Source organism: Muscardinus avellanarius, assembly GCF_963383645.1.
Source record: "Muscardinus avellanarius genome assembly, chromosome: 6".
NCBI lineage: Eukaryota > Metazoa > Chordata > Mammalia > Rodentia > Gliridae > Muscardinus > Muscardinus avellanarius.
Genome location: NC_137791.1, coordinates 79,076,786 through 79,365,143, shown reverse-complemented (window position 1 = coordinate 79,365,143; position 288,358 = coordinate 79,076,786). Strand labels below are relative to the sequence as shown.

General features: G+C 38.0%; 4 protein-coding genes across 4 annotated transcripts in view; all 4 read left to right on the top strand.

Moving 5' to 3' along the window:
• Nucleotides 1–56,229: 56,229 nt before the first annotated feature.
• MTHFD2L (methylenetetrahydrofolate dehydrogenase (NADP+ dependent) 2 like) lies at nt 56,230–153,030 on the top strand (the record flags this gene model as incomplete). The annotated part of the gene is made up of 7 exons (XM_080698020.1): nt 56,230–56,410; nt 56,981–57,103; nt 73,328–73,480; nt 74,647–74,754; nt 92,063–92,155; nt 130,582–130,707; nt 152,918–153,030. Exons 1-7 carry the CDS (start codon nt 56,257–56,259, stop codon nt 153,028–153,030), a joined length of 870 nt encoding a protein of 289 aa, XP_080554146.1. The 5' UTR covers nt 56,230–56,256.
• A 9,028-nt stretch (nt 153,031–162,058) lies between these two features.
• EPGN (epithelial mitogen) lies at nt 162,059–169,247 on the top strand (the record flags this gene model as incomplete). Its single annotated transcript, XM_080697910.1, has 5 exons — nt 162,059–162,101; nt 162,788–162,880; nt 165,794–165,914; nt 167,170–167,322; nt 169,193–169,247. 5 exons carry the CDS (start codon nt 162,059–162,061, stop codon nt 169,245–169,247), a joined length of 465 nt encoding a protein of 154 aa, XP_080554036.1.
• A 51,498-nt stretch (nt 169,248–220,745) lies between these two features.
• On the top strand, nt 220,746–238,275 carry EREG (epiregulin; the record flags this gene model as incomplete). The annotated part of the gene is made up of 5 exons (XM_080697340.1): nt 220,746–220,794; nt 234,168–234,254; nt 235,736–235,859; nt 236,585–236,734; nt 238,194–238,275. The coding sequence occupies 5 exons, from the start codon at nt 220,746–220,748 to the stop codon at nt 238,273–238,275; spliced, it is 492 nt and encodes a 163-aa protein (XP_080553466.1).
• A 48,424-nt stretch (nt 238,276–286,699) lies between these two features.
• The window catches only part of AREG (amphiregulin), a gene marked incomplete at both ends in the record, with an annotated part of 7,382 nt that continues 5,723 nt past the window's right edge, over nt 286,700–288,358 (top strand). The window contains 2 exons of the mRNA XM_080697119.1: nt 286,700–286,760; nt 288,031–288,276. Of these exons, the coding sequence (XP_080553245.1) occupies nt 286,700–286,760; nt 288,031–288,276 (307 nt within the window). The remainder of the gene's footprint in view (nt 286,761–288,030; nt 288,277–288,358) is intronic.

The window sequence follows — 288,358 nt, the reverse complement described above, 5'->3', positions numbered from 1 at the left end:
TCAGCTATCTGATTTCTAGGTATATACCTAGAGGAAATAAAGTCAACATACTATAGAGGCTCTTACATACTCATGTTTATCACAGCACATCACATCACAATTCACAGTGACCGAGGTACAGAACCAGCCTCGGATGGATCAAGAAAATGTGGTACATATATCAATGAAGTATTATTCACCCCAAAGAAGAAAAATCATGTAATTTTCAGGAAAATGGGTGAGATTACAGAAATGATAATGTGAAGCCAAATAAACCAGACCCAGGAAGACAAGTCTCCCATGTTTTCCTTCACATATGGAGTCTAGGGAAAAAACAAGATGACATGAAAGTAGCAGAAAGACAATTAGAGAAGAAGAAGGGAATCTGGGGAAAGAGAGAGGTGAGGGTAAAGGAGATGATCAAAGTACACTACAGGCATATACAAATATTCTACCACGAAACCACTATTCTATACAATCAAAATATAGTAATAAAATTGATTATAGTTAAGACAGTATTTTATTAATTGACCAGGAAATTTTTCCCACATGTAAAACATGCATTTTACTCCTGGTGTGGCCTTCACATCTGTAATCTTAAGCATTGGATCTGCATGCCATTTCATGGTACGTAGTAATTGTCCCATTTTACAATTAAAAAAGTAATCTCGGAAACCTATGAAACTTGCTCAAGTCCATACAACATGTAAGAAGCAGAACAAATCCTGCTGACCCCAAACTCCTAGGTTAGTACTCTATATCATGATACCCACACAAGCTTTTAACACATAAAGAAAATTGCTTCACAGAGCTACCCACAAGTGAGCTTGGTCCTGAAAAGAAGAATGGGAGTTTTCTACAAGATGGGGAGGAGGCACAATGAAGCCTAAGTGGCCACTGCTTTATCAGAGAAGAATTTATTATTCTGTGTATATGGAATAAATGCAAGTGGTTGGCTGTGATATATTAGAGGGAGTAGACAATAATTTCCCAAAGTTTTTTCCTTTTCTCAGCTTTCCCCCTATGTTTTACCTTCAATGCCACAAAAAACATTCTGATAAAATACAATATACCTATGTACAAACAGTCAAACTTTCTCTTTTGCCCACAGTATAAGGGTCAAATTCTTAATACAGCATATGCATTGATTTCCTAATCTGTGAAATGGGCATAGGTCTGATATCTGTTCTAAGGAGATGTTATATACACACATGCATGTGCAATTTCAACTTTGTTTTACATATAAAAATGTACAAACATGCTTTTTAAAGGTTAGTGATTATTAACATGTATGTGTAATATTAGTATTATTGTTAATTTTGTGTTATCAAAGAGTCTGTTAGATTAAACATGACATTTAGCAAAGGCCTTTTAGAAAAACTAAGCATAATACTGAAATACAGGTACTTCAAGTACTTCAATTGGTTTTTAAATTGATTTTTTAAAACTAGAAAGTGGTGTGGTAAGGTATAATAATTTTACTTTTTTCTTTATTTCCCTTTTATGCCTGCTACAAGCAAAATCCTTAGTTGGATATAATAATTAGTAGGTATGAACCAACTGATCAAAGGACCAAGACAAATTTGGCTAAATCAATGAATGCTGGCGCCATGTTAATCATTAAACTCTGCTGAAAACACTATCACCTTATCATCAACAACATCTGGAAGCAGGCACTCCTGCCCGGAAAAGTTCAAGTTGGAGAGCAATTTACTGTAGCTCTCTGTTGTGCAAACTTTCAGAGAGTGAGGAAATCAGATTGGAATGTACTTCAACAGTTTTCTTTTTTCCTAACTGAAAATTCTCAGCAGATATAAAGTCTACAAACAAGCAACTCACTATATAGTGGCAGCCCTGATCAGTGTAACAAGGGACATTTTTGCGTCTGATAGTTTTGTTCTATATCTTCTGCATCCAGTGTTTAGTTTTATACAGTTACTCATGTATATAAGATATGGGTCACCGTATAATACTCAAGCTGACAGTTTGTGATGAATTGTGATATAATCTTTTTCCAGAAAAATTATATGGCATTGTATTTTATCCGATTATGTTGTTTATTTGTTTGTTACAGTACTAGGGATGGAACCCAAGGGTAATCTACCTCTGTGCTACACCCCCAGTCCTATATTTTATCCTTTTTTTTTTTTTTTTTTTTTTTTTTGCAGGTCTAGGGATGGAACCCAGAGGCATTTGACCTCCGAGCTACACCCTCTGCCCAATTTTTTATTCTTTATTTTGAAACCGGGTCTCACTGAGTTGCAGAGGGCCTCACTAAGTAGCTGAGGCTGTCCGTGAACCACGATCCTCCAGTCTCAGCCTCCCAAATGCTGGGATTACAAGCGTGCGCCACCATGCCCAGCTTATTTTATCCTTTATTTTGAAATAGGGTCTCACTAGGTTGCAGAGGACCTCACTAAGTAGCTGAGGTTGGTCTTGAACCTGCCATCCTCCTGTCTCAGCCTCTAAAGTACTGGGGTTCCAAGCATATGTTACCATGCCTGGCTCCTATTATATTTTACAGACTCATTACAACCCTCAAAATTAATTTTATGGCCCATTAATGGATGATGAATTGTAGTTATAAAGTACTGTTCTGTCTCTTGATGTCAGAGCCAAGCCTGATAGTCATGTTGGAGTCTACCTTCTTAATACTACCTCCTATGATACTTCAAGAGTCTATAGAAATAAGATACTTTGACCAGTTGGACCCTTCACACACCCTCACTACCACTGGCCTCAATCCAAATATCAGATACTAGCCTAGAGTGGGAGACTCTGGGAACCTCATGGGATACTGCATTTGGTGTTGAGATGGCACAGTAAGCAGGAGGGTGTCTTAGTCTGTTTTCTCCCTATATAACAAAATACCAGAGACTAAGTAATTTATAATAAAAAAAATATCTCTTACAGTTCTGGAGGCTGGGAAGACCAAGAGAATGGTGCTGGCGTCTGGTGAAGGACTTCTTGGTACATCATAACATGTAGAAGGGCACGGGAGCTTTGGAGATAAAGGGAGAAAGTGGACGCAACTCATCCTTTTCTCAGGATCCTACTCCCGCTATAACCAATCCACTTCTAAGTTAACTTCGTTCATGAGGGTGGGGCCTTCATGACTTAATCGCCTCTTAAAAGTCCCACCTCTTAACACTGTTACAATGGCAAATAAATTTCAACATGAGCTTTGAACTAGACAGTCAAACCACAGAAGAAGTTCTCTGGGCCCCTGAGATTGTAGGGGGAACTGGCTGTCATCACCTCTACATTTCCATTTGGTCCCTAGTAAAAACTGGATTAAAAATTTTATTTTTAAATGCATTGCTTTTTAATGGACTGGAAAATAACCCTAGAGGACGCTTAATCAAGATTTCTTGATTTGGTGTTTTCTTCCCCAGTCACTTCCTTCCTTGTCCAGAGAAAAATTGGCTTTAAGCCAACAGGCTTCTGAGTCCATCTTGGATTTGAATTTAATTCCACCTGTAAGACCATACTCCAGATTCTATTGCTCTAAAATAAAACTCATGACACTAAGCTCTTAGCACTCTTGAAATTATTTAAATGGCATTATAAATAGCTCATGAATTGACCTCTTCAATCAAGAATTGAAACTTCATAAATGAATATGATTTTTCTTTCTCTTTTCTCTACCCCCAGAGGACATATTTCAATTTGCTGTGGACATAATCTCTGATCAATAAGCATTTTTTTCTTTTATTTCCCACTAAGGAACCATAAGCAAGCAAGATTTTTTTTTTATCAGCAGGACAACCAAAAGCTGGGGTGCTACAGCCACTAAAGAAAATTTTAGCAGAATGAATGTAAATTACATTTGGCATAAATTCAAAATTAAAAAACCCATAAAACTTGAAAACCTATGCTAATGTTAGAAATTCTATGAAGTGTCCAGAATATCTGGTAATTGAGAGGCTGTTCTGACTCTTTAGTGAAAAAAAGAAGAAATAAACACATTTTGTAACCAGGACAAATATCTAATCTTCATTGGATCAGACACAACACGGGTGTTGGTTATATCGATGTTTAATTTTGTATGGATGGCACCGAAACTTGGAAGCTAAGGAGTCAGTAGGCATGGACAAAGGTAGGACTAACAAGCCTTAATTATCAACAGAATTGGCTAATCTGCCTTCTATCTGTACCTCCAAAACATGTTCCAGCTCCTATCAGATTGATCTCTAAAATCTGCTGTAATTGTTTCTCTTTCTAATCTGTTCCTCTAGGGAAGCAAAAGTCATGCTCCCCAGAGTATCCCAGCATCTAAGAAAATACCAAACTGAAATAGATGCTTAGAAATGTTTTCAAATGTAAATCATAGAGAGGAAAGCAAGGTCTGTCATTATGTGGAAATTTTGAATAAACAATTTTAAGGACTTTATTATCGCTGGTATAAGCAACCCAACTAAGAATTGACTAATAGCATTAATGCCACTACTCACCATAGTATTGCATTGATCTGGTTTTCATCTCTCATGAAATATTTCACAGATATGCTACTTTCCATCATGCCATTACCAAGAGCAGTGTCCCCCATCTTTTTCAGTTAGGAGAATATCTGAGACTTTCAGAGACCTCCCAAGGGTCCCCTTCATGTGGCCATCCATATTCTCTAATCACAATTGCATGCTATTACAAAATGTATTCAGTGAATATTATTTAATTGCATAAATCTATATTTAATGTGGAGTATGTCACAGGTGACATATAACTATCTCCTTCTCCTTTCTACCATATTTACTACTCGTCTGTCCTATTAGGATCTCATGTTTCTTTAACCTCCTCTACTTTTGAACCTTCAAACAACATACTAGCTCAGTTCCCAACAAGGAGCACCCTTTGACATCATGATCTTCTGAATGGTGGTGTGCTCAAGACGACACATACTGAAAAGCCCTTTTCAAAACCTTTGGTCCACAGCCTCTGGTATTTCTAGCTATTCCACTCACAAATTTATACCGAACATGTCTCACTTCCCTTGAAGTATCGAGAATTCCTCAGATGCTTCCCAATTTGCCAGTCTATCATTTCTTCTTTTATTTCCTTCACCTTCCATCCTGGCCTGGATGTACAGTTAGTCTCGCTAGCTCAGGAAATTACTCCTTTCACAGTTTATGCCTGGCTTATCGCTAATCCTTGCTCACTCTCTCTTCTGTCTTCTTTCTGTTTCTGTCCTCAAACCGTAAAATATTACTAGAGAAATTAAAGCATGTGAATTTGTATGAGTATAGTGCAATGCTTTCTAATCTTGGTGATCTTTCTCTGTTATTTTGCAATTCTCTGGTTCATTAGTGTCAACTACCTTTGGACTTTTGCAGCTGTGGTCCAAATCCTAGTCACTCTTAAGTACCCAGCCCTGTCATTAGCCTTGACCAATTAGAAAATAACCTGCCTTCCTACCGTACCAAAAAATTTCCTAAACGCACCTCACTTTATCCTCAGCATCTCTCTAGGTCATCTTTTTTCTCCTTTATTTTCTATATTAGAAAATATTACCATACTCTGACACTATTTATTAAATGTAAGTAATTAATAAAGACAGTTACTTAACCTCAACGAAGTAAAAATCCACATGTGACTTACTCCTTCACTTTTATTTTGTGTGTGTAACATTGGTGGGTGTTCTGGGAATTGAATCCAGGGACATTCTACCTGTGGGCTTTTATTTTTACAGGTTCTTGCTAGGTTGCTGAGAGTCTCACCCGGTTGTTGAGGCTGGAATTGATCCCGTGATCCTCCTGTTTCCCAAGTATTGGGATTATAGGCAGGTACCAACATGCCAGACTTTACTTTGTTTTCATTGTGTCAAAATGCAAACTAAACAGAATAGACACTTCACAAAAGAAGAGACACAAATGGCCAATAGATGCATGAAAAGATTTTCAACATCATTAGCCATCAGGGAGATCCAAATCAAAACTACAATGAGATTCCATCTAACCCCAATTAGAGTGGCAAGCATAAAGAACTCAAATAACAACAAATGCTGGTGAGGATGTGGGGAAATAGGAACTCTTTTACAATGTTGGTGGGAGTGCAAAGTAGTTCAGCTGCTATGGAGATCAATGTGGAGATTCCTTAGAAAACTGGGAATTGATCTATCATATGATACAGCTTTACCACTCCTGGGTATCTTTCCAAAGGGGTTGAAATCAGAGAAGCACAGTAACAGGTGCATACCCATGTTCATAGCAGCACAATTCACAATAGCCAAAATATGGAACCAGCCTAGGTCTCCATCAACAGACGAATGGATTGTGAAATTATGGGAAATACACACAATGGAACTCTACTCAGCTATAAAAAAAGAACAAAATCATGTCATTTGCAAGAAGATGGAAAGACCTGGAGAACATTATGTTAAGTGAGATCAGCCAAGCATAGAAAGAAAAGGGACTTATGTTTTCTCTAATATGCTCAAACTAGGGAGTATTAGGGATACCAGAGGGACTCCAGATAATGGAGGAGAAACCTCATCAAAGCTGGAACAGAAGGATAGGAGAGGATGAAGGCTGAGGTTGATTAATGAAGGAGCTACATCCAAATTTGTGTAAAAATATATAGTATGGTTAACCTGGACACTCATTGTTGGGAGGTGGGGAAGGGGGAGGGGGAGGGTACCAATCATAGTCTGAATGTATACCATTTTCAATATGTTCCACATAAAAATAAAATAAATAATAAAAATAAATTTTTAAAAAATCTTTAATATATGCATATATAAAATCTGTCATTTTAAGTATACATTTTAGAGATATTAAGTACATTCCTTTTGTGATTGTTGCACATTAATCACCATCATTCATTTCCAGAACTCTTTCATCATGTAAAACTGAAGCACTCTATCCATTAAATATTAACTTCCTACTAGGCTGCTTTGGTAAGGTTTCAGTTACTTACACCTAAGACAAGTATGCATATGCCAAGAAGAATTATGTAACAACAGAAGAAAATGCATAAATAAAATGTAAAAAATACACACACACACACACACACACACACACACACACACACGTGCTTGCGTTCTAATGTTCTTTCCAAAACTGATGTTGAAATTTAATTTCATTGTGATCGCACCAAGATCTTGGCAGGACTTTTAAGAAGTCATTAGATCACAATGGCTCTGTCCTCATGAATGAATGTCATCACTGCAGGTGTGGATCCCTGCAGTGAAAATGAGCTGTGATAAAAGGATGAGTTTGGCTCGATTTCTTCTGCCTTGCCCTTCTTGCCTTCCTCCATGAGGTGATGTAGCATGAAGGCCCTTGACAACACAGTCTTCATGACTGGATTCTGCCGCCCTCTCCTGTCTCCATCTTTCCTCTGTATCTTACAAGTTAAGCTCCAGATCTTTGAACTGCTGAGCCCCAAGTGTCCACAGTGCTTGTCCTAGCTTCAGTTGCTCACCTGAGTATCTTCTACATTTTTCAACCTTTCCATTCACCTGGGCAAGTCCTACCTAGCCTTTCAGGCTCACCTCAAGAGGTACCTTGCCCAGAGAAGCTTCTCTGAAATTTTTCTCTGAGAGTTTTGCCCTCTCTCTTGAGAAATGAGACTAGGTGTCTTCTGTGCTCCTAGAATACCTAGGACATAGTCTACTATGAAACTTAGCAGGCTGCTTTGTATTTTGTTGTTTGCTGTTGTTGACATGTCTATCTTTCCTGTGAAACTGCTAGTTTGGGGTAGTAAAATTTATCTTACACTTTTTTGTATTTCTAGGACATAATGTGATTCCAAAGTTATGAATGCGAACTTAATAATGAACAGATGAAGAAAGGAAGAACATGATTTAAATAGTGAAGAAATCAGTTAGATGTTAGCAACAACATGAGAAATAATGATGCTCTGGGAACTACTGGAGTTAGGAAAGCTCCAGATTTAAAAGAGAGGACAGATGGGAAATTACAACACTGTCTTCTAAAATAAACATTTAATTAACCTGGGGCAATGGTCTTTCTCCCCACCCCCCCATTCTACATTGGAGAAAGACAGTGCAAATGTGATTTGAGATAACAAAACACCAGGAAAACAACCTGTAACATGTAATCTGAGATGACAGGTGCCTTTTTAAAGAATGTGTTTCTTTCAGAAATTAGTGGAATCTGCAAAACTCACAGAAAATAGGCAAGGGGGCAGCCATTCTCTCATAAGTCTGCAATCCCAACTGAAATGTCTTCTAGGAATGAACTCTGTTAAGAACATGGCTCAGAGCCGGGCATGGTGGCAATGCTGGTAATCCCAGCATTCTCAGGAGGCTAAACCAGTATGCTGTTGGAGGACAGCTTCAGCTACTTAGTGAGGCCCTTTGCAACTCAGTGAGACCCTGTTTCAAAGTAAAGACGGAAAAATAGGGCTGGGGTGTAGCTTCAAGGTAGAATGCCCCTGGGTTCCATTCCTAGTACCCCCCAAAATAAGGCTGGGGGTGTAGCTCCAAGGTAGAATGCCCTTGGGTTCCATTCTTGGTAACCCCCCAAATAGGGCTGGGGGTGTAGCTCCAAGGTAGAATGCCCTTGGGTTCCATTCCCAGTACAAAAAAAAAGTGGCTCAAACCCTATAGAGACGAAATGGTCTAACCGATTTCACCCTATGCACTGGGATCCTGGACTAAACGCCCACGGGTCCCTCCAGCGGGGCGGCCACTCACTGCCAATTTGGGGGTTCGGGAAGCGCCGGTGTCCCCCACCCCAGGACACCCAGAGGCGGGCGCGGCTTCCTTCCGGACCCGGGGAAACACCAGCAGTGCTGGGAATTTCCCAGCCCCTGGGCCCCGGCCTTTCCCGCCAACCCTGCATAAAAGGGGCTCGCGGATCTCGGGGAGCCACAGAGCCCAGGTCGCAGCCCTCGCCTCCAGCGCCCGCTCCAGACCCCGCGACCCCCGCCGCGCCCATGGCCCCCCGACCGCTCCGCGCCGCCATGCTGCTGCTGCTGCTGCTCCTGGGGGCCGCCGCCCCGCCAGCCGCAGCGGCGCCCGTGGTCTCCGAGCTGCGCTGCCAGTGCTTGCAGACAGTGCGTGGGATTCACCTGAAGAACGTCCAGAGCGTGACGGTGACGCCCCCGGGCGCCCACTGCGCCCGCACCGAGGTCATGTAAGTCCTGCCCGCGCGCGGCCGCTGGGGGCGCCCGACCCTCCCGCTGCGCCCCCGCCGCCCAGACCGACTCCAGCTCACCTGACCCCCTGTCTCTGCAGAGCCACCCTGAAGAATGGGCAGGAAGCTTGTCTGGACCCCGAAGCCCCCGTGGTGAAGAGAATCGTCAGCAAGATGCTGAACAGGTGAGTTGTGGTTCATGTGTGACTGGGGGCTTGGGTCGCAGGCACCGAAGGTTCTATCAGGGAAAACCCGGGGTGAGCTGAAGAAATAGAAATCTAGATTGCAATTTTTTTTTTATTAGCCTTACCATTAAGAATGTTAATCTGCTGTGGTGCCAGAAAGATATTTCCAATGCCCTCCATCTCCATGCCCAAACCCTTATCAAATGTGTGCAGGTGAATGTGTGCTTCTAAAAGACTAAGCAGAATTGGCCACCGATGCTAAAAAAAAAAAAAAAAAAAAAAAAAAAAAAAAAAGCCTCCTACTATATAGGGAATATAGGGACCTCAGTCCTCAGTGCCTCATGGATTCAAGAGCTGCAAAGTGGAATCCCTGATTTGGGGCAAGATATTCCTGGTGAAGAACAGAAACTTTGCAGTGAGATTCCCTTGAATTCAAGGCTAGAGAGAATCCCTGTGAACATTATGTGACCTTTGGAGGTATATCTCAAAGAGCTACATGAGCTACGTAAAAGCAGGAATTTGACAGGGCTGTGTGTATGTGTCTTAAGTGAGGTCTGGCATGTAAATTCTTAACCCAGTATGACCATAGTGGACGATATATTTTGCCTTCTCTGCCAATAATATAGTGCATTTCACAGCCCCTTTTTTGCTCAAAGAAAATTTAGGAGCCCCAATTCTGTACTGTACAGGGCAGTCAGACCTTTCTGGGTACAGGGGTGGTGAGAGACTACGTGCAGAAATGCCCCCACCCTCAAGGACCAGGGAGCTCAGCACCCGTGACACTCAGCCCTTTCCTTCACAGGCCAACACCTGCCCATGGCGTGAAGTAAGAAGCCCTTCAGGTGGCTCCTGCAGTGGGTCCCCGCCACAGGCAGCTGCAAGTGAAAGGACAGCCCCTCTGGGACACTGGAAGAGGCTCAGTGTGTTTCACTATTTCTTATGAAAGTTCTATTTATTTATGTATTTATTTATTTTTCTAAGCTTGTGTTATAATACTTATGTTATTGTTTGAAGATGCAAATGTGTTTTGTTAAACAACTGAGATTATTATTTAATTGGAGGGTGATGGGTTTAAGATGTCTCATATTAATATTTATTTGGGAAACAAGTATCAGTCACTGTAATAAAAGGGGGTTGAAGGTCAGGACCTAACCAGCTGGATGAACAATGTGATTAATATTAGGGCAAGGAAATGTGTGTGCACATCTATTTTTGTACTTTTTTAAAGTCAGTTGTTATTTATTGAAACTTATATGGTCAACATTGATATGTTGAGGCTTCCCTTGGACATTTTATGTCTTGCTTGTAAGGCATAATGCCTTGTTTAATATTTAATATGAACTGTTTCTCTTTGTCTTGAAACAAGAGAAGTTATAGTTTCAATTTTTGCAAATAACATGAAAATAAAATTTTACTGAAAAACAACATGTCTGCCTTTTAATTTTATTCCTCTCCATTTCTATAGGGTATATCTAACTTTGCGCCTAATTCAGACCGGCAATTACCTTGAATGTCCCTTATTCAAGAAATTTAGTACTTATAAAGTATATACTACCTTCCCCCAACTGCTTTGATAATTATATTTTATATAAAATATTGCTGTGGTAATGCTGACCCATTTCTTATTTAAAAGTAGTTCTTTGCATACTTCTAAATTTAATAAATATTTTCACCTGCAATACCAGTACTTGGAAGGCTGAAGTTTCTAAGCCAGCCTCAGCAACTTAGAAGGTTCTCAGCAACTTAGATCCCATTTCCAAATAAAAAAATGAAATAGAACTGGATGTGTAGCTTGGAGGTAGAATGCCCCTGGGGCTTCTATCCCCAGACACACACACACACACACACACACACACACACGCACGCACACACACACACATACACACACACATTGTGGAGCTAGGTACCTACTATAAGTAAAATAAATAATGTAAGGAAATAAATGGATTTAGAATATAGCATTTTTTTAATTGTTACAAGAAATGCTGAATGAAGGGACATTATAATAGAACAATAACATAATTTCTAGGGCAAACCATTTTTCATAGGCAAAATTTAAGACTTAAAATCTTGAAAGTAGGAAAGTAGATGAAACGGAATAAAAGAGGTTATTTCAATAATACAAAAGAAGAGCCAGCGGTGTTAACGTGCCTGTCATTCCTGAAGGATCTCAGGTTTGAGAATAGCCTCAGCAACTTAGTGAGACCTTCCTTGTTTCAAAATAAAAGAGTGTGTGTAGCTCAGAGGTAAAATACCACTGGGTTCAACTTCTAGTAACCCCCCTACACACACACACACACACACACACACACACACACACACACACACACACCGATACAAAATAAGACAGAAATAAAGGAACGACAGAACAACAATGAGAAAGGAAATGGGACAGGGAAGAATGGACAAATCTTCCATATAGAAGAATTTCTAATAATAAAGTGTCGTCTTTCCCATCCTGAAGATGAAGTTAATTCCTCTACCCATGTGAATGTGGGCCTGGCTTGGTAATTTCCTTCTGGAGAAGAGATTAAGAAAAAGGAGAAGTAAGGGCATTAGAGTAGAGAAATTTGGCAGGTATAACCCCAACCAAGTGATCACGATTAGTATTACCATTCGAGGCATGTAAATGAAGAGGATGCGCCCCTTGATATGGTATGGTGGGAAGAGCAATTCAACTTCATCAATATTCTTTCACATAATTTAGATTCCATGTATATTCTGAGAAAACATCATAAAAATCTAAGTTGAGGAGCATCCTACAAAATACTCATCAAATACTCTTCAAATTGTCAAGGTCAAAGAAAACAAGACATTAATAACCCATTATAGATCAGAGAAGACAAAGGAGAAGTGCAGAATAAATGCCGTGTTTATGTTATGTTAGATCCTGGGGTAAGAAAAGGACATTAACTGAAAATTGGTGAAATCTGCATAGAGAATAGAATCTAGTAAATAGCAATGTGCCAATGTTAATTCCTTAGTTTTGACAAATGGACTACAATTGTGTAACATGTCAACAGTAGTAGACACTGAACAAATGTCAGGTGCATGAACTTTCAGCACCATCCACACAAATATATTGTAAACCTAAACTTTAAATCCAAGTTTAAAACCTGATTTTTAAAAACACAAGACAAATAGAATGGCAAAATAGTAGATTAAATAGTAGATTTCTTTCTTTCTTTCTTTCTTTCTTTCTTTCTTTTCTTTCTTTTTTTTTTTTTTTTTTTTGCAGTACTGGAGATGAAATCCAGGGGCATTCTACCTCTGAGCTATATACTCAGCCTTATTTTTTCTTCTTTATTTTGAAACAGGGTATCACTGAGTTGCAAAGGACCTCACTAAATAGTAGCTGAGGCTGTCCACAAATCCCGATCTTCCTGTCTCAGCCTCACAAATGCTGGAATTACAAGAGTGCACCACCACACCTGGCTTAGATTTAAATAGTAAATATTAATATTATAATTATATTAAGAATTATAGTATAGTTAGATGAAATAAACACTCCAATTAAAAGTCAACGATTATTAGATTAAGATCTATCTATGTTGCTTAAAGAGATGCACTTGAAATATTATATCTGAGATAGCTCGAAATTAAAAGAATTGAAAGTGTTAAGTCATGAAAAAGCTAAAATAAACCCAACATGAATATATCAATATAATATTATTTCTTAACAACTATTATATTAAACCTAATATACTTATTCATCATTTATAGGGAATACCTACTTTATAATGGGCCTTAGGGAAAGAAATAATCTTAGGAAAAAGATTAATTCAAAATAAAAAGGACGCAATTCTACAAGAGACAAAATAATCATTAAATTTATGAAATCAATAACATCAAAATATATAGGAAATAACAGAAAAAAGAGCTATAGACAATTCACATTCATAACTAAGGATTCTAACAAATACTTTCCATACTTAATAGACAAAGCAGTAAAAAACAAATCAGTAATAATATAGACGATTTAAGCAACATGATCAACAAACTTAGCCTGGCTGACATTTAGACAAATCACTTAGCAATCACATAAGTCACATTTCTTGTGACAGTGCTCAGGGTATTTTTCCAAAACATACAACACATGAGCCATGAAGAATGTCTCAAAAAATTTCAAAATGATGAAATGTTTCAGAGAACATTTTCTGATCACCAGTTTTTTATGATTGATGATTTACGATTTTCCTAGTTTAAGTATATATATATATATATATATATATATATATATATATATATATAGCAAACATAGCACGCACAGACTGTGTATATATATACACAGTCTGTGCGTGCTATGTTTGATATAGTTTATAACTCATTACTCAACTTCCTCAATTTTGCTTCCAAAATGACAGAGCCATCATGTCTGTCTTCATGTTTAGTATAACCATATAGTATAATGAAAATAGTTCCTCATTTCTTACATTTTTTCTGGCATTCTTTTGTAACTTTGTCATTTCTGTATTTCTTGGATTACATTGTATGAACACAGTGCAACCCAATTACTCAATACTACTTCCACAAAAGTTTAGAAAACTACCTAAACAAAGTCTAAAAAATGGAGATGCAAAATTTATATTAAAACCTATTTTTAAAAGTACTTTGAATTAATGTCCAAACAATATATTAAATGGTATTCAAAGTCCATCAAAATGGACTTAATTATAGGTTATTGAAATCATCAGATTATCTTTTCTACAGAAACTAAAGATAAGACTAGCCATATTACAGAAGAAAGACTGCAGGTTACATATCAAAGGAGAATTTTGTTTTTGCTTTGACTTTATTCATTATTCATCATTTGCAAAACATCTTATGGTCTTCTATATGTTGTACGAGTTGTCTAGTAAGGTATTTTGGATTTTGTATCTACCATCTCCTCATTTGGGGTACTAACTTCAATCTGTAGACCAACCTCTACCCACTCCATGGTAAATAGTCAATAAAGGTCAGCATGTGACTTGTGCATAAGGACCATGAAATCATCTTGAGATACAGGTAGAGGCTTCTAGGTGGAAGCATTATCCAAACCCACTGACAAGTAGGATCCTGCAGGCACACAGCCTCCAGTGTGGGGGCCCTGCTTGCTCTTCCTGCTCCTGGGGAAGATCCAGCTACATCAGTCTCTGGCTGCTTCGAGTCCATCCCTCAGAGTTCTTCTATTTACTTGGAAAATGTTTCATTCTCTAAACCTCACATAAATGACCATCTCCTCCCTTCTCTGCTCTATCTCATAAATCTATGCTGTAAGAGTTGTAATGTATCATGGTATGCACCAGGTTTCCTGAAATCTTCAGTTTCTATATGCATGACCCCCATTGCACTGAGAGTTGGAGGGTAGCTGTCTGTCTTAATCCTTTGGTGTCCACAGCAACTGACTCCATTCCCATGTTCTAAATGCTGGGGAAATGGTAAATGAAGATGCTGAAATGAATAGAGAAAGAAAGGAATTAATTCCAGTTAGAAAGATAACAAGCAGTGAGTGGAGTCAGTAACAAAAATCCAGTTCAAATTTGCTTAATGAAAAAGGAAATCATTTCATTTCCCTAATGAAAAGGAAAGACTAATAAATAGATGAGATAAAGTAGAATCTGTTGTTTAAGAATTATCTGAGGTGATCAGTCCTGTCCCAGATCTTCTGCTTCTCTCTGTGCTGTCTTCAGTTGTTTTGTTTGTTTCAATGAGAAATTGAAGATCTTTTTAAATTTTTATTTGTGCATTATAGTCGGACATTTTAGTGGAGTAGAAGATGGTGTAGGCATACATGCACACATCACCCAATTAGTCCTTATCCAATTTCTGCCCCATGGGCGAAGCCCTTCGCTTCCGTCCTACAGGCTGGAACCCAACCAGAAGCAAGGGCTTGTTTTTCTATCCATTTCCGGATGCAAAGGCCTTCAGAATATTTTTCTCACTTGGACAGGGTTAGATCACCTGCCCACCCCAAAGCCTCCCAAGATGGCTGGGGGTTTGGATCCAGACAGGAAGAACTGGCCAATATTCTTGGGGATTGTCAGCTCAGCCCTGGAAATTTGCAGTAGATTCACCCTACCTGAACCACCCAGACTGGGAGAAATAAAATATGATGGAAACCAGGTTTCTGTTACCAAAAGTAGGGGCTCAAGCCAGGTAGAAATGACAAAGATGCTAGAGATAGAACAGGGTGAATATGTCAACACTCACAATGCTACATGCTGAAGGAGTGGATGGGTCCAGGGTTTTGAGGCCACATCCGGGCAACTTCATTCATTCCCTCAGAGTCAGAAGCATTCATTAAACTAGAAGCCATAAGTGCAGCAAAATAGGGTTCCCACAAGCCTAAGAGAGCAGCACTGTGGGGAGCACAGCCTCCTATCCCTGCGGCGCCCTCAGGGCTCACGAAGGGGCAGCAACTCAAAATTTAAAAGCTATATGAGACTGCATAAAAAGTGCAGGGCACAATAAACATGGTAACTTGAAAAGGAGCTACAAACCAATGCTTTTAGTTTAGCCATGACTCTTTATTTCTTTCAGATTGGTTATTGCACAACTTTAAAGATTTATGTGGCCAAATAAATCTGCCATACAGCGCACACCATGAGTATTTGACTGAAGGAAACACTTACTAAAACAAGAAAGGACTGGTTACTTTAGTACAACACCATTGCTGTGCACATTTTCTTTAAAAAAGATATGAGGCTGTTAGGGGATTAAATTATGAGAGAAGTCATATAAAAGTAAAAGTTCTTTAGTCTTTAATTGTGTAAGCAACTGTTGTTTTTGCATAAATGTTCGGTATAAAGTTAATATGTCATCCTATAAAAGTTCTTGACTACGCCTTGAAATGATTTATTCTTTTGTTAACTGCAGTACTTTTTTGTTGATGATGATACTTTATTCACTATGAGTGTTTGCTTATGCCAATACTTTGGGTTGGAGCTGGAAAATATTACCGCAAATATTTATTTTCTAAACTTATAAAGAGAACAAAGGTCTAGGCAGCCTATTGTTAATGCCGAAGACAAACATTTCAGTTATTAAAACAAGAAAAAGTTCCCAATCTGGGTCAGCAGAAACCCATGATCCTATGTTAGCAAATAAGAGCCAACTGAAATGCCATTTTCTCTTCTAGAAAGCTTCCAGGGAAAAGTGTTTGTTTCTACTGTTCTAATTTTGGAGGAAAAATGCACTTGTTTGGAAAGGCAAATAAAGATTTTATTAAATTAAGTATGTCATATTCATGCCACAAATGAAAATATTTGTTGTTTGTGAAATAAAATACTGAAGATCTTTGAGCAGTTGAGTATTTTTTGTTTTGTTTTGTTTTTGTGGTTCTAGGGATTGAACTCAGGGCATTCTACCTTGAAGCTAAACTCCCAGCCCTATTTTATATTTTATTGTGAAACAGGGTTTCACTAAGTTGCTTAAAGCCTTGCTAAGTTGCTGAGGCTGGTCTCAAACCTGCGATCCTCCTGTCTCAGCCTCCCAAGTACTAGGGTTATAGGCGTGTGCCACTATAGCAGGCCAGCTTGCTGTTTTTAAGGAAAGGTGAAGTTGAACCATAAGATAACAAACATCAAACACAAAGAGCGCTCTAGAAGTTATGACTCACTTATTTAAGAAAAAATATTCTTTTTTATTGGATAGTAATTAAAGCCACACTGCCTGGAGTTCAAATTTTGAGTTTTATTGTGAGCTCTAAACAAATTATTTAAATTTCTGCCCTCCCTTATTTTCTTACAAGTTGAAATGTAGGGGGAGAAATGCTAACTACTTCATAGAGCAGTTGAAAAGATTAAGTTATATATGTATGGAGAGAATGATGGAAATACATACATACATATATATATATATGACTTAGAACATTGCCTATTATTCTAAAGTATCATTTTTAATTTTTATTTTATTGATACACTATAGGCTCACATCATAATGTGGATCATATTGACAATGGCATACATTCACATAGTACTTGGTGCCCTGCTCCTTCTTCCCCTCCCCCCAGCACTGAGTATCCAAGTTAACCATGCTACTTTCACACTTATACACATATTCAAATGTAGCTCCTCCGTTAATCAGCCTCAGCCTTCTTCCTCCTCTACCCTTCCTTTCTAGCTTTGCTGAGTTTTCCCCTCCATTATCTGGAGTCGCTCTGGTATCACTAATGCTCCCTAGTTTGGGCATGTTAGAGAAAACATATGTCCCTTCTCTTTCAGTGCTTGGCTAATATCACTTAATATAATATTCTCCAGCTCTTTCCATCTTCTTGTGAATGACATGATTTTGTTCTTTATCGCTGAGTAGAATTCCATTGTGTATATTTCCCATAATTTTGCAATCCATTCATCTGATGATGGAGACCTAGGTTGGTTCCATATTTTGGCTATTGTGAATTGTGCTGCTATGAACATGGGTATGCATATGTTACTGTGCTTCTCTGATTTCAAACCCTTTGGCTAGATACCCGGGAGTGGTATAGCCGGATCATATCGTGGATCCATTCCCAGTGTTCTAAGGAATCTCTACACTGACTTCCAAAGCGGCTGAACTAGTTTGCACTCCCACCAGCATTGTAAAAGAGTTCCTATTTCCCCACATCCTTGCAAAATTTTGTTATTATTTGACTTCTTTATGCTTGCCACTCTGATTGGGGTTAGATGGAATCTCAGTATAGTAGCATAGTTTTGATTTGCATCTCCCTGATAACTAATGATGCTGAACATTTTTTCATGTATCTATTGGCCATTTGTATCTCTTCTTTTATAAAGTGTCTATTCAATTCAGTTGCCCATTTCTTGACTGGGTTGTTTGTTTTGCTAGTTTAGAGTCTTTTGAGCTCTTTGTATATTCTGGATATTAGCCCTCTATCAGAGTGGTGGCTGGTAAAGATCTCCCATTTTGTAGCTTTCTCTTTACGTTCTTGATAGTTTTCTTTGATTAGCAGAAACTTTTTAGTTTGATACCATCCCACTTGTTAATTCTCATTTTAATATCCTGTGATTCTTGTTGAGGAAGTTACTACCTGTGCCTATATGCTGGAGTGTTGGGCCTATGCCCTCCTCTAATAGCTTCACAGTCTCTGGTCTAATTTCCAGGTCTTTGATCCATCTGAAGTTGATTCCTGTGCATGGTGAGAGGTAAGAATTTAGTTCCATCTTTCTAAAAATGGATAGCCAGTTCTCTCAGCACCATTTTTTGAAAAGTATTCTTTTCTCCAGCATATAAATTTGGCCCCTTTGTCAAAGATCAATTGACTATAAGTGTGTGAATTTGTTTCTGTATTTTCTATTCTGTTCCATTGGTCTATAGCCAAAGCAATTGTCAGCAATAAGAACCATGCAGGAGGTGTCACAATCCCTGACTTCAAATTGTACTACACACCAAAAGTAGTTAAAACAGCATGATATTGGCACATTTTTTTTTTTTTTTTTTGGTGGTACTGGGGTTCCTGGAAGCCCTTCTACCTCCGGGCTACACTCCTAGATCTATTTTATACTTTATTGTATTTGAGAAACAGGGTCTCCTAAGCCAGCACGGCTGGCTTCGAACCTGCGTGATCCTCCTGTCTCCACCTCCCAAGCGAGGGGATTACAAGCATGCAACACCATTTTTATAATTGGTACATTTTTATAATCATTTTATAACACTTTATATTTGCTCAGTGTCTAATGAACACATAAAATGTTTCCCTTAGGAGGGATGTTGAAGATACAAGCAAACATCTGCTAAAATGTGTCCCTTAAAGTAAAGTTTAAAAGCTTACTAAGCAATCTCTTTATTTTTTGTACCTTTATAATTTTTCTACAATATACAAGTATGCTGTATCTATAAGAAATATGAAACAATTCTTTTAGCTTTTAAAGAATAGCTGTACTATTTCTTTCTTTTTGGTGTGTGTGTGTGTGTATGTGTGTGTGTGTGTGTGTGTGTGTTACTGGTGTTGGAACCCAGGGTTTTTTCTACCTCTGAGCTATACTCCCAGACCTAACTTATACTTTATTTTGGAAACAGGGTCTCACTAAGTTGCTGAGAGCCTCACTCAGTAGCTGAGGCTGGCTTCGAACCTGTGCTATCCTCCTATCTCTGCCTTCCAAGTGTTGGGATTAAAAGCATGCACCATCACACCCAGCTCTAGCTTTACTATTTCTGAACCATGGTTTATGTCAAGGAAATAGAGTATTTTCCACTAAGAATCCTCCCAAAATGGGAATAACAATAGTGGTATTGCCATGAATTCTCAATTATTGAAAAGTTAGTCATGTGTGTTATAGACTTTAGAGTATCTTTCTATTCCTACACTTTCTTAAAACATATAGGTCCTGTCCTTTGGTTAGCCCTGTACTGATGATCATTGAAAAGAAACACAAGGATAGATTTTTCCTCGTATTTGAGATGGGGCATCTTTTATTCACATTTTGCTGTTGGAATTACTAGTTTTAGTAATTTATATACACATACACAGGAGAGGGCTGACCTTCAGCACACCTTTCCACAGGTGTCCCCACACCTCTTACAAACCACACCTAAGCCATATGAAACCAACTTACCATCTGATAAAGGCTAAAGAGGAACTACTGCATGACAAAGACTAGGCTAACCCCTTAAAATGGTTTATTAGAACAGTAAAAGTAAACTGTGACCACGATTGTTCTTCTAGTGGGAAAACCAAGTCTCCAGAGGCAAGAAAGCCCACATGCAGTGGAAACAGATTGGGATTTGTTTCCATGAAGCTAAGAGTGGGACATGATTTATGACAGAGCAGATACATTATATTTGTACTTCACAGGACACAACTGTTGACTTCTTAGATGAGCACAGGGCACTGCTGACCCTGGGCACCAGCTCCTGGTGTCTGCAAACAGGTACCTGGATAAACAAGGAAGTGTGGCCCCAGCAGTCCACCACAGCATGCCCCAGCCCAGCAGCACCAGGACGACCACCAGGTCCTCTTCCCCGTGTTCATCAGCTCCTTCACACAGCAAAGCCTGGCAGTCACGGGTCCACTCCAGCTTTGGAACTTCCAGAATTTCACAGAGAAAGGAAGCTACATCAGATTACCACACTTTCTCCTAAATGAACTTTTGACACTGTTCTTTCCCTGGGCCCGTGGAAAGGTAAGACACAAAACGTGACTTAGTTGTGCTCCTTAAGCACCCAGCTCAAGGCAAGCATTGCCATTGTAATCTGAGATAGAGATATTTCAACACAATGCATTCAGGCAGACGTCAATAAGATCTTCAGCCAGAAGATACTTATGAGTGCATAACAAATAGCAAAGCTGTGTTCCTGCCACCCTAACTCCTCCAATCCAGATGACTAAAGTTCCCCAACTGTCCACTGATCCATGATGACGCGCCTCTCATGGAGGGGTCACTGGACGCCCCCTGTCCCCTCCTGGGCGGTCCCTCCAGCCGGGCGGCCACTCACTGCCCTTTGGGGTTCAGGGCACCGAGCCCACCTCCCAGAGTTCAGGGAGGCGCCAATGTCCCTCACCCCAGGACACCCAGAGGCGGGCGCGGCTTCCTTCCGGACCCGGGGAAACACCAGCAGTGCTGGGAATTTCCCTGCCCCTGGGCCTAGGGCTCCCTCAAACCCTGCATAAAAGGAGCTCGCGGATCTCGGGGAGCCACAGAGCCCAGGTCGCAGCCCTCGCCTCCAGCGCCCATTCCAGACCCCGCGACCCCCGCCGCGCCCATGGCCCCCCGACCGCTCCGCGCCGCCATGCTGCTGCTGCTGCTGCTCCTGGGGGCCGCCGCCCCGCCAGCCGCAGCGGCGCCCGTGGTCTCCGAGCTGCGCTGCCAGTGCTTGCAGACCGTGCGCGGGATTCACCTGAAGAACGTCCAGAGCGTGACGGTGACGCCCCCGGGCGCCCACTGCGCCCACACCGAGGTCATGTAAGTCCTGCCCGCGCGCGGCCGCTGGGGGCGCCCGACCCTCCCGCTGCGCCCCCGCCGCCCAGACCGACTCCAGCTCACCTGACCCCCTGTCTCTGCAGAGCCACCCTGAAGAATGGGCAGGAAGCTTGTCTGGACCCCGAAGCCCCCGTGGTGAAGAGAATCGTCAGCAAGATGCTGAACAGGTGAGTTGTGGTTCATGTGTGACTGGGGGCTTGGGTCGCAGGCACCGAAGGTTCTATCAGGGAAAACCCGGGGTGAGCTGAAGGAATAGAAATCTAGATTGCTATTAAGATTGCTATGTAGATTGCTTGCCATTAAGAATGTTAATCTGCGAGCCAGGTGTGGTGGCACATGCTTGTAATCCCAGCTTTAGGAAGGCCGAAACAGGAGGATCGTGGTGAGCAGCCAGCCTCAGCTACTATGTCCTGAGGCCCTTTGCAACTCTTTGGGGGTGTTTGGAGGTAGAATGCCCCATGGTTCCATCCCCAGTACCGCAAAAAAAAAAAAAAAAAAAAAAAGAAAAGTTATTCTGCTGCGGTGCCAGAAAGATATTTCTAATGCCCTTCGCCACAATGTCCTATTCAAATTAATGCAGGTAAATGAGCACTCCTAAAAGTAGAATTGGCCATTGATGCTAAAAAAACCTTCCACTTATTCAGAAATAGTGCTCATCTAGATTCACCATAAAACCTGAAAAGCGAGAACCCTGGCTATGAACCACAGGGGACTCACGTGTTGGTGGTGATGAGGAGGGGCATTGTGGTGAACCCACCTCGGTTCATATCTGGGCTCTGCCTTTTATTAACCCTATTCTAAAAAAAAAAAAAAAAAAAGGAAAATAGGAGTAGCTACTCATGGTGTTTGCTGTGAACCTTACGTGAGGGGAGATGCACACATACTTTTACCCCAGCATAATATTTTGGCTGTTGGAAGCTACTAATGCCATTGGGGTCACAGGTCCCTACTTCCAGGAGCCTTGGCTTTTGTGTTTCTGCACAGTGCAGCACTGCCGCAGGTAGTACCCACCTGGTGGTGCAAGGCTAGGAAGTGGCCGCATTTAGAAAACTAGAATGTCAGGGAATGTGGTGGGAGAAGAGGGCCGTACAGTCGGCTCTTTTTAGAACCTACTAACAACAACCCTTTCCTACCACAGTGGCAGCACCAACTGACCTGGAGGGGCAGGAAGATTGTCACCTACTGTTTCTGGAGGAGATTCTAAGAGACAGCAAAGTGAAAAGAGAAAACTGCCACCAGGGAACATATGAATCACTGCACCCGACGTGTTTGACTATTTCTTATCAGAGTTCTATTTATTTATATATTTATTTATTTATTTAGTTTTCAGTGCATGTATATTTAAGGACATGAATATGTTTGTTAATTTACTGTGTTGTTATTTTAAAAGGTCATTTTAATGTTAAAACCAGAGTTGTTTCAGTCCTGTTGTTAATTTGAAGAGGTTGGATTTTAAATGTTGTTCACTCTTTGGACATCTGGGGGAGGGTCTGTGGGCATTGCACCAGGCCAGTCATTGTGATGGAGGCTGGAGGTACATAGCGGGAGATCCGAGAAATACAGTCAGCTCACTGTTAAGGTGTAAGATTTTTTTGTAACTTCAGGAGAATGTTAGCTGTTATTTATTTTGACACTTTCACAGCATGTGGTCAATATCTCTGATGTTGAAACTTTGAGAACTATCATGTTCTAATCATCCCTTTGACATTTTATGTCATCTTTGTAAGGCACACTGCCTTGTTCAGCATTAATTATGCAATGTGTTTCTATGTCTTGGAATAGAGGCACTTATTTATTGATGTATTTTATAAATAACATGAAAATAAAGCTTTAAAAAAAAACTACCATGCTTAGGTTTCTTTTGTGCATCCAACTTTTTGTTCCTGCAGAGTTGATAGGAATCCATGATAGAATACACATCATGCCAGCCAGCGGCTGTCACCAGCTGCCATTTCCCTTGTTTTCTCAAGAATGTTTATTTGAAGCTGAGCACCATGGCTCCTCATTAATCCCAGTACTTGTGAGGCTGAGGCCAGAGGATTCCAGGTTTCAAGCCAGCCTCAGCAACTTAGCAAGATGCTGTTTTGAAACAAAAACCAAAAAGCTAGGGCCGGGCGTGGTGGCACACGCTTGTAATCCCCGCGCTTGGGAGGCAGAGACAGGAGGATCATGCAGGTTCGAAGCCAGCCGTGTGTGCTGGCTTAAGAGACCCTGTTTCCAAATAAAAAAGTATAAAAATAGGTCTGGGAGTGTAGCCCGGAGGTAGAAGGGTTTCCAGGAACCCCAGTACCACAAAAAAAAAAAAGAAAGAAAGAAAGAAAAAGAAAGAAAGAAAAGAAAAAAAAAAGAAAAAGAAAAAGCTAGGGATAATTCTGAGGTAGAATGTGCCTGAGTTCAATACCCAGCATGAAAATAAATACATAAGTAAGGCTTATTTGGTGCACTTTCAAAGTTTGTGCAGGCCCCACTTTAAAAATCTGTTTCACATAAAATATTATTTTTCACTAGCACCAGCCTACTCTTCAATTTTAGAGCTTTAACAATTTGCAGTTTCAATGGATATTTTAGAAAGTTCTCTCATGTAAATTATTTCATTTAATTTTTTCTCAAATAATTATGCACTCTTTCTTCCTAATGAAGTTGAGAGCTAAATTGCAGTAAAGTGGATTGTTGCTCAGAACTTAATTTGTTCAACAGAAGAAATGCAGAAAATGTGAGCTGTGAGTGGTTGAGTACTCCATCTGCGTAAAAAACTAATTAAGACATTTCATTTTCTAACCTTCAGAAAGGAAAAACAAGCTCTAAATGTAATGCTGTTTTAATGCTTCCCAGGTGTGGTCAAGGTTTACCTACTTTCTACCCCTGTAAATTTGAATTTCCTGGGAAGGCGGGAGATAAAGCACTATCTCTCCAATTATTTATGTGTCAAAAGAGATGAAGCCATAGAACTTAGAGACATCTCTACTCCTTAAAGGGGAGAGTAGGGGGCTATCTGGCTCTGGCAGAAATTTTATTTCCATATCAAAAAGTTGTAGACAGAACTTACTTGGGCAAATAGTTTTTTCTTGAGACAGTTTAGGAACACCAGTGGGCTACTTCCTCCTTCCCCTTTAAAGGCAGAAAAAAAATCTTTTTTTTTTTTTTGGTAGTACTAGGGATTGAATTCAGGGACATTCTACCCCTGAGCTACAACCCCAGCTCTATTTTTTTTCTTTTTAAACAGGGTTGCTGTTTCAAAATTTGGCGAGGCTGGCTGCAAACCTGCATCCTCCTGTCTCAGCTACCCAAATGCAGGGATTATAAGTGTGTATCCCCACACCTGGCTCCTGGCCCCTTGTTGTTGTTTTTATACCTTTATCGATGATTATAGTCTCACAACATAATGTAGTTCAGAGTTGTAGCAACATGTGTGCGTGCAGCATTTGGTAGGACGCACCCACCCCTCTCCCTCTCACTTCCCATACCTGATGTTGAGATTGCCATTGATATACTCACATGTGTACATAACGTCAGTGGAAGTGTTTCCTTTCTTATTTATCCTCCTCCCGTCATCACCCTCCCCTGGGCCACCTCCCCTCACTCCACTGGGGTTTCTTCTCCATTATTTAAAGTTCTTCTTGTATCTTGATTATTCCTTGACTTCCTGATATGAGAGAAAACATATGGACCTTCACTTTTTGTGACTGGCTAATCTCATTTAATATAATGTTCTCTGGGTCTATACATTTTCTTGCAAATGACATAAAAATTTTGTTCTTTTGATGAGTAGAATTTAATTTTGTATATATCTCGTATTTTTGTAATTCATTCATCTGTTAATAAACACCTAGATTAGTGCCATTGTTTGGCTATTTTAAATTGTGCTGCTATAAACATGGATATGCATGTATCACTGTAATATTCTGATTTTAGCTCCTTTGGAAAGATACCCAGGGGTGGTATCGGATATAGTGGATCTACTCCCAGTTTTCTGAGGAATCTCCATACTGATCTCTATGGTACTTGCACTAATTTGCAATCTCACCAACAGTGTGGAAGAGGTCCTATTTCCCCACATTCACATCAGCATTTATTGTTGTTTGACTTCTTGATAATATCCATTCTGATTGGAGTTAGATGGAATCTCAGTGTAGTTTTGATTTGCACCTCCCTTATTGCTAGTGATGTTGAATGTTTTTTCATGTACTTATTAGTCATTTGTATTTTTCTTTTATGAAGTGTCTATTAAGTTCACTTGCCTGTTTTTATTTTTTAGCAGTAAGTTTCTTAAGTTCTTTGTGTATTCTAAATATTATTTCTGTATTGGAGGAGTGGCTGGCAAAGATCTCCTATTATTATTATTATTTTTTAAATTATTTTTTTTTGTGGTACTGGGGGTGGAACCCAGAGACTTTCTAACTCCGGGCTATACTCCCAGACCTTTTTTATATTTTATTTGGAAACAGGGTCTCACTAAATTGCTGAAAGCCTCACTAAGTAGCTGAGGCTGGCTTTGAACCCATGCGTTCCTCATGTCTCAGCCTCCCAAGTGCGGGGATTACAAGCGTGTGCCACCACACCCGGCTTAAGATCTCCCATTATTTTGTCTCTTTATTAAGATTCTTGGTGGTTTCCTTTGCTACCCAGAAACTCTTGAATTTAATGCATTCTCATTTATTAGTCCTTGTTTTAATTTCTTGTATCTTGGGAATCTTATTGGGGATGTTTCTCCCTGTGCCTAGATGTTGGAGTGTTGGACCTATGCCTTCATCTAGTAATTTCAAAATCTCTAGTCTTATTTCCACATCTTTGATGCATTAAGTTAATCAGCTCTAGGTATCTTTTGCTTTAATTTTTTTGAGTCTTTTAAATATAGGATCAAGTAGCCTGCAAATAGAAGTAATTTCATTTCTTTTCCTACTTGTATTCCTTTGATTTCCTTCTCTTGTCTTATTGCTCTGGCTAAAGCCACAAGTATTATACTGAAAAGAAATGGTGGTAGTGGGCATTCTTTTCTTATTTCTGATTTTAAAGGGAATTCTTATCATTTCCTTCCATTCAATATGATGTTGGGTTTTGGTTTATTGTATATTGACTTTATAATGTCAAGTTCCTTCTATTCTGATTTTCTGCAGTGTTTTTTTTTAAATGCATGAGTGTTGAATTGTTCAAATGCTTTTTCAGCATCTATTGAGATGGTCATTTGATTTTTGTCCTTAGTTCTATTTCTGTGGTGAATAACATGTATTAATTTGCTAATGTTGGACCAGTTTTACATCCCTGGAATGAAATTAACTTATTCATGGTGTACAGTTTTCTTCATATGATTTTTAATGCATATCTCTAGTGTTTTGTTTAAAATTTTTGAATTTATGTTGATCAAGGGTATTGGTCAATAGTTTTCCTTTTTTATATATCCCTATTTGGTTTCTGTATTAATAAGATACTTACTTCATAGAAGGAGTTTGGAAGAATTCCATCTCCTTTTTTAATGGAATAATTTGTGAACAATTGGGTTTAGTTCTTCTGTAAAGGATTTGTAGAATTCAGGTAGAAATATATGGACCTGAATTTTTCTTTGATGGAAGGATTATTGCTATTTTTATCTCTTTGCTTGTTATTGGTTATAGGTTTTCTATATCCTCTTGGTTCAAATTAGGTAGGATGTATATGTCTAGAAATATGTTGATTTCTTCTATGTTTTCCTGTTGTTTTTAAGTATCAGCTCATGGAGTGTCTGACTACTGAAATGGGACAATGGATGTGACTTCCATTGGGTCACAAGAAGGGTAAAACTTGAGGCAAGCAGAAAAGGTCCTGCTTCTTCATTGTGAGATATTTAATAAAAAATCTGTTTCTGATCCATAACAGCTCATGTTCACACTGGATAAAATTTTAAAAATATGAATATTAAAACACAACACAGACGTTATTTAACTTGGCATATAGGAAAATGAAGGAGATCAGTCAGTTTAACACAGGCTATGAAGAATTAGGTGAACCGGGGAGTAGATTCTAGTTCTAGTATCTTGTAATTGTGATCTTGAGGTAAAATTTCTCGATTAGTGTTAACGTCATTTTCTTCTTTCATAAAAAAAAAAGTACAATAGAGCCAGGTGTGGTGGCCTGTAATCTCAGCACGTGGGAGGCTGAGACAGGAAAATCACAGGTTCACAGACAGCCTCAGCTACTTAGAGAAGGCCCTCTGTAACTTAGTGAGACCCTGTTTCAAAATAAAAAATAAAGCTGGGCATGGTGGCGCATGCTTGTAATCCCCGCGCTTGGGAGGTGGAGATAGGAGGATCACACTGCCTCGCTGGCTTAAGAGACCCTGTTTCCAAATAAAAATATAAAAAATAGGTCTGGGAGTGTAGCCCGGAGAAGGGTTTCCAGGAACCCCAGTACCACCAAAAAAAAAAACAACAACAACAACAACAACAAAAAAGTAGGGCTGGGCATATAGTTTGGAGGTAGAATCCCCAGTACCACCACACACACACACACACACACACACACACACACACACACACACACACATTACAATACTACTAGTCCTGTTTTGTAGTTGTTACTAGGTTTCTGTGTTATGACTTAAGAACTAAGCACTGCCTAAGACATGACACTGGCTTTGAAGTTTCTGGAACAAGGGTAGAGGTGATCTGATAGAAGATGGGGGTAATGTATTTGTTTATTGCTGCTGTAGTAAATTTTCATATACTTGGTGGCTTAAGACAATATAAATTTATACTCTTAAAAGTCTGGTGGGCCAATAATTGAAACTATCTTTACTGTGCTAAAGTTTCTGCAGGGGTGGGGTTCCTTCTGGAGACCCCGTGGGGAAATATGCTTCTTTAATCTTTCTAGATACCAGAGGTCATCAATATCTATCCCTGATACACAGCCCTTTTCCTGCATTTTCAAAGCCAGTAGCATCAACTTCTTCAATTCTCTCTTTCCCTCTGCTTAGTCCAGGTGTCTTTTGTTTGATTCTGATTACATTACATTTTTTTTTTACTCTGATTTTGTTTTACTCTGATTACATTTAGGAAAGCCTTGAAGTTGTATCATGCCCATTCAAGACATTCCAATATCATCTCCTCTTCTCCAGGTTCTTTACTGAATCACTTATGCACAATCTCTTTTTATAATGTAAGATGATATATTCACAGATTCTAGGGATTTCGATAATAACATCCAAGGGGCCACTATTCAGCCTGCACAGGGGTTTGAACGTCAGTGTTCAAAGAATTTTGTTGTTAGGAGATCAAGACTGTAGGAAGAACAAAAATGATGTCTGCAGTGGCTTGTGTTCAGTCACTGAAACTACTGTGAATGTTTCTAGTTTTCTGGCAGCCTCCAAGCAAACAAAAAGATTCATTACATAACTAGTGGAAACTCATGGTTGACAAGAAAAGCAAAAAGACGACTGTCTGGATGGGAAACTTAGAGATACTCTTATTTTGATGTTTATTATTGAGTTACCCACCCTGGTCTCTTTGATAGTAACACATTCATGGAACAAACAGAATAGGCAAGAGTGGACCCACATAAAGGTTTCTGTAAGACTTTGGAGTCCAGGGCAGGCTTCGCCTGGGAGCATCACAGCAGGGCATGCTCAAGGTGACAAGGGCAGGGAAGAGATGTTCTCTGCATTCAATGATCAGTCTTAGAAAAATGTTACATGGTGTGACCATGTAACTTTGAGAGATCACCATGAAACAGCAATGACTGTTGTTTCTGAGGTTTTCTGGTCAAAGAAGCCAGAGCAGAAGAAGAGGAATGATGGATGACCCTACTCTGGGATTATGATGACTTATTGAGAGTTCTTCTGAGATGTCCTCTAGAAACTTCTAGAATGTAAGGAAAAGAAGAGATGGAGGCTCTGCAATAACAGGATGGCAACATTTTCTCTACTGGAATATACAAATTACAAAATATAATTTCATTTTATCTTAGGCTTCTCATAAAGCAGAGCTTGAGACAAAGGCTCCAACTTTTTTAGGTCCACCACTTAACCCTGGGTCCTTTACTTCACCTGGGTGTGTAGGTCACTGAATATGTGACTTTTACTTTCAATCATCCTATGAAAAGAAAATGAGATGATCTGAGAGTGATGCCCAGATGAGATGGACCTGGTCCTGCAGCAGCAAGTTAGAGCTCAGAGAGATCTGTTTGGTAGGTCATTATTTTACAAGCCCACAGAATCACCTAATTTGTTTTCTTCACAGAACAATCTAGATAAAAAAAAGAACACACACACACACACAGAGAGAGAGAGAGAGAGAGAGAGAGAGAGAGAGAGAGAGAGAGAGAGAGAGAGAGAAGAGAGAGAGAGAATTGAGGGTTTTGAACATTAGTCCAGAAATCTTCCAGAACTGATGACCCAGCAAAGAGGGTGTGTCTTTGTGCACATTTTGAGCCACAGTTTCCTTCTGCTTCTCAGGATTCTTTCTCAATCACAGTTTCCTTCTGCTTCTCAGGATTCTTTCTCAATCTTTTATTACTTCCACTGTAGTGTGAACTGAATGAAAATTACAGGGTGTAGCTAAACACATGTGGAGAGGGGAGACTCCTCTCTCTCTCTCTCTCTCTCTCTCTCTCTCTCTCTCTCTCTCTCTCTCTCTCTGTGTGTGTGTGTGTGTGTGTGTGTGTGTGTGTGTGTAGTGTGCAGTGTTGGTAATCAAACCCAGGGAGCCTATGAATAAGGACATACTCTACCACTGTGCCACTTTTTTTTTTTTGGGGGGGGATCACAAATCTTCAGTTCCTCTTCTGCAGAATAAAAACAACCCTTGTATGCTTATCAAAATAACATACTAAAAGTATGTAGAATGGCTCTCAGAAAAAGCAGTACTCTGAAAGTTGTCACTTTTAGCAAAGTTTATGAAGCCTACTTCAGAATAGCAGTTATTTTTGAGGAGAGAGATATAAAGTACAATTCAAAATGAAGTATTCAGTGAGATTTACAAATGTGTATAGCCCTCAGAAGAGTTGGAATATCATGGGAATGTAATAAGTTATTTTTAAATTCTGAGAATATAATACTCCTGTAATTTAAAGAGTCTAGAAATCACTGAAAATTAAATGCGTTTTCAATATGGGTCAAAAGTGTCAAAGTAGAGACTCACTTTTGAATGTAAAGACTCTTAAAAATTTTACCACAATCTCTTTAACTTCCATAATAACTACCATTAAATCCTTATTTGAAATTAGAATGTACTTCTTTATTTTGATTCTTTGAATATTCTTATCTTATGTTGATGTATTTATTTTATTACAATCTTGGCAGCTACAAGCAATGGCAATTTAAACACTTTACATTGGTCCATAAAGAATTGAGACTCAGGAAATTAAGTTTGTGTCTGAGCAGTGTTCCTGATTCACTGTAGCTTTTTGATTAGCATAAAGACCAAAAACTCAGTGAAAAATGGAATAGTACAATGTTTTACCATGTTGACACTTTTCTCTAAAATGCCATTTTCTTTCTCAGAACTGTACCTCTTGGGGCATGCCTCTGCAATATTTTTCAGCTTTTTCTCTATGTGTTGAGTTTTAATTCATCCTTTTAAATAAAACTCAATGGAATTTCTCCCTATTAAGCTAAATGAAATGTCATGATTCTGGCATTCTATCCACAATTCTATTAATTATTTAAAGGGGTTGCTTTGTTGATGCAGAAAAATATATTGAACATGATGTAACCAAGGTCATTTAGAAAAACAATAAATTGAATATGAAATCACAATTCATTTTTTTATTTTTATTTTTTTGTGGTATTGGGGTTCCTGGAAGCCCTTCTACCTCCGTGCTACACTCCCAGACCTATTTTTTATATTTTTATTTGGAAACAGGGTCTCTTAAGCCAGCACAGCTGACTTCAAACCTGCACGATCCTCCTGTCTCCGCCCCTCAAGCGCGGGGATTACAAGCGTGTGCCACCACGCCCAGCCGAAATCACAATTTATTTTTAATAATTCAGTTTTAAGAGCTTTGAGGCTTTAACATTCTGTGCCTGACCAAATAAAAATTATCAATCTATTGTTAACTTCATTTTCTATTAACTGATAAGCAGGTGGTGGATTACACAAAGACCTTGATATGATTGTGCAGGTGTACACAAAGAAAAGAGAAATTAAGCACATTAGTTCTTGCTTTATACCAAAAACATGGTTTTAAAAAAGGCACAAAAACTTTCTTGTGACGGCATTCTGTACGTTATGATTAGCTGCACACATTATTGGATCTTTCAAAACCTCAAAGTTTCATCTCCAGGAAATAATTCAGCAAAAAGTTTGTATCTTTATTCATACTTTTGTTAGTCTCTATTTCTCATTCTTCCCAGGGAAAACAAGCTAGGAAACATAAATTCTACTTCCTCGTTGGCTCATGTCTGATAAGCTTTCACTCAACAAGGAAAGCAGCTTTTGGTGCACAAAGAACACTGCAGCGTGGGACCCGCCAAGGTCTGAGTCAGATGGGCTCCCTGTGGTTTCACAAACGTTTTCTGCTGTCCGTCTTTTTGTACCCTGTCCTTTCCTTCTACTACTAGAACATTTCATAAAGCAAAAGCCGTTTTACTTTGAGACAGAATCTTGCTAAGCTGCCCATCCTGTTCTCGAACTGAGATTCTTCTGCACCGGCCTGCCAAATAACTGGAATTATAGGAGTGCACCACCACATCCAGCGACACTTTCGCTATACTTACCGCCAGCTAATGCCTGTGAAAGCTAAGAGTTGCAATGTCACTATATTTAGACATACTGATTTATTTCTTATAAACTTGTTGACAATATCTGGTTGACACTTGAAGCTTCTTATTGTAGCTGAAAAGAAATCATGTAAGTCCAAAACATGTAGGGAAAATAGGGGCCTCTGGTAGTGGCGTTTTCAGAGCTGAAATGCTTGCAAACGTCACTAGACCAAGAACACAGGAGACTGAGACTTTGAGCGTTTGTTATTATTATTATCACCATCATTATTATTGTTTTGTGGTGCTAGGATTTGAACCCAGGGGCCTTCTACCTCTGAGCTACACTCTCACACTTTTTTTTCTTTTACAACAGAATCTTGCCTAGGTTGCTGAGACTGGTCTTGAACATTTGAGCCTCCTGTCTCAGCCTCTCAAGTACTGGGATTACAAGCATGCACTACCATGCCCAGCTTGGGCATTATTTTTATACAGTGGAGGGAAAAAAAAATGTTGTTTTCAAGGTTCCTTTCAAGAAACAGTCATGTATACCCTCAAGAAAAAAAAAATCTGACAAGAGAATATGAGTAAGGTGTGATTTGGAATGTGAACATTTAATTTTGAAGTCAATGAACATTTACAGTAAGCAAAGATATATGCTAAGCAATAAGGGTACATGGATAATTCTGGTTTTTTTTTTCTTTTTTTTTGTGGTACTGGGGTTTCTGGAAGCCCTTCTACCTCCAGGCTACACTCCCAGACCTATTTTATATTTTTTATTTGGAAACGGCCTCTTAAGCCAGCAAGGCTGGCTTCCAACCTGAGGGATCCTCATGTCTCCACCTCCCAAGCATTGGGACTACAACTGTGCGCCACCACTCCTGGCTAATTCTGTATTATTTTAAAGTCTATTTTACACTTAAATAGAAGAGATTAAAAAGATGTGACATGATTTCTCATATTTAAAAAGTTTTTTAATTATACAAGATATCATACATACAAAATAGTGTGTAGAGCACAAAAATGTATATGCCTTATATAAATAAAATAAAAGATTGTACAAAAATTTAACATATGAATTCATAATATTATACACATATGTGTATACATACATACATACATACATATGTATGTAGTTTTAGGGAGAGTAACAAAACAAAGAGCTGTGCTCTTTTCCGACATAAGACAAAACAGTAGCGGGATGTCAGAAGCACTCTGTCTTAAGTCTCAGTCCCTCTTCCTACCTGATGCATATTCCACACTTTAACCCTCATCTCAAACTCAGTGTTAACTTCTCACTCATAAGTTTACCACATTGATGACATTTAAACATTTTTTAGAAGCCCAGCATGGTGGCACATGCTTGTAATCTCAGGACTTGGGAGGCTGAGATAGGAAAATCACAGGTTTGCGGCCAGCCTCAGCTACTTAGCGAGGCCCTCTGCAACTTGGTGAGACCCTGCTTCAAAACAAAGAATAGTAGCCGGGCGTGGTGGCGCACGCTTGTAATCCCCCCGCTTGGGAGGCAGAGACAGGAGGATCGCGCACGTTCGAAGCTAGCCGCGCGCGCTGGCTTAGGAGACCCTGTTTCCAAATAAAATAAAATGTAAAAATAGGTCTGAGAGTGTAGCCAGGAGGTAGAAGGGCTTCCAGGAACCCCAGTACCACCAAAAAACCCAACAAACAAACAAACAAACAAACAAACAAAACAAAGAATAAAAAAATCAAGCTGGGAGTATAGTTCGGATATATAATACCCCTGAGTTCAATCCCCAGTACCACACACTAAATAAATAAATATTTTTTAGTTTTATTTGCCTTTGAATGCTGGATACATTAGTATATTGCTATTTATTCTATCATTCAATATTATGTTTATGAATTTCATATAATGTTGATTCATTTTTGTAGAATTTCATACAAGTTGGTTCATTTTTATAGAAAATCATTCCTATTCATGATAGCACCAATATTTACTTCTCAGATCCGCTGATGGATTGCATACAGTTTTGCTGTGAGGAATATTGCAACTCAAGATTTTTGTACTGCTTTATAGCTGTATATGTGTTAGAGATATTCTAGAATATGTATGTAGTATGAAGGCAGACAGAGTATCTTCAAAGAAACCAAATAATACCAAATTGTTTTCAAAATGGTTGTACTAATTTACCATGCCCCAAAACAATTCATAAAAGCTTCTCTATCTCCACCTACTGGCCATCCCTCAGAATTGGCAGATTCTTAAATTTTATTGCCAATTAACTATTTAACACGTAAGTATATTGATTTAAATTTGCATTTTCCTCATTACATATGAAGTTGAGTCTGTCTTCACATGCTCATGAGCCATTTGTATTTGATCCTCTGTGAGACTTCTATTTATTTTTTCCACCTTCTGTTATGCTATTAGCTATTTTATAAAACCTTTAAAAACAAGTATTTTTATCTAATTATTCATTGCTTATGTATGTAATGCAAAGTTATATATGTAATCCAAAGTGCTTTTTATTTTGTTGTTGGGGATTGAGCCCCGCACCATTCTACCTCTGAGCTATACCCCCAGCCCTATCTTTTATTCTTTATTTTGAAACAGGGTCTCACTAAGTTGCAGAGGGCCTCACTAAGTATCTAAGGCTGGCCTCGAACCTGCACTTCTTCTGTCTCAGCCTCCCAAGTACAAGAATTACAAGTGTGTGACACCGCTAGGCTCTCTAGTGCTTTTAAAAATAAAATTTCTATGACTACAATGCACCAATAAAAACTGAAGTTTTATAACATAGTTTTATTATAGCTAATCTCTTCTCAAAAAGCATGGAAATATGCCATATTGTCTTTAATAGTCAGATGGTTTTGTCTTTTATATTTAGAAAATCAACCTATTCAGAATTGATTTGTTTATAATATATGGTAGAAATTCATTTTTATTTTTCACATACAGATAACCAGTTTTCCCAGTGTCATGTATTGAAAAGTTCACTATTTTCTAATCTCTGCCATAAACCAAGATTTCTGACATATGTACTTTGGTTTTAGATTTTTTTTTTCTTGGTCAATATCATAGCACGAGCGCCACATTACCTTAATTACTGTAACACAGTGCAAACCCTTGATAGGCTGGCTGCTGTGGCACACACCTACGATCCTAGTATTTGGAAAACTGAGACAGGAGGATGACAGGTTTGAAGCCAGCCTCAGCAAAGTAGGGAGGGTCTCAGCAACTTAGACTCTGTTTGCAAATTTAAAAATAGAGCTGGGAGTTTATCCCGGAGGTAGAATGTCCTTGGGTTCAATCCCCAGTACAAAAAAAAAAAAAAAAAAAAAAAAAAAATCCAAGCAACTAAATTGATCTTAATCTCCTTTTCCTCTAGATAAATGCAATTAGCATGGCTTTCAGAGCTCATTTTCTGGTTTAGTAAATAGCAAGTTTACAATGAGAACTAATTATCTACTTTTTAAAATTAGTAACAAACCCTGTTTTAATATGGTTTCTGTATTTCTTGTAGACAATAGTAAAAACAAGATCAAACTGGGCACAGTGGCACAAACCTGTAATTCCAATTCTTGGGAGGTGGAGATAGGCATATGGCGGGTTCAAGCCCAGCCTCAGCAACTTGGAGAGACCCTGTTTCAATAAAATAAAATAAAATAAAATAGGGCTGGAGATTGAGCTTAGAGGCAGAATGAAGCCCAGAGGGATTCTGCCTCTAGATTAAATCCCCAATGCCAATGTTATTATTGGTTTATCCATTAATGTGAGTCAGGCTAGCTACCTTATTTTTGTAGCCTCTTTTGATTTACCTAACGCATCCCAGGCTAATCTTTTCTCACCCTGATTTTTAAATTTAAGCTGTGGAGAATATTCGCCGTATGACCTCCAGGCCACAGTGAGGAGTATTGTAACTATTACACTCTAAGCAGTGATCCTCTTGTGGACATGGTGCTCGAGGTAGGCTGTAGTGATTAACAGCTACAGTGCTAGCTAGCGCAGGCACCATCAAGTCACAGATCAGCCCTTGTTATCTAGGTGAACCGGAGTAAGGTTTTTGTTTTGTTCTCTTTTGTTTGGTACTGGGGTTTCTGGAAGCCCTTCTACTTCCGGGCTGCACTCCCAGACCTATTTTATACTTTTTTAATTTTTGGAAACAGGGTCTTTTAAGCCAGCGCAGCTGGCTTCAAACCTGCAAGATCTTCCTGTCTCCACCTCCCAAGTGCAGGGATTACAGGCGTGCACCACCACGCCCGGCCAGAGTAAGTAATTTTATTGCTCATAATTTACAATTCGTCGCTTCTTATCTGTGAGACTTTGGGCCCTAATTACATCAAATCACTCCTAGTTTTCCTGAAATGAGCCTTTTCTGCTGTGGATCAGGCCCAAAGCCCCGCTGTTTCCTTTAATTGGGACATCTTTCATCTCCTCCCCAAACTGTATCCCATTCATCTGGTGAAATTTTACTTACTCTTAGTTTATAAATCACTTCCTTCAAGAGACTTTTCTGAGCCCTCCAAGTATTATATAGCTAAGGAGGTGTGATGATAACCATCACTACTTCATTTATTATGATTTGCTAGTGAAGGGAAATGAGCAGAGGAGTGAACCGACTTGCCCAAGGTTATAAAGCCTGCTGACAGCAGAGCCAGGCTGTGGTGCCAGGATTGTTCTCTATTTTCCCCATGAATTCCATTTTAGGAAGGAGTCCACCTTGCATATGCCCAGCCTCAGTGGAATGGTGAGACATAAAATGTCCAGAAAGTGGGCCTTCTGTGAATGGCTGGGTGCACTGCTTGTCCTTCTCCATGGCACCTTAACTCACCAGTTTGACCAACACACCTTGATGGCTGCTTCTTGCGCTCTGCCCGCCTCCCTCCCCGGAACCTCAAGTGCTGTGATCTTCGCCTGGATCCATGCCCGTCTGGGCTGCTTCACTTTCTTCTTGCTGCCAGTGTTAACATGCAACCGCTGTAACTTAGTTCTCCCCAGAGCTTACCCAAGGAGACCACTGTTCCTCTGTTTCTCCATTTTGCTTGTGAAAAATTCACTTGGCTGCCTAAATATTTATCATTACCATGTGAATTAAAAACAATTTAAAAATAGTCCTAATTAAAACATCAGATTTAATGAAGTCATTTTTTTTTTTCCTTCAAAAAAAGAACAGTTAGAGCCAGGCGTGGTAGAGCATGCTCGTAATCCCCGCGCTAGGGAGCCTGAGACAGGAGGATCGCGCAGGTTCGAAGCCAGCCTCAGCTACTTAGTGAGGCTCTCAGCAGCTTAGTGAGACCCTGTTTCTAAATAAAATACAAAATGGGTCTGGGAGTGTAGTCCAGAGATAGAAAACCCTTGGGTTCCATCCCTAGTAACACACACACACACACACACACACACACACACACACACGAGCTGTTAGAGACAAGTAGAAAATACGAATCCATTACTTCAAATAAACCATTCTAAGCCAACACATGTAATGACCTTAAAATAGCCTCTGGAACCTGACTCTTCTGGCGGATCCTACCAAGTGAGACTCCAGCTCCCCAGGCGTCTGCTTTCTCGCGTCCATAGCTGCTCACATGGGCATTGCTTGGCCTTTGCTCCTGGTCCTGTGTCTTGCTTGTTTATTCCTTGGTTGTAGTTTTCCCCTTGACAATGAAACTCTTCATTTAGCTTATGGCTGCCTTCCTTGCTCTTCTCTGTTTAGAGTAAGCTGGCACCCCTGTCGTCAGCAGTACCAGCTCTAGTCGGCTTCACAGCAACCGACTCCAGATGTGGCTTCTGATGCCTGTGTTAACTGTTCACATGCTGATAACCAGTCACTTTCAAACACATTGTTGCAGTAAATGCCATAGAGTAATAAAACAACCCTTGCTTACATGAAGGCTATTAAACCACAGCCCAAAGCAATACCACAGATTATCATGGTTATTAGTTTTATACATTGAGTTATACTCCCATACTACTTTATTTTGCTACTCAAATTATTTCAGCTTTGGCCACTGGGAGCCCTTGTAACTGGTTCCTGTCTTTGACATACCCCATTAATGTGGGGTTGAGTACTTTCTCACTTTCTGGAACAACAGCTGGGCTAATTTTATATATTTCCTGACCCAGTCCTAGAATCTGCCATTTCTCCAAGGAGTCCTGGTTTGTTTTCTAATAGAATGATATTAAAACCCCAAATATGGGATCCAGCTATTCTGATTACTTCTGGATATTGTTTTCATTCCAGGCTTTTGAGCTGACACAGCAAAGAAATATCTGTGTATATACTAACTCCTGAATATTCACACATCTCTAAATGTTCTTGTAAAATCATCTGTGCCTATATTATCCTAAACATGTATTCAGAAAATGTCCTAACTCTCATCCACTGGTGTATGGATTTTCAATTCTCCTCTTGTTTGCTGGTCAATTCTTACTCCAAGAGCTGGAAAACTGGTTCCCACCATCTACCATTCATTTACTAAGTGATCTGATTCCGATATACATACATAGAGTGTGAGAACTGTTTACCTCTGTTCTCAATTTCATTAACTGCTGTATAGTACTCATGTGCAGTTTGTTTTACTTTTAGTTAAGACTCCACTCAGCTCCAAAGTTACTTAAAATAGAAGTTATTCCCATCCCTTTAAGCCTCATTTCCCCAATCTATTAATTGGGAATAGTAATGGTACCTACTTACTTCAGTTGTTGTGAAGAGTTGAAAACATATACAATGTGAAAAATCTCAACAAAGTGCTTATCACTAAGTAAGGGCTCTTTAGATGTTAATAAGAATTTATTTTTCAACCATACAATTAGATTTTTTAAAGGCAGAATGACACTCATTGCAGTGACTGAATCATTTTTTTTTAAATTTCCGCCAACAGTGAATGAGAGTTTCTGCTCCTTGTTAGCATTTGGTATTATCAGGTTTTTTTTTTTTTTAACTTTAGCTATTGCTTAATGGTAGATGTTGTCAAATATTTAAAAATTTTTCATATGATTTGTTTGAAATCTGTATATCTTTTTAGTAGGTATCTGTATAAATCTCTTGCCAATTTTTAATTGGCTTATTTGGTATTTATTTTTATTGTTATTGAGTTTTAAGAGTTTTTTATATTTTGGAGTACAAAATATCTCTTCATCAGAATGTTTTACAAATGTTTCTTCCACTCTGTGATTTTTCATTCTCTTGATATATCTTTCTGAATAGCACCAGTTTAAAATTTTTTAAAAATGGATTGTGATTTAGTTATTGTCTCTACAATCTCATTGAAAGGATTTTTCTATGTTTTCTTTTAAAGTTGCTTCTTTGGGTCAAATTAATTTTTATAGGCCAGGAAAGAATGGGATATTTCATTCTTATTGATATAATTTTAATTTTTTTGTGCATCTGGGATGGAACCCAGGGGCATTCGACCTCTGAGCTACACCCCCCCTGCCCTATTTTTTATTCTTTATTTTGAAACAGTCTCACTAAGTTGTGGAGGACCTCACTGAGTAGCTGAGGTTGGCCAGGAACTGCGATTCTCCTGTCTCAGCCTCCTGAATCCTGGGATTAAAAGCGTTCGCCACCACGCCTGACTCTTATTGATATGATTTTTAAAGAACACTTTTCAGACGGCTTGTGACTTTAGAAAACCTTTTTTCTTTTCCAAGAAGAGAGCAGCTGTGAAAGACATTCTTATGACTCTTTACAGCTGCAGCCTGACCTTGGGGGAAATATTTTTTTTTTCTTGTTGACTTTGCAGCTGTTTAATCTGCTGTTGCCTTGCTATCCTACTTTGTACATAGAATGAACAATCTGCTATTTTTTTTAAACACATGTAGAAGGAGCTGTTGCTTTGCTTTCTCACTACAAACTCTGCACAGGCCCAGAGGCCTCCTAGGCCGCTTTAATTTGATCAGAGGCTCAGGAAAAAGATAGACATGGGCCAATTTTTCCTTCCCCAAATGGAAATGATACGCCTGGAAATCCTAGGGTCCACACCTTGTGCCAGGAGGCACTCCTCCTCCGCACACTCCAATCCCAATCTCCCCCAATTTTTTTTTCTCCCAAGGTGTCCGAAGGTCACACAAAGGGAGCGGCGGACAAAGAGCCCATTTCAGCTTTCCCGCGCTAAGTCACATCGCGCGTAACCATGGAGACCGGGGCGCGTAACCATGGAGACCGGGGCGCGTAACCATGGAGACCGGGGCGCGGGGCCGCTCCCTGCCCGCCCGCGCTCGCTCCGCCAGGCCGGCTGGGGGCAGCGCCGCTCGCGGCTCGGCGGCGGCGGCGGAGGAGGAGCCGGCGCGGGAGCCCGCGGCGGCCATGGCGATGCTGACCCGCGGCTGGGCGCGGCTGGGCGGCCGCCTGCGCGGGCCGCGGGGCTCGGCGAGCTGCGGCGCCAGGTAGGATGCGGCGGGAGGCGGGCCCGAGGCGCCTCACCTGGCCGGCAGGTGCGGCGCGGGAGGCGGTGGCCGCGGCCGGCGGGCTCGCGCGCGCGTCTCGGCCACTGTTGTGTTTCTCAGGCAGTAGGGAGTGTGCAGGTGGTTTTTACTAGCGTGTTCGTTTGCTCGGTGTATGATTTTGCCGCGCTTGTTTCCGGATCTCGAATAGTTAATCGTCTCCCAAAAAGCAGGAAGCGAGTGAGTCCTGATTCCGGGCACCCGGGCGCTGCGTCTTCAGGCGGTCAGCCTGACATTTCATGGCTCCGCTGCGGACTGGGTTGCGGGCTGGTACGCCGCGAATGCACGGTGGCGCCCAGGTATCCTTCACCTTCACCGGCTTCGCTAACCTCGGGGCAAAGTCCATTTTAAGAAGTGAAAATCATCGTTTCCTGGACTCGGAACCAGTCCGTCCAGAAAAGCCTCTGTTCTCAAACTTTCAGGGCGTCCAGCCCTGGTTTTCGGCGCTGTTTTACTTAGTCAGAGATTGCGGTGGAGGAACTTGGACTTCTGTATCCCAAGTGTCCATCACGGTAGTTGGAAGAAAGTAATCGATGATATGTAAACAGGGATGCAGTTTATTTAATACAAATCAATCAGCTCCCCATTGTTATCATCTGGGTCTGGGTCTTGAATCCTAAATTTTTTAAAAAATTATTTCCTAGAGGATTTACTTTGGACATGGTTTCTAGATACTTGTTTTCATAATGGCAGGTGAGAAAATAGTAGTGATTCGGAGAAATGGTGTGTAAACTGGTGTCTTGTAAGAACTTGCCACTCGGTTCAGATTCACCAGCTGGCTCTACTCGCAAGGAAGAACAGGTTCTGTAGAATTTTATTTGTATCACAGAATTGAGGGAGTCATCTATTGCTGCTCTAAATTATTTAGGTTATTCTTGTTTGAATTTCTGGTGCTTTAGGGCTTCTCTCCAGTGTTTGGATAAACTTTTTCAAATTGTACTGGTTGATTAATTTCCCTCCATCAGCTTGATGCAAACACCTCCATCTCATCTTCTCCATCACCAGCGTCCACTGAGTGCAAGTCACAAAGAGCAGTCACAGCCCAAATACTTGATTGTAGACAGATGCTTCATATGCACAAACATACCCACATCCACATCCACCCATTCAGGTCCTTTAAATTTATGCCATGGCCTCTTTATAATTTAAAATAGTTGAGTGCAGTGCTTTTGGAAAGCTATTTTTTAAATATAAATAATAAGAGGTATTACTTTCAGCCTGACTGCTTTCCATACAATTCGATGCAGGCTGCAACTATATAAAAGTAAATAATGTTTTTGATATATTTTTTTAAAGACAGTAACCTAATCCAGCTGGGATAGGTGGCTTTTTAAAAAATATATTTTCTTAACACTCATTACCGTATCTGAAGGTGAAGTTGGCTGTGAGGTTAAGGAACACCTGTAGACTGGTGGGTCTGGGTGGGGAGGAACTCGGACAGTGTGTTGATGCTTATTGGTGTCTCTTTTCTCTTCTAGGACCAGCAGAGAGAAGAGATTCCATCTTCCAGAGGTTGCCACTGTCTGCCTCCCCACTAGTCCCCATCCTCAGTCATCTTTTTAGGGATATAGTGACACATTATTAGTCTAGTTCCTCATGGAGAATGTCATCATGTAAATTTAACATCATTCCTATTGACATGAAATTTGTACCTCTGCGGTATCTTTTTTTTACTGAAAATAATCTTGGAATTTGATAGACTCCCTAGTGATATTGACTCTTAAACGAACAATTTTGTCACCAATTTCTCAGCTATTTAAGACCTTAAATACATTTTTTATTATTTTTTTCATTTTTTGACTAATTGGATATCTATAATAAGGGGGAAATATTAGGTACATTTTAAATGGAGGATTTTTTAAACAAGTAGAATTTCAAGAATAATATTTGACGGAATTTGAAAATTATAAAATCTTGAGGTATAATTTGTCATTTTCTTTCAGTGATTTTTTTCCCTTAAATGTGCAGTGAGTTTTCTCCTGTGTTTACAAATGAAAAATTTAGTAATTGGGGGATAATTACTAATGTCAGATAAAGTAAGCCCTTCTATTTCAGCTTCTTATTTCTTGAAATGAGCTGCCTCCACAGGCAAAAGATTAAAAAAAAAATTGTTGACAATTTTTCTCATGGTATGCTACATGAGAAGTTTACATATTAATATAATTATGGCTTATACACATCATGTGAGTCTGTATCAAGAGCTTTTCAGTGTGTGGAGGGAGCCTACTGGTAGCTTGTCCCATTTGAACAGAGACAGTGTTGCAGACATTGTACATTAATGCCAGGCTCAAAGCAGAGTGATGGGTATGTTATAGCTCAAGAACTTCCCCAAATCCTGCTGTAGATCATTCTACTCAAACTACTCATTCTGACTAACTGGATGGGAAGACCACATGTTTCTTCCATATTTAGCCAGCCACTCAGTGATTTTCCAAATTATTTTTGGTAGATTCTTTCTTTTCTCTTTACAAATGCTACATTCCTTTAGCATCTGTAAAATTTTGTGTGTCAGCCTAGGGCTTTTTATGGAATCTTCACCTGTCTTTATGTCTCACTGCCTTTTAGATCAACACTTTAAAAAAAATCTATATTTTTGGAGGTAGTAAAAGACACTAGTTTATCTTATTTAAATATTCATGTCATTTAGAGTGGGTGGTTGAGTTTAATAATTTTAGCAAGTAGTGCTGTTCATTTTTCTTCTGTCTTCCATCTAGTACCTACTCAATATCTCTTTCTCTTTATTAGTTATCATTTGATATAAAGAGCTTTTTATCTTCATGTGAAGGACCATACACCTGTTAGGACCATTACAAAAACTGATTTTTTTATAGGCTGATTTCCACCAATGTAGTTAGTCCTAATGTCTAGGAAGGGCAGTTTTCTTAAAGTCATATTTTGTTTTGTTGGCAAATATGATAGTTTGGTTTTTCTATCTTATTGTAGTACGTATTCTAGTGAAAGTGAGACATATGCTATTTGGCTATGATTTTAATTTCTAAGCAGTTCTTATGTTATTTCAAATTTATTAATTGTTTCAGCATTTGCTGTCTCATTTTATCACCCCAGCTGTGCCCTCACTGTTTAGAGATAGTATGCTCTAATGTATTGTCTTCAAAATCAAGTTTTCTGATGAACCTGGATCAGCAGATAGGAAAAAAATGGATTGGTATTCATCTCAGGGTTTATTAGACATGGTCTTAGTAATAGTCTGGCAATATCTTTCTTTAATGACCTGAATCTTTGTTTTAAAAGTAGTTTAAAGTCATGTTAGTAGCCTATCATGTTAATACTCTGATGGGATAATTTTTTTAAAAAAAGCTGGGTGGGGACTAAAACACTAGATAAATTTTCCATGGCCACATATTCTTTTAAGGAGTCACATGAAACTGAAAGAATGTTTTTAAAATAGTTTGGTTTAGATTAGGATATAAGAGGTTTTTTTTTTTTTTTCAGTACTGAGGATGGAACCCAGGGGCATTCTCCCTCTAAGCTATGCCCTCAGCCCTATTTTTTGTTCTTTATTTTGAAACAGGGTCTCACTGAGTTGTGCAGGGTCCCACTAAGTAGCCGAGGCTGTCTGCAAACTGAGATCCTCCTGTCTCAGCCTCCCAAATGCTGGGATTACAAGTATGCGCCAAGAGCTTTTAAAAAGATGGGAGCATGGGTGAAATGTGAATTATAAATAAGTGGGGCAAATGAGGAAACTATTAGTAACTAAATGAGATTTTGTATTAAGGAGTACAACTTAGACCCAAGTAAACGCTACCTACATGATAGAAATATTCATGAAAAGAATGGAACATAATCCAAACAAACATAACAGTAGTGTTGAAGAAGTTCACAGGCCTGGATATATCCAAGAAAGCTTATGCTCTTCTACTTAATATTACATAATAGCCATTTTTGTGTTATTGTTTTTATTAACATTTTGAATCAGTTTTTCATAACTTAGCCATGTTGCTATTCTTTAATGTCTAGTTCTTGGAAAGTATGAAATCATCTCTCAGACTCAGGTCATGTTCTTGTCAATAGCATACCATCATTTAATGATCTGGACTCTGGGTTCCTATGATTACCTTCATTAAATTCTTTGAACCAAGAGGCTGATGATTCATAATTCTAAAGTGAGGACATACATATATATATAGATAGATAGATGTCCTCCCATTTTTCCTACCTTTATTTATGGTAGCTGGGAGTGGTGGCGTACACTTGTAATCCCCGCACTTGGGAGGCGGAGACAGGAGGATCGCGCAGGGTCGAAGCCAGCCTCGCTGGCTTAAGTGACCCTGTTTCCAAATAAAAATATAAAATAGGTCTGGGAGTGTAACCAGAGGTAGAAGGGTTTCCAGGAACCCCAGTACCACCAAAAAAACCTAAATCTAGTTGTATTGTTGTAAAATAAATTCTTATTAGCATCTAAAGAGCCCTTACTCGGTGATAAGCACTTTGTTGAGATTTTTCACATCGTGTATGTTTTAAACTCTTCACAACAATTGAAGTAAGTAGGTACCATTACTATTCCCAGTTAAGAGGTTGGGAAAATGAGGCTTAAAGAAATTAAACAACTTGTCCCAAGTTGACATATAATAAATAGTGAAGACAAGGTTTGAGCCTGTGTATTCTCTCTCTGTATCCTGATTTAGAAGCAGCTTAGTTTTTGGCTTATCTTGCTGTTTCTTTTTAGTTCCTGAAAGTAGTTAAATCTTGTAGACTTTTGTGAATCAAGAAAGCTACTATTTCAAATAAAATTTACTCACATTTTCTTAATGTGAGTATTCTTAACCTAGGACTTCATGAATAGAATGTAGGGAATCTATACATTTAGATGGTAGGTCACTGCCGTCTAATAAATCCAGCATTTTTTCCTTTGTAAATGTTGGCAAAAAATCACAGTAATACTATTAGCACTTGCAATATTACCAATAAAAGCACATTTGAATATTGTAGAGTTGATACAGATACCTGAAAATATCACCTATACTCATAATTACTTTGAAATTATGGTAGTTATTAGATCATATCATTTATGCTTTAGAAAAGCATTTGATTATAGTAGATCAATAAAACTAACTGCTTATAATTCTAGATATTTCATTTTAAGAACTTAAAACAATTGTACTGAGATCTGTAAATTGTAAATCTCAACATATAAACCAAAGTTTTCATGGTAAAAAGCTTAGTGTGTAAGATTCTATCTCTATCTCTATATAAAGCTTATGAAATGAGATATTTTGTTTAGGTGGTTCCTGGTATTCTAATTTATATGTTAGGGTTCTGGGTAAACATGTTATAAAATTGAATATCTGGAAGACTCATACACAGTGAAAATAACTTGCTTTACTTTTTGTTGATTTACAAATGTATGATTTTTGGTAAATTTACTTCAAAGTGTGAGTATTTAGAGTGTGAAATAAAATGTTTTTTTTAAAAAGGCCATAAGCTTAATATTCATTAGTATTTATTTACTTCTAAAACAAACACCTCAAAAGTCTTTCTTGTACTTGATTGGTTTTATTTCTTGTGTAATAGTGACTTGGTTCCCTTGGGTATTGCTAATCCAAATGCAAAATATTCAAGGTATGTGCCAAGACACAAAGTGGATATATATATATATATATATATATATATATATATATATATGTGTGTGTGTGTGTGTGTGTGTGTGTACGTGTATATGTATATGTATATGTATATGTATAATGTTAGAAACTGTGGGGAACTTTGAAGCTAATGAGTGTGTTAGGCTTTTCATCTTTTTTGTGTGTGGTGGTAGGGATTGAACCCAGGGGCATTCTATCTTCAAGCTACACCCTCAGCCCAATTTTTGTTCTTTATTTTTGAAACAGGGTCTCACTAAGTCAAGAAGGGCCTCCCTAAGTAGCTGAGGCTGTCCATGGCCATCCTCCTGTCTCTGCCTCCCAAATGCTGGGATTACAAATGTGCATCACCATGCTTGGTGCATTGTTGATCATTACAAAGGTTTATTTACTGGTATTTTACTATTTTATAGAGAAATATGTTGATACCAAAAAGTAATTATTCTTCCTATATATTACTCTGCTCTGATTATTAAAATGTCATTTAGTTCTAGTAACCATAGATTTAGAAGGTATAGTTTATTTTCTGAAATTATAGGTAAATAAGCTTATAAAAATAACAATAAGTGTTGATGGCTTTTTGTTTCCATAGTCCAGGTTATCTGAATATGTCTCCCATTATTATTTAAAAGAAACTGAGAGTCTTTTTTGCAAAGAGTCAATCAACTCTTAGCCAAATCATCTTATGTAAGGTCAACAGAGAGCATTCCCATTATACACAGGAGGGAAATGCAGGCCTTTGGGAGCAGTTCCATGACTTGCCTAACCTTGTTATGGGTACTAATTGTGGACCAGAGCAAACAGTCAGGACTTAGGGCTTCAGGTGATCCATGTTTACTGCATAGTGCTGCCCTAACACTCCTATCCCATGCATCCTTTCTGTTATGATTTACCGTGTTCCTAACAGCCCATTTAGTGTCTAGCCCAGCAACCGGCAGAAGAGAAAGTATGGGGAGAGCTCCTTGTCCTGCCTTCTTGGGGGGAGGGGCTGTTATGTTGTTCATTTTCTAGGGCTGTTGTGTTGGAGGATCACACACTAGGTGGCTTACAACAAGGGAACTCTGTCCTCACACTTCTGGCCTGCTACCTTGGCTCCTGGTTCTTGCCAGCGAGCCTTGGTGTTCCTTAGTTGCAGGTGCAACTCTGCCTCCCTCACTACAGGGCTGACTTCTGTGTTTTTACATGGGTGTGTCTATCTTTCCTCTTTTTGAAAGGATGGCAGTCATATTTGAATAAGGCATCACTATACTTAAGTTTATATTCTAGTCCATCTTAATAACATATACAAAAGCTTTATTTTCAATTAAGGCCATAAGCAACATAGGTTAAGAGTTGAACTTTTAGAGGGGGACAGAGTCCAACCTAGAATAATAGAATTTCAAAATTACTTGTGCATTGAGCTATCATATGATTAGTTCAGGTTTTGTTTTTTTTTTTTTTTTTTTTCCTCATACCAACAGCAGGCTCCAGGCTGGCCCACATGATCCCTGGCATTAGATCCACCCCAGGATTCAGAATGGTCCCAGGAACAGGCTGAGTTCTATTCCTCCAGGCTTTGGGCCTGCCCAAGTGCCAGACTGACCCCTGCAGCCACAGATTCCAGGCTATCACCAAGCAGACCCAGCCTTCAGGCTCACCTCACGGCCAGGCCAACACGCATGGACCTCTGCTGCATAATGCCCCAAACTGACCCAAGCTCTGTGAGTCCCTGAAGATACAAACTCCAGGCTGGTCCCTACAAGTCCAGACACCAGGTCTGTCTTGTGGAGACTCCCAGGTCTGTCTTGTGGAGACTCACACTAGCCAACCTTCATGGACTCAGGACCAGGCCCATCCCAGTGCCACGAATCAAGTTCAAGCTGGCCTTAGAGCCAGACTGACCCCTATGTGGATAGGCCCTAGGGTGTCCTCTGCAGACCTAGAATCTAGGTCTGCCTCCACAGATGCCCCAGCCCTGCTTCCATGGACCCCATTGGCAGACTCATCCCAATGGACCCTGGAGCCAGATTGCCCCCCATTGGCCCAAGCTTTAGGTCTCTCTTGACCTGGGCACCAAACCAGCTCCGGTGGAACTAAATACTGGTTCTTTCCACCTCCTAATTCAAGCATCTGTCAGCCTGCCTGAGGACTCCCAACAGGAAGTCTGACTGTAGACCCTCCCAGGTAGCCCACCTGGAATCTCTGGATAGGGGGACTGGCGAAGGCCGCTCCCTGCTGCATCCAGTCTGTGAAGACTGCTGGAATAGGTGCTTGTTTCTTAAAATGCTCACTTAGCAATGCAAGGCCACAATCACTATACACAAGCAGGAAATACCTCACCACCTAACCAACAAAATAAAGTACTAGTAACTGACCCTAAGGAAGTGGAGAGTTGCAAACTGCCCAGCAAAGAATCTAAAATAGCCATAGTCAGTGATCTGCAGTAGGACAGATGTAGACCACTAAATGAAATCAGGAAGAGAATACACGGAATTAGAGTTCAACAAAGATAGTGTTATGCTTGTGAATTGGCCCTTAGGATTTGTGTTGAAGTTTTGGTTTCCAGTGCAGTGATGCTCAGAGGTGGGGATTTGGGGAAGTAATTGGGTCATGAGAACTCCGAGTTCATTTGCAGATTAATTCACTGAGGGATTCAGATTTGATGACATTACTGGGAGATGGTAAAATTGCAGATGGCAGAGCCTAGTGGAAGGAAGGAAGTAACTGGAGGCATCTCTGTAAGTTTATGTCTTGTGCTTGTTCTCTTCTCTGGTTCTTAGCTGTCAGGATATGAGCAACTCCCTCTTCCAACTCCCTCCAAGTTTTCTGCCAAGATGCCTGTCCTCAGGCCCAAAGCAATAGAGCCAGCCAACCCTGAAACTATTGAAGCAGTGAGCCATGAAAATCTTTCCTTCTTTAAGTTGTTTTGCCTAGTATTTTTTCTTAGTGATAAAATGCAGACTAAAACAAACAGAAACCATAAAAGCAATTGAATAAAACAAAAATTCTGGAGCTATTGACATACAGACTGAAATGAAGAACTCAATAGAAATTTTTTTTTTTTTTTTTTTTTTTTTTTGGTGGTGGTGATACTGGGGTTCCTGGAAGCTCTTCTACATCCAGGCTAAACTCCCAGACCTATTTTTTTATACTATTTTTATTTGGAAACAGGGTCTCGTAAACCAGCGCGGCTGGCTTTGAACCTGCGCCATCCTCCTGTCTCCACCTCCCAAGCGCGGGGATTACAAGTGTGCGCCACCACGCCCGGCTACATAGAAATCTTTAACAGCCGACTTGATAAAGCAGAAGAATCAGTGAACTCAAAAATAGGTTTTGCAATTAGTCAATTAGAGAAATAAAAGAATGTAGAGATTGAAGAAAGCCTATGGGGTTTTTGGAACATTGTCAAGTGAACAAATATGCAAATATGGGGGCCTCAAAAGAAGTAGAGAAAGAGCTGGGCTTGGTGGCACACGCTTGTAATCTTGTAATCCCCGCGCTTGGGAGGCGGAGACAGGAGGATCGCGCAGGTTGGAAGCCAGCCTCACTGGCTTAAGAGACCCTGTTTCCAAATAAAAATATAAAAAATAGGTCTGGGAGTGTAGCCCGGTGATAGAAGGGTTTCTAGGAACCCCAGTACCACAAAAAAAAAAAAAAAAGAAAGAAAGAAAGAAAAGAGGGAGAAGTCTATCTAAAGAAATGATAACGCCGGGCGTGGTGGCGCACGCTTGTAATCCCCACGCTTGGGAGGCAGAGACAGGAGGATCGCGCGCTGGCTTAGGAGACCCTGTTTCCAAATTAAAAAAAAAATGTAAAAATAGGTCTGGGAGAGTAGCCCAGAGGTAGAAGGGCTTCCAGGAACCCCAGTACCACAAAAAAAAAAAAAAAGAAAGAAATAATGATAACATTTCTTAAATGTAGAGAGGGATCTTTTTAAGTCCAAAGAACCCCAAATAAAATAAATATAGAGGTCTTCAATGAGACACATTACAATTAAATTTTTCTTTTTTTTCTTTCTTTCTCTTTTTTGTGGTACTGGGGTTCCTGGAAGTCCTTCTATGTTCGGGCTATACTCCCAGACCTATTTTATTTTTGGAAACAGGGTCTCTTAAGCCAGTGTGGCTGGCTTCGAACCTGTGCAATCCTCCTGTCTCTGCCTCCCAAGCATGGGGATTACAAGCGTGCGCCACCACGCCTGGCTATAATTACATTTTTAAAGACAAAGATAATTTAAAAAGTAGAAAAATGAAAAGCAAATAATTACATACAAGGGACTCTCCATAATGCTGTAGGCATGAGAGGAAGAAAGCAACAAAGGATTCATAAAACAACCAGAAAAAAATTTAACAAGATGATTGTAGTAATTCGTTACCTATCAATAATAACCTTGAATGCAAATGAGTTAAATGAGCCGTTCGAAAGACTTGCACTGACTTACTAAAAAGTCAGAAGATCATTACATAATAAAGGGACCAATCTGGCAAGAAGATATAATGGTTGTAAATGTGGAGGCCATATTGGAGCACCAGATATGCAAAGTAAATTTTAATAGAACTGAAGGGAGAAAAAGAGACTAATACAGTAATGTTAAGGAACCAATGTCGTATCTCAACAATAGATCATTCAGGCTGGAAGTCAAAAGGGAACAGCAGACTTGACTTAAACAATATAGAGCAAACTGACCTACAAACAGAACATTCCATCCAACAGTAGTAGAATACACATTCTTCTAAGTGCATTAGAAAAATCATATGTTAGACTAAAAACAAGTATAACAAATTTAAGATGACTGAAATCATTTTTTTTTTATGGTACTGAGGATTGAGCTGCTCCTAAGGCCTATTTCTTTTATTTTGAAAAAGAATCTTGCTAGGTTGCTGAGAGTAGTCTTGCTAGGTTGCTGAGGCTGGCCTTGACCCTGTGATTTTCCTATCACAGGCTCCCAAGCACTGGAATTACAGGCATACAACACTATACCCAGCTACAGTATTTTTTTTTTTTTTTACCATAATGATAGGAAACTAGATATCAATGAAAGGATAAAAATTTTACAAATACATGGAAATAAGAAGAGAGAAGACTCAAAGTTATAAATGAAAGAGGAGACCACTGATAACACAGAAATATAAAGGATCCTAACAGACCCCTATGAACAATTATATATCAAAAAATTAGATAACTTAGAATAAATAAATTCCTAGAAACATGCAACCTGCTGAGACTGAATCATAAAAAAACAACTATAAACAGATCAATAATGAGTAAAGGGATTGACTTAGGACTCAACCAGGCTTCAATGGTGGACACTACCAGACTTTTAGAAGTAATACCAACCCTTTTAAAACTTCTCTAAAAAAACAGAAGAAGGAATATTTCCAAGCTCATTTTATGAGGCTAGCATTACCCCACACCAAAGCCAGATAAGGATTCTTCAAGAAAATGTCCTAATGAACATAGATGCAAAATAATCAACAAAGTATAACAAACTGAATTCAATAGTGATAATTAAAATAAAAAAATAATGCGAGTAAAATAAAAAATAAGTGAGTACGGCGTAGTGTGAAAAACACGAGAGAGGTCCGGTACACATGGCATGTAAAGTTTTAATGGCACGGCTTTCCCGGGGATCAGGGCGAGGCACCTTGGGGCCCACGCGCCTGTCCGAAGCTTGAGGACGCGGGCTCTCTTTTTCAAGGTATGCATCTCGCAAGAGGAGGGTTTACTCGCGGGAATGCCCAATTCTCGCGGGGGTTTCAGCCCCTCCCTTGCCCTGCAGAGGTCATGTGACACAAAGTCACATGAGTGTAGGACCCAACTTATCAAATAGCACATTAAAAGGATTATAAACCACTTAATACTGGTTTATAATCCCAGAGCTTATCCTAGTGATAAAAAGAAAGTGCAATATATGCTCTCTCCTTGCTATTCCTAAACATGCCCTGCATACGCCTGCCTAAAGGTCTTTGTTTTTGCTATGTACTTCCTTTAACAAAGAGTACTTTCCCTCATTTTTTTTAGTACTACTCAAATGTCAGCTGACTGACCAAAGAAGTGACACCCTAACCCGCCAATATAAAATAATTTTGGCCCTCAGATATATCTTTCCCCTCCATTATGTTACACATGTTATATTAAATACTTGCTTAAAATTTCTCATATCTTCTTCAACTAAAATACAATTTCCATGAAAATGGGCTGCTCAGTGGTGTACTATTTATATTCTAAATATAGTGCATGTTGCATGGGCGACTTTGAAAATGAATTTACCATCTGAATAAACAATGTATGGTGAGGAGTTTTAACTAGTAAATCACAATTAAATTTTGGGGAAAAATCACTCTGCAGTGTGTAAAATAGATTAAAAGCTTTGAGCCTGTATTCGTCTGTGGGTAAACATTTGAATTGTTGCTGACATTCTACTTTTAAAGCTTTTTAACAGCATGCATGTTGAAAAATCTCATTTGTTTTTTACACTGGACACTGAGCTAGGTAAAGTGAATTAATAAAATATGAGACCAGTTTCTCCAGCACATAGATTGATACAAGCATTTTATTTTAATTGAGCCTTTACTAATACCATATTGCTTCATTAATCTGCTTACTGTGCTTCCCACAGAGTTAGACTCGCTGGGGCTCTGAACTGACTGCGGGGCAGTTACTACTGAAAATGCTCAGTCCCGATGCCTAATTTAACCACATACACCAGCTAGTTCATATCGTGTCAGCTATTAACTAGAGGGCTGACTTAGCACCTCAGCACTCTAATATAAAGAAAGCCCTGACGTGCTTTCAGACCCCAATATACAGGGATCAGTCAACTTAATGTATATAAAGTCTGTTTCTTTGGAAGCCAGGGATCAGTTTATGCCACTGTTATCTCTGACTTTCTCAGAGTCACATGTCTAGTAATGGCCAGGCTATAATTAACCTGGGTTATGCTCCATGACTGCCAGCCTCACAGTAGCCTATAAACAAATTATTGTGTTTAACAGAGAATTCATTAATAATAGTATCAGCAGTAACATTGTTATTTATATGCAATAAAATGCAAGAAGAGATCAGGTGGTTTTATATTTTAAGCTATAAAGATATGTCATTTATTGTGAGAGTAAATTCTTATTTACCTGCTACTCTAATAGTGTTTTACCCTGAGTATTTTTGACACAAATTAATTTATAGAAAGGATTTATTTTTTGCTATAATGTAGAAATGAATTGTATTGGAATTGGCTGCCATATTTACAATACTTAGTATTTGCTAAATAGGGAGTCCTTATTATCTTAGTGTTAAAAAGTTACTTAAGTGAATTCATAAAATATAGAAACCAGAAATTTATAGTAAATTATATAAAAAGTTATTTAAGCTAAAAATAAGACATTTAAAATTAAGTATATTACATTTTGATATAGTACATAATGATAATAATCAGTAAAGACACCGACTACAAAAACTGAGTCAAGAAATAATAGTTAACCTGAAGAACCACTGATACTAAAGAATTTAAATTTGTAGTTAAGTCTTCTCAGAAAGCTCCAAAACCAGATGGTCTCCTAACAAACATATAAGAAAAAAATAAGGTACATTCTACACAAATACTTTAAAAATTAAAAGAGGCTGGAATACTTCCTAACATATTCTGAGAGGCCAGTATTACCCTAATATTAAAACCATACAAAGACATTGATAGAAAACTCAAGACAAATTACCAATCATGAATAGGTGAAAAAATTTTAAAAAATTTTAAATAAAAATCCATATCCATATCTAGAAAAGATAGGCAGATTACAACCAAGTAGTGTTTACCCCAGGAATGCAAAGCTAGTTTAACATTTTAAAACCTATCAATGTAACTCACTGTTTTTATAAACTAATACCAAAAACCCTCATAATCATCTCAACAGAGAGAGAAAAACAACATTTGACAGTATTCTGATATAAATTCTCATTAAACTAGGAGAGAACTAAATTGTAGAACTAAATATATAACCCAAATCCATAAAAATTCTGGAAGGAAACATTAGGGAAACCATTTGTAACCCAGAGTTAGGCAAAGTTTATATATATATATATATATATATATATATATATATATATATATATATATGTTAATTTATGATCCATAAAGGAAAAAACTGATAAATTAGAATACATAAAAGTTAAAAAATATTCTTCCAAATACAAAGATCAGAGTTGAGAAAGGCAAAGCCCAGACTAGTAAAAAATATTTCAAGTTACATATCGAATAAAGTATTTGAATCTGGAGTAACATTAGGGTTTGGGTTTAGAATGTCCTTCCAAAAGCTCATGTCTTGAAGCATGGTCCCCAGTGCCGGAGGTTCAGAGGTCTGGCCTGACTGGAGGAGGTGGATCACTGGGAGGTGGGCTTGGGGATGTCATATGGCCCAAATCTCCTCTTCTCACTCTCTGCTTTCTTCCACCATGGTAGAAGAGTGGTGTCCCTCTGCCATGTGTCATTGCTGCAGTTTCTGTCTTGGAGCAGGCTGACTATGGACTGAACCTCTTCTGAAACTATGAGCCTGGATAAACCTTTCCTTCTCTAAGTTATGCTTGTCAGGTATTTTTGTCACAGAGACAGAAAGGCTGCCTAATATAGGTTTATAGAACTCAAAACTCAAAAACAAGGAAGCACCTTAGTAAACAATGTGTAAAAGATTAAATTATACAGTTCATCAAAGAAGATGGCAGATGAATAATCACACGAAAAGATGCTCAATAGTATTAGTTATTAAGGGACTACAATTTAAAAAAGCATGAGATACCACCAGATATCCAGTGGAGGGTCTAAAATTTAGAAGACTGGCCATACCAAGTGGTAGCAAGTACATGGAGCAACTGAAATTCTTTAAATAGCTTTTAGAAATACAGAATTTTGAGCCAGAAGGGATGACATTTTTAATCCCAGTATTTGGGAGGCTGAGACTGGAGGATCATGGTTCAAGGACAGCCTCAGCTACTTAGTAAGGCCCTCCACAACTTAGTGAGACCCTGTTTCAAAATAAAGAATAAAAAGAAATAGGGCTGGGATGTAGCTCGGAGGTAGAATTCCCCTGGGTTCAATCCCCAGTACCACAAAAAAAAAAAAAAAAAGAGGAAAAAAGAAATGTGAAATTTTATAACTACTCTGGAAAGTCTTATAAATTTAAACATGTACCTACCTAGTAACTCAGCCACTGCGTTCTTTGGGATTTGTACAGAAGTGAAATATATGTATACAATAATTTGTACATAAATGTTTATAACAACTTTATTTGTCATGACTGAAAACAACACAAATAGTGAACTACAATTGAATGGATTAACAAATTTAGAATATCCACAGAATGAAGTACTACTTAGCAATTAAAAAAAAAGAAATGAACTATAATACATGCAGCTACAGGAATGAATCTTCAAATAACTATGCCAAGACAAAGTAGATGAAATATGTGGTATATGATTGAATTTTAATAAAATTCTTGATAATACACATGCCCCTGAAAGACAGATAAAATGGTTAGACTCAAAGGGGAACCTAGGAACCCTGAGGATGAAGGATGTGCTCATTTCTTGACTGTGATGATGGTTTCCCAGGTATATAAATGTATTGAAACTTATGAAATCATACATTTTGAGTATTTTCAGTTTATTTTGTTAGTTATATTTAATAAGTCTACAAAAATAATAGAGTAAAGAGTAGAACAAAATTGGTATGCTGAACTTATCATGGCCATCCATGTCTTGCAATCTATTAATTCTTTAATGAGAAATAGACAAAATTATAGTTGAAAGCAGAGTTTACTTATACTGTCCATTTGTAATTATATTTTATAGCCAACTTATTTGCTCAGTTAATTGTTTGGCAATAAATTATAATTGTTAAGGTATATTGTTGTGTGAAACTTAATAAGTGGTTTTCAAACATGGTCATGCACAAGAGTCACCTCTGGGAAATTGTTAAATATGGAAGCTCTAACTACTAGGCATTCTGAATCATAGGTGTAGTTGTGGAGTCTGGAATCTGCAAGTTTAGCAGGGGCTCACTCACTAGGGTTCAATCCTCATAACCTAATCGCTCACAAATTTCCCGCCTTCGAATCCACAGGAACTACGAGTCCAACATTCACGTTTTTGTGGATAAACATTCACGTTTAGCAGATGAAGTATAATATATAACTAAAAAGCAGAATTATAATTTTTTACAAAATTATAAATACATTTATGTTATAAATTATAAATACATTTATGTACCTGAAGGGTGAATAGCAAATGTAATTGAAAAACAATCAAACTTTAGATGTTCATACTTGTTTTGTTCATTTCGTGCTTTCAATTTATGTAATTTAATATCTTATTGTCTCTTTAGTATTACAACTCACTGTTTTGTTTTCCATAGACACGAAGCCATTATCATCTCAGGAACTGAAATGGCCAAACAAATCCAGGAAGAAATACGGAGAGGTGTGGAGTCATGGATTGCCCTTGGGCACAGAAGACCTCACCTCAGTATCATTTTAGTAGGTGATAACCCAGCAAGCCATACATATGTCAGAAATAAGATAAGAGCTGCCTCCGCAGTAGGTGGGTGTGTGTTTCAGTTATAATTATTACTATGTTTTCTGGTTTTACTTAGAAGTGCGATAATTAAGAGTGATTATCAAATAAGTGTCATTTGAATAACAAGCACTATGACTAGAGGTTACTCAAGTACTGACATTTATGTTAATTTCTTACTACTTTTTCAGATTCCTTATCAAATCAATTCAGTGTGATTTTGTATTTTAAGGGAGAGATAAGATGAATAGTTTACATGTGTGAGGCCTGCATTTATTACATTTGCTTTAGGCAAATAATAAAACTCGCTATTTTACTCTCTCCAACTTAGCCTGATAGTGATGGTGGTAGTGGCATTTTTACTGTACTCAATTCTACTAGCAATATGCTATCATAAACTAGTTTAAGTTGTCACTTGTGATGCTGGCCGTAGAATGTGTGTGAATCTTGAGAAAACACCTGAATACTGGCTTTATATAAGGGCCTTTCCTTCTAGTGGGACAAGAACATAGAAAATCAACCAGACACCATGTAAAACACCATTAATGAAAAATCACATCCTGGTTATTTAAGTGACTGGAGTTGTTTTCCTTTCAGGTATTTGTAGTGAACTCATCCTAAAACCTACAGATGTTTCTCAGGAAGAACTTTTGGATATAACTGATCAATTGAACATGGACCCAAGAGTCAGTGGTATATTAGTTCAGTTACCACTTCCAGGTACATAATGCTTTCCTATATATATGGTTTGATTGGGAGAAAGGGCATTTTACAACATAATAATATGACACTGAAAATAATTTATAAATATGTTCAGAGAGATTAGCTAATTATACTAGTATTGTGACAATAGGTGACAATTTCTTAATAATTCTTGGATACAGTGATGAAAAAATAAGAAAGAAAATATAGGCACTGGCAATACACGAAATTCTTGCTTTACGCAATAGTGTACAGTCATAAAAATGGCTGTGCATGCTGAAATCAGGCAAAGTGGTCTTAATAGTCATTGGGAAATATAATATTTTTTTCTGTGACTTTTAAACTTTTGTCAAGCCTGGTGTGGTGGTGCACTCCTATAATCCCAGTACTTGAGAAGCAGGAGGATCTCAGGTTTGCACCCTGCTTCAGTAACTGAGTGAGGCCCTGTTTCAAAATAAAAACTTAAGCCGGGCGTGGTGGTGCACGCTTGTAATCCCCGCGCTTGGGAGGCAGAGACAGGAGGATCGCGCAGGTTCGAAGCCAGCCGCGCTGGCTTAAGAGACCCTGTTTCCAAATAAAAATATAAAAAATAGGTCTGGGAGTGTAGCCCGGAGGTAGAAGGGTTTCCAGGAACCCCAGTACCACCAAAATAAATAAATAAATAAATAAATAAATAAATAAATAAATAATGAGATTACATCAAACTAAAATCTTATAATCAGGCAAAGCAAAGAGACATTATACAAAATGAAGAAAACATTTGGGAACCACACATCTAATAAGGGTTAAATAGCCAAAATATAAGGAACTCAAGCAACTCAAGAGCAATAAAACAAATAGCTCTGTTTAAAAGTGGGCAAAGGAGCCAGCTGTGGTGGTGCACGCTTGTATTCCCAGCATTTGGGAGGCTGAGGCTGGAGGACCATGGTTCGTGGACAGCCTCAGCTACCTAGCGAGGCCCTCTGCAATTCAGTGAGACCCTGTTTCAAAACTAAAAAGTCTAAAAGTAGGTCTGGGGTGTAGCTTGTAGGTACACTGGGGGAAAAAATGGGCAAAGGACCTGAGACACTCCCTAGAGAAGACATGTAAGTGCCTAATAGATATATGAAAAAAAGAAAAAAAGAAAAAAGTTCAGCCACACTAGTCATCAGGGTATTGTATGCCATGCTATCGTCATAAAAACAAAAGTGTTGGTGAGAATGTAGAGAAAATGAAATCCTTGGGCATTGTAGCGAATGTAAATCGATACAGCCATTATAGAAAACAGTAGGGAGGCTCCTCAAAAAATTAAAAAATAAGCTGGGTGTGGTGGCATGCATCTGCAATCCCAGTACTTGGGAGGATGAGACAGGAGGATTGCAGGTTTGAGGACAGCCTCAGCAAGTATGAGACTCTCAACAACCTCAAGAGACCCTGTTTCCAAATAAGAAGTAAAAGTAGGCTGTGGGTGTAGCTCAAAGGTAGAATATCTCTGGGTTCAATCTCCAATACCACAAAAATAAATACACAAATAATAAATTGAAAAAATGAAAATAAAAATTGAAAAAATGAAAATAAATCTACCAGTCTTTTTTTTTTTTGTGGTACTGGGATGGAACCCTTCTACCTCCGGGCTACACTCCCAGACCTATTTCATATTTTTTTTACTTGAAACAGGGTCTCTTAAGCCAGCGTGGCTGGCTTTGGACCTGCACGATCCTCCTGTCTCCGCCTCCCAAGTGCGGGAATTACAAGTGTGCGCCACCACGCCCGACTTTACCAGTCCTTTTTTTTTGCAGCAGTCCTTTTTTGCTTATATATCCAAAGGACATGAAATCAGTATACCAAGGGAACATCTGCACTTACATGTTCAACTGCAGCATAATTCATAGTAGCCAAGATATAAGCATCCACCGGACTGTGTATTTATAGATAAAAGGATAAAGAAAATACAGGCTATACACATATTTAAATGCTATTCAACCATAAAAAGGAGGAAATACTATCATTTGTGACATGGGTGAAACTAGAATATGTTAATGTTAAGTGAAATAAGTCAGACAAGTAGAAACAAATACGTTGTGTCATGTATATAGAGAATATAAAAAAAGTCAGACCCGTAGAAACAGAGTAGAATGGTGATCGCTATGGTGCTGGGGTGTGTCTGTATATAGATGTTGGTCAAGGATACAAAGTTTTAGTGAGACATGATCAATAAATTCTGGAGATATATTGTATAACATGGTGATTGCACTTGTTGATGGCATATTATACACTTAAAAATTGCTAAGAAAGTAGATTTTTCATGTTCTTGCTACAAAAATTCATTGGAAATGTTAATTTGACTTAGTCCTTCCATAAAATGTATACTTGTTTCAAAACATGTTGTATACCACAAGTACATATCATTTTTATCTGTCAAATAATTCAGTCGTTTTACAAAACTACTATATTTTCTTGGAGAGTTCTAACTACATTAGATTTTGTTTGTCTTAATGGAATATGTATATATTATATAGTGCTGGGGATGGAGCCCAGGAAGGTTCTACCTCTGAGCTGTAACCCAGCCTTTTTAACTTCTTATTGTGAAATAGTGTCTCGCTAAATTACTTACACTGGACTTGAACTTGAAATCTTCGTGTCTCAGCTTCCTAAGTGATAGAATTATAGGCATATGCCACCATGTCCAGTTTAAAAGCAAGTTTTAATCTAGAAATTTTACCCATTATGAACATTCCTTATTTGGTGACTTTATTATCAATTTGTCACTAGATGGCACTGGTGCTCTATCTATACTAGTGACTAAATTGCTTGTGTCCCTAAAAAACATAGTCAAAGGTCTGGATGCTCTGAGATAGGGCAGTTTTCTATCTAGATGAAAAGTCCCCCTCACACACACACACACAAGAATCAAATGGCAAACATTTATTACATTAGTATTTATTATGTCAAGCACATTAAATTTAACTCATTAATCCTTACAATAATTCTATGCAGTTGGACTTATTATTATTAATATATTTTTTCTTTTTCCTTTTCTCCTTTCCTTCTTTCCCTCCCTCCCTTTCTTCCTTCCCTACTCCTTCTCCTCCTCCTCCTCCTCCTCCTCCTCTTCCTCCTCCTCCTCCTCCTCCTCCTCCTCCTCCTCCTCCTCCTTCTCCTCCTCCTCCTCCTCCTCCTCCTCCTCCTCCTCCTCCTCCTCCTCCTCCTCCTCCTCCTCCTCCTCTCTCCTCCTTCTTCTTCTTTTGATACTGGGATAGAACCCAGGGGCATTCTACCGCTGCGACACATTCCCAGCCCTATTTTATTTTTTATTTTGAAATAAGGCCTGACTAAATTACTAAGTCTGGCTCTGAACCTGAGATCCTTCTTTCTCAACCTCAAGCACTGGGATAACAAGTGTGCACCACCACACCTGGCTTATATACATTTTTCAAATGTGGTATTTCAGTCACCAGAAGATTAAGTAGCTTCCACCAAGGTCACAGAGCTTCTGAATAACTGAGCTAGAATTTGAATCTGGGCAAACTTACTCTGTATGCTAATAATCTCAATCATTTTAGCACCCTCACCAGCATATCAATATTGGTGAGATGAATGCCGGGAATGTGTATGTTCATGTTACACCGTATAATGTTCTGAGAGACAGTATAATGTGATATGAAGTTAAAAGACAATCTCTAGAATCAGGTGGGCCTGGGCTTGGATCTTGGCTCTACTATTTTACTAACAGGAAATATTGGTCAATTCACTTAACTTCTCCTTATCTGTAGAAAGAGAAAAATATTTCCTATCACATAAGAGTTTTAAAAGATTAAATAAAACATTCAATACCAAAGAGTACTTTCTACATAGTAATTACTCCGCATTTTAAATTATTTCATCATTAGAAATTTGTTATTATTTTTATAATTAGGGCAAAGTCTTGAGTAAAATGAAATTCCAAACTAAAATTGTAATTGTGTTTAAAGATAGTTGCATAAGAATTAAATGGAACTTGTAAGCAGTACTTTATGTGAGTAGCAACAAAGAAATGAGTAAAATTGAGATTTATATAAGTAATAAGTGCCCTTTTACAAGTAACTACAATTTTAGATAAACTATAAACTTACAAATTCTAAACAGCTCAACAAATTCCAACCTCATGAAGTCTGAAGAAAACTGTATCATAGAACACCATGTCAATTATTAAAAAAAAAAGCAATAGAAAGGAAAAACCATTAAAAGCAGCAACTAGAATTGGGGGACATGTCACCCACAGAAGCACAGAGAGAATAACGATAGATTTCTTTCCAGAAACAAGGAAAGGAAGAAAATAGTGTAACATTTTTATCTTCAAAATATTGAAAGGAGAAACAAAACCCAACCAAAAAACTGACTAGTAATCCTATGCCCCGTGAAAATACTTTGCAAAGGAAAAATAGGCAAAGAAGAGTTCATTTTTTAAGACATACAGAAAATAGAGATTCCAGATAGAACTAAAGGAATTGATCACCAGTAGCCTTACAGTATAAGAAATATTAGGGGAAACTTATTGGAAAAAAAGAAATACCAGATGGAAATATGGACAATATGGATTCATCCTAAGGAACGCAGAGCTCTGGAAATGGTAATTGCATGTTTTTATTATTATTCAATCATTTCAGAAGATATTGTTTAACCCAAAATAAAATCAGTGTAGCATGTGGTTTGTAACATATATGAAAGTAAAGTATGTGACAGGTAGCATAAAAGTTGAGAAGAGAGCCAGGCGTGGTGGTGCACACTTGTAATCCCCGCGCTTGGGAGGCTGAGACAGGAGGATCGTGCAGGTTCAAAGCCAGCTTCGGCTACGTAGTGAGGATCTCAGCAGCTTAGTGAGACCCTGTTTCCAAATAAAATATAAAAATAGGTCTGGAAGTATAGCTCTGAGGTAGAAAGCCTCTGGGTTCCACCCCCATTTCCACCAAAAAAAAAAAAAAAAGTTGAGAAGAAATGGTAGACTATTATTTTTAGTTTCTCATACTATAGGTGAAGTAATGTATCACTTAGGAGTACACTATGATAAGTCAGAGATGTGTACCATAAAACCAAAAACAGTCACTAAAATAATACACCAAACAGTTATAGCTAAAAGCCAACAAAGGAGATAAAATAGAAAACTAAAAATAGAATCATTACAGATATTTTATTAATTTAAAGGAAAAGAGATGGAGAAAATACATAAAATAAGACATAAGATGATAGGTTTAAACACACAAAATGTACTATAAATAACCCAATGAACACAAGTTGTTAAATTGGATAAAAATCAAGACCCAACTATATGTATAACAAGAGACACACTTCATATATAAGAATATAGAAAAGTGAAAAGCAGCAAGGTGCTAACACAGATCAAAAGAAAACTTGAATACTAATGTTAATATTAATAGAAGTACATTTTAGCACATTGGCTATTTCCAGGGATCAAGAGGTTATTCCACAATGATTGAGATATGAACTTATCAAAAAGTAACAATCTTATTTTTTTTACCTAATAGGAAAGTTTCAAGTATGAAAAGAAAAATCTAATATAATCATAAAGAATAAACAAGTCTAAAGTTATAACCATAGGTTCCTTCCTTCCTTCCTTCCTTCCTTCCTTCCTTCCTTCCTTCCTTCCTTCCTTCCTTCCTTCCTTCTTTTTGTACTGGAAATGGAACCCAGGTGCCTTCTACCTTTGGGCTATACCCTTAGACCTATTTTATTTTTTTATTTGTAAACAAGGTCTTGCTAAGTTGCTGAGGCTGGTTGCAAACCTGTGATCCTCCTGTCTCAATCTTTCAAGTAGTGGAATTACAAGTGTGTACTACCATGCCTGGCTTAACCATAGATTTTATTTATTTATTTATTTATTTATTTATTTATTTATTTATTTATTTTTGTGGTACTGAGCGTGGAGCCCAGAGGCTTTCTACCTACGGGCTATACTTCCAGCCCTATTTTATATTTTATTTAAGGAAACAGGGTATCACTAAGTTGCTGAGAGCCTCACTAAGTAGCTGAGGCTGGCTTCGAACCTGTGTGATCCTCCTGTCTCAGCCTCCCAAGCGTGGGGATTACAAGCGTGCACCACCACATTGGCTAATCATAGATTTTAAAACTTCTCAATAATTGAAAGAACAATAGACAAAGTCACTAATAGTGTTGAAGATCTGAAATATGCTCTCAGTCAATTATTAACATTTATAGAACACTCTCTTCCAAGCAGTAAAGTACACATTTCTTTTTATTTTATAAAAGTTTATATAAAACATATACAAAGGGACAATCAGGCAAAAAAAGGCTACAATCCCCAGGGCTCAGAGCCCTAGTAGGACCTCCGAGATCGCCACAGACCACTGAATCATGGTGAACAGGGAGAAGTCAGGTCAACCCAGCCCTAGCTGTGGAGAACAGAGGCTCTTATGTATACACTGGGTTTGGTCTCAGGAGCACCCACCACCTGTGCAGTCAGGGAGAGACTCAGGCTTCGCATTGGTGGAAAGTTTGGGGAGCGACCTACACTCAACACTAGATCCAGCCCCATTGATACTGACCACCTGCAGAGACAGAGAGACTCAGAGAACCAGGCTTGCAGCAGGAAGATGCCAGTGGCACTCACTGTCTGTACAGAGAGATTGCAGAGGCCAAGTCTGCTTAATCTTCATATATTTGGAAGGGTGCATTTTTTTTCCATTTTTTGGTGTGTATGCTTGTTTGTTTGCTCTCTTTTTCACCCCTTTCACAAGCCTCTTACCTGAACATACCTACTTTCTCTCTCTCCATCCCTTTCTTTTCTTTCTCTTCTTTGTCTTGTACTAAATTCACTTTGTATCACTATACTAAATACTCGACACTGGTTACTAGAATCCTACTACATGTTCACTATCTCTAATCTCTACTATATACTACCTTACCAAACTCATACTCTCATTCTATTCAATTATATCGGTAGCATTACCCTGTTCTTGCATTTATGACATCACTTTACTCCTCACTCAACCTTCACCACTGAATACAATGCACCCAGCCGACACCTACAGATTGAGAGAAGCCTATCAAAAGCAACAGACACAAACTTCTGAAATAATGAGAAGGAGGAGTAGCAAGGAAGCAATGAGCCCCCACAACCCCACAATAACAGAACCTGACAACACAGAATTGCAGAAATTGCCAGAAGGACAAATCAGAAATTTAACAGTAGAAATGATAAAGGATTCCCAAAAAGAATTTATAGAGAGTCTGAAAGATATAGAGGGTGCAATCACTGAAGTGAAGGCATCAATACAAACTATAAACAATAGATTAGACTACATGGAGAATAGAATTTCACTCTTGGAAGATGATCACTCTAAAATGAATACATAGTATTTCAAGTAAAAATGGCTGAAGCAGTTGGAAATCAAAGATAAGACATTAAACTCCAGGGAATACCACCAAGCAGGATAAGTACTAAAAGTGATAAAAAGATTTGAATACATAGTTTTCCAAAGAAGAAATGCATATAGAAGTTAAGCATATGTATAGATGTGCATCATCATTAGGGAAATTTAAATGGACACTATAATCAGATACTATTTCAAACCTATGTAATGACAGAAATCAAAAAGATAATTTACTACACCATATGTTGGCAAGAAAGTGGAGAGATAGTAACACTCATGTTTTTCTGGTGGTTTGCAAAATGGTGCACTTTGAAAATAGTTTAGAATTATCTTTAAAAGTTATATTGCAACATATGCTTGAATGCACACACATAGAAACACAGACTATGTGTTTAAATTTGGTCCAGCCATTTCATGACTATATATCTCAAAGAAAAGGAAATATAAGATCATATACATGAATGTTCATGCAGCAGCTTTTATGGATCATTGCCCACAACTAGAAATAATACAGATGTCCCTGAATAGGTGAATGGATGAAGTATAGCATATTTACATAATGGAATACTATTCATCAATCAAAGGAAGGAAATAATTATGATATAGCATGGATGAATATCAAGATAATTATGATGAGCAATATCTAGAGAAATAAGAGTAAATATGATTCTGTTTACATAAAATATTGTAAAATGCACATATATATAGTGACAAAGGCAGTGGTGTATTGGTCTGCCTGAGATATCATAAGACCATACTATAGGATAAGTGACTTAAACAACAGAAATGTGTTTCTCATATTTTCCAAGGCTGGAAGTCTGAACTTCAGAGCACCAGAACAGTTCAGTTCTGATGAGGGCTCTTCTCCTGGCTTGCAGGTGGTTATATCTTAACATAATGGTCAGTTCTCTAGTGTCTCTTGTTATAAGAGATCTAATCATATCACGAGGGCCCCATCCTCAAAACTTCTAAGGCTCATCACCTCCAGAGGTTTCATCTCCAAATATCATCACTTTAAGGGTTACAGCTTCAATAGGTAGGTTTGGAAGGAATATAATTCAGACCATATGAAATACTTATAGGTCATTGGAGATGAGGGGTTAGGAAAGAGAGAATGTGAAGGGACAGTAGGATGAAAGGATTACAATGAAGTTATGAGGAAACTTTCCAAGGAGGTAAATGTATGCATTATCTTGATTGTGGTGATTATTTCACAACTATATATATGTCAAAGCTTATCAAAATTATATATTTTAATATGCAGTCTATTATACTCAAGTACAGTGAAGTGGTTTTAAAATCTATTATAATTACAAAGGATGTAATATAGCTGTATAGGAAAGAAAAGGAATAACAAGCAGAGGAGCTATGTGAAATTTATATTAGGAAAGGTGATGGGTCGATGGGTGGATTATATGGTTAAATATAATAATATATATTGTTAGATAACCCACATATATAGATTTATTTATTTATTTATTTATTTATTTTATTGGTGCATTGTAGTCATATATCTTAATGGAGTACAAGCTGGTAGAGGCATACATGTGCACATCCACATTTAGCCCTTCCCCAATTTTTACTCCATTCCCTCCCCCATTTTTCCTTCTCCTGTTTGTCTTAGTGATTAACTTGTATTTATGAATGTACATCATGTACATAATGGAATTTACTCTTTTACCTTCCCATCCCCCTCAGTTAGGCCGCCTTATTTGCTCACCTATGGTTTCTCCTTCTTTATCTAGAATTCCTCCTATGACCTCTTTTCTCCCTAGCTTCTGCATATTTGAGAGAACATCCAATTTTTTACTTTTTGTGACTAAGTAATCTCCCTTAGCATTGTCTAGGACATAAAATATTTGAGGTTATGGGTTTGAAATTATTTTCATACTTTATTATGAAAAATAACTAATTGATGCAAATTCTATTGAATTTGGACCAAGATTGGGATGGTGGATAAACCATGATCTATGATTAATCCAATTTCTAGATTTGAGGTTCATTCAAAGAAAATAAAACCCAATGGAAGATATCCTTTCAAATACTTTGACAAGATTTGCATTGTTCTCATAGAAACAATGTCATACTCACAGAAAAATTTATCATAGGTAACTTTTTGTCAACGGTTTTACCAGCAAGAAGAAAAATAGAAAAATTTTCGGTATGTGGAATGTGTGAGCCACAGGATGGCAGCATTGAGCAAGAAATCTTCTTTTTTTAGAAAGAGTAATGGTTAGCTGGGCCTGGTGGCCCAGGTTTGTAATCTCAGTACTTGGGAGGCTGAGACAGGAGGATCACAGGTTCACAGTCAGCCTCAACTACTTAGTGCAGACCTTTGCAACTTAGTAAGACCCTGTTTCAAAAAAAAAAAAAAAAAAGAATAAAAAATAGAGCTGGGGATATAGCTCAGAGGTAGAATGCCCCTGGATTCAATCCCCAGTAAAACACACACACACACACACACACACACACACACACACACACACACACACACACGGGGGGGGGGGAGAGACTGACTAATGGTTTATACTGTTCACTGGGAAAATCAGAGATATTATTTACATGTTAGTGAGATTTGTGGTTTCTGTAGCTGCTTACATCTCTTGCTATTCATACCCAGGTGGAAACCTTGTTAAGTGTTTTAGTTGTTCAAATCGATAGAATTAGCTCTTTTTCTGCAGTTGTATTACAACATGTTATATCATCTAAGTTGTTTTCTTAATGTCTTTAAATTCAGGATTTTTTTTTTGGGGGGGTGCTGGGGTTCCTGGAAACCCTTCTACCTCCAGGCTATACTCCCAGACCTACTTTTATATTTTTATTGGGAAACAGGGTCTCTTAAGCCAATGAGTCTGGCTTTGAACTCCTGTCTCTGCCTCCCAGGTGCGGGGATTACAGGCATGCGCCACCATGCCCAGCTTAATTCAGAAATTTTTAAACAGTAATAGTTACTGTTTTTCTTGTTCATGTTTTATTTTTTCCTTTGCTATGATATCCCCACCTGTTTTTTAGTGCATTCAGCTTAAAATCCTAACAAAAGACTTATCAAACTCAAAAACCTTTTGAGAAATGAGTCTTCCTGTGGTGGGAGGGAGTGTTTTAAAAGTGACATTTATGTGATAGCTCTCTGATCTTCTTCATAACTCTAATATAGGCACTGGGGGAAAGGGATAGTTATGAAATAATTTGAGACTCATGTACAGTCTTTGAGAATTTTAGATGCAAGGTCTTCAAAAGGCAATGTTTCTTCTTTTCTCTTGTGCATTAAAAGAAATATCATTAGAATAGAGATACTCATCTTTTTCTCATATAGTCGTTTCTCTATGGGATATACACCATTTTGAGGACAATACTATATATTTGATAGCAGGTACTATGCATAGTGCTTAGGAAACCAAAGGCTTAGTAAACCAAGGTGTTTTCAACACAGTTTCAGAAGAATAAGGCAGTTTGGGGATCTACATGTGCTTTTTAGCTCACTCAAGAGAATCAGAGAGGGCAAAGGTTACCCAAGCATGCTGGATGTGTAGGTTCCAACACCTTTTTTTAATATTACTATTTTTCTTTAGCAACCTGAGAAGTCAGCCTGTCTGGGGACATCACAGGCATTTTATGTGGCTGTAGGAGAGAGAGGCTGAGGAAGGGTGGAAAGCCAGCTCCACCTCTTTCTGGCCAGGAGAACACCTCTCACTCCACCTCCAAGCTGCACAATATTCTAAATGAGGGGGTGGATTAGCCCGGTGAGGTTAGAGCCACTTCCCGTCCTCTCCTGTCCCTTCACCCCTTGGTGATGAAGCAACGGCTAAGTGATACTGGGCAAGTGATAGTAAGCACACACCAATTATTTTCTGTCTCGAAGCCTTGATACAGAACCCAGGCAGTATTTATTGGCTTGAGAACAGTGAATATGTCTTCTTAAAGCATGTCTTTCATTTATTCCTAGAAAATAAATACCCCAATAAGATACTACAAATAAATAGTTTGGTTAGGCAGACATTTATTAGAATAAATTCCAGAGGTCAGGATGGCCAAGTGGTCTAAGGCGCTGCATTCAGAATAAATTCCAGAGGATAAGAATTTTGTCTCTGGCTCATTTATCTATATTCCAAACCCCCACTAGGCACACACTCAGTAAATATGTGTTGTGTGGATATATGAACAAATGTTTAATGTCCCTATGTCCATACCAAGGCTATGGGATTTAATCTATTAGCATAAAACTTTGCCTGAAATGTTTGATTTTTCAAATCCTAAAAGAAGAAATAAACGAAAAACAACACCCATGAGTTTTCCCTTTAAATTTATATTGGAGATCAAAATAGTGCCAGAGAACCAACATGTAGATTAGATGCAAGATATCAGTTCACTAAGATTTGTGTGTGTGTGTGTGTGTGTGTGTGTGTGTGTGATAGTGGGGATGGAACCCAGGGACATTCTACCTCTGAGTTAAACACCAAGCCTTTTTTAATTTTTTTATTTTGAAACAGAGTTTCAGTTCCTGAAGACCTCACTAAGTTTTATAGTTTAGTTTCCAGTCTTTTGGGTAGATACCCAGAAGTGGTATTGTTGGATCATATGGTAAATTCATTCTCATTTTTCTGAGTATTCTTCATACTGTTTTCCAAAATGGTTGCACTAATTTGCAATCTCACCAACAATGTATTAGAGTTCCTACTTCCCCACATCCTCGCCAGCATTTGTTGTTGTTTGTGTTTCTAATGATTGCCATTTTAATTGGAGTTAGGTGAAATCTCCGGTAATTTTGATTTTCCATCTCTCTGAATGCTAGTGATGTTGAACAATTTTTGATACGTTTATTGGACATTTGAATTTCTTTTTTTTAAATGTCTAGTTCTTTGCCCATTTTTTAGATTGGGTTATTTGTTTTCTTAGCGCTGAGTTTCTTGAGTTCTGTGTATATTCTAGATATTAGTCCTCTATTGAGGAATAGTTGGCAAAAATTTTCTCCCATTCTGACAGCTTTCTGTTAATATTCTTGATCATTTTCCTTGTTGTACAGAAGCTCTTCAGTTTCAGTAAATTCTATATATTGATCCACACTTTAATTTCTTGTGCCTTTGAGGTCTTCCTATGCTGTCTTCAAGGAGCTTCAAGGTCTGTGGTCTGATTGCCAAGTCTTTGGTTCATCTTGAATTGACTTCTGTGCAGGGTGAGAAAGTGAGGTTTATTTCCATTTTTCTGCATATGGTTAACCAGTTTTGCCAACACCGTTTGTTGAACAGGCTCTCTTTGCTCCAGTGTATGTTTTTGGCTCCTTTGTAAACAAGTAGTTGGCAATAACTGTACTGATTTGTTTCAGAGTCTTCTATTCTGCTCCATTGATCTATGTGTTTGTTTTTGTGTCAGTATCATGCTATTTTATTACTATGGCTTTTTAGTATAGTTTGAACAGGTATTGTGATCCCTCCTGTGGGGTACTTGTTGCTGAGAACTACTTTGGCTATTCTGTGTTTTGTTGTTCCAAATGAATTTAAGGACTGATTTTTCTATGTTTGTGAGAAATGACCTTGGTAATTTGATGGGTTTTGCATTGAATCCATAGATCACTTTTGGAAGAATGGCCATTTTGATTATATTTATTCTGCCTATCCAAGAATATGGAAGATCTTTCCATCTCCTAAAGTATTCTTTGATTTCTTTTTTCTGTACTTTGTAATTTTCTTTATAGAGGTCTTTTACTTCTTTGGTTAGGTTTATTTCGAAGTATTTTTTTGTGTGTGTCGGATATCCTAAATGGAAGTATTTTCTGGATTTTTCAGTGGATTTATGGTTGGCATACAGGAATGCTTCTGATTTTTTAAGATTCATTTTGTATCTAAACACTTTGCTGAATTTGTCGATTAGTTCCATAATCTTTTTGATTGAGTGAGTTTTTTGGGTCTTTAAAGTATGGTATCATGTCATCCACAAGGAGAAATATTTTAGTTCTTCCTTTTCTATTTGTACTCCTTTGATTTCCTTTTCTTGCCTTATTGCTCTAGCTAGAGTCTCAAGTACTATATTGAAAAAAAATGGTGATAATGGACATCCTTGTCTTGTTTCTGTTTTTAGGGAGAATTCTCACACTTTTCCTCCATTTAATATGATGTTGGCTGTGGACCTATTGTATTGTTTTTATGATGTTGAAGTATGTTTCTTCTATCCAATTTTCTGTAGTGCTTTAGCATAAATGGATATTGGATCTTGTTGAATGCTTTTTCAGCATCTATTGAAATGATCATGTGATTTTTGTCTTTGGTTCTGTTTGTGTGATGAATTACATGAATTGTTTTTTATATGTTTAATCAGCCTTGCATCCCTGGGTTGAACCCTACTTGGTCATGGTGTATGATTGTCTTGATGTGGTTTTGAATGCATGTTGCTAGTATTTTGTTTAGCAGTTTGGCATCTAAGTTAACTAACAATATAGGCCTATAGTTTTTGTCTTTTCTTTCTGTATGATTTATTTAACCTCCTTGATTAAACAACACTTTTAGCCAGGCGTGGTGGTGCATGCTTGTAATCCCAGGATTTGGGAGGCTGAGACCAGAGGATCGCTGTTCGCGGACAGCCTCAACTACTTAAGTGAGGCCCTCTGCAACTCAATGAGACCTGGTTTCAAAATAAAGAATCAAAAATAGGGCAGGGGGTGTAGCTGGAAGGTCGAATGCACCTGGGTTCCATCCCCAGACCCGCAAAAAATAAACAACAACAACAACAACAACAACAACAAAAATTGTTTACTGGTAGCCCAATGATTTAAAAAGAGGTATGCAAGATGGGTTAAGGATGAAGCTCAGTAGTTGAACATGTGCTTAGCATATGCAAGGCCCTGAGTTTGACCGTTAGGATGAAAATAACAAAAAATTAGTACACAAAATGACAGGCCTGTCATCACCAACCATAAGTTACAGATTACAATTTTTACATGTAAAAAAAAATTTTACATCTCTTACAATTTTCAGATGCTCACATTTCTTCTTAAGTATTTCAACTGGTGTGTGAGGTGAATTATTTTTTACAGCTTCAGTGTTATTGTCTGAGAGTGGGATAGCACAGACCAGTAAACTTCAGTGTAGTTCAGGTGCAATGCCAAGATGGCTCTTAAAAATCTGTAAAAGAGCCCTTTTGAGATTCTTTTAGTCAGTGGTTCATTTCATACATATAGTAGTGGGTTTTGCTCTTAAAAAAATGAACAAATTCTCCGGGCATGGTGGCGCACGCTTGTAATCCCTGCGTTTGGGAGGCAGAGACAGGAGGATCGCACAGGTTTGAAGCCAGCCCTGCGCTGGCTTAGGAGACCCTGTTTCCAAATAAAAATGTAAAAATAGGTCTAGGAGTGTAGCCCGGAGGTAGAAGGGCTTCCAGGAACCCCAGTACCACCAAAAAAAAAAAAAAAAAAAAAAAGAACAAATTTAAACCCTTGCTAAAAAATGGAAAGTTTAAATATAGTTGTTTTTCTTTTCATTTATGAAGTTTTTGATTTCATTATAAAAAATAACCATGTCATGAAACTTTCTGCCTGAGTGGTAGGTGCTAAAAAAAAAGACTCATCATCATCACCATAATCATCATCATCCAGATCTTTAAAAAATGGAACCACTATTTTTGTGCTCATTGCAAATTAAACATGTAATTTAAAAAGTTTTGATAGAATCTATAATCTTTCAGCTTTAGAAAAAATTATGTTTACCCTGCTAAAATATCATAGAATGAATGAAGTTATTGAAAATGAAAAGCCACTGATGAGAGAGAGATCACAAAGACCTAGTTTCTACTTGAAAATTATTCAAATGATTACTTTTATATATTTAAAGGACTTAGATATTTTAATGAGGGAAAATCTGGTATATTTAAAGTATGATGGCAGTAGTCACCTTTAGAATATAAAATATGCAAGAAAAAAGACATAGCTCTTTTAAAACTTTAAATTTATGCTTGTATATATACATGTATATATCTCAATATATTATAATAACACAGATGTTATTATAATATATTTTATTAATAATATATTTAATTATGCCTATTTTAAGTGCTTGACAGCATACATGATGTCCTGGGTTCGAGTCCCAGTACCACACATAACAAATTATGTCTAAATGACACATACTGGGAAATGGACAAAAAAAATTTCCATACAGAATATTTATTTTTTTCAGTGTATTGGGCACATGGATTAATTGTTGAGTTAATTCTAAATTAAATTATCTTGCATAAAGTCATAAAAGCCCATTTTATATTTCCATACTTTCTTTTTAAAATGAGATGATTTTTATCCCAAATCCCATTTGATTAGTGCGTTACTCAGGTAGTATTGTTCTTTTACTTTCATACTGCCGTCTACAGTGGTATTTTGATTTCATTGTGCTTTATGGAAAGGGTATGTTTCTGTATGTGATATTGGCCTTTTTGTTATGTGATTTAAGAGAGAAGTTGGAACAAATAATTTTATGACTATTTTAATACTAATAAAGCCTTTTTAATTTTCAGTGCTCAAAGTATTTTATTGAAGTCTCTTAGTGGAAATGTCTCATACTGGAGAAAAGTGGATGAAACCCTGTAAATACACAAACTTGTTAAGGAAAAGACTTGATAGTAGGTTGCTCCAAGCTCTCATTGAAATTGTTTTATTTCATATATTTTTTCCTTTCACTAGTTCAGCCACTTCTGACCATGCACTAGCACATATTCTAGTAGCCATTAATAACAAGAGCATTTTGACTTACTATCTTGGTGTAAGAAAAGAGTACCGATCTTACAGCCTTCCTGAAGCTGAATCATAAGTGATCTGGCTGTAGGTGCCTGCATTCCATTCCTAGGCTTCTATGTAAATAACAGTTTTAAAATGACACCCCTTTCATTTACATTTCAGACCACGTGGATGAGCAAGCAATATGCAATGGAATTGCCCCAGAAAAAGATGTGGACGGATTTCATATTATCAATATTGGAAGACTGTGCCTTGATCAGCATTCTCTTATACCTGCCACTGCCAGTGCTGTTTGGGAAATAATAAAAAGAACAGGTTGGTCTGCAGGTCATGGGTGTTGTGTGCTAAACTGAGCATTTGTACATTTGCTTGATAGAATTGCCTCAGCCCTGCAAAGTGACAGGAAATAAACCAATAAACTTCAGTCTTTAGAAATATATAAAGTTATGGAAGTCAAAGACCAATCCAAAATAAAATAAAGAACGCGTGCCAGGTTACAGGTAAATGTAGTTCCAACTTAAAGAAGTGAATTTTTCAAATAGTAGTTATAGCTTCCTACTTTTAAACTCTAAACTTCAGGCATTTTATTAGAAGCCTCTTCAAAACATTTTGTTTTTCTTAATAAAATAACATGTTGATCATATGAACCAGCCCTACTGACCTAGGTGTTCATTATAAACATTACCTTTGAACTGTGCTAGATACAATCGTGCTCTTGAAGACTCTCTGGTTGTGTAGAGATGTTTACTCCTGCTTCGGTTGTCCTAGGTTGTGTACTATCCTGATGATTTTCTGCCTTCGCTGCTGTCACTTCTATTTCTGGAAGCATATTCTCTTTTCATATCTGTTGTTTTATAATTGAGAGACAATTCCCAAGAGAAAGCAGATACTAGAATCCTACTCTTACAATGTTAGTACTGGGAAAAACCCAATTTTTCAATTTTTCAATTTTACTTAAGAAGAAATTGAGTCTAAAATAGGGAGAGTGTATTAAATCTTCAGGCTTTATTTTTCATATCCTTGTTAGTCTGTAATTGTAGCCCTTCTTTTTTATGGCACAAAGTATATAAGCTTTGTGAAAAATACATTTTCCCCGCTTAATTTTAGCCCAGCTTTGCTCAAAATTTGATTGCCAATTAAGCTTGATATTGTTGTACTTGGCTTATTTTATAATTAGTAGTTAATATTTTTTAAGGTTCTGCACTTGGAACTCTTCATGTAAGTCTCCCTGTTTAAAAGTAATTGAATGGCAACTTGAGAATGTTTGTGGTTTTTAAATGAGGACATAATCAGAGAGGACGTGACAAACCAAGAAGCGTAAAAATAAATATTTATAAATAATTGAGTGCAGGCACGTTAGGGACAAGCCACATAATCAAATTTAATTAGAATTTCTTAAAGACTGTTTCAGTTTGCTGCTTAAATGCTTAATTTGCTTCTTCTGGGTGATTCTTCATGTAAATCAAGTTTTGTATTTTAAGGAATTGAAACATTTGGGAAAAATGTGGTTGTGGCTGGAAGATCCAAGAATGTCGGCATGCCCGTGGCCATGCTGCTGCACACCGATGGGGAGCATGAGCGGCCGGGAGGTAGGTGGGGCCTGCAGGTCCTAGGAGTCTTCCAGTTTTCCTCCTTTTTATAACATCAAATAAAAACATTTGAATGTGGTTAGTCAGTTTTGCCAACACTATTTGTTGAACAGGCTATCTTTTTTCCAGTGTATGTTTTTGGCCCTTTTATAAAAAATCAATTGGCTCTAAGTGTGTGGATTTGTTTCGGAGTCTTCTATTCTGCTCCATTGGTCCATGGTACCAGTACCATGCTGTTTTTATTACAGCAGCTTTGTCGTATAAAGTCAGGTACTGTGATTTCTCCCCCATGGTTTTTGTTGCCGAGAACTACTTTGGCTATTCTGGTTTTTTGTTATTCCAAATGAATTTAAGGACTGATTTTTCTATGTCTGTGAGGAATGATCTTGGTAATTTAATGGGCATTGCGTTGAATCTGTAGATCACTTTTGGAAGTATAGCCATTTTGATGATATTTATTCTGTCTATCAGGGAAATGGATGGAACTGGAGGACATTATGCTAAGTGATATTAGTCAGTCATAAACAATAAGAAATCAGGTGCTTTCCCTAATATGCAAATGCTAGAAGAACTCTAGATGAAGGAGATTCTATAGAGTAGCAAATAAGGCCACCTAACTGAGGGGATGGGAGGGGGGGAAGAGGGAAACTCTCTAAAGGACAAGATGCACTTAAACATACTGATGTCAACTACTAAGCCAAGGGTGGGAAAGTGAGATGGGGAGGGAATGGGGTGGGGATGGGGTAAGGGCTAATTGGATGATATGTCCATGGTATGTTTCCACAAGTCTTTTATCCCATTGAGATGTAATACTACAATGCACCAATTAAAAAAAAAAAACATTTGATAGTGGACTTTATGTACTTGTGGGCATATGCAATCAAAGGTTTTCTTTATTCTTCATCTAATGGTGCAAATGTTTTGAAAGTGAATAAAGAATTGGCTGAAAACATGTGAACCTTTGTTCCTATTTTTTTTTCTTCTGGCTTTATATGCATTTGGCTTTATAAACTTTCTTTAAGTCATTAACAACATAGATATCAAGGAAGGTGGAAACACTAGACCTATCAACGTCACATCTCAGACAATTCTTAAAACGTTAGAAAGTTGAATGAACAATTCCTAAAATGGCAAGGTCTTACTATTTTACCAACCAGCTAGTTAATTCTTTTTACAGACAAGGAAGATGAGGCTTTGGGTTAACTGATTATTTAGGTTAAACAACTAGTCATTAATCTATAAGTAGTGACACCCCAAGTCACTAAGAAAGCCCAGCGAAAAGTGATAATGTCTGAGAACATGTGGCCATGTTCCCCCAGTCCTTATCTTCTTTCAGCCAGTTCTTGATTTTTTTCCCCCACAGCCTAAAAAAGCTGGATGCTGAGTTACTCCCCAGAGAAGGGAATGGGCTAGAGTGAGAAAGGAATCCAGCAGAGGGGAAATGGATCATTGTTCATGGTTGCCTGGGCCAATGCTGTGGGCAGAGAACATAAGGTTACTCAGCTCATCACTGGCTGCTAAATTGTACATCTTGTTCTAACATGGGTCAAGGACTAAATTTATGTTTGTAATAGAAGTAGTTATTGGTCTATGCATATGTTAGGATTTTTACTACTTCCTTTACTGCTTATCATCCCTAATCTTGTTTTGTCTATCTTTGATACAGTAAACTTCATTGGTTTAATTCCAAAAAAGAAAGGGTATACATTTTTTTCTTTCCATTATTAAATCTGAGTGATGGATGTCTACATTTTTATATGTAATACAAACACACGTAATACCATATATAGGTATATAAGTTTCTTAACCTTGGTGAATTTCAGTTTCTCGATATCAAGTCTTTAATGATATTTGTTTTAAGATCTTGGCTGAAATAATACATATGAAATACATTTTTAATTCATAAAATTTTATTAGTGCATTGTAATTATACATAAAAGTGGGATTCATTGTGATATATTAGTACATGCATATAACATAATTAGATCACTTTAATTCTCTAGTACCTCCCCTTTTTCATCATCTCTACCCTACTGCTCTCTCTTCTATTTTCATGAGATCTCTTTTTTATTTTTTATTCTGTTTTCCACATACTAGAGTAAACATATGACCTTCTGAGCCTAGCTTATTTCTCTTAGCGTGATGTTCTCCATTGCATATTTTTACTAGCAAATGACATAATAAGTAAAACCACTCTGGAAGTCAGTATAGAGATTTCTCAAAACACTAGACATGAATTGAAAAAAACCCCCACAAAACCCTATGGAAATGTAAATCCAATGTTAATTTATTTAAAATGATAACTGATGCTGGGCGTGGTGGCGCACGCTGGTAGGTAATCCCCTTGCTTGGGAGGCGGAGACAGGAGGATCACACAGGTTCGAAGCCAGCCGTGCTGGTTTAAGAGACCCTGTTTCCACATAAAAAAGTATAAAAATAGGTCTGGGAGTGTAGCCCGTGGGAGTGTAGCCGGAGGTAGAAAGGCTTCCAGGAACCCCAGTACCACCAAAAATAAAAATAAAAAATAAAATAAGACGATGACTGATGAGCCTTTCAAATTTTATTCCCCCTTTCTGTACTTAAGGATTTAAATATTGCCAGAAACCAATATATGTGGGTGGATCGTAGTAAATTAGGGACTGATAGTAACTCCAGGTAACTTTTAAAAGGCTTCATTTTGAAGAGCTCTTTGAAAGGCCAAATCTGGTAGTATGGCATCATGATGCATTTGCCTTTCCAGTTTTACTATTCACTTCTAGCCAGTTCTATTACAGCTTATCTATCTCTTGGGGTATAAAAAAGATATTGATTTATGTTTGCCTTTACATAACTTTAAAACTTCAATTTTATGTTAAGCAAGGTAAAACAATCAGGAATGTTTAACTAGGTATATTATTTTTTTGGAAAACTTTGACTAATAGCCCACAAGTAGGCTTTTTATTATTTCAAACTGTTTGTATTTTTATTTTATCAATAACATAATAAACAGCATTGTGTAGCTCTGTTTTTCTCAGTACTTTCTTATAAATCACCTTAGTTTTAAATAACTTTGGCCTGTGCCTGTATTATTCTCATTTTGTAGCTAAAGGAAATGCACTTCAGAGACTTTGGAGGACTAGTCCCAGGCTACTCTAGCAAGTAGAGTCCAAAGTTGGGAGCTGGTGCTGGCTGTGTGCTTAGGAGGGTCCTCATTTGTATAATGCAGATAATATCAACATCCATTTCACTTGGTGATTGTGAAAATTACATGAAATATAGATAAAAGCACTAAGTACTATGTGCCTAACACACAGTAAATTAAGTTGGTACTTGTAGCTGTGGCTGCTGCTTTAATTATTATGCTTAAGTCAATAATTTATAGCCATGTTATCCATAAAATATAGAGGAACATGATCTGAAGTTAATAATATGTTATTTTAACCTTTATTTGAAATTTTTTACTAGATTTTGTATTTACTGTTTTTAGATCAAACCTAAATGGGTATTTTTTGTAATAATTGGAACAAACTCAGAATTTATAAAAGCTTACAAAGTACTGGATTGAAAATATATCATAATACTTCAAATAGTATTTTACAAAGTGCTTTTTCTTAAAGGCATCAGTATATTATATATATACTAATTTTTTGATAAATTTTAATTTTGAATTATTTGTCTATAAAATACCTAATAAAATTAATTAAAACTTTTTATGGCCATACAGTAATTTAGCAATTTTAGAGTATGTAATTCCATGTCATAAATATTGTTTATATATTTTTACACATATGTGTTTTGTAGGTACATACATATATAGTAAAAATACCAAAGTAAGTATGAGAAAGATAAGCAAAAATTGATGTTAGTAATGACTACTATCTGAGGAAAGAATTGTAGAATGAATATAATAGTTTTAAAAACCTTTATTTTTTTGTGTAATGAAATATTCTCACTTGAATACATGTTAAAATTTAAAGAAATGTGATAATAGTTATAATGCTGGTTATAAGCCAGATAATTAAACTTACCTTTATCACAGTGGTACCTAAGTGCCATTATAATTGTAGAATCAAAAGCATATCATACTAAAAATGATATTGAAAGCTTTGCAACATGGGTGGTATTTAATTTTATGCATATATGATTAATATAATGAATTCTTGAGAGCCGCTGACTGAAGATTTTGAGTCTGTGGGAAAGTTAATATTTCAAACGTCCATGTCTGGTAGAGCAGCAATTATGTGCCGTGACTCCATGTGCATTGTTAGCTAATGGAGATAATGAAGGAGGATTAACTCGGCAAATTGATATCTATAGAACTTTTCTAATGTTGAGCCTTCAGCTCACACTGTATATATTTCTTTGCCAGAAGAGATTCAGAACCCTAATGATTCACTTTTGTCTTAAAGCCAAAGATAATTGTACTAAAAGAAATATGGCCATACTGTCATTTAGCTTCATATGTGTCTAACCCTGGTTAGTTTTTAGTTTTGCTCTTAAGGACATAGGCTCAGCTATTTTGTGAGAGAAAACTTACTTTAATTCACCTATACCTTGAAACATGTATTCATTTACTTTTATCTATACTTATGCTGGTGCATTGTATTATATATCCAAACGAGGTACAGAGTGATAGCAGTATGCATGCACACAACCCTTGGAGTGAGAATATAAGCTGGAAGCGCTGACAGTCTGCACAGGGAGGAAGCCAGGATGGAGACTGCCTCCTGCTGAGGACAGGCATCACAGCACTTGAGCTACTGTGTCCTTTAAAGAGTGTAAACATTTTTCTTTTGTGCTGTCTTGGTGGTGGTGATGGGGTACAAGTAGACATGATCTAAAAGTGTGGTTAAATTAAGGCATACGTATTCAGTGGCACAAAGCAAAATTTGGCACCCACAAGCAAACACTCTGCTTGATTAGGGAAGCCCATGGTGAACTGACATGACATAAAGTGACCAAGATGAAAAATCACTTCTTTTGAGCCCCTTGGTATTAGCCCCTAGTTACTAGTTATTAGGACATGCTGCTGTAGTTACTACTAGCCCCTAGTTACCAGTTATTAGGAAATGCTGCTCTACAGCATGACCACCGGCAGAGCACTCTGCATTCTTTTGATTTTGTATGTAGTAACCTACTATTTCACATTCTACCAGAATGAAAACTTAATACCACTGGTTTTAGCACAATGTCTTTTAGCTTTACCATAAGGAAGGAATACAGAAACTTCCCACAGTCTTTAAAAGTTTTTTCCCCCCCTTCAACATAAAAAGCACAGCTGGGTGTGGTGGTGCACACCTATAATACCAACTCCTGGGAGGTTGGGACAGGGGATCACAGGTTCAAGGACAGCCTCAACAACTTAGTGAGACTCTGTTTCAAATTACAAACTAAAAAAAGGGCTTGGGATGTAGTTCAGAGGTAGAATGCTTTGAATGGTTCAATTCCCAGTACCTACCCACCTCCCCCCACAAAATAGATAACAAAATATCCTAATGACCAAGGCATCATTATTTATTAATTGCTACCAGATGAATTCAGAATCTGATTTTATTTCAAATTCGTTCAAATTCTCTGTGCATATTTTTTCTTGCACAAGATATCTAAAAACATCCCTTTAAATGGTCGGTCACAATATGAGCTACATGCTTTTTTTAACTAAGAGGTTGTGGATCATTGAAGTGGCACTGATGTCAGTACACTTTTACAGAGTTTTTGGCCAGGCCAATACTCAAAGTAAAATATCTTACTTTGCTCAGTCCTATGAGCCTGGTGATGTGTGTGTGTACGTGTGTGTGCACACACATGTGTGCATGCACTCCACTATGGAGCTACCTTTTCCAGCCTTTTTTCTTTTTTTATTTTGAGACTGGGTCTTACCAAGTTACATAGGGTGGCCTCAAACTTGTGATCCTTCTGCTGCAGCTTCCTGAGTTGCTGTTATTACATATGCACACCACCACACCTGGCTAGTGATGTCTTTTATTTCATCAATCCATATCCAGCCAGTACTTTTACTAGGTGAACTCCTGTGGGACACTGCAGTGGCAAAAATTAGTCCTCTGTGTCCCGACATTGACAATCTCCATGATCAGGATTCGTCTTATAGACACATTTACCCCAAGCACTGCCTCTGCGTTGGCGTTCAGCTTTTACAGTCAGGCTGAATTTTCCCATTTCCTATCCTCACCTCCTTCCCTTCCATTCATTTCTTCCAGTGCATATCAAGCCTTCTAGCCTATGCATCTTGTATATGCTGCCATCACGATACTTCTTGCCACACTGCATATTGCTTGTCTACCTGTCCCTCTTCCCACATACACATAGTAAATGTGGACTTCTCAATGACAAATGTTTTCTTAGGCTTTTTTTTTAGTCCATCTCATTTTTTTTTTTATTGGTGCATTGTAATCATATATATTAGCAAAATTGGTTTGTGTCTCATTCAGCTTTAACAGTGAGGCTGCTGCATTTTTTTTATCATAAGTAATTTTTTCTTCAAGAGTTACCTTATCTAAATGGAAAGCCAAATTTTTGTCCACTGAGTGCTTTTTCTTTGTGAAAATTGACAGCAGTTATAAAATGAACATTTTTGCCAGTCTCTGAGCATTATCTCCCACGTACAGAAGGCAGTAATTCAGTAGTGGATGCTTGAGCAGATGCACTGTGGCGTGAGTGGTGTATGTGGTTAAGGTCTGCCTGGTGGCTGGCTGGACCCGACAGGAGCCAAATAGGAATGCCTGGGAGCTCAGAAGTCATGCAAAGTGATCACACCCCCAGAAAGGAGACTCTTAGCCTTACCGGCAGCAGAGTGAAGTGAAATGTTTACTGCTTTGTAGAAGGAACCATTTGCAAACTGGGGCAGGGGGATGACAGGCATTTAGTTTCTTCTGCTCCCGTCCTATTACTCTAAGGTTAAACGTACTCATAACAGATATTTTGTGATGCCTCTGGGTGGATTCGACTCTACTGAGCTATAACTTTGAGTCTGAGTAGTTGATGTGGTAGAAAGGAACAAATGCTTGTGCTAGTCTCATTTTCTAAAAGGACTAACAGACACACTTTTTAATTTTCAGTGTCTCTTAAATTTCACCAGCTAGGGGCCTCCGAGGCCGGGATCAGAGCCTGCTGAGGGGTTAGGCCGGTGTCGGGGCCACTGGCCGGCGTTGGAGCCTTCCGTGAGGCAAGGCCACTATTGAGGCCTCTGCGGCCGGAATTGGAGCCTGCCGAGGGGTTAGGCCGGTGCTGGAGCCAGTGAGGCCAGGATTGGAGCCTGCTGTGAGGCAAGGCCGGTGCTGGGGCCTCCGAGGCTGGGATCGGAGCCTGCCGAGGGATCAGGCCGGTGCCAGGGCCAGCATGGCTGGGATCAGAGCCTGCCATGAGGCAGGGCCGGTGCTGGGGCCTCCGAGGCTGGGATCGGAGCCTGCCGAGGGGTTAGACCGGTGCTGGGGCCAATGGCCCCATCGGAGCCTTCCATGAGGCAAGGCTATTATTGAGGCCTCCGAGGCCGGGATTGGAGCCTGCCGAGGGGATAGGCCGGTGCTGGGGCCAGCGAGGCCTGGATTGGAGCCTGCCACGAGGCAAGGCCAGTGCTGGGGCCTCTGAGGCCGGGATCAGAGCCTGGTGAGGGGTTCGGCCGTTGCCGGGGCCACTAGCTGACATCGGAGCCTTCCGTGAGGGGGAGGGAATGGGATGGGGACTGGATGAGGGCTAATTTGATGATGTGTGCTTGTATATCCTCTCAAGTCTTGTATTCCAATGTGATGTATGATTACAATGCACCAATAAAAATAAATTTAAAGAAATTTCACCAGCTAGTATCTGAAAAGCACTCTACTTAGAAATGGGTATTCTCATCAGATACCTGGGACTATTACATTCTTGAAAATACCATTAAACCTGAATTAAAATGTAAGGTCCAAATCTTTCTCTTTCATTTTCTCTTTCTATGAGCTCAGAGTAGTGGGTATTTGTTTTATTATCAGCAAAACACCTCTCTTTTCTAATATCTATTAGACTGATTGCTCAAGGCATCTCTAATAAGGATAGAGAGTCTGTGTGGACCACCCTTCAGTCATTTCTCCTGTCAATTTATCCATACCTTATGCTGAAGCTTCATCGAACTATGGCTACCCCAAAACACAGCATCTCTTATATTTCTCCTTGCAGTTGTGTGTACTGTTCCCTTTTCATGGAATCTTGTTTTCCATCCATTACCTCTTTTACTCCCACCTGTTTCTTCAAATGCAACTTAGATCCTCTAACTTTTGCACTTTGAATATTCTGCTGCAACAGTTCTATCATATAGCATATTGCTTGTCTACCTGTTCTTCTTCCTACACACTTAGTAAATGTGAACTTCTCAATGACAACTATTTTCCTTTTTTTTTTTTGGACCTCTGAAATTTAGCAAAGGGCTTCACATGTGATAATGGATTGACTTAGTAAAATTCTGTGTTGCGTCTCTTGTGTGCCAAGTACTATGCCAGAACTGATGAAAATAAGACCACAGGCCAGGAGTTTAAAGATATTATGTTATTTATTAAAAATATCTCTGTATGGCAGGGGGAAGGAAAGTAGCTCAGAGCCTACCACACACCAATTTCTTCATATTTGAAGTTTTAAGTATTTATGTAAAAAGTATAACCTAAAATATCCCTCCATCCAACAGTCACCTTATGTTCAATGGGATAGAAGGTGCTTCATGACTTAGAAAAAGGAGATCTTGAGACACTAGGCAGAGGAGGGAGAGTGAATACAGATGACGTTCATTGAAAAAGGCTCAGTGTTTTTTCAGCAAAACACTGGAGATCTGTCTTTTTTAGATTAACGTTTTCCCCCTTGATGGCTGACCTACAGTGTTTAGAGGAATTAATTTCTTTGTTACTAACATGGGGGATACAATGGTGAATAGACCACACAGGGCCCTGTCCTCCTGAGATGGCCATCTAGGAGGAAAGATGGTCATTAAACAATGAGCTATAAATTATTCACTAACTGTATCTGTGCATGTGCTTCAAAGGAAAAATAGACCTTATAATAGAAAGCATAGTTCTATGACAGAATGATTTCTAATTACATTTATGTATAAATGTTATACCATTTTGAGGAATATAACTCTGTTACTATTATAATAGGATGTTTTTACTGTGTGCCATGTAAAACTATGCTTAAAGCTAAAAAAATTCAATCTCACAGGCATACAGCAATATATAAAACACGAGGCAAATGAGAAATTGTGATACTATGAGGAAAGGAATGGATAGAACTAAAATAAAACAAAAATAGACATAGTAAAAGCAAACATATCATTAAATCTTCACCGATATATTTTCACTGTCAAGTACACTGCTTTTTATATATTGAAGCTGAATATATGTTTGCCGAATGTATTTGAGTCTAAATTATACTTGCCATGGTTGGGTCACTAATTTTATCCTGAGAGCTTGTTAAGAGGAAAAAAATGTCTAGTTACCCAAGTAAATGTCTTGAGAATTAAAAATAAACATGCTTAGGAGAAATAAATCATTTTCTGATATTTAGACTGTAAAATAATTTCCCCTGAGGGTTCTTATAAATAGAAAACTACATAATGGATTGAAATTCATAGTATGCATTTTAAGTTAACAAAATGGTCACATTTTATATGGATATTTCTTTTATAATTTAAGTATAGATTAAACTATCACCACCAGCCTGTATTATTCTTATTCATTTAGGCATTTCTTCTCTCTTGCTGTTCCTGGGTCACTCCCTCTTCTCAACTTCTAAACTAGGTGTTTTCAGCTATAATTTCCCATGAGAATCATCAGGAAACTTAAAAACAATATATTGCGTGAGCTCAACACACACACACTCACATACACATATAACACATACAAATTTATATCAGAATCACTATAAATTGGACTTGAGCAACAGTATTTTTAAGTGACAGCCATAGAAGAATCAACATGGCGAAGATTGAAAATGACTAGAATGAGCCCACGACTTAACTTCTTCCTCTGTAGCTAGCTTTGCAGCCCACATAGCTATAAATACCATCCGTTTCCCCACTCTACTCTAGACCTGTATAACTGTTGTCTACCAACAATTCTACTTGTATGGCCAATAAGCATTTTAAACTTTACAAATAAAAACCTTCGCTTCTAATTTTTCACATCCATTATACTATTGTTCTCACGTGTCCACCAAAGCTCCATTTGGTAAAAGACTTGCCTTCCATGGAGACACTATTGGGAATCGGTGGAGCCTTTCAGAGGTGGGGCCTAGTGAGCGGTCTCTAGTCACTGGGAAACATGGCCTATAAGGGGTTGGAGGACCCCAGCCTCTTGTTCTTTCTCTCTTGTTCCCCAGCCATAAGGTGAACAATTTGTTCCACCACCCACTTCTGCCATGATATACTGTCATAAGCCCAAAACAATGAGGCCAACTAATCATGGACTGAAATCTATAAAACTGTGAGCCAAAATAACTTTATTTATTTATTTATTTATTTATTTATTTATTTATTTGCAGTACTGGGGATGGAACCCAGGGGCATTCTACCTCCGAGCTACACCCCCAGCTCTTTTTTTAAAATTATTTTTATTTTTGAAACAGGGTCTCACTGAATTGCAAAGGGCTACTAAGTAGCTGAGGCTGTCTGCGAACTGCAATCCTTTGTCTCAGCCTCCCAAATGCTGGGATTACAAGTGTGCACCACCATGCCGGGCCACCCTTTATCTATATAAGTTGATTCTTAAGGTGATAGTAATAAAAAGCTGATTAATACACTATCTAGTAGTTGGCACCATCAATTTACCCATTTACTCAGTTCATACTTGACTTCTCTCTTTTCTCATTCATTAGCAAACTGTAAAATATACCTGTGATGCCGCCACCTCTACTAATAAGAATAGTTATCTGTCACTTGGACCATTACAATATGTATGAATTATTTTCCCTGAATCTCCTCTTATTCCATCTTCTATTTTCTGCATTGTAGACTTTATTAATCCATGGCTTCCCATAACTGTCATAATAACATAACACATAAAATTTAAATTCTTTGTTATGATATGCCTTTCCCAGATGCAGTAGAAAAAGATGCTCTGAGCCAGAATTGTGACTTATTTCTCCTTCTAACATGGAATGTAGAACATTGTATTATAATTCATATTTTCATATTTGTTTTTCATGTATGAGTAGTGAATTGGAGAGTAGAGAATTGTGTATCTCCATTGCCTAACATGATTTGGGGTTTTCTTTCTTTTTTTTTTTTTTTTTTGTAGTACTGGGGATGAAATCCAGGGGCATTCTACCTCTGAGCTACACCCCAGCCCTATTTTTTTATTTTATTTTATTTTTTTATTGGTGCACTGTATTCATACATCATAGTGGGATACAAACTTTTGTAGACATACGTGCACACATTGCCCAGTCAGCCCCCACCCGATCCCCACCCCATTCTCTCCCCATCCCTCCCTCCCATGCTTGGCTTAGTAGTTGACATCTAGTATTATAGCAATTTATCCAAAATTAAAAATGATAATCTCACATAACAGTTTCATTTGTCTGATACCAAGCTTTTGATGACTTAAAGATAACATTTCAATATTTCTTTTTGCTTTCTTTCTTACCAGAGAATATTTTTTTCTATTTTTTTTAGGTGAAACTATCATATATTTATATATTTATTTTTCAGAAAAAAATATCTATCCTAATATGGAATATGGACTCTAGATACCCAAAACGATCTTGAAAAAGAACAAAGCTAGAAGATATATATTTTCTGATTTCAAACCATATAAAGCTACAATAATTGAAACAGTGTAGTACTATTCTAAAGGCTGATATATAAACCATTGGAGTTAAATAAAAGCCTAGAGCTAAATTCTTCCCTATATTGTCAAGTTATTTTTGACAAGGTTTCCACGAACATTTAGTGGTGGAAATAATAATCTTTTAACTAAATATTGTTGAAAAATAACAATTACATGCAAAAGAATAAAATTGGACCCTTACCTAATCCCATATACAAATATTAACTCAAAATAGATAAAAGACCTAAATATAAATCTTAGAACTATAAACTTTTAGGAGAAAAATCTGGGTCATAAAACCTCACAACATTGAAATTGGCAGTGATTTCTTGGATATGATTTCAATGGCACAGGCAACAGAAGCGTATACAAACTCCCTAAAAAATAAAAAAAAAAATGTATATCCAAAGACAATGTAAACAGAGTTAAAAGTTACTAATAGAATGGGATAAAATATTTCCAAATACTATATCTGAAGGCATATTAATATTCCAACTAGACATCCTAAAAATTAACAACAATAAAGGCAAACAATACAATTTAGAGATAGGTAAAAGACTAACATAAATAATGAATCTTCACAGATAACCAATCTTAGTTGTCTGTTGGATGGAAAATCTTGTTTCTCTGGTTCTGGTGTGTGTTACCTATTTCTTCATTGTAGTTAATCTCTTTGAGTATTTTCTCTAGTGCTGGTTTTGAAGACATAAATTCCTTCAGTTTCTGTTTGTCATCGAAGCTTCTTATTTCTCCATCTAATTTGATAGAAAGTTTTGCTGGGTAGGAAATTTTTGGCTGGAAGTTGTTTTCTTTCAGAGTTTGGAATATGTTACTCCAAGCCCTTCTGGCTCTCATGACTTGGTTTGGGAAGTCTGGAGTGATTCTAATTGGTTTGCCTCTGAATGTCACTTGGTCCTTTGTTTTTGTTGCCTTTAAGATTCTCTGCTTGGCTTCCACATTGGTCATTTTGACAATTATGTGGCGTGGGGATCCTCTTCTCCGATCCTGTTTAAAGGGAGTTCTATAAGTTTCCTGGACCTGTGTATCAACCTCTTGCTCTATGTTTGGAAAATTTTCTGCTATTACTTCCTTGAAGAGATTGTTGATCCTTTTGGTTTCACTTTCTTTTCCCTCCTCTATTCCAATTATTCTTAGGTAAGCTCTCTTAAAATGGGCCCATATTTCTTCAATGTCAGATTCCTGCTGTCGGATATTTTTTCCTAGATTAGAAACTATGCATTCATTTTTAGAATGATCATCTTCTAAGAGCGAGATTCTGTTAATCGGTTGTTTGTGCTTTGAATTGAGGCCTTTACTTCATTAATTGCATCCTTTATCTCTTTTTGGCTCTCTCTGAATTCTTTTCAAAGCACCTCTATTATTTCTAGTTATTTTCCCGATTTGATCTTCTAGAAATCTCTGATTTTCAGTTTTATCGGGTTCTGATGTTGTGGGGTTGTGGGCATTCATTGCTCCAGTATTATTCCTCTTTCCCATGATTTCGGAAGTTTGTGCCTTCTCTGGGTTCTTCCCTTGGGTCACTATGACTTCATTTAAGGTGCTCTGGATCTAGAGTCTGTAGTATCTCAGACCCCACTACTCCTTTACTGGGTTTTATCACAGAGTCTCCGACCCAGAGAGTCGATAGAGGCTGCTTTAGACTGTGGGGGGTGCCAGGTTGCACGTTCTCCTATGGTGTGATATCTCTGCCACCGCCACTCCCCCACTGGGTCAAGTCCCAGGGAGTAGAGTACTGGGATTTCTCCTCTGGGGCCCGCAATTTGACTCACTGTTCTTGAGTACGTAGATGTAGGTGTACTGGACTCGGTGAATTCGCTGCTGCTGCCGCCGGTGGCAATATGGCGCCGCTGCTACGCCCTCGGCCGTGAGGCTGGTGTATTTCTTCTTGGTTTTGAGCTCCACTCTGAATCCCTGCAGCGTGTGCTGAGCTCAGCCACTCCACTCCCCCACTGGGTCAAGTCCCAGGGAGTACAGTACTGGGATTTCTCCTCTGTGGTCCGCAATTTGACTCACTGTTCTTGAGTACGCAGATGTAGCTGTACTGGACTCGGTGAATTCGCTGCTGCTGCCGCCGGTGGCAATATGGCGTCGCTGCTATGCCCTCGGCCGTGAGGCTGGCGTATTTCTTCTTGGTTTTGAGTTGCACTCTGAATCCCTGCAGCGTGTGCTGAGCTCAGCCACTGGGAGCTTTAGATGTTCCCTGCACCGAGAAATCCCACTTGGCTGTTCCGTAGCGGCTCACCTCGGCTTGCTGTAGCTGCCCGGTGAACTCGCCGCTGCCGCCTGCAGTAAAGCGCTGCTGCCGCATCCTCGGGCATGAGGCCGGTGTATCTCCTCTGTGGCTCTGAGCTCTGTTCTCTTTCCGCTTTCTCTCTGGAGCCTGGTGATTGTTTTGTTTCTCTGGTGATGGTGTTTTCTGGCTATGAAAGGCGCTGATTTTGTGGTAATGGAGATTGGTTGTTAGCGGGGCTCTTAAGCCCCGCTTTTCTCGGTCGCCATCTTCCCGGAAGTCCTATTTTTTTATTCTTTATTTTGGAAACAGGGTCTCACTAAGTTGCAGAAGGCCTCACTAAGTAGCTGAGGCTGTCTGCAAACTATGATACTCCTGTCTTAGCCTCCCAAATGCTGGGATTACAAGCATGCGCCATCATACCTGGCAGTTATTTCTTGATTATGGAAGAAATGAAGGTAAGGAACTGGCTTGGAAATGTCTAAAAATAGTGAACTCCTTATTTAGTTGATTTTAACCAATAAAATTTTAACCAATAAAATGATGCAAAAAATGATGTTCATTGCTGGTTTTTGCTTTTGTATTTAGTTACATATTTATTCTTGCTGTGCCTTAATTTGAATCACTTCTTTGCTTTTTAGTGTGTACCTCTTTGTCCTCTTTAGTATTGAATTTCTTCTTGCATGACAATAAAAACATTTTGTGTGTGTGTGTGTGTGTGTGTGTGTGTGATTTTTCTTACCATATTTTTGCCCATATTTTATTTTCAACATTTCTGAATTCTGAGTAACTTAAAGTGTGTTATTTATATAGCATATAGTATAGTATATAATATGATTTTGCTTTGTGAAGCAACTTGGATATACTATATTCTTTCAAGTAGATCACTTAGAAAAATTTATGCTTTTTACTATGATAAATATATATGGTTGGAATTATCACATTTTCTGTTCTGTTTTATGTTTTTATTCTGTTCTGTTTTATGTTTTTATTTTGTTTAGCAGAAATTTTACTTCCTCATAGTTCTAGGGGCTGAGAAGTCCAAGGTGAAGGCACGGGCACCTAGTGGAGGCCTTCTTATGCACCATCCCATCGCAGAAGGCAAAAGGTCAAGAGCAGGACTCTGGGGGCTGAACACATCCTTTATCAAGGACCTCCCTCTCACCACAGCAGTACTGACACACCCATGTGGGCAGAGCCCTTGTGGCCTAAACACCTCTTAAAAGTCCTATGTCTTAATATTGTGCAGTGGCAATTAAATTTCAACATGAGTTTGGGAGGGATAAACATTCAAGCTAGTCTAGTCTCTCACCCCAAGCCTCACACATTGCAAGCCTTAGTTCTAAAATTAAGTATATTTAGAACTCTGCAATAGTCCATTTGTCAGTTTCCTCAAATATAATTGAAGTACATATTTTAACACATTCCTCCAGAAAAAAAAATTGTGGAAAATATTCTCTGAGTTCTTGTACTTTCAAAAAAAAAAAAAAAAAAAAAAAAACAACAACAACAAAAACTTTGCTCTTATTTTTGGAGGCATATTTGACTGGATATAAAATTCTCGATTTTTAATTTCTTTACATGAGTCTTGTGGATATTGCTCTATTGCTCATAGGATTCTTTTTTTAAGTTTTTTAAAATTTAGGATATTAACTATCTCGGTATGACAATTATAGGTCAATTTGGATGGGTTCAAGTCTTTTTTTTGCAAATTATCATGTAATTTTTTTAATTGGTAAAATATTTGGTCATAATGTTCAGTTTTTCTTTAACTGCATTTTTTGTTGAGTTTATCGATACATTGGTAAATTCCTAAATATTAATTCTTGCTTTTGTGTTTGTCTTGTTTTCCATTGGTTGTGCCATCTTTTAAATTCATCGTTTTATTTACTTTGAAAATTTTACATATTATAAAATTCCTTACCTCGGTGTGCTGTTCTATTAATTTAGACAAGTGTATATAGTCATCTAATAGATGATTACACCATTCCAATCAAAATAGTTTCATCACCTTTCACAATTCTTCTGGGCTTGCCCTTATGTAGGGCCTTTTATTGATGCTTCATCAAATCTTCTCTTTATTACTCATCATTAAGTGAGTGGAATTTCAGTGGACCTGCTCTTGGCTGTATACTTCTGCGGTGGGGTAGGAGGAGGTGCTTGTCAGCCTTCCCCTCCTTCCCACTTGCATGGCACTTTCTTTGGGAGTGACTGCTCTCTGTTACTGTTACCACGCTCTCAACTACACTAGGTCCGAGAGGGCTATTCTGTCTTTATTTCTAATCTCTCTGCTTCAATTAAGAAAGATAGTGTGAGTCTTGTTTTGTTTTGTTTTGTGGAGATGTGAGCCCCTCATCTCTAAGAAGTATATTTTTACAGTCATTATTTTTAGAGTTCTGCTGTTGCTCACCATCTTGTCATCCTCTCTGTTTCTGTGCAACTTTTATCTCTGTGTTGTAGCTGCTGCTTTTGGTAACTCTTGAATGTTTTGGGGGTCTGTGTAAGATATTTTTCCTAGGTTTTTTTTTAAAAATGGAGATTGTACAGTTTTTTTCTTGTTAACTGTGCTGCATGTGCACATCTCCCAGGAGGATGAGTGAGATAGTATCTCCCACAGCCACACTTTGTTGGAAGGCCACCTCCAGACTGGCCCACATCACTGCCTTCCCCTCTTTCCTCTTCCTTGGCTAATATGTTCAAGTGGCCTCGGGTTACTTGCCTCTCCTTTTCATCCATAACTCCATTAAAGTTTTTCTACAGAAACTTTCTATTATTTTCTAGACCACTTCGCCATTTCCTAGACACATCTTTTCAATGTTGATTTGTTTCTTCCTGCTTTTCTTTTAGCTTGAAATGCCCTTATTCTTTCTTTCCTGATTAGAATACACATGATCATACTATTTTGCTTCCTTTAGGGACTCTCCATCCCTGACACTTCAAGGCAGAATTAATCTCTCATTTATGCTCCCACAATATGTCGTTCTACTTTTAGAACACTTATTGTTTTCAGTATTTATTTGTTTGTTATTAGAAAGCTAATGAGTGTCTTTTATACCAATGTATTAAACAAGCTTTTATCCCCATTTACTCTCATTTTTTTTTCCCATCTCCAATTGAAAGGCACAATATTTTGGTTCATCCAGCTCTCAAAGTAATTTGGCCACGTCAAAGCAACCTTTCTCCTCCTAGGCCATAACAGAATCTCTATATTTAGAGCTTTTGTGAAGTATAGACAAGCACAGTAATCATTAATGGAAGCTCTTCTGCATTGCAGGTGATGCAACCGTGACAATCACCCACAGACACACCCCCAGAGAGCAGCTGAAGGCACACACTCAGCAGGCAGATATTGTCGTAGTCGCTGCAGGTAAGTGGTCAGTGACTTCGTTGGTGGAATATCATGGATGGATGGAGCAATTTCTGCCTACTTGTTATACATGGAAAAGAACAGTTACCTGGGAGACACATACATATGTATGTGTGTTAACTTCTGTTACCTGGGTGCTGTCGCTGCAGTCATCACGTTGATCCATTGTGCCTGTGTTAGCATTTGCCACTTCGTTGTGGGAAGCCTGGCCTCTGGAATGACAGATTTATTTATTTATTTATTTTTATTTATTTATTTTTTGGTGGTACTGGGGTTCCTGCAAGCCCTTCTACCTCTGGGCTACACTCCCAGACCTATTTTATTTTTGGAAACAGGGTCTCTTATGCCAGCGCGGCTGGCTTCGAACCTGCGCAGTCCTCCTATCTCCGCCTCCCAAGCACAGGGTTTACAAGCGTGCGCCACCACGCCTAGCTGGAATGACAGATTTAGCACAAGAACAAATGTGTACTTTGCCAATTTCTCTGATAAACATTATCGAGCAGCATTTATAGAAAATGGTCGGTAAAGATCAGTAATGTATTGTCTCTGTGGGAAGGAGAAAGGCAGATCAGGGTATTCCTTTTCTACTCTCCTCTACTCCTGCCCCTTCTGTTTCCCTCCTCACCAGGGAACTGGCTCTCAGAAGGATACAATAACTCTGTTTCATCTGCCTGCCCCTTCAGGCCTAGGTGTGGTAAAGGTTCTTCTTTTTCTCATCTCCAACTGCCTTAGTAGTCTTTATTTTTCTCTTAACCCTGAACATACCCCTGTAAAAGTTCCTTCAGAAATTTGCCTTCATAGAATGCTCTCAGGTAGTGTCCATGCCCTGTGGGGAGGCTGGCTGATGCAGATCTGTATGAAATGAAGGAATCAAGAAACATCTGGCAGAAGAACAAGCTAAACAGAGGGAAGAGTAAATACAAACATCCTTATAGAGAGGCATGCTTGGCATGTTCCAGACACACCTTTGATAGTTCATTATTCTGATTTTAATTAATCATTAATGAGTTATGAAGGATACATGTAGGAAATGCTGTTGGGAAAGTAGCGAAGGTTAGCTCATGTGGGACCTTGAAAGCTGTGGTGAGGACTTTGACATAAGCCAAGAATGACAGAGAGCTGGAGATGGGCAACTGCTTTTTAGGGAGATTACTGAGGTTGGAACCCAGGGGCCTTCTAGCCCCGAACTACACCCCCAGCCCTATTTTTTTATTCTTTATTTTGAAACAGGGTCTCACTGAGTTGCAAAGGGCCTCATGAAGTAGCTGAGGCTGTCCGCGAACTGCTATCCTCCTGTGTCATCTTCCCAAATGATGGAATTACAAGCATGTGCCACCATGCCCAACCAATGGGCAACTGTTTTTAAAGGTTTATCCAGCCTGCATCAAGGCAAATCGATTCTAGAGAGCTAAGAGTAGAAACAGAGAAAAGCTCTTGTGATTTCATTTAGTAATAGGTTTTCCAATAATTTATTGTATATTTGGATATAAAATGATTTTACACTCTATTTTTGCCTTACGCTTGCCATATAGTATTTCTGCATGGTAGCAATTGTTACGCTTCTTGGTCTCTTTATCTAAGGCTTGAGTGAGAGTTATTTAAATAATTTTGCTGCCAGATATTGTTGGTAATTTCTAGACTTTAAATTTTAACAGACTATGATGGGAAAGTAAAAGTTCTGGAAGGAATGACATTTTGATAAAGAGAAGAATGGTAGTTAAATTAATTTCAATTAAATTTAGATTTTTTTAATATTGTAAGAGACCCTTTTCTGGAAATCAGAATATCTCTTTGATAAAACAAGGAGTAATAATTTGTTCCTCATAGAGTAAAAATAGGTATGTTCTCTTTCCTGGAAATTATCAGTAAGCTAGTACACCTAATTATAGCTGAGAAATTTATAGTCAGGTGACATCCAGTACAAATTTTGGGGCTGGATTAATGGAAGTTAGACATGTTTAGGGAGTCAATAAGCATTTTCAGACCACAGATCAACATTAAGTGACCTACTGCTGCAGCCATTGACATATTCCTGGTAGGAAAATATTAACTGACTTCTTAGAAATAGTTGTTTTCGCACACAAAGCAGAATTTGGTGAGTAGAGAAGAATTTGAGTGGTTGTATTTCTCTAACAATACACAGAATGTATAATGTATAATGTATAATTGACATTACTTTTCAATTATATTTTGAAAATGTTATTTGACCCTAATGTTAATAACTTGTAATGAATACTTTGGAGTTGCTCTTACTTCCCATTTATCAATTTTAATATTGAATGAATATTTATTCCTAGTGGAGCAAAATCTTCCAGCAAGCATTCATGCTCATGTTTTGTTTTGTCATGACAAATGGAGAATGGGTGACTGCAGTCCTCTTGCAAGGTCCAGCACTATGCTCTTGTGACTAAATCGAGTCTTGTTGTCACAGGTAATGGTGCAATGCTGTCATCACCCTTGAATTTCTCCCATAGACTCTATAAAGGCCTAAATAAGCACTGAGTATAAGATTTATAAAAAGAAGGCAGTAAAGGAAAAAGAAAAGGGGGAGGGCTAAAAAAATAATTGAGCTCTCAAAAAGTTAACAAGATAAGAGCCAGGTCTAGAGGCCTCTGGCCATGACAGTGTTGAGGCTCTCTGCTGCATCTGCCCCACGGGAGATATTCTTTTACCACCAGGGGGCCCCAATCAGAGGAGCAGTTCTTTGAAGATACGGGTGATACACCATCCCATTAGTGGCCAGAAGACAATCTGAGGGAAGCCAGGGAGAAGGCCTCCTGATCACCTGTAATGCCTCTCTCTGGAAGTGAAGATGAGCCAAGTGTTAGAAGACAGCCATGTTTGTAGCTTTGAAATTATCCCGAAGAAATAAATACTTGGGCCAGATGTGGTGGTGTATGCTTGTAATCCCTGTGCTTGGGAGGCGGAGACAGGAGGATGGAGCAGGTTTGAAGCCAGCCGTGGTGGCTTAAGAAATCCTGTTTCCAAATAAAAATATAAAATAGGTCTGGGAGTGTAGCCCGGAGGTAGAAGGGCTTCCAGGAGCCCCAGTACCACCAAAAAAAAGAAGAAGAAGAAGAAGAAGAAGAAGAAGAAGGAGGAGGAGGAGGAGGAGGAGGAGGAGGAGGAGGAGGAGGAGGAGGAGGAGGAGGAGGAGAAGGAGAAGGAGAAGGAGAAGGAGAAGGAGAAGGAGAAGGAGAAGGAGAAGGAGAAGGAGAAGGAGGAGAAAAGAAAGAAAAGAAAAGAAAAAGAAATAAATACTTGGTCAATGGGAAATTTCAGGGAAGAAAATTGAAGCTTTATGAGAGATAACTAAAGATGATTACATTTCCACTCCATTAATAATTGCCTTGGGAATTTAAGGATAAAATGTTTAGGTATCAGTAAATTACAGTGGAGTTACAGAGAAAACTTGATTTAATGTATCAAAGAGATTCCATTTAACCAGACAGTAGGAATAAAGTATTACTGAAATGATCACATCATGCTTATGTGCGGGGAATGAACAGTAGAATTAGCAGTGGATATTAGAGGGAGATGATGATCTAATGGCAGAGGTAGCCGGGGCAGGGAGGGTGGACCACTGCACAACTAGAATGTCAGCAGATATGGGAGCAGTCCCACTTGGGAGAAGTCAGGAAGCGTGGAAGAGGAGTGCACGATGTGTCAGAAGGATTGATTATATTTGAGAGCTGACAGGAAGAATGTGGTGATGAAATCTGGAGATGAGCTTGCAGAAGAAAAAAGTAGAAGAATAAATCATTGTGTGAAGATCCTGAGGCATGAATAATATTAGCATATGTTAATATTCATCTCACCCCTCCCCTCCTGTTTCTCATAGCACTAATCTTATATGTTTAACTCTGTATCACTTGCTTTTCAAACATCTTCCCCCCAGATAGAGACTCAGACTAAGAAGCTCAAACCTGAAAATCAGAACTTGTCAAAATGTGTACTCGAAGTAAGAGGCTTTAAGTCCCTACTCAAACCACTATTGGAGTTCATAAAATAATCAGATTTAGGTCATTTTAATAAACAGTAGTGATAACCTGTTTATAGTTGTCTACTTTTAGCAGGCACAGGCCTGATACTTGTTGTTTTGTTTTTATAGGTAAATTCTTTGAGTAATATCTGATGTATAGAAACTGCTCAATTAATGTGTACTGCACTGATTTTGAGGTTATAACCGGAACAGGGGTTTCTTCAAGTGGAAACAAATTTAGCTGATGTTTGATTTTTCTTTCTGTGATACTAGGAATTGAACACAGAAGCTTTCTACCTCTGATGTAAGCTACACCCCTAGCTTTATTATTCTTTTTATTATAAAATGGGGTCTTCCTAGGTTACTGAGAGTCTTGCTATTGCTGATGCTGGTCTTGAACCTGTGATCTTCCTGTCTGAACCTCCTACATACTGGGATTATAAATGTGTGCCACTGCAGCTGGTTTAGGTGATATGTTTTTAAGATTACAATGTTTAGAAATGGAATTATGCATTTAGTTATTGGTTGATTTACATAGTATAACATTATTTTCAGGAACTATTGAACATTCTTAGTTTGTCATTGTAATATAGTTAATAAAGCTCTGAAAGTGAAATTTTGTTCCTAAAAGAGTGCTTCATAAGATCAGGTAGATGGATTGACTGGTTCGAGTATAGATGAGAAGGGTAAAGAAAGTAGAGACCATTATTGACAATTGAAGTACACAGTTGAGTGGGAAGGAGTGGGCGAGAAAAAGGCCAGAGTGGCTGTGTATGTGATGAAGGAGAAAGGGGACAGCCAGCCAGAATGGGACGTCGAGTCTAAGATTGTGTTAGAAATCCTTGGGTTCTTTTTTTTTTCATGCTTCAAGGAAACTGGGAGATAGCCTAAGTTGTAAAAAAAAATTTTTTTTAAATCTTTGTAATTCAGATTTGGTAGGAATGTTTTATAGATGTTGTCAAAATGGCCCCACCACCCACCTGAATAGATTCCCCAGAACCAACTTCACTAGGGAGACGAACTGCTGAGCCGATGCCACTTGCATGCCACCCTCTAGCTGCAGAGTGTCCCGGTGGTGGTGAAAGCTGGCATCCTATCCACTAAGCCATCCCCTCCAGCGTGGTGAACGAACCGTCATGGTTGTAACTCTGGCGTCTCTATTGCGACACTTTTAATGACAGGCATGGTAATATAAAACAGGATAAATGGGCAATTCAGTGGAGTCATTTGGGATATTCATACTTATTCGTCATAAAATACAAAGTGACCAACTGACTTCCATTCACCACTTCTCCCATTACATTATAAAGTAATAGACACACGCCCATTAAACATCCTCCTAGAGTCTTAAAAGAATTTTCTTTCTGTGGATTTCACCCTCCTTGGAGCAGGGTTAGTTCTTTTCAAAATTCCAAGAGACTAAGAAATTCCAAGGGTGGGGCATGGAAATAGTCCGCTTCACCACCCAAAGCTCATGCAACCCAGGAGTGGAACTTGCTCATCTACAGCCCTGGGTGCTTCCTGAGCAGATGCCAGCACACTTCATAGCTTTACTAATACTATTGTTCTCCCCATATCCTGTTTCTCATTCTCCAACTTGTCCCCTTTAGCTAAACTCTGCTTCTCCACTTAGAGTTCCTTCCTGAAGTTGGCAACTTTGTCAATTCTTTTTTAATGGCTTAGAGTAGTATAAATTGCACAGGCCATACTAAGGTAAGCATTCCAGGATTTAAATCCTAACTTTATCACTTGCTAATTGGGTAACTTTTGTCAAGTCGTCTTATCCCGCTGAAACTCCAACTATTTATTGATATGGGATGAAAAATAATAACCTTTCTCAGTGTTGTTAAGCCAGCCAGTACACACAAGGAGCATCTCAGTGCCTAGCATACTGTAAATTCTCAATAAATGTTATATGCTAATGTGTTATGTGCCAGTCTCTCTTAGGCTATTACATATGAATATTTAAGCAACAATTTACAAATATTAAATCAGTTGACCCTTACATCACTTCAATTTCAACTCTGGCATTAAAAATAAAACATTAATACTCTGGGCTTTGTTTTCAATTATTTAGAAATGAAGTTAATCTCAGTGTTATAGACTGTTGTAAGAGTTAAATATCTGGCACGTAATGGCTACAAAGCGATTGCAGTTTCCTTCCCTTCAGTCTGCCATTGTGTTGCGACTCTCCACTTCTAATGATATAATGCACTAAATGAAAATACATGACAATCTATCATCAAGCACCAAGACACTTTCTAGTTAAGTTGTTGATACTTTGATAATATAGACATTAAGAATATGAAAACACTTTTACATTTTTTTGAGTCCTGTTAGCCTCAATTAAGCAAAAGTGTTCTCCACAAATTGAGCACCGAAGAACCATCCCAAGACTATTTCTTCTTCATTTGCCTAAAATCTTGGTATTTTTTCTCTCAATTTATCCTAATTGCAGAACTTCTGAAGAGGGACTCATAATCATCTCACCCCTTTGATTTATTTTTTGGTAATAATAATTTATTTTATTTTTATGTGCTTTTATTGGTGAATTATAGTCTCACATCATAATGTAAATGATGTTGACAATGACCAACATGCACACATGTGGGCCTCTCTTCTCCCCCTTCCCAGTACAGAGTACTGAGGTTGACATTGGCATATTCACATATGTACACAAAGTTGATGGCTGTATTTCCACTAATAAACCTCAGTGTTCCTCCTCCTCATCTCATAGACCACCTCCCTGAGAGGTAGATCCACATTAACTCCACTAAGATTTCTCCTCCATTACCTGGAATCCCTCTTGTGTCCCAATTACTCTCTAGTGTGTGCATATTAGAGGAAACATATGACCCTTCACTTTCAGAGATTGGAATAATCTAAATTAACAGTGTTCTTCGCATCCTTCTATTTTTTTTTTGCAAATGATGTAATTGTGTTCTTCTTTATTGCTGAGTAGAATTTCATTGTGTGTATTACCCATAATTTTGTAATCCATTCATCTGTTGACAGATACCTGAGTTGGTTCAGTAATTTGGCTATTATGAATTGTGCTGCTATGAGCATGGGTATGCATAGATTACTATATTTCTCTGATTTCAACCTTTTGGGGAGGTATAGCCAGGAAGGTGTAGCTGGATCATGTAGGTAGTTGATCCATTTCCATTTTTCTAAGGAATCTCCACACTGATCTCCATAGTGGCTGAACTAGTTTTCCCTCCCACCAACAGCGTAGAAGAGTTCTTATTTCCCCACATCCTCGACCAACATTTATTATTATTTAACTTGATGAATGCTACTCTGATTGGGCTAGATGGAATCTTAATGTAATTTTGATTTACATCTCCCTGATTGCTAATGATGTTGAACATTTTTTCATGTATCTATTGTCCATTTGTATCTCTTCTTTTGTGAAGTGTCTATTCAACTCAGTTGCCCATTTCTTGATTGGGTTATTTGTTATTTTAGTGTAAAGTCTTTTAGGTTCTTTGTATATTCTAGATATTAGTCCGCTGTCAGAGGGCTAGCTGGTAAAGATCTGATTCCATAGACTTTCTCTTTAAACTCTTAATGGTTTCCTTTGGTATAAAAAAACTCTCAAGGGTTATTGAGAATTTCAAAGTATAATAAAATAACAAAAGAGAATGGAGAAAGGAAATACTAAGGAGCTAGTAATATATGTGATATATAGGAAATAGTAAAGACTTACAGTGGCATTGAAGTGACTCATTGTACTGTAACCTCCAGCATCCAGGATTATGTCTCTCTCTTTTTTTTTTAAGTGAGAATTCATTTTAATTTTGACATAATAATTACAAAGAATAATGGATTTCAGTGTGGAATACTTGCATATAATTTGCTTTGATTATTGCCACTCCCTATAACTCTCAACTACCCACCCGCATTCCCTTACTCTTTTCTAGTAGTCTCCATTCTCCATTTATGTTTCTGTTTTTCCCCTTATGAACCATGCATGAGAAAATGCAGCAATTGTTGTCTTTCTGACTCCAGCTTATTTTGCTTAACATGATGATGCTACTACCACCCACTGTCCTAATTCTCAAACTTTTTGTTCACCCCCCCCAGATTTCTTTAATTGCCCGCTGACTGAAAAATTTTATTGTTCAATTACCATGTGTTACTATAGTTTTCTTTTTATATTTTTATGGGTACAATATAGTTATACATCATAGTGAGATTCAAAGTGATACATAAATACAAGCACACGGAAATTGGTGAATTTTTCTTTATACACTCCCCCTCTTCTCCCCTCCCCATATGCATGTTAGTGAGATTGGTATGGACGTGACCTTATTTGAACTGTTCTCTCCCTCAGTCCTTGTTTTTCTTGAGCTTAGTAAAGAGCTTTGTTCTCATTTGACAACTCACTCAATAAATGTTCTTCTTTAGAAGTCAGGTGCCTACCTTGGTGTAAGCTTTTATTTCTAGAAGATGAGAGTCTTCATTGGGCCTGGTGATCTTCTCTGCCTTAGAGTCTCTTGAATACCTTGTTTGGGGCTGTTGCATTTTGTAAAGGCTTAATATGGTATTGCATCAGCACCAGTGACTCAGGGCTTATCCCTGAAGAGTTCAAAGGTGAGGTGGGGAGGAAAGAGAAACAACTGAGAAACCATGACTATCTTCAATGAACGAACTATAAAATACTATTGGTGCACTTGCTGTGTGGGTAGAGACATGAGCCCTTCCAAGGGTGAAGTCATAATTCCTGTTTCACATTCAGTGTGTGATTGCAGACTGTTTCTTCCAGACATGTGTTGACTGGCAGAAAGTGAAATGATTTCATTATATCAGTAGTCAGTTATTTGTAATCATGGCTTTACAGTAGCATCTACATATGTACTTAAAATCTAGGAAAGCTGAAAAATTTAAAAAATTATGAGTCACATGTCATATATCAGTACTTTTATAATAATTTATTCAGAGGTGGTGTCTGAAATGTGTGGTGCAGTGTCTGACCTGTACCTGGATACTTGTTTTAGGTGTGGCTTTGGGTCTGAAAGAGAACAGTGACTTGGACGGAATCACTGTGTTGGCATATATCTATTGGGCCTCCTCGGGTAATTTTCTATAAAATTCCTTTTTGCCTCTTTATGTAGTCAGAAAAAGTTTCTGGCTATGCCCCTTCATCTTTCATCTAAGTGAATTTCCTCTAAATTTATTTCTGGTTTGGTTAGTTAATAACTGCTTATTTAAAGATGACTTTGTTACAAAACCTGAGAATGAATGAATACTAGACACATGTGTGGGCTTATAACTCTGGTTGGAGCAAATTCAAATAAGTCATAGTTCTTCTCTGAGCAAGCAGATTACAGACAAGTCACTCTTATTAGCTTACTAGTAGGTTCCTCATATAATCAAGATAATAATCAATATCAAGGATCAGATATTACATGGTTTTAAAAAAGGCAAGTGCATTGCAGTAATGTTTCTGTTGAGTTTCTATTATGTGTCATAATTTGTGCTTATATTCATGTTAAAGATAATCAGGAAAATTCCTTGTTTCTATGAAACATAAACATATACACATATGCACAAAATTTACATCCTTCCGAGGAGAGTAGGTTGAGATATTTTAAAAAATAATGTGGTACACCATATCAGAATGAGTGGTAATTCCTCTATGTGTACTAAAACTAACATTCAATTATCTTGGGTTACTAAGATATCACCCTAAATTTACATCCTTTGAATAAAAAAATATTTGAAAGTGTTTTGCTCTCTATGATAAGTGTTATAACTATGACCTGTGAACATCTGGTAAACTTTTATTAAGTGTGTTTTTGTGTTATCAATTACCTTTCACATAATATGTTGCAAGTTCCCTGAGGACAGGAGCTCTGTAAGTTGTATTTGCTCTCCAAATGTGAGTACAATGTCTCATTGTACTTGTTCAGCTGTAGGGAAGAAATTATTTTGATAGGATAAGATGCCAACCATGAAGATTCTTAAGGTATTTGAAGGAAAGTCTTAAAGTTCTCTAAAATCTTCTTTTGTTCATTTTTTCAAGAAGCATTTGACTTATTTTGATATTTTGTTCGTTTTTTTTATAAGCATTTTTTTCCAGTACTAGGGATGGAACCCAGGGGTATTCTACATTTTATCTTAAAAAATTTCTTTGATGTACATGATTTCATCTCAGGCCTTGTTCAGAATTCCTTTCTTTGCATGTTTTGGTTTCTAAATGCATATGAACATTTTGACCTTATTTTCTATTTAGTCTTTCCATCACAAATTATGTTATAGGCAACTATTAATTCTCCCAAAACAAAGCTTGTAGGCAAGGTAACAGAGCTACTCATTAAATCCCTAGAGTTTTTTTTAATATTTAAAAATGCTCATTCTTTCTTGACTTTGTCTTACACACTGACCTCAACTATGATAATCTATTATGCCAGGTATGACCCAATATTGTTTAATATTATTTTTATGCTTTGTAGAAGACCACAATTGGAAAGAATACCATTCAGTTTGTTGATAGGTACAATGGAACAGTCTTCCTGATAATATTTTTTTCAGCTGTTGCCATGTGATTTTTAAATATTTATACTTGGGCCTGTAGGAGAAAATGCCACTCCCTCTGTGTACAGGGTGAGATCTCAACTGAAAAGTGAGATCATTCATTGCGTTCATCACCACACTTTTAAATCTACTGGGGCGTGTGTTATAATTTTCAGACCAGAAAGATGGGCAGGAGGGAACTGTGCTTGGTGGAAGAGAAAGCATCTTCCACGGGCTTTGCAGCAAATGGGCCAGCATGCCCAGCGATCTGCACTTGTCAGTGGGAAGAACAATATCAAGACAGACTGGTAGTGGGTACCAGAGACACTCAGGCGACTTATGTTGGATTTGCACAAGCCCTCTGAGCCAGGCTATAATTGGATCTTGACAAACATAGAATTTTCCAGAAGTAATACCCCTCACTGTGAACTAGACAGCTTTCCAGCATTTAACTTTTTTCTCAAGAGTTCAGTAGTTCAGTGATGATATTAATAAATGCAATTTTAAAATTCTATAATGATCTAAGACCACTTATGAAAGATCTTAGTCAAAGAAATTATATTTCCAAATAAGCAATACATGCTGTCTTTAGATTCATTAAAAATTCAAGACCGATCAATAGATTTTAATATTATAAAATATAAGAAGCTCATTGAAATGGTTTCAAATTCAACATTGCAATTAACATTTAGAAAACTATCATTTGCCAAGTTTTGGTGCAGAATCAAAGAAATGTATCCAAAAGTATTATGAAATGTTATTAAATGTTTCCCTAACAAATTTCATCAGTTACCACATTTCTTGCTTCAGTCCCTTCAAAATTATATGTATTTTGAGATAAAGTTCTATTTTTTGCTAAGAACAGACACCATTACAGCCAGACAGTCTCAAGTGTATATTCCATTCTGATGAGCCGGAGCCCTCATGGCAGAACTGCATGGGGTTCTGCTGCAAAACATGAAGGAATGTCTCTCCCTCATGGTATTCTTTCTGAGGAGAATACCAACATACAGGATTTTAAAGGAAATACTCTCATACTTCTTATTAATGACTTTTTTTCTGTCTCTAACCCCACATGGACTTCAGGGGAGCCTGGAATACATTCCAATTTGAGTAATGAACAATAAGATCTACTAAGACTATCTCTCCTCTAGTAATAAATATTAGGCTGAATTAAACCAACTATATGGAGTCCCATCATGGCCATCCCTCCTGTTCTATAAACCCAGTGATGGGCCAGGCAAGGTGGCGCACACTTGTAATCCCCGTTTTGGGGAGGTGGAGACAGGAGGACCGCACAGGTTTGAAGCCAGCCTCACTGGCTTAAGAGACCCTGTTTCCAAATTAAATATAAAATAGGTCTGGGAGTATAGCCCGGAGGTAGAAGGGTTCCATCCCCAGTTCCACCAAAAGTAAGTAAGTAAGTAAATAAATAAATAAATAAGCCAAGTGATGGTATTTACATAAATTCGGCATAATATAAAACTTACTATTTCTGCCATTTTCAATAAAAAGTCCTTAACATATATAGAATGCACCTGAACTGTAATGAGATCATTTACAAGTAAACCGGCCTTACTCCTTTCCTAGGTGTATGTGTGGAGAGGAATTTGGTGGTTGTGTTCAGATTCCAATTTCTTCTCTAGTCACTGCCCTCAACATGCATCCATATTCTAGATATCTTAAACTCTTCAGTTTCCTTATACTTCCAAGTTTACTGGAGATTCATGCCAGTTTTGTTTGTTTGTTTTTGGATAGTCTGGTCTCTCTGTTAGGGAGGTGTACCTGATGTACTTAAAGGCATCTCTTAAGAACCAAAAAGACCTATAAAGCACACCTCACTGCCAAGGCAAGGCTGTATGTCCCTCTCTCAGAACCCTGCCCTGAGTGAATTCCTTCCACATCCTGGGCATTTCCATACCATAATTCCATACTCTGCTAACCATATGACTGTCTTTTGTGTCAGTGAGCTCCTAAAAATAAATCATGTATTCTTAAAATTTATGGATGTCTAGTATCAGACAGATATTTGCATAATAAATCATCAATAAGTAGTTAACTAAATGGATGACTAGACTGATGTATATTATATGTTGGGAATAGTAAATACTTTATGAAATATTTATATTTGAAATATACTTACGGGTAGATGTTCATAACTCTAATGTTACATATGATTTCCAGGGAGTTACATGAGTTATCTCAGGTTATACAACTAGTTGTCATGTACCTACAACTAGAAATAAGAAGTTTTGACATTTGGTCCAGTTTGCTTGCTATTTAAAATTTGCCATGGCATTACAATTCCAAACTTCAAACTATACTATAGAGCAATAGTAGTAAAAACAGCATGGTACTGGCACAATAACAGATATACTGACCAGTGGATTAGAATAGAAGATACAGAAACAAACCCACACATCTTTAGTCAATTAATCTTTGACAAAGGGGCCAAACACATACGCTGGAGAAAGGACAGCCTTTTCAACAAGTGGTGCTGGGAGAACTGGCTCACCATTTGTAAAAAGATGAATCTAAACCCCTATATCTCACCAAACACAGGAATCAACTCAAGATAGATCAAAGACTTAGAAATTAGACCAGAGACTGTGAAGTTAGTAGAGGAGAGCATAGGTTCAACACTACAACATATTGGCACAGGCAGTAACTTTCTCAACAAAACCTCCAAAGCTCAGGAAATTAAAGCAAAAATAAACAAGTGGGATAACATCAAACTAAAAAGTTTCTTCTCATCAAAGGAAACTATCAATAACCTAAAGAGGAAGCCTACAGAATGGGAAAGGATCTTTACCAGCCACCATTCTGGTAGGGGACTAATATCCAGAATATACAAAGAGCTCAAAAGACTCTACACTAGCAAAACAAACAACCCAATCAAGAAATGGGCAAATGAACTAAATAGACACTTGACAAAAGAAGAGATACAAGGGGCCAATAGATACATGAAAAGATGTTCTTCATCACTGGCCATCAGGGAGATGCAAATCAAAACTACACTGAGATTCCATCTAACCCCAGTCAGAGTGGCAAGCATAAAGAAATCAAACAACAAATGCTGGCAAGGATGTGGGGAAAGAGGAACTCTTTTACACTGTTGGTGGGAATGCAAACTAGTTCAACCACTATGGAGATCTGTGTGGAGATTCCTAAGAAAGGTGGGAATAGATCCACCATATGATCCAGCTATACCACTCCTGGGTATCTTTCCAAAGGGGTTGAATTCAGAGAAATACAGCAACATATGCATACCTATGTTCATAGCAGCACAATTTGTAATAGCCAAAATATGAAACCAACCCAGATCACCATCAACAGATGAATGGATAGCAAAACTGTGGGAAATACACACAATGGAATTCTATTCAGCCATAAAGAAGAACAAAATTATATCATTTGCAGGAAGATGGAAAGCCCTGGAGAACATTATTTTAAGTGAGATCAGCCAAGCACAGAAGGAGAAGGTACATGTGTTTCCTCTAATATGCCCAAACTAGGAAACACAAAGGATACCAGTGGGACTCCAGATAATGGAGGGGAAATACGAGCAAAGTTTGAATGGAAAGATAGGAGAAGAGGAAGGCTATCTTGATTAATGAGGGTCTACATCTGAACATGTGTAAAATTATGAATAAGACATGGTTAACCTGGACAACCATTGGTGGGAGGGAGGAGGGGAAAACGGGGGCGGGGGGGGGAGAGGGCACCAAATATAGTTTAAATGTATACTATTTATGTTCAGTAAAAAATTGTTAAAAGAAAAAAAATTTCCATGGGTTTGTTATTATTATTATTGTTGATTTTTGTGTTCCTTGATTTTAATTTGATTAATTATTAATGGTTTAGGCAGTGCTAGGTAAGAAAGCACAACCTTGAGTAGGTGTATGATATTCAGAAGGTCTCAGGTTCGCACACTGCTCAGTTACCACAGTCTAAACTATTTTTCCTTGGTTGAAACCTTGTTTCTTTGAATAGTAAATTCTCATAGTTTCTTTAAAATACAGCAGAGATCTTTAGTATGTCCAAAACATTTGATAAGGAGAATTGCATAGTAATTACACTTAACCTAGATGCATTTCTAAAGCAGCATTAAAATTGAAAAAAGAGCAAGAAATATTTTAAATAATGCAGGCAATGATACTTGATATTCCACTTAACTAGGATATGCTTGAGACTTAACATTAAGAAGGTTAATATGAATATACTTATCCTTCAGACAGTCTCAGTTCCTACATGTTTCTTAGAATTAAAGTGCCAGTTCCATTGTATGCAAGGTTAAAGATGAAGCATTTAATTTTTACTTAGCCTGGTCCCTAAACTCAAGCTAGCCACAACATAAAGTATAAACCAGTAAAATTATGATCTGGTCAAGTGCTGCAGAGAAGACTGGTCTTGTTGGATTAATTGAGAGGCAGTATGCTATTCTTCAACTTGATGTCTTTAAGAGAAACTTTCATAGACTTTAAAATCTATAACCCTATTGAATATGTTTTTACTCTAATTTTGGGTAAATAATATATATAACATATTATAATAGTATTATATGTCATCTATGTTGTATATACTATATACTAAATGGTTTACTGGTCAATTGTGGTGAATTAGGTACATGCTAAAACATATCCTTTAATGGTTTGGGTTTAGAATGTCTCCCTAGCCCTCATGGAAACAAGGCTTTGGTGCTAAGGAGGGATGAGGTGTGTTCTCTTGGTATTATTTAAGACCTCTCTTGCCCCTCCTCTCTCACTGCTTCTGGCCTCCATGATATGAGAACATAGCCATGTTTTCTCCTTGAGCTCTGCAGACCTGGCCTGACATGGACTGAACCTCAAACTCTCCAAAACTGTGAGCAAATAAATATTTATTCCTCTAAGTTGTGTGACCAGTTGTTTTGGATCATGGCAGTAAAAATGTTGAGTGAAACATATCCCATCCCATCTGTTTCAAACTCAGATATTGGAGTAAAATATTTTTAAATTAATAAACATAGTTGTTATAGAAAACAAGAGAGGTATCTGTAGACCAGAATAAGGACGAATTTCTAAAAACAAAAACAAAACAAAAAAAAAAACAAAAACAAAAACAAATGGGGAACAAATGAAGTTCAGAGTCCTGAAGCTTGAGGTCAGCCCACAGTGGGAAAGTGGTGGGGCCTCAATGAATGTTTGGGAAAAGATGCTGGCATTTTTATGCCTGTATAATTTGTGAGCACCGCTCAGGCCAGGCCACATCTGCTCAGGTTATATAAAGCTGGATGTCAGTAAAGGTGCCACCTACATTCTGTGCTCTCTTGGCTGCACTTGGAACAGTAGTACCTCCTCCCCATATAGTTTGGGATTTCTGCAATACAGTTTGTACAATTATGAGAGTCTATACAATTATGAGAATCCGAAGCTAAGCTATAACAAAATGAATCTAGAAAAGTATCTGCGAAGTGTGACATTTCTGAGTGCAAGGCCAAGATCACTTGCAGAGCTTGGGCTGAGGCCATCTCAAGCTTGTTGTAGGAGACTCTGTCTCTAATATGGGACACCCTGCAGGTCATTGCTACATAGGCACTTGCCAAAGGCAAAGAAGGACAAACAACAAACTTAGCAAACAGAAAAGTTGCCAGTACTATAAAAATAATCAAATCACACAGGAAGACAATAAGAGAAGAAGAAAGGAACAAAGGAATTACAGAACTGTGAAAATATTTTTAAACTAGCAATAGTAAATTCTTACCTATCAATCATTACTTCAAATGTAAATGGGCCAAATTCTCTAATCAAAAGACAGAGAGAAGCTGAACATGGAGACACATACCTATAATACCAGTATTTGGAGGCTGAGAAAGGAGGATTGTAGCTTTGAGGCCAGGTCCAGCAATTTATCAAGACTGTTTTAAAATAAAAAATACGCTAGGGATGTAGCATAGAGGTAGAATGCATCTAGTAAAATCCCCAGTTCAAATCAAATCAAACCAAAATAAAACAAATACAAAACAGAACATAACAAAAAATCAGGAGGATGAATTGAGAAAAAAAATAAGGTTATCTACAGCCTGTATACAAATGACACATTTTAGTTTTAAAGACAGATTTAAAATGAAAGGATAGGAGAAGATATTCCATGAAACTGGTAACCAAAAGAAAGCAGAAGTGGCTATCCTTAGACAAAGTAGAATTTGAGTCAAAAACTGTTATAGGAGTCAAAGAAAATTTTAATATCATGAAAAGAGAGTCAATTTATTAAGAGGATAAAAATATGTAACATATAGATACCCAATATCAGAACACCTAAATATATAAACATTAATAAAACTGGTAATAGACAATAATACATTGTACTGTAGTATTTCAGTGCTCTAATATCACAATGGGTAGGTCAGCCTGATGACAAATCAATTAAAAACAGCAGTGAATATGAACAACAATACCCACCAAGTAGAATATTCCACCTAACAGCAACAGAACACACGTTCTTTTCAGTTTCACATGGAACATTCCTCAGGGTATATCATAATAAGAAACAAAAAATGTAACCACAGTTCTCTGAAACTAGATTTCAATAACAGAAGATAAAATGAACAATTCATTAAAGGTATGGTTTCAATATGCTTTGTCCCCATTAAAATTTATTGTGAAGTTTGGTTTACAATATACCAGTGTTGAGAGTTAGTGAAACCTTTAAGAGATATTTGAGGGCATAAAGGAATCTTTTATTTTTTTTTATTTTTTTTTACTCCACAATAGTAGATATTTATAAATTTATATATACATATAAATATACATTAAATTTTATTTTTAAAAGGTCATTTGATATATTTTGTAAAATTTATGAGAACATTATGATAAAATCCAGTTTATGTTTACCTCATTTCCATAATTATTAGCATTTTAAATCTTCCTCCCAAACCATTTTTTCTGAAAAATTCTTTTTTTTTTATTTTATTGGTGCAATGTATTCATACATCATAGTGGTATAAAGAAAATACTTTTGTAGACATACATGCACATCTCGCCCAATTAGCCCCTACCATGATCCCCACCCCATTCCCTCCCCATCCCTCCTTCCCACGCTTGGCTTACTGGTTGACATCTAGTATTATAGCAATTTATACAATATTAACATTGATAATCTCACATAACAGTTTCATTTGTCTGGTACCAAACTTTTGATGACTTAAAGATAACATTTCAATATTTCTTTTTGCTTTCTTTCTTACCAGAGAATATTTTTTTCTTTTTTTTTTTTAGGTGAAACTATCATACATTTATTTATTTATTTTTCAGAAAAAATCTATCCTGATATGGAATATGGACTCTAGATACCCAAAACAGTCTCAAAGAAGAACAAAGCTAGAAGATGTATATTTTCTGATTTCAAACCATATAAAGCTATAATAATTGAAACAGTGTAGTACTGTTCTAAAGGCAGATATATAAACCATTGGAGCTAAATAAAAGCCTAGAGATAAACTCTTCCATACATTGTCAAGTTATTTTTGACAAGGTTTCCATGAACTTTTGGTGGAGGAAATACTAGTCTTTTAACTAAATATTGTTGAAAAATAATAATTACATGAAAAAGAATAAAATTGGACCCTTACCTAACACATATACAAATATTAACTCAAAATAGATAAAAGACCTAAATATAAATCTTAATACTATAAGCTTTTAGAAGAAAATCTGGGTCATAAAACCTCACAACATTGAAATTGGAAGTGATTTCTTGGATATGATTTCAATGGCACAGGCAACAAAAGAGTAAATAAACTTCCTAAAAAATAAAAAATATATTGTATATCCAAAGACAATGTAAACAGAGTTAAAAGTTACTGATCCTCTTCCAAGAGTTCCTCCTATGATCCATTTCTCCCTAACTCTCACATATTAGGGAAAGCATCTGATTTCTTATTTTTTGTGCCTGACTAATCTCACTTAGCATAATGTCCTCCAGTTCCATCCATTTCCCTGAAAATGATGTAATTGAGTTTTTTTTGATGGCTGAGTAAAATTCCATTGTGTACATATCCCACAGTTTTGTAATCCATTCATCTGTTGATGGACATCTTGGCTGGTTCCATAGTTTGGCTATGGTGAATTGTGCAGCTATGAACATAGATACACATGCATTAGTTTGGTAGTTTGGTTTCTTTTCTTTTGGGTAGATACCCAACAGTGGTATTGCTGGATCAAATGGAAGATTTGTTCCCATTCTTCTGAGGATTCTCCATACTGTTTTCCAAAGTGGTTGCACTAATTTGCAATCCCACCAACAATGTCTTAGAGTTCCCACTTCTCCACATCCTCACCAGCATCTGTTGTTGTTTGTGTTTTGAATGATGGCCATTCTAGTTGGAGTTAGGTGAAATCTCAGGGTAGTTTTGATTTGCATCACTCTGATTGCCAGTGATGTTGAGCATTTTTTCATGCATTTATTGGCCATTTGAATTTCTTCTTTTGTGAAGTGTCTATTTAGTTCATTTGCCCATTTTGTTATTGGATGCTTTGTTTTCTTAGTGTTGAGTTTCTTGAGTTCTCTGTATATTCTAGATATTAGTCCTCTATCAGTGGTGTAGGTGGCAAAAATCTTCTCCCATTCTGTTGGCTCTCGATTGAGGTTCTTGATAGTTTCCTTTGCTGAACAGAAGCTCTTCAGTTTCATGCAATCCCATGTATTGATTCTCCTTTTAATTTGTTGTGCCTTTGGGGTCTTGTTGAGGAAATGTTTGTCTGTGCCTATGTGTTGTAGTGTTGGACCTATGCCCTCTTCAAGGAGCTTCAAGGTCTCTGGTTTAATTTCCAAGTCTTTGATCCATCGTGAGTTGACTTTTGTACAGGGTGAAAAAGTGGGATTGACATCCAATTTTCTGCATATGGTTAACCAGTTTTGCCAACACCATTTGTTGAAGAGGCTATCTTTTTTCCAGTGTATGTTTTTAGCCCCTTTGTCAAAAATCAATTGGCTGAAAGTGTGCGGACTTGTTTCTGGGTCTTCTATTCTGCTCCATTGGTCTATATATCTGTTCTTTTGCCAGTACCATGCTGTTTTTATTACAATGGCTTTGTAGTATAGTTTAAAGTCAGGTATTGTGATTCCTCCTGCGTGGTTTTTGTTGCTGAGAACTACCTTGGCTATTCTGGGCTTTTTGTTATTCCAGATAAATTTAAGGACTGATTTTTCTATGTCTGTGAGGAATGATCTTGGTAGTTTAATGGGCATTGCATTAAATCTGTATATCACTTTTGGGAGGATGGCCATTTTAATGATATTAATTCTGCCAATCCATGAACATGGAAGGTCTTTCCATCTTCTAAGATCTTCTTCGATTTCTTTTTTCAGTGTTTTATAATTTTCTTTGTAGAGATCTTTTACCTCCTTGGTCAAGTTTATTCCTAGGTATTTTATTTTTTTGTGGGAAGTGTTTTCTGAATTTCTTTTTCAGTGGATTTATTGTTGGTGTACAGGAAAGCTTCTGATTTTTTAAGATTGATTTTGTATCCAGATACCTTGCTGAATTTGTTGATCAGTTCTATAAGCCTTTTGGTTGAGTTTGTTGGGTTTTCTAAATATAGTATCGTGTCATCTGCAAATAGTGAAAGCTTAAGTTCTTCTTTTCCTATTTGTACTCCTTTGATTTCCTTTTCTTGCCTTATTGCTCTGGCTAGAGTCTCTAGTACTATATTGAAGAGAAGTGGTGATAGTGGACATCCTTGTCTCGTTCCAGTTTTTAGGGGAAATTCTTGAAGTTTTTCCCCATTTAATATGATGTTGGCAGTGGGCTTATTGTAGATTGCCTTAATAATGTTGAGATATGTTCCTTCTATTCCAATTCTCTGCAGTGTTTTTATCATAAGTGGATGTTGAATTTTATCAAATGCTTTTTCAGCATCTATTGAGATGATCATGTGGTTTTTGTCTTTGATTCTGTTTATATGATGAATTACATGCATTGTTTTTCGTATATTGAACCAGCCTTGCATCCCTGGGATGAACCCTACCTGGTCATGGTGAATGATTTTCTTGATGTGGTTTTGAATGCGTGTTGCTAGTATTTTGTTTAATAGTTTTGCATCCAAGTTCATCAGAGATATAGGCCTGTAGTTTTCCTTCCTTGAACTGTCTTTATTCGGTTTGGGTATTAGTGTGATGTTGGCTTCATAGAATGTATTTGGGAGAGTCCCGGTTTTTTCTATTTCCTGAAATAGTTTGAGTAGTATTGGGATTAGTTCTCCTATAAAGGTTTTATAGAATTCACTTGGGAAACCATCTGGTCCTGGGCTTTTCTTTGATGGTAAGCTCTTTATTGCTATTTCAATCTCTTTGATTGTTATTGGTTGGTTTAAGTGTTCTATATCTTCTTGACTCAGTTTAGGAAGGTTGTATTTATCTAGGAAGTTGTCGATTTCCTCCAGATTTTCCATTTTGTTGGAGTATAGTTTTTCAAAGTAGTTTCTGATAATCCTCTGGATTTCTACGCTGTCAGTAGTAATGTCTCCTTTTTCATCCCTTATCTTCATAATTTAGGTTGATTCTCTCTTTTTTTTAAGTTAGGTTGGCTAGTGGTTTATCAATCTTGTTAATTTTTTCAAGAAACCAGCTTTTGGTTTTGTTGATTTTCTGTATTGTTTTTTTATTCTCTATTTCGTTAATTTCTGCTCTAATTTTAATAATTTCCCGTCTTCTGCTGGCTTTGGGGTTCAATTGTTCCTGCTTTTCAAGGGCTTTGAGGTGTGTCATAAGGCTATTTATTTGAAGATTTTCTGTTTTTCTTATGTGAGCACTCAGTGCTATAAATTTTCCTCTTAATACTGCCTTCAAAGTGTCCCAGAGGTTTTGATATGTTGTTTCTTTATTTTCATTTGTTTCTAGAAATTTCTTGATTTCACCTCTTACATCTTCTATGACCCATTCTTCATTCAGAAGTGTGGTGTTCAGTCTCCACATGTTTATGTTGTTTCTCTGGGTCTTCTTATAGTTGATTTCTAGTTTCATTCCATTATGGTCTGAAACGACACAGGGAAGTATGTAACATTTTGTAAATTTGCTAGTGCTCATTTTGTGTCCCAGGATGTGATCTATTTTGGAGAAGGTTCCATGAGCAGCTGAGAAAAATGTAAACTCTGCTGTAGTTGGGTGAAATATTCTATATGTGTCCAAAAGGTCCATTTGGTTAATGGTGTTCTTTAGTTCTGAGACATCTTTACTGACCCTTTGTCTGGAAGATCGGTCTAGTATTGTGAGAGGTGTGTTGAAGTCTCCCAATATTATTGTGTTGGGATTTATGTGTGGCTTCATGTCACAAAGAGTTTGATTTATGAAAGTAGCTGCCCCTATGTTTGGGGCATAGATGTTGATTATTGTTATTTCCTCTTGCTGGACTATTCCTTTTACCAGTAAAATGTGACCTTCTTTGTCTCTTCTAATAAGTTTGGGTTTGAAGTCTAACTTGTCTGATATCATAGTTGCTACTCCTGCTTGTCTTCGAGTACCATTAGCATGGATTACCTTGCTCCAGCCCTTTACCTTGAGTTTGTTCCTATCTTTACTTGTGAGGTGTGTTTTTTGTAAGCAGCAGATGGATGGATTCTGGCTTTTAATCCATTTTGCCACTTTATGTCTTTTTATTGGGGAGTTGAGGCCGTTTACATTCAGTGTGATTATAGAGAGATAATTTTTAATTCCCAACATGTTGAGATCTTATTTCTGTTTGAGATACTGTTTATTCTTCTTTGCTTAGTTGTCTGCTGGATGGGAATTCTTGTTTCTTTGGTTCTGGCGTGAATTACCCATTTCCTCTTTGCAGTTAATCTCCTTGAGTATTTTCTCTAGCGCTGGTTTTGAAGACATAAATTCCTTCAGTTGCTGTTTGTCATGGAAGCTTCTTATTTCCCCATCTAATTTGATGGATAGTTTTGCTGGGTAGGAAATTTTTGGCTGGAAGTTGTTTTCTTTCAGAGTTTGGAATATGTTACTCCAAGCCCTTCTGGCTTTCATAACTTGGTTTGGGAAGTCTGGAGTGATTCTAATTGGTTTGCCTCTGTATGTCACATGGCGTTTTGTTTTTGTTGCCTTTAAGATTCTCTCCTTGGCTTCCACATTAGTCATTTTGACAATTATGTGGCGTGGGGATCCTCTTCTCCGATCCTGTCTAAAGGGAGTTCTATAAGTTTCCTGGACCTGTGTATCGACCTCTTGCTCTATGTTTGGAAAATTTTCTGCTATTACTTCCTTGAAGAGATTGTTGATCCCTTTGGTTTCACCTTCTTTTCCCTCCTCTATTCCAATTATTCTTAGGTTAGCTCTCTTGAAATGGGCCCATATTTCTTCAATGTCAGATTCCTGCTGTCGGGTTTTTTTTTCTAAATTAGAAACTATGCGTTCATTTTTAGAATGATCATCTTCAAGAAGCGAGATTCTATTCTCCACGTGGTCTAATCTGTTGTTTATACTTTGAATTGAGGCCTTTACTTCATTAATTGCATCCTTTATCTCTTTTTGACTCTCTCTAAATTCTTTTCGAAAGTCCTCTATTATTTCTAAAGTTATTTTCCTAATTTGATCTTCTAGAGATCTTTGGGTTTCTGTGTTATCAGATTCTGATGTTGTGGTGTTGTTGGCATTCACTGCTCCATTGTTATTTCTCTTTCCCATGATTTTGGAAGTTTGTGCCTTCTCTGGGTTCTTCCCTGAGTCACTACGAGTTCACTTAAGATGCTCTGGATCTCTAGTCTATGGTATCTCAGTCACCACTACTCCTTTACTGTGTTGTATCACAAAGTCTCAGACCCAGGGAGTCAATCAAGGCTGCTTAGGCCGTGGGGGGTGCCAAGTTGGGCGTTCTCCAGTGGGGAGTTGTGACTATGGTATGATATCTCTGCCACTGCCACTCCCCCACTGGGCTGCACTGCTAAAATCTCCGACCCAGGGAGACTATCTGCACAAGTCCCTGGGAGTGCAGTACTGGGATTTCTCCCCTAGGGGCCGCAATTTGACTCACGGTTGTTGAGTGCGCTGATGGAGCTGTAGTGAACTCGGTGGATTCGCTGCTGCCGCCACTGGCAATATGGCACCACTGCCACGCCCTCGGCCGTGATGCGGCGTATTTCTTCTCTGGTTTTGAACTCCGCTCTGAGTCCTTGCCAGTTGTGCTGCACCCAGCCCTTGGGAGCTTTAGATGTTCCCTGCACCAACAAAACTGCTGACTGCCGCCCGGCTGTTCAGCACCTGCTCACCTCGGCTCGCTGTCCACCCTTCCTCTCAGGCGCCTGGTGGCTGGTTGAGTGGGTTGGTCTAGGGCCGTCCGGTGAACTCGCCGCTGCCGCCAGCAGTAAGACGCTGCTTCTGCATCCTAGGCCGCGAGGCCAGAGTACCTCCTTTCTGGATTTGAGCTCTGTTTTGAGTCTCCCTCCTCTCTGGAGCCTGGTGTTGCTAGGGGAGATGTAGGCCGCGCCGCTCCGGCCGCTCTGCGCCGCGGCTCTGGCTGCTCCGCACCACGGTTCTGGCCACTCCAGCTGCTCTGGCCGCTCTGCACCGTGGCTCTGGCTGCTCTGCACCGTGGGTCTGGCCACTCCGGCCACTCCGGCTGTTCCGCGACGTGGCTCTGGCTGTTCCGGCTGTTCTGGCCGCTCCGCTCAGCTGTTCTGGCCACTCTGCTCCGGCTGCTCCGGCCGCTCCACTCCGCGGCTCCGGCCACTCCGCGCCGCCGCTCCAGCCAATCCGTGCTGCAGCTCTGACTGCTCCGGCTGATCTGGCCGCTCCGCTCGGCTGCTCTGGCCGCTCTGCTCAGCTGCTCGGAACCGCGACTCCAGCTGCTCTGTACCGCGGGTCTGGCCACTCTGGCCGCTCCGGCCGTTCCGCGCTGTGGCTCTGGCTGCTCCAGCTGCTCAGGCCCCTCCGCTCCGCGGCTCCCCCCAATCCGCGCTGCGGCTCTGGCCGTTCCGGCTGCTCCTAAAGGAATCTTTTAAATTAATGTTTTTCTCACAGAAATCTTTATCTCTCATGAGAGTTTGGCCCACTCTCCATTTTCTTTCTTTCTTTTAGTGGCAGCTAGTTTTCTGCCCTCATGTAGCAACATGTGACTGTTACTAGGAGACAAGCAGACGTCAGTGCCATGCTCTTAGACCTCCAGAACTGTAAGCCAGAAGAAACCTATTTTCCTTATAAATTATGCAGCCTCAGGCATACCATTTTAGCAACAGAAATGGCCTAAGATCATAAATGTATGGAAATTAAACTTTAACAAGTGAGACAAAGGATAAACCAACATGTAAATAAATTTCTTGAGCTAAATGACATTGGAAACATAGAATCTGAATTTTATGGGATGCATGAAAAACAATTTTAAAAGGGAAATTAATAGTGATAGATACTTATATTAAGAAAAAAGAAAAATATCAAATTTATATCCTAATTTTATAACTCAAGAAAGTAGGAAAAGGAAGACTAGATTAAGTTCAAACTTATCAGAAGGAATAAAAAATATTATAGTAAAAATGAAGAAAATAAAGACTAGAAAACCATGGAGAATATCAGTTAAACTGAGGGTTGGTTTTTCAAAAGGTAAACAAAAAGTCAGATGCAGTGATGCATACCTGTAACCCCATATACTCAGGAGGCTGAAACAGGAGGATCATGAATTTGAGGCTACCTTGAGCAGCATGGCAAGACACTGTCTCAAAAGTCAAAACAGACAAAGACAAAACAAAAAAAAGAAAGAAAGAAAAAGAAAAAGAAAGGAAGAAATAAGGGAAGGCAGGCTAAATTAACAAATCCTTAACTAGACTGAGGAGGGAAAAAGGCTGAATTTCAAATTAAAGTATAAACTAAAGAGGAGGCATTATAACAGATACTACAGCATTACAAAGAACCTTAAGAGATTATTATGAACAATTATATGCTACAAAACTGGATAACCTAAAATTAGATAAACCCCTAAAACATGTAGCCTACTAAGAATGAATCATGAAGAAATAAATAATCTGAACAGAACAACAATGAATAAGAGAATTCAATCAGTAACCAATAATGCTGAGCCCAGTTTAACATCAACTCAGCACACACCTGGAATGGAGACTTTATGCCGGAAGAGTAAAGCTGTGAAGACCAGGGGCATCACTCTCTGGGCCAAGCAGTAGAAGCTGGCACAGCATAGTGCCCCTCTGACGAAGGTTGGGGTTGCAGGTAGCTTGCAGTAACAGAACTCCATAGGTCTTCCTAAGTGAAATTGCTTTATAGAGAACAGAGTATAGAGAGGTTCAAACCTAAGGGCATCAACAATGGAGGTTTTGGTATAAGGCAATTAAAAGGAGGATGATAGTCCATGAGAACAGCAAAATAAACCATAGATCAGCTATTTCTTTAACAGAGAGCTAGGGAAAGAAACAACTAAAAAAAAAAATCTTCTTGGCATTGGAACAAAAAACTGGTCTCAGACTACTCTGGCAAAGAGAATTGAATCTGATCAAATCAGATTTCAAAGCCAAGTGTGGTAGCCCACAATTGTAATCTCAGTATTTGGGAGGCTGAGACAAGAGGATCCGGGCTCGCAGACAGCCTCAGCTCCTTAGTGAGGCCATTTGCAACTCAGTGAGAGCCTGTTTCAAAATAAAGAATGAAAAAATTAGGGCTGGGGGTGTAGCTTGGAGGTAGAAAATCCCTGGGTTCCATCCTCAGTACTGCAAAAAAATAAAATCAGATTTCATAGAAATTTTTTCCCTTTAAGTTATTGTTGAAATAATAGACCAATTAATTGATAACTAGTGAATTCTAAAATCTTGGTGCAGTACCAAATGAGGCAAACTAGGCAGCAGCTTACCAGAGAGATCAGGGAAAGATATAGAGCTCTGCTTGAACCACTGTCATCCTGTGGAATCTGTGTGTATGGCCAATGCAAGGCCTTCTGGGTAGTGACATCAGAGGGTTCACACTATACGAGAATAGATTTCATTTATTCAATAAGTGTAATATCAAGTACAGGCAAAAGAAGTCAAAAGAGATGAAAGCAAACTAAAAAGCTTTTTCACAGCAAAGGCAGCAATCTATAAAATGAAAACTTCTACATACTGAGGTAAATAATATATTTTATAAAGGATTATTATTCAAAGTATATAAAGAACCCAAATGACTCAATTGAAAAGAAGTTGATAGTCTGCTTTTAAAATGGGCAAAGAACCTAAACACACATTTCTCTGAAGAAGACACACAAAGTGGCCGATAACAGATATATATGAGGCTCAGCATAACTAATCATTAGGGAAATGCAAATGAAACCACATTGATCTATCATATCAAACTTGTTAGGATGACTGTTATGAGAAAAACAAAAGGTTACAGTGTTAGTGAAGGTGTAAAGAAAAGGGAACCATTGTACAGTTAGTTAAAATGTAAATTGGTATAACATGGAAGAAAGTGGAAAATGGCATGGAGGTTCCACAAAAAAATAAAAACAGAATTATCATATAAAAAATATATATATATACCAATAAAAAATTTTAAAAAAGAATTACCATAGAATCTAGCATTATAACTTGTATCTTGGAGAGTTATCTGCACTCCTGTGTTAATTTGATCCTCATTCACAATAGCCAAGACAGGGGAGCGACCTAAATGTTTGTGCATAGATGAATAGATAATAAAATGTGAAATATTTACACATAATATATATTATTGAGCCATAAAAAGAAGAAACAATATTATGACCATGTAGATGAACCTTGAGAACAACACATTAAGTGAAATAAGCCAAATATAAAAAATGACATACTATATGATCCCACTTACATGATGAGTATGAAATAGTTAAACTCACAAAAACAGTGTAGAATGGTGATTTCCAGGGGCTGGGAGGAGGGTAGAGTGGGAAAGTGTCATGGTATAAAGCTTTTGTTATAGATGATGATTAAGTCCTAGAGAACTAGTGTCTAGCACAAGCCTATAGTTAACAATACTGTGTTGTATAGTTAAAATTTGCTGAGAGGGCAGGTCTTATTGTGATGTGTTCTTATCTTCCTAAACAAGATAAAAATAAAACTAATTTTAAAAGACATTAAGAGGAATTTCTATAAGAAATGGAGATGTTTATGGCATTGATTATGATAATGGCTTCATAACTGTATACTGATCTCTAAGACAGGGTTTACGTATGTCAGTCACACCTTAGTAAAGTAGACTAAAATTTTAATCCAAATTTAATCCAGTATATTAAAGGATAACACATCATGACTAAGTGGTATTTATTCCATGGACTCAAGATTAGTCTAACATTTGAAAGCCAATTTGTGTAATTTACCATATTAATGAACTAAAGCAAAATAAATGAAAATGTGTAAAAACCTTCATAATCTCAGAAGTCACATTTGAAAAAAATCCATGATCCATTTCTGATTTAAGAACTTTCAGCAAACTGGAAATAGAAGGGAATGTGTCTACCTCATAAAGAGCATTTGTGAAAATCTCACAGATAACTTATTTATTTATTTATTTATTTATTTATTATTTATTTATTGTGGTACTGAGAATTGAACCCAGGGGCATTTTTACATTCATATTTTACTTTTTATTTTAAATTGCTAAGACTGGCCTTCAACCTATGATTCTCCTGTCTCACAGCCTTCCAAGTACTGGGATTACAGGTTTGTGCCACCCTGCCCAGCTAACATTATACTTTTAATGTAAAGAATGAATGTTTTCCCCTAAGATCAGGAACAAGATAAAAATGTCTCCTCCCATAACTTCTAGCCAGCATTATTATTGATGTAAAGTTTTATCTGGTGTAAACAGGTAAAGAAAAGTAATCTCATGTATCCAGATAAGAAAGCAAGAAGTAAAACCTAACATTTTTAGAAATAATTACCAATGTTTAAAAATCTAATGAATCTACAAAAAATATAATAGAATTTATAAATTATTCTAGCAAGATGGCAGAATAAGTAGTCATATAATAATGTTATAGTGAATACCTATGTACTCAACCCTCCAACCCAAGAACTAGAATATTACTTCTAATTTAAATCTAGTATGTATGTGATTCTCCCTTATTCCATCTTCTGTTTTAAAAACATCTCAGTGTTCTATTAATATTTCATACTTCGTTGGTACATGGTATAGATACAGGAATTAGAAAAGGAATAGAAGAATATTCATCTATCTAGTAAGAGGATAAAAATTTGGATGAAGCTTGAAAGATACTTTGTCATTTATAAAATGATATAATTTTGTTCTTTTTTATGGCTGAGTAAAATTCCATTGTGTGTATAAACCACATTCTTGTTGTCTATACATCTTTTGACAGACACCTAGGTTAGTTCCATAATTTGGCTATTGTGATGGATTTGCATGTGTCAGTATAGTATTCTAACTTTGACTCTTTTGGAATTATACTGAAGAGAGGGATAGCTAGGTCATATGGTAGTTCCATTTCTAGTGTTTTGAGGAATCTCCAAACTGATCTTTATAGTAGTTGAACTAATTTCAATCCTACCAACAGTGTATAAGCATTTTTATTTCCCCATCTTCACCAGAACTTACATATTTCTCATATCTTTGAAAATTGTTTGAAAGTGGTAGAAATTCAAGGTTAATCTACTTGAACTGTTCTTTTGTATTCCCTGAGATTGACATAGGGTGAGGCTTGGTTCTCACTAATATGTTTCTAAACTCACTCAGTGTGAGAGCCATCACCTCGTCTGCTCCTTAGCCAATTGTCTATGCATGTATCTGCAGAATTGCCTCTTATTTCTATCTGTATGACCCTTTTGTATCCAATTTTCTTAAGCTCTCTGCTACTTCCATGACATCCTTTGGTATACAGGAAACTCTATGAAAGTGTTGTAAATAATCTGCTTAAGACATATTTCCATCCATTTAATAATTTGAAATAACTCCATTTCCAACTTCTCCATGGACTATATTTTATTCTTTGATGGCCCACATCAATACTGGAGTTTTTACCAATTCTCCAAGACATAGCTCAAGCCACATCAACTAAGAGATCTTGTGAAGTTGAAGGATTCATCTCTTCCTCTACACATTTCCTTGACTTATACTACTCAGCCTTTTCATTTTCTAATTCGAGCCCTCCTGTCTTTAAAAAGTGTTAAGCTTTTGAAATCCTGAAACTAGGAAATAAGTTCTTTCTTTTTTTTCTGGTCTGTATCACTTATATGAGCCAGTGAGTAGAGAATTCTGTAGCGCCTACTAAAATGCTTAAAACTGTGGAAGAAGGAAAGGTCTAAAACTTATACGAATGGAATAGCTAGGATTATTAAAAATCACAAGCCAGACATGGTGATGCCTGCCTGTAATCCCAATACTTGGGAAGCTGAAATAGGAAGATCACAGGTTCAAGGCCAGTGGTGGTAATATAGCAAGACCCTGTTTCAAAATAGAAAATAAAACAGGAGTACAGGTCGACACTAAAATACCCTTGGGTTTCAATCCCAAATACCACACAAAAATAATAGTTTGTGTTTTTTAAATATTAGGACTTATTTGTATATATTATTTAGACAATCTGCCTTCAGGAGTTACCTCTTTAAGATAGAAAGATTGGACTCATTGATTTTCAGTTTGGGCTCTAAGGGGTTAGGGCTGGTTTCAGGGATCCCCTAACCCCACCTTCTCTGTTCAAGGAACACATTGCTCCTTGTTTTAATAATTTTACATTCTGAGCTTCGTAGACACTTTTTTTAAAAGAGTTAAAAATATTTGAAATCCATTCTGTTCTACTTCAATAGTCTGTATAATGTGTCAGTTGATAATGTTGACTCATCTATTTTTGCCTCTGCCCTCTAAATTATACCCATACACCAAATGCACCAGTGGTTTTTCTAGGGAATGATATTTTTTAGGTTGAAAGAAGAAAAGAGAAATACACATTTGGATGCCACAGGTCCATTTGCTTTTTAAATTAAAAAAAAATGATTTAAGGCTGAAACTGACTGAACTCTTTAAGAGTGATCCTATGAGTTTCTAAATACAAAAAGATCCCACATTTCCAGCTGATCAAATATGGCCTGGATCTTGACCCTGCTGGCTCTCACATCAGTAAGAAACTTGGCAATCTTCTGATAGCTTAAGAGGCAGAATCTTGGGGAGCAACCAGATATTTCCCTTGGTTTGGACATTATTCTTTGACTGATATTGTCATAGCTGAACACATATCAAGCAGGGACCGAGAAGCCAGGGGAAAAAGTCACAAAGAGCAAGATGTGCTGTGTGGTCACTGCTGCTGATTTATAGGTTTATAAACACTTTTTGAGAATTTCTAGAGATAAAAGAAAAACCTACCAGAGAAGATAATGTTAAAGCAGGCTCTATTTAGTTAGGATGCATTTAGCCATATTATGACTGTCTCCAAAACAAATTATGCTGAAGAAAGTGTTTCTAATCTAGAAACTTATACATTCAACAAATTCCATCGCAATTACTCTTATTATTTATGTCGTAGCCTAACTTTCAGCTGAAGGAGTAATCCACCTGAATAAGCATTCACATGGTGTTACTTTTATATATGAACTAGAGTCCTGGTCTTGTTCCCAGCCTCACATCTGACTCATCATTGTGAAACTAAGAAATCATTTAGCCTCTCAGCACCTCAAAATCTCTCTTCTGTGAATGAGGATAATGGGTAAACCTTGTCTTGCTTCACTGAATTGTTGTGAAGCTTAATTAGGTAATGTTTGCACAGCCCTTTGAACTCTGCTAATTAAAGCTATGTGTAAATACAGTGCTTCCTTTTATCAGGATGCTTTGACTGAGCCATTTCATAAAGACAAAGATGACTGTAATAGCAGGATCTATAGGGAAGGGACTAATTTTTTTTTTAATTCGTGTAAGCTGAATGCTGAAATTGTCAAATTGGCATATGAAATATCCTGCTGAGGCTCTACTTGCTGAGAATGAGGATACGGTCTCACATTTACTCAGGAGGTTGGTGGCACCTTTGCATTAAGGAACCATAGCTCCTACAGTTCGAAGCCAGCCTTGCTGGCTTAAGAGACCCTGTTTCCAAATAAAAAGTATAAAATAGGTCTGGGAGTGTAACCCGGAGGTAGAAGGGCTTCCAGGAACCCCAGTACCACAAAAAAAAAGAAAAAAAAAGGAATATATGCTATGTTCACGTGTGTGTGTGTGTGTGTGTGTGTGTGTGTGTGTGTGTTTAGCAGATTTGTATAACCTAACATGAAAAGAATAACTCTTTTATTTATGGTACTGAGGATTATATCTAGAGGCATTCTACTTCTAAGCTACACACCCAGCCCTTTTTTTTTGTCTTATTTGATTTGATTTTTGTTTTGTTTTGAAACAAGGTCTCACTAGTTTGCTGAGGTCTTGCTATGTTGCTGAGGCTGTCCTTGAACCTGTGATCATCCTGTCACAGCCTCCCAAATACTGGGATTACAGGTATGTACTATCATGCCCAGCAGGGAAGAATAACTCTTGAAGTAGTATGATTCTATATAGATAATCTATTAACTAGTCAATATGTCAATTAAAGAGATTTCACCCAGAATGGAAATCATAGGTAAATAAAAAATCTTACTAACTTTCCTGATAAGAATATTTTATCCTAAGATAGTAATCCCAATAATTTTGAAATTCTGAATTAATAGTAGAAATTTGTTGTGCTAGAAATAAATTTATAGATAAGCCATTTAGCTTGGAGAAAAAAATACACTTCTCTCCACATGCCTGCCTTGAGCTGTTGTGTATAATTATATTTGTAAGCTACAGTTTCTGAGAGATAATAAGTATGTAACAATTCTACTGAGTGACCTCAGATTTACAGTTGATTTGGTTTATTGGAAACTTAGAAAACTGGTGAAAGTTTTGAAAACTGTTAAATACCAAAGTAGAAATTTGTGATAGCAAATGTTTCTATAAGATCAAAAAGTAGCTCATTATATTTTTAATTTTTTATTACCTATGAACTTCAAATATATATCTACTGATGGACCAACTTAACATAAATGTTTTGAACTGTTAGGAACTGCAAAATTAGAGTCTGATTCATATTTTCTGAAATGTTTATTTTGCCTCAAGCCCTTATCATCATGGTAAGAGTAGAAAGAGAAATTTCAGATTCTTTGCGTCACAGTTGAGAACCTGTAAAATGTATAAGGGGGGCTTAGTAAACTCCTAGGGCATAACAGCTGAAATTATATCCAAATTTCCAGAAGGCAGTTAAATAGTGATTACTTTAATCTAAAATACACTAAAAGAAACAAAATACAAATCTTAAATTGTAAAATATGTAGTTTCAGGGGCACAAAGATAAAATCAAATTTGAGTTTGCTGGTACAAGGAAGCAGAGAACAAATATCCTATCTATGGCTTCAGAGTCTTCAATGGAATCTACATCCCCAGCCACGGGGAGGTTTTGATTGGGAGGATGAGTGTTTTCAGAATCAGTTCATTCTCTGTTAGTTTTAGGTTTTAACTATGGTTTAAGGAGGTGTTATAAAAATGCAGATAAAGGTTTGAGGAGGTCATTCTCAACCCGGATGGGCTCAGCACCAATAATTGGTCAATTCAGCCAACATTGCCAAAGTTTTACTGACAAAAAAACTCTGGTACTTTTAATATCTCCCTTTCAGGCTTGTTTTGGACATAAAGGTATAAATCAGAATAAGAGCATCCAAATAAGCTGTGACCATATTATGAGCAGGGATTCTCTGTTTACACAGGATTTCTGTTTTGCACGAAGATGAGGTATGTTTATGGCTTTAGAGAGACCACCACCTACATAGCTTGTCTGCTTCAAGGGAGATATTGAATAAGGACAGCAGAATTTTAGGTTAAGTAAGTAGCACCCACATCAATCAAAAGACTGCCTTTTAACACTGTGAGAAATTCTTCCTTGTGAATTTAAGGGTAAAGTGAGAAAGTGGGTATTTGATTTCCCTTTAAAGCATATTGATTCTCATGTTCTTCAGTTAATTTTTAAGTTTTTCTCCCAATATCTTTTTCTGTTTAAAATATCTACAGATGTCTTTACCAAGTGACTCTCTTTGTGTTAAATGATAGAAAATATCTAAATGTTTTATGTAAGTCCATTCCATGTATTTATTGAGTTTTACTTTTTTCTTTTTTCGTTCTTTTCTTTTCTTTTCTTTTTCTTTTCCTTTTTCTTTTTTTTTTTTGGTTTTTTTTTTGTTTTTTTTGCTAAGACCTTCTGAGGATGTTCAGCAGGGTAATGGAGGTCTGGTACTGGGGCATTTTTTTCCCATTTTATTTTTTCTTATGTATTAACTTGTATCTGGCTTAATATCAATCACACAAAGTGAGCAGAGAGCTAGGTCTTCATCTGCATCAGGATTTACTTGTGAACGTTGTCAAAAGGTAATAAATGTACCAGGCATGGTGACATACAAGTGTAATCCCAGTACTTGGGAGGCTAAGACAGAAGGATTACAGGTTAGAGGCCAGCCTCAGGAATTTAGTGAGAACTATAGCAATTTAGAGAGACCCTGTTTCAGAATAAAAAATAAAATAGGGTTGGGAGTGTAGCTCACAGGTAGAATACCTGTGGGTTCAACCTTCAGTACCAAAACAAAAAAAATAACTAACTCAACAAATATATATATAAATGTACTAAATGGCCTATATCTGAATTCACCAATCTTTGTTTATAGGACTGAGTCAGAATCTAATATATATTCACAGAAATGATTTTGGAGATATTTTCCAAAAGATGTCCAATACCAACAGTTTTCTCAGTCCTTCTGATTCCTACACAATTTGGGGTCTTTGAGTTCTGCCTTTGCATCCAATTCTTTTTTTTACCTGAATGAATGGATTAATAGATTCAGATTTAAGTTGTCCTTTGAATGTTCCCCAGAGGCCCATAGCATGAGGAAGTGGTGGCACTTTAAAGAGAAAGGGTTTAATGAGAAGTCCTTAAGTCATGCAGGGCATGCTTTATCAAGAGATGAAGGGTTGTCTGTGTGACCTTTTGGTAGTTCTCAAGAGAGTGATTATAAAAGCAGCAAGCCTATTCATTCTCTCCTCTCCCCTCCCCTCCCCTCCCTTCCCTTCTCTTTCCTCCTCCTCCTCCTCCTCCTCCTCCTCCTCCTCCTCCTCCTCCTCCTCCTCCTCCTCCTCCTCCTCCTCCTCTTCTTCTTCTTCTTCTTCTTCTTCTTCTTCTTCTTCTTCTTCTTCTTCTTCTTCTTCTTCTTCTTCTTCTTCCCCTCTCTTCTCTCTCTCTCTCTCTCTCTCTCTCTCTCTCTCTCTCTCTCTCTCTCTCTTCTCTCTCTCTCTCTGAGATGGGATACTTCTTCCCACATGCCCCCTACCTGTTGTGATATCATTTGTTTCTATGTCCTAATAAAAGGCCACACCAGTGGGACCTGCCTGATCTTGAACTTTGAACCTCTAAAAGTGTGAGCTAGATAAGCCTCCTTTCTGCAAGTAGCTTGTCTTGGATAGTTCATCATATGATAAGAAAGCTTACTAATACATGAGCTCTATATTATAATGTACCTAAAACTTCCTAATTCTTCTGCAAATTCTTGTGGCTAGGCTTTGAGAAAATGTTAATGGATTTTAGCTCATACTGAGATTAGGTCTTAAAATCATCAGTAAGGGATCTTGTTTTGAATGGTAGTTGGAGGAACTTCTGTACAGCCAGGAAAGGAGAGAAACAAGTCAGGTGATAGAGGAGGTAGAGAAACATAGGCTTGTCCAGGAGGAATAATAGGATTAGGTGTATGTTGAGATTTGGAGAAATTAAAACATTAAAATTTTCACCTTTTTTTTTTTTTGCCTTGGCCAAGGAAGACTCTGTTAAGGGGACAATTTTGAAATCTGAATACCTTTAGCTATTCCTTTCAACACATGAAAAGATTATTGGATGTTTAGAATTTTACTCCTTTGTATTCTAAGGCACTTGTCCCCCTTATAAAGATTCCTTAAAATGGCTAATACAATTTTTAATTTTCTTTAGTGAAATTAATGCCATTTATAAAGATAGTAAATATAAGAATTTGAGGTTATGATGTAAATACACATAAGCAGCAGGATTTGGTACCAGAGGGCAAAGAGATTTAGGTTTAGACTGAAGCAAATCCAGCAGAGTCTAGAAATAGTCAGTTGAAAGTCCTGATTATATCTGGGAGTACTATGCACACCTAGTACTTGGTGTAATACCAGTACTTGAGAAGATGAAACAGAAGGATTGCAGGTTTGATGCCAGCCTCAGCAACTTAGTGAGACTCTGTTTCAAAAAAAAAAAATACAATAGGATTGGAAGTATAGCTTAGAGGTTGAATGCCCTTGCATTCAATCCCCAGTACCAAAATAAAACAAAAACAAAACCCAGAAAGTTATGTTTGTAACCTCTTGCCTCAGCTCCTCAGAGCTAGTGGTGGGTTTATCTCAGCTATAAACTTGATTTGCCATTCCTCATGGACAGCAAAGTCTAGAGAGATTTCACTAATATAAAAGGACAAACAGAGAAGTACTCTAAATAGTTTTCTAAATGACCAAAAGCAGAATTTTCCCAAAGAAATTTCTGAACTTATCAGTCCTCTAAGTAACTTTGAAGAATGATTTTATCCACCTATACCCATCAACTTCCAGCAAACTTCCCTTCTAAAGAAATACAACATAAAATGACAGACACCGAGTTGAATAGTGGCTTTAAAAAAATTTTTTTTTTGTGGTACTGGGGTTTCTAGAAACCCTTCTACCTCCAGGCTACACTCCCAGACCTATTTTATATTATTTTTATTTGGAAACAGGGTCTCTTAAGCCAGCGCAGCTGGCTTTGAACCTGCACGATCCTCCTGTCTCCGCCTCCCAAGCGCAGGGATTACAAACGTGCGCCACCACGCCCAACTGAATAGTGTTTTAGTAATGAAATGGTTCCTACCAAGAATAACTTTGTTATGTTCAAACAATCAAAGGATACTTATAAAGGGTTCTTAAGTCATAGAAAACAAAATAAACTCAGATTTGGAGACCTTTATTTAAAAGAAATCAGAGTTCAGACTTAAAGCAAGATTTATCATCACTGTCAGAAAATTTTGAAGCTTCGTGGCTCAAGAGGAAGCTTAAGAGACTACAGAGATATGATTTCTAAGTTAAAATCTTAAATGATGGCCAAGAGACGTTCTTGATTGGGTCTTTGTGGGTTTCATAGGTTGTCAAATGTTGACTCCCTAAAAATGTCACAAACAGCCAATCATGGTAGTGATACCCGTGATTCCAGTACTTGAGAAAATGAGACAGAAGGAGCACAGGTTTAAGACCAACCTCAGAAACTTAGGGAGCCTTTCAGCAACCTAGCAAGACCCTGTTTCAAACAGTATTTAAAAGTGGGCTGGGGATGTAATTCAGAGGTAGAATGTCTCTGGATCCAATTCCCAGTACCACACCCCCAAAATTAGTCATAAACAACCGGTTGCTAAGACAAAGTTGGGATGCCTTGACAACCTTAGTAGGGGTGGGCTGGAGCCAGCTTTGATTGGCCTGAGAAGTTAATTCTGAGCGTCTGCTCAGTTACAGAAATTCTACTCGTGGATCCACCCCCATCCCCAGAAAGCCTGTTTATCTTAATAGCATTTTGGAGTATAGGGCAAAGTTAGGATGTTTATGAGATGCTGGAGTATGTTTTACAGCATGTTATAATGTAAGTACTTGATTAGGATTTTGAAAGGATTATAATATAAACATTCTGGACTAGTGGACAAAACAGAAGAGGAGTTTGAAACAAGGTTTTCAAAGTCTTAGGGAATAAATAGCCATTTGCTACTATCTACTAAAAAGCAATATGGCTTGATGCTCATTAACTACATTTTTCAGTAAGTCCTGAAAGAAAATTACTTTCATTTCTTACCTTCTTTTACAAGCGTTTACTAGAGTAAGAGAATCTCACTGGTGGTTGGCTTGGTTGGGTTGATCAGTGTAGGATGGCCCAGGTGGGATGACTCATCTCTGCTCCAAGGGACTGGTATCCCATAAGAGGCTAGCTCAAGCTTGTTCTCATGGCCGTGACAGGATTCCCAAGGAAAAGGGAAACACACAAGATCTGTGTAAGGATCAGCCCCACCCCTGGCATAGCGTAGAGCCCCTCCATAGATAGTGTAATGAATGCACTGAAAGATTCCGAGTCAGACCCATCCAGCTGAGCTCAGTCAACTCACAGACCATGGGACGTAATGGTAAATTAATGTTTTAATCCACTAAGTTTGGAGATGATTTAATAATTACTCATTTTTTAAAAAGTGAGCCATATTACCTGATACCATTGGACTTGAAACAAAATTTTAAAATTGTTATAGGAAACAAATCTCTGTAGTATTACTTATTCAACCAGAATGGAGTAATATTGAGAGCTACTATACCTGACATCTTTCAGAGTCATATGTAAGCATAATGAATCAAAGAAACCAAGAAAAAATAAAAAGATAACATTTCATGTTTGGAGTTGTTAAGATGCCACCACGTTGACGGTACTCTACCATATCCCTGGAGAATATGGATTATTATTATCCTCTCTTTCCTCCTCTCACCCTTCAAAGCTTCTCCTCGCTGCCTCCAACTTTTTAGTTGCTTTCACTGTACTCCACATCAGCAAGAGCCTGTTTTATGTCCATAATCATTCCCCCATGCTATTTAGAATGCAAGACATACAAAAAGATGCTGCTTAGGAAGGTATCTGTTCTGAGAACTCAGGTAAGCGATCTCTACACTCTCAGTGGAATTACTCCCACAAGAACCCCCACATGTTGCCTTAACCATCTTTATTCTGCCTGGTTAGAAATGATCAGAATGCTGCTGGTCTCTTCCTTACAGATGGTGTGATATTACATATATATCAACAACAAGAACATCAAATGTGTAAACTTTATTATACTCAGGGACAGAGTTGAAGTATTATTTAGAATGTTTTACAACTCTGCTTTGTTTCCAGGTGTTCCAAAGTTGATTACATCTGATATGATTAAGGAAGGCGCTGCTGTAATTGATGTGGGTATCAACTATGTCCATGATCCAGTGACAGGAAAGACAAAATTAGTTGGAGATGTGGACTTTGAAGGTAAGAAATCAAACCTTTTACAATAAGTGGTGGGGAAAAAATCTACTTGATATGCCTTGATAGTAGAAGAAACTTCCTATGTGGTGTGGACATTTCTAAGTTATTAATCATCAACTCTCCTTTGAGGGAAAAGTTTAATCATACTTGTATCATCATCCTTCCCTCCCTCCCTTCTTTCTTTTTTCCCCTTCCTTTTCTTCTTCCCTCCCTTCTAATTGTGCCACTAATATTTGGTTTTAAGATCGAGTGTCTTGTGGTATCCTTTTTAGTGAAATAATTCAGCTTGCCTTTTATATACCTATGCATTATTTTGATTTTTCAGAGTATCATCTTATGCTATACTTAGCCATTTTTGCTCCATACTTATTCATTAATTCTTAGAGTAAGGGACCCTTTGCACTTAGTAAGACTCTGTTTCAAAATATGGAATAAAAAATAGGGCTGGGAATGTAGCTCAGAGATAAAATACCCTTGGGTTCAATCCCCAGTATGGCAAAAAAAAAAAAAAGTACTGATAGTTCTTTTTTCTTTTATTTTCTTTCTTTCTTTTTTTTTTTGTGGTACTGGGGATGGAACCTAGGGGTATTCTCCAAGCTATACCCCTCACCATATTTTATTCCTTTTTTTGAAACAGGGTCCCACTAAGTTACAGAGGGCCTCATAAAGTGCTGAAGCTGGCTGCAAACCTGTGATCCTTCTGTCTCAGCCTCCTAAGTACTAGGATTACAAGCATGCACCACTATGCCAGGCTCACTGATAGTTTATCCAAGTCTTAGCATGGCGTCCAATAAAATTGAAAATGCAGATGATAGAACGGGTATTGGTATCACATATATGAGATTCTATGATATGACTAGGACTGGATCTAGGTAAGCAATTTGGTAGTAAAGGAAAGAAAAATTCAAGAACATATGTATGTGTATGTATGAGCATATGTATGTGTGTATATCATATATATATATATATATATATATACATATCCAGTGTTCCACATGGATGTGTGTGTGTGTTGCATGTACCTGTTGAAATTCTTAGAACATTACCTTATTATTATTATTATTATTTTTTTTACGGTACCGGGGATGGAATCCAGGGTCAGTGTACCTCCAAGCTATAACTCTAGCCCCATTTTGTAGTCTTTTTATATTTTATTTATTTATTTATGTATTGATTGATTGATTGTGGTACTGGGATGGAACCCAGGGGCATTCTTCCTCCAAACTACACCCCCAGCCCTATTTTTTTATTCTTTATTTTGAAACAGGACCTCACTGAGTTGCAAAGGGCCTCACTAAGTAGCTGAAGCTGTCCACTAACCGCGATCCTCCCATCTCAGCCTCCTGAATGCTGGGATTACAAGTGAGCGCCACCACGCCCAATTGTCTTTCTATTTTTAAAAAGAGGGCCTTACTTGAGTTGCAAAGGGCCTCTCTAAGTAGCTGAGGCTGTTTGTGCACCGTGATCCTACCGTCTCAGCCTCCCAAATGCTGGGATTACAAGCGTGTGCCACCACGCCCGGCGAGAACATTACCTTATTTCTTTATTTTATCTTTCATGTTCATTCACTGTAGTTAGATACCAAAAATGTATTTGAAGCTAAGTGTGGTGGCACATGCCTGTAATTCCAGTATTTGGGAGGCTGGGACAGGAGAGAGGATATCAAGTTTAAAGCCAGCCTCGTCAATTTAGGGAGGCTCTCTGCAATTTAGTGAGATCCTGTTTCTAAATAAAAAGTCAAATAGGACTGGAGGGTATAACTCAGAATATGCCTGAGTTTAATCCCAGCAAAACACACACACACACACACACACACACACACACACACACACATTTTTTTGAATTCCTCAACTTAAATGAGTAAAGATGCTTTTATGGCCAGGCATGGTGGCGCTTGTGTATAATTTCAGCATGCGGGAGGTGGAGACCGGAGGATGGCAGTTCACAAAGAGCATCAGCTACTTAGTGAGGCCCCTTGCAACTCAGTGAGAACCTGTTTCAAAAATAAAGAATAAAAAAAAAAATGAGCTGGGGGTGTCACTCAAGTAGAATGCCCCTGGGTTCCATCTCCAGTACCGCAAAAAAAAAAAAAAAAAAGATGCATTTATGTTTAAAACCTGGCACGTGTACGTGCGTGTGTGCGTGTGTGTATATGTGGGGGGGTTGCACCATCATTCTGTTTCTTGATAACATTATAGTTACCATGTATCTATTGCAAAATCACCCACACTTCTGCTGCACCCAGATGCCACTGACAAGAAGAGCAGGGACCAGCGTTTAGGCAAGCGACCCCAATAGCTCACCACCTTTTATAAGAGTCTTCTCTCTTAGAATATTTTGTTGGTCTCTCACCATTTTCACAATTTCTTATTTTTTTAACAGTTTTTTGTTGTTCTTGTTGTTCTGAAAGGTATTCAGAAAACTTAAAAAAAAAAAAACCTATGGGGATGAGCATGTGTTCTTCGCGGTACATACAGAGGCCGCATACCTTAACTTTGTCATATCTATTGAATCAAACTGTAGTCCGTCCTGTATTATCTTAGTATCTAATGACATTTTCAAAAGGAAATGGCAGAGAGACACAGGCATAAGATGAACAGAAAAGGGCAGTGGGCTGGAAAACTGAAGGCATTACTTTAAGTATAGCACTGTGGCCTGATAGCTCTGCAGGCGCTTGACCATCCGTGTTTCACCTAAATGATAGCAATACAGTAGTCTCCCCTAAGCCAAGGTTTTGCCTTCCTGGTATGGTCAACTAAGAAAATATCATTTGACCATCTCATACTATCACAAGAGGAAGGGTAAGTACAATACAATAAGATATTCTGGGAGAGAGGGACCACATTCTCATAACTAATTACAGTATATTGTTATAATTGTTCTGTTTTCTTATAGGTATTGTTACTAATCTGTTACTATTCCTAATTTATACGTTAAACTTTATCATCGGTAGGTATGTATAGGATATGAAAATATATGTGGTTTTAGCCTTTCCCCTGCCGTCTCAGACTGTCCCCCACAGATGGGGAGGGCGACTATCATCAGTGGTTCCTTTCGGCTTTAAGGTTTGGTGTCTCCTGAACGTTCCGCAGAGCACTAGCAAATGATCATGTAAGAATACAGCAACTTTTAGAAGGAAGGCCAGAGTTTCCTGATCTTATCTCAAGATACAACTATAGGCTTGTTAGTGTTCTTGTTGCCCTGCTGGTTCACAGAGCCCGAGCACTAAGGAAGACCTTGGTAAAGAAGGCCTTGCCAGGAAGGCCGTGGCTCAGCCACCACGGGAGCAGACAAATGATAGGTCTTGACATGTCGCTCTCCAGTTTATTCATCAGGACTTAACCCGAGGTGAGGGACGATCCCCCAGCTGAGAGGGAGGGACGTTAACTTGGGTTATGCCACCAAACTCATAGGTTGCAGTTGGCTGCAAATTGCCACAGGGAAAGTGCAGCTGCTTTCTGAGTATCGGTGAAAGTTTCACCGTAACTACTGCCAAGATAAGCCAAATGGATGTAGGTAAAATTAGGCATTGAAATAAATTGTCCTTGTAGACATCCTTGGCTCCTTAATAAAGGACCTTGGGCGACTCATTTAAAATAGATTACACTGAAGGGAATGGTCAGTGGACACAAGTGAGCAAAGTGGTGGAGACAAAAAGATGATTAGCAACCCAGAAGAAGAGATGCTGTGTCAAACCTCATACTAATGAAGTGCTCGGAGAGACTTCACGGCATTGAAAGAGCAGAGGATAAGATGTTGGGAGCTGGCACAAACCGAGAAAGGAATCTGAGAATTCGCCAAGATATAAAAAAGATGCTTTCTTCAAATAGTAAGCTGTATGACCAGAATAAGACAATCAGCACTCAAACTATTCTCGGCAGGGTTTACATGAAAAGTAATAATAATTCTCAATGTTTCTAATGTTTTAAGTTATGGTACACTAAATAAATATTAGTTTTACTATTATTTTTCATTCCCTGTATATTTAGAAGCTATGGTAAGAGAATTTTTAATGTTTTGACAAAAACTTTTTTTTTTTTTTTTTTTTTGGGTGGTACTGGGGTTCCTGGAAACCCTTCTACCTCCAGGTTACGCTCCCAGACCTATTTTTTATATTTTTATTTGGAAACAGGGTCTCTTAAGCCAGCAAGGCTGGCTTCGAACCTGCAGGATCCTCCTGTTTCCACCTCCCAAGTGCGGGGATTACAAGCGTGCGCCACCACGCCCGGCTGACAAAAACTTTTAAAGGTCACACAATAGACGATTATTAAAATTACTTCACACTTACAACAATAATTTCTGAGCACTGCTATATTTATTTCTATCTTTATGTATGTATATCTTTAATATATGTCTATATTTATTGATGTCCAATAAAATATCATGAAATTAGTGATCATGTAGTTCAAACTCATATCTAATGACACGATTCCCTCTGTGACATGGTTATTCAATTTGATGGCGGTTTCTCACTTATTACTGCGTTATTACTTATGGAGATTGTTTAGTCCTTACTGGTGTGTTCCCTCCATATAGATCCAACTTAGACCATTCATGCAGTGCCAAGACTCTCTGCATTCTTTGAGGAATAAATCGGGTCTTAAAAGTAGTACTTATGAAGTGCTATTTTGTTTTGTATTGATCCCTAATTACGGAACTTAGGATACTACATCACTGCCTCCAGCCTCTGATAAATTCTTACTATTCCCCTTCAATTACTCCAACACATCTCCCCTACCAAGTTAAGACATTAAAAGAAGAAACGGTGTCTGAAAGCATCTGTGACAAAATTGTTTTTATTTCTAGGAATTATTTTTCATTACTAATAAGAATACAGTCATAAACTATTTGAAAATTTTTAATAGATGGACATACTCACTTTCACCCAGAGTTTCTTTTAATCATTTTCTATCGTTGCTTTAAAAGCAACCCCAAGCCAGGCGTGGTGGCGCAGGCTTGTAATCCCCGCCCTTGGGAGGTGGAGACAGGACGATCGCGCTGGTTCGGAGTCAGCCTTGATGGCTTAAGAGACCCTGTTTCCACATAAAAAGGTAAAAAAATAGGTCTGGGAGTGTAGCCCGTGGGAATGTAGCCCGGAGGTAGAAGGGCTTCCAGGAGCCCCAGTACCACCAAAAAAAAAAAAAAAAAAAAGGAGCAACCCCAAGCATTTCTGACAAAGGAGACTCTATTGTCAGAAGACAGACACAGATGGTTATGTAATGTGAGAGGCTTAGAGTTTCTTCCAGATAACAAGCTGAAAAGCAGTCTTCAGTCCTGTCCCTGATGCTCATTATTACGCTGCTTTTATAACAGCAATTCGCCAGCCGAACAATGTAATGAATGACTTCCCACGCTGCTAAGTCAGTGAGCCCTGCTCAGGCTGCTGAACTCTTGGGCCTTGTTTACGCCTCATACCCAACACCCAGATGTTTCTATAATCTTCTGAAGCTTTAATAGCTTTGCTTCAGTTTTACTGTACATTCCACAGGGATCCAGGTAGAATGAAAAGAACTGGAATGTCTGCTCCCCTTGCCTGCAGTCCCTCCTCCCTATCTTCCATCCTGACCACACCTCTCTGCCTGTCTGTGCCAAAACAGAAAAAAAAAAATTAAAAATGCAGAGAATAACTGGAGCAAGGGGAGCAGAAGAAGAGGAAGGAGGAATGACATGTGGGTGTTTTGTCAAATTAAAATAGGTGGGGCTAATGTCTAAGTAAATTGTCCTTTTGCATTGTCTTTAAGTTATAGAATTGTAATAAAAATTATGTCTAAAAGTGCATCATACTGCTTATGAAACTGATTTAAATTATAAAAGAAGTCACATTTGATGGAAAATTATGTCTACTTCTTTAACACGACCCATGCTATCATTAACAATTTCCTCTAGTTGCTTCCAGATGTTTTATAAATACATATTTTACGTGGTTTGAGGAAACTGAAAAGTCACGTGTGGGAGTGAAAGGGACTTGAGGAAGATATGACTGTAAACGTCTATCAGTTCTCTTCCATGCCCAGGCTCTCGCGTGTAGTTAGTTATGTTTAGTGACTACATCATGATTTGCTTCGTCTTTTCTTTGTTATTAAACACTTCGGTGGTTTCCATTTTTCCCTCTAATTTAATGCTTGAGTATAGGTTAAGCTTCTGTAACAGAGCCCTCTCCTATAACAGTCTGGAGTTAGTGGGGCAGTCAAGGGAGACCGGCAGCTTTGCTTTACCTGGGGATACTAGTTGGAGCTTCATGATACTCGTAGTATTTGGCTGAAGCTGCTATAACAATATATGGAAGGCAGTGTGATTTAAACAATGGAAATGTATTCATCACTATTCCAGAGGCCCTAAGTACAAGACCAAAGGATCTCTAGGATTTCCTTTTCTATGTCCTCTCTTTCTTCCCTTCTCTTCTCTTCTCTTTTCTTCTCCTCTCTTCTCTTCCCTTTTCTTCTTCTTCTTCTTCTTCTTCTTCTTCTTCTTCTTCTTCTTCTTCTTCTTCTTCTTCTTTCTCTCTCTCTCTCTCTCTCTCTCTCTCTCTCTCTCTCTCTCTCTCTCTGGTACTGGGGTTCCTGGAAACCCTTCTACCTCCAGGCTAAACTCCCAGACCTATTTTATATTTTTATTTGGTAGCAGTGTCTCTTAAGCCAACAAGGATGGCTTCAAACCTGCGTGATCCTCCTGTCTCCACCTCCCAAGCAAGGGGATTACAAGCATGTGCCACCACGCCCAGCTATGTCCTCTCTCTTTGACATACAGATGGCCATCTTGTGTCTCTTCATATGGTCTTCCCACTGTACATATACATGAGCAGATTTCCTCTATTTCTAATGACATGGTTCTGTTGACTTTACTATATTTTACCCCATGTTAAGCTAGTTACTTCTTAAAAGAGTAGTCTCCAAATACAGTCACATTCTGAGGAACTGGGGGGGGGGGGCGTCAGGGCTTAGCATATGCGTTTTGGAGGACACAACTCAGCCCATACACTGTCCCATCTGAGTACTGTCCTCACACACCAGTCAAAGTTGAATTTCCTTTCCATTCATGTTCTCTCCCATGGGAATGTGAAGAAGAGAGTGCAGGCCAAGTAGCTCCACCTGTAAGGGAATTTGGACTGGAAGTTGCATGTATCACTTCTGTTAGCATCCTATGGACCTGAAAATAGTCGCATGTGGCCACAGTGAACGGGATTTGGAATACATTTTTTATATTAGACTACATAGTTGGTTGAATTATAATTGACCTATAGATAAAAACGTTAACACTAGTCATGTGCTAGGGGTAAAAAGAGAAATCTCTTCCTTCACTCACTTAGTTTAAGCATTCATTCTGTTTTATTTATTCTATATTCATTCAGTTGTGAAAGCCTTAGGGGACAATCTCATCTTTGTCTGCTTGCCTTCTGATTGGTTTCAAAGCATGCTCTACTTAAAAACTCTATTCTTCAGAGTTGGTGGATGCCCAGTGCCAGTGAAGTCATACATCAGCTCAGATCTTGCAGTGTTAGCCCTCAACTTTTTGTCAGTCAAAGGTATAAAGATTTTCAATAAAGTTTCTGTAGATACTACAGTCCCATCTCAGTGTCTTCAGTTTCAACTAAACTCAGTTTATTTTTCAATATTTGATACTTTTGTCCACTTTATAGAATTTTGAAAATTATATCAAATCCCTTTGTGGCTTTTGTTTTTCATATTTTCTTTGTCACTAGACTTATTTTCAGTATCTTTCTTGATCATTACTGATGTTTTTAGTTTAGCCCTTTTAATTATCCATATTAGATTCATTCTGTTTTCAAATACTTATTGAGTACCTGCTATGTGTCAGGTATGGCTATAGGTTGTTGGGATACAACAATAATCTAAAGAGAAAAATGGTTACCTACAAGTAGCTTACACTCTGATTAGAGGAGATAAATAATGAACAAATACTTGTGTGTGTGTGTGTGTGTGTGTGTGTGTGTGTGTGTGTTTTATTGGAGGTTAAACTCGAAGGTATACTGCTTCTGAGCCATACCCCCATCCCTTTTTAATTTTTATTTTGTAACAGGGTATTGATAGTTGCTGAGAGTTCACTGCGTTGCTGAATCTGTCCTCAAATCTGCAATCCTCCTTTCTCAGCCCCTAAGAACTGGAATTACAGGTGTGTGGCACCACTAAATACATATCTATATGGCACAGAAGGCAGTATTCAGGATTACAAGAAACAAGATAAGGGAGCCCGAGAATAGTGGGGTGGAATTGAATAGGAAGAGTGGTTGGGCAAGGCTCACTCCTAACCTTGACCACATGAGGAAGAGAGTCATGAGGATTATGGAGGGAGGAGCATTTCAAATGAATGCAAAGAAAGACCTTGAGAGCATTTTAAGCAGAGAAAGGAGCAAATGCAAAGGCCTTTGTGGTTCTGAGCTGCAAGGGGGACACTGTAAGTAGACATAGTAAACCAAGGGGAGAGAAATGGTAAGGGAGAAGTCAGGAGGTAGCACAGAAGTACCACGTCACGTAGGACATCATACTGTGGAAAAGGATTCAGATTTACTCTAAGTGCAATGGATGGGTAGTCATTGAAGGATTTGAGAAATGACATTGATTTGTATTTTAATAGTATCACCCTGGCAACTGAATGGTGCTTACACTTTGGAGAGGTAAAAGTGTAAGGAGGGGTACCTGTTAAGAGGCTATTACAATTATCCAAGTAAGAAATGATGGGGTGTGGACCAGGGTGGTAATGGCAAAAGTGTGAAGAGGTGGTTAGATGGTAGATGTGATTTACAAGGAGAGTTGAAATGATTGGTTAAATGATTAAATATGAGAGAAAAAGGAGAATTAACTATAAGGTTTTGTAATACAGAAGTGAAAGTCTCAGTCTACAATCCTCTTGAGATGACTCTTAAAGAATTCATTATTTTTACCAAAGTGTGTGTTTAGAGTAGAGAGCATGGGCAGAGGGGAAGAAGGGGCTCTTCCAGGTTGAAGGAGCAGCAGATAAAGGCAAAGATGAAGAATTACAAAAGGTCTTAAGCACTCTAAACTGTATGCACAACATAATTTGTTGATGTGGAGTATATTGGGAAAGGTTATAAACTGGCTATCCGGAGCCTTGTGTTGCAATGTTTAAAAGAATGTCCCACTGGGAAAGAAATCTCTCCCATGAAGAAATGATAAACTTTTGGATGTCAGAATTATCCCTCAAAGCTTTAACACAATAGTCTACATGAAGACAAGGAAAAGTCTGGAATTATAGAGAAGCCCAGTACCAATCTTCCAAGAAGTTACAACAGATGAAACGAAAATCCCTGGAGTGTTTTTTTTTCTTTACCCGTTGTGCTTTTTAAGGCATTTTTTTCATTTATGTATTTTCTTTTTTAGTGTTCTGCATTTGAAACCTCAGTGTCACCTCTCACTCCCTGCTCTGTTTATGTCATCTCCAACCTTTCAAAACACACTGTGCACTAGAGTGAGGCTGCCTTGGGTTTGAATGCCAGCCCTGTTGCTTAAAACAATTATGATCTTAGGTAAATCACTTCACCTCTCCAAGACTCGATTTTATCATCTGAAAAACAGGTAATAATACCTATCTTATAAAGTTGTTGTGGAGATTAAATGAAATAACCACCTTAGATTAGCTAATTAATGTAGGTGAATTGCTGCGCGCGATGGCTGCCAGGAGACCGACCACGCGTGTTTGTGTGCGTTCTTCACCCTTCCACTCTCGCTGCTCACCTAGACGTCTGTAACTTCACGCTCCACCCACCAGGATGTTCCTCACACCTTTTCAGTTCTTGACTCTTCTGATTCTGTTTGTTTTTCACACAACTCTCAAATGAACCAGTGTGAAAGCGTTCAACTTATTCATCAACTCCCAGAGCAGGTTTTGTCTGCCTTCATCATTTTGCTCTTATTAGCAAACCACCTTGTACTATTTAGTTGGTCCTGATTAGATTGCACATCTCTGTAATGGAAGCTTCTTGTCTCACATTTCTCTCATATTTCCATCTCACACCAGATTTCAGTCTTCTTGGACATACTATTGGCCATTTGTATGCACATCCTCTGCACATATAATCTAAGATGTCACTTTTATATTATGAAAATAATTCCCTAAATTTTCTCAAATGGGAACAAAACTCTCCCTTGATTTAATACACACATATTAAGTGAATGCTGCTTCAAGCTAGTAACCTTTCCAGATCCTGGTTACGTAGCCATACATACAATGGAAAAAGCCCCTGGGATTTCTTTTCCAGATTGTGTCCAAGTCACCTTCTGTTGAAAGTGGTTTGGGTTCTGTTTAGTCCCGTGTCTGTGTCGTACCACCTGGGAAAGTAGGAATATTGTCTCAGTCAGCATTCACACTACTGTTTCCCAATAAGCCTGACTATACAATGTAGAGAAAGGTAGATTGATTTGCTCACAGTTTTGGAAGATTTGAGAGTTCAGTTCATATGAGGCCAGGTCTGCAGAGCTCAGGACATTGTGGTGGGAAGCAGAGAAAAGGAGAACATAAGATCTGCTCCTCGCATCAATGGAGGTTGGCAGACAAGAGCAGGGGGAGGAGAGAACCACACATAGGCCCCAATAACACACCTCCAGGGACCCTCCTTAGTAACCAGCCAGGCTTCCAACATTGCTACCTTGTTTCCATGGGGGCTGGGGGACATTCAAATCTAAACCCTTACAAATATATTGCCAATTTTAAAGGCAATAGGACTGTTTTTGAACTGTACTACTTTTAGAGAGCTATTCATCTGTGATATTGTAAATAACTAGTAATTCTTCACTTGTTTTAGGTGTTAATCATTTAGTTTGATGAGATGGTTGATTGGTCTGACTCAAAATATCAACTTCTGTGGTAGCCCTAATGTCCAGCTTTAATATAAGGGAAGACCTATTAACTTTCACTCAGAGGTGACCTGTCCCTATCATTTTGAAAAAGTTGATGGAAATTGCAGAAGCTACTCTGGGAAGGGCTGTTACCACACTGTGGTTCTAGGACCTATACAGGTCATTTCATCAAACAGGTAGAACTTCTGGTGGTCACCATGAGATCCCTGTCATCAGCGAGCCACCTGCATTGCTCCTTAAAACATGGCAAGATGGTTATTGAGAAGTCCAGATCTTCGAACTCAAGCCTGCCATTAAAGAAGATATATTTAGTAGTGTAATTGACTCTTCAGAAGATTTAAAGTTGAAGCAACAAAAAATACCTGCACAGGAACAAGAGAAATGTCTGATGCCTCTGTAGTTTTTTTTTTTTTTAACATGTCAATGAAAATTTTTTTGCAGTTGTTTCTCAGTGTCTTAAGATACAAATATGTATAACAGAGAAATTTCATATCCTTCTCTCTTGAGTTGATTATGGCATACTACTGAGATCCAGGCCCTGATGAGAAATTTGGAGAATACTCCAAACTGCATGTCTAGTTTATATATTTGCCACTCTGATAGGAATGTCAAGCGGCTTGAGGAATAAGATTAGGGAGGAGAGAAAAAAGATTGGGGAAAATGACAGAAAAATGATCATTTTTTAAGACACTGTGTAAGGCAGATATTTTGAGTCATTTCCTCAACTCTCAGTAGAGTTACCAGGAATGTTATAATAGCATTCCTGCTCCTGCCAACCAGAATGGAAACTGGCAATGACAGCTGATACTATCTGTGCTCACTGGTAAGGAGCACATTCTCAGAAAGCAGTTTCAAGCTTTTGCCAGCTGATTGGTTGGCTATTTGGCCCCATTGATTACTTCCTAAGTGTTTTGAGTAGTAATGTGTGTGTGTGTGTGTGTGTGTGTGTGTGTGTGTGTGGTACTGGTGATGGAACCCAGGGACACTCTACCTGTGAGCTACACCCCCAGCCCTACTTTTTATTCTTTATTTCAAAACAGGGTCTCACCGAGTTGCAAAGGACCTCACTAAGTAGTAGCTGAGGCTGTCTGCAAACCACGATCATCCTGTCTCAGCCTCCCAAATGCTGGGATTACAAGCGTATGCCACCACACCCGGCTTAATTTTTTTAATCTATTTACATATCTGGTACAGCTCGCCAGATATATGGAGATTTGATTTAATATAAAAGTTTACAAAATAGCTGGGCATGGTGGTGCACTCCTATGATCCCAGTACTTGGGAGGCTGACAGGAGGATCACAGGTTTGCAGCCAGCCTCAGCAACTTAGCAAGGCCCTCAAAAACTTAGTGAGAAACTGTTTCAAAAATAAAAACAAAAGGCCTGGAGTGTACCTCAGAGGTAGAATGCCCCTGGGTTCAATCTCCAGTCTTAAATAATTAGAAAAAATAAAAATTAAAAGAAGGAAATAAAACTTAGCAATCCTACAAATATATTGCAGAGTAAGCAAGTGGAGGAAGTTCTTATAAGCACTGCTCTCTAACCTAAAAAACCCAAACAATTTGTATAGAAATGCAAGCTGGCATGGTGGCACACCCTTGTAATCCCAGCATTCAGGAGGCTGAGACTGGAGGATCACAGTTTGCGGACAGCCTCAGCTACTTAGTGAGACCCTCTGCAACTTAGCGAGACCCTGTCTCAAAATAAAGAATAAAAAATAGGGCAGAGGGTGTAGCTTGGAGGTTTAATGCCCCTGGGTTCCATCCCCAAACCTGCAAAAATAAAAAGAGAAATGTAAGTCGGAATCTCATATTCTTTTATTCCATTAGGGCAATAATCCCCTCTATCCCATTACTGCCCACAAGATGACATGACTGTATAGGTAGGAAACTTGTGGAAACCTCATGATCCAGACAACCAGATAAATTCAAGAGGAAGCATAGTAAATTGCCTCTGGGGCCACCTGGTTTCTTACTGCTTTGCAAGAGCCCAGTGGTGAGCTGCACACTTATTAAGGGGCCCTTTGCACTCTCCGGTGCATCAGTTTTGTGCCAACCATATGAGAAAGTGGAGTGTTTTCCACATTACCTCCTGAGTCATACTATTTCCCCAGTCCTATGCCATTCAGGTTTTTCTGGTTGTTATTCTTGTACTTCATTTTCCCGAAGCTTGTCTCTCCTTCATTATAGTGGATATGTTTGAGAGGCCATGCCTAAGTGGCTTACACTTAGAAGCATGGGAAAATTCTTCAGGCATTTAATTTAGACAATTACGTATGTATACTAGTCGGCTGAAATTCACATGAGAGGAGCAAAGGACTTTGATTCTGCTGCCTTGCCACAGAAAAGGAATCATCCTTCCTCTTATTGGAGGAGGAAGTTTATTTTAGAAATTAGTTGTAGCATTGTTAGAAATCTGACCTGCTCCATAGAGTACTTCTTTTAAAGTGTCATAAAATCAGACCAAACAGAAATAAAATGATGCTGCAGGAACCTCAGATATTGGATCCTCTTCCTTCATTCAAAAGTAGATTTATAGAGCTCAAATATATATTTTTTATTTTACCAGAATATGTCATTTCTGAAACATACTGCCAAAACTAACTATTCAGATACATCGGAAAATTATATGGTTTAGGAGCTGTGGAGTACAATATAATGTACTGAAGTAAAAATTCACTGTCTACCAAAGAATTAGATAGTATTTCAGACAAAGTATTTTAGATGAGAATTTGTATTGTTAAGTGCCAGGCCCTGGGAACCTAACATAAAGTTCCAGAGGAAGTAATGACACAGAACACACAGGCTGGAGACACCCTATTGTGAAGCATTGTTGCTACTGCCAAAAGGTTAATGATCACATACTTTTTCTTTTGTTCCTACTTAAGTCGTTAAAGGGCATTTTAATATTCCTTATATTGCTATTACTATTCTTCATGAGTAATCTTCCACACCCTGTGACCACATGTCACCATTGGGCTCTTTTGAGGCACACACGTAGACTGAACACCTAGTTTCTGTCATGATCCCCATCATTATCTCAGTTTAAACACAAAATAACCTTTGCTCCACTTGTATTGTTCTTATCTGATATTGAAACATGGTTTCAAGAATATTGGAGATGATTTCAAGCTCCTCCCATCTTCATTCATCTAGTAATCTGACACTAATAATCTTAAAAATAAAAGAAGCCATCCATAAAGTGGAAGATGGAGTGCAACAGATTAGATATGTATTCTAGGTAGAAACATTTATTGGGTAATAATTTAATGGCATGCAACAGCCCAAAACTTAAAAATGCAAGAAGAATTTCTCCTTTAATTTTTATATGAAAAGTATTTATTAGTACCCATTTTTCTCTCAAGTTTCTCATTTTACAAAGCTGGCCATTCTTAAATAGATAAATAACTAAGTTTATTCACAAAGGACTTTCTTAAAAGCTTAGCACAATGAGTACAACTACCATTGCTCAACCTCAGGTAACTGACTCCTCATCTGGGGATCACACAGATTATGACCACCTCTCTAGTCTTGTCTCTTTCTTCTTTCTATTTTCATCATGTGCTTTTGGCATAATGCACTCCTTTCAGCTTCTCCTTTACATCAGATTTATTGTTAAATCAAAACAGCCCATTAAGGTTTGGATTTAAAATGTCCGCAAAAGCTCTAACGTTAAACTATGCTGCCATATTTGGAGGTGGCATTTGGGTGGGGGTGGCCCCTGGGGGCATGGTCAGGGACAATGCCTTCCCCCACCCACCCACCCAGCTGTCTCTGCAGCCTCTCTTTCTCCTGTCACCAAGAACTGGCAACAGCTTTTACCCTGTCTCTCTGCTCCCAGCCATGATTCCCTGAGGACCTGCAGTTGGAGTTTTTGCTTTGGAAGCTGACCTGACAGAGGCTGAAATCTCCAGAACTGTGAACCCCTGAATTAAATCCTTCCTCTAAATTTTGCGTGTCAAGTACGTGGATCACAGCAGCGAGAGTGCTGGCTATAGCACAGCCCTTGCTCCAACTCATCCCTATGCCTTCATTCATTTCTCTTTCCCCTTCCTAGTGTTTTTTTCTTTGACTCTCATATCTGACTCTCATCCCTTCTTTAAGGTACCCTCATGAGAACCTAAAGTTATTCTCATTTTAGTGTAGTTCTTTCTTTCCACCTCATATAATAAATTTACATTATTAGAGAACTATCCAAAACAAAGCAGGTAGTTTTCTAGTTTGACTTTATCCTGGTTCAAAACATATTTCCCAAATGTAAAAATACTTCTACCATTGTTCTTAGATCAGTATCCCCCAATTTTTGCATGTCCTCGGTTCTACATAAACTGAGCACTGCCTACCTCATCTTCAGCCCTTCCCTTCTCTTCTATGTGTTGGCTGTACAGGCCTTCTTATGGTGCTTTCCACCTGAGGGAAGCTCCTTGCCACCTTTATTACACACAATGTGCCCTCCCAATCAAGGACACCGTCTATTCTCTACCACAAGGACAAGATCCCATCTGGAAAAGTGGGTCATAGACACATCACATGTATGTCCAGTGCTCAGGTTTAATCAGGTTCTCCATATTATTAAAAATGTAGTTGACACTTCATTTTTGGTACATACATAGCCATTGTTCAATCAGTATTTAGGTAATTGCATTTGGACGTCTTCCTGCCCAACTGGACTATGAATTACAAGAGGTAGTAACTATGTCTGTTTTTCATAAGAAACATTTATTCTGAATCTCTCTGGCCCAGCTGATAGCACATGTGGGAACGGTCATATGCATAGACTTAAGAAATGACGCAAGACAAAGATGTTGGGCCAGATGACCATCCCCAGTACCACTAAAAAATAAAATAAAAAAGATCCCAGTGGCCATGGCAAATAGTTTATACTTTATCCTAGAGACAGAGAAGATACATCAAATATTTATAAGCTTAAATGATCAAATTTGTGTTTTAAAAATGAAATCTGGCAGCAAATGGCCTTGCTGATATGATAGACTGGCAGGTTACTATAGTAGATTACAAAAAACGACCACACCGCAGGGCATGGTGGCGCACACTTGTAATCCCCGCACTTGGGAGGCGAAGACAGGAGGATCGCGTAGGTTGGAAGCCAGCCTTGCTGGCTTAAGAGACCCTGTTTCCAAATAAAAATATAAAATAGATCTGGGAGTGTAGCCTGGAGGTAGAAGGGTTTTCAGGAACCACAGTACCACCAAAAACAAACAAACAAAAAAATGGCCACACATTTCTTCTGTCCCAATATGCATATCCCATTTGCCATATGACTTTGCTACTCTTGTTATCCCAGGCCTTTGAATTTGAGCATGACCATGAAACTCCCTCTGGCCAAGCAGACATTGAACAGAGGTGTGAAAAGGTAGTACTTTGGGGATTTGCCTGGAACTTGACTAAGAACCTGAGGTTACCATGTGAACAGCCTCACTGAAGCAGTGAATCACAACCAGTTTTAACCTTCACCTTGTTTATAAGTGTAACACTTTTCTGCCACCATTAGGTAATGATGTTCAGTGATACACGCTAGAATCAGACAAGAATACTAGAATACTATTAGAATCTTGGGGTAGGAGGAGGCATATGTAGTTTGACTCATGAGAGGTTCTAACATACTCCATGACTCCAGATTTAAATCATTCTGTAATGTTCATGGGCCAGTGAATGGATAGTTTACTTACTAGGCTGTACATTGGAAACATTATCTATGCAAGATCTGAGGAGGAAGACTACATCTTAACCAGAAGTGAGGGTACAGCATATTAGACAAAGAGAATAGTATATCCACACAGTATACAGGCACAGAGCCTCTAACATTCTAAACCATACTAGTAAAGCCCTAGCACTTTCAAGAAAATCTGTGGCCATTACTTTGCAAGAGTTTGCAGAGAGATAACTCAGACAAATTTTCATAATAATTATTGCCTATCCTCAAAATACTCTTAAAGAACTTTCTTTAACCATTGCCAATCCACTTCCATCTATGTCTCATTCCATAGAATAAGTTCCATGCAGAAAAGAGAATCTATGATAGTTTTATCTGCCTTCATCATCAGTTTCCATAACTTTAAAATCATGGCAACTTAACAAAATTGACTCTAAGTCTGATTTTCCCATATGTGTTCATCAACCTCTTATGAAATTGCTGGTATCAAATAATATCTAATTGCTTATTCTTGAACACACAGAACTTGTAGCATTTTCTTTAAACACATGCACATGTACTCCCTTAGCCCTGTATTCAAATAAGTCTCTGAAGAAAAATATTGTTTTTAGTTCTTCTTCTTATTCCTCTCCTTTCTCTTCTTCTTCCTCCTCCTCCTCCTCTTCTTTTCTTCCTCCTCCTCCTCCTCCTCTTCTTCTCTTCTTCCTCCTCCTCCTTCTCCTTCTCCTTTGTTTTTACAGGACTAGGGATGGAACCTAGGGGTATTCTACCTCTGGGCTACACCCCCCAGCCCTATCTTTTTTATTCTTTATTTTATAACAAGCTCTTACTGAATTTTGAAGGGCCTCACTAAGTAGTAGCTGAGGGTATCCTGGCACCGTGATCCTCCTGTCTCAGCCTCCCAAATCCTGGGATTATAAACGTGCACCACCACACCCAGCTGTTTTTAGTGCTTCTGTATCTGTCTTCATTAGAACATATGAAATGCCTTTCCCCTCACACATAGTAGAACTAAACTTTAAAAGCATCACCTTTGCATGCAGGTGCAAACCTTGTCTTCACATAAGGAAAAATCAGCCAATGAGAGGTTATTCTGGTGGTGTGATGCTTGTAAACCTACTCTCTTTGAGACATGATTGGGGAAGAGGCTTTTCAAGACATCAAGTATGAAATGAATTTATCTCTTTCTCCCATGACTAATTTTAGCTGATAAGCCAACTTTAGTACTTCATAAACACATTAAGATAGCCCTGAAATGATTATGCAAAATCACAAGACTGAGGAATTTCTGTGTTTATTATTATTTTTTAGGATACATGGTTTTACTTTGTTGTCCAGACTGGCCTTGAACTCCTGGGCTCAAGTGAGGTTGCTGCCTCTTCCTCCTGAGGAACTGGGACCACAGGCAGCACCACCACTTCTGGATGAGACTTTTTCTTAAGCATCGGCATCTATACTCATTGGAATTTGCTAAAAATTTCTCACTTTTCTGAGAAAAAAAATTGCTCATTTCCATATCCTTACCTTTATGTAACTAGACAAAGAATACCTTCTCATTAGCCAGAGCATATAAACTTCAATATTTTTCTTGGACATAGTTACTCAGGAAAATAAACAAAAAGAATAGAGACCTAATTTTTTAAAATCAAATTCATCACTGTATACCTCTCAAGACCTCTCAAACTTTCACTTCTTATCTATCCACTTTATTTCAAACTTAAAAAATATTTGGAACAAGTATTTGAATAACCAGGTATGTTCAGAGTGATAGCATCATCTTCCTAAAGAGTAATTTACAGGGTTCACTGATGCTCCTACATGCTTATTGATGTCCAGAAAGCCCCAGACCGAGCCAGGCGAAGACCCATTACACATCACAGTTTAATTCTATGGTTATTTACTATTTTTTGCACATACAGATAATATCCAAGCCACTTTATCTTTCAAAGTTGAAAACCAAACTATATAAAAACAATTATATACACACACAGCAGATTCTCTGATATAACTAATTTTATTATTTTATTCCACTTTTTTCTTTTTTTTTTCCTGTGCTACTGAAGATTGAACCCAGGACATTCTATTTCTGAGCTACATCCCAAGTTTTATTTTATTTTTATCTGAAAACAGTGTCACTAAGTTACTGAGATCCTTGCTAAGTGCCGAGACTTTCCTTGAACCTATGATTCTCCTGTCCCAGCCTCCTCCCTCCCTTCCAAGTATGGAGATTACAGGGGTGTGCCATTAGGCCCAGCTCTATGCTCTATTCTCTCTCTCTCTCTCTCTCTCTCTCTCTCTCTCTCTCTCTCTCTCTCTCTCTCTCTCTCTCTGTATTGGCATTATACTCCTGAGCTAAGCCTCCAGCCTATTTTATTTTCTACTTGGAAATAAGATCTTGCTAAATTGCTGAGGCTGGCTTCAAACTGATAATCCTCCTGTCTCAGCCTCCCAAGTACTGGGATTATAAGCATGTGCCACCATGCCCAGCTCCTATTCCACTTTTTTATTTGGAGATAAATTGTTTCCCACTAAAAATTCAGTTTGCACTTATTCCTTAATTTACCATATTATTCAACAGTATTTTATTTTTATGAATATTTCAAAGTTAGTGTTTTACAAATATATGATTGTATATATGATTAGTGTATAATTGTAGCAGTATAGTTGTAGCAGATAATTGAAGCAGTATGTTTCTTTTAAAGACCTGCTAAAGTTTTAAAGCATTACATCTCTGGTGCTTAAGAAAAGTTTCTGGCTAGGCTTGTAATTCCAGTACTTGGGAGACTGAGACAGGAGGATCACAGGTTCATGGCCAGCCTCAGCTACTTAGTGAGGCCCTCCGAAACTTAGTGAGATCCTGTTTCAAAAATAAAGAATAAAAAATTGGGCTACGGGTGTAGCTCGGAGGTAGAATTCCCCTGGGTTCAATCCTAGCACCAAAAAAAAAAAAAAAAAAGAAAAGAAATAAAAGAAATAAAAAAAGAAAAGAAAAGGATCTGAAAGGTGTTGTGTATGCCATCATGACAGAACATTGAAAAGCAAAAAAATATAGCTTATCACCTTAAGTAAAATGAAGGGTTTGGTTATTTAGTAAATTAGTTTGAACTACATCGATATTGTTCATATCTAATCAAAAGAACTGATATATTTCTTCAGTTTTATTTTAGATTTCATTTAAAGGCTATTTAGTGTACTTCAGATTTGTTTTAGATTGTATTTAAGGGCTATTTAGTTTACTTCACTAAAATGTACTGAATGCGTATCTAACCAATGCGTGGAAAGCACCAAGCTTAGAAACAACAGCAAGCACCGCACTTGGTGTCTGCCTTCTGGGAGCTTGCATGTAGTTAAGGGGACAGTTCTACAATGTGAATTTCCATAATGGAGTAAGTATAAAATTACTGGATACATTCATGGTAGAGCCTTTAAATCAATATTAGAGGAGGGAGGATTTAGGGGAAAATTACAGGAAGGCAACATTTTATTATGTTTTAAAGAATAATAAAGCATTTTTATTTGGGTAAAGTGGAAGAATATTCCAAGTGGAATGGATATCTAGAGCAAAGGAAGAAAGGGCTGCCGATGTAAGAGGTTTGTGGAACGGCTCTTAACTCCATCTGACAGTTCAGTAGAGTACAGGGGGTGGAAGCCTAGCAATGGAAAGGATCTGTTCCTGCATGGAGAGGTGTTTTGAAAATTCCAAATCATAGTATTCTTGTCTTTTCTATATAACATACTGTATTGGTCTGCTTTCTATTGTTATGACAAAATACTTGCGGCTGGGTGATTTGTAAGGAAAAAAAGGCTTTAGCTCATAGTGCTGGTGATCTGAGTATGGCATCAGCTCCTGCTTGGCTCTGGTGAGGCCAGATGGTGGACGGGGTCACAATGGTGGAAACCCATGTGAGAGTCATTACCTGACAAGATAGGAAGCCAGAGAGCAGAGAGGGGCTGATGCTGCTCTTCTATAACAACTCAGCATCACAGGAACGAACCAGGGTCTCTTGAGAACTGCATTAGTCCCTTCTAAGCAGTGCCTCCAATTACCTATCTCCCACCATCACCCCCTCAAGCTCTCAGAGTGGCATCAGCACTCTAAGTACTGCCTTGTGGGTACCGAACTTCCAACACTTGAAATCTTGGGGGATACGCTGCAACCATATCCAAACCATAACACATCCTACCAGAAGATTCATGACACACCTGAATGGATTTGTGTGTATGTGATATGTTTTAAGCTTTTTGGACTTTTCTTCAAGTAAAACATATTATTCCTTTGCTTTTCTTATAATTTAAAAAGTGATTCCCAGGGTACTCTTCTACTTCACATAAGATAGAAGTAACTTTTATAAACCGTCTTTCAGTATGGCAATATAAATTTGTGAAAATAGTACAGGATCTAAAAAACATCTCTTAGCCAGGCACAAAGGCACAGACCTCTAATCTCAGTCCTTGGGAAACAGAGACAAAAGGATTACAGGTTTAAGACCAGCCTTGGCAGTTTAGTAAGACCCTTAGCAATTTAGTGAGACGCTATTTCAAAAATAAAAACAGGGCTGTGGATGTAGCTCAGAGATAGAATGACCATGGGTTCAAATCTCATTACCAATAAATAAATAAATATATAAACATCATTTTGTTTTGATTAATGTAAAAGCATATGTATATATATATTATATATATATATATATATTCATATATATGTTATACAAAAGGCAATACATTCAAGTATCAGGTAGCTAATAATGCCAGATTATGCATGAGAGAAGTATTGTCTATGCCATCTTTGTACTAAGTATTGTCTGGGAAAATTTCATTGCTCTCATTCACATGGCAAAGTACTCAACGAGCCATCAAGTCAATGAGTGCTGGAGTCACTCACCTTTCACATTGTGGGTGTGAAAACATTCTTAAAACTTGCCTGAAACTTCTCTGTCACTTCTTTTGAGTATACTCACTGAGTAGGAAGTCTTCATGCCTTTGAACTGGACTGTGTGGATATACACAGTAACTCAGACATATTTGATGATTTTTTATTAGACTTGAACTGGAATGTATTACTTACACACATATGTGATATTGTTATAACAGGAATATTTCAATTTAATGAATGGCTGAATTATCTATATCCCATCTCCCCTTTGTGAGCACGATCATGTCTTTTAGAAGTGGTTAACTGGAATAACAGGCAATTGGGTCAATCATAGGTTATAGTTATTCATCATGTAAAGCTACCTGAGCTGTATAGAGATTGAGCCGACAGTCTTGGTACCATTGTGTTCTTTCTATCCACATCAGGTGTCATCCACAGGCACATTTGTCTGAGAGTATGTGTATGTTTACTCTAGCCTAGTTTATTTTTGAAATGATAGGAGGTTGTTGGAATGATATGTGTGGGTGTGGTGGCGCACTCTTGTAATCCCAGCATTTGGGAGGCTGAAACGGGAGGATTATGGTGCGCAGACATCCTCAGCTACTTAGTGAGTCCCCTTGCAACTCAGTGAAACCCCGTTTCAAAATAAAGAATAAAAATAATAGGACTGAGGTTGTGGCTCAGAAGTAGAATGGGTTTCCTCTCCAGTACTGCAAAAAAAAAAAAAAAAAAAGAGTGATAGGTATGCCTAACAATCCATTATATACACACGCTTAAAACTATGCATTTCTCTTAAAATTTAGAAATAAAGAATATTTTCTGTTTCCTGTCTTAGCTGTGAAGAAGAAAGCTGGCTTCATCACTCCAGTTCCAGGCGGCGTGGGACCCATGACAGTGGCCATGCTTCTGAAGAATACCCTTTTGGCAGCTAAGAAAGTCATTTACTAGACCACCTGGGAGAAGAAAGCAAGCCACAGTCATACCATTGATTTATTTTACAAAGGGCAAAAGCCTTTATATTTTACTACAAAGCTATTTATTTCTACATCATATTTATTTTTTCATGGGTGAAATCATTGTGGATCAGATGATTCACACTATGCATTTCCTGACAACAGATTGTGAGCTTTAGGAAAAAACAAAATTTCAATGAAAACATTGGTTTAAAATTTGTTTATTTTCTGGGTCTTGTTCATAACATTAAAACAATAGAGTGTTCATAACAAATAAATATATTTTTGACACAAATATCACACAAAGTACGTTTTCAACAAATGTTTTGTCAGCTTACTGGGCACCCATGTGAAACGTAATATGGGTTTTATCATGAGCATGCTCAGTTTTTAGTATTTTTATGTTCCATGTCATATTCTGAAAAAGGGTTTACTAGTTAAGAGAAAAATGGGATATTGAAAATAAAATTTTGATCTCAGATATCTCCATATATAAGAACATCCTAATGAAAAATTATGTACTATTTGAGGGAAGAAATTCAAGGAGGGCAAAAACTATAATACTACTTGGAAAAGTATTGATTATATCACATCAACAATACTACTTGCCATACTAAAAATGTATAAATAATGTGTTAGGTTTACATTTCATTTCTTTTTTCTAAAAAAAAAATGGACAGTACTGCCATTGAATAATAATGGAAAAATCTAAAAATAAATATACAAAATAAAGCTAAGTTTATATTTCCCCACAAATATCAGACAGATATGATAGAGTATGAGTGAGGCTATTGCTAAAGAGTAGCAACAGCTGACCATGGTGGTTCATTCCTATAATCCCAGTGCCTGGGGGATTAAGAGAGGAAGATCACTGATTCCAGGCCAACCTCAGCAACTTAGTGAGGCCCTGTTTCAAAATAAAAAAGTAAAATTAAGCTGGGTGTGTAGCTCAGAGGTAGAATGTCTCTGGGTTCAATTCCCAGCTCCCTCCCCCTCACAAAAAAAAGAAAAATAGCAAGAAATATTTGTTCACAAATTCAGATATCAAATAGGAAGACATGATGTTTCAATGTGCCAAACAAAATCTAAAAATCTACTTTGTGTTCACAGGTCTTCCCTCTTCTGTAATGATATATGGGTCTCAAAAGATACGATGTTTCTAATACAAATTAAATTAGAATTAAATATGAATGTTAGTTGAAGGATAATTTGAGACTACAAGAGCCATGTGCAATTGGCATCTGTTTTCTTGCCCAAATTTCAGTATGTTTATGTACCAACAATGATTCTTATTCAGTGCATGCCTTTGTGAGTGTGAACTTGTGATTGTGTGAAAATAGGCTAGATGTTTATAGTTAATAACATTTCAACTATACAATAAAAGCAATTTGAAGTAGGAAAGCTGTATTCTCTCTTTTTTAAAAAAAAAAGCACAAGTTTCTTTGTTCATATTTTGCTACACTTTTTTTATTACATGCTAGAAAAATGCAGCAAGTCTCTAAAAGAAAAAATACTATAACATATTCTACCATCAGTTCAGACCAATCTCTGTTCAGTAGTTTTTACAGAAATTTAAATTCAAACCTCACAAACATTTTAGAAAGGACCTCTTTAACATTGTCCCACATATAGGGCACCTATATAAACTTAAATTTAGCAATAAGTTTACCACTTATGGTAACTTTCATATTATATTTAAATATTTTTATGTTTGCAGAACTTGGGACTTAATGGATATGTGAAAAATCTGAAGACTATAATTATGTGTCCCCTATGGTGCAAGTGGGGTTAATTTGGAATTATTCGAAGGAGTCAACCTTCTCTGAGACCAGTAGAAACACTATAAAAGAAAACCTTTTACCTTTGTTTAAAATAGTAAGGAAGACTTTATTCAAAGCTATTTGCAATGAAGACTATAGAGGATAGGGGTTGAACTTAACTATATACTGCAAAGATAGTCACAGATATATATAGCCAAGGAGCAAAACTAGGGTTGATGGATGGGAAATTAAGAAGAGAAAGATGGGTGTGCTGGTGCAAGCTTGTAATCCCAGCATTTGGGAGGCTGAGACAAGAGGATCGCGGTTCAGCCAGCCTCAACTACTTAGTGAGGCCCTTTGCAACACTGTGAGATCCTGTTTCAAGATAAAGAATAAAAAAAATAGGGCTGAGGGTGTAGCTTGGAGGTAGAATGCTGCTTGGACCAATCCCTAGTACCGCAAAAAAATTTTTAAAAAAAGAGAAACTTGATTAGATATCAAGGGTAGGGGAATTTTGGGCAGCTTATCAGTATTCTTGAGAACAACAGGACAAAGACTTAGATAGCAAATGTGGGAAATTGGGAACTAGATCAGATACCAAGGTTGGGGTGAAGGGGAGTTGTCTATAAACTAATTTAGCCTGATTCTTTGCCAAAACTGAGCTCAGGTGGGTCATGCTTAAAACCTCATCGAGAAGAGGGCTCAGAAGAATTTGCCCGAATTTTGATGAAGGAGGAAGGGAATTTGTCAGCACATAAAGGAAATAAATTCAGTTCATTAATATCATGACTTTATTTTTTTTTAATTTTTTATTGGCGTATTGTAGTCATACATCTTAATGGTATACAAGATGGTGGAGACATACATGCACATATCACCCAATTAGCCCTTACCCAATTCTGACCCCTTTCCCTCCCCCTCCCTCCTTCTCATGCTTGGCTTAGTGATTGACTTCGATGTGTTTGTTAAAGTACATCGTGTGCATTAGAGGACAGAGGATAGGCTCTACTAGCTAGTGGTGAAATTTCAGAATTCATGAGCACATATTAACCACTAAATTCCTCACCTTCTTGGTGACTACTTTACCTCTTGTGTCTCTCTAAACTTACTCAATAGTAACAGCCATTTTTAATTGTTAAGCTATTTATAAATATTTGGAATTCTGAAAATATAGACATATGATGGCCTTGCAGAAGAGCTTGGAGTGATGCATTTTCTCCTCCCAGTCTATCTATATCTGAAAAATATCTATAATGAAGACCCTGAAGAATTAAGGAGAGCCAAACACTAATACAAAAATATGGAGGTGAGAAATAGCATGCCAATTTATGGAAGCAAAGGTGGCAGTCAGATGAAAATGAAAAATGTGACTTCCAGATGGTGGAAGTATAGCTGGATTAATATGCAAACATAGATTAGAGGAAACTATGACAAATCAGAACTTAGATCATACTTCGTAGGTGATGAGAATTGTAGTTAGAGGCTAAAAGATGTTATCACCCATTCTAACAAGGAAGTTGTAAAGGCAAGGTGATTTTGGAGATGAGATACTATGTTCAGTTTAAGACATGTTGAGATTGAGGTGACATAACGCACATAAGCTTTCTGACATAATATCCATGAAAGAGGATAGGCCATGCTAGCTAGTGGTGAAATTTCAGGATTCATGAGCACATATTAACCACTAAATTCCTCACCTTGATGACCACTATACCTTTATTCAATAGTAACATCCATTTTTAATTGATCAGCTAACATGTGCTAAATGGCTCATTTAAAAAAAAATTCTTCACTCTTAAGAATCTCCAGCCAGGTGTGGTGGCACACACTTGTAATACGAATACATGGGAGACTGAGACAGGAGAATCTGGGTTCACGGGCAGCTTCAGCTACTTAGGGAGGTCCTTCACTACTTAGTGAGACTCTATTTCAAAAATTAAAGAATAAAAAATAGGGCTAGGGGTGTAGCTTGAAGATAGAATGCCTCTGGGTTCAATCCCCAGTACTACAAAAAAAAAAAAAAACCCTTTATTTCACAGATGAAAAAAACTGATGGTCTTGGCCATTAAAATGTCTTGGCTAAGCAGGGCATGGTGGTACATGCCTGTTATCCCAGTATGTGGTAGGCTGAGATAGGAGGATTGCAGGTTCAGGACTAGATTGGCAACTTGGTACTTGAGCAGTTTAGCAAGACACTGTTACAAAATTTAAAAAAAAAAAAAGGTCAGTCTCAGCTAAGGCCAGACAGATAGATGGATAGTAAAATCTGATTTTAAAATAAGTCTGTTTGGCGAGGAAAGTCAGAGCCCAAACTACTCCAAGCTGCCTCCCTTTCAGTGGTCCTACTCCTATACTCCTCTGTCTTATCAATACATGTTTAATCCTAATTATTTCAGATTCATTTCATATGAAACTTGTCCATGAAAGATGCCATGAGAGTCTGATGTCTCAACTCTCAGGGCCTTCCATGTACACTACCACACAGGTATCATTCCCACCCAGTACGTCGGCTATGTGTGCTTTCATAGCTCCCTTTAAGTCTCGGTGCAATATGTATATGTATTATCTACTTGCCTTACAAATATCGTCACACCCAGTCCAGAGCCACAGATGTAGTAGGCATGAACGAATGAATGAGTGAGTGAGTGAGTGAGTGAATGAATGAATGAGCGGCACCTGAATCTGTGAGGATTAACAGAGTGAATTTAGAGAGACATAGCAATAGACCAATGAATATTTCCTGCCAAAGAGCAGTCACAGATTCTGGTTGGTTTAGTGAAAGAGCCAGATAAAAAAGGAAAAGAAAGGAAAGAAAAAGAAAGAGAAAAATAAACTTCCAGAAACACTTATGACTAGAGAAGAGGGGTGAGTAAATAAGGTCAGAGAAATGTGGTACAGGGGGAAATGATAGTGGGACTTTGGGCTTCTCGCCTCCTCTTTTCTTACTCTACCTTAGTTTCATGTGTCTGAGGAATAAATGAAGGTGTCACTTTACAAGACCTTTTTTCCTCATTCTTTAGGACTGGAAGGAAGAACTTTTTTGGTGAGAGGGTTGAAGAAGAAGGCCACAGACTTCCCTGTAGAGACTACAAGGCAGAACCCAAGAAAAGCAGCAGGTGGAATTGTTATGGTTTCGGTGGTCACCATGAGATTTTTTTTCCTCAGCCTAGATAAATATGAGCCGGGAAATAAAGAAACAGGACAAGCAGCTGGAATTAAGTGCAGGGCAAAAAGCAAGATTTATTATAAAAGCAAGTGTAATAGTGCCATGTCTCAAAGAGATGGGGGCGGGTGGGGGGAAGGAGATAGAGAAAAACATCACACCTAGGAGGAGCAACGGAGCAGAGGGCTGCTGCCGCCCTGCACCCTCAGCTCTCCACTAGAGTTTGCCCTATCTGGTCTTCCTTCTCTGAGTTGCTAAGTTCCCAGGCCAACAGCCGGCTTTGTCAGCATCTACATGAGAGGGTAAGGTTTATTTTCAGCTCTCCCCAGACTGTGGCCTTCGAAGTTTTAAGGCTTTAACTTTCTTAGTGTTGACCTTCATTCTATCTTCACTGCATGCTGACCCAGCAGCAGGCTTGGGACAGAAGAAGCCCAAACAGCAGGCTGCAAAGAGTAGGAAGCAGCCGGTTTTTGGTCTTTTAAATGCCTGCTCTGCTTTAGGACAAGGCCTGGTATGTAACCAGATCAGAAAGACTTAGAGCTGTTTTCTGGTATAAACCTTATGTCAAAGTGGTAGACACAAGCTATATGATGTAACAGTGGTGCTGTTTGTGTACAGAGGGGATACAGCTAGAGAGGCAGGATCATCTCTCCCAGATGTGAGTGAAAACCACAGTTCATTTACTATTGTTTCATATAGTCTACTCCCCAAGAGCTTAGGAAGTTACTCTCTTTTCAGGATCACCCCCTGTGGGCTACATTTGTCTTTTATATTTCCCTGACTTAAAATAAACTTTCATATTTCTAAAATCATAAAACAACAACAACAACAACAACAACAACAACAACAACAACAACAACAACGGCAATTTGCTCAACTCTTCAGAGATAATTAAGGAACTCCACTAAGATCAACATACCTACTCCTTCATACCAGAGAACACAGCTGGGGAAATGGAGTGGGCATTTGATTAGGAAAATCGGGTTGAAATCCTGACTCTGAGTCCTTTGGCAAATCAGTGTGTGTGTGTGTGTGTGTGTGTGTGTGTGTGTGTGTGTGTGTGTGTTGACTGAAGATTGATAGAACCTAGGGTCTTGCAAATGCTAAGCAGGGCTTTGATCACTGAGCTACTCTCCCCCCCTTACCCTCAAATCTATTGAGTCCCTGTTCCTTCTCATTTGTTGAGAATAAAAATAAAGCCTAGTTTTTGTTTCTTCATCCATTCAAGGCAGATTCATTGAGTATTTAGTATATGTCAGTTGTTGGATTAATTTGTGCAATAATTACTGAAGGAAGAATTGAGATGTGCGTGAAAATATATAAAATTGTACTATATTAGTTCCAATTAATTGTTGTTACAAAGATGATTACTATATTTTCATTTCTCAGTCTTACAAATAAAGATATTTAGGCTAGGGGTGTAACTCTATGCTATAGTGCTTACCTAGAATTCAGGAGCCCCTGAGTTTGGTTCTCAACAGAAAAAATAAAAAGGCTGGGGGTGTTGGTGCACACCTGTATTCTCAGTACTGGGAAGAATAAGACAGGAGGATGTTCAAGGCCAGTCTCATTAACTCAGCATTTTAGCAAGATCCTGTTTCAAAATAAAAATTATGAGCCGGGAGTGGTGGCGCATGCTTATAATCCCAGCACTCGAAAGGCTAAGACAGGAGGATCCCAGTTTGCGGACAGCCTCAGCTATTTAGTGAGGCCCTTGGCAACTCAGTGAGACCCTGTTTCAAAATAAAGAATACAAAATGGTGCTGGGGTTGTAGCTCAGAGGTAGAATGCCCCTGAGTTCTATCCCCAGTACCACAAAAAAGTAAATAAATAAAAATAAAACTACGAACCCGGCGTGGTGTCACATGCTTGTAATCCCAGCACTTGGGAGGCTGAGATAGGAGGATCACAGGTTCACAGCCAATTTCAGCTACTTGGTGAGGCCCTCTGCAACTTAGTGAGACCCTGTTTCAAAATAAAGAATAAAAAATAGGGCTGGAGGTATATCTCCGAGGTAGAATACCTCTGGCTTCATCCTTCAGCACAAGGAGAAATTTAATGTGAGTCCTAATATCTCCCTCCAAAAACTATAATTGTGGTTATAATTGTTTATATACTCCTTTGTAAGTAATTTTTTAAGTTTTATTAATGAGATCCTTTTAGGATTCTTTGATTTATAATCCAACCATTCTTTGTCAGGAAAAAATAATGACCAGAAATTGACTCGGTTTTTTTTTAATCATAAAATACAAGATGTAGGCACATTTAAAGTGACCCAAGTGCTAAATATTCTTTTAACTTTAAAATAATGACTTGTGGTAAGTGATTGCCCAAGTGATAATGAGTATGACAAGCTCGTTCTTGTGTGATTTCTAAAGCAGAATTCATATTTGAATATAGAAAGGGATCCTTTCTGATAAATCTAACTCACAGGGTAGACATGACGTAAATGATAACCTATCTAGACTTGAACACGTTTCCAAAGATTCGGGAAACATGAGCAACTGAAATTCCAAGTAGAATACACAACATACAGCCAAACTATATTTTATAATAATTTGGGGCAAACGAAAACTGTTAGAAAATGTAACAGCAATAATTACATGTTTGAACGTGTGTGTGTGTGTGTGTGTGTGTGTGTGTGTGTGTGTGTTACTAGGGATTGAACCTGGGGCATTTGACCTCTGAGCTACAACCTTAGCCCTATTTCTTTTTTTATTTTGAAACAGGGTCTCCTGAAGTTACTGTGTGCGGTATTAAATTGCTGAGCTGACCTCCATCCTGCAATCCTCCTATTTCAGCCTACCAAGTACTAGGATTATAGGTGTACACCCCATGCCCAGATATGTATGAACCTCTTTTTTTTGGGGGGTGCTGGGGGTGGAACCCAGGGGCTTTCTACCTCTGGGCTATACTCCCAGACCTATTTTTATATTTTATTTGGAAACAGGGTCTCACTTAGTTGCTGAGAGCCTCACTTAGTAGCTGAGGCTGGCTTCGAACCTGTGTGATCCTCCTGTCTCAGCCTCCCAAGCGCGGGGATTACAAGCGTGAGACAACACGCCTAGCCTGTATGAACCTTTAAAATGGCATTTTAATAATCACAGCATTAATTAAATATTGAGGAAAGAGTTGAATGTTTTTATTAACATTGAGAAATCATTGAATGTTTGTATTAAATGTAAGACTTTATTTTCATTAGATGTACCCAAAGTAAATGTCTCTTTAATTTTATCTTGATGGAGAATATTATTATTATATTTTATTATAAATTTTCCCTAGCTGAATCACTAGGACACAAATTTGAGCATTATTTTTCTTCAAACTTGGTCACCCATTCCATTTACTCAGAAAAATATTAAATGGCAGAAAGGCATAAAGGTAAAAGTTGTACTTTTAAAAATAATTATAGTTACAGAACTTTTCATTAGTAAAATTGACAAAACTAAAATGGAATTTGTTTTATTTATTTATTTTTCTTTTTTTTGGTAGAGCTGGGATTTGAACCCAGGGTTTTATGCATGCTTAGCAAACACTCTACCATTGAGCTGCGTCAGGAGCTCTTAAAACAGAATATTAAATTTGTCTTTACACAAATTTAACTGTTCTTTCCTGCAACTCAATTAACAAGATATTTTTATTTGTAATGAAGTTCATGGTCTGTAATAAAAGAAAGTGTAACTCATTATAGCATCAGGGATTTTTTTTAAATTAATAGGTTATTCTGTTTCCTAATTTGCAAATATTTCTATTGGAATACTAATATAGTTCTAATCACACCAATGGGGCAGTACCTGAATTCACACTGTTTTCAGTTGTTTTAAGTACTTTTACATATAGGATTATGCCCACAGGTAACAGGAAACCAGAGTTTCAAAAGGAAACTTGATCGTATCACCAGATAACACAGGTATCCTAAACAAATGCGTGAGCGCCTGGAGGCTTCAGGGTGCTGCCAGAAGTACATATTTTTTTGATTGGTAAGAACTGCCAGATGACGCTTCATGAAATATAAATACAAGAAAGACGCAGAGAGCTCAATAAAACCCTTCCGCCCGTCAGTCTAGTAGGAGAAGAGAAAGGTTAAGCAACCACAGGATATGGCTTTGGGAGTTCCGATTTCAGTCTGTCTTTTATTCAAAGGTAGGCAACTTCTTTTTGTTTTGTTAACTACATACTGAGGTAAAATTTGTTTTGTTAACTACCTACCGGGGTTAAATATAATAGAATTTATGTTTCAAAGTTAGAGAGAAGTTGGCTTTGACCCATTGTCCAACACAGAGATCAGAGCAAGGAAATCTGTGGATGAGTTTAGTTTCTTACAGAATGTATGTGCCTCTCCTGATATATTCTGAATCCTCTTTTTTTGAGAACTGAAAAATGTTTGCTTTATACAATTGCAGATGAGTTGAGAACATTTAGCTACTACCCAACAGCACCATATCATTGTTATTGGATTAATATAAATGTACAAACTTGTCCTTTAGAATTATGTTTCTATTTTCCATAATTATAGTGTAGACAATGGGATGAACGAGAAGCAGACAGGAAATTGTCCTAATTCATTTCTGGGTTTTAAATGTAGTAAAATAAAAAGTAAAAAAATAACAGGGCTGGGGATGTAGCTCGGAGGCAGAATGCCCCTGGGTTCCATCCCCAGTACCACACACACACACACACACACACACACACACACACACACACACACACAAAGTAGTAAAATGAAAATAGAAATGGGACATAGGAGTAAACTTACTAAGAATCATTTTGGACCTGTAGCTTGCCCTTGATAAGAGACTCACCTGTTATGACGCTTCCCCCTCACACAGCAATGACGGCGCTGAGTGAAGAGGCAGCCGCTGGGACTGGCATGCCTCTGGGCACAGCCCAGCAGAGCAACTGGACAGTTAACAAAACCCAAGGTACTTTCTTCCCATCTTTGTATTTCAAGTGACTTCTTTAAAACCTTTCAGAAAAATGTAGATTGTGTTAGAAGCCACGTGGACGTTTTTAACTCTATATGTTAATAGATAGTTAATTCATTTAGCAAGATGCTGTCAAACTGAAGTGATAGATACATGTATCAGCTGAGAATTGCCTTCATAAAAGGAGGAAGTGAAACCAGTGAGAGAAAGAAATGTTGTCTTCAGCTACTGTCCTGGATATGAAAAGTGGCACGTTTTCTGCATGGCTTCCCAGAGCCCGCGTGCAGCCCATGGCAGTTTCTCCCCAGTTTGGCATTTTGATGAGACTTCATAGCTTGATCTGTGGCTGTGAGCTTAGCAGCCATAGAATGATGGCTACAGGTTGAAACATTTTTCTTCATCTTTGGAAGAATTTTTTGTTTGTTTGTTTGTTTGTTTTAACAGGTGCTACATTTTTCTGACCACTTCTACCCAATGTTTTTTTTTTTTTTTTTTTGCTGTGTATGGTGATGATATATTTCCTTTTCTGGTTTCTAAGTATCATCACAGTGGCTTCTGACTGTGGTTTGAACTAGAGGTGAATTGGGGAAGCTTGTCTGGGACTGAGTGGTTTTCATTCATTCTCATGCAAATCACATAATGCACCCTGATATGAAGACTGGTCCTGTGAGCCTGGACAGAGGAAGTACCTAGTGCCTCTCAGAGGCCAGCAAATAAAAAGATCAAATCAAATATTTCATGAAAGACATAAAATGACAATATGAAAAACAGTAATATTTGAGTGTTCCTCATGCTACCAATAATTTTAAATTTTAAAGGATTAACTTCAAATATTTTACCCATTGGGTTTTTTGAATATCAATTTGAAAAACAATATAAGTATGAATTTCAGAACAACTTTTAGCCAATGTCTTTGTGTCTTCTGAACCTTTGAACAAGAAAAAACTAATTCTATTAGAAATGACCAATGATGTCGTAGAAAATTAAAGAAGTGTGGTTTCCTCTCACTGACTACTGCCATACCAATATTCCCAGCATCATCTTTTTTTCTTCTTAAAGGAAAACTGTAAATTAAATTCTACAAATTGTAGGTAATATGAATGGAAAAGAGGGATTGAATATGCCATCTCTAAATTTTTCTTTTTTATGGAAAACTTTAGTTTATTTTCCTTTTGCTTTACATTTAACTTGAAAATATGGATCCAGTGCCTTAGAAATTTTATGTGTAAAGTTATAATACTCTCCTCAGGGAAGGATGAGTCTCTTTGTATAAACTTTCTTTAGAAATGGCCTACATATTCTAGCAAATACTGGTTCAGCCTTGATTAATTGAAACAGTGCAGTCTTGAATTAAGAACAACCTAGAAGATCTGATAGTGGGTAATTTTCACTACCTCAGAATTAATTATTAAAATGATAAATTATGATCTGGGTGTGGTGGCACACGCCTGTAATCCCAGTACTTGGGAGGCTAAAACAGGAAGATTGAAGGTTCAAAGCCAGACTTAGCAATTTAGCAAGGCTCACAGCAACCTAAAGAGATGCTGTTTCCAAATTAAAAATAAAATGGGGCCAAGAGTATACCTTGGAGGTAGAATGCCCCTGGGTTCAATTCCCCAGTATTACAAAAACAAAACATAAGTTATGTTTACTATATCAAAGTCAAAAATGAATATGAATTTTAAGGTAATACTGGGCGTTCTCCATAAAAGTGAAATGATACAACATAGTATTTAGTTGTTGCCTTAGTACCTAAAGATATAATATTTTCAATATAAAAGAGAATACCTTTTAGGTATGTTTTTGCCTAAAAACAAATAAGTAGGCGTCTCAGTCTCTTTAGCAAGTCCAATATGGTGTGTCGTGGCATGATAACTAACAGTGAGGAGATGCATTTATTCATAGTGATGACAAAGCAAAGCTTGAGAAGAATTTAAGAACTGGTAATTAAAGAACTTAAACCAATAAGGAATCAATTCTCTGTTACTCAAGGCTACTGCATAAACAGCAAGGCAAGTGCAGGTATGTCTTTAGCACTTCAGAGTCAGAAGACGCATCCTGAGACATACACATCTTGCCAGAAGCACACCTTCCTGAAGACGATTTCCCAAAAGGAGGTTTCTGAACACTTGACAACAAAAATTGTGTTCACTCATGATGGCTTGCAATGGTGTTAGAGCTAGAAGTAAAAGACCTAGGTTGTCTAATCCCAAATCCATGGTGTTTACCTCTACTTCACAGTGCCTCTTAAACAAGCAAAAAATTAATATCTGAAGGCATGGTAGTTAGCTAGTTTAGCCTGAGCAGTGAGTTGTTTCTGGCTTCCTGTGTAAGTCATAACAATACCTCTTCTTAAGTCTGTCAGGGAAAATATCCCCTCTCCAATTAGTTCCTCAGAGTAGTTCTCCAAAGTGTAAGAAAGAATTCTTATGACTTTTCCTCTGCTGAGGGAATAAAAATCTAGTTTATTATCTTGCAAGTATAAAGCCAGATCTTCTTAAGTGCTGGCTTCTCACTCTAAAGGAGAAAAATGCAAAGGTTATGTGAGGTATTCTGTATTTATTAGAATTTAAGCATAGGTTTGGGAAGCATTACTCAAAACAACCTAAGACTTAAAACCAACGCTGCCACCTTCTGGCAAACTTGTGTCTATACCTTATTATGTGGCTTCCAAGGAATAGAACCATCATCAGCCCATCATCAGCCCACCGCTACCCTCTAATTGGTATGTCTAATTGATATGTCTACCCTCTAATTGATATGTCCAACCTACCAAGGGAATCAATAGTTCAAAGGACAGAGCACCCCACAAACATTCTTAAAGTAAAAGGTCTCTTTACATATGTGTTGAAATTTTAACCATAAAACAGAACACACTTCATCTGATCATATTATATCTCCTTTTTCTAGAGGACTACGTAGAAGGACCAATAGCCTTGAAGTTCTCACACCCTTGCCTGGAAGACCATAATAGTTACTGCATCAATGGTGTCTGTGCATTCCACTATGAGCTAAAGAAAGCCCTCTGCAAGTAAGTGCAAAGTACTTCCCACGTCCTAGAGACAGAAGAAGCAGGATTTGTGCTTCTGTAGAAGCTCATAGTGCATGGCCACACTCCTCTGTTTAATCTAGTAAAACCAGTGTTGATCTTAATGTGACTTGCCAATCCTCCTTCTACTTGAATATCTAAAGAAGGCTCTCTCTCTCTCTCTCTCTCTCTCTCTCTCTCTCTCTCTCTCTCTCTCTCTCTCTCTCTTTCTCTCCTTCCTTCCCTTCTTTTCTTTCTTTCTTTCTTTCTTTCTTTCTTTCTTTCTTTCTTTCTTTCTTTCTTTCTTTCTCTTTTTTTTTGGTACTGATGATTGCATCCAGAGGCATCTACCTCTGAGCTATATCCCCAGCCCTTTTTATTTTGAAATAGGCTCTTGCTATATTGCTGAGAGTTACACTAAGTTCCTGAGGCTGGTCTTGAACCTGTAGTCCTCCTGTCTCCGCTTCCAAAGTACTACAATTACAGGTGTGTGCCACCAAATCTGGCTAAAGAGTCTTTTTCTAAACTATTTGATCCTCATCACTCAAACATGTGGTTTCTAGATTAGTAGTATTGGTGGGACCTGGATGATTAGAAATGTAGAAATTTGTGCTTCACCTCTGGACCACCAAATCAGAATCCAGACTTGTAACAACATGCAAAGGTGATTCCTAGTTTCTACAGGATTTATTTCAGTACAAAATGAAATGGAACAAGTGAATTTTTTTAGGATTACCAAGTTCTGAAATAACCAGAATGTAGGTTTTATGATCACTGATTTGCTCAGCTTTCTTGACAAGCATACTACCTTTTCCATCTACCAAGGAGACAGAAATACAGGGCCTTAATATGATTATTGCAAAACTCAGAGCTTCTTACCTTTAAAAAATGTTTTCTCATTTGGTGTTTGCCTCTTTAAATTGCTTACTTTCTTTTTTTTAAATAAATGATGTATATCAGCTGGGTGTGGTGGCGCACGCTTGTAATCCCCACGCTTGGGAGGTTGAGACAGGAGGATCGCGCAGGTTTGAAGCCAGCCACGCTGGCTTATGAGACCCTGTTTCCAAATAAAATATAAAATAGATCTGAGAGTGTAGCCTGGAGGTAGAAGGCCCCTGGGTTCCATCCCCAATACCACCACAAAAAAAAGCAAAAAAACTCCCAAAATAACATAAAACAACAAAAAAAAGATATATAGCATTTCTTTGTATCTGTGTCATTGTGAGCTTTAAAATTATACATTTTTCTCTTTTTGAAGGTGTTTTTCTGGTTATACTGGAGAAAGATGCGAGCACTTGACCTTAACTTCATATGCTGTGGATTCTTATGAGAAATACATTGCAATTGGGATTGGTGTTGGATTACTATTAAGCGGTTTTCTTGCTATTTTTTACTGCTACGTAAGAAAGAGGTACGAAAAAGACAAAATATGAAGTCACTTCCCATGTGTTCTTCTTGTAAATATTTACTAAGTCCCTAAAATGCGCCAGCATCGGCATACATACCTTTTTAATGAAGAGTATAGAGAGTGTGGTGGAGCATGCCTGTAATCGCAGTACATGGGAGGCTGAGATAGGAGGATCTCAGGTTCGAGGCCAGCCTCAGCAGGCCCCTGTTTCAAAATAAAAAATAAAAAACTAAAAAGAGCTGTCAGTGTAGCTTGTAGGCAAAATGTTCCTCAGTACCAAACAAGAAAAAAGAAAAAAAGGAGAAGAGTATAAATCTGAGAAGGTCCTCCATAACATTTTTATGTCTTTTCTTATCATAAACCCAGAAAAATGGTAAAAATTTACCTTGAATTGCAATAAGATAGTCCAAATTTACAATTTCCATTTTTCCTATCTGTATATATCTAAATGAAGAAGACAGGAGGTCCCCACAGAGTAGAAATTCAGTGTGGCTTCTTCACAATTATACATTTAGTTTTTAATTCTGTGCCTGCAACACAATAGACACTCAGTAAATATTTATTGGTTGAAAAAAATTAAGAAATAAAAATGTATGACAAACTCAGGCCAGTTTCAGCCCAGATTTTAAGTGGAGGTATTTTAAGATACTATCTACTGCTAAAAATCTAAGATGTAAACTTGATCTACAAATAAGTATAAACTATATATTTACTCTTATTTCTAGTTTCTCCACACTAGTGATTTCTCCTTAAATCTATGAAATTAGGAAAAAAATCATACAATAATATGAGATACATTAATTTTAAAAATCACAATTACAAAGCCGGGCATGGTGGCACACGCTTGTAATCCCCCCCCCCCCCCCGCTTGGGAGGCGGAGACAGGAGGATCGCGCAGGTTCGAAGCCAGCCGTGCTGACTTAAGAGACCCTGTTTCCAAATAAAAAATATATATAAAAAATAGGTCTGGGAGTGTAGCCCAGAGGTAGAAGGGCTTCCAGGAACCCCGGTACCACACACACACACACACACAAAATAAATAAGTAAGTAAATAAATAAATAAATAGTATAAAAATAGGTCTGGTGTGTAGCCCGGAGGTAGAAGGGTTTCCCAGTACCACACATACAAAAATCACAATTACATCTGTAGCTTATTAAGCTGGCAATTTTAAAATGAATGAAACAGCCCAAATAAAATTAGAAAATTTTGTTTTGCTTAAGAAAATCAAATTTCTATTTTATCACTTGCATAGTTATGAGATCAAGAATAATAATAAGGAAGAGATGGAGAAAGAGAAAGAGAAGGAGGTGGGGAGAAGGGGAAGATGGAAAAATCTGTTGATGGTAGCAAACCAGCTGTCAGGTCAGGCTCCCAGAAGCAAAGCCAGGCCTTGGTTGTGCCTGGACAGGGAGGCTTAGTAAGAGGAAACCTGTAGAGACGAAAGCAGGAACAGCAGCAGAAGCAGCCAAGCAAGGCCTTGGCTGGAGCTCAAGAGTGGTCTCCGCCTGTTCACACAGGAACGATCTAGAATGTGCTTGGCATCATTGACCTATCCCAAAGGGGAGAGTTCTTGGTTTTATTGTACCATATTAACCAATCACAGGCTGCAAGATGTTCATGGTGGGCTAGTGGGAAGGGCTCATAATCTCCCAGGAATCTCCTGGCAAGGTGTTCTGTTAGCTATGGGCAATCCTCTAGAGAAAGATGTTGCAGCGAGCCTGCCAATGGCCATGGCCACTGAGGGATGGGTCCTGCAGTGGGCAAAGGGGCCTGACCCAGGGCGCCAAGAGTAACTGCTGCACCAGCACCTTTGTGCAAACCCCAGTGATCAACACAAGCCACACTCACGAGGTAACCAATGCTCTGTTCTAGGTGTCTGAAATTGAAACCGCCTTACAACATCTGTTCTGGAGGGAGACCACTGTGAGGCCCTTGTGAGATATTTTCATGGAGTTATTTGTGCAAGTCAGTGGGCCCCAAATTGAAATCCTCAACCGAAACAACAAAACTTGCCAGGCTGACTAGACTTGAAAGTAAAGAAGTTGGGATTGCAATGAAGTGAGAAGATCAAATTCAACTCCGTTCTCTCCACTCTGCCTTCCTTGGGGGCCACGGGAGCCCAGAGGACAGGCTGGAATGGCGGAAGCCAAGTTCTCAGTTCCACACTACACAGCTTGTTGCTGTGTGGTTATTGTCCTCACCGCAGAAAGACTGGGTCCCATGCTGCTGACCGTGTCAGTTGTGGGTTTTCGTGGGGATGACTGTCAACTCTGCAGCCAGCCACAGCAGTGCCAAGCCCTGGTGCTTCCTGTGTTTGCTAGCCAGCATTTTGGATCACCTAAATGCCGCTTCTCTAGTCACTCCATGGATATAAGCCCAAGCATTTTCACGGCATCTAAAAATTTGAGCTCAACTTTTAGAGCGAGATCAGTACATCTCCCGTGAACTAAAATACCTCTTAATAAGCCATAGCACAACCAAATGGTCAAGGGGAACACAAATCTTAACCCAGCTCGTGACAATACTGTGCAACTTTTACGTGTGAAGTATGGAATAAGCTAAAGCATTTCTCAGGACTAAAAGCTCTCTGGATATCGAGTCCAGAATGGGCAAAACATTTCCGTTTCCATGTGGATTATACAGTCATTCTTTTTGTTGTTGTTGGACTCATTTATACACCTGATGCTTTTATTCATTTTCACCAGTGGAACTAACTGGGGGCCATCCATTTGGACTAAAATCTAGAATTGTCCTCGTGACTAAAAAATCTATAATTGGGCCCGGCGTGGTGGCGCACGCTTGTAATCCCCGCGCTTGGGAGGCGGAGACAGGAGGATCGCGCAGGTTCGAAGCCAGCCGTGCTGGCGTAAGAGACCCTGTTTCAAAAATATAAAATAGGTCTGGGAGTGTAGCCCGGAGTAAGGAGGGCTTCCAGGAACCCCAGTACCACCAAAAAAAAAAAAAAAAAAAAAATCTATAATTGGTTCTGGAATAGAAACCAAGGAATTAGATACAGGAGGTTTTTTTTTTTTTTTTTTTTTTTTTTTTTCACCAGCCAACAGCATGTGGAAACTTCTCCATTTCTGAACAGTTGGTAACAGATTTGGTCAATGATAGAAAAATGGAGCAATGATAGAAATAATTATAAATTTTTTTATTTTTGGTGCTGGGGATTGAACTTAGGGGCATTCTACCTCTGAGCTACACTCCCAGCCTGCTTTATTTTTACTTCAAAACAAGGTCTTGCTAGGTTGATGAGAGTCTCACTACTTGCTAACTCTATCCTCCTCAAACCTGTGATCCTCCTGTCTCAGCCTCCCAAGTACTGGGATTACAAGCATGTACCATCATGCCTGGCTTTTCCTTTAATTATATTTCTGCCACATGATTCAAACAGTCTTGTTCAGATTCTTTAATTTCTTTGGCCTTTGATTTCATTTTCTATAAGGCCTTCGTAGCTGTAAAATTTGATGGTGGAAGAAGAGAGAAATTTTTCATATCTGCACTGCAAGAGAGATTTTCCTTAACACTTACATCGCCAACCCCACTGCTAACCCCCAAACACACCACTCGATATTATTTTAGGTATATATTTAAAATAGTTTTCCATTTGTAAAGTAATAATTTATTTTTAAAGCAAATACAAAATGAAATTAAAGAATAACATCACCCTCCATGTTTCTTTGTAAATTTAATCTGAGTTTATAGACTCTTTTGTATTGTGGTGTACATAAACAAAATGATTTTGATCTTGAGCTTGGTTAAAAGAGGGTCAAACTTCAACATTCTTAAACAGCAGCCCAGTAATAAACCTTTCATTTGCTTTAGGTTGTGGCTTTTCATTCACTCTGGACTTTACATTCTGCTTTCCTTTGAGGAGAAGGTGTTTCACTGGCTTTTTTTTTTCCTCAGAAGGAATGTAACACAAATGAGTCACAGGTCAGCACTTTCTGTGTGTCCTCATGCTGCGTGCAGAGGTTGCATCATTCCCAGGGGTGGGGAGTGGAGGTTCCTCCCAGTGACTCTGGCAACCGCACCTAGAAAGCTGTGCTCTTCCCAAGCATTTCAAAAAGAGGTAAAAAAAAAACTGGGAAGAGTCCAGGAAGAAAACAATAAAGGTCTGCCTTTAATTTATTAGGATTGCCTTCCAGTGAAAAGAAAGAGGAAGTACTGCTATAATCTGGAAAGATGAGACTATAAATGGTTAGAAATATTTGCTATCTCTAAGTGCTTGTCAATTTTAAAACAATACATTGAAATGAGAACAACAGACAGATCATTTAAATTCTGAGTTTACTAAAACAAAATGTGAATTGAAACAAACACCAATACAGATTTTTTTTGATCTATAGAATAGTAGTCATTAACAATATAAAATCTACCCAGTAGAGTACGGCTTAGGATCTGCTTATGGTCTAACATATGAAATATATAATCTTGTGTACCCATAACTCCTGGGGTTACTTTTACAGGAAGGAATCTTTGACATTCCAGTGAGCTGAAGTCACACCTGGAGTATTTGTATGCATATACAAGACTTCTATGGGAAAATACAAAAGTAATCCACATACTGTTTTATATGTTACGTTTTGTCTCCTATATGCAATAAGTCCCTGAAAAGAGCCTATCAGTGAACTCCCAGCATTAAAACTATACTTTCAGCTATCAATTCTGGATCATTAAGTTGGGTGGATTATTTAGCAAAGAAATGATGACATGTTTCTGGCATCAGAGAAAATCAAATTGGCCAAGGGGTTCATCAACTTCTTCCAATTCCCTTCTTGTCTCCTCCCTGTTTCTACTCTTCAATTCTTTGAGAGCACATTCTTAGATCATCACTATTCATCAGTGCATCATTATTTAGTGTTTTAGATGATGATGCGGGTGGAAGTAAACATTATAATCTCAGCCAAACCTGAATCAGTAAACTTACAAACAAGGGCATACAATTGCTTGTCATTGTATCCTCTCTCCCCAAATGAGCTTTTCGTACCATCATGGTTTCATAAGTTTGAAGAGGGTGAAATTATACCACCATTCATCTTTTAGTATTTCCTGGCATGATGCAGATCTAATCCTTTAATTTTGACATGTTCATTTTGGTGACGTCAGTAAGATTTCCTATTCATTATATTTAATTGAAAAAAATGTCTTAAAAAAATAACAAGACAAACATCAGCGGTTTAAGCTTTTGATGTAGAACAGAAGGACAATTCGTGTATGCAGAACACTATGAGTAAGCCTTCTAACTTCTCTGTATTACACAACGTAACATGCTTTCTGTGTGTGATATAAATATTGATATCCTGCAACCCACACGCATGGGAAGGGTTACCAGAATCTCTCTGTTGCAAAATATCACTCTTTCTGGCTTGCATCAATGACTGCATGACATCAAGTGTGAGCATCTGCCAAGAAGACCTGGAAGTGTTGAAATTTAATTTGTCAGAGTCTAGCACTGCTAATCTGGGTGAGTCCACATTTCTGACCTAAACCTTCATTTAGACCAGATCGGTAGCACTTTCAGAAGCATATATACGAAATCCTGTCTGAAGTTTCTGTTAGTTATTCAATCAAACAATGCCCGTCCCTGAGTACAAGAGCCTGAGCAATAAACATCCCAAGAATTACCAGGCTAGACTTTGAGAATACCATGTAAAACAATGTGTCTTGTCCTTGCACTTCACCCTTCTGCCCAAACTAAACATGATGGATGTTCCAGACAGTGGACAACACCTGCAGCTTCTAAGGAAACATCTCATTAGGAGTGTAATTAGATGATAACAAGGAGAATTTAATCACTTAGTCAGTTCTTGGATAAATATTCTTGGCCTTTCTTTGTCATCTTTTTCAGATATTGGAACATAAGTACATACATTGAAGTTCAGTTAAGAACAAGGTCAAACAGCTATTGAACTAACTAGCAGTGCTTTTTCCTTTTGATTTTTTTTTTTTTTTTGTAGTGGTACAGAGGGGGTGGGGGTGGAACCCAGGGGCTTTCAACCTCTGGGCTATACTCCCAGACCTATTTTATATTTTATTTGGAAACAGGGTCTCACTAAGTTGCTGAGCCTCACTAAGTAGCTGAGGCTGGCTTCGAACCTGTGCGATCCTCCTGTCTCAGTCTCCTGAGTCTCAGCCTCCCAAGTGCAGGAATTACAAACGTGCAGGGGATTACAAACTTGCGCCACCACACCCGGCTTCCTCTTGATCTTTAAGAGGATGTTAACTAGGTCTCACATCTTTCTTTAAAGAAGGCATCTAGCCGGGCGTGGTGGTGCACACTTGTGATCCCCTAGCTTGGAAGGTGGAGACAGGAGGATGGCACAGGTTTGAAGCCAGCCTCTCTGGCTTAAGAGAACTTGTTTCCAAATAAAAATATAAAAAATAGGTCTGGGATTGTAGCCTGGAGGTAGAAGGGTTTCCAGGAACCCCAATACCACACAAAAAAGGCATCTAGATTGTTAAAAATGCACAAAAATATTGATTCAATATTAAGTTCCTTAAATCAAGACAAAGCAATAGTATAAGAGAGCTGCCATTTTTTGCACTTTACAATGTTTGAAAGCATTATTTGCAGTATTTTGATTAACCCGCACCAGTGCGTAATTGAGGCTTCCAGAGAAGACAATTGACCAATTCAAGGTCATATAGCTTTTAAGTGACAGAACCCAGAACGTGAGAGAGATCCAACGCCAAAGTCCCTCATCTAAGCTCTAGATGATAATGCTTCCCAACATTTTATGGAAAAGAGTTTATGAGTTCAAAATAGTTTAGTGGTTCGGGGTTAATTTCTCAGTCAACTTAGTGCCCAAGTGATTTGTATGCAAATGATAGAGTTCTCTTCTTTAACATATATGAAGTCACCTTTGTCACAGATCAACCACAAAAATTCCCTGCTGTCATCGGCAGATTACAATCTGCATGCCAAGCTGAGGGTGGGGCCTCAACAGCATCAAGTACCTGCTGACAGCGGAGTGCACAGACTGTAAATAAGCCCTAGCTTACCCTTAGGATTCAAGGGATGAGAAGGTCACTCAAAAGAGACTTCTTGATTTTATTTATTTATTTAGTGGTACTTGGAGTGGAACCCAGTGGCATTCTACCTCCAAGCTCTACCCCCAGCTCTACTTTTCATTTTTTATTTTGAAACAGGGTCTCACTAAGTTGCAAAGGGCCTCACTAAGTAGTGGAGGCTGCCTGGGAAACATGATCCTCCTGTCTCAGCCTCCCAAACGCCGGGATTACACGTGTGTGCCACCACGCCCAGCCACTACTTGGTTTTTACACAAGGGCTCTCTGTTAAGCTAACTGGGACACACCTGGCTCAGGTTGGTGAGGGAATGAAGGCTGAGGCAACCAAGTGTTTTTCCATCTTCAGTAAAATTCTCTTCCCCCACATTACCTTCAATCCTATCCCTCATCTCATATGCACTTTTGGGGAAAAACAGTAAATGGTGTTGGTCCCGCTTAAGACAAAAATTGGAAACAATATTTTAAAAGTCTGTGCACTGAATTGACACTCAGATGTCCTGGGCTTTAATGCAGCTGTGTGTTTATTTAACTTGGCGGGGGCCTTTGGGTTATGATATTCTATAAGTGGAGAAGTTTGATCTAAAGATGGTTGGAAATTATATGTTGAAAATGTGACCCATTGCTATATGATTTCCTTTCACTCTCCTGTGTTCGTTTTAAATCAAGCCCATATTTAGAAACCAATATATTTTACTATAAAATTCTAGCTTCATTTGAAGAACAGAAGATATAAAGCACTGGCCCTGCCTTCTCACGTGGATTTGGTTAGGAGTGTGTCCTCATCTTCCCACCAGCTTCTGTTGCTTAGGCCACCAATTCAGAGTTCCTATGGCCTTTAAAACCTGTTCTTTGGATTAATTAGGTCTTTGCTTATCTAAATTCCTATGACCCAATCATGAAGATGCCTGTGGAGGGCGCCCTTGCACTGCCAACCTCACAGGCTGTAAAGGCATCTTGGATCAGAGCCACCCAGGGCTCAAGAATGTGCTCTCCAGGAGAACCCACACTCACCTGGAAGCTCAGGGTGGCCTCCGATGACTCAGCTGCACTGCCCTGCCCACGCCCTCAGCCATCTCTGCTACAGTCCTTGCCACATTTGTCTCAGCACACAGCCCTGCCTGGGTTACCTCCCAGCTCATAAGAGACCCCGTCTCCACACTTTGCACCCGTTCAGTGAAGACTTCTCACCCAGCAATGTGAAGCCCTCCACAGAAGCCCAGGTGGTCCTTCCGCTCATCTCCCCGCCCCGCTCCCATGCACAGCACCAGCTGCATCCTAGAGGGGCTGTCCGCTCCAGAAAGGACCACAGCCCTGCCTCTGTGTTAGAGCATCTGCTGTTACCTTCACATGTGTTACCATTTCTCACTCCTGTTTGCCGCCTCCTCCTTGAAGAAAGAATTGTGTTATTTACAGATGTCGTCTTTCCCTCTTTTGAAATTCCTTAACAAACTTTTTTTTGGTACCTCTCAAATGGTTTATATGCTGTGTGCTCTATGTTCTTAGCTAAGTTCCAATAGTGATGATGATGATGATGATGATGATAATAATAATAATAATAACAAAAACTTCATTTAGTAAGTTCATATCATAGGCTGGCATAGTGCTCACAGATGTACATACAGCATCTTTCTCAGTCCTCAGAGACAGCCAGGAGGAAGGTTTTATTGGTAGCTGTGGCAAATAATCGGTTTATCAAGACCGGGGTCTGGGTTTTGTTTAACTGGCTGCAGCCTAACTCCAGCCTGCCCCTGAGGAGTTGTTCTACCTTAATTAAGTTACTTTACTTTTTTAGGTTTAATTTTTCCACTTGCCGGAAAGAAATAATATTTGTTTCGTAGCATGTTTCGAGGGTACTATTAAGTGCTCAATGCCTTTAGCTATTTTTTTTCAGAGAAGGAAACTGAAATTTAGAATGTTTAAGTGACTATTCAATGGCATCCTTCTAGTACACGGTGGAACCCAGATTTGATTTCAAGGCTGCTTAGTGCCCAGGGCCCACATCATGTCATGTCACACGTGCTGTGACTGTGGGCTGGAAAAGAATTCCCAAGGCTACTTTAAAAGTAGAGTTATGAGGTGGACATGGTGGCGCAGGCTTGTAACCCCAGCATTCAGGAGGCTGAGACCGGAGGATCTCAGTTCAAGGACAGCCTCAGCTTCTTAGTGAGGACCTTTGCACCTCAGTGAGACCCTGTTTCTAAATAAAGAATAAAAAATAGAGCTGGGGGTGTAGCTCGGTAGAATGCCCCTGGGCTCCATCCCCAGGACCACACACAAAAAAAGTAGAGTTATAATGAGTTTATGTAAAGGGGAGAAAGACATACATTCAAATAATTCAGTCCCCTCTTATAAGGAGAAGGGAGAAAAAGAGTGAGAGAGGGAGCAAGAGAGAGCAGGAGAGGTTGGCAGCAGAGAGAGAAGCTCTGTGGGGCATGACTCTTCTTTTTTAGAAAACTTTGTAAGCAAACAGGAGCATGTGGTGGTGGTGTGTGCTTGATTCCTTTTTCGTGGAGTGCAGAGCAGGGATGGTGGTCTGGTTCTGCTCAGAATCTCCAGGCTGATGTGATCTGGTTGGCTGACAGCACTTAGGTTGTACCTATATCACTGGGCCTCGAACAATGTCTTTCCCTAACTTCTTTTACCAGGCTAAAGATCCATTCTATAAGCTAACAACAATAACAACAACAAAAAATGCATGCACCAATTAACTGGGTTTGCAGTGCTCTGAGATTTACTGGAACTTTTCAGAATTCAGGCTTGGAGGCAGAGTAAAGGCGATGGTGATTGTGGATTTTTAAATCCTTCTTTCTGTGTCTGGTTGTCTCTTTATTTCTTCTATCTCATCCCTTCTCTCTCTCTTTTTTTTTTTTGACACATGGCATGCAGTTCCCCTTTTCCATGTCTAGACAAGGCACTACAAGTTTCAAATGTTTATTAGTTTTATGATTGAGGATAAATAATTTAACTTCTCTAACTCACAATTGCCTTTGTTATAAGTGAAGAGAATACATTCGTAGAGCCATTAAATCAGATAAATGAGTTAAAGAAGATAAATCATGAGATAGTGTATGTAAAATTTCTGGAACACAGTGCTCATTCAATAAACATTATCTTGCTAAAATTCTTAAACATTTCATATTCTATTGACACTCAAATACAGTTTTATTATGAGGAGACACATATTCCTAAAACTAATCACACTGCAAAATTAATCAGAAATTCCACAGGGTTTATTGGAAAACTGGGGTTAGGGAAACAACACTCAACAAAAACTTCCTCAGCAATATATTAAAAGCAAGCCCGGCATGGTGGCACACACGTGTCATCCTAGTACTTGGGAGTCTGAGACACGAGGATTGCAGTTCAGGGACAGCCTCAGCTACTTAGTAAGACAGACTGCAACTTAGTGAGAGCTTGTTTCAAAATAAAGAATAAGAAAATAAGTCTAGGGGTGTAGCTCGGAGGTAGAATGCCCCTGAGTTTCATTCCCAGTACTGTAAAAAAAAAAAAAAAAAGAAAAAAATATATATCACAAATATGCAAAAGAAAAACTATTAAAATGGTGACAGTCTTACAGTTTGGATGGCTAAGGCATGCATAAATACTACAATGAATATGATACTTTATCTTAGAAAGATCTGCAGTGTGATTGTGAAAGTGGACATCAGCTGAGTGGTAGCTTGTGAGTTACACTTTGATGGAAGCAGCTTACTGAAATCGGATGAACATTGTAACAGCAAATGAGGATAAGTAGGGCTTCTAACGCAAAGAACATCAAGGGAGCAGGACAGACGTGGGACTTGTGCATGTTCGCCTGTGGATTCCCACGTTGCCCCACTCGACCGTTCTCCACATGCAACTAGTGCTTCTCTTAGATAATGATATTATCTACACAAGCAAACACACATTTCCACTATGTGCAAATCATTCCTTTCTACTAAAATACCTTTGTGTTTTCAAAACAAGCATGAGAACAGAACTGTCTGTACCTTGAAATGATCGCAACCTTTGCCTCTCAACTAAAACTTTAATTTTGATTATGAAACATTTGAAATAGCCTGATTAAGTTGGGCACTCAGGACCTTGGGCTGGGAAGTTATCACAACCCTCAATTCTCTGCCGACGTTTTTAACAAGAGTCCCTAGAACACAATTTCAAGGCCTCAGATTACTGTGGATTCATATTCCTGTTATCATATTGTTTGTTCTTTTCTTTGTCAAGCTATAAAATAAATAAAAGTCCTCATGGCTATATTTTTTCTTCTTTTAGTAGTGTGCATGCGTGCGTGTGTGTGTGTGTGTGTGTGTGTGTGTGTGTGTGTGTGTATGGTCCTGGTGTTTAAACCCAGGCTTTCTATCTCTGAGATAGAGCCCCAGCCTGTTTTACTTTTTATTTTGAAACAGAGCCTAGATAAGTCACTGCACCCTGTCCTGGAACCAGCAATCCTCCTGTCTCAGCCTCCCAAGTATATTTTCCTTCTTAGGTGAATGAACACTCCAAAACAGTTTTCTCTCTGATATTATCAACTTACTGTACTTTCTGCGAAGAGTTCCAATCCTTCCTCCTTTTATTTATCTCCTTTTTATTCTCTGAGCGAACTGTTACATGTGTGTGTGTGTGTGTGTGTGTGTGTGTGTGTGTGGTGTTGCTAGGGATTTATCCTAGGGGCATTCTACCTCTTAGCTAGACTCCAGAAATATTTTAATTTTTATTTGAAAACAGGGTCTCACTAAGTTGCTGAGGCTGGCCTTGAATCTGTGATCTTCTTGTCTCAGCCTCCCAGGTACTCACAGGCTATCACCACCACGTACAGTTCAGACTGTTTTAATCAGAAGTAATTAAATGTTGCAGGAGAAAACAGTTTTACTTTCTTCCACAGTCTACATCAGAACTAAATTAGGCTAAACTGGGCTGGGAGTAGGTGCTTCCTGTGCTTAGCATACATGAGACCCTGGATTCAGTCCCAGCTCACGTGTGTGTGCATGTACACACACACACACACACACACACACACACACACACACACACACTAGCAACAAGAATTTACTTAAGAATTAAACATTTAGTAGAAATAGTGGACCATTAAACAAAAAGAAATCTATAAGAAATAAGAGTTAAACTTGATTTATATTTTAGAGACCCAGCTTGAGCCTAAGCCCTGTAACTGCCAGGGCTCAGGCCTCTCTAGGGAAAGAACCTGGATAAAGATTTTTCCGCGGCCTTGTTGTGTGGTCTCAAGTCCATTTGTTTGAGGAACTAATGAGCCTCTTGTAATTCAGCAAGGATACCTTCAGAAGCTGCTTAACCTCGGAACAGATCAACTTTCCAATGGCTCCTGTTTGCACAACTAGGATACTACAGAATATTGTAGAAAATAATTGTATATTTATTTCTCCTTCCTAACACTCATGCCCCTTCTGAAAACCACTCCACTTTTGCTTTGGAAGATCATTTTCTTTACCTCCATCACACCCAATTTAGGTGTGTCTGCCTCAAACTAACAACTGTCTTCATATGAGAAGCAGGCAGTCTACCTCAGATATATCAGTGAAAATCAGCTCTGAGATAGTTATTGGAAATCTTTGGGGCACATGTGTGTGTGTGTGTGTGTGTGTGGGGGGGGGTGTGATTATCTCTTTCAGATTGCAGTACTAAATTACCAGAATGAAACTTTATATTTGTGAAAGACCATCAACACCACAACAGTGAGTAGCTAGACCGAGGGTAAAACTATAACAGAGAGCAGGGAGGAGCAGAGAAGAGAATCTGAGTCCTTGGGACATTGTTTGAGCCCCTGACTCAAGCCATGATTTGAGGTTCTAGCTTTGTTCTTGGGCTTCTTTAGATAAATTTGCAATGACTTGAACATTAGCCATTGTCCTAGACTATCAAACTCACTGAAACGTCAGCATAGAAAGTTCTGAAATTTTTGCCCCTTAGAGGTTTTGTAAGAACTATAGACCATTTCATTTGTCCATGTTAAGTCAGCTTTCTGTCACTGTGACAAAAACAAAACAAAACAAAACAAAACCCTGGGATAATTTAAAAGGAGAAAAGGTTTTTGGGGATCATGATTTCAGAGGTTTCTGTCCATAGTCACTTGGCTATGTTTCTGTTCTGATGTGAGGCAGGAGACCCTGGTGGGGAAGTCATGGCAAAGAAAAGATACTCGCCCAACAGGAGCCAGAAAGCAGGAAGTAAGGACTGAGTGGTTCTGGGGTTAAACTATGCCCTTCAAAGCACGTCCCCATTGACCTACTTCCTCTAAGTTGGCCCCACCTCCTAAGGTTTTCACCATCTCTCAGTAGCACCACTGGATGAGGACCACACCTTCAACACATGCGCCTTCGGGGGATGCTCAGAGGCAGACCATAAGAGCTCATCTAGAACAACATAGATGCTTCTTAGCTTCCCACCTTAAGTTGAATATTCTCCTCTATTTGAGTGATAATTATGAAGAAGTAACAACGTAACAAAGAATTTTGAAAATAAAACTAAAATGTAAAAATGAATTTAACAACATAAGCTTAGCTTAACAACATAATATTAAAAAACTTGGCTTATTTAACAAATAGTGTTTTTAAGACTGAATGCTCAAATCCACCAATTGAATGCTTTTGTGTTTAATAACTTTATGTATAGCTAAGTATTGGCCATTCATTTTATGTGCTATGTTTAACAATTACATTCTTATAATTAGATTACTTGAATTATGCATTCTAGTAATTTATGTATTTCTAGTCTAATCCAGAAGAAAACTGTGAGCAATTGTATCTAATATATCAGTGTTGCTTTAAAATCTTTTTTTGTTTCTAAAACTCTTCTTTAAATTTATTTGCATTTCAACCATTTTTCTGTTCCCATTTTCCTTGAAAAACTGCTCATGTTCTTGGTTTTCCTAATTAAATCCTGTCAATCCAACTTATGAATTTTAATCTTCAAGATAATATATATTGAAACCCACTTGCCTTTGCTATGTGCAGCTTGGATGAAACTGTTCACTGCATTGATAATATAAGTTGTTTTTCTATAAATGACCATGACTTTGAAGAAGTCAAGAAAATGACAAATTTCACAGATATCTGGGTCCTCTCAGTCCTCTGAACTCCTTTCTTGGCAGAATGACTGCCATGCTTTGACATGCAGCCTCTATATTGATAATTCCCCTAATTCGATGTATAGAAATATCATGTGCAGGGGATAGCTATTAAAACGCAGATCCCTGGGCTCCAACACAAATTAAGAAAATCAGGATTCCAGGAGGTAGTGCCTAAATGTTTACATTTTCAATAATAATGTCAACTTCTCTACCTCAATTAGTCTTAGAAGCACACTGTTGGAGATCTTTGATGAAAGAAATGAAAAGCAATAAAAACAATCATTTTCTTTGCAAGCAGAATATCATTCCTATCTCTATTGTTATTTTTTTCACAAAAGGGAAAAATCTGAAATATTCAGCACCAGAGATTTTCTAACAGATTACTTTTAAAGCATCATATTCAAAGTACATGAATAGAATGTTGATATAAAATTTAGTTGCAATAAATTCCTGGCTTCAGACTTATATGAATACATTTGTTCCAGCTTGTTGTACAGCAGTATGAATAAAACAGGAAGCACAAAAGTTACAGTAGCTAAAATTATGTGTCATCCATCTTTCTATGTGTCATCCATTCAAAGTTCTTCATATGCAATTTTTATTAATGTGAGACCACCAAACAAAACAATAACGTGATTAGTCATTCTTACCAGAACATATGAGGAGAAAAAGTTTCCTGTTGGGATATTTCTGAAAATATTCTGAAATGCCGGTTGGTGCCAAATCTTGCTGTTGTGCCAGCATAGCAACGTCCCATACTTTAATTCTTTTCATAGCATCCCTTTGGGTAGTTTGCCTTTCATTATATGTGATGTGATGTCACCAGCATCTTTTCAAAAGTATAGATGGCTATTCAGTTCTATTGAAATATTTGAAGTGCAAAATGAGATTGCTTGAACTTCAGCAATATCACTTCAGTGAGAAGTGAGTCAATTTGCCACCTACACAACTCTGCTACAATAAAACTATTCGTTATAGATTTGCCGCATTTCTTATTTAGCATGGCAGCAAAATTTGGCGGCACTTTTGGGATCAAAACATAACTTTATAAAGTTTTTTCTGTGGTCTCTGATGTTTATCATAATTGTAACATGTTCCTACTCACATTTTTAAGTTGGAAAGTTATGTGTCAGAAATTGATACTGCGTGACTGAACTCAAAAGAAAGAAAAATAATCACTACATGTCAAAAACGGGAAATGATTCTACAGTCATAGAGCAGAAGTTGAAGCTATAATGTGGAGAAAAGAATAGTGGTTGGAATCTGTATAAAATATGTATTTTAGGGTGTTGAGATCTCATGGGAAGATGTTTAGAGCCCTGAGCTAGAAAATCTGTTCTATTTATGAACAAAGACCAGAAAATCTGCACCAGATAGAGTCTCAGTAAATAGAAAATACCCACACTGAGCTGTGAGTAGAAAGAGAGCCAACTTTAAGAAATCAGAACTTGTAGATTTATCAAGGAAGGATAAATAGAGGCCTGAAATCACATTAGTATATGGAATAGGAATCTCAAACTGATAGGTGTAGTAGTCTAAAGTAAAAGATTCAGAATGAACAGTTTTATGGCAACTAAGTAAAGTTAAATACAAAATGTATTATAGAGGAGAAATTTCTATAACAAATGTATGTGATGGCCTCCCAGAGAACAGTTGTCAATGTTAAGTAACCTTATGAACAAAGATCATAAAACAAAATTCATAATGGATTTTAGAGAAGAGAGTCTAAATACCCAAGACATGTGGAATTCACATTTAAAGTAACAAGAGAAAGTATAATATAAAAAGCCCTTGTAAAAGTACAGCTTAGCTGGGAGAGGTGGTACATACTTGTAATTCCAGTGGGAGGCTGAGACAGGAGGATTGCAAGTTCAAGGACAAATTCTGCAAGTACTGAGATTCTCATCAACCTAGCAAGATTATGTTTAGAAATAAAAATAAAAAATGTATACTACTTATGTTCAATAAAAAATTGTTAAAAAAATAAAAATAAAAAAATAAAATGATAAAAAAAAGAAATAAATAAAAATAAAGTGAGGCTGGGGGTACAACTCAGAGGTAGAATGCCTCTGGGTTCAATCACCAACACCATACACACAAAAAAATTAGGCTGGGATGTAGCTTGAAGGTTGAATGCCTCTGGGTCCAATCTCCCATGCCAATAATAATAATTATTATTATAAAAGTATAACTTAGTGCTGGGAGATAAGCTCAATACACAGCAAGTGTGTAGCATTCCCGAGGCCCTGGGATCAGTCCCTCACATCAAAAAAGGAGAGGGGTCATTCCATAAAACAAGAGTAAGAAATTAAAATATTGACAAGTAAAAGTCCTACAGTTAGCCGGGCGTGGTGGCACACACTTGTAATCCCCGTGTTTGGGAGGCAGAAACAGGAGGATCACGTAGGTTTGAAGCCAGCCAAGCTGGCTTAAGAAACCCTGTTTCAAAAATATAAAATAGGTCTGGGAGTGTAGCCTGAAGGTAGAAGGGCTTCCAGGAACCCAGTACCATCCCCCCCCAAAAAAATCCTACAGTTAAAAAATATATAGTCTTTAGAATTAAAAATGTCCTGTAAGTAGATTGAATGCAATATTAGGCATAGCTGAATAAAGAATTACAGATGTAGAAAATGTCTGAAGAAACCACCAATAATATAGCGCAGAGCAATAATGAGGAAAGAGAGGGTATTGGCTGGGGTCTGGAGGGCCCTCATGCACATGTGTACACATGTGTTCCTATCTCTCTATACTTCTGTATGATGTATGATAACAACGCACCAGCAAAAGTATATTAACAAAAAAGATGTAGGAATAAATTTTTACATTCCAAAAATGATTCCAGTATGAATTTCATAAGGAGAGTTTTTAAAATAAAAGATACACATTATAACTAAATGAAAGATGTCTTAGGTATTGAGAAAATATTGGAGAGGTAATAATTATGAACTTTTAGGGCTGAAACAGTACAAAGACATGTAGCTAGTCTTAAAAAAATGAGCAAAAAAAAGTGTAACTTCAGAATTGGAAAGATTAAAAAGTTTTCAAATTCAACCAGAAAAAAATGATGAATTGTTTAAATATCAAGGTCAATTTGAATGGCCACAAATTTTTCCAACAGCAAAAATAAATGCCATACTATAATGGAATAAGTATCAAAATACTCAAGAAAAATCATTATTAACATGGAATTTTGTCATCTTTAATAAAAATAACAACAAATGATTAAATTGTAGACATCAAAAAGAAAGTTCTAATTCTTCTCCCCAAAAAACTGGTACAGGCAAAAGTAAATCAAATCTGAAAAAAAATAAAATTATGTTAGGCTTCAAGTTATTTTTAAATAATTTGCAAACAAATGGCAAGCATCTTTGGAAATATAATGTCTGACATATACTTAAAGAAGCATACAAGGAATAGAGATGATATAAATAAAAACTTGCAAAAACCACAAATAATAAGAACAGATGAACCCAGGCTCCAAATGTTGGAGCTATCAAATACAGTTATTATAACTATATTTACTATTTTAAGGAGATCAGTTACAAATGAAAATTTTGGCAGGGAACAAAATCCTTTTAAAAGAGAGGTGGGAGTGGAGACAATTTGAGATAGTTTACCCACTCCCCCTTCCAAAAATTATGTGTTTTTCGTGAATATACACAAGTAATAATAGGCTGCTACTGCATTGGAAAAGGACTGAGTCTAGCGTGTCCTTGTAAGAGCATGCAGTGCTGGAGAGCCTGGGTTTCTTAGCTCCACCATTCATACTTTTGATAATCTTGGGAAAGCTACTTATTTCTGTGCTCAGTTCTTTCATTTGTACAATGAGGATAGTAGCAGAAGTGAATTCATGCAATTCCTATGAGGATTAGTTTCTATATTTGATAACATAGCATTAAGAGTTAATACATGGAAAGTCCATTGAATGGAACCTAGCACACACAAGAAGTAGTATATAAGTTTAGGCATGTTTATCTCTATTATCTTATTTCTTCCACTAAAATGAAATGGAAACAAGTAAGAACTTCCATTTGCAAAGGCATGTTTATAAATATTTAATAACAAATAGTTGCAGTGTTTTAAGTTTTTAAGGTTTATGAAAAAATATTAAGAGGAAGAAAAAATGAAAGGCAAGGGAGAGAGGAAGGAGGAAGGAAGAAAAGGAAGAAAAATTTCAGATAGTTACGTAGAAGAGAGTAAAAGATTAGACATATTCCTGTTACTATGACTCAGAAGTTGTGGAGACTCAGCAATATGCAGGCGACACTTGGTTTAGTGAGAAATGTGTTAACATAACTCAATAATTATTGTAAGGTGTCTATTGCACAATAGAGAACATATGTTGAATTGAAGTAATTTTTCTAACTATAAATCCTCTTTGCACTCTTGGTATCAATCATACCTGCTTTTATTATATTATTCTTTTAATATGCTGGTGAATGTTCTTTTTTATAAACTATCATATTATATTTTAGTCTAATATTTTTAATTGTGCTTTTCTTGGCTTTGTGGGTCTGGGAGAGCAAACTTTTTCACCCCTAATAGGTTTCTTTGGCATAGTTCCAACTGGGTATTCACAAAACTGAAGACTTCTGCAGGCACAGGGATAGTTTTACAAAGCTGTCCTTGAGTGAGAAGAAATCTAAATCCATCTACATTAAAAAAAAAAAGCAAATAGAATATGCAGACACAGGCTTTCTGCTGTGATATCCTACTTTCTAACTAGGATGGATCTTTCCACAGGAAGGGGTTGGGATTGGACATTTGACCCAGACAGAAAATAAGACAGTTGACTGTTACCTAGGAAACCTTCCCTGAACAACAGAACAACTTTGCTCACCTGTGCATGTCCTCCCTCGGCCTTCCACAGCCTGCGCCACCTGCCTTCTGCCAAGAAGTCGCTCTTAGTCCCTTCATGCTTTATATAAAGGTCAACACTTTTACCCCTCTAATTCCTCCATGCCTTAGACATGTGATAAAATGTGTGTGTTCTTTTACCTGTTATCTAGTTATCTCCTTGACTAAAATTATCAAACCTTCTGAGAGAAAAGAGTAAATTTAAACCTTCCCTAAAGTAATAAAACCCCTAAAGTCTAGAGTCAGATTGGCCAAGTTCAAATCCATCCTTGCTACTCCTGGGAATCCCAAGACCTTGGTTTCACTAACCTCTGAGTACTTTGGCTTCCTGTACTGCAGAAGGGGAGGCCTGGTGCATTTCCAGTTCCTCCTTATCACTAGGCTGTAACTCTTCCTGTCCCAAATAAAAGGCTTGAGTGTGGTACAGAAACTTCCTTTGGTTAATATAAAACACTGTCCCCACTTTTTATTATTGATGTAAAATTTAAATGGTGTTTTCTACAAGTTATTATTTTAATTTTGTTTAATTTTTCTTGCTTTTCCCTTTGAGCCTGCCTGCCATGACTCTATTGTGTTTGAAGAAGTGACTACTGTCGTGCTGTGTGTGTGTGTGTGAGAGAGAGAGAGAGAGAAAGAGAGAGAGACAGACAGACAGACAGACAGACACTAGGGACTGAACCCAGGGTTGGTCTATCTTGCAGCTACAACACCAGCCCTTTTCATTTTTTAATTTTGAAACAGGTCTTGCTAAGTTGATAAGGGTCTATAAGTTTCTGAGGCTGGACTCCAATCTTTGATCTTCCTGTCTCAGCCTCCAAAGTACAAACCACCGGGACTACAGGCATGTGCTACCACACCCAGCTTGTGCTATTTCTTAAAGATGTTCATTTCTAAGAATTTGTTTCTGTGTTTTTCTTGAGCACTGACAACTTGTGTTCCTGTTTTTCTGTTGCTTCATCACACCGTCCTAGGTTTCTGAAGGTTTGACTAAGCCAGGCAAACATATGGTGATATGTTAAATTCTGATTTTCATTGGCTTGGCTCAATGTTAATATTTTTCTTATGAGTGTCTGAAACCTACAGTTCTTTTTCTTTCTCCTTTTTAGTGAAAACTTATTGATAAGTCAGGTCCCTCCACACCCCCACGTGATCTCGCAGTGGGGACAGGAAGCAGAACCCTGGAGGTGGAGATGTCGTCAGGTGCCTCCAGACTACAGATGTTGACAGAAAATCGGCATTCCCACTCTTAGACCCACCTCCCAAAGTACCGGCTTAAAAGAACTACTTCTGCCCAGCCACTTGGGCGTCTCAGCCCGCCAGCCAGGGAGAGACTCCCCGGGAGGGTAGTTCGTGGGTCCCTTCCCTCAACCGGCTGCCCTCACTCCAAACCCCAAAGGTGCCAAGGTTCCAAGTTCTTTGATTCTTCTCATTAAAAGCAGATTTTCTGATACCTCGCTGGCTGCTTGCCTCCATCGTAATCTAGATCTCCGCAAATCTTTACACTTAGGAGACTGTTTTTAACTACCAGTACATTCAACTAGACAGTAACGAAATTACATATAATGTCAAAATGGCTTTCATAGCATTGTATGTGGTATGCAGCATGGGGAGCAAAGAACTTCGTGCCCAAAGGCTAGGCTTGGATATTTTACTCCTGATACTAAGTAAGGGCTCCCTGCCTAAGACATAGAGAAGCCACGACTACGGCATTGGGGTTTTGCAAAAAGAAAGCTTTATTATGCAATCATCCAGCAAGGAGTCCAGGAGTTGGATAGAAACTCAAATCTTCCTCTCCAATTCTTTGGTAGCAGAGAAATTTATCAGAAGAGGAAGAGAGGGGAGAAGCTGCTTGTTGATTTGGTGGCAAGAAAGGGGAGAGTTTTTAGGGTTGTTTTGCACATGTGAAGACAGTCATTGTGCTTCTTCACACGCCTCGTGTTTCTCTGAGGAGGAGTTATGTTTTCTGAGGGGATTTTTAAGTCTCTAATGTCAAAAGGTCATTGACAGGATGAGCCGGCTTCCTCTGCGCATGTCCATTCTTGAAAAGCCGGTTCCAAACCCTCCTTCAGTGGATTCTGAGGCTTCTCCTCAAAGACAACTTAAGCACTTTGTTATTTAAGGAATTCATCTCCCGGTGTGACCAGATCTTAGCCGATCTCACTCCTGGTTTCAAACCTATTTCTCATGCTTTTGCTTTTTTCTTTTCTATAAAATTATTTTAAGTGAGAAAGGAATAATATTCACATCTTTCTCATAGAGATTTTTAAGGATCAAATATATATTAGTTAGAGCTGCTAGAACCAAATACTACAGATCATACTACAGATCAGGTGGCTTGATCAATAGGCTGACCCCCTCAGTGTGGACAGAGCTTGCTTCTTCTGAGGCCCACAGGGATCTTCCGTGTGGTTGCTTGCTTAACTCCAAGGATGTTGGCATCTCTCCCTATGTCTGCATTTTCTCTAACTAAAACACTAGTCAGATTCAATTCAGGCCAACCTTATGCCTCATTTTAACTTAATATTTTTATTATTATTTATCTATTCACTTATTTATTTAATGTGGTATGGGGGATTTAAATCAGGAGCATTTTACCTCTAAGATACATCCCCAGCTCTATTTTGTTTTTATTTTGAAACAGAGGCTAGGTAGGTTGATGAGAGTCTCACTACTTGCTGAGACTGTTCTAGAACCTGCGAGCCTCCTGCCTTAGCCTCCCAAGTACTAGAATAACAGGCATATGCCACTCTACTTAGCTTAATTTAATCTTTTAAAGAATTTATCTCCAAATGATGAGGTACTGAGGATAAGGACTTCAGCATATGAATTGGGGGATGGCATAATTCAGCAAGTAAGACAAATCATTGTTCATTATGTTTCAAATGATATTGTTTGTCTGCCTTTTGTTACTAGTTATTGAACCCAGGGACATTCTATCTCTGAATTATACTCTGGTTTTTTTTTTTTTTTAATTTTGAAACAAGGCCTCATTAACTTGCTGGGGGTCTCACTAAGTTGCTAAAGCTGACCTCAAACCTGCAATCCTCCTGTCTCAGCCTTCCAAGTACTGGAATTACAGTCATGTACTGTCATGCCTGACAATACTAATTTTTATATTGACAGTGCAATATTATCTTCACCCGATCTAGAGGAATGAACACAATTGATATAATCAGCAGGGAGGGTAAGAGAATCAGAAAAATAGTGGCTCTATCATTGTCCTCCTTTATCTATAACTAGTATCCTACAGGGTACCATTCCTAAACATGCACATTTATGATAAATTTAATTCATAAGTAAGAGGAAATTATAAAGAATAACTAATAATATAAAATATAACTAGTTAAGCCATTCACACACTCACGAATAGAAGTTGTGTCTATGTGGTCCCAATTCTTATATTTTTTGGACTGTGCTCACGCTTCTTCTTGTAATGATGCAAAATGACAATGGCCACATGGTGAGATGGAGTGAGGTGAATGATGGAGGCATATGACACAGCGTTAGCCTACTGCACAAAGGTTACTTAAACATGAGCACTGGGTACTGCGTCAGTGGATCTGTTAATCTGTTAATCAAGATGGCTAGTGACTAGTGGAGGATAGTGTATAAAGCACGGATACACTGGGTGAAAGGTGATTCACATCCTGGGAGGGACAGAATGGGATAGTAGAGAGGTCATTGTGTTACTCAGAATTGCACACAATTTAAAACATATAAATTGTTTATTTCTGAGAATTTCCATTTAATATTTTTGGCCTATAGTTGACCAGGGTCAACTAAAACCATGGAAAGTAAAACTATGGATATTGAGGGACTACTGTCCAAACAAATGTTTATAAAATTTGTTAGACTCTAATCCCAGAAATAAAGTTAGTGGTTGGTATGTGACTAAAGTTTAAGTGATAAAACTCAATTTATAAATAATTTACATCAAATTCTCATTCATAAGTTTATAAGCATGAAACTACATAATTTATAGATTATGCCTATAAATTAGATTTCATATTATAGATTATGTCTATAAATTTCAGATTGTCTAAACTTACTATTGTTGTGTGCTCTCATGAATCTTCTATTTGGGTCCTTAAATCTTGTTTAATAGCTTAGCTGTGTCCTTGAACAAAATAAGAATTTTAAAAAATGCAGCTGTCCCAAAAATGTTCTATTGTTTATATTTTCTTAAAAAATTCAAAAGAGAAACTTCAGCTCAGACTGATGAAGTTTATCTGATAGCATGTATCATATACAACTGACGTCAGTTCAGGAATCAAAACAAAGACAGATGTCACGCTTATAAATAAACACTGGAATCACTGAATTATTTATTTTCATCCCTCGTGCTTAGCCATGTAGCACAATATAAGTAGTTGAAAGCAAAATTAGTTTCCATATTGCACCTCATGGCATTTTATATCATTAAATATATTATTTTTAATATTACTAAGCCTCTTTAAACAAGGATGTTTAAGACATTAAAAAACTACATTCTATTATTCAACTCTCTTTTGTAAAAGACAAAGATCCTGCCCACTCCATATCTTGTAAAAAGATGTTTATAATTACGCTTACTACTAATGATCCAAAAACTAACTGTACATACGTGAAAACATTGTTTAAACCGTCATGACCTTGCAATGCTACCCACACATGAGGAAATTTATATCTAGTGCACTTTTAATTTATTTTGTAATAAAAGAGCTCTTTTTAATAGTTAGTCATATGCTATTTATCTGTAATCTTTGTGATGAGCAAGGAATGTTTCTTAGTTGGCAAGTGTGTGTATATGTGTCTGTGTGTCTGCACAGGGACATGCGCGGTAGGGGGTTGATGTTGGGGAGAATTGACCTATCACTTCCTGAACACTTTTTCTGTGTCAAGCATTCTGTTCAGTACTTTGAATATGTGAGATTATTCCAGTATTTCAACCTCAGAAGTATCTCATGCTGCATGTTTTATTAGCAGCATTCTACAGATAGAACTATGATTCAAGTTTGGTAACTCCAAGTTAATAAGTACGGTTGTTGAAATTCAAGATTAAAATTTAAAATAGTAAGAATCATCATTAGCAGAATCAAAACCACATAAAGTTACCTAGTCTTTAGAAAAAACTGCACTCTATAATATCACAATTGCTATCTATTGTTATATTTATTATCTATCTTTATACATCTCCGTACATGTATATATATATTATATATAATACCTCAACTGCTATATATACACATATATACATATATGTCTCATATATACACACACATATGCACAGAAAAAGATAAATACTTGTTTTCATTGATGATTACTGGCTTATAACTACTTCCCCAAACAGGTCATAGAAACTAGGATTTCTTATCCCCTGCCTGTCTTGAAGCTGGCCATAAAGAAGATCACTGACCTACTTTTGCCATGAAGATGTCATAAGACCCTCCCTATATGAGAGGGGTCCTGTTCCAGGCCCTGGAGAGAGAAATGCTGAGCAGACAAGACTTGCTGGGCTTCCCTACCCACTAGCATTGGGTATGAAAAAGGTCTCCATAAAAACCCCAAAAGACAGAGTTTGGGGAGATTTTGGATAGCTGAATACATGGGGAGGTTCCTGGAGGATGGCAGGCCCAGAAAGAATGGACATTCCATGCCCCTTCCCCTAAATCTCTCTAAGCATTTCTTTTTCTTTTCTTTTCTTTTCTTCTTTTTTTTTTTTTTTTTCAGGTCTGGGGCTGGAACCCAGAGGCATTTGACCTCTGAGCTACACCCCCTGCCCAATTTTTTTTTATTATTCTTTATTTTGAAACCGGGTCTCACTGAGTTGCGAAGGGCCTCACTAAGTAGCTGAGGCTGTCCGCGACCTGCAATCCTCTTGTCTCAGCCTCACGAATGCTGGGATTACAAGCGTGTACCACCACGCCCAGCTCTCTCTAAGCATTTCTTTATGAGTAGCTTTCAAAATATTTTTTATAATAAATTGGTAAATGTAAGTAAGCATTTCTCTGAGTCCTGTGAGCTGATCAAGTAAATTAATTGAGCCTGGGGAGGGAGTCAGGGAATCCCAATTACAGCCAGTGAGTCAGAAGCACAGGTCACAAAAACCTGGAGCTTCTGCTTGGCTCCTGAAATGGATGAGCCGTCTTGGTACAAACCCTCAGTCTGTACCATCTCTAGGTAGATAATGTCAGGACTGAGTTGTATTAAAAGATCTCAGCTGTTGTGCACTACAGAATTACTTGCTTGTTTGTTGGTGGAAGAAATCCCCAGATCTTTTGAAGTCACAGATGTCTTCTGTGTTGATAGTGGTGTGAGAGCAGGGGAAAGCACTTTGGTTTTTTCAATTCAGAAGTCTTTTCCCCTAACATCTAAAATGATGAGACTATTCCAGTCCATGGCAATACATTTCAGTATTTATTCTTAAGTGCTAGAGTACTCCAGGAGCCTTCTTTTTAGAAACATCCACTTTTGTCTTGTCTCACCTGACAGAGAGAGTCTGTTCAACACTACTCATAACTGAAAGATCTTTCTACTCAACACACCCCATTCCTGTGGCTGTCTGGGTTGCCTGCTCTGCCCAGAGATCCCAGCGCAGACACTGACTTGCATCTCAGGTTTTGCCACGGGTTCCTAGAGCAATCCAGCCCTCACATGAGAAGTTCAAGTAAAATTTTGGGGTCTATCTGCTACTTACATAGAACAGACTAATTGCCAAATTAATTCAATTCTCCCATGCTTTTATTTCACATGGGAATGACTTGGAGTTGGATTAGACTTCTTGGGGTTCACCCAGGCGATCTCATCTTACATACCTGCATGACTGAGAATCCAACAAGAAGATGAAAAGAAACAATGGGGTAAGTTAAATAACGACCACATTTTCCAAAATAAATAAACAAAAGAAATCCATGAGCTCTCTTTTTTGTACCAGTAAGAGTATGATTGAAAAAATTCAATGAGTATATTTTACCAGCATATTTCTATGTTTATATTTATGATAAAATTAGTATTCATTCTTAAATGCTTACATAATAACAATAATAATTATCTCATAGGTTATTTGCACATCCAGTGTTGTCCTTGTTTCTCATTATAAACATTAGATTTGCAGGAGCTTTTCTCTGGCTGTTCCCTTTCTCAGGTCTGCTTAGTGCTTTCAGCAATTGCAATTACATTCTTGGATGTCTGTTTTATGAGAGAGGACTCAAGGAGAAAACAAGTTAGAGACAGAGGGTGAATAACTATAGTCTTCTGATTTGCAATGGAAAATTTGTTACAACTCATAATGGCTTTTAGTGAACCTTTCTTGTACTGGGTATTCTACCTCCAAACTACACTCCGGCTCTTTTTATTTTATTTATTTATTTTTTTAATTTTGAAACAAGGTCTGACTAAGTTGTTGAGGGGTTTCTCTAAGTTGCTGAAGCTGGTCTTGAACCCGCAATCCTTCTGTTTCAGCCTCCCAAGTACTGGAGTTACCAGTGTAATTCCACCATGCCCGGCTTTTAATGAACATGTTACAAATTGGAAAATACTTCAGTTGAGCTAATTTGGAGAATACTGCTGAGGCAGGAGTATATATATTGCATTTAAGTTGGTGACTGTTGAAAGAAAAGGGCTGCATGCTCTGTGCTTAAGATAAATCACAGGAGGACCTAGGAAAGGACATCCATTCTTGAAGACAAACAAGAAAGCTCAAAATCTGCTGACCACAACTTGCCAGAAAGTAAGGAGTCTCTCCCTCCTTTGCATTCATATACATACTAAAGGCACACAGAGGAAGGGCACCTAACACAAGTTTAGGAACTTCTTAAACCTAATGAAATCAGTGCAGGCACAGAGATTGCAACATTGCTTATGAGTATGTTAATTTACAGCAAAAAAAAAAAAGTGAATGCTGTTTACCTCTTAATTTCTTTGCTACTCTACCTTGCTGATGTTCAGCATGCTACTTTATCCGTGGGACAGCTACTTTGCTATGTGAATCCATGTGATAAGTAATTCTTACAAACTCTCTTTGTTAGTCATGTTTTATTTCTATCTTGCATGAGCTAAAGAACCCACTGAGCTGGTGACACTGCTAAGAATGGGATTGATGGAGCACAAGGAAGAATATAATTTATGATAAACATCTTCCCCACTTAAAAAACAAATTGGTGGATATTCACTTGCAGCTCTAAGATATAAAGAACTTAGAAGTTATCACTTCCTTTCTTACAATAAGAAAACCTGAATGAACTAAAAAGAAATTTTCTTGGACATGATAAAGAATTGAGACTATAGGGCAACCCCCCCCCCAAATCTAAAGAAATGGGTAAATTCAGAGAGTCACTACAGAAATGTGATTATCTGAAGCAGTAGCTACTGGAAACATAAACTGTTAAGAATATTAAAATGTTAATTTCAATGAATTGCTATAAATTGTGGAGAAACTCTTGAGGGCTGGAATCTTAGGGGAACCCACACTATGACTGATACGGTGCCACACCAAAACAGTCACAGTGCCCCTGTTGGACGCCAAAACTGTAATGGTGTGAGATGTAGCCACGGGTTCTTGTTCTTAGCTATTTGTAGAAAAGAATAGCCAGAGTTGATGCAAGCTTAAGCAATTTTTATTATTACAAAGGCAGAAAGAAGGGACAGAATTATAAAGCACTACATCAGAGGTATGTAGTGGAGTAACTTGAAAAGAAGTTACTGAGGTTTTGACTGTAGAATAGTTTTTATAAAGATACATTATCCTTCATCTTGCCCAACCCATAATCTTCTGATCTGGTATGAGTCCGCCCATTAACTCCATGCAGGCCCCTTTTTTATGATTATGGGGATTATGACTATGGGGATTTCTTGCTCACCCAAAAGCTTTCTTCCTGCCTTGATGCAGGTGTAGGCCCAGGTCTTTGTTAAGATTGGAGTGATTAACTAAGTCAAGGGTCACGTGGTACCTGCTCCCCCTTGACAGAGGCCTGTATGTACCTCCTCCCCCATTCTTGGGGAATCTTAGCCTATCTGCTGGAAGTTACTTATTATGTAAACCTGTCTTTAAAATATGAAGGCAGCAACCAGGCCCTGACTACTTTTTTGGGGTGGTGGTGGTGCTGGTACTGGGGTTTCTGGAAACCCTTCTACCTCTGGGCTACGCTCCCAGACCTTTTTTTTTTTTTTTTTTTTTTAAATTTGGGAACAGGGTCTCTTAAGCCAGCGTGGCTGACTTCGAACCTGTGCTATACTCCTGTCTCTGCCTCCCAAGAGCGGGGATTACAAGCGTGCACCACCACGCCCAGCAGCCCTGACTACTTTTTTACATTTCGGAATTAGAATTTGTACCAGAGCAATTTTCCAATATATTTTGAAATTAGTACCAAAACCACTTCCCAATACTGGCACAATGAGTTTTATCTCCATAAAGCCCACCAGGTTCTCATGCTGAGTAACTGAGAAAGAGCAGAGGAGGGGAGTGTACCAGTATTAGGAAATGGCCTAAAAAGATTTGAAAAAGAAGTTTTGGATATTAATATATATTTCAAAAATCTTGTGAGTTAAGGGGTGGACTTAAACCTAGGTCATAGGATTACATGGTAGAGTAAGATGGGGGACTTTGTATCTATAAGAAGCTATTTTATATTTTGAACTCTGGTGATTTTGTTTTGGGCCATCGCCCTCTACTATCCTTGGATAGTATGGGGCTGTAACTGTCTTCTGTATTTCTATCTTTGTAGTAATAAACTCATTTAAGTCTTCAGCAAGAGTCTGGACTAGTATATATGGATCCAGTTCTGGACAAGAACCAGCGTTTACGGGAACATTTTCTGGGAGCCTAACAGAGGTTCCTGGGACCAGTTTCCCCAAACCATAACAGTTTAAACCATAACATTTGCATAACCCTTTGAAACATGCACAGAGCATTCACTATATCAGAGATCTACTCTCCCTAGGAAAGACTTTATCAGAGATGTCTCCCACCTGGAAAAGTGAGACTTCTCCACTTAGAGAAGGCAAATAAGATAGGAAATATTTGTGATGCTCATAGCCTAGGAGTCACACTAAAACATTCAATCATGAGTTTATAGAATGCTCCCCTTTCCACACTGTATCAATTAAGCTCCAACTGACACCTAGGATTACAGCAAACATTACATTCAGTGCAACTTATCACCAGATTTATTTAAAAGTTCATGTCAAAGCCAATTTATATAATTTTAGCTACCTGATACATCATGCCCCACTTTCAACATCAACAGCAAAAAATTTGTAAGACATGATTAAAGCAAAGGGAAAAAACAAAACACTCTATGAAGAAACAAAACAAGCATCAGTACTCAGGTATGACAGAAATCAACAATAACTATAGGATCACAGGTTCAAGGCTGGTCTCAACAACTTGGCAAGACCCTGTTTAAAAGTAAAAATGGTGGGGGGTGTATCTTGAAGGGAGAATATCCCTGGGTTCAATCCTAGTACCAAAATAATTATTATGATAATAGCAATAATAGTAATAATAATAAATTTAAAATAAGTAAATAAAAATAACCATAACTAGTATGTTAAAAATGCTAATAAAATAGTAGATTCAGGAACAAATACTTCAGGTAAATATAAAGATAAAAATTTTAAGAAGAAACTATAAAGAAACACTAGAAGTTATAATTCCATAACAGATGTGAAGAATGCTTTTGATGAGCTTGATGGTAAACTGGACACAGCTGGTGAATGAATGAATAGACTTGAATATAAATCAACAGAAACATTTGTAAACAGAAATGCAATAAAAATACAAACTAAACAAACCTGAAAAGGACATACAAGAATATGGAAAAATTATAAAATGTGTAGTACAGACTTAATTGGAATACCAATTAATAATGTTTGAAACTAATAAGAGATATCAGAGCCAGAAAGCTCAGAGAACACAAAGAAAGGTTGAAAAAAAATAAACCACAGCTAGGTTTACTTTTCATAAACCTATTCAAATCATATTCAAATTGCATAAAAGCAAAGAAAAAGGGGAGGTCTTGAAAGAAAAGCCAGAGAAATATGTTCCTGTAGAGGAATAAAAAATATAATGAATTTCAGACTAGAAACCATGTAAACTTGCCAAAGTGAAAGAACTAAAGTCAAACATAAAAAAAAAAAAATCACCGAGAGCACTATATCCAAAGATATTACCTTTCAAAAGAGAAGATGAACTAATTTCTCAAACAAACAAACAAAAAAACTGTGGGAAGTCATTGCCAGCAGAATTTCACTGTGAGAAATATTTAAACTAGCTCTTTAGCAAGAAGGAAAACAATATTTAGGTCAGAAATGTGGATTTATATAAAGAAAGGAAGAATATTGAATAAATAAAGGATGAGACTGTTATTAGAGACCTTGGTCAAAGGCTTGACACTAGAGTCTTAATAGACAGGATTCAGCCCCTGCCACCCAACGTCCAATTAGCAAAGAAAGAAAAGTGGTAGTGAAACAGAAAGAAGTTTAATTCCAGCTGACCTAGAAAGCTGTCTTTCTTGGTGCGGTAGATTATGGAAGGAAAAAACCAAGTGGAGGCTGAGAGGTATGCGTATGCATAGCAAGCTTGGTTGGGCTGTTATCTGTTTGCAAGTATGGTTTTAAGGGCTCCTGTGGGGTCCTGCTGGTGCTAGGGCTTGGGGGAAGTCTCTGCTCCCAGCATAACATGATGGCTGGCAAGAAGCTAAGTGGGAAAAAATATAAAGAGAAAACAGTGGGACAAAATGGAGTCAGTCAGGAAAATGCCTGAGTTATTCTTCTTAGTCTTAATTTTTATAGTTCCAATTATGAGACTAAAATAAACCTTTTATTTTTCTTATTAATTGATCTAAAGTATAACTTTAAAAAGTAATAATAGTAACAATGCATTTGGTAGTAATAAAATGGCATACAGGGGGGGAAAAAAAGATAGGCACACGCCTGTAATCCCAGCTACTTAGGAGTCTGAGATAGAAGGATTGCTAAAATCCAGCCTGGGAAACTTATTGAGACTGTGTCTCAAGAAATAAAATAAAAAGGGCTGGGAATATAGCCTAGTTGTTGAATACATTTTTAGTATACGTACGGCCCTGGATTCAATGTTCAGAGAAAAGAAGGAAGGAAGGAAAGAAAGAAAGAAAGAAAGAAAGAAAGAAAGAAAGAAAGAAAGAAAGAAAGAAAGAAAGAAAGAGAAAAGGAAAGAAGGAAGGGAAAAAGAAAGGGAAAAAGGAAAGAAAGATGGAAAGAATGGAAGGAAAGAAGGAAGGAAAGATGGAACAGCAATGCCATAAAAATAAGTATAAAAGAGAATTTGATAATATTCTGTTATAGGGTATTTGTCCTACATGCGAAGCAGTGTTATCTTATTTGAAGATAGACTTGGATTACTTAATATTGTATTTTGAAAACTTGAAAGCAATTACTAATTTTTTTTAAAAGACTACGATTGAAACACAAATAGAGGAAATGAAACTAAGTCATACAAAATGCTCAATTAAAACCAGAGAAGAAAAACAGTAGATGACAAAAAAGGGAAACAGAAAATAAATATTAGGAATAGAAAACAGTTACAATCATGTTGTGTTGGCTGCATTTTTAATGCTGTGACAAATACTTGAGGAAAATGTACAAGAGGATTTATTTTAGTTCCTGGCTTCAGAGATTTTACTTCACATGTAGTTACTGAATCCACAGCTTTGGCCCTGTGATGAGGCAGAACGTCATGGTAGAAGGGTGTGGTGGAGAAGAGCTGCTTACCTCATGGCAGTCAGGAAGCAGAGACAAGGACAAGAAATACCCTTTCAGGGCATGCCCCCAGTGACCTACTTTCTCCAGGAGGCTCCACCTTCTACAGTTTCTACCACCTCCCAAATAATGCCATCACATTACTAATCCATCAATGGATTCATCCACCACTGAGGTCAGAGCCTTCCTAATCCAGTCACTTCCCCAAAGCCTCACCTCTGGACATGGCTGTGCTCAAGGCTTAACCTTCAACACAAGAGCCTTTGGAGGACATTCCAGATTCAGACCATAATACATGATAACTGTTAATTCAACTATAAAAATCTCTTCATCTAATTAAAGTAATGAAAGGGCAGACATAATCAGAGTAGATAGAAAATAAGACCCAACCATATGTTGTTTATTAGAAACCCACTTTATATATAAAGCTTCATAAAAATTAGGAGAAAAATAGCATGCTAGTTACAATATAAAGAAAGCTGGTGAAAGTGTCCTGATTTCAGGCAGAGATGACTTCAGAACAAGGAAAGTTACCAGGACCAAAGAAGGCCATTACATAATGATAAAGGGGTTAATTCTCCTAGAAGACACAGCAATCCTAAGTATGTGCATTTAGTGATAAAGAGACAAATTTGTTAGGCAAAACTATTAGACATGAAAGAAGAATAAGAAAAACTACTACTATAGTTAGAAATTTCAATACCCCTCTTTCAGTAATTGATAGATCAAACAGACAAAAAAATCAGTAAGGATATGGCTGAAGGATACTATCAATCAGTACAATCTAATTGACATTTATAGGATACATCCAATAATTGCAGAAAACATATTCTTTTGAAACTTGTGTGGAACATTTATCAAGATAGAACAAATTCTGTGTCATATAACATACCTCAACAAATTTGAAAGAGTAAAAGCATACAAACTACAAGTTCTTAGTACTTGAAATCAGTATTGGAATTAAACTTAGAATCATCAAAAGAAAGATAGCTGAAAAAAATTTCCAAATATTTTAAAATTGAGCAACACCTTTGAAATAATACATGAATCAGGGAAATCTTGAGTGAAATTTTAAAATATCTTGAACCAGATAAAAAAATAAAATTTAAAATTTGTAAGATACAAACTGGGAATAGTATCAGATGTTGTGGGCAGTATTTGAAATAATTCACTGGAATGAAATACTGATCTTGCACACAATACTAACAGTACTGGTAATTCAAAATTAATATACATACAAAATAAAAATACTTCAAATTCAAACCCTTATGGCTGACTTCTTTAAAAGTCAAATTTGAATTTTAAATCCTTAAATGCAATGAGGTTCTTGTATTGAATTAACTTTTTAATCAGTCTTGGTCATTAAAAAATATCGTATATGATTTATAGTTTCTAAGTTTTTAAAATGATTAAACTATCAGAACTCCTATGGGCCAAGCATGGTTCTTAAAAGTTTGTGGTTATTTAAGACCCACAACATTCAAAAGAGATATTTATGCTATTTTATTTTATTTGTCCTAGGGATTAAACCCACCTCACACATGCTCTATCACCAATCTACACCCCTACCTCTGAAAGCAAAACTATTATTTTTGCTTTTATATGTGAGGAAAACCTGAAGTGCAGAAAGGTTAAGTGACTTGCAAATGTCACACAATTAGTAAATGAGATTGTCAGGATTAGAGCCCAACTGGCCCTTATAACTCCATGTTTTTAATTCTCCCTTCACTGCTTTCCCACCTAACACCCCATTTAACATCAACCCATTCATCATCTAAACAACCGTAATGGAGCATGAGAACCTTCAGATGCAGAGTCAGACTCTGGAGGATCGGAGGAAAAGTGCAAGTCTAGGGCCTGTTTCATCACTGAGAAAAAGAGTAAAACTTAATAAATGTTTCCAGGTCATTTTTTTTTTTTTTTTTTTTGGTGGTACTGGGGTTCCTGGGAACCCTTCTACCTCCGGGCTACACTCCAAGACCTATTTTTTATATTTTTATTTGGAAACAGGGTCTCTTGAGCCAGTGAGGCTGACTTTGAACCTGCGCGATCCTCCTGTCTCCGCCTCCCAAGAACAGGGAGGGATTACAAACATGAGCCACCACGCCCAGCTCCAGGACATTTTAATATGCCCTCGGGGAAATTAAGTCCTTTTCTTCAAGTCTTTATTTGATCTACAAATGCATAGAGTTTTTTTGGCAAACTATACATCAAATCAAAGTTCTCTAGGTGTCTCCAGGATCCCAGGTACAACAAACCTCTATTCTTTAGGATCTACACTTCACTGAAAAGCTCTTGATGGTCTTCTTTTAAAAGCAAAGAGAAATTCCCATTTCCTCAATAGCATTACATGCTACTGTTATATCACACGAATTCGCTTCTATGTCCTCACCGTTCTTCAGAACCAGATGCTACAACTTTGAGTTGTCTGGCTCATCATTCTGGTCTTTATCTATCTAGCTTCAATCTGTTCTCATTCTTGAAAAACCAATAAAATCTAAAGAAATGTCTAATTTTCCTATTGACTAATGTGAAATGCTTATTATCTAAAAAGGCCCAGAGAGTAAATAAATAAACTCTCTTGATAAGTGAGTAAAATGCATTTACTTATCAAAAACAAAAAGTGACTACTCAAAATGTAGCATTGAATTCTGAGGAAATCCTAAGAAAAACTTAGCAAATTCATGGTTAAAATGTATGTAAGTTAACCAAATTCATACAAGCCCATAATGTTAATTATAAGATTATAATGCCATGTTTAAATTATGTCAATAAAATAGCATTATAAAAAATCCTAAGGAGTTAGAGAAATAGTTTTATTTTACTTCAATTTGTGCCTAGAGTATTGCTTGAAATAGAAAGATCATATAAGCAATATTTATGTGGTGGTTTCTGGAGTAATGGTTTGTGTCAATAGTATTTGTCATAATAGGTAAGGAAATTATAAGACATAGAGGCAGTTGCCAATCCTTTTAAGCCAATTATATGTTTCTTTAAGTGAAATATTATGGGGAAGACATATCACAGCAAAGCTGAGAGTGAGAGCTGAAATCCACTTGTTCTGGGAATACACCCTCCCTCCTTTCTCTGACCTCTGCAGAGACAGTGTCCCCCTCCCCTCACATGGCTCCCAGGGCTCCAGGGGGCACAGGAAACCACCAGGGTGAGCGTCACTGGCTACTTGTGTTTTCCAAGTTGCAGGTTGTAACCAATCAGTGAGTCATTAGACAAATTTTAATAAGTCTCAACTATACTGTACCTGTCATATGAAGTAAAATAAAAGAGATTTCAGTACACACACACACACACACACACACACACACACACACATATATAGACATACTCATACACACACACACACACACACACTTAAAATAAAAAAATGTACTTTTTTTTTACACCCCTGCATATGTTACCTCATCATGTAAAATGATTTTAGGTTTTTGTCGAGAAAGGTCTGGAAGATTCTGCACTACTTCATGGATTGGAGAAAATCTGATGGAAATTATAATATTTTAGTAAAATAAATTTGAAATGACAAATGTCATATTCTAGCAAAACAAATTTAAAATGACAAATGTCCAACTTTAATAAGATACAATGAAACTGTTCACAAGAAATGTTTTCAAAAGTTATGTACAGGCCAATAAATGAATAAGTTGGGAAAAACGATTTTGTAAACAACAAAAAGAAGTACCTAATTTCAGCACTTTACTTTTACTTATTTATAACTTATTGATTTCACATTTTATGCTAATTTTTATCTTTTAAGAAAGGTTTTAGAAATAACTTGGCCTATCTTATATCTTCTATCATAGTGACTAAATCTTTCACACTTTAGAAAGGCACATGTAAAAGCATTTTAAATGCTTCAAATGTAAAAAGTGGAAACAGCAAATAACTTAGTTAATCCATAAAATGAGTAATGTATCTTATCTTAATAACGCTAAAATATGTGTATCTTTCAGGTTTCAGCATCACTACAGCATTAATTTTCATAGCAGTGAACATATGATCAGATTTTTTTTTTTTTCAAAGTACATGGATCTTGTGTTTGTTGGGCTCCTAATTGCTGGTGTGCCATAGAAGGATTCCTTTGGCTCCTTAAACTACACAGCATATACTCAAAATAATTCATTTTGTCTCCAACTTGTTCTAGTATGATTCGAGATGTTGTCTTCAACAAGCAGCATATTATTTTTTTTAATTTGAGAAGCATTTTATTTTACAGTATTGTGTTAGAGTTGCTTAAGGTATTTCTTCTGCTTGCCGGGCGTGGTGGCACACGCTTTTAATCCCAGCATTTGGGAGGCTGAGACTGGAGGATCAAGGTTCATAGACAGCTTCAGCTACTTAGTGAGGCCGCCCACAACTTAGTGAGATCCTGTTTCAAAAAAAATATTAATATTAAAATAATAGGGCAGGATGTGTAGCTTGGAGGTCGAATGTCCCTAGGTTTCATCCCCCAAACCCGCGGGGAAAAAAAAAAAGTATTTCCTCTGCTCACAATCTTTTAGTTGTCTGACCAACCCTCTCATATGACACTGCGACTTGTGAGTGGTACTGATCAATGTGGAGAAGTAAAAGTAAGTGTGCTGGTCAGTGGGCCACCCTTCTACAGCATAGTCTCTGAATTTGAATCATCAGTGCCCAAGATCTAGTCGAGATAATATGTACATTGTAATGGAATAGGAATCACATTAATTATTAGCATTGTGATGTTAATATAATAAGATGTTAACATTTTAATTATTAACACTGACAATAGATATCAACATTGTAGTGTCTGATAGCTATCAGATATAGGACAACCTAGTCCCACTGTCATTTCTTTTTCTTCTTATAATTTATAACATAAAATTCAGTTTTGTTAATCAAATTCATTCAACAACTAAGTACTTAATGTCTACTATGTGCGAGCGCTCAACTGAGAAAGTACGGTATTCAAACACAATAATACATAATTTAGGCTTCAAGAATATTACCTTCTATGCCGGGCGTGGTGGCACACACTTGTAATCCAGCATTTTGGAGGCAGAGACTGGAGGATAGCAGTTCACGAACAGCCTCAGCTACTTAGCAAGGCCCTTCCCAACTCAGTAAGACCCTGTTTCAAACACTAAAAAGACAAAAAAAAAAAAAAAATAGGGCTGGGTGTGTAGCTCGGAGGTAGAATGCCCCTGGGTTTCATTCCCATTACTACAAAGAAGAAAAAAAAAGAATATTACTTTTTGACATGAAGGAGAAAACAGTGTGTGTGTGTGTGTGTGTGTGTGTTGCTTTGCTGGGGATTGAACACTGGGGCCATGTGGAGGGTAAGCAAGCACTCTATCATTGAGCTACCCCCCCAGCACCTCAAAATAAATTTTAAATCACCACTAACAAAAAATAGTACTTATTAAATAACTTATATGTGCTAGGCAATGTTTTAAAATTTCAAATTTGTCATTGATTTATTTGCTTATGTATGTATTAATTTATTTGGAAGTACTGGGGATTGAACCTAGGACCTTATTCATGCTGGGCAAGTGCTTTACTACTGAGCTATTTCTCTGGCCCTTTTTATCTTATTTTGAAACAGAGGCTTGCTAAGTTGTCCAGACTAGCTTAGAAATTTTGGTCCTCCCATGTCAGCTTCACAAGTAGCTAGGATTCCAGGTGGGCCTGCCATGCCTGGAAAATATTCTAAAGTTTTTAGCTATACAACTTTATTTAATTCTCACAATAACTTTCTATCTCACTTTAAATATGAAGCTTCCTCAAGATTACATAATTATTTAGTATTAGAGCCTATATTTAAATGCAGGTAGCTGGGAATCTTCATTTACTGTGAGTATGACCTGAAGTCTCTTCAACCCAACACAAATGAAATGGGTAAAGAACTGGGGATGTCAAAGATGGAAATAAAACCATACCCAGCTGCAAAACTAAGGACTTGTATGTTTAGAAGGGGGGTTAGTGGGGACTGAACTCAGGATATGGAGGGGATCCTACCTCTGGGGTAAACCTCCAGATCTATTGTACAGTAATATTATATAATAATAATAATTATTATTATTAACTTTTGAAACAGGGTCTCCCTAGATGGCCATGGCTAGCCTGAAACCTGCGATCCTTCTGTCTCAGCTTACCAATTACTGGGATTATGGGCATGCTCCACCAAAGCTGGTTCCAGGACTTCTTAAAAGAGGTGGTTTTGACCACTCTGATAGGGGGCTAATATCCAGAATATACAAAGAGCTCAAAAGACTCTACACTAGTAAACAAACAACCCAATCAAGAAATGGGCAACTGAAATGAATAGACCACAAAAGAAAAGATACAAATGGCCAATAGATACATGAAAAGATGTTCAACATCACTAGCCATCAGGGAGATGCAAATCAAAACTATGCTGAGATTCCATCTAACCCCAATCAGAGTGGCAAGCATAAAGAAATCAAACAACAACAATTGCTGGCGAGGATGTGGGGAAAGAGGAACTCTTTTACACTGTTGGGAGTGTAGAGTAGTTCAGCCACTATGGAGATCAGTATGGAGATTCCTTAGAAAACTGGGAATAGATCCACCATTTGATCTGGCTATACCACTCCTGGGTATTTTTCCAAAGGGGTTGAAATCAGAGAACTACATTAATATATGCATACCCATGTTCATAGCAGCACAGTTTGTAATAGCCAAAATATGGAACCAACCTAGATCCCCATCAACAGATGAATAGATTGCAAAATTGTGGGAAATACACACAATAGAATTCTATTCAGCTATAAAGAAGAATAAAATAATAGCATTTGCAAGAAGATGGAAGGAACTGGAGAACATTATGTTAAGTGAGATTAGTCAAGCACAGAAAGAGAAGGGACATATGTTTTCTCTAATATGCCCAAGCTAGGGAGTAGTGGTAATACCAGAGGGACTCCAGATGATGGAGGGGAAATCTCAGCAAAGCTAGAATGGAAGGATAGGAGAGGAAGAAAGCTGAGGTTGTTCAATGGAGGAGCTACATACAAATATGTGTAATAGTATAAATATAACATGGTTAACCTGGACACTCTTTAGTGGGGGGGAGAGGGCATGAAGCACAATCTAAATGTACACCATTTTCAATATGTTCCACTTATAAATAAAAATTTTAAAAATTCACATAAAAATAAAAATAAATAAAGTTTCTAAGTTATGTGAATTAAAAAAATAAACACACCATGACTTTCTGGGGACTGGTAGAATCACTTACTGAAACATGAAGAGTAAGGGGAAGACAAGCATTCGAATAGAAGCAGACTTAAGACTTAGGTGGAATTTGCGCCTCTGGAAGTTACTTAGGGAAAAAAGTATTACCACCTGGGATGTGGAGTGCCCAGAAGGAGGAGTAGCTTTCTCATTAATCATTTTTCTGTGCATCATTATTTTCCAATGCTTAAGCAAATATGATTACAGAACATCTGAATCTCTATGGAATCAGCTGTACTTGGACTAAACATGCTCTTTGGACCAGCAAATTAAACATCACCAGAGAGGGTGTTTTTAGTTTTGTTTTGTTTTACGGTACCAGGGGTTGAACCTAGGAACATTCTACTACTGAGCTACTCCTCCAGCATTTTCTATTTTTCTGATTTTTGAAAGAGGGTTTCCCTAAGTTGCTGAGGCTGGCCTCAAGCTTGGAATTCTCTTGTCTCAGCTTCCCACAGACTGGGATAACAGGTGTGTGCCACCATGCCCAGCTACCTTCAAGCCTCTTTGATTTCCAGAAATTCAGTTTACAACTCAGATTGATTGAAACTGGAAGAATAATCAGATGTATATGTAATTCCCTTTCTCGTAAAAGTCTGAGAGGCACAGGAATAAAAGCAACAGTTCAGTTAAAAAAAAAAAAAAGAGGTGGTTTTGGAATCGGATATGAACAATAACTAGGATTTTGTTAAGTAAATATAGGATGATGGTAAGCATGGTAGAAAAGAAAGAAACAAAATCTGGACATGAACAAGGGAGAACTGGAGAAAACGTTTTCACTATGATGATTAGGAAGATGATGGTATCTGCAGAGTAGCCCTGAAGATGTTCTTTGAATAACAGTCATGCTGCAGGGGCTAAGGAGAGAAACCAGGAGTGCAGACCACTCTTTCAAGATATTAGACAATGAAAAAAAATTAGGTTGTTGGTTAAAGTCTTTACAAAGGCAACTTTGCTAGCAAGTATGGGGAAAGTAGCACAATAAACAAGATTCAAAGAAGAAGAATAACTGGTGGGGCAAGACACAGGAGGAAGTAAGAAGCAATAAAGACAAGAAAAGGAGCAAAGAAATGGCAGTGAAAAGTAGGGCGGAAGATGAGTTCATACACAATAAACTGAGGGGTGCAGAAGAAACTATTCACTCTTAAGATATTCTGACTTAACAAAACCACTGAGCGAGGTCACACACACACACACACACACACACACACACACACACACCTGTAATTACAGTACTTGGGAGGTTGAGACAGGAGGATTGCAGGTTCAAAGCCAACCTCAGTAAGTTAGTAAGAGCCTCGGCAACTTAGCAAGATGATGTTTCAAAGTAGAGCATAAAAAGGACTGGAGATATAGCTCAGAGGTAGAAAGCTCCTGGGTTCAATGGCCAGTACCAAAACCAAAACCAAACCAAACCAAAACAAAACAAAATAAAATAACAACATGGCAATAGATGTTCTGATTTGGAGAAAAATCACTTATAAAAGATGTTCCTCAGTTTATAATATTTACAAAGTCCTTTAATTGATGTCTCCAAAATTGTTGTTTCTATTTATATTGCTATTATATGACATATTTAGAAAGTTTGGGGGTCTTCCAAGACAATATATATTTAATAATTAATTTCTCCATCAAATATTTAGAGTACCTGTCATGTGCCAGGCACATAAGTACTAAGAATATAGAATTGATAAAGAGAGGAATGATTACTTCCTCCTAGAGCTTACTTTTTAATAGGAGAAGCAGTGATATGTTATATGATAGAAAAAGTTCAGGATGTAATACAAGGATGTCACATGAACAGCTGCCTACAGTGGTCTAGGAAGATCACAGGGGACTTCCGAAGGAATTAATATTTAAGGTGAGACTCTTTAAAGAGCTCACCAGGAGCCAGCTGGTGGCGCATGCCTGTAATTCTAGTACTTAGGAGACTGAGACGGGAGGATTGCAGATTCCATGACAGTCTCAGCAACTTAGTGAAAGCTGTCAGCAGCCTAATGAGATCTTGTTTCAAAACAGGAAGAAGAAGAAAAAAAAATAGTTGTCAGTGTAGCTTGAAAGTAGAATGCTCCTGGGTTTAATCCCCAGTGCCACAAAAGAAAAAATAAAAAGTTCACCAGGGCAATAAGTAGTAAAAATGCCAATCAGTTGGAAATAGTAAAAAATAGAAACTTATACTATCTTCCAATTTCCTCAAATTGACCTTCTAACATAAAAAATCTCGATCTTATTATTCCACTGCTGAACTTGATTTTGTCATGCTTTAAAAATATTTGTTATTGACCTGTGATTTGAGAGGATTCAAAGGTAGAAAGGTAACTTATTTCACATATAGTCCTATCTTCAGAGTTGTCTTTAGAAGAAGGAAAACTAATGGTGTTACAGAGTTTATAGGGTTCCTTGGTGAGCTGATGAGGTTTGAAGGGTTCTGAGGCTGGATATGTAGCCTAAGTGAGCCACAGTAATTTAAAAGCAGAGTTAGAAGCCATGAGATGATATTCATTGATACCATCATTTTTCTAATGGTATACTATTCTGAAGTCCAACTCAGTTTAAACTCATTATCATGTAAAAGACTGAGAATAGAATTGATCCAATTCTATTTTGCTCCAGACAGTTGTTAGCCAGCACTGAATTATATATATATATATATATATATATATATATATATATATATATATCATCAGTACAATATATAAATACAATATATATACAATGAAATATATATGTATGTATCTTATGTCACACATACACACACAATTTTCCTGACACAATTAGTGAAAGAGGTATAGATAGGAAAGGAAAAAAAAATCAACAAATTTAAATAAAGTCATGTCATCTTCAGAGATAATATACTTCTTTCTTCATATACTTTTCATTTCCTTCTCTTGCTTAATTGCTCTGGCTAAGATCTGAGGTACTATACTGAACAGGAGTACTGATAGTGGGCATCCTTGTCTTGACTCTGATTTCAGGGAAAATTCTTTCAATCTTTCTCTATTCGGTATGATGTTGGCTATGTTTGTCATGTATTTTCTTTATGATATTAGTGTAAGCTCCTTCTATTCCTAACTTCAGAATGGAATAGATCAAATAATGTTATATTCATATATGACGGTATCACTTCCAATCTCACTAACACGTAGGGGGACGGAGGGGTGTTGGGTGGAATCCAGAGGGAGACACATCAAATGATGTGCACATATATAAATGTATTAGTTTAAGTTTTATTATGTTGCCTAATTACTATTTACAAATAAAAAATAAAAAATAAGGTCTCAGTGAGATAACAAGTATAGATCCTAAAGAATCACTTCATCTCTAATCTCCGTATTATAACCTATAAGGATGCATCATTAACAAAGTAGAAATAATATTCATAAGAGCTATAGTCTTCCAAATTAAATAATAAAAAGCAAGATGGGCATGTTAGAGTAAAATCCACAATAAGTAGCTTTTCCATCTCATTTCTTGAATCTATTATGAGCTACACAAAAGCCCAAGTGGTAAAATGACCCCTTTCTATTATGTAGGTTTTACGTTCTGTTTGATAACTCTGAGGGAGGAGTCTATGCCATAAACATTCCCATCCTGAGGCTCACAGATAACCCTTCTTTTCTTATAGTAATATTTGGAACTAGAAGCAATACTAGCAATCACATGTTTGCAAACTGACTTCTGTCCTCTCCATTCTATTGAACTTTCTCCTGAAGAGCCACCACTGACCTCACTATTGATACATCTCTTCCTCCAGGCCTACTGTCTTGACCTCATGCCCTACCTGGTTTTGGTTCCTGCATCTGCCTCCTTTCGCTTTGGAAATCTAGCACTGTGGTGGTTATTCTCTTAACTTTTTTATTCTTTTGTATCTCCTGACACCCAATAAATGGCTAAGGTTTATCAGTTACATTTTAAGAGTTCTATCTCACTATTGTATTGAACAGTATCTCATTGAAGTACCATGAAAGACAGGAACTATCATTTGCATGTTTTACAGATGACGGTACTGCAGTTTAAATAAGGTCACAAAGCCAGGCATGGTGGCCCACACTTGTAATCTAAGCATTTGGGAGGCTGAGACAGGGGGGTCGTGGTTCGTGGACAGCCTCAGCTACTTAGTGAGGCCCTTTGTAACTCAGTGAGAACCTGTTGCAAAATAAAGAATAAAAAATAGGGCTGGAGATATAGCTCATAGGTAGAATGTCCCTGGGTTTCATCCCCAGTACAGGGGAAAAAAATTAGGTCACAAGTTAAAATATTCACTTAGGATGGAAACCAGTATTCAAACCTTAGACTTCTACATACTCGTTTAATGCCTTTTTTGCTTAACTGATTTTCTCCTTGTTTTTAGAAACATTATAAAAAGGGAAATTTTGTTACCTCATTAGAAAAAGTAAAACTCTTTCATAAATGTGCTTTGGGTCACATAACAAAATAGTCCTCTTAATCTGCCAAAGGATCTGGATATTCAAGTTTTGAAAGCCCTGCATGGTTTTTACGGAGTTCATGCCTCATAAATTATAAGCTAAAGGAAGAAAATAGAAAAAGGAATAAAAATGTGTATGCAAATACCTTAAGAGAAATGAAGTAAATAGAAAGCTGGAGAAGCCTGTTTATAAGGTTGATTTTGTATAATCTGATTTTGTATATCCTGAGGACATTATCTGTACTACAACTTTAGGATATTTTAGCCAGAGCCTTTGTACACTTGCCTAATCTTGATCAGTGCTTAAAGACCCATTCAGGTGGCTTTACCTTCTTATTATGAGACAAAGAAAGCTATGACTTCAGAGACCAAGTAGTTCAAACCTGCATTTTAAGGATGAGAAAAATCTGGGCCAGAGAAGTTAAATGAACTATACAAGATCATGCAACAATTTATTTTCAGAGTTAGGACTTGAACTTGTATCTAAAATGTACAGCTAAAATATTCTTTCTCTCTTGCTGTGCTTTAGTTACAACATTAAGATGTCTATTTGTAAAAATACATTTATTTGAGACCCTTTTTAGAACAAATGAGTCAGAATCCCGGGGAGGTAAAACTCAGGTATCAGCATTGTTTTCTGAAGCTGAACAAATTATTTTAAATACAGCCATGGATGAGAATAAGTGTGTATCCAGTCATCCAATAAAATGTTGACCATTTGCACAAATATTTTGTAGTAGACTAAGATGTACTATAATCTTATTGATGTGGAATTTTATTGGAAGATACTTTCTAAGTCAAATACAGAATATGAATAGTAAAGACTTTAATACCTATTGTCTTTTTGCCTTCACTGGCAATGTTATACTTTCTATATGTTGTAGGGCTAATCAAAGAAAAAATATCAATTATTATATTAGTTCCTAGGATTCTTGTGAAATCCAATTGCTTACTAGATGTTTTGCCTCCAGAGTACCCATAAATTAGCTAATTCTTGGTACTGTCTATTGGTATTTGATACAGAAAATAATTAAAATATTTTGAAGAAATTAAAAGATAAGACAGTTTTATGTTTAAATAACTATCACCTAGATTTCGTCTTATTTCCACACCTAAAGGGAACATCAAGTACTTGTTAAAATTATACAAATATTTATGTAATGTAAAATAACCATACAAATTATTTAGAAGTAGAATTAAAAGTTCCTTGAATTTAATATATTCATTTAAATGGCTGCTTGGTGGCTTCAGGAGACATAAAACATTTGTTGAGAGAATAAGCATAAAAGGCTTGTGGAATGAATGGCTTTATAAAAGTTAGAATCTGAACTATAAAAAATGTTGCTAAAGGAGTAGCAACATTAAGGTAGGTGATGTGCCTAGGTGTTAGCTAAACATGAAACAGCCATCCTTTAAATAGGTAAAACTGCATTCCTAATTCATCATCACTGCGTGTATGATTAACACGCTTTGGGGTTGCACAGAGGGGAGGTTCTTCTATTATTAGGACATAACTCAGGGCAAGTATAAGCAGCAGTAGCTTCAGAATCATGTTTCTAAGACAAATACATCTAGTTCATTTTTTTTTTAACTTTGTGTTTGCTACATAATCCCCCCAAAGATTCTGTTGATGACATTGGTGAAGGCCTTTTTTTTTTTTTTTTTTTTTTTTTTGGTGGTGGTACTGTGGTTCCTAGAAACCCTTCTACCTCCAGGCTATACTCCCAGACCTATTTTATATTTTTATTTGGAAACAGGGTCTCTTAAGCCAGAGTGTCTGGCTTCGAACCTGCGCGATCCTCCTGTCTGCGCCTTCCAAGCGCAGGGATTACAAGCGTGTGCCACCACGCCCGGAGGTGAATGCCATTTTTGACATAAAATTTCTAAAATAAGAGAAAAGATTGATTTGCAGGCTTTTCTCCTTAATAGGAAGAAAAGGACATAGAAAATCCTTCGTAAGAAAAGAAAATAAAAGTTATCTGCAAAGGAGTGTGAGAACCCTTTGAAAATAACCTGAAGCTAAAAATCTCCAGAAACACTCATTTTAATAAAAATATAAGAGCATAAGTGTACAAAAAAAAAACCCTGAAAATTCAGCATCACTGAATGTTACAGGTGAAATTATTATGGTGGAAGAATGGAGACGCTCAAGTCGGGCTGCCTGGCTTGAATCGCATCGCTGCTATTTATGAGCTGAAGAGCCTGGGGGAATTTTCTTAATCTTTTTTGCTTTAGTCTTATCTATACAGTGAAAGCAGAAAAGTACTTATAGAGTTATTTTGAGCAATAAATATGTTCTGAATTGCCTACTGAACTAAGAATGTTAGATATATTAGTGGCGGTTATTATTATTTGGCATATCTCTTTTAAATGTGTGTGTGTGTGTGTGTGTGTGTGGTACTAGAGGTTGAGTCCCAGAGCATTCTGCCTCTGAAATACACTTTGAGTCCTATTTTACTTTTTATTTTGAAACAGGGCTGCATTAAGTTGCTGAGAGCCTCAGTAAGTTGTTGAGACTGACCTTGAACCTGTAATCCTCCTGTCTCAGCCTCCCAAATAGTGGTATTATTGGCATGCACCACCACACCCTGCTCTAGTATAGACTTAAGTAGTCATATAAACTACTTTTATGTCCCTTTCCACCTATATAATTTTGGATCTAAATGAAATATCAATGAGAAGAATCTTTAAAAATAAATTAGGCATAATATTCTATAGTCCCATCCATTTTCTTGAAAATGTTGTAATTTTGTTCTTTTTTATGGCTGAGTAAAATTTTACTGTGGACATATCGCATGGTTTTGTAATCCATTCATCTGTTGGTGGACATTTTGGCTGGTTCCACAGTCTGACTATGATGAATTGTGCAGCTATGGACATAGATACACATGCATTAGTTTGGTAGTTTGGTTTCCTATCTTTTGGGTAGATACCCAGAAGTGGTATTGCTGGATCATATGGTACATTCATTCCCATTCTTCTGAGGATCCTCCATACTGTTTTCCAAAGTGGTTTCACTAATTTGTCTTAGAGTTCCCACTTCTCCACATCCTCACCAGCATCTGTTGTTGTGTTTTGAATGATGGCCATTCTAGTTAGAGTTAGGTGAAATTTCAGGATAGTTCTGATTTGCATCTCTCTGATTGCTAATGATGTTGAACATTTTTTCATGCATTTATTGGCTATTTGAATTTCTTCTCTTGTGAAATGTCTATTTCACTTGCCCATTTTAAGTGAGATTAGTCAGTGACAGAAAGTAAAAAATCGAATATCCTCCCTAATATGCGGAAGCTAGGGAGAAAAAGGATGATAGGAGGAACTCTAAACGACGATGAAGGAGTAACCATAGATGAGCAAATGAGGTGACTTAACTGAGGGTGATGGAAGAGGAGAGGGAATTCCCTGGTATGCATTATGTACATTCATAAACATATCGAAGTCAATTACTAAGGCAAACATGAGAAGGAGGGAGGAGGGAGGAGGGAGGGGATGGGGTGGGAATTGGGGAAGGGCTAAATGTATGATGTGTGCATGTGTGCCTCTATCATCTTACACCCCATTACGATGTATGACAACAATGCACCAATAAAAAATAAAGGAATAAATGAATTTACTCATTTCCTCAGCCAGCCATCCTATTCATGTATACTCAAATAATAAGCAACTTTTAAATGCATTAGAATCCTCTTCAAGAAAATTTCTCAAATTATCAGAACTATGATATATAATTAAATGCACCAATAAAAGAATAAGTTAAAATTATCAAACTAATCAATGAGAAAATATAATTAACTTAGAAACCTCAGTTTTTCTTTTCTTCTACCTTTTAAATGGTGCACGCTTGTAATCCCAGTACTTAAGAGGCTGAGACAGGAGAATTGCATATGTTCAAAGCCAGCCTCAGCTACTTAGTGAGGCTCTCAGCAACTTAGTGAGACCCTGTTTCCAAATAAAATATAAAATAGGTCTGAGAGTATAGCTCAGAGGTAGAAAGCCCCTGGGTTCCACCCAGTACCAGAAAAAAATGATATATTAAGATAAAAACAAAAGGATGTTCCTTTTGAGCTCCTTTTATAAAATTTTTGGGGTATTTAATATTGAACCAGGGGTTCTATCTCTGAGCCACACCCCTAGTTCTTTATATTTTTATTTTTAAAAAGGTTCCTGCTAAATTGCTGAGGCTGGCCTTGAACCTGCGATCGTCTTCAGCTTCCCAAGTATTAGGATTACAGGCCTGTGCCACTGTATCTAGCTTCTTTTGAGCTCTTAAAACCAATTCAAGGATAAATTGGTCTACAGGTAAAAGACATCCTTTTCCTCTCAACTCTGTGACAGAGGCTATTTAAATACAGAGAAGTAACATCTTAATATATCCACCTCCATTTCCCTTATTTTGTCTTCAACTAGATTAAAAGTTCTTTGGATTCAGGGGTTGCATCTGTATGATATATAACAGTGCCATCACAGAGTCACTCAATAAATAGTTGTTGGATTAATAAGTGATACATTTACCTAAATAACATTGTAATTTGCTGATTTGGGGTAGAAGTACAAAAGTCACTGTCCCAAAGGATTATAAGGAAATAAGGTGCACAGATTTTGCTTAGAAATTTATGCTTTGTTTTTCTTTTATAGCATTATTTATTTTATTTACCATATATTTAATAATTGTCATATAAGACATACATTCTTCATTCAAATGGAACTTCCTGCTGGAAAGGTCCCATATGGTTAACATATGGCTAAACTTAAATTCATTTTTTTTAAAAGGTAACATTTGATAGAAAAATTATGTTCAAGGTCTCATATTTTGAATATTAAATTTAACAGCCTGTGTTGAACATTTTCCTATTTCTAATGGTGAATTTGGGGAGCGGGGTGCTAAGGATTGAGCCCAGGGCCTCCAGCATAAGTACTTGTTCTACCACTGAGCTATACCCCTGGTCTTCAATGCCTTGATTTAAAAAAAAAAATACCCAATACTATTTTATCTCAGCAAATCTTATTAAAGACTTAATAAATGACTTAAAACACTGTGTTACATAAAAATGAATTTTCTAAAGTAGAATTATGCTGCTAACTATACAACTAATACTCAGTTTTCAGTTTAAAAAAGCAGTGGGTTCGTAATAAAAGAGTGCCAGTTGCAGTTGGAAGAAACACTAATTTGAGGAAACAAGCAAGATAAGTGCTTGTTTGATGCTAATTGCTGGTCTTTGGATGGGGGCAGGCCTGGATCTGGCTATAGTCTTCAGTGGAGTTAGTACAGGGCCTCTACATGTGTGCTTCCGACCTAGGATTTCCTGACTTTTCTCCTAAGAAAATCACTTTTAATGCAAAAAGGTTATTTTCGTAGCCTCATCCCACTAGCGCTTCTGTGTTTGATATATTATAAATTAAAAACCGTATGCCACAAAGCCAATATAATTCAATACCAATTTAAAATGAATACAGAGCCAGGCATGGTGGTGACGCACACTTGTAATCCCAGCATTTGGGAGGCTGAGACCAGAGAATCACGGTTCGCGGACAGCCTCAACTATTTCGTGAGGCCCTTTACAACTCAGTGAGACCCTGTTTCAAAATAAAGAATAAAAAACAGGGCAGGGGGTATAGCTCAGAGGTCAAATGCCTCTGGCTTCCATCTCCAGATCTGCAATAAAATAAAATAAATACATTTTAGTAATCATAATAAAGATCCAATAAATTTTTAAAAATAGTAGTATGTATGTATATTTAGTCTGTAGTATTATGTATTAGTATTATGTATGTACTAATAGTATGTATGTACATATTATGTATGTAGTATTATGTATTAGTATTACTAATTTTTCAGAGGGATTAACATAATACCTCTCATATAGGTAACTGCTGGTTAGGCTGATGTCTAAAAGTCATTTCTTAGTTGGAAAATTCTATATGTTTTGATTATTTTCTTCCAGAACTGCTTTATCTTCAACTATGTTTTGTGTCGTTAAGAGGAAATATGATTGTACTTCATACTATGTATATTATTTAAATGAACTATTAAAGAAAATTGTTTCCAATTATAAGAAAAAAAGAGAATACTATTTTGCGGAGGCAGTGGCAAAATCTTCTCTGATGTGTCATGGTGGAGTCATTCTTAAAAACTAATGGCTAGAAAATTGAGTAAACATAGGACCAATAAAGGGTTTGCTCACACCATGAAAATCAGCGTGTAGGAGAGCCCGTTGCTGTGGAAAATTTTGAGACAAGCACAAGGAATTTTTCATGATGGTATCTCATGCTTGAAGTGATCAGCTACAAAGTGAAAAAATTCCTCCCCTCATATCAACGCCACAGGGTTGACTGATGCCAACTGCTGTCAGCCTGACCCCATTCCCCATCACAGTCTCACCCAGTCCTTCCTTTGACCATAAGGACAACAGTGATGACAGAAGGCATTAATAAGGACTAACGCACTCTCCTTCCTGTCTCTCCAAAAAAGACCTGAAGGTGTCGCTGTGCAGAATTAGGACATGATCCCAGCTGACACTCCATTTTTCTCTATTCTGACACTAGTGCTATTTTCCTCCTTCTCCGTCCAATATGTAGGACAAAAACCATTTTGTAAATTTCAATCCTTTTTCCTAATCCTAATTTATCAAATTTATGATCTCTATGGATGGTCCAAAAATTACAATCCTTTGCCAATATTGTTTTTCTTGGCTCCATTTGTTTTTAATTTCAAAAGAGTAATTAAGAGCCAGGTATGGTGGCCCACGCTTGTAATCCAAACATTTGGGAGACTGAGACAAGAAGATTGTGGTTCAAGGACAGCCTCAGCTACTACTTAGTGAGGCCCTTTGCAATTCGGTGTGACTCTATTTTAAAGTAAGTAATAAAGAATATGGCTGTAGCTGTAGCTTGGAGGTAGGATGCTCCTGGGTTCCATCCCCAGCACTACAAAAGAAAAAAAAAAGAAAGAAAGAAAGAAAGAAAGAAAGAAAGAAAGAAAGAAAGAAAGAAGAAGAATTAAGAAGTTGCTTACTGCCTTGTTAGAAGCTAGACTTAGGAATACAGTTCACTTTGCTGTTCATTTGTTTATTTTTAATTTTTTGATACTGGAAATTGAACACAAAGGCACACTACCTCTAAGTAACAGCCCCATTCTTATTTTATTTTATTTTTTATCTTGAAACAGGATCTCACTAAATTACTGAGACTGGTCTTGAACTTGCAATTTTCTTGTCTCAGCTTTCCAAGTACTGGGATTATAGGTGTGTGCCACCACACCAGGCTCATTGATTAATTCAATTCTTAAGTATTGATCACCTACAAAAGACTCCATCCTAAGCATCAATGTTTATATATAGTAATAGGTACTCTAAAGGAGCACTAACCCTTTGCTAGCCACTGTGCTAAGCCCTTCCATCATCGTCCTATTAGTTAGATACTATTATCATCCCTAGTTTACATATGAACAAACTGAGAGAGATTAAATAACTTGTTCAAAAAATCAAAAATAGTCTAAATCTTAACCACTGAAAGGCAGATGAAGTATTTGTTTCCAATAAGAAATTTTTCTGGACATTAAAAGACCTTGGAATATGAGAGAGAAAGAGGGGGGAGGGGTCTAATAGCAATGAAAAGCATGAAAAACATACGACAATTCAAATTAGAAACTGAAAGGTAAAGTGTTAACAACATCCACTGGATTCTATTCTTTATACTTTCATTGGATATTATAATTAATTACACATCATGATGAGGTTCAAAGTGATAAAAACATACATGACCACAGCACTTGGTGTGATTTCCTGCAGATCCCACCCTATTCCTCCCTCTGCATAAATGCTGGTGAGCTGTATAGCGATACCTTCGTATATGGACATAACATTATTTGATCCATCTCCTTTCTCAAGCTTCATGAATTCCATCCCCACTCCCTCCCCCAATCCTGCTCTCCTATCCTACTGCTCTCTTCCCTCACTCATTTGAAGTTTCTTTTGTTTACTATTTTCTCTCTAGCTTCCACATAGGAGAGAAGACATGTGAACCTTGTCCGTTTCTATTTTCTATCAAAATATGTTTGTTCACTGCTAAACTGAATAATTATTCTTAGGCCCATCAGGGGAATACAATAAAAGGCAAGCAATTTATGTGTATGGGCAGATCAGAACACAGGACCTAACAAACAATAAAAATTAAACTATAATAAGTAGTTTTCACCAGAAGCACAGGATCAGATCTAGAATTCTGTGAATTTAGAGAGAAATCAAACAATAGAAGCTATAGATCAGAGTGAAAAAAGAGATTCGTGTAGGCTTAAGAAATTCACGCATTTGAAGTGGACCATGTAAATTAGAGTAGACTTGAGGAGTCCCCATAAAGAATAGCCACTCCCCCAAAGCGCAACTCCATCAGCAAAGGCAGGGAAGTGGGAATAAGCAAAGTGAGTTTTCCAGCCTGGCCTCAGTGAGGCAATTTGGCAAACTAGTGAGCTGGGGTTGAAGAACTGCTTTGATTCTCAGTTGTGGTAGACCTTGTCCAATAGGCAATGAGAGCCAGGCATGGTATCACAGGCCTCTAATCCTAGTACTTGGGAGGCTGAGACGGAGGATCTCGGGTTCAAAACCAGCCTCAGTAACTTAGCGAGACATTCAGCAACCTAACAAAACTCTTTCAATCGCTTGCAATCCCTGCGTTTGGGTGGCAGAGACAGGAGGGTCGCGCTGGTTCGAAGCCAGCTGCGCTGGCTTAAGAGACACCGGGTTTTCTAAAATCTAACCTGTTTCAAAATATAAAATAGGTCTGGGAGTGTAGCCGGGAGGTAGAAGGGCTTCCAGAAACATAAACAAACAAACAAACAAACAAGGAGCCGGGCATGGTGGCACACACCTGTAATCCCAGTACTTGGGAGGCTGAAACTGAAGGGTTGCAGGTTCAAGGCTAGCCTCAGCAACTTAGTGAGCCCCCCACCACAACTTATATAAAATAAAAACTAAAATAGGGCTGGGGGTGTAACTCAAAGAAAGAACACCCTGGGTTTCATCAACAATACCACAACAAATACATACATACATACATACATACATACATACACACACATACATACATACATAAACAAATAAGTAAATTGAGGTAACATGCCCCTGAGTTCAGTCCCCAGTGCCACAGAAAGGGCGGGGGCGGGGGCAATGGAAAGTCGCAGAGGTTTTGTGCAGGAGAGCAACAGGCTTAAAGTACTGCTTGGAAATGTCAACCTGAAAATATCAGACTTAAAAACAAATCAGTTGAAGCTTTTCTTCATAATCACTCGACTTTGAGATGATAAATGCTGGGAATCAAGTGGGACCCAGAGGGCTGAGAAGGGCTTTGAGATGGAGATGTGAGAGGTGTTTCCCGGGGTGGCTCAGGCAGGTCAGCTCTGAGAAGAGAGTGCTTAAGCTACTGAGGAACTTAAGTGTGTTCATACACACGGAGTTATCTCGGCTGTAGTTAGTAACACACACACACACACACACACACACACACACACACACACACACACCTCCAAAAGCATGTACTGGAAACACCAGCCCTGGCTGGTAGACTGACTTTAATTCAAATTATGTCTGTCACCACAGCAACTAAAGCCACCCACTACCCCGCAAGTGACCCCAGGAGGCAAACCAACCCATCTGGTCCGCTCCCCACCTCCTCCCGAATGAGTCCCAGGGCAAGGATGGAAAAGTTTGGGGAGTAGTCCCTGGCTAACCAGATGGACATTTTTTTTCTTCAACTCTTTGGGTGCTGCAGGGAGGGAGGGAGGGAGGGAGGGTGACATCCCCACAATCCGCGGGTCACTACTCCTCCCCTGGGCGCTGAGATTATGAAACTCTGGGCTCTTTGTACCTCGCCCGCTAGTAAGTCTTCCTGTCCCTAAGCACCTCCCTTCACTTATTAAAAAGGTCGCGGCGCGGCGCGGGGCAGTGGAGCTCACTTGCCTGACAGACCGGGTGTAGGGGACGCGCCGCCCCTCCAGGGTCTCCTCCGCGCTCGCCACAGCCGCCCGCATCCCCAGCGCACGTTCCAGCCAGCCGAGGCTCCGCCGCAGGAGGATGGAGATGCGCCCCGCCGGCCTGGTCCAGGCGCTGCTGCTCTGCCTGGGTAAGCCTCCTCCCACCCCCGGCCGCCCCCAGAGGAGACGTCCTCACCCGAGGAGCACCGAGCTGTCCACAGGGTTACAGTGGACCCCGTTCAATGGATGCCTTTTATTTTTTACTTGACTTTTTGTCTTTTCTCCGGCAGGTTGGAGGTGGGGGAATCGAGGTTAAAAATGCCTTTCATTAATTATTATCATATATGCTTAACATATATATTTTATTAACTTATATTTTTTATTCGACGAAGTATTGCTTTTTCTTTTGAAAATTTGCCAGAAACCTAAAAGTTTGAAAAGAACTGTTTTTTAGTATTTCATGTTTTGTTCTTTTTTAGTAGAAGATGCACCCAAGAGGAAGGAAAAAAAAAATTTTTTTCCTCCCTCACTTTTGCACCGGGTTTTCTAAAATCTAACCCGGCTTAGCTTGCTGGGGCCTCTGGTGCTGCGGGTGCATGTCAGTGCCAGCTCGGCTCAGGCCACGACAGAATGAGAACGCTGTCCAGGGGACCTGGGGCAGAAGGGATCAGAGCAGGTCCTGGAGCTGCCCACAGCCCTCCGTCCCTGCACCTGCTTCTGGTCGGGTTTCCCCAGCAGGGCTCCCTCCAGAGTCCAGTCAGGAGCTTTGTGCCTAAGGTTAATTGCATCCAGTAGCTTGTGATCACAGAGGGCATTTTAATGCTAGTCTTTGTCTTTGAGATGATTTATTACTTGTGGGTGAGAAAGAAAAAAAAATCTTTATATTGCTCCTGTAATTGCTGAGAGTATTTAAAATGATAGTCTTCCTATTTGAGATGTTTCATTCTTGTGGGCAAGGAAAGAAAAAAAATCTGTATGTTGCCTTTCTGGTTTAAAAAAATCATGTTACCTAATTCTTAACACTTTAAGAAGAGGTGTATATGAATATTTTAATACGGAAACAAAAGTTACCAGTCTCACATTCTTCCTGAAATTACAATGTGGTGAATTCCCCTAACAAACCCTACCTTTGCAGAATTTGACAGTTAAATTATTATTTGGACAGGTCTTATCTCCAGGTTGGGAGACCTAATGAAATGCATACTATGCATACTTGGGACACACACATCTAAGTCCAGGAACTTAAGTGGAAACCAGACCTGTGGTTTCTGCCCAAGCTGAGTTAAGAATGACTTACCAAAAGATTCACAATAAATAATGTGTTTTTTCTGTCTTTGCCTTGAGAAGAATAAATTTAGAAGGTGAAAATCTAATAAAAATTTAAAAAAGAAAGAAAAGTGACACTCTTCCTAGAGTCAGAAATTAACCTAAAGGTCAGAATGACATAGTGATCTTTCCCACCGCCTATAAGATCCACCTGCACAATGCGAGTGTCTGTTCTGGGCATCTCATTGAATATTCTAATTTGGGAGAGCAAGCGCCTATGAATAACCTGGGGACTACCCACCTATCGTGTGTGTGTTGTGTGTGTGTGTTTTTGTTGTCATGAAAGTGCTTAACTCCTTTATTGCATTACTTAATTATAGTTCAACTATTTCATCAGCTGCCAAGCCCATTTCCAAATGAGCTGGGTCAGTTTCTGTTTTCCCAGTTTGTTTGGATATTTCTCTGCCACTAGGAAAGTTCCTGTTTGAAGTTCTACATCAAATCTCTAGACTCCATTCAGGAACGCAGTCCTGCAGTTTTATTCCAAAGGATATGAAAGAAAGGCCAGGCCACCTGTCATTTCTGAAATTGCCTTTCCCCGACTAAACAAAAGATTACCTAGAAATATTTCCCCTAAACTCTTCTCCTCAAAAGAAAGCAACGTTTAGTTTAGATAACAGCATACATTTTATTATTACTTTTTGTGAAATATGTAGATTTTATTTTGGCATTGGGGACATTCTATCTTTGTGCTACACCACCAGCCCTTTTTATTTTTTCATTTTGAAATAGTCTCACTAGATTTTAGAGAATCTAGTTAAGTTTCTGAGAATTGTCTCAAACCTGTGATCTTCACCCAATCTCCCAAGTACTGGGATTATAGATCTACCATAATGTCTGTTCTTTTTGTGAAATTTATATGTACTATGATTATGGGAAAAAGTTAAAAAGTTTATAAAATTTTATAAATATTTGATATTGATATTGTTTTATAGCTCAGGAAACTGAGTTTAAGGTCCCATAGAAAGGAATGCTAAACAGAAAGAGTCCATGCCTGGTTTAAGTAAAGAGACTGAGATATCCCAAGGTGGATAACATTTTTCTTTTCCTTTTTAGTGGTACTGAGGATGGAACCCAGGGGCTTTCTACCTCCGGGCTATATTCCCAGACCTATTTTATATTTTATTTGGAAACAGGTCTCACTAAGTTGCTGAGAGCCTCACCAGGTAGCTGAGGCTGGCTTTGAACCTGTGCGATCCTCCTGTCTCAGCCTCCCAAGTACTGAGATTACAAGTGTGATCCACCATGCCCAGCTGATAACATTTTTCTTAATTGCCTATAGTTTTCTAGCAGAATCCTTTTTAATTTTGTGATTCTTGCAAAGAAAGAAGATATTTATCTTTAATTATGCCATTATATTTCAGAGGTCTTGATCTAAAATTCAACATATAATTTCATTCATATTCAAACATGTTTTTGAACATGTGCTTGAATGACATCTGTTTGACAATTCGGTCTGACCCACTTCCTCACACACATGAGAGAAAATTAGGCAGAGCAAACATTCTTTTGTGTGTGTGTATATATGGTCCTGGGGATTGAACCCAGGGGTATTCTGAGTGACACCTCAGCCTGTGGGCTGAAATGGGCTTCCTGACTATGCAAAATCAGGTCCAGAAAACATGTGCCTCCTCTTTCAATCTGTGCTAAAAATGTTGAACTATCATTTGGTACTGCTAGTTTTTATTATAAAGCAGCTGTTAAAGTCAATTGGGTAGGGCATTTATTTCCATATTTTCCAAGATGAATGTAAACCCATTTTGTCCCACCGTACCAGCTGTGGAGCACCTGTAAAAACTTAAATATAGTATATAATATATAAAAGAATTATATTATGGTGATAATATAATTATAGTATATGATATTACAATTATACTAGTTTGTAATAATATATAAGATAATAATATATTGTTACATATTTAAGAACATAATATATAAAATATATAAAATAATACTAGTATATAATATATAATATATGATAATATATAAGATACAATAATATATAATAATATATATGATATGCTATATAAGATCTAGATTATGATTCCAACCTATTTTAATGCACCTGGGTCAATTTTGTTGAAATATTCTCAGAATTGAAAACTTACAACTTTATGGATTAAGTAAAGCAACCAAGGAGGTTATCTATGTTTTTCTTATTCCTTGTCTCCTTTTTTATTTATTTGTGAATTGAATGTCGCATCAGTAAGAGATCCAATTGGAATCTACAGCCCATTCCTATTTGCTTTGTGAAAGTAGATATATTTTCCCAGTTTAAAAAAAAAATCAATATCCACAGAGTCACTTTGGAGAAAATGAAGCAGAATGTTTTCTGTCCAGAAAGACTCTCCCATTTCTTGACAAGACATGCAAATGTCCAGTAGAAACTTCTCTTCAAAAAGACTGTGAATGAAGGTGTGGTTTCCTTCTCCTCCACTGTCACACTGAATATAGGCCTATGCAAATTGTGTATTAACATGGCCTTGACTGTGCTGGGAACATTCCTTGGAAGACAATGGGAAGGTTCCCCAGAGCTGCAATAGAGGAGATCCTTAGGGAGGAGCAGCCTGACATCTTTGCTCTGGTATGGCAGTTCTGGGACCTTTGAGAAAATGAAGCAATCCAGCAGACTCAGTATCCTCTGGCAATGTAGTTTATGTAAGACTGGGTGTCTAGTTACAGGGCAGGTAAAGGTTCAGTGGCATTCTAGGCTAAATTAATGATTTAATTAACTTGGAGACTATTTAAATTACTCACAATAATTTGATACTTGTCTAGAAAAAAATGTCAGCCCTTAATCTTTTGGGGGCAAAATCCTCCAATTTTGTATTTGAAGCACAAAAATATTTGATATATACACACATCTGTATATAAAAAACATCATAGTTTTGAATTAATAGACATAGTATATCAAACACATATTTCATATCCCAGTTCTTTTATTTCATACTTTTGCAAAGATTTATTTTTCTCCGAGCATCAGTTTTCTCATCTTTAAAATGGAAATCATGATATCTACCTTGCCAGATAATTGTGTATGGATTTAAAGGATCGGATGATACTAGAAAATAATAAAAAGCATTTTTAAGTTAGAGCTATCATCATCACCATCACCATCAGTACCCTCAACTCCAAAGAGCTTTCTTACAGAAAGCCTCATTTAATTCTTACAATAATCCCGTTTAGCCAGGAAGAGTATTATTCCCATTTTTACAAATGAAGACATAGACTTAGGGAGAGAGGAGTCAAGTATGCCTTATACAGCATGTAAGGCTTCTTTTTCCATGTAAAGCTGTACCCCCTACTGTGGACATCCCAGATTCACTCTTGAACTTTCATGAAGTTCTTGTCTTCCTTTAAGACTGAAGGAAAGTGCCCCTTCTTTAGGGATTCTTGCCTTTGCCCTTCACCCATTCCTCTGATCTCGCCTTCTCACACCACACTGTGAGTATGTAGCTAAACATGCTTAGTAGAACATCAGGAAAATAACAGGTTACATCAAACATCAGTGTGTGTTTGTTAGATGGATGATTAGTTTGAGACTTCATTCAGTTCTCACTACTATGTTTTGATTCAACCAGCTGTTCTTTCTAAGGGCACTTGAGAAGAAAAATATTTCAAGATTAAGCAATAGCTTTTGAAAGCTCAATTCTGTTGTTTCTAATTAAGTATAATAATTTTTTCTCCACATATCTATCTCTTTTTATAGTTTGTTTTCACTGATAGTATACCTACCAAAATTCAAAAAAAAATTTTTTTTTTTTTTTTTGCGAGTCTGGTGATGGAACCCAGGGCATTTGACCTCCAAGCTACATACACCCCATGCACTATTTTGTTTATTCTTTATTTTGAAACAGGGTCTTACTAAGTTGTGGAGGGCTCACTAAGTAGCTGAGGCTGTCCGCAAACCGCCATTCTTTGGTCTCAGCCTCCCAAATGCTGGGATTACAAGCATGCGCCACCACCACGCTGGCTCCAAAATTCAATTTTACCTGTAGTGTATGTGTGTGTGTGTGTGTGTGTGTGGTGTGTGTGTGGGGTGGGTGTGTGTGTGTGTGTGTGTGTGTGTGTGTAAGAGAAAGAGAGGAGAGAATAAAAGGAACCTTTGCATAATCTAATCTAAATTCCATCTCCCCCTCCACCCCACCTCACTTTTTGGTCTCTGTTTTCAGAGATAAGGAAAGTCAGATTAAAGAGAATAAAATAAGTATCCAAGCTAGAGCTGGATTTCTTTACTCAGGAGTCTAGTGAGGGCTCTTCATCTTCGACTCTGCTGAAGTGGACTGGCTGTTTCTTAGTAGTGGTCTGTGCTGTGCTTTGCAGGGTGTTCAGCAGCCCCCTGCCACAACTCTACCCACTAGATGTCAGTAGCTGTGACAACCACAACCACTCTCAGACATTGCTAAATAACCCTGGTTGGCAAAATTGCTCCTGGTGGAGAACCTAATTGATATTTTTATTGCTATAACTCAGTGCCACTCATAATTCTCAGTTTGAATAATTAGTATTTGAATTACTGAGACAAAGTTAATATTAATGGTAAGCTGGATATAAAACTAATATAATACTAAATTAAAACTAATTCTACTGTCTTTATGATGGAGTCATTAATACTTTCCTCAGTCATTTCATTGCTGACTCTCCCAAGCTTCCTTGTACAGCTCTACTCTGTTGGCTCTCACCACACTGAACTTCCTTTTTTTCAATATCTCTTTCTCTTTCCTTGACCATTTCTGTCCACTGTCTACCACCCATTTCTCAAAGTTCTGTTATTTTTCATTCCAAACTCTTTCCCTTGGAACATGTGAATGGCTCTCGACTTAAGAGAATATCTCCTCATAGGATTTTTAAATAGGTTTCACATACTCCATTCTTAATTCCTTTATTCTAGGTCTGTATTTTCAACTACATTATAAATTTAAATAGTCAATATATGAACATCACACTCAAATTCATTTACTCATTAAAGTCCTCCTTCATGGGCAAATACCACCATAAAGCTGTGATCCTGCCTCTGTTTTCTACTCATCCTCCTTATTATTTTGGGCCAGGCAGGTGGTATCATCTATGAATTTTTCTCCTTTCTTCACCCTTGCCCTAGGTGTCTAGCCCTAGGAAGTCTATCGAGAACAAGAAGCATGCCATTTGCACCAGTTTTCCTTATAGCATCTTATTCTGTATCTTTGCCTATGAAAACTGCTCAATGAATATTTTTTAATAAATACATTTTGACATATGTAGCTAATTAACAAGAAGGATAGGCTCTTTTTCTCTTCTCTGTAGCTAATCTCTTGTCAACCTGTTCTCACACTATGGGTGCCCATGTTCCTCTCACCGAAGACACAGTCTCCAGTGCTAACCAAACCTATATTTTTATAATCTGTATTTCCACAAAGAGAAATTTCTTAGCACCTTTATATATAGGACTTGTATTGTGTAGGTTCTCTTTATCAAAAATAAGTACTTTCAAGATTTTAAAAATATTTTATATACTTTCTCATCTGTGTGTGTGTGTGTGTGTGTGTGTGTGTGTGTGTGCATTTACAAGCATATGTGCTCATTAATTAAAACTTTATTCCTTTTGAAAATCCATGTTTGGCATAGACATCTACATAGATAGAAAAATGGCCAACGTGCTTCTAAAATATGCCACTAAATATTCTAATATTCAGGCCACCCTTTGACCTGGAGAAAAAATCAGATGAAAAACATTCATAATCCCAATTTTTATTCCCTTATGAGAGTTTCCTTCGGAATGATAACACAATAGTAATTTAAATTTCTAGATTGGACCTGTAGACGTAGAAATGAGAAACAAGATAGAAGGAAATGAAGGTTATAAAAACAAATTGCCCTTCCATGTCAGGTTATCTTGAGAGGAAGCCATTTCAAATGGAATGGAAACAATACTCTAAAATAAACTGTTGGATTGTAGGAGGTTCCTGCCTCATCTTTCAGACTCTTAGTCACAAAATTTCAGAATACTCATATTAATACAAATTATACCCTTTACCAGAAAGACAATATTCCTCTTCCTGCTTTATGGAAACATTCCTATTATGAATGAGACATACATTTTTATACCCATGTTTAGGGTAAAGCAGATGACTTTCTTTTGCCTTTGACTTCCTAATATTCTATTTGAATAGCATTAAGTACTATTTCATATAATAACTAAATTATATAAGCACTTTGAAGTTAATTTGAAAATAACTATAAAATTATAGAATATAACTCACTGTGTATAAATTTTAAAACACGGTAGGTTAAATCTTTTCTTGGCATTTGTCAACAAAATTCCTATGGTTATTTTTTTTTGAAGCTCATAATTAAAGGAAATACTATAACCTGATATTATATAAATGTCTGGTTTCATGTTGTTTTATTTCAAATACTAATAGTTAGATTTTATATTTAGCTTTTAAAGAAAATTAATTATAAGGGTAACAATAAAAGAATGCAATGATTGCTAGCAGAAATCGAGGGTAGGGTTTTTTTGTTGTTTTGTTTTGTTTTGTTTTGTTTTGTTTTGTGGTACTGGGGTTCCTGGAAACCCTTCTGCCTCCGGGATATACTCCCAGACCTATTTTTTATATTTTTAAAATTTGGAAACAGGGTCTCTTAAGCCAGAGAGGCTGGCTTTGAGCCTGCACCATCCTCCTGTCTCTGCCTACCAAGCGTGGGGATTACAAGTGTGTGCCACCATGCCTGGCCTCAAGGGTAGTTTTCTATATACTTATCTATATTAATTTAAAGTTTAGCTAATGTTTAGTTTTTTGTACATTAAGACAAAAATTCTTTGAAAATTAGGCTGTTACTAGAAAGTACTAACAGTGGGTATTTTCAGCATCTGGTTTGATGAAGTTTACAGTAATCTTGATCAAAGGGAAGCAAGACCTTATCTAATATTAGAGTAAAATTTAATTTAAAACAAAAAGACATCCCCAAATGGCAAAGGCATGGTCATTCCTTAAAAGTACACAAGAGCTAACAAGCCTATGTTACAGACAAATCCTAAAATTATAGACTGTGTGGAAGAAGGTAGAAAACTAACAGTCTGTGAGCAGGCTGGCATGTGACCACAGCAAAAGTGTGAACAAAGCGGATTTTGCTACCTGTTTGGGCTGGGCAAATACCATGATTCATCATGAGCTTGCCGTTCTGGTCTAAATATTCTAAAAGATTTAATTGGGGGAAATAAGGTGTATATGTTTCATACTATATCATCATGTTATTTTTGGTCATTTGTATTTGCTCAATTGCATTCCAGAGTTATTATTATTATTATTATTATTATTATTATTATTATTTCTGAGATTTGGAATTGACTTTCCTGTCTTGGGTTGATCACCCAGGCACCATATTCCAGCATCTTCTGTATAGGCCTCTTTCTAGATGAGTCTCTCAGTGAGACCATTAGGAAGCAAGGTAAAAGACACCCAGTGAGATGAGGACATTCTCTGTCTGGCATTCAGACTGACAATTGGGCAACCACTTCTTAGCGCTCCAGGGCCCACGACATTTAGTGCTTGCTATCCCCATTCCGGTGATGGTACTCAGCCTCTCCCACGCACCATGCACGGTCCTCGATATTGTGCAAGGGTGTAGGCCCGGCCCTGACTCACAGGGAAGAGGCGATTTGTGTCCTGTGAGTCAGTGGCTCCACTTCCTGCTGGCACCCTTGAGATTTCACTGCAAACACCACCTCCGAAAGGAGAAGTTAGAGAGATGCATAGCTGAGCTTCACATTCCTAAAACCCATTGGAAATGCAACAGAAATAATGGTGTCTGAAGAGAATTTGATATTTGTATTGGAATGGAAGCAGAAACTCTAAGTATCCATTGGAGTTTATAGATTATCCTTCAATAATACCTTGCACAGAGTTTCTCTAAAATTTAGTTGACTGCTTAAAACTTGTCCCCAGATCTGGGTTTTGACACGGACTCTATCCAAAATTCTTAATATTAATAGAATTATTTTTTTCAGCAGGGAGCTATTATAAGTGATCAAAACCTAAAAAATATATGTGTATATTTTTATATAATTTATTTTATATAATTGAATTATAGAAGCTGGGCATGATGGCCCACACCTATCATCTCAATACTTGGGAAGCCAAGACAGGAGAATTGCAGGTTCAAGGCTAGTCTCTGCAACTTAGAGGAGCCCTTCAGCAACTTAGCAAGACCCTGCTTCAAAATAAAAATAAAATGAGGTTGGTTGTGCAGTTTGGCATTAGAACAGCCTGGGTATAATCCCCAGTCCTTCCCCCAAAATTTGAATCACAGATCATAGAAAGGTTGTTGTGTGCAAAGAACACTCCAATTAAGGAGATATATAGATGTGAGTTAGCACTTATTCCTTCCCTGTATGACTGTAAAACAATCAATACTGGTTTTCCTTGGTAACAAGATGAGGGATGTCATAATCCTCTGTAGGTATATTCTTTTATCTTAGTAATGGATTAAACCTAGGAGCACCTACCTCTGAACTATACCCTCAGCCCTCTCTATTTTAGTTTTCATTTTGAAACAGGGTTTCCCTAAGTTGCTGAGGCTGCCCTAGAACCTGCAATACTCCTATCTCAGCCTCCCAGGTACTGGGATTATAGGCATGCACCACAATGCCCAACTCTGGGTAGATTTTTCAATCTCCTGATCACCCCCACTCACCCCTCTACCTCAGTTTGTAAGGGCTTGGGGAAGACATAGTGGATGGAAACAGTGAGAAGCACTGTTTTAAAGTAGTACAGCTGTGCATTTGGACAATTTAGAACCAATTTTGCTGTTTGGTTGGCTACGTACTTCTATGATGAAGCTGCAGTAACATTTTTTAATTTGAGAGGAGGATTTAAAATTACTTACAATTTTATTTGTAAAATATCCTTCTGTTGTATTAACTCATCAAGTCTCACAGAAACTGTCCTGAGCAATGGACTGTGTCCAAGGGAGCGTCGCAGGTCAAGGAAGCCCAGTTTTCATGGAGGCACACCCAGGGCTAAACAGTCTTTAATCAGCAAAGACAAATATTTTATCTGTGGCCTGAACAACTGGGAACAATGATCTTAGCAGTGGAAAAGCCAACAGCTACTAAAAAACAAAACAAAAACAAAACAAAACAAAAAAAGGCCCAAGAAAGAACATCTCAAAGCATTTAGTTGCTTTCTATAAAAGTTGCAGGTTGTGGCTATAAGCAGTTCCAGGCAGGAAAGGCTACTCTTGGTTTCTGCAAACAATAAAGGAGCTTCCACTTCCAGGTGCACTTTGTCCTGGCTGACTTTTTCCTAGAGAGAGATGGGCCATGTCTCCCCTGATGCATTCCTCAGCTGAAGAAGCCTTAAGGAACAGAAGGACCAAGGATGAAAACATGTCCAACTAGAAGTTCCGCTTATATTGAAAACACTAAGTTAAAGGGCTTAATTCTTCAGCAAAATGTGTGGCAAAATTATAGTGAGAAGTAGAACAAAATTAACAAAACACTAGGTGGGAAGTAGTTTTCATCTCTGTTTAACTGACAGCACACTCCAAACCTTAGCCATTTTCTTGGTCATTTGAGTAAGATAAGAGCAATCGAAGCAGCCTTTATATCGTAGGAGAAACATGGAGTGGGGAGGAGATAGTTCTAAAGCTGGTAAGAAAGCAGTCGTTCAAATGCTTGAAAGAGTATGAATCTGGATGTCAGATTCCTAACTCTTGACTTCTATGGTCACTACATAAGTAATCTTACATAAAATATTTAACTTATATGCACCAAGGTTGTTTGGAGCGAATACACAAGTGTCAAATTTGAAACCTGAAACTATAAACTTTGAGGATGTTATGTACCTTAATGTTTAACACCAAAAATGTGTAATTTGCTTAATAAATACAAACCTCCTTTAATTAAGAAAAATATAAAATAATTTTTATATTTTATATATAACTTTATGTTGTATAAAACATCCTTTAAAAAACCCTTATTATCACAGGCCTGTAATTCTAGTACTGAGACAGGAGTATTGCCGGTTCGAGGCCAGTCTCAGCAATTATGCAAGACCCTCAACAACTTAGTGAGACACTTTCAAATAGAAAATAAAAAATAAGAAAGGAACTGAGGGTGTACCTCAGAGGTATGGTGCCCCTGGGCTTATTTCCCAGTATCAAAACAAACAACACCAAAACAAATTATGAGAGATTTATAATCTTGTTAAAAGCCAGTAGAGGGCACTAACTACATATAATGCTAAAACCTGAGGCTACAAGTGGAGGGACATTTATGTGAATCTCTGGCATGCTAGTCATTGCAAAAATATTTCATTTCAACTCTGCAAAAACTCTGTAAGGTGAAGAAAAATGGAGATGTGGAGAAGCTAATTAACGCATCCAGAATTGCATAGCTCAAGTTTTTGCACACAGTTACCTTCCCACCATACTCTGTTACCTCCCGATGAGGTCAATATTCTGCCTCAATTACAGTTACTCTATTTGTTCTGCACACCCATCTCCAAATTCTGTAATGTGCTGCATTTAACAACATCTTTCTTTGGGAAAAGTTATTTAATTTATTCATGCTCAGTTTTCTTATTTATCTATTGGGGCCTATGGTAGTATCTTACTCAAAAAGTCACTGAGAAAATTAAATCATATATATATATATATCATATATATATATATATATATATATATATATATATATATATATATGATATATATAGAATCATGCCTGGCACAAGCATGTTCAAGAAATGTCAACTGGGAAAGGGAGAGTTAATGAAGGAAAAACTTCCGTTGACTTTATGTACGTATGTTAAATTATCAATACCCCTCCCAATATCATGAACACATTGGGAAGGGGAGAGCGTGGAGAGGGAGCAGGGGGACCTCGCCAAGTGCGGTGGGCAGGTATAGACCCTATCACTCTGAGCAACATTCTGGTGGGAGACTACAGTGCACCAATACAAATGTATTAAAAAATAAAATGCAACATCCTTCATGAAAAAAAATGTCCGTTGTTACTAACAATACTATTACCACCAAAATTACTTTGTATTGTCCAGAAGTGCACATGCAGATGGGAAAGTGGGGTAGAAGTGTGAATACCTGATGCTTGGACAGAAGAGGACAAATGCGCTCAAATAAACATGTGTTTAATTAACAAGGGTTCTTCTTATCATTCAAATGCTTCTGCGTTCTATAGAATGCAGAAACACGTGAATAATTCTGATCCCAAGTTTCCAGGATTTGACTCTTCACTGGAGACACATAATGTAAGAGCTGGCTCAGAATTTTGCTATGCTGACAAGCTGTTGCTGGGCTAGGCTTGCTTGGTTGGAGCCCTTCATTGGGCAGGCCCGCTCTATCCCATACTAGATAAGCCATATTGCTGGCCTCTGTGCCCAAAAGCTCCAAAATATTCTCAAAAGTCTGTGTCTGTAATGAACCTGCATGAACTTTTTTTCTGGCTTTATTCCCTAAATAATACAATAGTTATTTCCATAGCATTTGCACTCGTTTTGGGTATTATAGATTCTCTAGAGATGATTTAAAGCATAGAGGAAAACGTACCTAGATTATGTGTAAATGTTATGACTTTTCGTATAAGGACTTCAGCATCTGTAGATTTGGGTATCTTGGGGGAGGAGGTTGTTTCTGGAATCAACCACCTACGGATAAGGTGGGTAGAATATATGTGAGATTATGTTTTATAAAAGTCTTTCATATACTTTTGTATGCAATACAATGCAAAGAATATATTAGGTGCTTAAGTAAACTGTATCTTAAATTGAGTTTTTTAATTAAGTTGATACCACAAATGGAGCCTGATTGTGATTTGAAATCTTTTGTGATGGAGTCTAAAAGGGAGCATTACTCTAAAAACACTATGGAGTAAAACAGTAAAAATTTTCCAATTGCTAAGCCTAGAAAAACAAGCTTCCAAATCAGGTTTTTGAGAAATGTTATTGTAAAATGTTCAGAGGGAGTCAAATCTGTAGCCATGAATATAATGTTAAGGCACTGCCTCTTTCTCTTTGGAGGGAAGAGCTGGGGGTTTATTTATTATTAATTATGTGCCTGCTTCCATGAATTGTTTTCTTTTATGGTCTTGATCAATTATATCCTTAAAGCAATTAACATTACCATATACATACTGCAGTAGCATAGAAATCAGATCAAGCCTTCTTCATTGAATATAGATTTGCTTTTTTTCTATAAATAGGTTTTCATCTTCTACAAGCAGTGCGCAGCACAACTGTGATTCCATCCTGCATCCCAGGAGAGTCTGACAATAACTGCACGGCTTTAGGTAAGCCCAGCTTCATCAATGCTACGTCAGGGGTTACTACATATTTTAAATAAAGACCTAAATGTGAATGTGTGACAATGAAAAAAGAGGGAGAGGATAGCTGCTCTATTAATTTTAACTACTGATTAGCTAGAGTTTTGGTAAAATGGCATAAAGAAGTAACTGGTAAGAGAGAGATGAGATATCTACTTACATATAAAGATTTAATCTTAACAAGACAGGGAACGAGGAAATCCACATTTTGTTGAAAAACCATCATTGGAGGACGCACTGGGAATCCATGCAAAGCAGCAAAATGGAAACTTTGTTCACAGTAGCTTTAAAAGTGTGTGTGTTTGTGTGTGTATTTTTTATTTTTTGTAAGAGGAACAAATGATGTCCTTTTCTTCCAGTTACATATAGTGTTCAGGAGACATTTATGGAGTGATTAATATGTGCTGCGCATCATGTGAAGGCAGAGTATGGAGAAAAGTGGGGCCCAGTCAGCATCAGTGACTGCAGACTGTCCAGAGACAGCTGTTCTGTATCTAGTTTGAGCAATGGTCAAGGACTAGTTTGAGGGAATAGATATGTTTTACAACATTATCTTTTCTCTTACTTGTCATCATCAGGCTCACTGGAATTTTGCTTAGCTATCTTCTACCACTTTTTCCCCCTTTTTTGGTATTAAAATTAAATCAAGACTTTTAAAAATAGCATTACTATATATATATATATATATATATATATATATTTTTTTTTTTTTTTACAATTTCATAACATCCTTCACATTGCAGTAACTAAAGCATTCTAAGGTAAATTTTACTTGTAGGTTGAATATTATTTCCAATAAGATGTCCTTGCAGATTGCAGTCTTATTTCTAACTAGAGTCCTGTTTTCATTATTGTATTTGCCCAATAGGAATTTCTAACTTAGAGATTGTTTAGTTCATGGTCGAGTCTCAAGCAAAGAGATGTTGGGAGATTTATTGATTCTTTTCAATAATTTGGGAACACACACCAAAACAAACCTTACTAACTTAAAAACCAGTGATAAAATTAAGTTCTCTTGAGTGGTTTTAGCTTGAAATTGCTTTTGGTAGTAATATATTTTTGAAAATTTTTATTTGAAGAAGTAAATAGCACCTATTTTGGGGGTGCTGGTGTGTGTGTGTGTGTGTGTGTGTGTGTGTGTGTGTGTGTGTGTGTGTGTGTCTGTGTGTGTACCTTACCTTTTCCATGAAGGTTGTCTTGTGAGAATTAAGTCCTCATCCTCGAGTGTTACTTTTAAACCATTGGAGATAATTCTTTTGGTGCAGGCATGTGTTTATTGGTCTGGGAAGTATGATTCCTAGAGTGACCTCTCGTAAAACTCTCCTGGACTAACTGGCATCTGACCTGTTTTGCTGAGGTGGTTCAGGGGTTATTGTCAGGAGAGGATGATTAATGTCCTCAGTCCACAGAGGCAGTGGAATTCACTCCACTTTCTATTTCTTTTGCAGTTCAGACAGAAGACAACCCACGTGTGGCTCAGGTGTCAATAACAAAGTGTGGCTCTGACATGAACGGCTACTGTTTGCACGGACAGTGCATCTACCTGGTGGACATGAGTGAAAATTACTGCAGGTAATAAGCTCACAATAGCAAAGATGGTATTTAAGCCTACGTCTTTCTCATATTTTATATTCTGAAATTACCCTATATTTCCATGGGCTATTGGAATATAGTTTATATGGATTCTTTGGAACATTATATTATTATTATTATTATTATTATTATTATTATTATTATTTTGAAATCACAGGGCAAATAGTAGGTTTCATATTGCACAGATATTGGAGGAGTACACACTGAGGGGGGATTTCAAATGCCCCCACTCACACCACGATAGCAACTCCAATTTTAATCCTTTCATCAGACCTCCAGCACAGTGTGGTGGCTCCGACCTGTAATCCCAGTACTCAGGAGGCTGAGACTGGATCAAAGGTTCCCAGACAGTGAGTAGTGAGGTTCTCATCAACCTATTGAGACCCTGTTTCAAAATTAAAATAATGAATTTATTCCACCAATTGAGACAAAAAACATTTCATATTTATAAAACACGACCAGAGGTTACCAACCACCTTGCCAGCTGAATCAAACTGTCATTTTAATACCACAATTTAGCCTAGAGCTATGTTGAGTCCTCTTACAATTGTTGGCTCAATCCTAAATTCATTTTTTAATTCAATATTATAATTTACAAATTTTGCTATTTCTTACATTATAGTGTGACATTAGTTGTGAAGTTATTTCATAATCATGATTTCTTTTAGAAAGAATTGATTTTCCTATTGCTTATTTTCCTTTAGATGTGAAGTGGGTTACACTGGTGTCCGATGTGAACATTTCTTCTTAACCGTCCATCAACCCTTGAGCAAAGAATACGTGGCTTTGACTGTGATTCTTATTATTTTGTTTCTTATCATAGTCGCCGGTTCCATATACTATTTTTGCAGATGGTAAGCCAGTGATTTTTATACTCTACTTTTAAAATTATATAATAAGGGTTTATAAACTGGACAAAAACGTTTACATACTATTAGAGTGGTAAGATCGAATCTGCAGTGATGATATTTGCAAGGGTGTTTTTGCTGCAGAACATCTGAATTTTGCTCTATTATTACTTCTGTTCCTTATTATCAATGTTACCTAATGAAAGCCAAACAGGGAATGTCAGTTCCTTTCTCTGTAAAATACATACAAAAATTCTTATTCTATATTAATCACAAGGCTTTTTAGTGCCGAATATGATGATAGTGTCTATGTGAAAGTAAATCATCAGTCATAATGCTGCTCTTATACTTAGGTACTAAAACTTATTAGGTCAAATTTTTATTTTATAAAATTCAGCCTTGTAAATTAATGACCCTAGAAGCTTGAGATCTTAAACTTTACGACAGTTTTAGAAACTCATTCCCAGGCAATTATAGAACCTTACTGTTAGAAATGGTTCAGATCAGTCCCCTCAAACAGTCATACTGTGTCTTCATGTACAATATTATTGCAAAATGGTAACTGAGAAAACTTAGAGGTATAGGCTGGCAGGTTCTTGAGGTTAGGATCAGATTGTGGGAACAGCGTGAACTGGTTAATAATAGTTGTCTTGAAAATGTCTCCTTTTTTTTAAATTTTTTTTATTGGTGCATTATATTCATACAACTTATTGGGGTAAAAAAAATGTCTCCTTTTAAAAATACAAAAGTACGCCGGGCTGGGGGCGCACGCTTGTAATCCCTGCACTTGGGAGGCGGAGACAGGAGGATCGCGCAGGTTCGAAGCCAGCCACGCTGGCTTAAGAGACCCTGTTTCCACATAAAAATATAAAAAATAGGTCTGGGAGTGTAGCCCAGAGGTAGAAGGGTTTACAGAAACCCCAGTACCACCAAAATAAATAAATAAATAAATACATAAATAAAATACAAATACAAACATAGTACAAATTTGTTCAGTGAATTTTTCTCCTTCTCAAAGTAACGCAGGTTAAAAGTGTGCTACATTTATCAGATCAAATTTATTTTGCACATGTTTGGCTTAAAATGTCCATCAAGTGATAATGCCTTTTAAGTTAGTTATTATAGAAATGAGCATTATTGAGAGAAAGGGAGAGAGAAGGGAAGAGAATGGAAGGGGGAAAGAGAGAAGGCGGCTTCCATCCTGCAGTTTCACAAATATTCACGATCATGTTACAGCCCTTGAGAAGTCCAGAACTGAGTTTCACCATTTCCTTCTAAATTTATTGCACTTTGAAACAAAACACTAGCCCCTTCCTCCTTCCTTTTTTGTTTTTAACCTTGTCCCAAATGAGCCTAGTCACTTTTGTCATTTTGGACACTCTGTGCTAATGTAATGGAGTTTATGTATTTGTATTCCTCTTACTGTTAACTACAGTGCTAATGGTTTTATTTCCGAATATTCCAGGTATAAAAATCAAAAGAGCAAAAAGTCAAAGAAAGAGTATGAGAGAGTGACCTCAGGGGACCCAGCGCTGCCACAAGTGTGAACATCACCTTGCCTTCTGGGCAGGGACACACAGCGTGCATGGTTGATGTTAATATTCCTATTTTATTAATACTATTTATGTTGAGTCATGTCTTAGGTCAACAACTGTGTATTTTTAATACATTTGAAAAGTGTTTTTATTTTTGTTTTATTTTTGAAAAAATTATTTGCTAATATATTGTGAGTAAACATATTTAATATCAAAAGAAAGTAAATATTTTTGTAAGAAATAATATCCTGAGCTAACACGTTATTGAAAGCTTCAAAGCGTCTTAGTCTTCTGCACAGTGCTTAGGGATGGGAAATGCAGTTCATTGCTCAGAAAGTCTGCAGTAGCAGTTTTCTGGAAGCCTAAATATATGATCAAATTTATTTTATAAGTAGATTTTTTTTCTACTCTTGAAATAAATGATGATTGGATTGATTATATTGTGGTGTGATACATCTGACATCTGTGGGCACTACTGTTTCATATCCTAGAGCAGTAATGCAATTGGGATTTGGGAGAAGCAAACACAGGTCATATGCTCAACACTTTGAGCATTTGAAATAAAGTCTAAAAAGCATGGCCCTTCACCCCATATCAGCTCCCTTGATGTTTGTCTGCCTGTAGGGGGAGCAGACAGTCCCCCAGGACACCATGCATCTCCTAGAGACAGTACTCACCTACCAAGGGGAATCCTCTGAAATGATGGAGATGCTCTTACATTGTCTTTCACGTAAAGAGTGGGTATTTCAAAACTTCACAATATTCCAGTTATGTGAGGAGATTGCGACTCATCAGATAATTAGAAAAAAAATGGACATTTGAAGCCAAAGTTTGTGCTTCTTTTTAGAATATTTATTTTTATAGAGAATTTAGTGAAGACTCATAATAGTAACATAAAGCCCCAAATTTGATAGACTAATCATTATTTTAAAATATGAGACCATACTATATATTGTCTAAAGATGAAAATAATTTTTTTCCATTTTCAAGAGTTTTTAGTTACAAACAGGTTAGTGAGCAGCTTCTTCTTTAAAAGTTATACTTTTTTTTTTTTTGGTGGTCCTGGGGTTCCTGGAAACCCTTCTACCTCTGGGCTACACTCCCAGACCTATTTTATATTTTTTATTTGGAAACAGGTTCTCTTAAGCCAGCGAGGCTGGCTCCGAACCAGCGCGATCCTCCAGTCTCCGTCTCCCAAGCACGGGGATCACACGTTTGCACAACCATGCCCGGCTAAAAGTTATACATTTAAAGATATAATTTGACACAGGAAGTAGAGAATAATAATAAAAAAAAATCAGGGTTTTTTTTTTTTTTAAGTGAGAAACTCGGTTTTTTTTTTTTTTTTTTTTTTTTTTTTTTTTTTTTTGCTGATCTGGGGATGGAACCCAGGGTTATTCGACTTCCGAGATACACCCCTTGCCCTAGCTGAGACCCTCAGGTCTCAGCCTCCCGAGAATGCTGGGATTACAAGCTTGTGCCACCACGCCCGGCTTGAGAAACTCATTCGAAAGCTTTATAAATTTAAAGACTGTCTACAGAGACTGAGATAAAACTAGTTCCTCCTTTTCATTCTGTCGCTTTTTTATTTTTTGGAGGACTCTGGGGTTTCTTCTACACTCTGAACCTTTAGGTCTCAGTGAGTTAATAAGAGTATTGTGCAAACATAAAAAATAAATAAAAGCACAATTGTTAAAACTTAAAAAACAAAAACAAAGAGTGCACCATTGCATAGGAGTCAGGGCTGCACTGCTTCTGGATTTCATGGGAGGCTGCCTCACTGAATGCAAAATGTTTGGGTAGTGTCTCTCTGGATCACATACCAGGTCAGGGAGGATCTTTTTCCTCCACCTTTTTCCTGGCATGTGCTCAGGTAACAAAGAGAAGCCAGGGCTAACCTCTGGAGCACCAGGTGCCAGGACTTGCGCCAGGTGAAGCCAGGTATTACATACCCGGGTGTATTCACAGGGCTCTCATCTAATGCCTTGGCCCTGCCCTCTCCACTAGGAAAACAGGCAGACAAAACAAACAAAAACACATACATGTACATATTCATATGCAAACACTTATGTTCATACATGAACTCTACTGATTATAGAATTTTATAATAGTTTGTTGCGCTGTCAACCAATACACAAAACTTAAAAACAAGACAAATAAAAATCAGTGAGATCTAAAAGTATATTTATTTCCCACTTAACCTAACTGAAATCAAGCTTGCTGCATAAGAACACATTTTAATCCTATATGTACTTATTAATACCTGCTGGATATAAGGGAAGTCTGCCTATTTTCAGTGACCTTGGTTGCTTAAAAAATTGACTAACCAAGAACTCAACTACCATTAATTAATTTAATTTATAAAAGATTTATCATCAGCATCTTAGTATATTGGTCCATCTTAAGCATCTAAATTCATATTACATAATGTGGTGCAATTAGTTTGGAGTATTTTTATCCTTACTTTTAAAATGCTTAAACACTGATCCCATTGGACTCAGAGCATAACTTAGTGTCAGAGTGCTTGCCTAGCATGCACGAGGCCCTGGTTCTATCCCAACACTACACAAACAGAAAACAGCAACAACAACAACCAAACACCCCCAGCACACACACACAAAACACAACAAAAACAAGAAAGCTAACTCCAGAAATAAATAAATCTTCATTTCTAAATACACATCAAATAATGAAAAGTATTTCCCAGATTACATTTTGTGGGTGAAAATAAGAAAAATGATTTTTTTTTTTAGTGAGAATAGTGCTAAGTAAACATAAAAATTGCTACTCATGTTTCCAATAGATAATGAAAACATTTTGGCTCACACTTAGTGTATCTCCCTCTGTTTACTGATTTCTCAACGAGACTATACATAGCCATTGTACTGAGAACCAAAATAATCCCAGAAGCAAAAGTGTATAATTTATGGTTTCCCACCAAGTTCACCCAATAACATAGCAGACATGCTCTGGAATCAAGGGCATTAAGATCTAGGACTGGTACCAAAGGCTTAACCTAAAAGATAAGATTTTATACCATTTGAAACATCTATAATCCCATATAACTTTACTGTGTTCCTATATTTTCTTTTGCCCTGTCTCTTTGCTTTGAGTCAAAGTGAAGGAAGGGGCGGTGCACTGGTACAGCTATGTCTTAACTCAAAGTTTTGTTTTTGAGTCCTTGAAAAGAGAGCACGCTAAATTTAACTGTCACTAGGTAGCCAATCAATTTTTATTCAGTGAATACATGACACTGGCATCTAATTTATGTTTAATTCAATAATGCAGTTTTAAGAATCTCTTATCTGACTCAGTTTTGTCAGTTTTTGCTCCAATTACTATTCTGTAAAAATTTGAAAACAAAGTGTTTGATTTGATGCCCAATATTTTGTCTTTTTTCTACTCGCATGGGAGAAAAGGGCGTACAAACAGTATTTCTGGAGTACATTTTAAGGTTTTAACTTAATAACAATTATGTCTAAAATATGCCTATTGTTCAAATATGATGCTGTTAAATGTAATATAGTGTATTTTTCTCTTTGCCTTTTTTGCACTCTGTAATTGCACTTTTTAAGTTTGAAGAGCCATTTTGGTATACAGTTTCTATGAAAGATGCTATGGAACATAAAGTTGTATTACATGCAGTATAAAGTAACTTATTTGACTATGAATTTTATCAGAATACTGAATTGTATCAATTTGTTTGTGTTCAATATCAGCTTTGATAATTGTGTACCTTAAGATATTGAAGAAGGATATGGATAATTTACAAAATATTATTAATTTTTATTTATTTTTGCTGGGAACTGGAAAAACATGTTTGAGAAGTAAAAGTGCATTTAAGCACCATACAATAAAAAGTCTGTACTGAAAATTGTCTCTTTCTTTCACTTCTCTTTTAATCCTTTCTTTAGCTGCTTTTTAAAAAAATATATAGTATATTAAGCTGGGCCTGTCATCCTAGTACTAGTGAGATTGAGATAAGAGGCAGTCAAGCTTTAGCAATTTAGTGAGGCCCTCAGCATCTTAGAAAGAACTTGTTTCAAAATAAAAAATAAACTAGATCCAGGGGTGTATCTCAGAGGTAGAACACCCCTGGGTTCAACTCCCAGTACCATAGTGAATGAATGAATGAATGAATGAATGAATGAATTCATGAATATCATATATTAAAAGGCTTCAAAGCAGTGGCAGAAGTATAACGTATGTGCTCTTAGTTTGAGAAAATGTTCTATACATACGTGCATCATGTTTTATGGCCTACCTTAGTGAAGAATTTCTTGAAATAGAAGGCATAAAATTATAAATATAAAATTAATTATAAAATCCTAGATGTTAGTATCTTTTTAAAGAATATTTTGAGAAATGTTTTAAAAGGGTATTTCTAAAAATAGTACTTTACTGAGACGTGGCTTTTGAAAGAATATATCAACTAAAATTGTATCTCGTGATTTCTTAGGCTAAAATGGAGAGACTTGGCTTCCCTGGGCTTTCAGAGCAAAAGACACAGGTCCCTCTGAAACTACACACAGTAGCGATGGCTTCCTTGTTTCTTTGCTTTAGTAATCTTCAGAGTGCTTTTTGGATGGCGGTGGTGGTGATAGTAAAGGTTCTAAGGATAGAAATCAGAGCCTCATGCATGCCACGGGTGCATTCTACTACTGACCTATGTCCCCTGCGCAGACAAGCCCACAGAGTATTTTATTCATGTTTTTACTTCTTGAATCCATCATTAGTATTCAGATAGGAGAAGGAGCCATGACTATGATCACTTCATAAGGAGGTTAAGCAGCTAGGGGCAATGGATGGAGCTGTCATGAGAACAGCTCCATCTTCTGACATCCAGTTCTGACCTCCAGTTCCACTGTAGTTCTGACCATGTTCTCAGCTGCAGAACATCCTGAGTAGTTAGCCTCAGACTTAATTTAGAGTTTTCTTGGGAGAATCAGGAATTCTTTCAAAATGGAATTGTTGGGATCTCACATAACCATTGAATTGACTCATTCAAAGTCTGAAAAACCACAGAGAAAAGGAAAGGCTTCCAGGATTCTACACTCCCCTGGTTTTCTACCTACTTCTGTGTAACCTGCTAGACCTTCCTCAATATTTCCTCATTTCCCACCATAGATCTATAAACTCTGAGGCACCCCAGAACTCAGTCTTGGGGAATATCTCTCTCTATAGCCAATCCTACTTAATCTCACACATTGCCTGGTCTTTTTTCTTTTTTGGGGGAGAGAAGTACTGGGAATTGAACTCAGGTACATTGTACCTCTGAGCTACAGCCTAAGCCCTTCTTATTTTTTATTTTGAAATGGAGCCTTGTTAAGTTGCTGAGGCTGGCCTTGAACCTGCAATCCTCTGTCTCAACCTCCCAAGAACTGGGATTACAGGTGTCTGTCAACAGCCTGACAGCGCCCTGCTTTAATTGTCATCTATCAATTGTCATCTATATAATAATTACTCCCAACCTAGATAGTTTTTCTTGGTTCCAATTGTCATCTATATCCAACTATCTACAGAAACAGAATCAAGATACTCAACAATAACATGTTCACAAATTGATATCCTCCAAATTTCCTTCTATAATATTCAAAAGAAATTTGCAAGAATAATATGGGAGAGTCAACAGAATTAAAGTAAAAGCCAAAGAACAGAGGAGATCCAGTGGTTCAGGTAGCAGTGTACTTCTAGAAAGTGTAACGCTCCACTGTGGTTTACTTCTTGTGCCTGTGGTCTAAGAAGATCATTGCCTTCCTGGGAGCATGGGCTTACCCCTTGACCAAAGGAAGGCTTTTTTTTTTTTTAATTGTGAAAAGCATCAGCATTGTGCCTAATAAAAACAATTCCCCCAAAGGAAAATCACAATGCTATTAGTAGAGAAAGAATGAATAAATTCTCAACAAATATGCAATGAAAGTCCAACATATATACTAGATAATATCAAGGCAAATAATTTAGAGACAGGTGATATGAACAAAGAAGGTTTTACTGAAGAGACGAGATTTTAACTGGACCTTTGAAAATTGACAGTACTTTGATAAGCAAGGGAGAGACTGTAAGGTATTAAAAATAGAAAAATAATTAGCAAACATACAGAATTATGCAATATTTAAGACATATCAGGCAAACCTTCTCAACAGTAGCAGAGGATGTGCACTTGGGGATAGTTAAGGATTTAGCTTAAAGAACCTTCAAAGTCATACTGAGAAGATAAGCTTTACATCATAGGCAACAGGGAATCATTTGAAGTTTTTAATCAGGGAAGCAACACTATAAATTGGTGTAATTGGCAGAACAACTCTCTACCCCCAAAGATATCCATGCCAAATTCTTGGAACCTGTAAATACTTACCTTATGTACCCCCCCCCAAAAAAAAAGCATTATGGACCTGGATATCCCAGGGCTCTGGAGTAGCCAGGTGGACAGGCAGGCTCAAGAGTCCTCAGCTGTGGTCAGAGAGATGTGATTTGAGAATCCATTTGATCCACAGTTCTGATGAAGGAAGGACCCCAAGATAAAAAAATACTGGAAGCTGTAGAAGTCCAAAGAGGCAGGGACACAGGTTCTGTATAGCCTCCAGAAAAGAATAGAACCCAGCTAAGTCTTGGACTTTTATCCAATATCAACACCATGATTTTAGTCAATGAGGCTTGTTATGAACTTTTCATCTGCAGAACTGTAAGATAATAAATTTTGTTATTTTAAGTCATAAAGACATGGCAGTATGGTTAGCAGTCATAGACTTCTACTGCAATTTATGTTTTGAAAAGACTGAGGTGAGATTATTTGAGAAAAATTGCTTGGAGAAAGAGGCTGAAGGTAGAAAGGTCAGCCAATGAAGTGCTCTAATTGAGAAAAGCTTAGACTAGGATTTTGTCTAGGAAAACAGAGTAAGAAGAAAATTTTGATGTGTTCAGAAAGATCAAGTGTTATACAGATTGGTTATTGAAATGGAAAAAAAAATTGGAAATAATTTGATTTAAGAAAGAAGAAAATTAATCTAGTTTAAGTATGTTGATTCACAGAAAGAGAGAGTGTGGGTGCAAGAGCGAGCATGCCACTGGCTTTGATTTCTGAACGCCTCGAGTGTTGAGTGATTCTACTGGATGATGAAGGGGGAGGCTAGGTTGTGCTGGATTACAGGAGTGGGTAGAGGCTGCTAATACTCATCCAGAATCCTGGCTGTGAAAGAGAAGGGAAATGAAAAGCTCTCAACTGCTCAGTTGTTGATTATAGAGTTTTTAGCTTTTCTCTGGCCTATTTTTGTGTTCACTAAAATCTATAGTAAAGTTGCCAGCAGGGAGAGTCTGTTATTGATCAAGATGGAAGTTGGGACTATCCACTGGGTTTCACGCCTAGCCATCTCTGGCCCTCAGATCACAGGTAACTGAGGGCTGGCTCTCACCCTGGTTTCAGGAAAGGGACCAATCATGTGAGTCATATGCTTACATAAGATGCAGCCTAGATTACAATGAGAGAATCTGGCTGTGGGAATATAAATAAGGGCCTTATCAGTGGGCAGGTCCTTTTTATACATGGGTTGGGCCACGGAACAGAAAGCTGAATTGAAGAACATACAGGAGGTATCCAGAAAACCCATTCCCCCTCCAATGCTCATGATAGCTCCTTGGCCTATTGGTACTGTCATAAAATTTAGAAATTATGGGGGAAAGGTTTCAAGTTAATGAACATAATAAATCTTAGTTGACTTTTCAGAGGTAACAATTCGGTCTTTTTGATATGGGACTGCAAAGCCTAGCAGTAAAGTATTACATTATGACATTGTTTCTGCCTTTTTTTTTCTTGTGGTACTGGATATTGACTATTGAACACAACAGCATTCCACCTCTAAACTATACCTCCAGCTCTGTTTATTTTTATTTTTTAATTTTGAAACAGAGTCTCACTAGGTTGCTGAGAGTCTCACTAGGTTAGTTGCTGAGGCTGGCCTTGAATCTGTGATCTTCCTGTCTCAGCCTCCCAAGAGCTGGGATTCCAGACATGCACCAACACGCCCAGCTTGTTTCTGTCTCCTGATGCATGTCTTCAAAGGCTTTCCAGCTCTCCATCCTCTACAACCTATTATGTGGGGGTCCAATTCTCAGCAGTGTTTTGGCTTCATATGTGTACTTTTTCTAGACATTTGTCATTCTTTGGTGTTTAACTGAACAGTTAAACACTTATTACTCATATGATAATGATAACTAACCACTGTTCATTAAGACCAGTCTAGGTTGTAATAAAACCCCAAACCAAGTCTTTAAAAGAAATAGTTTATAAATATAAGCCCATGCTCTCTGAAATTTGAGTCCTAAAAGAACATGTAAGATACTGACCTGAGAAATTAAATTACAGGAGAAATAATTGGACAATGATGAAAACCCATGAGATAGAGAAAATACAAATTTAGCACACAATATGAGGAAAATGCTTTTGCTCCCTTAGAGAACTTTCTTGTTACAATGGGCAGCATTTGTTTTCAGGCTTAAAATATTTTCATAGAAAACAAATCCCACAGGTATTCCCCTTTAAAACAGCCAGACATCAGCATATAGTAATGGTAAAAGGATTTTCTGGTGTGCATTCCACCAAGTGAGGAGTTCCAGGGTCATGTTCCAAGTGTTGCTCACCAACATCAGCAACAGGACCTGTGCCTTTGGAACACTTAAGATATGCAATGTGTGTGTGTGTGTGTGTGTGTGTGTGTGTGTGTGTGTAAAACAAGAAGCTCAGCATTTCATAAAAGTGTATAACTACACGCCGGGCGTGGTGGTGCACGCTTGTAATCCCCGCGCTTGGGAGGCGGAGACAGGAGGATCGTGCAGGTTCGAAGCCAGCCGCGCTGGCTTAAGAGACCCTGTTTCCAAATAAAAAAATATATAAAATAGGTCTAGGAGTGTAGCCCAAAGGTAGAGGGGTTTCCAGGAACCCCAGTACCATGAAAAACAATTTTTAGAAAGGTATAACTACTTCTACCTCTTTCTATAAAGGACATATTCTAGGTACCTTAAAACAATTTGGTTTTTATAATGGTTTGTCTACCATTTAATGTTCATTTTGACTAAGATTTAAAGTATGGTCATATAAAAATAAATTTAAAGATTACCCTTTTTATTGACCACCTTTAAATTACCACTATTGTCAGTCTGGTTTATAGTTTTGCAATCAGTTATGTGTGTGTGGTTGTGGGTATGTTTACATGTTCATGTATATGCAGAAATGGAGTCATTCTATGGGTACTATTTTTATCTTGTTTTTAATCACTTAAAAATTGCACTTTTATATGCCATTAAGTGTCATTATTTAATAGCACTTATGCTATTATCAATAGCATTTTAATGACAGCATGATCTTAAAGCAGCGATATATTATTGGATGTGTAAGTTCTCTCCAGTTTTTCATAACTGTACATAAGTTTTGATGGAGGTCTCTGTAACAAAATCACTGTGCCTCCCCATGAATTTTTCTTTAGAATAAATGTCCAAAAGTGAAAATTATGGATCAAAGCGAAGATGTAAAATTTTGCTTTTGGTAAAATTCTCAGCAATTATTTTTTTTAAATTCTGGATGATGAAATATTTTTTAAAATTCTGGATGATGAAATATTATCATAGTAAGATATATATGAATACCAATAGGAGCTCTGGCTAATGATTTAATCATGAGTTATCTTATGGACTTTTAACCCACTTACTTCATCATCCTTTTCTCTCTGAACAATTTGAGTAGATAGCCATGTATCATGTAGCTCTGCTTCTAAGAACTTCAGCATTTATTTCCTAAGAATGAGGATATTCTCTTAAATAACTATAGTCAGATGATCAAACTTAGGAAATTTAACATTACTTCTTTTGAAATTCATTTCATTAAAATATCCATTTCATTCCATTAAACTGATTTTAATGGAATGGATAATATAATAATATTGTCCTTCATGATTATATTTTTCTTTTATCCAGGATTTTATTTAGGATCATAGACTGCCTCTGTCAAGTCTCTTTAATTTTCTTGACTCTGAAATGGTTCCTCAGCATCTCTGTATTTCTTGATCTTGACATTTATAGAGATTACAATATACTATTTTTCTAAACTGTCTCACATTTGATGGTGGTTCATAATTAAATTCCAGTTATGGTTTTTTGCAAGGAATATGCTGGAAGTGTGTCTCTTGTAGTACATTAGGAATCACAGGATACTGATTTATCCCAAGGTTGTGATTTTTATTACTTAGTAAAGATAAATGTGTGTATGTATATATATTTATGTACATATATATATATACATATATATATGTGTGTGTGTGTTATATTTATCCACTGGAAAGTAATTTTTTCTTACAATTAACTTGTTAGAAAGTATTTCTGGACTATGTAAATATGCTATTTCTCACAAAAATTTCACTCCCTGATTTTAATATTCACCAATGATTTTTAATCTATACTTTCTTCTCTTTATTTGGCACTGTATTATAAAAAGAGCTTTTTATAAAGCTTTACTTATTTACTTTTATCACTATGAACTTATGAGTCCTTGCTCTATCACTATAAAGTAAACATAAGGGACCTTTCCTGCCAATTCAGTGAGGGCTAAGGCAGCGTGCTCATGACCCAGGCTGACAGACACAGCCATGGCCCTGGAGCCTCGGGAACACTACTTATGCTGTGAGCCAGGCTGTGTTAACTTCTTGGTGCCTCTATTTCCTCATCTTTTAACAATTCTGCCTTGTGAGGCCTCTATAGAGATTCAGTGAGTTATTACATGAAAAGTGCTAAGAACAGCACCTGGCAGAGGCTGAATGTCCAGTAAGTGTTGTCTGCTATTACTATTTCAAAAGACAGTATTTCCGTGTAATCAGTGCTTATCTGAGAAAAATATATATTCAAATAATATGTCCATATCACTTCCAGTTGCTCCTAAGCTTTACATCTGGCATGATTGCCTTTTCACTTTCACATAATTAAGCGAGTATACTTTTTAAAATAAATCGATGCATTGTAATTATACATTTTAGCCGGGTGTGGTGGCGCATGGAGGATCGCGGTTCGAGGACAACCTCGGCTACTTAGTGAGGCTCTCTGCAACTTAGTGAGACCCTGTTTCAAAATTAAGAATAAATAAAAATATGGCAGGGGGTGTAGCTCGGAGGTTGAGTGCCCCTGGGTTCCATCCCCGCATCCCCCCCAAAAGTAATTATACATTTTGATGAAGTTCAGGGTGATGGAGACAGACATGCACACAACACTTGTTGAGCCCTTCCCCAGTTCCCACCCTCTCCCTCCCCTCCCCATCTTCCCATGCTCAACACAGTGATTGGCTTTGATAAGTTTGTGTCTGTCCACCATGTCCATTGAGGTGTTTCCCTTGTCAAGTCTTCCTCCTTCCACCCTGATCGCCTTCAGTTAGGTCCCCTCCTTCACTCCACTAAGGTTTCTCTTCCATTGTCTGGAGTTCCTCCTGTGTCCCAGTTTCTCCCTAGCTTCCACATATGAGCAAAAACCTCCAACCTTTCACTTTTTGTGACTAACTAGTTTCACTTAGCCTAATATTCTCCAGTTCCATCCATTTCCCTGACAATGATATAATTTGTCCTTCTTTATGGCTGAGTAGAATGCCAGTGAGTGTAGATCCCATTATTTTGCAATGCATCCATCTGTTTATGGAAATGTCAGCTGGTTCCATAGTTTGGCAGCTACAAACTGTGCTGCTATAAACATAGATATGCATGCGTTCTGTATTTTTGGTGTCTGGTAAGTTTTCAGCAATGTAGCAATGCATCTTTAGCCTTTGTCAGATGTACTAGGCAACAGAAAGCAGGGTGATGCCCGACTTCCCCATAGCTTGCATAGAAAGTAGAAAGTGGCATCGTGGGAAGCTGGTAGCCGAGGCACCTCCTCTTTGGGACATTGGGTCTCTGAGGGTCAGTGAGGTGGCAGAACGTGATGAGGCAACTCGCTTCCTGCTGTGGCTCACTGTCACCCCCTGTTTGCACAGGAGGCTCAGAGCCACCTGCTTCAGAGGCCGCAGTTCAGGAGCTTGGAAAAGGCAGCACAGTGGTCTGTGCAAGGTCAGAAGAAACCCCACACAAGCTGAGCTGGCAGGACTGAGAGTGAGAAATGTGAAAAATGTCTACAAATCTTTACACTGATTTTCAGAGCACAATCTTATGTGCCCCATAAAAGTTCAACAAAGCCAGGTGTGGTGATGCACGCTTGTAATCCCAGCATTTGGGAGGCTAGGACAGGAGGATCGCAGTTCCCAGACAGCCTCAGCTATTTAGTGAGGCCCTTTGCAACTCAGTGAGACTCAGTTTCAGAATAAAAAAAATAAAAAAATAGGGCTGGGGATATAGCTCAGAAGTAGAATGCCCAGGGTTCCATTCCCTAGTACCACACACAGAAACATGAAAAGAAAAAAAAAAAAGTTCAATGAGTGGGGAATAAATTGCTGGTAGAACATAAGTTGATGCTTGTCTTTTGGAAAATTTGTTTCACAAAAAGCAGCCAGAAACTTCAGCTGTTACTTGTACTTGAAGACTATTCTGAAGAAATATTCTAAAATTCAGGTAAAGGATTTCAATAATTGTGGTCATCACAATAGCATTAACAAGTTGCAAAAAGTTTGTAACATCTTGGATACCTATATAATGAATATTACAAAATGAAAATAGCCAAATATTAAAATGATAAAATAATAAAAATGAATATATTTTAAAGCCACCAGGACAGGCTCACCACTTAATGTTAAATGAAAAAAATCAAGATATAAAACTGTGCTAGGGGATCCTCTGGGAAGCAACTACTTTGCAGCAGGATAATGCCTGTGACAGATCAGAGAGAGGGAACAAGCGCCGTGGTGGGGAGTCTTAGCACTGTAGATCTGACACTTGTAGGGGAATGAGGAAAGACAGAGGGCTAGATAAAAAGAGGCTCAGACTGTGGCCCTGAGAAAGTCTTGGCCTGTAGAAGGGCTGGCACAGAGATTGCTTCAAGAGGATCCTGCTTTGGGCAGAAAGGTCCAGGCCCCAGCTGTGCTTTTGTAATTTTGGTGTCTAGAAAGATTTTAGCAATGTATTCTTAACCTTTTGTCAGAAATGCTAGGAAACAGAAAGCAGGGACATGTACAACTTCTCCATACCTTACATAGAATGTGGCATTAGTCACATGCTAGAGGGGCCCTTGGAGAATGGGCTTACCCATCCTACTCTCAATATTGTGGCAGAGACTGCAGCTAAAAGCTGAGTTAACTCCTCATAGCTGAATGGCAGGTTCTTTCTTGATGAGAGACCTGATAAGTGTGCCTCTGTGTTTCTACTAAACCTGTGCTCTACCACTGAGCTGACCTTCCTCCAGCCTCCATTTTCCAGCATCTATTTATCTGTCTACCTATTATCTATTATCTATCTATCTATCTATCATCTATCTATCATTTATTTAAAGCTAGGCGTTAAACCCAGGGCCTTGATCATGCTAAGCACATGCTCTACTACTGAGCTACACCCCTGACCCCCATTTTCCTCAATCTGACTTGGGATGTGTCACTGAGAAGGTGCCAGTGGAGTTGGTATTGGAGGTTGTGATCAATTAGAGAAAATGCAATAAAGTTGAACATAGGCACCAATGGATGAAAGGCTGTTTGGGAGCTGATTTCTCATCAAAATTGCATTCTTCTAACCTTTGCAGCTCCAAGTCTACAAGAACTTGTAAGAATTTTCCTAGGTGGAACTGAGCTAAAAAAAAAAAAATCTAGAATTCCATTGTGTGTATTTCCCACAGTTTTGCTATCCATTCATCTATTGATGGTGATCTGGGTTGGTTCCATATTTTGGCTATTACAAATTGTGCTGCTATGAACAAAGGTATGCATATGTTGCTGTATTTCTCTGAATTCAGCCCCTTTGGAAAGATACCCAGGAGTGGTATAGCTGGATCATATGGTGGATCTATTCCCACCTTTCTTAGGAATCTCCACACAGATCTCCATAGTGGTTGAACTAGTTTGCATTCCCACCAACAGTGTAAAAGAGTTCCTCTTTCCCCACATCCTCGCCAGCATTTGTTGTTGTTAAGTGAGATCAGCCAAGCACAGAAGGAGAAGGTACATATGTTTCCTCTAATATGCCCAAACTAGGAAACACAGAGGATACCAGTGGGACTCCAGATAATGGAGGGGAAATACGAGCAAAGTTTGGATGGAAAGATAGGAGAGGAGGAAGGCTGATCTTGATTAATGAGGGTCTACATCTGAACATGTGTAAAATTATGAATAAGACATGGTTAACCTGGACAACCATTGGTGGGAGGGGGGAAGAGAAAATGGGGGCGGGGGGAGAGGGCACCAAATATAGTTTAAATGTATACTATTTATGTTCAATAAAAAATTGTTAAAAGAAAAAAATCTAGAAAGTTAACTGCTCTGGGATAGCATTTCTGTGATTCATTTGAAAAGAAAATGACATTATTTGGAGGCATAAGGAAATTTTTATATGAAGTGATCTGAATAAAATGAATTAAATATCTAGAGAGACTCATAATAATAATTTAACTAATAAATGAATTAAATGAGTCAACTAATTTCTTCAAAGGCACCAGAATCATGAGTCATCATTCAGAATCATTAGTCTTCCTGTAACATTTCTTTAAAATTTTGTTTACTCCTCTCTTTAAATTTTTGTCCTAATTGAAAAAAATCCATGCAAAATTTCTTAAATTGTAATATCAGCATACTATTATTCATATTTTTGAAATTGAAGTTGATAATTTTGTCTTTGGTGGGAGGTAGCTAGATTTTTGGGTAAGAATTCAATTTTACAATGTCCTTTTTATCAGCAGCTGATAGAATACATCTAAAAGACCCATTTATGTCAATAGTCTTGAGAAACTGATACTCCAAGAAATTTCCAAACTGTGCCATGGATTGCACAATAAAAGTATTTATAAACAAATGATAGTTGAAATAACAAAATGTTTTGTTTATTCCATGTGAGATTTACGTGGAGTAAATAAATTTTCTTCCCAGATGGTGGTTTGTATAGGTGGTGACATTGTGTTGAAATGATCACCCACTCTCGCACGCTGTTCATGCCTGGGCTTTTCCACTGAAGAGGAATGACTAAGAGTGACCACAACAGATCACGAGGCCAATGGTTCCAGGACAGCCTTCTTGTCTGCCTAGACTCAATCTGCCTAAAGTTCAGGGATAGAAGCCTTTTCTGATTATCCTCATAAGCACCTAAAACTGGAAACATTAGCTACACATAGTAGTCCATTCAATTGAATATTACTTAGCTACCACAGGATGATCAACAAACAGCAGTTACTACCAAAAAGATGACTGTTTTTTCTATATTTTCCCCATGATTAGATATAATTTTGTGTTATCCCCTAACCTTTTAAGTATCAATCCTGACTGCAAATTATTATTGGATTCAAGAGATTTAATCAGAATTTCTTGGAGTGAAACTCAGTGTTAAAAGTCTCCTCAGAGCCCGGTGTGGTAGCTCATACTTGTAATCCCAGATTACCCAGAGGCTGAGACAAGAGAATTGTGCAGGTTCAAAGCCAGCCTCAGCTATTTAATGAGGCTCTCAGCAACTTAGTGAGACCCTGTTTCCAGATAAAATATAAAATAGGTCTGGGAATATAGCCCGGAGGTAGAAGGTACCTGGGTTCCATACCCAGTACCACAAAAAAAAAAAAAAGAAGAAAGAGAAAGAAAGGAAGAAAGAAAGAAAGAAAGAAAGAAAGGAAGGAAGGAAGGAAGGAAGGAAGAAAGAAAGAAAGGAAGAAAGAAAGAATCCTCAGGATGTTTGTATGCAGAGAGAGTTGGAATAAATGGCTTCAACTGATGGGGCAATTTAACAAACATTATAAAATAGGCACACTTGGATTCCACCTCAATGAGTTTTAAGAGCTGTTCAGGCCAGATTTAACATTTGGCCAGGCCAAGATGACAACCTCAGGACTTCTGCAGCTGCTGCTCAGGGATCCAGAAAAAGAAAGCCTTTCCAAGCAGCAGCTTCAACGTTGGATCTGTTGAGAGACAGCAGAGCTATCTTAACCATAAGAACCCCTCACATTTACTTGGTATTTAGTATATTTCAGAGTTCTTTCCCAAAGGATTAGATCATATTGAATTATCGGTATAAAAATACTTTGAAAATAGTTTTAAAAATACAAAAGCAACATCTCTCTAATGTTGTCTGCTATCTTCTACATTGTATCCACCAAGGATTCTAATTGAAATCCTTTCATAAACTGCACAGCCTTTATATTTAATTGTTGCTTCTTCTTTATCTTCTTTATCTGTAGAAGTGTTAAAAAATGTCTGAATCAGAAAAAATATCTGATCAATTCCTCTGAAATGATCCAATTTGCTTCAGTGAATTCTTCTGAGCACTCCTCTATGCCACCGGGGCCTTCTACTCTCCAGACACAGTGAACTCAATGCTCATAGCCCTTTTGTTTTCAAGGAGTTTATATTCCAGGAAATGAACAACATACTGGCATCTCAACTTCCAGGGTGACTCCTGTCTCATCTCAGAACTGACATGCCTCAGCAGAGCTTCTGGTCTGGCACAAGCCAAAAAATACAGACCTATGACTTTGCCTTGGTAACAGGCAATCAAGACTTGGCCCATCTGGGATTGTTGCAATTTTTCTATCATTGTAAATGAACAACTTCCGATTACTTTGAGCTTCCTCACGTAAGGGACTTAAAAGCCACACTCAAAGGAATGTATTAGCAATACTTAGACAGAAACTTGAAAGCTTAGCAGATGATGCAAATGCCCTGAGTAACCATGCAATCTGTTTAATTTCACCATTGGAGGGACTATATTTGAGTCTTCTATTTGTGCTGTTCACTTACATGTAGAATATTAAAAATAGATACAGGTGCCAAAGAGATGTGTCATCAGCACGAGAAGTTTAAAAACCGATTAAAATTAAATGATATGGCCGGGAGTGGTGGCGCACGCTTGTAATCCCAGCGCTGGGGAGGCGGAGACAGGAGTATCACGCAGGTTCGAAGCCAGCCGTGCTGGCTTAAGAGACCCTGTTTCCAAATAAAAATATAAAATAGGTCTGGGAGTGTAGCCCGGATGTAGAAGGGCTTCCAGGAACCCCAGTACCACACACACACACACACACACACACACACACACACACACACACAATGATATGTATGCATGTATAGTAATCAACTTTAGGTTACTCTAAGGAGAATAAAGATAGCTTAGGTTCCGTTAGGTAATGTAAAATTGAAGAAGTGGTTAGGAAAGCCTCTGAGATACACCCCCCAGCCCTTTACAGTTTGTATTCTAAAACAGGGTCTCCTAAACTGTTTAGGGTCTGGCTAGTTTGCTGAGGCTGACCTGGAATCCTTGATTCTCTCTCTCTTTTTTTTTTCTCAGTACTGGGGATGGAACCCAGGGACATTCTACCTCCGAGCTACACCCCCAGCCCTATTTTTATTCTTTATTTTGAAACCTGGTCTCACTAAGTTACAAAGGGCCTCAGTAAGTAGCTGAGGTGAGGCTGTTTGTGAACCCGGATCCTCCTGTCTCAGCCTCCCAAATGCTGGGATTACAAACTTGCGCCACCACACCTGGTTTCCATGATTCTCTTGTCTCAGCTTCCCAAGTACTGGGATTACAGGTATGCACCACTCTGCTTAGCTATTAAATCGAATTTTTGCCCTCCTCCAACCTGATTTTGTGGCTGATTTTATATTGTCCTTTTAAGCAAAGACTAAATGAGTTCTGTCCTCCCATTTCAAGGAAACAGGGAATCATCAGGAACTAATGGGGATTATAGCATGATCTCAAGCGAGGAGACTTGAGAATCAGCTTCACACCCCTTCTGATGTCAAGACTGCCCTTAGGAAGGAGCAAGAAAAATGAAGAAAAGTCATGAATCGCTCTGCCTAACTCAGTCACATCCTGATTTGCTGGCATCTAAACTCTGGGGTAGAATAGGCGAGGTTTGGCCAAAAATAAATTAGCATGTAGCAAATTTGAATATTAGAATCTCAGTTCATTGGGTTTTACATCAGACATCTTTTAGGCCTACTGGCAAGCCTAACAAAGCAACGGCAGAGATTCTGTTCAAAAGCTCTTTTGCCAGGAATGGTAGCACATGCCTATTATCCTAGTTCTTGGGAGGCGGAGACAGGAAGATTGCAGGTTCAAAGTCAACCTCAGCAACTTAACGAGGCTCTCAACAACTTAGTGAGACCTTGTTTCCAAGTTAAAAAATAGGTCTAGGGTGTCAGAGGCAGAATTCCCCTGGGTTCAATCTCCAGTAAAACACACACACACACACACACACACACACACCATAGTTAAAAAAAAAGTCTTCATACTTAGCAGAGAGACATGATAATACTCAGTCTAAACACCTGATTAAAGAATTAACATTTTGCTAGAACCCAGGGTGGAGAGTGAGAGGGAGAATTATTTTGAGTTTTGCGTCCAAATATAAAAGTGATTTGCATGGATGAAAAAATATTAGTCTACCTTCAAGTTCAACTTCTAACTAAATTTATCGTAATAACCATTATTATTTTAAAAAGCACCTTGAAAATAATTCCACATTGAAAATCAGCTCGTCAAATTACCAAGGTCAGAATCTCAAGAGTCTGATCTAAAATTAATGTTTTGTATGTTATTAGTCCTCGCTATGTTTTTGCAAATGCTAACCTTAGGTTTATGTTTTTCGAAACAGTAGACATCTTCCAGTCTCTTACTACTAATCCTTTGAATAAGATAATAAAATAACTAATTACGAGGGAAGAAAAAAACTATGTATTCAAATAGCTAGCCTTTATTAGGTCTCTGTTTCCTTTTCTGAGGCACAGCAGGGTGATGGTAGAGTAGTTACTTTTTTTTTTTTTTTTTTCTGTGCTGGGGATGGAACCCAGGGGCATTCTACCTTAGAGCTACATACCCTGCCCTATGTTTTAGTCTTTCTTTTTGAAACAGGGTCTCACTAAGTTGCAGAGGACCTCAGTAAGTAGCTGAGGCTGTCCGTGAACCATGATCTTCCTGTCTCAGCCTCCCAAATGCGGGGATTACAAGTGTGCACGACCACCACACCCCGCCAGTAACTACCTTTAAAGATGGGAAACTGACTAATATGCATCTTGGGTGCAGATAGAGGAGAATTTGGGTACTAACAAGTTGTTAAAATGAAAATACCAATTGATACTTGATATGAATATAAGAAAATTTTATTGATAGCACAGCATTTCCAGGTTATCAAGTATTAATATTTGAAGGAAAGAATGCATATATATATATATATATATATATATATATATATAATTTTTTCAGGTCTGGGGCTATAATACAGGGGCATGCTAGTAGTAGAAAAAGATTTGTCACGGGGTAAATTTAAACAGCAGGTTTTACTGGAGAAAAAATTATTATGTCATAAGTCTTATTCTCAACTGGTAATAAGTTTGAACTCATTGGTTTTACATCATTAATTTCAAGGTATTAGATATTCTCTTTTTAAGGCTGGTTCTTTTGACTTGACTTTTTCCATCTTGAGATATGATTTTAGGTCCTTACTACTGAATTGAAGAATAGATGTGGCAAATGTGACGACAAATTCTAAGAGCTGGGAGACCTCAATCGCAGGGGGATTAAAATGGCATTTTTCAAAATACTACAAGCCATGTTTATCAACACTAAATCACCTGTGGCATTGTTGCACTTGTGAATTTCTGGGCCCCACTCTAGAGCCCATGAGTCAAAATCTTGACAGAAGAACAAGCATTTCTTACTGAGTGCCTCAGTGGATTTGGGGGGTTCTGGGGATGGAACCCAGGGACATTCCATCTCCAAGTCACCCCCTCAGCCCTGTTTTATTTTCATACAATGTATCACTATATTGCTGAAAACCTTACCATATTGCTGAGGCTGTCCTGAAACCTGTGATCTTCCTGTTTCAATCTCCCAAGTAATGGAATTACAGGTGTGCACCACTACAGTGGACCCTCAGCTGATTTTTTTTCTTATGCTAAAGACTAAGAAATACGTGTTGTAAAATGACTTATTTTCCTAATTTTTAATAATAAAACATTACAAAAATTTAGCAGCATGTCAAGATTCAGACTTCTGCTCACATATGACCGTCAGGATAGAGCTTTATCAATAGCATAGCCTATGAAGCCTCTAAGAAAAATGTTCAAGTCTGCATGATGATGATGGTGATGACAATGAAGATGACGACGACGATGATGATGATGATGATAGCTGTGATGGTGATAATGGTGATGATGGTGGTGGTGGTGGTGGTGATGATGATGATGGAGACACTAGTTTTGACCCAAATTCCAGTCTCTTTTCTTTTCTTTCCTTTCTTTCTTTCTTTCTTTCTTTCTTTCTTTCTTTCTTTCTTTCTTTCTTTCTTTTCTTTCCTTTCCTTTCCTTTCCTTTTTTTTTTTTTTTTGCAATACTAGGGATGGAACCCAGGGGCATTCTACTTCCAAGCTACACCCCCAGCCCTATTTTTTATTCTTTTATATTTTAAAACAGGGTCTCACTGAGTTGCAAAGGGCCTCACCAAGTAGTAGCTGAGGCTGTCCTCGAACTGTGATCCTCCTGTCTCAGCCTCCCAAATGCTGGGACCACCAGCATGCGCCACCACACTCTGCTGGTTGTTTCTTGAAAAGACTAAGCCAGGTATGGTGGCACACACTTGTAATTCCAGCGCTTGGGAGGCTGAGGCAGAAGGACCACACAGGTTCAAAGCCAGCCTTAGCTACTGAGTGAGGCTCTCAGCAACTTAGTGTTTTCAAATAAAGTATAAAATAGGTCTGGGAATATAGCACAGAGGTAGAAAAGCCCCTGGGTTCCACCCCCAGTAACACACACACACACACACACACACACACACACACACACACAAAGACAAAAAAGAAAAAAATGTCTAAGTACAACACTAATCTTAGGGACTTTGTGCTTAATTTTGTTCCATTAGTCTAAAATCTCAATCTCCAGATTTCAAATGACTGATTTATTGCTGCTCAAAAGTCCTCTTATCTGAGAGCTCTTCCTTGACCATTCTAAAATTGTACCACCTTCCTTTACTCTCTAGTTTGCATTTATTTTCCTTCATAGATATCCTATTTATTCACTTGTTTAATTTCCTCCCTTACTAGAATGCATGATCGATGGAAGCAATGTCTTTGTGTATGTTGTTTATTGCTCTATTCCCAGGGCAGAGAAGATGGTAACAGGTGCACCAAAAATCTTAATAAATATTTGTTGGAAGTGAATAAGCCAAAATACACAGTTGTTAGTTAATCTCTCCACAAACACGTGTGAAAATGATATGACAGGGAACTGAGATATGAGCTGGTAAAACCCCAGCCTGTACCTATGCTTTCCACGGTCCAGCAGAAAAGAATGTGCTAAAGGTAAATTTGTGTTGCAATATTCTAAATTTGTGTTGCAATATTCTAAGACAAAAAGTAGACTCCCTGCTTCTACTATGGTCACATTCCATTTTATCCTGCACACTGAGCCAAGGTGATGAGATCACATCCCTCATCTCTTTAAGACCCTTCGATGGCAGTCTATTGGCATCCAGGTGAAGAGCTATCCAAGGCTTTGCATGGGTGAGCTTCACTTGGACTCCTGCCTCTGATCTCTGCCTGATCAGCTCCTTCTGTCCACTCTGCAGACTCCAAGCTACATGGATGCCAGGCTATACCTGGACTGCTCCCCTGCCTCTGCCATGGAAAACTCCTATTCTATTCCTTCTTCAAGTCTCAACTGAAATGCCACTTTTTCTTAGAAGACTTCCTTGACTTTGATAGTAAGAATTGCTCTTGAAATACTTTCTGATGAAGTCCTATGATTTTCTTCCATGATATTTGTACAATTCATATAGTTTTGATGGTAGTATTATTAATTATTATTATTATATCATTATCATTATTGTAGTACTGGGGATAGAACCTAGGGGAACTCTACCATTGCACCACATCCAACTCTTTATTTTTAATTTAATTTTTTTTATTTTGAGACAAGGTTTAAGTTGCCCCAGCTGGTGTCAAACTTGTGATTCTCCTGCCTAAGTCTCATAAATAGCTGGAAATACAAGCATGTGCCACTACATCATGTCAATTATTAAACACCGTATTTCCACTAAATATTAAGTTCCATTTCATAGTAAATTTGTGCTATTTTTATATCCCTAATAATTAGCACATTATAAAGCTGATTCACAGTGAAGACACAAAGCCAACCCCTGGTAAGAAGGTGTTATAAAAGTTATTTAATCATATTGTGAGCACTTTTGAAATTTTCTGAAAGCTTAATGCTTTTTTTAAGTTTCATTAATATAATTGTGCTCATTATATTATTAACAGTAAGTCTCATACACTATCTGAATTTTTATTTAATCCTTTAAGACCCTTTTGAGATTTTTTTTTTTTTTTTACTCATACAGGAGGTTCACTGCTAGTTAATTCTGGGAACAAGGATTTGTGTCCAGTTCTTTTGACTCCAAAGCCTTCACCATGACACTGGGTATCTGGTATAGAGCCCCTCAAGCCACTAGTTCCTTCCTAAATCTCTGGACATTTCTATCTACACCTGGGGATGCTCCAAATGAACATTTATTGGAACAGTTTTTTTTTTCACTGTCCATTGGTCTTTATAGAATATAACAGAAGTAAACTAAATTCTCCTACCTCATTAACATATACTGCAACTAAACACTCAACATTGTAATCCACATATGGCCTTTTGTTTTGGGTCATGGGTTTGGGACCTTATAAGCCAAATTAGTACCTTACATTATTTTCTCTATACCATGGCTCTAAAATTTTAATGAGCACAGTGATAACTTTATATATGAACGTTTGCCTATAAGGTTTTTATCTGGCAGTTACCTGGCATCTTAAATCCTGGGCTTCAACATGTCTTGGCATGTACCCTGAATTTGCTCTCTCTGTTCTCCTTTATGGCCTTCAGGCTCATAAAGACAGCTCCCAAGACTCTGAGAATGCCAGATTAGCTATGGAATGTGTAACATTATTTGCTTTGAATCAACACTCATTTGATCAACTAGGGCATTCCGGATATTAGCCTGGGTCCTCTGAGTTAACCTCGTCTATTCGAAAGTAAACCTCAGGTGACGTTTTAAAATCTTGATTAACAGGAAACCAATTGTTGAAGTAAGGGAAAGGCAAAAATTCTTTTTGTGTGAAAGTGCACAATAAAATGCGTAAATGATGGATGAGTCACCAGTGAGAGTTTCTTATGTATCACTATGATTTTGCCTTTAATCATGTATTTTTTTATGTGGGATAATTTTAATTATTTTAAAACCATTGTAGAATTTCAACACTCTGTGTGCTTTTATGTTTATTTTAGATAAGGCTCTAATTCTTATTGTTCTTACTTAGATTAGAATAATAGGTCAAGAAGAAAAATTAGCAATTTCATGACTATCAGAATAATCTATTTTGCTTTATGATCTACAATAAAAACTAGGAGCAGCAGCTAAAAAGTTTAGAGTAACTGGCAAATTCCCAACATTTTTTATTTGCATTAAATATAGTAATTGGCTGCTCTGGTAAGCCTTGAAGTTTGCTTAAAAGTGACAAATATGAGTAGTCATTTGGTTTCTTATTTTTCCAGGCGTATTAGATAAATGTGCACTAAGAGCAATTGCAGTTTAATTAGAAGCATAACTGAGACTTCCTGTGCATCTTGTTAGACAGCAGATTATGATTCAGTCGGTCTGGATTGGAGATTCCACCTTTTTATCAAGCTCCTGCAGATGCTGTTGGTGTTGGGTCTTGAGCCATTGTGCCCTACACAGAAGAAGAGTTCAGCAAAGACTGGATTAATTGAATGCAGAAAAAATGGTTCCAGGAAAGCATTGCATGACTTGCTTGGCCATTCTTTCATTTGCTGAACAAATTTATTGAGTGCCTACTATGGTTTCCATTATGAACAAAACAAACAGCTAGAATCAGCTGAATACCACTCTTATACCTCTCTTCTTGTCCCTGGAGAGGACAAATATTAAAGAATTAAACACATACTAATGTAAGTGCTTTAGTCTGTTTTCTGTTGTTAAAATAAAATACTGGAGTCTGGATACTTTATAAAGAAAAGAGTTCTATTTGGCTCATCATTTTGGAGCTGGAAGCCCAAGATTGGGCGGCCCTATCTGTTTGGCCTCTGTTGGCTAGAAAAATGGGAAAGAAACAAACCATATGCAGAAATGCCCAAGTACACTGGGTGGCCTTCTATGATGATAATCCCCCCATAAGAGCAGACTCATTCTGAAAGACCAGTATTAATCCTTTTGTGGAAAGCACCCGGATGACCTAATTACCTCTCACTAGAACCCATCTTCTAAAGATGCCACCATCTCCACACCTCCACCCTGAGGACCCAGTGTCCAGCGCATGAACTTTTGGGGGACAATCACGTCCAAACTGTAAATTATTTTATATGCCATGAAGAGTGTAATGAAAGATCTATACTGGGATGTGAAGAAGTGAGTTTTGGAAGATTTGAAAGGTGCCTAAGGGCTAAGAGGATGGAGATAGGAAAAGGAAGACAGGAGGAAGGTCATTGGCAAGGACCCAAGGACACAAGAAAATTCAGTTCCTTCTTGAAACTTAAAGATACCAGTGTAACTAAAGTAGGGTGAAAGAAGAGGGGCCAAATAGTGAGGCCAGAGCTGAGTGACAACCTCATGGTGGACAGGCAGCAGAGGCCAAATCATGCAGGAGCTTTTGACTTTAATGAAGTTGTTTCTTCCTACAGAAACAACAGTAGAGTAACACAACCTCGTTTTTTTGTATGTGTGTGGGTCTGGGGATAGAACTCAGGGGCATTCAACCTCCAAGCTACATCCCCTGCTCTATTTTTTATTCTTTATTTTGAAACAGGGTCGCACTAAGTTGCGGAGGGCCTCACTAAGTAGCAGACAGCCGTCTGCGAACAGCAATCCTCCAGTCTCAGCCTCCTGAATTGCTGGGATTACGAGCGTGCGCCACCACACCCAGCTAACACAACCCCATTCATGGCATTATAGATGGATCTGGAGGATGTGGATGTATGATAAGGAAGTCAAAGTCAAAGTCATTTTGTTTTATTTCCAAGCACCACTTCTGTTTTGCTTCAGAAGAAACAGCCTCAAAAAGACAGTTATTAATTTCAAGAAGACTCAAATCATATTTTTATCTCATTCATTTACTTATTTGAGGTGGGTACATGGTATTTAACTACTTTATATGAATATGAATTCACATAGTATTTTTGTTTGTTTAATTTAAAGGGCATAAGCATTAAGTAAAACATTTCTTAAAAGAAATGTGAAGATCCTTAGCCAGGTGTGGGGAGCCATGCCTACAAACCCCATACTTAAGAAATTGAGACAGGAGGGGGCAGAGGCTTGAGGTCAGTGCATGGTAACTTAGCAAGATGTTGTTTCAAAATAATTAATAAAAAAGGGCAGAGGGCATAATACCTCAGAGGTACAACATCCCTGAATTCAATCCCTAGTACTGTGTGTGCGCATATGTACACACTGACACACACACACACACACACACACACACACACACACACACACACAGAGTTTAGCATCCTTGGCATAACAAGTGCTACATCAATTCAAAGACTTTTTAATGTTGAGGATGTAAGCTTGATGAACTAGATATGATAAAAGACTTGGGCAAGTGTCAGGTGTGTATACCGGAGGCCCTGTACAGGTACAGAAGTGGATGTTCACAGAAACGGTGCTCCTTCGCCCAATTTATGCCCAGCAGGAAATTCAGGCACCTCACAGAGTCGGCAGAGAGAGGCCTCTGAGCAACTCATTAAAATTGGGCTTTAGAATTATGTCAAATTGCTTTCTTAAAAAAAAAAATCAACTTTGTTTGCATTTCTTCTCTTTAGGAAGAGACTTCCCGCCGCCTCCCCACCCTTCCTAAGTAGAATGCCTGAAAGCAGACACTTCACCACGCTGTTCCCTCCCAGTGCTGTTTCTGCTTCTATCGCCTCCCAGTTTCTGGCAGTGCCTTGGTGCTCAGGGCTCCCCGTCACTCTTTCAGGACACTAAGACTGCTTCTGTCTCCAAGGGCCTGGTGTGTGGATATATTTGTAGGAGTGAGGGGGTTCAAAGAAGCTCCGTGGCTTCCTTTCTCCCCTCTTCCCAATGCCTGGCCATCCGCCCTCTGATGCCCGTTGACTCATTCATTCTCCATGACCCATCCTCTCCTCTGGAGCCAGGCCAAGTTTTTTCCGCCTTCCCACTTCCTCCGCCTGGAGCTCTGACTCCAAGACAGAGAAGTGCTTTCCTAAAGAGAGGAGTGATATCACATCCTTTTGTGAACTGTTTGTCTTATCCTTGGTCCATGATGCACCCAGCAAGTTTAATTCCCTTTGTGTATGAGCCGTTCTTCACGTGTGTCACTGAATCAAATTTAGTGTAATTGTATTAGGGCATCTTGCTGCTGAAGAGAGTTCTCTGAAGAATGCTTTAAAATATGAAGTGAGTAGAGAAAGAAACTGTTCCTATCTGTTGACTGCCATGGATAAGTGGAGAGTTTTTACTCACGCTGTTTGCCAAAATGTGAGACTGGACAAACTCCGTTAACAAGTGCCCCTCTTTTTGTATGTAACAAGGCACTGATGTAGACACCGGAAACCATAATGATCATTTCCTGACATTATCTACTTCAGTGAGGCAACGGGTCTTTGAAACTTAAAAGAACTATGAATTTTATATTGGTTGCAAAGAAAATTGAATAGAGCTAAAAAAATTTTAAAAAACCTCACTTGTAACATAATAGCTGGGGATGAACATAAATACCTTTGGGGACCACTTAGGTCACATTTCCCAAAATGAGTTTCCATGTTCTCATACTGGTGGGCAGGGCTAGAGGCGGGGGTGGGGATGAGAAGAAACCATTTGGGGCCAATAGCATCTAAGTATTCCAAGTGGGTGTATAAGACCAATGTCATGTCCTGATCCAGGCAGGATGTCACAACTGCCTCAGTAGAGAGTGAGAAAGGAAGAGGGGTGAGAGCTGAGGAAGGTGTGGGAACCGAATCTCTCCATCCCTGTGCTCTTCCAATATATTTTCACAAGAAGTAGAAAAAGTCAAAGGACAAAATTAAATAGAATTCACTACATTGAGTAACTCATCAAGTTCTTTCTGAGGACACAGGAACCTGGTCCTTGCGGCTATGAGGTGACCATTAACTGCTAACTTAGACACTGAAATAATTTCAGTTCATTCTAGTCCTTTGGGAGGGGCAGCTAGACATGTTTGGACTCTACCTTCTTCACAGACCAAATAATTTCACATGGTTATTGTTCCACACATGCATACTCTTCAGGGCTCTTCAGGAAATATAAAGCATCCTGAAATATTTAGGCCACAGGGGCTTTGCACATGCTATTCTCTCTTCCTTGAACATCGTCCCCCTAGATCTTAAAGGATTGCCTCTTCATCACTTATCCAGCTCAAATGTCTACTTAGAGCTTCCTTTTCCTTCCCAACTAAAATGGCCATCATCACCTCTCCCCTCTTTAACGCATTTTTATTTTTTTCATCGTCTTAACACGAACTCAAATTAACGTCTTTATTTACTTTATATTGTCTTTGTTCCTTCACTGTAATGAGAATAGGAACCTAGTCTGTGTATCTCACAGCTCATATCCTAGCTCACAGTAGGTACTCAAAATATTTATTAAATTAATAAATGAAGCAAACATGTGATGAAAATTATGGTTGCATATAGGTACAAATTATACTGATAAAATAATTCAATTTATTGAAAGCAATAGGCAAAGCTCGCATGTTGAAACTACTCAATCAGCTTTATATTTGAAAGCTTAAGAAAACAAAAATGAATAATTTAGTTTGAACATAAGATTTGGGTTGGTCCTTCCATGAGCTCAAGCTCAGATGAAGAACAGGTCTGGAAAGGGTCTCTTTCATCTGCTTCCTCATGTCTCTTCTTTCCCCAGCTGCTCTTAATTTATGCATGTGAAAATACTTTGTACATTGTGAGGTGTACTTTATAAACATAAAATGTTTTATTTGCATTACCAAGAGCCATCTTAGTGCACTGTGCTTCTTTGTGTAAGATCCGAAAGGCAACGTTGTACAGAGGAGAGCTAATCTGAAGGTGCAACCCATGAAAGCAAACAGCCTAGCTAGCATGGAGCAGGTGCTATCCCTAATTAAAAAAACAACAACAAAAAAAACACTATAAAATGTTCCTTATCTCCACTTAACAGGTGAAAATGCTAAGAATAAAAGAGTTTTGAAAAGCTTGTTCAAGATCACATAACCTAAAATTAAAACTGGTTGTTTCTGCTCTACCCCATGCTCCAGAGGGGCAACAGCAGAGAAGGGAAGCCAGCTCACAGCGCTTCTCTTCGCCTGCCATACATGTCACAGAGTAGCTCAACAGGAGGACTTGCAGCAACTGCAGAACTGCTTCAGGTATGGAGGGAAATGTGGACCACATTCTTTTGCATCCTGTGAACATCTCTCCCTGATTCCTTATTTCTACTGTGATCTAGACTTATGCTAACCTCAGCGCTGTGAGGAAGGGAAAGGAGAAGAGAAGGGAGAGGGAAGGGGAGAGAGGAGAAAGAGGCAAAAGAAGGGAGGGAGGGAGGGTAGGAAGGAGGGAGGAAGGAAGGAGAAGGGAATGAGATGAGAAGGAGGAAGAGAAAAAAGAAGAGAGAAAAGAAAGAAGGAAGAAAATAAATAACTTAAGGTTCTGGGCACCAGGATTTTGACTGGTAGACTGGTGTCTGGGGAGGTATGAGTGTGTGAGTATATATTATTGAAGACTGAACTCAAGGATATTCTACCTAATAAAATAGGATCCCCCCGCCCTATTTTATTCTTTATTTTGGATCAGGGTCTCACTAAGTTGATGAGGGCCTCACTAAGTCACTGAGGCTGACCTTGAACCTGTGATCTTTCTGTCTCAGACTCTCAAGTACTGAGATTACAGGCATGCTCCATCATCATCGTCATCGTCGTCGTCGTCGTCATCATCATCATCATCATTATCATCATCATCCTCTCTCTCTCTCATGTCTGTCTGTCTATCTAATTTTTATAGCTATCTACATCTATTGTAGAACACGAAGCTAAACAGAGAACCACCTTTCCTCTATTTACATCATGTACAAAAATATCTGGCTCCCCATCAATCTTGAGTTTGAGTTGTTCTCTTCCCACAGAAACTATTCTCCTTTCACACAATTAATGGTCTCGTTTGCTCCTGCTGGTCTTGGCTGAACAATGTTGAACAGTGGCAATTGCAATTTCTTTTCTCCTCCTCCTCCTCCTCCTCCTCCTCCTCCTCCTCCTCCTCCTCCTCCTCCTCCTCCTCCATATTCTTCTTCTTCCTCCTCCTCCTCCTCTTCCTCCTCTCCTCCTCTCCTCCTCCTTCTTCCTCTTTTTCCTCCTCCTTCTCCTTCTCCTTTCTCCTCCTCCTTCTCCCTCCTCCTCCTCCTCCTCCTCCTCCTCCTCCTCCTCCTCCTCCTCCTCCTCCTTCTTCTTCTTCTTCTTCTTCTTCTTCTTCTTCTTCTTCTTCTTCTTCTTCTTCGCTGCCACCATTACTTTTATAAGAAATATGTTATTAAGACAAGAAAAAAGTTGGGATATAGAGAGAGTCTGGAGTACATGACAGAGGAAGAAAAAAGGTGGTGAAACTCAGTTTTGCCCTGAAATCTGGAGAGTAGTGGGGAGTGATTCTACTCCCCTAGTGATTCTTCTCCCTCAAGAGAAGAAGAGTGAGCTGAATTGCCTGTGGCTTAAATTGGGAGGGCCCTTTAGGGTAACTGTCCCGTCTGGGTGTGAGATCTATGTTCTAAGTCCCAGTGTAACTAACCGGCTCTTGGCATACAGCTCCACTTTCCTTAACCCCACCCCAAACACACATCTGTTTCAGCTTCTAGGACCAGGTGTGTTTCTAGTGGGGTTGAGGAAATTTATTTTTTTTTTCTGGTATTGGGGGTGGGATTGAACCCTGAGGCATTCCAATTCTGAACTATACCTCCAGTGCTTTTTTTTTTTTTTTTTTTTTTGGTGGTACTGGGGTTCCTGGAAGCCCTTTTACCTCCGGGCTACACTCCCAGACCTATTTTATATTTTTGAAACAGGGTCTCTTACGCCAGCACAGCTGGCTTCAAACCTGCGCGATCCTCCTGTCTCCGCCTCCCAAGCACGGGGATTACAAGCGTGTGCCACCACGCCCGGCCCTCCAGTGCTTTTTTTAAAAAAAACTTTAAAACAGTGTCTTACTATATTGCTGAGTGTCTTGCTACATTGATGATCTTCCTGTCTCTGCCTCCTAAGTCTGGGGATTACAGGTGTATACCACTATACTTGGCTGGGTTGAGGGAATTTAAAGAGTCTTCCATCACTTGTATGGTAGCTCAACATCAAGCCATGTTGGCTGCTGGTCTTTCTCTGACTAGTGCCCCTCCAGCCCTCCCTGACGATGGTAACTATAAGCTGATATAACTCCAGTAATTAGATATTTAGCTTCCATCTTACCAAGACCCTAAATTTTTGCCCTTTCTATATCCCTATCTGGATACTTACCACTGAACTCCCAACCACAGTTTGAAAAGCTTTGACATAAACATTATATTCATGTATCTATTACCTCAAGCCAGACATAAAATAACGTTTTCACCTCAGAAAGTTCCCCGGTACCTTTTCCAATCAGTACTTCCTTTCTGCTGTCCCCAGAGTAGCCGCTATCTGATTTCCTGCCCTATAGATTCAATTTACCTATACTTAGACTTCAGGTATTGAAAATAATTACAGTATTTATCCTCTTTGTGCAGCTATTTTTATTTAACATAATGCTTTTGAGATCCAGCCATGTCATTGTATATATATATATATATTTTTTTTTTTTGGTGTCAAGGCTTGAACCCAGGACCTTGAGCATGCTAACCAACCACTCTTGCCACTGAGCTACACCGCATCTTCTCATATGTCATTCTTCATTCTTTCTGTATAGTATTTCATGATACAAATACCAGACATTTGCGTTTCTATCGTGGGGCAATCATGAGTAAGATGTTGCTACAGCCTTGCATCATGTGCTCTTTGGTAAATACAGAGGATTGAAATTGCTCGGTCACAAACTATATATATATATATATATATATATATATATATATATATATATAATTTTTTTTTGTTATTTTGTACTGGGGATTTTACCCCTGAAATACATTCCAGGCCTGGTTTTATTTTTTAAATTTGAAACAGGGTTTCACTAAGTTGCTGAGGCTGGCAACGGTTTCAGCCTCATAAGTACTGAGATAACAGCCACACACCACCAGGCCTGGCTAGATAGATGCTTAACTTGATTGGAAATTAAGAACAGTTCTCCCAAGTAGTGGAACAAAATATTCTGGGCAAAAAGAAAAGTAAGAAAACATCCAAGAAAAAAAAAAAAACATATCAGTGCTTATAATTAATCAAGCACAGCATTTTATGTGGAGTATTTTTATATTTCTTACAAAAAACTACTGAATCATAATAAAAGCTCCATTTGCAGAGAAGTAAACAGAAGTATTCAAAGGCTCAGAAGCTTCTTAAGGTCATCTCCTTATCAGTAGAAAAAACAGGATTTGAATTAATGCTCTCTTGTTCTAGAAGTTAAGTGTTTTTTCGCTAAATAATAAGGCTTATGTTATTTAGCAATGCTGAGTATCTCCATAAGTACTTCATTTTTAAATAAGTATTTCATTTTCTGTATTATTTTAGAAGAATGTATGTACCAAAGAAAATAAAGCACAAGCCCTTCTAAATTTAGATTCTTTATGCCAAGAATCAAGATATCATTTTTTTTTCTATCTCTCTGTACTAGTGATGGCATCCAAGGGCATTCTACCTCTGAGCTACACACTAAGTCCTATTTAATTTTTTATTTTGAAACACAGGGTGTCACTAAGTTGTGGAGGAACTCGCTAAATTTCTGAGACTAGCCATAAACCTGAGATTCTCCACTCTTAGCCTCCTAGGTACTGCAAGTATAAGATACTTTTTTTTTTTTTTTTTGGTGGTACTGGGAGTGGAACCCAGAGGCTTTCTAATTCCAAGCTATACTCCCAGACCTATTTTATATTTTATTTGGAAACAGGGTATCACTAAGTTGCTGAGAGCCTCACTAAGTAGCTGAGGCTGGGTTCGAACCCGTGCCATCCTCCTGTCTCAGCCTTCCAAGCGTGGGGATTACAAGTGTGCGCCACCACGCCTGGCATAAGATACTTAAAAAAAAAAATTATAGTCATCTTCACCAACAGTTTAGCCAAAAGTTAAAGCTTCCACTAATATAAAAACATTCAATACTTAAAAGCTACTACAGAGGTCATAGATTTCTATGCCCACTCAAAGACTATTCAAATCTTTTAACTTGAGTAAAAAAAATATTTTAACCAGTAAATATCCTACTTGTATTCCTAATAATGTCCTTTCTCATTGCTGTTATCCATACTTTGACACTATGATAAAATTTCTGGTTTTGAAGGGTCTAATGCTCCAGCACAAGGCTACTTCCTAGGCCAAAGAAGGAGAGAGGGCAGTCCACAGAGTACACAGTGAGTCCCTGAGTTACCAAGAGCTGGTCCTAATAAACTAAGAATAGCACATACCTCACTTCCAAGTCGTTGGTGTCAGCTCGATAGTGCTGACAACAAAGACCATCAACAGTCAACAAAATGGCTATGACTCAGATGCAGTGCGCGCTCGGTGTTTATAGAAAGCTAGGTTTGGCTCTTTCTTTGTATCCCACGTAGTTCCCCCCCATGCTAATTTTTAAGTCAATTAAAGCTCTGTGATAAAAATGCATTAAGAAACAGAGAAAAAATAAATGCAATGAGTAGTAGTTTAAATGACAGTAATTTGGGGAAAACATGCTTAATTAATAATTTACCTCAAATTTCTTTCTAATTGAAATGGATAACAATCATTTTATTGAAATGGGAGACTAGTTATACAAGTGTTCTTTCTCTTTTAAGTACTTCTTTTGTATAATTTCTCTATCAAATACAACTTGTTTGCACACAGTATTTGATGATAAAGATGAAAGATTCATCATACCACCTTCTCATTTAAAGATGCGTCAAGAATTTTAGTTCTGCCTTCTTAGTTTCAGTCTGCATTAAGTCTTTATTATTTGCTGTACTCAATTTTCACTTAAGTTATTAACAACTGAAAAACTTAGATTTACTTACACTTGAAGGTTTTAGTAATTCATCAGGAGAGTACAGATAGCCTGGATTTTAAAATTAGAGCTAAAATTCATAACCCTATGTCTTAAAAGAAAATCCTAAAAGCTTTCAAAAAATAAATAAAAAGCTCCCTAAAAGAATGTGAGTCAGATTGAAGCTGCTGGACTTGTCAGCAGCAAGGCCGAGCAAAGACAATGACCATCATGCTCTGGATACAATGATTTTAAATCTAGGGTCTGGGGCACAGTGATCAACAGTCCTATGTGAAAGAAAACGAAGATATCGTTAGAGGCAGAACAAGCTAAACAACAGCTTGCACAGCCCGTGTTGGCAAGTGTAGAGGAAGCACTCTAGGGAAAGAAGAAACTGAAGGAGAGAATCCTGAAGAATGACACCTGGCACAAAAGCCAGTCACAGACGAATACAGCCCACAGATGTGGAGAGAAACGAGATGCACTGAGACAGGAGGTGCTTGGCAGAGTCTTCCTGACCTTCTTTCTCTACAGCAGCAATTTTTTGCTCAATGCTATAATGTAAATGCCATTAATTTTTAAGTCATCTAGTCAATCAAGCACAAACGAGGCTAGTTAGAGTAACATAATAGAATGTCAAGGTTATAAAATCAGGTAATATTCATGTATTCAAATAAGCACTGAAAGGACACTATGAAGTAAAGGGTAAAGGGAAAAGTGAAAATTAAAAGTAAAACGCAGTCATTGCTAATTATTTTTTGGGAAGGAGTCGATAACTCTCTGTAAAGTCAGTAAATCCAAAATAGTGTTGAAAGTATATTGTTAAAAGTCATATAGGTAGCCAGGCATGGTGGCACATGCTTGTAATCCCACTACTTGGGAGGCTGAGACAGGAGGGTCACGGTTCAAGGACAGCCTCAGCTACTTAGTGAGGCCCTTTGCAATTCAGTGAGACCCTGTTTCAAAATAAAGAATAATTTTTTAAAAATAGGACTGGGAGTGTAGCTCGAAGGCAGAATTCCCCTGGGTTCCATCCCCAGTACTGCCAAAAAAAAAAAAAAATCATAAAGGTAACTGAATAAATAAAAATAAAATTGATAATATAACTCATCAAAAGTTAGAAATTGAGCCGGGCGTGGTGGCGCACGCTTGTAATCCCCGCGCTTCGGAGGCAGAGACAGGAGGATCACGCAGGTTCGAAGTCAGCCATGCGCGCTGGCTTAGGAGACCCTGTTTCTAAATAAAAATGTAAAAATAGGTCTGGGAGTGTAGCCCGGGGGTAGAAGGGCTTCCAGGAACCCCAGTACCATAAAAAAAAAAAAAAGAAGAAAGTTAGAAATTGAATGGCGCTGGGAGACAGTATTAAGAATTACATTACATATTCTTCTCAGGGGAAAAAACCAGTGTCCAAAATAAATAAATCAGGAAAAGAACTGCCACAGTATGACATAAAGTTGTTATAATAACCATCAGAAGAACCAAGACCAAATGGATACCAATGATTCCTTACAGACAACAACACTAGCGAAATGTTAGTGTAACAAGAGACCTTTAGAAGTGGCTCAATGCAAGTGTTGCTCTTGATTTATTTTGACTTAATTATGCCCAATAGTCGCTTTGAAAATTTACAATGAAATGAGTTAAATAACTTGGTTTCAGTCAGTTATTTTTATTCTTTGACACCCTAAAAGAATCTAAGAAGTCTCATTACTCTAGAAGTTTTTTTTGGGGGGAAGGGTTGCAGCATTTTAAATTTTCTTTCCAAAACATACTTTGGACATGTTGCATATAAAAGTTAAAGAAAAACCATCATAAAAATATATCATTGAAGGCAACCCCTCAGCAACTTAGGAGATGCCAGTCTCCCCTCTCAATCTCAGCTCTGGTATCTTGCTTCATCACTGACTTTTTCTTTCTTGACTAGAAAGCAGGCCCACATCAAATGACATGCCTAAGTGCTCATGAACAAGATATGCTGTCTTTAGTTCAAAGATCCCTATGTTTGAAATTTATTATTTTACATTAAAATTTGCCCTTTTTATGTTTTATCTATTTCCATGTTGAAATTCTTAAGAATGTTCTTGGCAACTTGCACTGGGGAAATCATTCCTTGATTCCTTCCTTGTACAGAATCCTACACATTAATGTCAGAGACATTCAACAGCACCCTCCGTGTCCTTGTATTGGGTGTAATTTTCAAATAGTACACATACTGAGGATGCTTGAATGCAGGAAGGGTGCTAGATATTAAGGGTCTCCAAAATGACTCAGACTAAATAGAACTAAAGCAGCAACAGTCCTTAGTAGGAATTTTTTTCTCAAAAAAAAGGACATTAAAAAAAAAAGAAAAAGAAAAAGAAAAGATAATGTCAGAGAGGAGGAAGCCTAGAAGAGCACCACTCACTGGCTGGTCTTGGCCTTTGCTATCTGTTTCTGCAGCCTGTGACAAAGAAAAGCAATTGCGACCGTAGAGTATCTGTAATCATAAGGATGGGACGTTGGATCTGCCTTAAGAGTTAGATCTCTTTCACAGTGAGCTTGTAAGGCTGCCAGCAGGCCCAGCCAGTAACAGACAGACAGAGCTCTGCCAGCAGCTAGCTCCTGGCTGCTAATTAGACGGAGGCTTTTGTACATGTTCTTCCCTCTGCCTAGAACACTAGCTTTCCCACTAAGTTCTACCCCACTAGACATACCTCTCCTCTGACTAACTCAGTCACCCTTCTCACTTGCATCTACTTCTGCATTATAAACTTGGGAAAAATTGTCTTGTTTCTGCATTGTATAGCCTTTTAGAGTGTCAGGGATGTAACAGCTGATGGATAAATCACTTGGACAATGAATGCATGGATGAGTTGTAGGCTCAGAAATTGTCATCATGGCCTTTTGGGGAGGGTAAACCTGACTTTCAGATGTGGCCCAATCAAATTTGTACAGTGCAAGGTGGAAATACAGAAGGTTAATTTAGGAATTTACAGTGAGGATTATGACTGCTAATGTTCTTGGATTCAAGAATCTGTCTGGCCTGCAGTCTCCTTGGACTGCTAGAGAAGACAAACTCCACCCCAGAAAGTTAGAGGAGTTTTTTCAATAGTGATGTGTCAGATACCATGGAGAAGACCCTTCTAAGAAACATGGACAGAGCCAACCTTAGCCTTTGCAATTCCCCTCTGATTGTTACATTTGTGCTTCAGTTTTATTAAAGTTTCAATGTTTGGCCTTTAGTGTCATTTCACATATCTGCTCTGGTTTATCTTTGTCATAAAGTCAGGTCAATTTGTATCTAGTTTCTTTCGTCCTGTGATATCAATGGTATTCCATGGTCTTCCAGTTGATGGAGCGATTCACTTCCATTTTAAAGCATTTGTGGCCACTAGTACCTGGCACTAACTATACTATACCTATTACACATAGTAGCGATTAAATGCATGGGCTTTGGGTCAAGAAGATCTGGGTTTGGATCCAGCCTCTCTGGAAGAAATGTGTTTGTGATCGCTGGCAACTTGCGTATACCCTTGATTTCCTAACCAGTTACTTTATAGAGTTTCATGAGAAACATATTAGTAGGTAAGTTTATAGAATGTCTAGAATATAAAATGCCTGAATAAATGTCATCTAACTTACATGATCTTTGTAATCTGTGCAGATGGGGGTGGTGGTGATGCTGGGGGTTGAATCCAGGGACATTCTATGTCTGAGCTACACCTCCCCACACTTTTTAAAATTTTTTGTTTTTGAAAGAGTCTTTCTAGGTTGATAAAAGCATTACTACTTGATAAAACTGCCCTTGGACCTGCCAACCTCCTATCTCAGCCTCCCAAGTACTGGGATTACGGGAATGTGCCACTCTATCTGCCTTTATTTTGTTTTTAGCATGCTTTTATTGGTACATTTTAATGGTACATCATAGCCATGTTCGAAATGATACAAATATACATGCACAAAGCACTAAGTGCTTCTCATTGGCAACTTTCCCTATAAAGGAAATGTAAACTCAAATTAATAGTTTCAGAATCAACCATAAACTATACATTGTGTTTTAGTGTTAAAAATACTTAATGAATTCCTATCCCATCCCAGTACCTGCATACAATGATATATAATATTATTTACTGAGAACACCCAATGTATCTAAAACTGAGGTAGAAAGTAAGAGTGATTCACAGATGGGTAAAATAAATCTACTTCTGTTATTACACATTATCTAAGTTGGATATAATTAATTAGCATTTTAAGTAGTTTTCAACATCCTTTTTCCCCTTTCCTTGGTAATCACACTGACATCATCACTACATAATTTTCTTACATAAAAATAAATTTTATTTTAAAAAGTGACATAAGTTCATTCAAATGTTACATTGGTAGCTATGAAATGAAAATGTTCTTGACTTGTTTGCTAAACATTTCTTGATTCATTAAATTCATTTAATGAACATTCGTGGAGTCCCCAAGTCACTGAAGACAAGCCCAACACCTACACATCTTTTCTAACGCTCTCAGGAGACGCCCATGGCTCCCCTTGGTGTAGGTTCTCCCTTGCTTCAACTTGTTCAGCTGTGTGCTCAGTGGTCTTTAGCTGGACCACACCGACAAAGAAGAGAGTATCACAGTGAATAAAACAGAGTTTACTGATTTCCAGATCCTCTGGGATTGAGGTCAGTTGGATATATTGGAAAACTTAAAGTAATAGCAGCTTAAACAAGTCTTATGTAAAAGAAGTCTAAAGGTAAAAAAAAAATCTGAGACTGGAGTTTCAGATCATAATCAGGAATTTGGGCCCTTTCTTTTTCATCAGTAGAACCTATACCTTGCAGACTTAGGGCCTGCTCATAGTCCAGTGAGATGCTTGGGGATGCAGCCAAGTATCCATGTTTCAGGCAGGTGGAAAGAAATAAAGGAGGAAAGATAATAGGAGTTATCTCTCTTCACTAGCCATCAAGGAGCCTTTCAGGAAAGGCTCACATTACCTCTCTGTTCACCAAACCTAATTAGCAATAGTTAGTCACAGGGCCACCACCTTTTTCAAAAAATTCTAAGAAATGGTAATATTGGTTAGGCATACTGCCAGTCTGAATAAAATCAGAGTTTTATTACTCAAGGAGATTAAATTGAATACTGAGTAAAGTCTATGATATACTTTCGACATGGTAATTATTGTAATTATTGAAAAACTAGCTTTCCTACTTACCTGAATGGCAACTGGATTTATTTATGGTGAGGAAAAAAAAAAAGAAATTGCACTACCAAGCAATGTATCCAGAAGAGAAATTACCTGGTTTTGTGGAAATAATAATATGATGGCATCACACAGTGGGAAAATCTTACATAGCTAGAAAGGAAAAAGGTGAGGAAGGATGCTTCTGTTTAGAGATAAAGATTTCAAAACAGGCAATGGTCAAGAAGTGACAGTTATTTAAAACAGGACCTTGATAACAGGGTTCACTTTTATTGCCTTCGTCATCCTAAAGAAGTTTTAAATTCTTATAGGCTTATCTGTTACAATAGCAGAGCTTCTCAAGTTATAAACTCAGTTATAACAGTATTTACTATTTCATTCTACATGTATGCAGTGGATAGATTTTCATTGTAATTCATAATGCTTTCTTCATTGATCTCAATATTAATAATAACAACACCTTTATGATATTTGGAGTAATGATGAAATTTCAGATATGATTCCAAATGTTTTACATGAAACATCTCTCCCTTCCTTCCTTCCTTCCTTCCTTCTTTTGTGCTGGGGATTGAACCCAGGAGCATTCATTCTATCTCTGAACCCCACCCTCAGCCCTTATTTTCTAGTGTGAAACAGAGTCTTACTAACTAGCTGAACTGACCATGAGCTTGTGGTTCTCCTTTCTCAGCCTCTCAAGTCCTGGGCTTACAAGCCTGTGCCACCACACCTGGCCATAACATCACATTTAAATCTCACAAGAGCCTTATGATTTTGGTACTGTTGCAATCATCATCTCCTTTTTTTTTAAAAAAAAAAAATTAAAGCCCAAAAGCATTTAAGTAATTTACCTTGGTTGATAAAAAGAAGAAAGTTGCACTGAAAAGTAGTAGTGTCAAGTGCAGATTCTACAGCTTTGCCCATGTACTCTGGGCATGGTAAAGGACCGCACAGGTGTGGGAGCCACTGCGCTATGGGGAAGCAGGTGGCTTAAGAGATCGTTTTCTCTCAAAGCCGCCATCTCATTGAAAACACTGATGCATTCAATTATGAAATCCTATCAAACTATTTCACTTAGGAAATCATTTACTTATGTAGTTTGGGGTTTTTAACCTTGAGAAATAAAAGTTATACATGATCTTTATACTCCAAATATTAGGACATTCAGAGAAGCAATTATTTCCTCAATTGAAAAATAAACATATATATCCTTTCATAGTTACTCTCTCTATATATATCTCATACATAGTTTCTGTATCTATATCTCACATATATTTATACATAATCAATAATCAATACATAAACATTTGTAAACATAATGAGAGTTCCCTACTACATATATACTATTTTTATTTTCATATAACAAGCATAAATTTATTTAATGCTAATAAACATATTTACATTTTCTTGTTTTATTTTATTATTATTTTTTGTGGTACTGGGGTTCCTGGAAGTCCTTCGACCTCACTCCAAGACCTATTTTATACTTTTTTTTTATTTGGAAACAGGGTCTATTAAGCCAGTGTGGCTGGCTTTGAACTGCGCGATCCTCCTGTCTCCACCTCCCAAGCGCAGGGATTACAAGCATGCACCACCACGCCTGGCCTACATTTTCTTATTTTAAAACACTCTTAAAATGGTGGGGTTTTTTTGTGTGTTTTTTTGTTTTTTCAGTATTAGAGATTGAACCTAGGGGCACTCAATCTCCTCAGCCCTATTTTTTTACTCTTTATTTTGAAACAGGCTCTCACTAAGTTGTGCAGGCCTTCACTAAGGCCTTAACTAAGACTGGCTGCAAAACTGCAATCCTCCTGTCTCAGCCTCTCAAGTACTAAGATTACAAGTGTGTGCCATCATGTGTGGCTTTTGAATGAACTGTTAAAAATGTAGACTTCCTTCTATACTTTTTTCTCTCTTAGGCTGTGTATGACTCCTCAAAATCTAGGAATGCAGAAAGAAAGATAGTTTTTCCATGGAAAATGCCATTGAAACTAATAAATTTGTATAGATTGGAATATTGTTGTAAGGAAAATAAAAATAAAATGTATCTTATAATTTAGTACTATACAGGAATATCTTCAAAGACCTCCAAGTTGGACAAATTCAGAAACATAAAATTTTACAAAGAATTTTTTACAAGTTATTATATCCTTAGCTGTCTGGCAGATAAAGTAACTTAAAGTGTAAGCTGCATAGGTACTTTCAAAGATGTAATTTTAAGCAAAATATATCTTTAAAGTTAATAGTTTAATAAACACAAGAATTCTAATAAATGCCATTCTGTAATGGAAAGATTTGATTAGTTTATAATTCTTAAACAAATCCTTTAAAATTCTTACCTGACTTTTATGTAGCTCTCCCCATCAACATTTCAGGATTAGCTCAGGCCAATGGCACTGTTGAAAGGTCAAGTATCTCTTTAAATTCACAAAAGGTGATGCTGGAAAATCCCAAAACTTCTGGTAACTTGATATTAAAAAGATATACTGATGGGATGTTTAATATCTTGGGAGGTAATAATTTTTGGAATAGTTTTGGGGGAAAGAAATCTAGGATTCAAATTATATTACCATAAGTGGCAAAACAATTTGGGATTAAATAAATCCAGGTTTAAGATAAAACTATTGACTTTAGGAAGAATACTGAATTGCACACTTGATGTTTATAAAATTTATAACCTTAATTCATGCATTTCTATGAGTTTTATGTATGACTATATTTTTCCATATTAACATACTTTTTCTTGTTGCAGACATATTTCTATGTATGTATTCAGAAAGCTTTAGGAAATATGACACAAAAAGGCTACTTTATGGCTTAACCTGTCCCTTTCTAGAATAAACTGTACAAGAGTTTTCTATGCAACAAACTAGTAAATTTTTCATTTATATTATAAATTGGCATTCTCATTGTACTCTGAAACAGAATCTTGTGTTCATGGAAAAATACAACAAAATTTGTATATAATATAGCTCAGATGGCTAAAAATCCATGAATGTTTAAAGAGATTACCTAAACTCATAATAAAAATACATAATATATCAATCATTATTAATCAATAATAATTAATAATGATTGATATGTATCTTATTGATACATACATCAATAGAGATATATACCTGTCTTCAGTTTTTAAATAACAAGAGTCAATAGAAGAATTTGGCAACTGAAAAATTAGTTATAGTACAATAGTTGTTTGTGTGATAACTGGAAGGAGTGATAAAATGTAAAATAAAATATAAGAAAAATGTAGAAATACAGTAAAGAAAGGTTAAGTACATATAAAGGATTTAGAGATAATTTTTTGTGTGTGTGTGGTACTGGGGTTCCTGGAAGCCCTTCCACCTGCGGGCTACACTCCCAGACCTATTTTTATTTTTGAAAATAGGATCTCTTAAGCCAGCGCAGCTGGCTTCGAACCTGCGCGATCCTCCTGTCTTCACCTCCCAAGCGTGGGGATTACAAGCGTGTGCCACCACACCCGGCGAGAAAAAAATTTTAAAATAAAAATACTTAGTGACTACCATTGGTCCATAAAAACCATTCATCCAATTCTGACTTTAATTGCTTCGATTTATTTTCTGAAATAATAAAATGTCAAATCTTATCCTTTAACAACTCTGTACAAAATGGACTTTTGTATGTATGTGGTACTGGAGATTGAACGCTGGGGAATTCTACATCTGAGCTACACCCACAGCCTTATATTTTACTTCTGAAACAGGATCTCCTTATGTTGATGAGCATCTCACTACTTTCTGGGGCTGTCTTACTTGTGAACATCTGTCTCAGCCTCCCAAGTACTGGGATTACAAGAGTGTGCCACTGTACCCAGCTTGCAAAGTGGATTAAAAAAAAAAATATATATATATATATATATATATATATTTTTAAATCCAATATTCAAATATTTTTAGTGCAGTAGAATTGTTCCCTGTTAAAGGAATAGTACTTGAACCATCCTGTAACACGAATATTGTAGAAATAAAATAAACATCTTTTAGCTCACTTGTGGCCTCAGCCAATATAGGCTTCCCACTGAAATTTATTTCTCCATCCTTTGCACTTTCAACAAAAATTTCATGTACATGAATGTCTAGCCCTGCTAATTGTTCCTCTGAATGTTGAAACTCTGATTTATTTTTTAATTGAAAATTGTATACATTTAAACTGTGCTTGGTGCCCTCTCCCCCCATTTAACCTCCCCCCTCCCGACAATGAGTGTCCAGGTTGACCATGCTATATTCATACTTTTACACATATTCGAATGTAGCTCCTCCATTAATCAACCTCAGCCTTCTTCCTCTCCTATCCTTTCATTCTAGCTTTGCTGAGGTTTCCCCTCCATTATCTGGAGTCCCTCTGGTATCCCCAATGCTCCATACTTTGGGCATATTATAGAAAACATATGTCCCTTCTCTTTCTGTGCTTGGCTGGTCTCACTTAACATAATGTTCTCCAGGTCTTTCCATCTTCTTGTGAATGCCATGATTTTGTTCTTCTTTATAGCTGTCTCCATCAACATATGAATGGATTGCAAAATTATGGGAAATACACACAATGAAATTCTATTCAGCTATAAAGAAACTCTGATTTCTTTCACCTGTCTGTCCCCTAGTGGAGTGATTCCTCATTAGAGGTACACATAAACTTTTTAATTTTTTTTTGTGCTGGTACTGGGGTTCCTGGAAACCCTTCTACCTCTGGGATACACTGCCAGACCTATTTTTTTATACTTTTTAAATTTGGAAACAGAGTCTCTTAAGCCAGTGCGGCTGGCTTCGAAACTGTGTGATCCTCCTGTCTCTGCCTCCCAAGCACGGAGATTACAAGCATGCACCACCACGGCCGGCAAGAATTCTTGAAAATCTCTTTTTAAAAAATACTCTGGGGGCTGGGCGTGGTGGCGCACACTTGTAATCCCAGCGCTTGGGAGGCTGAGACAGGAGGATCGCACAGGTTCAAGGCCAGCCTCAGCTACTTAGTGAGGCTCTCAGCAACTTAGTGAGACCCTGTTTCCAAATAAAATATAAAATAGGTCTAGGAGTATGGTCTGGAGGTAGAAAGCCTCTGGATTCCACCCCCAGTACCACCAAAAAATTAAAAATAAATAAAAATAAAAAATACTCTGGCCTGTACCCAACCCCAAACCTACTGAGTCAAGAGAGGAGTGGGATGTATATTTTGAGAAAGTTCTCAGGTGATTATGATCAGCTCACTCTTTTAAAAGCTAAAAAAAGCTCTCACCTAGCAGTCCTTGGAGGGGTCTATAAAAATAATTAGTGAAATGAATTTCTAAATTCAATATCTTAAAAACCCTCCATATATTTAAGGACAAATTCAAGATCTACCTGTGTTCGGAATCCTTTGTTTTTCCTGTCCGTGCCTCTCTCTGTGCCTCTTATCACTCAACTCATAACTGTTCATTTTAAATTAACTGTTCATTTAAACTGTTCATTTAATTAACTGTTCATTTTAAATTAAAAAGGTACTGTCTCCATTTTATCCTGCCACTGTGCTCCTCTAGAGAGAAAACAAGCACCGCGAAGGGCGGGGCTGCCTTGAATTCTGTATCTTCTCTCTCCACCATCCCATGTCTTCTATTTCATAAAATTGACTTCCTTTCTAGTGCTTCTCACTATCTACATTTATTTTATGTATTCTTTCTTTTGTCTCATCTGTTTCCTTTTATCAGAAGACACAGGCCTTAAAAAAAAAAAAAAAAAAAAGGAAACTACAGTCTCAGTGGAGCCCTGGAGGAAGGGTAGGGCAGGAGGAAGGCTGTGGTTCATTAATAGAAATGTTACCTTCAGCTATGTGTATACATGTGAATATAACATTCTTAACCTGGACACTTAGTATTGGGAAGAGAAAGATGGGGAGGGGTGGCACCAAGTACTGTGTGAATGCATGCCATTGCCAACATGATCTACATTATAATGTGAGACTATAATGCACCAATAAAAAAATAAATAAATAAGGACACTATAACTTATTCAAAGTTCTCTCCCCAGTGCTTAGAATAATGCCTACTTCTCAAAATATAGTGATGAATAAGTAAACTATCTGGAAGATTCACTTTTTTTGGTGTAAAGGTAGCTATTTGTAACCAAGTTTACTTCATTTCAGTTGTATAAAAATCACTTGTTGCCCTCCCTCAGCCCCATCTGACAGTCCTCGCTCTGAAAAAAAAATGATTTGATATCAAAGGGCAAGCAATTTGACTTTATTTGGATATCAAGGTATTCAACTACTAAGTTCAGCTAAGGCTTTTTTTAAATGAACTAGAAATAATAGATTTTTAGCATGGGTAAATTCTAAGATGAAGAGCAGGAAATTATAAACACCTAAAAGAGAGGTGATGCATTTATTAATATCATAGGAAGTGCTATTTACATATTGAAGAATTTCTTAATTGTGATTTAGTAGTTCATTTGAGTTGACTCAAATGATTATGATGCCATACTTACTCAAACCTTAGCACTAACTATAAACACTGAAGGTTAATTATGTGAATAAGTGTATAACCATACTTTTGGTTACAAATATATTTTAGTAGAGTCAAAGTGAGATGTTTTTACTACATATCTGAATAATTATGAGGATACACATGCTTGGCATCAACATGATCAGTTGGTCAAAAATATTTCCTCTGAGGGCTGTCCTTTTCTCACAGGTGAGAGGATCATTTGTTTAGCAGGATAGAGCTGCTACTCAAATTGGTTGAAATGTTCCTCTATGTCTCGGCGTAGCACACAGAATGTAGAGTCCTACATTTACCTGGGGTTGTTTCCTACTCAGGCACATATTGCAGAATGCCATGACACATGAATGGATGCTGCATTGTGATGTGGTTATGATGATACCCCATGCTCCCCTATGACACATCACAGAGTGTACAAAATGGTTAGTCTCAGCATGAAGTAGGTACAAAGTTCATGGCTGGAAAATACTGAAGGGAATTACTTCATTTGCTGTGTGAGTAGCTTCATTCATTCATAAGAGTCTTGCAGGTCTTCAATGCACTTGCATCTCCTGATGTCAAGGTTAACAATGTAACTTTACATTTACTCAGCACTCACCATATGTTAGGATCTGTACTACTTGCTCAGCACAATGTCATTCGATCTGCTTAACAGAAGGTAGGCTTTTTTAAAAAAAAATTCAGATGAGGAATCTAAGTCTTTCAAATACTAAATAACAGCATGTGGTAGCAGACTTTGTATTACAGAAACCAAGATTGATTCAAATCTAAAGCTCACACCAAGCTCTAAGGCATTGTGCCCCCAGGATCTAGGTTATATGCCACAAAAATGTCAATGATCACTCTCTGAATTTCTGACTGGAAAAAAGGCCAAGCAATTTCTAATGTAAAAAGGTCTACTTTTACCTCAAATAGAAAATGAGTTGTTTCGCAAAGACAAAAGAAAGAAAATGGGAGGCATCACATTTGTCAGATAACTTGATTTCGCCAGAAGTAAACGTATACCAAAAGGTCATGTTGTACAGCATAACAAGAAGCAATTTTTACTTGCCAACTAAAAAAAATATAAAAACAAATTGTTTTTTTTAAAAAAAAAAAAAGGAAAAAACAAGAGCTAGAGCAAAAATGAAACCTATGCAAAGAGAAAGGCACAACAGTACAGGCCAGCTGCCTGGGCTCGGAATAGTCACCACATCCCCTTTTGAAATCTCTGGGCAAGTCTCTGAATCTCTGAATCACAATTGCCTCATCCACCAAAAAGGATGACGGTGCAGGGCCCTGCTTCATCCTGCAATGAGTGGTGCCATCTTTCTAGCCTTAGTCCCCACACTTGGTCCCTGGCATCGGGTCTTTTTTCCATCTAAACTTTCTCCTGGGAAGGACTTTGAGGAGCCATTTCCTCCTTCCACAAAGTTTTCTGTGATAACCATAGGCAAAACTGAACTGAGATCTTTTTATCCCCCATGGTACTTGGAACCTTCTTACTACCTGATATATTAGTATTATGCATGTATCTAGCCCACACCACTGGGCTCCTGAAAAACTGAAAACTGGCCATTGCAATCTCCCTCTTTACCTCCCCTCCCCATAACAAAGAAAACAGATCACTTACACAAAAATGTACTTTCAACTAATGTCGATTAGAAGGCATGAATCACAGCTCTATTTCATCCTATTAAATGTATGGTGCCATTTAGTTCACTCAATGTGATATACCATGGCAAGGTAAGTGAGCTTTTCAAAAGTTTCTCAGAATTAAGACGTGCACTGTGACCCACATTCCTCCAAAAGCTGTTTTACTGGCACAATCAGGGAAGAGATATGCATCTCCAGGTAAAAGAAACATTTGGAAAGAGAGAACAATACAATGTATTTCTCATCCTTAAGTCAAGAAAATCCAGGCCTGGAGTTGCCACTACATCAAAGTTAGCCAAACTCAGCAGCAGCTCCCTTGCCCTCTCCATTGTACCTACTTGTCATGATTAATTGTCCTCCTGAGTACTAAATGCCTTTCTGGGTCTAAGTTGATTCCTAGATCTTGGGATTTCAGAGGCAGAGCCTCTGGCACTACCCTTTGCCCAAATGCCAAGATGTTCCTTGTAAAGATTATTCTCTTGGGTTTAGCATTTTTCTCACCAGAAACCCCATTTAAAAAAAATTTTTTTTATTGGTGCACTGTATTCATATGAAGCCCATATTCAAAGATAAGTTTATTTCTAAATTTCTTTACCAGAGTGGCAAGAGGCATTCTTCAGGGTCAAATGAATTTGAATCAAATCTACCTGGCACCTGCCATTACACGTTTGTGTCAATTTCTTCTCTTTGCTTTTTAAAATTCTGCCCTTTATCTCCCTATAAAATGGGGGAAATGGCACACTGCCAGCAATATTATTGAATGAGATGGTGTAGGCAAAGTTTTAAGGGCACAGTTTTCGCAAGAGTAAAAGGTCAATAAATACCAATTTTGACAAGGGCCCTGGGCCACGTAAAGAACATAAAGAGAGGGAGGTGGTTTGAAATCCTGGCCATTCAGAGTAGAGACCAAGCACCTCTTTCTCTAACCTTGCCCCACACCCTAGATGAGAGAGAGAGAGAGAGAGAGAGAGAGAGAGAGAGAGAGAGAGAGAGAGAATATGGGAGGGAACAGGAGTGGAGAGGAGAGGAGAGGAGAGGAGAAGAGAGGGATCTATCTTACCTGAAGCAACTCAGCTCTGGACTCTTTCTCCTCATTGAATAACCCCCATTTATCCACCTTAAAAACCCACTATGTGGCAAGGCACCTGTAATCGCAGTATTTGGGAGACTGAGACAGGAGGATGGCAAGTTTGAGGAAAGCCTCAGAAAGGTAGCAAGATTTTCACCAAGGTAGTGAGACTCTGTTTCAAAACAAAAAAATTAAAAAGGGCTGGAGGTATAGCTCAGAGGTAGAATGCCCCAGGGTTCAATTAACAACAACAACAACAACAACAACAACAACAACAACAACAACAACAACAGATAGGCTGCCCTTGCTTAAGTCTTAGTGGGTCTTACAGTATACTGTTTACACCTTAACAAAGAACTTTTGCATTTACTCGTTAGGTCTCGTCACGTCGGGATCAGCCAAAGTACAGACAGAAGTTTTTCAGGTAGTTTGACCCGGGGACTTGGAGCGTCTGGTCCTGGCTCCCAGAGGCCACTTTCACTCTACGGAGTAAGGATGAGCTCGGCGTTTTCTCCCTGCAGCTAGAGCTCTAATTCCTACTTCCTCCCAGCAGCTGTCTACGCACGAGGGAGGTGGGGCCGGCACCGGGCGCGGTTTTGGGAAACCTGCGGGGCGGCCGCGGCCTCCTCCCACGGCCGCCGTGACGTCACGGGCCGCGGCGCCCTCCCCGCCCGCCGCGCTATAAAGGCCAGGTGAGCGCCGGCAGCGGGATGTTCGCACACCTGCACGCCGGCGCCCGAGCCTCCCCGCGATCCGCGAGCGCGCCCCCGCCGGCCGGCCGCGCGCGGGTCCAGTTGCCCCAGAGACCGCGACGCCGCCCGCCCCGGGGACCAATGAGAGCCCCGCTGCTGCCGCAGGCGCCCGTGGTGCTGTCGCTGCTCATCCTCGGCTCAGGTGAGGACCTGCCCCCGGGAGCCGGGTCGCGGTGGGCTTTTCAATTGTTGAGGCCCCTTCTGCAAAAGCAGAAAGAAAAAAAAAAAAATCCTTTGGCGCCTTGAGATCTGGTCCTAGGGAGGCGGTCACTGTAGCTTTCACCCCAAATTTTACCCCCCAGGAAGAAGAGAGCAGCAAAGCGTCCTCAGCCTCCGAGCCTGGATGAGGGTGCTGGAGAATCCCGGTGCTTTTCCTTTAGTCCCGCTGATGGAGATCTTAGTGGGTCGCTGGATCCTAACCTCCGTTTTACAGACAGAGAAACCCAGCCTCAGAGAGTAGGGGATTCAGGAGTGTTTGTTGCCTCCTGCTTAAATTAAACATAGGGATTTTATTTTCACCTTTCTGGAAACAGTGTCCCAGAGAAAGGATAAAATCACGTTTCTGATTTTTTTTTTATTTATTTTTTTTTTTTATTGAGACCTAATATACGGAGCAAGATAAAGCAGTGCGATGAAGCTCTGGGCCCCAGATCTTACCTAGCGCTCAACTTTCTTTTGTATGTTACAATGGTAATAATGCAAGACAACAATGATAATTATCATCAGCCACCATTTATATTGCTTTTTTATCATTTATATGCGTAATCTTTTAAAAATTCGAGTCAACGCCGGGCGTGGTTGGCTCACGCTTGTAATCCCAGCATTCGGGAGGCTGAGACCAGAGGATCGCGGTTTCGCAGACAGCCTCAGCTACTTAGCGAGGCTCTGGGCAACTTAGTGAGACCCTGTTTCAAAATAAAGAATAAAAAACAGGGTAAGGGGTGTAGCTCGTAGCTCGTAGGTCAAATGCCCCTGGGTTCCATCCCCAGACCTGAAAAAAAAAAAAAAGTCAATGTGAAGAAAATCTGACATCTCAGTGTTGAGCCTATCAAAATGGGCAGGATGGCATTAGAAAGTGCAAATGCGTTTGGAATTCAAAGTGATGGGACTATTTAGATATGTTAAGTGATTAGATTGGATTAATTTGGCAGCTTTTAAAAAATATGGAAATTAATGTAAACTTTCTGTGGAAAAGAAAATCTGGGTAAAAGAAGCCCTGTAATTGGAACAGTTGAGTCCACTTCTTGGGGAAATGCAAAGTTGCTTTCTTTCCTAAGTGACTCAATCACACACAACAGCGTGTGTGCAATGATTGCTTTGATATCAGAAGGTAAACATTTCTACCTAACATAGCTGCCTGGTGAGAAAGGCGACCTGCTGCATCCCTTCTCTTCTCTGTCTTTCCCCTGCAGGCCATTATGCTGCTGGATTGGATCTCAATGACACCTACACTGAGAAAGGGGAACATTTTTCTGAGAACCACAGTGCTGTTGGCTTTGAGGTTGCCTTAAGACATGAGCTCTCAGAAAGTGAGATTTCTCCTAGGAGTAGAGTGCCTTCTGGGAGTGAACAGTCCCCAGAGGCTGACTATGACTATTCAGAGGAGTATGATAGCGAGCCACAGTTACCTGGCTATATCATAGATCCGTCAGTCAGAGGTAAGTAGAGGAGAAAGGGAAAATGGGGCCACTGAGATGTGGGCAGAAGAAAAGTGTCTGTTGCATCCTCTCTAGGTAAACT